Source organism: Pongo pygmaeus, chromosome 7 (assembly GCF_028885625.2).
Source record: "Pongo pygmaeus isolate AG05252 chromosome 7, NHGRI_mPonPyg2-v2.0_pri, whole genome shotgun sequence".
NCBI classification, from domain to species: Eukaryota; Metazoa; Chordata; class Mammalia; order Primates; family Hominidae; genus Pongo; species Pongo pygmaeus.
In genome coordinates, this window is record NC_072380.2 from 2031041 (window position 1) to 2319398 (window position 288358).

Genomic DNA, 288358 nt, shown 5'->3' on the forward strand with positions numbered 1-288358 from the left:
GACCCAAGAAAGCATCTGCAGCTAGTGCCGAGTATCACCGTCATTGTGCTCACGTGTTACTCACAGCGTAGGCAGTGCTTCGGGATATGTTGTCCAACTTAATCCTACAATGTAGTGTGAACTGAACAGAATAAGCATCATTATTTCCACGACATGAAAGAGCAAATAGTCAGGAGGGAACCGATGACTCTGTAGAGAAAACGCTATGTTCTATGGGCTGGTTCCACGTTTAATTTTTCCATCATCCTCTGTCTTGTTTTCTTTAAATACATCTTTTGATGGATATAAAAAATAGATAAAATTATGTATACAATGTCCGTAATAGCAGTGCCATATATCTTATTAAAGCGTTATGAGAGCCGTGTTATTCGTGACATACACATGCTCATTAACAGAAACATATGAGCATCAACACACACGTATAAACATACACGTTCACACACAATGAACACGTGCACACCCTCACATACACACATTCACACATTCACACACTCACACAGGCACACACGCATGAACACACACGTGCACACTCACATACATGCACACACACGAACACTTGTGCCCATACACACATGCACATGTTCACACATATGCAACACTTGAATGCACACAATACTAACATTCACATACACATGCACTGTCATGCATGAACACACATGCACACACGTGCGCACAGAATACATACATGAACACCTGTGCACATGCACGCATGCACATATTCACACATATGCAACACTCGCATGCACACAATACTCACATTCACATACGCACACACAGGCACATTCTCACATGTACACATATGCACTGTCAGGCAGGCACACGTGCACAAACATACATACACACATCCAGATATGCACACATGCATAAGCACACACAATCACATGCACACACATAGTCACACATACACACACATGCACAGACACACGCACGTGCACAGTCTCTCACATGAATGCACAAACACATGCTAACACATGCACACACACGCATACTTGCACACTCTCACACACGCATCAATTCTTGCTAGGAATTTTCAAAGGTTCTACATAGAAATCAGCGCAGGAAGACAAACACCATCCCAGAGCAGGGCAGCTGCAATGGGAAGCTCACCTTAGAGGAGCGGGCATTGCTGCAGGTCGCCAGGAAGCCCTCCTCGGGTGCTCGCCTCAGGGCCCGCCAGGAAGCTGTGCATCTCTAGAAGGATCCCACTCAGCTGCAGCGAAGCCCTGCACCGGGAAGGGAGCTCCATGCCTGCATGACTGTCCCTGAGAGCCTTGCTGCCCTGGCATAGGGTGGCTCAGCTGCTCCTCACTCACATTCATAATTACAGAAAACAAGATATGTTTGTTTTCAACATATTTGATAAGGTGGGAGAGTGAATTGTATTTCTTTGGGTTACATAAATATGAGTATAAGTAGTATAAGTATAAGTAGTATAAGTAGTATAAGGCAAAACAAAAAAGGAATGACCAGATATATGTCCTAACACAAAAATGTACTAAACATTAGGTTGCAATTCTTCTCCTTGACTTTAAAAATGAGGTGAGCACCTTTCTTCACATTGTCAGATGATGTATCTAAGTATGGCTGCAAGCTTTGCATTGAGACCTGTTGGCTGCAGGGTTCATGCTGTCTGTGATTTGTTGTGTGGATTCAAAAAATAATAAACATGTAATAGAAATAATTACATGAAGATACATTGATGTGGGTCATCTTTCAGCAATACCAAGCTCTTTAATAAGGTTTTCAATTTTATATGAAATGAAAACAAATTATTGCAACAGATAATTTCTTACATCTTAATATTGGGGCATTAAAAGAATGAGTTATGGTATAAGAATCAGGAACGTGATTTTACAATGGTGATGAGAAAGCACTCAAGGAGGCCGTAGCCTAAATGCCGCGTGGCTGCACCTCCTGTGTGGACTCCCCAGGGACTGTCTTGGCTCTGACTGGAGCACCACAGCCCTGCGCCCTCTCCCAGGAGAGCAAGGTGCACCTTTAAAGATTCCAGATGATTTTCTTCACATCTCTCTTTTTTTTTTTTTACACGGAGTCTCACTCTATCACCCAGGCTGGAGTGCAGCGGTGTGATCTCGGCTCACTGCAACCTCCGCCCCCCGGGTTCAAGCGATTCTCCTGCCTCAGCCTCCCGAGAAGGTGGGATTACAGGTGCCTGCCACCACACCCGGCTAATTTTTATGTTTTTAGTAGAGATGGGGTTTCGCCGCATTGGCCAGGTTGGTCTTGAACTTATGACCTCAGGTGAGCCACCTGCCTTGGCCTCCCAAAGTGCTGGGATTATAGGCTTGAGCCCCCACGCCCGACCTCTTCACATATATTTGATTTAAAAAAATCCTGGAGACAGGGAAAGAAAAGAGACGATGAACAAAAAGAGAAAGGACGCAAATCAACAACCCAAAACGCCGCAGCCGCGACAATCTCTGTGGCCACTAGGTGGCAGTCTCGTTCCGCATTTCAGGCTGTGCGGCTCCTGCCCGGTGGGCGAGGCCTGGTCTGCAGGATTTCCAGGCTTTCTGTCCACTGAGCCTCCTGCTTGAATTATGCGTATGACTTTTAACACAGGCAACTCCGTCCAGGGAGTTGAAGAGCGAAGAGTGTATTTTGCTTTGCTGAGTAGCCCGACGTACATTAGGAATGAAACCCAGATATTCGTCGTCCATTTATTTTGAAGTACTTGGGTGTTTGAGGAGGGGAAACATGTAATATTTAATATATACATATATTTTGCTTTCTGCGTAATTAGTAACGAACACTTCCCCCCACCCCCTTTATGTATTTATTTAATTGAGTTTTCAAGAAAGAACCTTTTCTGTGATGAAATTTAAACCCAATTAAGTATTTCAAAGTGTTGTGGGTAACCAGTGCTTCCAAGATATTTTTCCCACTCATCTCACAGGATGCCAGCATCGCATCGACAGTATTTTGAGTGGTCAGCCTTTAGCAGCGTGTGGGAAAGGTGTGGTGGCTTCATTCTGTTATTGTCTGTAACTCCTCAATGAAAACAGGTGACTTGTTCTTAATGAATGTTTCTTTCCCTTTTGTCAGACAATAAAAATGAAAGAAAATGTTGTTGACTTCATATTTGTGAAAGCAGAAGCTTACCAAAATCATCAGCAGGACACATGGAAGGGAAGTGTGAATTAGGATAAAATTACTATACCAAATTATAGTTCTATCATTGCTTTTATACATATGCTCTAAGCTGGTTGGCTCAGGAAAAAACCCACACAATCAGTAAGTCTTAAGAAAGTTGTACCTTTAGCCCCTTCTGCCTTAGTTCTGGAACCCTCTGGTCAGGATCTGCCCCAGGCCCCAATCTGTGGTCTGTGGTCACATCCAGGACCCCTGCCTCAGTGGCCCCTCGACATCACCATCAGCTGGCAGGAGCTGTCAGGAATGCCAATGAGTCATTGGTGCTGGAAGGCTTTTCTCTAGAGCCGACTTGCCTGACTTCTGTTTATATTTCCTTGGCCACAGGAAGTGACATGGCCAAGTCCGACCTCCAGCTGGTGGAAGGTGCAGCTCTCCCAGATTCCCAGGTCAGGAAAACGTAGAAGGCTGCTGGGTTGCACTGAAAACTCGATCTCGGGCGTTAGAAACCAGTGTCCCATTTCCTTCTGTAATACACAGCAGCAGGGACCGCCTGCCACCTTCCCCTCTCTGGGGCACAGCAGCTGTGTCTGGAAAGAGTGTGAGACTGTCCTATGCCAGCTGCCACCAACAACGGCAGTGCAGGCTGAGGCAGTTCCTCATGGCCAGCTGCTCCCCTGGATCAAGGTTGGGGGGTCCCCAAATGTCTTGCAGAGCTCTCTGACTTAAGCAGCTACCTTAAGTGTTGTTTTTCAAGCTGTAAGTAGCCAAGCACTAGTGGGTGGTGAGGTCTATTGAGTGGGTCACGACCAGCCTCAAAGACACCAGGTGGCATTCTGTGTGGGAGGAGTGAGTGCTGTTCTGCCAAGCAGTATTCTGATGTACAAGATCACCGAAGGAAATGCATTTCCTATCAGGGATTGAGGTCAACACAATTGAAAGCCGCTGGCCAGCTACAGCTCAGCTATACTCGGCGATACTCAGAGCTGTTTTTGAAATGCAACATGTAATTCCTTCTCTGCAGAGCCTGGTAAGTCTTAGGAATGTTACCTGGTTCTGCCAATAAAGAGCTTTTCGTAGGAACCTTTCAAAGTCCCCAGAATTACATTAGGAAAAGAGTATTACACGGATGACATCCCATGTGCCTCCTTGAAAGATACCAACTTAATTACGCTTTTTCCCTTGAGCTTACCACAGTAGTAACAATAATAATAAAAAACATTCACTTATTTAGTATGTACTATATATTAGGCATTTTGCTAAGTGCCAGACCCTATATTAAATGCTAATAAACACTGTTGTATTAATCTCCACAATCGTAAGAGGCAGAAATGGAGCATATTTTGGGGGTCCAGTGAAGAATGGAAATGAGGGTCCCCTTGTTCAAACATTATTAAGAATTTCTAGATGGGGAAAGCAGAACATTAAATCAAGTATGGGTCTTTCCGAGTGAGTAGGGGGCCCTATGAGATGGCACAGATTTCAGGCTCATGAAGCCAGTCAGCCCAGCCAGTAGCAATAAACTACATTTTGCAATGATGAAGTGCAGCTGATCAGGGTCAGCTGCTGGTTGGAGGTCGCACATCTAACTTTGGTGGAACCGAGACCTGAACCCTGGCCACCTCACTCATCAGCTCTGTTCCGTTGTATCCACAACAAGCATCTGGTGTCCCGGCAGGTCACTCGCTGGAGGCCCCACGTTCTGTGGGCACCTTCACACTTTTATAATCAGCTCCTGGTCTATCTGAACTCACCATCCCAGGGGTTTTGCACGTCAGATGTGGTTGGATTGCCATTATGCATAATGGTTCGTGTTATCCTTGTCTCATTGTGAAACTGTGCTGAAATGGAGTAATTATGTTGGCCTTGACTTCAACTCTTCAGTAGAGAGAACAATTTTTACTTATCTCTATCCAAGCACTTTTCTTATAGTAGGAGTTTATTAAGTGTTTGTTGAATTATTCTGTAAATGTCCACTTTGTGTTAATTCTAGGGCAAGAGTTCCTCTCAGAAGCCTGTACCTCTTTGAGCCTCACTACTTGAGTATTCGAAGCTGGAGGACAGAAATGTTGCTGTTTGATACATCTCTGCGAGCAACAACTTCTCCGCAGACTTGTGATAAGGAAGGAACAATTTAGAGCCTCCTCTGCCCACTGATCCTTGCCTGCTGAAGACATTAAGTCTCTAAGGGCTACGTTGACACTGTCTGCAAGTAGCCAGCATTTACCATGTTTCTTTAAACTGATTTTGTAGTGATGTGGCTAAATTAATATGTTCTATAAGGAGGCCGGGCACAGTGGCTTACAATTGTAATCCCAGCACTTTGGGAGGCCGAGGCGGGTGGATCATGAGGTCAAGAGATCGAGACCATGCTGGCCAACATGGTGAAACCCCGTCTCTATTAAAAATACAAAAATTAGCTGGGTATGGTGATGGGTGCCTGTAGTCCCAGCTACTCGGGAGGCTGAGGCAGAAGAACCTCTTGAATCCAGGAGGCAGAGGTTGCAGTGAGCCGAGATTGCGTCACTGCACTCCAGCCTGGCAACAGAGTGAGACTCCGTCTCAATAAATAAATAAAATAAAAACAAAACAAAACAAAAAACCTTCTATAAAGAAACAGAAAACAGAAACCAGCTACAGCAGAAACGTTCAGAGTCTCAAACAGATCTCTGGTGTTAGGATTCATCACTTGTACAATTGCCACAGAGGAACTGTCTCTCCTCTGAAACAGTGGAAATGACAATAAATGCATCATAATTCTAACAGGCTTAAATGATGATGTGCAAAGAAATACTATTAGAATACCAATGTTTCTGACATTTTAATCATCGCCATTCTGACTGGTGTGAGATGGTGTCTCATTGTGGTTTGGATTTGCACTTCTCTAATGATCATTGATCTTGAGCTTCGTTTCATATGTTTGTTGGCCGCATAAATGTCTTCTTTTGAGAAGGCTCTGTTCATGTCCTTTGCTCACTTTTTGATGGGGTTGTTTGTTTTCTTCTTGTAAATTTGTTTAAGTTCATTGTAGATTCTGGATATTAGACTTTGTCAGATGGCTAGATTGCAAGATTTTTCTCCCATTCTGTAGGTTGCCTGCTCTCTCATAAGTGGGAGTTGAACAATGAGAACACATGGACACAGGGAGGGGAACACCACACACTAGGGCCTGTTGGGGGTGGGGGACAAGGGGAGGGAGAGCATTAGGACAAATACCTAATGCATGTGGGGCTTAAAACCTAGATGACAGGTTGATAGGTGAAGCAAACCACCATGGCACATGTACACCTATGGAACAAACCTGCACGTTCTGCACACGTATCTTTGAACTTAAAGTAAAAAAAAAAATTTAAAGAATACCATTGTTCTTATCTAAATTAATTTTTATGCATCTGCCTCTGAGAGGATGCAGAAAGGCCACAAAGTATCCTTACCACTCGCCCCTCCATCCTGCAACCAAGCCCCTGAACGAGTGGACTTGTCAGATTTAGGACTAAGGAAGGCTTTGGTTGACCTGTTATTTTATAAATAGGAAACAGGTTGAGGGCTCACAGCTAGTTAATTAGCAGCAAATCAGGATGGAAACTCATGTGTCCTGCATTCTAGTTTAGTAGATGTGTTTCCTGATTGAAGTGGCTCACATTTGGTCTCTGATACAAATAAATAAATAACATTAAACGCCCAGGACAGTGGGAGAATATCATAAGCTGTTTATATGCTATTTACTAAATTATTTTGTCCAAACCATAATGAGAAGTTTACTTATTGATACAATTTGGCTCTGTGTCCCCACCCAGGTCTCATGTTGCACTGTAAACACCAACATTGATGGGGGACCTGGTGGGAGGTGATTGGGTCATGGGGTGGATTTCCCCCTTGCTGTTCTCGTGATAGTGAGTGAGTTCTCATGAGATCTGGTTGTTTAAAAGTATGTAGCTGGCCAGGCAAGGTGGCTCATGTCTGTAATCCCAGCACTTTGGGAAGCCAAGCCAGGTGGATCAGTTTAGGCTAGGAGTTCAAGACCAGCCCGGCCAACATGGCAAAACTCTGTCTCTACTAAAAATACAAAAAAAAAAAAAAAAAAAAAAAAAAAAAAATTAGCCAGGCATGGTGGCATGCACCTGTGATCCCAAGCTTCTCAGGGGGCTGAGGCACGAGAATCACTTGAACCCGGGGGGCAGAGGTTACAGTGAGCCAAGATGGCATCACTGCACTCCAGCCTGGGCAACAGAGCGAGACTCTGTCTCCAATAGTAATAATAATAATAAAAATGTCAATAAATTAATGCAAGTGTGTACCATGTCCCCCTTCGCTCTCTCTCCTGCTCCACCAAGGGAAGATGTACCTGCTTCCTCTTCACCTTCCGCCATGGCTGAACATTTCCTAAGGCCTCCCCAGCCATGCTGGTTGTGGGGAACTATGAGTCAATTAAACTTGTTTTTTTTTTCGTAAACTCCTCAGTCTCCGGTGGTTCTTTATTGCAGTGTGAGAATGGACTAATACTCTTAACAGGGACATTTGTATAAAGAGGCCATGTGAGGACACTCAGCACCCCATTCCTGGGCTGTGTCATCTTAGAGCAGGGTGGTGTCTCTGAAGGCCGGGCTGTCTGCAGAGTGCGTGACATCCATCTGCATCCATCTCCTTCCCAGGGACAGCCTTTGGTCCAGTTCTTCGTGTGGTCACCAAGGAGCAAAGCTGAGAGACAAAAACCATTCTGCCCAGACAGCCCCAGGCCTTATCATCCATCTCCTGCAGACCAGAAACCAGTGCTTGTTTGCCTGGCCACCCCAGACAGCAGACGGGGTATCCCGCAGGTGCTTCTGCACGTTGCCGGAGACTCCGCCTCCCCTGCTCACCTGTTGGTTCTGAGGAGAAGATGGGAACCGGGCTGGTTTTTCCCAGGGCAGTTTCGATGCGTGAATCCCCCACCGTGTGGTGAAAGCCACAAGCTCTCTGTCCCGTTTGCTTTCTAAACTGAAGTAAATAACTCAGGTCGTTAATTTTTCATTTTTATGGTTAATCCTGTTTTCAGACACGGATGAAAGGTCATGTTTCTCAGACATCAAGTTAAAAACCAATAGTGACCACAGTCATGAAAGAAAATTCAGCCTGAGACAAAAGGGGTTAACGCACAGGGAAGATAATGACAGTGAGACCCACCAGCTGCAGTCCAGGTAGGAGAGGGGTGGTGATGGGGTGGGAGGGGGTGGTGATGGGGTGGGAGGGGGTGGTGATGGGGTGGGAGGGGGTGGTGATGGGGGTGGGAGGGGGTGGTGATGGGGTGGGAGGGGGTGGTGATGGGGGTGGGAGGAGTGGTGATGGGGGTGGGAGGGGGTGGTGATAGGGGTGGGAGGGGTGGTGATGGGGGTGGAAGACAGGTGGTGATAGGGGTGGGAGAGGGGTGGGAGGTGGTGGTGAGAGGGGTGGGAGGGGTGGTGATGGGGGTGGAAGACAGGTGGTGATAGGGGTGGGAGAGGGGTGGGAGATGGTGGTGATAGGGGTGGGAGGGGGTGGTGATGGGGGTGGGAGACACTTGGTGATGGGTTGGCAGAGGGGTGATGATACACGCAGGCCCAGTGCTGAGCCTCGGGCAATGTCTGGGGCCTGAGGAACTCAGGGCAAAACCACTGTGCTGTCAATGAGGAGGTTTCCTGTTGGAAGCCTTGGCTTTGAACACGGACTGTTTTATCAATATTCTAGTGAACCAGGCAAGCGTATCCAATATCTGTAAAACTCAGCTTCCTCATTTGTAAAAGGAAGACAGTATTTTTGACAGAGTAGTTGAGATGATTGAGAACCACCCACACGTGGTACTGGGCAACATGCTTGCTGCTCCACCTGAGTGTAGCGGTTTGCTCTGATCTGGTCTGGGCACCCGTGTGCTTCCCGGATCAGCCAACTCTTGTCCATGTCCCTGTCTGCTCAATAGCCAAGGAGCACTGTCCTCGGATGTGGGGCAGAACCTCCCTTAGGGTGGGGTGGCGTGATTTATGGCAAACGTAAGATCCCAGGTAGAGCTGGCCCTGAGCCCCTGTTGCACAGGGAGCAGGCAGCCTGTGGGAGAGCTCACTGCTGGGGAGGGCATCTGTGCAGGATGAATGGGAGCTTCTGAGGCTGAGGCCTCCGGAGCAGAAGTCAGGACCTGAAGACATCGGTAAATACCTCTGACGCTAACCCCGGTCAGCCCCAACTTTTCGGTGGATGCTTCCATGGGGATTCCTTCTATGTTTACAGCACGTTACGCTTTCTGTTGTGGACACTAATAAGGTTCTGACAACGTACAGGCGCTGGTTGCATTATTTTCACCAAGCACGGGCAGTAGATGTTCATAGACGGCGGCTACAAGGGCTGTTTCAATGGGCATCTTGCTGCTGAGAGACTCATTTTATTTACTGTAAGGGATAAAAATTACACTTTTAATCTTGCACACTACTCAGATTTCTGTAGGCCCCAGTAGCAAGGTGATGTGGGGCCTTGGGAAAGTCTCCCAAAAAGAACAAAACATCACATTCCATGGGCGTGGTTTCTTGGGTACACAGAGCCCTGATGCCAGGACACTCCCTCTGAGTCCCAGCATGCAAAGAGAACCCTCCTCTGGGTGGGTACCAGCTCTCCCTCTCTTCCTGTTCTGTACAAAACAGCAGGTCTCAGGCATCTGCCACTGGGTTCCAGGCCATCCCAGCACAGGCCTGTGGGCCCGGACGTGCTGTCCAAATGTTGCTCAGGGCCGTCTCTACTGGTTCCGCTCCTAAGCTGAATGTTGGTTGTGGGCTACTGTGCTCTCCTGGTTACATCCTGAGCCCAGGACAACCTGCCCCCCAAATCCCCCACCACTGGGTTCTACTTCCTTGCAGGCTCGTTTGCATGTCTCGTTAGGAATAAGGCCACTCCGTGCTATTAATTTTCCTTGCTTTTCCCAGCAGAGCCTTTGACACAGGAGTTGGTCGTGAGTCAGTGAAAATTACAGAATTTGATTGACAAAGCTGAAGTCTACTCAAACTATGCTTTCCTTCCCCAAATTCCTTTGTTGTTTAATCAAGCCTCAACTCTATTTTTTAGCTGGACCACACTGAGGCTTGTCTTGTTTCCTCAAGTCTTATAAATACATCCCTGAGATCAGGAGTTCTCAAATGAGAATCCTCAGACTCTCTGCAAAATAAAAATTAACAACAAAGATTTTCTTTCAAAATTTTGTGTTTTCATTTCAGTGAGAGTCCAATAAAATTGCTTTTACCAGTCATGAAGGCTAATCACTTTGCAAGAGGTAATTTGCAATGCAAATGCACCTATTTCCCCCCTCTGCATGTATTTTTAGCTTCTTAGGTCAGTGTTCCTCAAACTGGAACCTAAAAATATATTCTCAGAATAACATATTTTCCATCAAAGTGGCCTCTGCATTGCTCAGGTTTGAAAGACTGGACTTCTGAGAGGGGCTGGCGTTGCCAGTTCACAGGTGTTGCCTGACATGGGGATTTAGAATGTGTAGGGAGCCAGGCCCTCCCTGCAGGGTGTCCCCACGTACCTCCCCTCTGCTTTAGTGGCACTGGGAGGCTCTTGAGGGGAAGGCGCCAGGGTTGCTCTGCATCTCCCTTGGAGTGTGGCCTCAGCCCTGAGAGATGGTTCTCCTGGTTCTCTGGATGCGGTCGAAGGTCTGGTTGTTTATTCTCAAAGTCTGGCGTGTTTGAATCACATCATTCTTCCCCAGTTCCACTCAGACGGTAAAGTGCTTCTTCCGGTATGTGTGGGCCAAGGTGCAAGTGCCAATTGTGTGACTGCAACACAGAGTCCTGTGGACTGGCTTGCAATAAACAGACGTGGCAACCTTAGGTAGATGAGTGTCCTTCTGGAAGCCTCTGGTGTTATAAAGTGTCATCAGGAAGGGATGGTGAGTCCTGGTGACTGTCACCTTGGGTGACTCTCCGTGTTTGCCCTTCTCCTCTGGTTCACTCCTGCTCACCTCTTGGGGAACAATAGGGTTATAATTTCCTCCAGGAAGCTAGGCTAGGAGGGATAGATGTACTAGTCAGGGTTTTCCAGAGAAATAGAGCCATTAGGACAAATAGTGAGACATAGAAAGAGGTTTATTATGGGAATTGGCTTATGCGATCACGGTGGCTGAGAAGTCCCACAGTCTGTACGGCGGGGACCCTGGAATGTCACTGGTGTAATTCCCCAAACTGCAGACCTGAGCACTGGGGGCCAGTGTCCACGGTCAGGGGAAGGTGGATGCCCCAACTCCAGGAGGAGGAGCAAGTTTACTCTTTGGGTACCTTTTTGTCCCATGTGAGTCCTCAATGAATTGGATGGAGTCTGCCCACTCTGGGTTGGGGGATCGTCCTTACTCCGTCCACTGAATCTAATGCTCACCTCTTCCAGAAACTCCTTCACAGACACTCACAGAAATTCAGGTGTGCCAGCAACCTGGGCCTCTCTTAGCCCAGTCCTGTGGACAGGTTGAAATTAACCATCTCAGCAGGTGTGGCCTCTTCTGCATCACAGGGTGCACCTCTATCACAGTGCACAAAACAGATGCTTCATGGAAAGCAGTGTCCATTCCTTTGGGTGCGGAGAAAGCTCCTGTTCATCTCCGAAACTTCATGCCAGGTCAGCGACTTCTGTAGGACTCAGTCCCGGGCCTGGCATGGTGCTGGGTGCCAGGCTGTGATGATCCATGTGCTAACAGTAAATGTAATATCAAGGAGGATAAAATTAGCCAAGTAGGTTACGGCCATAGGGAAATTACTTGTTTTTTGCTCAATTTTGAAGGAAACTGACAATTATCAATGGTCATTTTTTCTGATTTTCTATGAGTTTCTTCTACAAACTCTTATGATGCCCTGCCCACTTACACAGTATCACTGTCGTCTCCCCAGTTTGCTGCCCTGAACTCAGGTGAGAGTGCACATTTGGCTTTATACCTGCTGGAGCCATTTTTCTCTTCTTTCTGTTTGGCGCATCCTAAGTATGTTTCTGGATATGTACACACACACATGCACACATACATGGGTGCCCATGAACAGGCCTCTCGCACCCCCAAGACCCCAGCGTCAGGTGTCAGGGGGAGTGGCTGGTGCTGGGGCTCAGGGGAGGATCAATGAATGCAAATGAGGACATAGGTGCCTTGATTTGGGCTGTGACTGGAGCTATGGGGAACCGTCTGTCAAGTGTTTTCTCAACCTTGAGTGCAGTGGGGCTGCATTAACGATGGAAAGAAAGGCGCTGCCACAAGGTGAGGCGGGTCCATCCCTACCTGAGTGGCTGTGTCTGACCGCTACCTGTGGAACCTGCAGAAGGTTGGCACCCTGCTCTGGCCTCGTGAATCGGGGGCTGCCGTCGGCTGAAGCAGGTGCTTTAGGAAAAAGGCCTGGTCTGCGAGGCCTGTGAAAACCGTGATGAATTACACCCGCAGCAAGCCAGTGTTTACTTGGTAAGGCAACTCATGCTTCTGTTTCCAAGTGCAAGCATTTGTAATGGAATGTGTCGTCTTTGAGATCACAGGGCGGAGAGAGCGCTGCCCTGATTTTCTTCGCCTTTGTGATCATCAGGCTCTGAAGTTGAGGATGAGTCGGGAGAGCAGTTCTGGGGTCTCTGCAGCTTTTCCAGGAGGGCTGTCTGCCCGGGTGAAGACACTTTGTCTCAGCTGTTGTTTTAGGACCATGGGCCCTGGGGCCCAGGACAGCAGGAAGGCGGGTCCCAGTCTCCTTCTGATGGCTCCATCTGCTCTCGGTAATTATTTTTGACACAAGGACATTTATCAGTGAGGGTGAGCTGTTTGGAGTGCTTGGAGTGCTCCCAAAAAGGAGTATTAGAACAGCTCAATCCAACTGAAAAAAAAAAAAAACCCAAAAAAAACCCACCAAAACTGCTAAGTGGGCTTTAGGACTAACAGCCAGATCCCAGCTACTAGAGTGAATTTAAAGAGTAATAATTAATCCTAACAATTAAGGGAATATATTTTGCCACCTTCTCCCTGAGTGGACGCAGTGAGTGGATTTGGTTGTGAAGAAGGCAGACGTTGCCTTTCTTATTGAAAAGATGGGTTCATGCAGCAGAGAAAGTAAGCTGGCAGGGATGGGTTTTTTCTGCTCAGGTGTCAGCGAGAGCAGCAAAGCAATCTGTTTAAACACCGACCTTCTGTGTTTTCCTTGAAACAGAAACAGAATTTGAACACTGGCCTAAATGACGGTGAGAAATGAACTCCTGGTTGCCGACCAAACTTCCCCTTCTCATCCTGATGACGCGGGACGTAGGGTAGACGGTCCCAACGCTGACATAAGTTCCACAGTTCATTCCTTTCCACGAGGATGCAGTGCCAACCCAGGAAGCCTTTATGGAGTGCCTGGGAGGTGCCCGGCCCTGGGCTTGGTGCAGGGGTGGGCAGTGGTGACAGAAAGGTCACTGTAAGGGTCACACAGGGCTTTATATTATGTGGAAAGGCACACGCCCATGAGTCCCCCAGAAATAGCACATCAGGTACTGCAATGCATGACAGCTTGCCCCGCAGCGCTGCAGTGAGCCAGAGAAGCCTGGGCAGAAGTGGTGTCGGGGAGACCCTCAGGGAAATGCAGATGCAAGCCTGGCCCTCAAGTGTGGGTAGCTGTGGAGAGGCAGAGAAGGAGAGGACCCACTGTGAGCATTCCAAGGCCAGCACAGTCACGTCCAAAGCAGGAGGCAGAAGTGAAGTCACTCATGTCTCTGAGGGAGAGATACAGAATTTTCTTCACACGTCAAAGTTAGGTTCTAGTATCAGAGCCCTGCTCATCCCCCTCTTACTCTCATCCGGCCACATCTCCCGGGCTTCCGCCTCTTCTATGGTCCCCGTGTTCATCTGAGATACTGCCCTTGTGGCAGAAGATCACTTGCTGGGCGCTCCCAGCCTGGGCTCTTTAAGATTCGAGGACGCCCTTGGGACCCATGGGAGATGGGACAGAGGCACACAGGGAGGCCCCCATGTATTTTGTCTAATTATTTTAGAGGTTATCGCTAAGTCAGTAACTCTGCATGTGTTCCAGCCCCTCAGCTTGACAAACATACATGCAGGAATACAGACCACGGGCGTTGGTGGGCAGCAGCTCACATCTGGGTCCTGTTTGTGCAGAGCCCATGCTCAGCCACGTACGTGCTGGCTGCTTTCATGCCACGAGTCCAAGTTAGGAGCTGAGACAGAGGCTGTGTGGCCCACAAACTGAACCTATCTACTATCGGGTGCTTTATGCAGAGTCTGCCAACCTCTGAACTAGATTGGTCTGCATTTAGAATTCTTATTTTCTTAGAGTTCCATGCCAAGGAGTGGGGGCATGGGGAGGGCGGGCCCCCAGCAGGGACATTCCTCCTTTCCATCCTGCCCATTACCAGGTCCCCAATCAGGGGCCCCCCGTGTAGTGTATGTGTGTGGCCACCCAATCCAGGACCATGCGCCCAAGCTCCATCACACCTTTTTATAGACTGCTGAGCCCGGCCAGCTCTTAGGCCTAAGGCCTGCTGTGATGAAGCCAGGTTCATGGGAGAGGCCCAGGTGAGCCTGGATCAGACATGGGCCACCTGGGTGATAAGGGCTAGGGGCTGGTGTGTGTGTGACTAGCACACAAAATCACACAGTGTACATGGAAGGGGCTCAGCTTCCAGGTGGGGGCTTGCCTTTGCCCTGTAGGAGCAGTAGGAGGACCAGCACAGGAGCTTGCAAGCAAGAGCCCAGAGCAAGAGCCCCTCTCCCCTGATGTCCAAGGATGGTTCTGCTGACCCAAGGGAGGAACACAAAAAGGGAAACTTGAGATGCTACAAACAACAAAATGGCACCCTCTGTGCAAATCCTGGTGAGTGCACTTGTGGGTGCTGCAGCCACAGGCTCTGGAAGACACCCCTGCCTGGGCGAGCTATCCAGTCCTTCTTTTGCTGTTGGGGCCTGGATGCTCCAGCAGGGGCATTGGGCTGGGATGACTCTTCTTTGCTCTAACTTGATGTGAGCCCAGTGGCTGCTTTGGAAGTGTCACCCTCAGGGGGTTTTGGTTGGCCTAAGAATCAATATTTATAGGGTGTCCTGCATTGTGTGTTTTCTATTTGTAATTCTCAAGCATGGCTCATATTTCACTTAGTATCCAAAGGAGTAAGAAATCTTCACATTGGATTCCATGAACGTAGGAACCCCAGTGTTTTCTGAACAGCCTTTTCCTCTTTGTGTTCCCAGCACACAAACTGTTAGAAAGATTTATGTTAGAATCCACCCAGCATCTGCTACCCAGAGCCTAATTTTGCCTTCCCTCTGAACTGAATTTTTAATTTTTAAGTCAAATACTCGCTGATGTTTGTGCTTCCCCACTTTATGCTTATTCTTCACCTGAGCCCCTGCACCTGGGGAGCAAACCCCTGTCCTTGAGGAAGCCTGATTCGCCACCTCCATTGTTAGAAAGCTCTCTCAGGCTGACGTCACCCTGTCCTGGACCTGGAGGAAGCGTGATTTGCCGCCTCGATTTTTAGAAAGGTCCCTCAGGCTGACCTAACCCCATCCTGGACCTGGAGGAAGCGTGATTCGCCGCCTCGGTTGTTGGAAAGCTCTCTCAGGCTGACGTAACCCTGTCCTGGACCTGGAGGAAGCGTGATTCGCCTCCTCCATTGTTAGAAAGCTCTCTCAGGCTGAGGTAACCCTGTTCTGGACCTGGAGGAAGCGTGATTCGCCGCCTCCGTTGTTGGAAAGCTCTCTCAGGCTGAGGTAACCCTGTCCTGGACCTGGAGGAAGCGTGATTCGCCGCGTCCACTGTTGGAAAGCTCTCTCAGGCTGACGTCACCCCGTCCTGGACCTGGAGGAAGCGTGATTCGCCGCCTCCATTGTTGGAAAGCTCTCTCAGGCTGAGGTAACCCCGTCCTGGACCTGGAGGAAGCGTGATTCGCCGCCTCCATTGTTGGAAAGCTCTCTCAGGCTGAGGTAACCCTGTCCTGGACCTGGAGGAAGCCTGATTCGCCGCCTCCATTGTTAGAAAGCTCGCTCAGGCTGAGGTAACCCTGTCCTGGACCTGGAGGAAGCGTGATTCGCCGCCTCCATTGTTGGAAAGCTCTCTCAGGCTGAGGTAACCCTGTCCTGGACCTGGAGGAAGCGTGATTCGCCGCCTCCATTGTTGGAAAGCTCTCTCAGGCTGAGGTAACCCTGTCCTGGACCTGGAGGAAGCGTGGTTTGCCGCCTGGATTGTTAGAAAGCTCTCTCAGGCTGAGGTAACCCTGTCCTGGACCTGGAGGAAGCGTGATTCGCCGCCTCCATTGTTGGAAAGCTCTCTCAGGCGGACGTAACCCTGTCCTGGACCTGGAGGAAGCGTGATTCGCTGCCTCCATTGTTGGAAAGCTCTCTCAGGCTGAGGTAACCCTGTCCTGGACCTGGAGGAAGCGTGATTCGCTGCCTCCATTGTTGGAAAGCTCTCTCAGGCTGAGGTAACCCTGTTCTGGACCTGGAGGAAGCGTGATTCGCCGCCTCCATTGTTAGAAAGCTCTCTCAGGCTGAGGTAACCCCGTCCTGGACCTGGAGGAAGCCTGATTCACCGCCTGGATTGTTGGAAAGCTCTCTCAGGCTGACGTCACCCCGTCCTGGACCTGGAGGAAGCGTGATTCGCCACCTCCATTGTTGGAAAGCTTTCTCAGGCTGAGGTAACCCTGTCCTGGACCTGGAGGAAGCGTGATTCGCCGCCTCCATTGTTGGAAAGCTCTCTCAGGCTGAGGTAACCCTGTCCTGGACCTGGAGGAAGCGTGGTTTGCCGCCTGGATTGTTAGAAAGCTCTCTCAGGCTGACGTCACCCCGTCCTGGACCTGGAGGAAGCGTGATTCGCCACCTCCATTGTTGGAAAGCTTTCTCAGGCTGAGGTAACCCTGTCCTGGACCTGGAGGAAGCGTGATTCGCCGCCTCCATTGTTGGAAAGCTCTCTCAGGCGGACGTAACCCTGTCCTGGACCTGGAGGAAGCGTGATTCGCCGCCTCCATTGTTGGAAAGCTCTCTCAGGCTGAGGTAACCCTGTCCTGGACCTGGAGGAAGCGTGATTCGCTGCCTCCATTGTTGGAAAGCTCTCTCAGGCTGACGTCACCCCGTCCTGGACCTGGAGGAAGCGTGATTCGCCGCCTCCATTGTTGGAAAGCTCTCTCAGGCTGAGGTAACCCTGTCCTGGACCTGGAGGAAGCGTGATTCGCTGCCTCCATTGTTGGAAAGCTCTCTCAGGCTGACGTCACCCCGTCCTGGACCTGGAGGAAGCGTCATTCGCCGCCTCCATTGTTAGAAAGCTCTCTCAGGCGGACGTAACCCTGTCCTGGACCTGGAGGGAGCCTGATTCGCCGCCTGGATTGTTGGAAAGCTCTCTCAGGCTGGCGTCACCCTGTCTTGGAGGAAGCGTGATTCGCCGCCTCCACTGTTAGAAAGCCCTCTCAGGCTGAGGTAACCCTGTCCTGGACCTGGAGGAAGACTGATTCGCCGCCTGGATTGTTGGAAAGCTCTCTCTCAGGCTGGCGTCACCGTGTCCTGGACCTGGAGGAAGCCTGATTGGCCGCCTCGATTCTCTCTCAGGCTGAGGTAAGATTGGCTTCCCTGCCGCTTCTCCCTGGAGACCCTAGTTCTGTTCTTTGAAGCCAAGCAAGATTACTCTTTATAGGGCAGCTTTGCCTGTATTTGTAGATAGCTTTTACACATATTTGCTCCCAAATCAACAAGGTTTTCCCCAGGTACCACCTGGACTATTCTTCTGTCAGCATTTCTCACGTGATACTGAGTCAGGAGCCTTTACCGTCCTCACCCTCGTGTGGGTGGGAGCCTGGTTTCTCATCACCCTGGTTAGACTGTGCCTAATGTGGGGTGCTGCTTTTTAAGGACAATCAGCTCTAAGTTGAGGCTCTGATTCTTGCACGTGCTACCAAGCACGTCTCTTCTTCCCATCTCCATTGCCACCCCAAAGTCACTCCCCTCAGACAGGGACGGCAGCATCTCAGTCATCACTCTGCACCCCATTTGACCAGCTGGAGAGTCCTGTGTCTTCACACAACTGTGAGAATGATCACTGGAAACTATGCATTCCATAATACCTTTATGTTAAAATTCATTTCTCATCTTTCATTGGCCCTTGGGAAGATGTCCAGATCCCTTAATATAGCTTACGAAACCCTCTCAAACTCACGGCCCACCTTTCTCTCCAACTTCATTCCCCCAGCCCCGACGTCATCTGAGGTTCAAGTTCCGTAGCCCCTCTTGATAGCTGAGCACAGGAAGCTTAGGGCCCTGCGTTTCGGGCATTTGAAGGGCTCCGCTGGTCGTGGCTTTCTCCACCATCTCCTCCGTTTCCACGCGACTTGCTACTGCATACCTCAGCTTCAATGCCGCTCCGAGAGGCCTTTCCTAATCTCTGAAACAGGAGAGGCTTCCCACCACAAGCTCCTCTATGGAATTCTGGTTAATTACCAGTCAAATGTCCACCTTTCCAGCCCGCCTGTAAGCTAGGCCATAACAGGGGCCGTAGCCCTCCTTACAGCCGCGTTCTTGTCACCTGCGCGGTTTCCAGCGCACAGTCGTCTCCTACACATTTGCCTTGTGAGGGATCAGTCGGTGTCGTAGAGCCATTCTGAGCTATTCCTCTATTAAGTGATTTGGATACCATGGTGATTAAGAAGCGTGCTGTGATCCCTGGGGTTTATGTAAATATTTTGTGCTCCTGAGCGTTCAAGTAGGTATAATATAAACTTTATTAAGCCCAGGTGGTGGTGGTGTTTAAATGCGATTTCATCTTTTATTATTTTAATTTACGAATTGCTCAGTTGATCATATTTGAAAAGAGTACCCACATTGTGCCTGCTGGAGCCATATCTTTGTAAAAATTCTGAAAGCAAGGGGAAATGTTGGAGTAAAATTATCACATTTTCTAACAATGTCTGTTTTGACTGGAAGCTCTGATGCATAATTTTGTGTCAACCGGAATAAAAGTAATCTTTTTTTTTCCTGGTGGTGCTTTATAGTTAGATTGTAGGGAATCTTCATAAAATATGCCAGCCATGCACCTTTGATTCAATATTCTTGTATTCTCTCACATACGGAATTTCAAGGCCATGTTTAAGGGGAATGAAACGAGGCCTCATAAAGAATGGCAGCTTATGCAGCTTACTTTTAAAAAGAGGCTCTGAGAAACTTTTAGCTTTTTCAAACTTCCAAATTTTAACCCCAAATCCACTGGAGCCCAAATACCCACATTTGTCTCTGAATAGTCGTTTGCTTTTGGTTAAGGATGATTACACTAACACAATTTTTTTTTTTTTTGAGATGGAGTCTTGCTCTGTTGCCCAGACTGGAGTGTGGTGGCATGATCTTGGCTCACCACAACCTCCGCCTCCTGGGTTCAACAATTCTCATGCCTCAGCCTCCTGAGTAGCTGGGACTACAGGCGAGCACCATCACCCCCAGCTAATTTTTGTATTTTTGTTACAGACGAGGTTTCACCATATTGGCCAGGATGGTCTTGATCTCTTGACCTCGCGATCTGCCTGCCTTGGCCCGGTCACACATATTTCCCTACGCAAGCTCCTTATTGATTGGAATGATGAATATTTCCAATGGATCGATTTTCAGTGGTGGAAGAAATTTGTCACTTGCATAGGTTTGTCATTTGCCTAGGAGAAAGGTTGCTTGATCTTAGAAGCGTCATTGCTTCTTTTTGAGAGGAAATTAAATTTCAGAAAAGGCTGATACTAGATGAAGTGAGAACTGATTGAAATTATCAGTCACTCCTAATACATTTTGGGTGGACAGAGCCATGTGGAGGAGCTTCTAGGCTGCACATGAGATGGACATATTCCAAAGGCCCATGTGAATATACACATCTGTATTATGGGAGAAGAAACATATGCATGCCTTAGTAAAAACCAGCCAGTAGCACAGAAGAGCCAGCTTTTAATGAGCAGAGAGCAGGATGGGAAGCAGGAGACAGGCCCACTCTGGTTGGGTGGTTAGGAGTTGATAAGTCCATAGGGAGGATACATGCGGAACACCATTGAGTGGTATTAGCTTGGTGGCCTTGGGCAGCCAGAGTTGGCGTGGATGGGTAGATGATGTCAACAGAAGGAATGAATAATCCTGCTGGGAGATACTTTCTCCTCTCACGACTTTGCTTAGAGCTTGACACGAGGATTCGTGTTTGATATGAAACACGATTCAAGAGTTTTACTCACAATTTATGCCACATATGCAAAAACAAGCAGAAGAAGAAATGAAAATATGTAACATATGATCTTCAAGAATAATTCAGATATTTAAATAAATGGGAGAGATAATTTTTGCAAGCTTCTTAATTACAAATAATAAAACAGTTTTAAAAGAAGTTTGTTTCCTGTTTTCCCTAAGCATAGTATATGCAAGCATAAAATTTCCGTGTGCCTGTCTTGCTATCTGTCGGTGAGAAAGATATCAAGTTCCTCTCCTTTAACAGGTGGATATCAATATGTTTTTATTTATGAGTGGATTCATTTAATTCCTGGATATGACAGTTCTCATATATTTCTATAAGCTGATTTCTGTGTTATCATAAATTCGAAGTCAACATTTCTATACCCAAAAGAGCATTTAAAAGGTATCACAACAAATCATTCAGCTACAACCAGGGCTTTATCCGAGCTCCTGGAGACACAAACACATGGATCCTACAGAGATGCTGATTTCTCTGGTGCTTTAGGAAGCACCGATGGGAAGAAACTGACTTTAAAAGTCAGTTAAGTAAGTTTAAGAGTATTATCTGGTGTGTCTGAAGTTGGAGTTATTTAGGTTTTATTTTTTCAGACACCAAATAACTCACCTACTTAGTGTTAATTTATGTTTAAAAAAATAACAATTTTCATCTCTAATTAATGCTTCACTTAGCCCAAGCTGGACATAAAGGAAGATCATCAAATAATATGTGATTTAGCTCTTGTGACACAAACATGTGAAGGTCTGGGTCATTTTGATTCTGTTAAAATGAGCTAAGCTTTTCATTTCTTTTTCCTATCAAGAAAGGCTCTCGACCGACTGTGTGGTCAGGGTAGGAGAGGCTGAGGAAGGATGGGGGCCATAACCTGGGGTTCGGTGGGAAGTCCGGGATGGCCTGGGCCTCAGGGACAGCTGCAGCCAGGTCAGAACACATGCTGCTCTCCTGCTTGGCCATTTTGTCATTGTCGTTCTGTGTTTTTTGTTGTCTGTGTGTTTTCTTGTTTGCATTGGGCTCTATGAATATTTTTATTTTGACGAGTGAAACCTTGGATTCACCAAAATGTCTGACAAATCGTTCCCCTATCCTCCACCCCCCACTATCCTCCACCCCCCACTCCCCACCATCCCACCTGATTTGGTCAATCATCAAACATTAATTGAACATTTACTGTCTTCCTCGCCCGCTAGTATGTACAGTCATGCCTCACTTAATGACAGAGCAATGTGTTGTTAGGCATCTTAGAATCTGTGAAATTTCTTAAGTAAAATTGGAATATTGTTATGTTTGGATTAAGTATGACTGTGCTCAAGACAAACTCATCTGCTTTTCTGTCTTCATGTAGATTTTAATCTACATCTTTTGGCATGCATCGGCATATATGTACCATGCATGAGTGTGTGTGTGTATGGGTCACCGTAGTATATGGGGCTACTGTAGAATATGTGGTTTGTTGTTGACTCAAGAATTGTTATGGGGTGCATGACTGTATTTGTGGGATGTATTGTAAAGGTAGATCAAAAAAATCTACTTTGACTTTAAGACATTTAAAATATACCTTTCCTGAATTTGTCCACAATGCAAATTTAATTTCTGAAACCTAAAGATAGACAAAACTCATTTTAATTGAGATGAAAACATAATCTGAAACCTCCCTAAATTTCTTCAGGGGTAATTTAGGCTATGATTGATGAAGATTGTCATAACTGTACCACTTTCTTGATGTGAGAATGAGTCAACCCTGAAGCCATAGGTCTTAGTCCATCCAGAATTTTGTAACAAAAATTTCACCACTGGGGCCTGTGAAACAGTAGTCGTGCCTTTCCCACAATTCTGAGGCCGGAAGCTGGAGATCCGGGTGCTGTAGGCTTTGTGTCTGCTAAGGGTTGCCTGACTCATAGATGGAGCCTCTTTGCTGCATCCTCACATGGCGGAAGGGGTGAACGAGCCCCCTTAGGCCTCATTTATGGGGGCACTAAACCCATTTGAGAGGGATCCGCCCCCATGGCCTAATCACTTCCCAAAGGCGCCACCCCTTAACACCTCCTCATCACTTTTCGGGTAGGAATTTCTACATAGGAATTTTAGAAGGACACGGACATCAGACTTCACTCTATTAAATCCAATATTTTATTCCATTAAATCTAAAAGCCATTGATGGTGAGATACACCACAGCTGTACGCACGACTGAAAAAATGCTGCTAATACAGTTATGACCATGTTTAATTTGTACATTTTAAAAAACTCTTTAAGACATACACAAATGTAGATTCTAATCTAACTCTATTGGCATGTATCTGCATATATATGTTACATATGAGTGTATGTGTGTGTGTGTATATATATATTTTATAATACATTGATAAAGGAATTCCTAAAACTTCACAGAATCTGCCTTTTCTTACACATTTTTAAATCTCGGACTCACGAATATTCATAATTTTCCACCTGTCATTATTTCCTGCCATCAAGAGTACTGAAAATGCAGTGTTTGTACAAGCCTGCACTCCGGTAGTCAGTTCCAACCCCGACAGTGGCTCTGTACGCTTAGTGCTGATGTTCTCTGGAATTCTTGATTTTACCAGAAGATGTCAAGAAAAGATCCTCAGACAGCATTCCTTCTTTCTCCCAGGGCCCTTGCGTGTTGTGGGGCCTGAAGCGTCCGGGCTGTGGCTGTCCTGTTGCATCCTGGGATGACAGGAAAGTCCTGGCTTTTTCTGTCCAGCTTGCTTCCAGTCGTCCAGGTCCAAGCCGTCGGAGCATATGGGATTTTATTTCACATGACGCTTTCCCAATCTCACGTGTCTGTCCTTCTTCCCTGAGGGTGTCTCTGGGCTCCAGGGAGCTTCTTTGCCCATAGGATTCTTGGAGGGGATCTGCTCTGTTTGTGAATTCCCACTGCCTCATGGCTGAAGTCTGACAAATAGTACCACCATCTTCCTGGAGTGACTGGGAGAGACACCTGGGATCTTGCTGGGTCAACAGTGACTGTGCAAGGCCATCCATGATAAAATGCGTTTCAACCTCAGAGACATGAAAATAAAAGTGAAAAAAAAAAAGGCATCTTAGAATCTGTGAAATGTTGTAAGTAAAATTGGAACACAGTGGTTATGTTTGGATTAAGTACGGCTGTGCTCAAGACAAGCTCACCTGCCTTCTGCCTCCTGCTTCTGCCTCCTTCGTGTGGTCTCCAGCCTGGAGCTGGACGTTGGAGTGAACATGAGTGTAAACACAGAAAGTGTCGGCATGTTTTCAACAAGGAAATTCATTTCTTTGCTCTGTGTGTTTGTGTGCCTGTCTAGGACAGTGTTGTAACTTCAGGAAAGATTAGAATCAGTGAACTCCTTCAGGGCTAGGACCAGGAATTCTAACTGTACTCTTTTTACCTTCTTGCCATCTTTCCTCAGTTATTAATACATTACTCTCGCACAGGGAGGCAAAGCTCAGAGGTGTTAGTGCTCTTTTTTTTTAAAAAAAGCAACAAGTATTATAGATCTTTATTTTAGTAAAAGAAAATTGAATCTTTTGATAAGAGTTCCTATAGATTCTCATTTAGTCCAAATTGTCAGCCCAGAAGCCCCAGTGAACACAACCTGAATTTCGGGCTTTATACCACACGATACAAGAACCTGCAAATAAAAGAAAAATTCAATGATTTTAGGATTCTTCTTGCTTCTCTTTTGCACCTGAGACTTCAAGAATACAATTCAAAAATTTCTCAGCTTAAACATTACATTGGTTTAAAGTTTCAGATATTTCAAAGCCCTTTCTTTGGAATTGCCTTATTTGGTCCAAAACCCAAATCAAAACACCCTACGGGGAAGAGCAGAGAGGCTTGTTACACCCATTTTTCAGATGAGGAGACTGAGGAACAGAAGAGCTGAGAAGGCACTACTGGTGCTCTGTCCTGAGTCCTAGAACTGTCCCAAGAATACGGGCCTGATGTTAGCAAGCACTTTTCCCACGACCTGGCACTACCTACCTTTCATTGCTGTGTGGGCCAGAGTCAGAGAAGTGTGGGGCCCAGAGAGCGTGCGGGTGAGTGTGCCTGGACCCTCTGTCAGTCAAGATGTCCTTGGGTTTTCTCCTTGCTGCCCTGTTCCTTGTAGAGCCACACCTGTCTCCAAATCAGCTGCATTGACACCTTTGTTATGAGGATTTGATTCTAAGTTTTCTGTCAGGCTATGGAGAGCTTAATTTAATGCAATGGAGAAATCTCCAAAAATAAAGCCCTTGAGTTTTTTTTTTTCTTTGGCTTTGGACTTACAAAACCTCTCTCATCTTGATTGCCCTTTCTTGGCATAATAAATTAGATGTCCTCTTGTCCAAAAGTTGCAGTCATGGAATTGGCTACCCTAGATCTTAGCATGCTCTCGTGGAATCAGCTGCCATAGATCTTAGCATTCTGTCCTGAAATTGGCTACCCTAGATCTTAGCATCCTTTAAGTCTCAATTTGATTTTCTTCCTCAGCTCCTCCAGGCAGGTGTGCAGGCTCAGCCACTGCACTTTCAGTCCCCTGCATGCATTTTCAAGGTGAAGTATTTGGTGGAGTTTTAGGAATTCTACTCTGACTGCAGAGAGAAGTGTGGCCCATTTTGCTACAGGGTGCTAATAGACCTTTGTGATCTTTCTATGGTTTAGCCACCTAGAATGTGCAGCTTTTACTGTGATCAGTGGCCTCTGAGAGTATGGAGTGGAGGACAGAAGAAAATGCAAAGCAACTGGATGTTCCAGATGAGGAGCTGTTCCAGAATGAGGAGCCATTCCAGAATGAGCTGTTCCAGAATGGGGAGCCATTCTGGAATGAGGAGATGTTCCAGAGTGTGTAGCCATTTCAGAATGAGGAGCTGTTCCAGGATGAGGAGCTGTTTCAGAATGAGGAACCATTCCAGAATGGGGAGCTGTTCCAGAATGGGGAGCCCTTCCAGAATGGGAGCCATTCCAGAATGAGAAGCTGTTACAGAATCAGGAGCTGTTCCAGAATGAGGAGCTGTTCAAGAATGGGGAACTGTTCCAGAATGAGAAGCTGTTCCAGAATGAGAAGCTGTTCCAGAATGGGGAGCTGTTCCAGAGTGGGAAGCCGTTCCAGAATGGGGAATCGTTTCAGAATGAGAAGCCATTCCAGGATGAGGAGTTGTTCCAGAATGGGGAGCTGTTCCAGAGTGATGAGCTGCACCTTGTATCTGCCTCACACCTGATCACATAGCCTTGATGCCAGAAACCTAGAGTGCTGTATTTAGAAATGTTAGGCCGGCAGCAGGAACCCCTGAAGAAACTCAGGACGCTAGGTGCTTGAGCACGCAGCTAACCTGCAGGAGAAACATCTCCCTTCTGCTGACATGAGGCTTGACTCCTCTCCCACAGGAGGGGAAAAGAGGCCTCTACCCACAGTCCACTGTTATCCTAGGAGAAATCCTCCGGCCTCCTGCCCAGGAAGTGACTGAGAGAGAAGCTGAAGCTGCTTTAACCTTCAAGATGAACCTATTTCTTCCACGAAGTTTTCTCTTGCCTGTATATGTATCTTTAAGTCCACGAGACACATCCACACTCTGCTCACACAGCATTGCCAGGGCCAGTGCCTTCTCTCCCATCCTGTGTTTGCATTTGCCATTTGGTGGGCCTGTCCTGCTGACCAGCAAGTCTCTGTACTGAATTTGGTGACTTTGATCTTATGATTCATATTTCCCAGCGAGGTACTCTGTGTCTTTGCTATTAATAATGTGTTATTGAAGGGCTAGTTGGAAGATTGCATATTTAAATTGAAAACATTTTGTCTAAAAAGGGGTGGATAGAGAGAAAGAAAATTTCAGCCAGAGAGAATTCTTTTTTCTTCTTGAGACAGGGTCTTGCTCTGGAGTGCAGTGGTGCTATCATAGCTAACGCTATCATAGCTAACTGCAGCCTTGACCTCTCAGGCTCAAGCAATCCTCCCGCCTCAGCCTCCCGAGTAGCTGAGACTACAGGTGTGCACCACCATGCCCATAAACTTTTTGTAAGGACAGGGTCTTGCTTAGTTGCCCAGGCTGATCTCAAACTCCTGGGCTCAAGCAGTCCTCCCTCCTCAGCCTCTCAAAGTGCTGGAATTACAGGCGAGAGCCACTGTACCTGGCCTTCAGAAAGAAATTGTTTAAAAACCTCCTTAGGGCAAGTCCAGAACACAAAGGAATTCAAAGAGCACCAACATGGGATTAGCGAGGGCCGGGAGCTAGGCCTGTGCACTTGTATCACTGCATGTTGTGCTGTGTGAGATGAGAAATCTGTCTTCCATTACTCTGTTGAGCAGTTAACCCTGAGAAGAATTATTTCCTTTTAAATAAAAAACATACCCTATACTGGCTGCTGTATTATAGGGCATAGCTTGCCTGGAAAATGGAAGTCAGGCAACATGGCTATTCTGTGGAAATGTCTGAGCACAAAGAAGAGGCAGAAGGGTATGTGGAGTCCTGAGATGTCTTGGAAATGAGCAGGAGGATGACTGCAATGGCCCTTCAATGAGGTTCAGGCTTCTGTGGGAAGGCGGCACCCAGGAGCCCAGAGCAGGGAGACACACCTGTGTGGAAGTCCAGGTGTGCTGTGATGGAGAGGCCTCCACGTGGCCTGCCATATCCTGACAGCCCAGATGGGGCGAAGGCAGACCTCCACAGGAGTAGACGCCCAGAGGCTGCAGTGAACCCTGCAGGGGACATGGCCTCTGTCCCCGGCTACAGGGAGGAGCCCAGGCTCTGGAGCGCAAGACGGTGCCAAAGGCAGCAACCTGCAGCGCAGGGCTCCTCTCCCAGGGAGCCTCATTTGCAAGATGCACGAGTAGTTCACAGGGCTGCTCTGACTGTGCCCACAAGGCTCTGCCCAGGCTTGGGAGGTTTTCCATGAAGGCGAGGACTAGGGTTTCCTTCTGTGCTCACATAACCTTTCCAGTCCTCAGAAAACTCAGGTGGGGGAGCGTTAGCCCTGGGGTTCTCTCTGGTCCTAGAAGCTCTTCTACAGGACTTCTCAAAATGCCCAGAGACCCTATAGACCCTGCAGCCTCTGCCCGGCATATCCATTGGATTCAATTAGGCACAATTCAACTCGGCTCCAGTCAGCACCATTTCTTGGGATGTGCAGCGTATCTGCGCCTCTTGTGAAGACAAAGATAAATTAGACACAGACGGCATTCGAGATGCTTGCCATGCTGAAGAGGAGACGAGCACAGAAACAGCTAGCAATGGTGCCAGACAGAAAGTCGTGTGCCTGACAGGGATGAGAAATTGGGGGGATTTGCAGAGGAGACATGATTAATTCTGACCAGAGTAACAGAGAAGGCTGCATGGATGACACAGAACTTCAGAGGGAGGATTAAAGGACAAGTAAAGCAGAATTTTTTATTTTAGCAAAAGAAACAGACGTGAATTGAAGGCAGTGGCTGAGCCGTTCCCATTGATGTCTGGAAGTCTGAGAAGCTCCACTGGGGCTGCTAGCTGACGGCCGACCCACCTGTTATCAGGGGCATTTGGACGGCTCATGTGCCATGCCAGGGATGTAGCATGCAGCACCTGCCCCCTCTGTGTTTTCCTCTCACATGGGCCAGGGGCTCTGTCCCGTTAAATAACCAGAAGATTAAATGCAGACTTTACAAAGTTCCTCATTCAGATCACTCTATGCCCACATCCTAGAAACATCTATGGAACTTAATTTTCCCACTGAAGGAAATGGCATGATTAAAAACTTTTTAGATTATATGAATAAAATGATAGGCGAGCAATCATCTTAAAAAGAAGGAGACTTTGGGGAAACCTCCCCATTCTATTTTCCTCTGTAAAACAAACTGAACTCCTGTGGTTTTCAGCCATTATAACATTCCTGTCCCACTTGAAATCCAGGTTAAAAAAATCCTAAGCGGACCAAGCAGAACAAACACTGCAATCCCTTTCTAAAAGCAGCCTTCATTTAGACACCAAAAGATGGGAGATACTATTTCTTTATATTTATTTATTTATTTATTTATTTATTTATTTGAGATGGAGTCTTGCTCTATCACCCAGGCTGGAGAGCAGGGGCATGATCTCGGCTTACTGCAGCCTCTGCCTCCCAGGTTCCAGTGATTTTCCTGCCTCAGCCTCATGGGTAGCTGGGATTACAGGCACACTCCACCATGTCCTGCTGACTTTTATATTTTTAGTACAGACAGAGTTTCACTATGTTGGCCAGGCTGGTCTCGAACTCCTGACCTCAGGTAATCTGCCCACCTCAGCTTCCCAAAGTGCTAGGATTACAGGTGTGAGCCATGGTGCCCAGCTGGGAAATACTATTTCTAAAGCTTACACTTTTCTGATTCCTCTCTCTATGTGTAGATCTAGATGTAGAAATAGATTGGTAGAGAGACAGAGAGGTGAACATAATAGATGATAGCTGAATAAATAATAGCTATATTGATTAGATAGGAAGATAGATGGATAGAGGATAGATAAGAACAGATGATAGGCCGGGCGTGGTGGCTCATGCCTGTATTCCCAACACTCTGGGAGGCCGAGGCAGGTGGATCACAAGATCAGGAGTTTGAGACCAGCCTGACCAACATGGTGAAACCCCGTCTCTACTAAAAATACAAAAATTAGCTGGGCGTGGTGGCATGCCTGTAATCCCAGCTACTCAGGAGGCTGAGTCAGGAGAATCACTTGAACCCGGGAGGCAGAGGTTGCAGTGAGCCGAGATCGCGCCATTGCACTCCAGCCTGGGCAACAGAGTGAGACTCCAACTCAAAAAAAAAAAAAAATATATATATATATATATATATATAATCTATAGATAGATAACAGACAGAAGATAGATGATAGGTTGATGATAAATGAATGATAGGCAGATAGAGATAGATGACTGATAGATGATAGATAGGTGATATAAAGAGCCACACAGAACACTTTTGCAAATTTATGAATAAGGACTGTTTTCTTAAAAGTTCATAATGGATCTAAGTATTTTCTCTTTAATAAGTTTCGCAGCACGAAGTTAACATTAAAACTTAAAAATGAATGTCCTTGTGAGGATGCACACGGACACAGAAGTGAAACGCAGACAGCCTCCAGGCAGATGGGCTTTCGGAAAGCCCTCCCCTCCTCAGCTGCTGGCACCTCCAGCCTCAAGTACAGAGTCCCCAAGAATTTCAAACAGGAAGACCCAGTGAGCTGTCCCTCCGCAGCGCAGGGAACACACATGCGATGTGACGGTGCAGCCTGGAGGGGCACTGCTGCTCTGTGGAAGTGGTGGGGGGTGAAGCCAGCCTAGAAAGCAGGTCGTGGCTGTGGAGAACCACGGGCGGCTGGAGCAGGCAGGCTTGGGCTTTGCCTGGGGCTGAGGTGGTCACAACGGTCCGTTGATGACATTGTCCTCCATCTAGATATAGGGAACGTTTTTGGTGCTATATTCTGTGGAAATCTATAGGGAACGTTTTTGGTGCTATATTCTGTGGAAATCTACAGGCAAGAATCCTAACTTTGGGTTTAGTAAAGGATTAAACGATGTCACGTGTCCCCTCCCTTGTAATAAGTAATATGAAAAATCACGCCTGTAGCAAAGGCAGACGTTCCCACACATGTGAGATGCTTCCAAGGCCTGGCTGTTCATTTCCGGACTCACTGCTTCTTACAGTTACACTTGGCTGTGAAGCGAGGGGAGTGCGAAGGTCTCAGCGTTCCTGGGCCATAAACAGTGGAACCTCGGGGGTAGAAACCACTGGCTTCAGCTCCAGGAAGCCTCAGACATGGGGACAGCGCCCTCACCTGGCTCTCTGAGGCTCTGCACGTCCACTGCCGTCTCCCCTTTGATTTTTCAGATTGTGGGTAGCTCAGGACCTAGCCAAAGGGTGAAAAATATGTAGTCTACAACACTGCTTCTTAAATAGTAATGCCCATGAAAATCCTCTGCGGGCCTTGTCAAATGCGTGCTCGGATTCAGCAAGTTTGGGTGGGGCTTGAGAATCTGTATTTCCAACTCACCTGCTCCTAGGTGATGCTGCTGCTGCTGCATGCTCTGCCTTGGGTAGCAAGAGTCTAGGGGTGAGGTGTGGAGGGAGGGAGAGAGAGTGAGAAAGAGAGAGGGGGAGAGAGGAAGACAGAGGGATCGCCATGGAGAATTAGCATGCTGCAGTTTACCTGTATGAATTGATTAACTCTTGGGAGGCTTAAAGTTCTTTTCTCTCAGAGAGAAATATTTTTAAAAGTCTGATCATGCATTGTAAGTCAATACAATATATCCTATTTAAAAATGTTTAACATGTAATTATTATTGTCCCCAAAGAATAAAACATTCCCTGTTCTATGCCTCAACATAGAGACAAAAGATTAATTTGAACTCTACTTAATGATTCTACAGCTTAATGGGAATGACTTAATTATGGAATTTAACATCTTTCCTTAGGAAAAGAGGATTCAAAGAAGACGTGTACGTAGGGGTGGGAATAAGGAGCAAACACGGAGATTGTGATTTTCTAAGACTTTGCTATGGCCACTCTCCTGCACACTCGCCCTTGATCAGAGCCACACATAAGGTGTAATTTTACACATTCTGAATGCTGCTTATAAGTATTTTACAAATCTCATGGTGAATATAAATTTCTGAGAATTAGGCTTAATAAAAAAAAGTTCAAGTAGATTAATTCTTATCCCAATGGCTTCCTTTTTAATGTATGGTGAAGTTGTGGTATACTGCACCCTGAAGCTTCTGAAGGCATTTGTATTGATCAGCTCATTGAAGAGTTTGCAGTGGTCAGAGATAATTGAGAAAGAATAAAACTGTCTCACTTGGAGTCTTCCAGGTAAGACGACATTTGGAATCTTCTGGGTAAGAGGACATTTGGAGTCTTTCGTGTAGGAGGACATTTGAAGTCTTCTGGGTAAGAGGACATTTGGAATAGCTTCTGTCCCTTTGCCTGTCTCCTGCAGATAATCCTGATATTTAATATTGAGCCCTCAGCCAAGCTCTCTTCTTAATATTTCCATAGTGCTAACCACTTTAAGATTCAGATGCAATATAGTATTCTTAAATATAAAATACACTTAATTTTGCATATCATTACTTGCCTCAAATTGTCATCATAACCATCACAGAAACATACTTACATGCAATTTTACAAAGAAAAGTGTCTCACATTTTTCAGAAAATATAGGGTGGCCACTTCTTGAAACGTGAACTAAAATGAAGAAATTCCAGTGAAACTCACCTTTGGTTTTGCCTCACAGTGGATTCTGAGGCAGAGTGGTGGTGGCCTCTGAGCTCGTGTGCATGTGTAGCCTTCGGCATCGAGTCCACGTCAGGGTTTTGTTCTGATGGCAGTCGATGCTGATGATGTAGCTTTACCCCAGTTGGTGGTAGCCATCAGGATCAGAGTGTCTATCGGTTGTGTTTTCTTAATCAGGATAGGAGGATTCATCAATAAACTCCAGAACTATACAGGACTCCCCCAAATTAGTTCACACCACACCTTGTCCTTTATTCTTCAGCCTCAGAGCTCCTGCTTCCATGCACTGCTCCTTTATCTTGTCTAAATTAGTAAGAAAAACAACACGTTTCTGCTTCAATTTTGGGGTTGTTTGTTCCAAAACAACTTTTGAAAGAATTTTGCGGGCCAGGCGTGGTGGCTCACGCCTGTAATCCTAGCACTTTGGGAGGCCAAGACTGGTGGATCACTTGAAGTTAGGAGTTTGAGACCAGCCTGGCCAACATAGTGAAACCCCGTCTCTACTAAAAATACAAAAAATTAGCAGGGTGTGGTAGTGGGTGCCTGTAATCCCAGCTACTTGGGAGGCTGAGGCAGGAAATCGCTGGAACCTGGGAGGCGGAGGTTGCTGTGAGCTGAGCTTGCACCACTGCACTCCAGCCTGAGTGACAGAGTAAGACTCTGCCTCAAAAAAAAAAAAAAAGAATTTTGCTTTTTTATATAACACGTTTGAAGAATTCTAATTGCAGGGGAAAGATGAACTCCAACCTCAGCCACCACTTCTTCAAACGAAGAGTGATCTTGCTTGGTACAACCTTCTGCATCCATTGAGTTGCATTATATCTTGACTAAAAGAAGAGACCCTTTCTAAATAGCATTAAACTAGATGGCACCTGCAGGTGTAGACCTGAGTGAAGAATTGGCCTCAGATGTTCTCATCATGAATAGCTCCCTCTGCTCTTATTGTTCTCAGGTATCCTCGTCTTAAAAATTTTTTTTCAAGTGACTTTTTTTTTTTTAAAAAAAGATAAACTTTTCCCCCACTCTTTCTCCTCTTGGCAAAACTTCTTCAAAAGTTGATGCCTTGAGACCGTGACCTATCCCTGGCCAATCATCTCAGAGGTGTCTGGGTTTATTTCATGGTTCTTGGACCCTTCTCTGACTGCGTGATTCTTGAAGGTGTCTTCTGGGAACTTCAATTTTGATTTAAATCCTAATTTCATTGCTTGGGGGAAGAGACTTTAAGCCTCAATTTAGCCTGCTGTAGGACTAGGGGAGTCACGTGACCTCACTCACGAGCTCTTGCGAGGATTTACCAGGCAAAGAGCCTCCAAAATGCAACAGAGCACTTGCTGTAGGACTGGGGGAGAAATGTGACCCCATTCACAAGGTATGACAAGGATTTACCAGATAAAGCGCCTCCAGAAGGCAGCGGAAGGCTTGCTGTAGGTCTGGGGGAATAATGTGACCTCGTGGGGTATTGGGAGGATTTACCAGGCAAAGCGCCTCCAGAAGGCAGCGGGGGGCTTGCTGCTGTAGGTCTGGGGGAGTAATGCGATGTAACTCATGGGGTATTGGGAGGATTTACCAGCATCTCTGGAATGCAGCTAAGTGCTTCCTCTATGAGTGGAGAAGTAATGTGACCTCATTCATAAGTTATTGCAAAAATTTACCAGGCAAAGCACCTCCAGAAGGCAGCAGAGGGCTTGCTGTAGGACTGGGGGAGTAATGTGACCTCGCTCATGAGGTATGCTGAGGATTTACCAGGTAAAGCGCCTCCAGCACGCAGCAGAGAGCTTGGTGGAGGCACTCAATGCATGCTGGCTGTTTTTCATTATGAATCAACGCCGTCAGATGCAGAATACAATGATTAAAAAACCTGTGGGTCTTTATCCCTGAACAACCAACTGAACCAGACAGGGGTTAAAGCATCAGCAGCAGGTGTTCTGGGCCAGGCCTCCCCCAGCCTTTGAGTCAGGGATGCTCTCGGCAGGGTCGCTTCGCCATGTGGATGGTAACAGCCTAGCAGTTTCCACAAATGGTTAATGGGGTTGGGATGCCTCGGTGGTGTCGCTTTGCTGCCCGGAGACAGCCTGTGTTTTACTGAATTTCATGTTGATGGGGGATGTCGCAACTGCCAGTTTCTTTGTATTAAAGGACATATCCTAAATTCTAGAAGGGGTGTTGCCAATTTGCAGAGACAGGGCTTCAATTTTCTTTCTCTGTTCTAAGCTGCAAATGAGCTTGAACTTTTGCAGGGCACATGGCTTCACAATGGCATTCTGAATCTTCTGTGCCTAGTTTTGCTTATTAATTGAGCAGACAACTTTAAAGGGATCCATCAAGACCTAGATTTTGAGGTGACACAAATACAAACTTTGGTAAATTTATCACCCTTGTTAATTAAGTCATCATTCTTTTGCAGAGAAAGATCTGTGTGTCCAATGTAAAGTGCAAATACTATGTAGCTGGGACATTTCCAGTGGTAACAACTCTACTATGTACAAAGCTATAGTAAAATCTAGGAATATATATGTTTTGTTGTAATTTCTTTTTTCAGCCTTTTTTAGTGTAAGACAGTTCCTCAATGCAAATAAAGCGAATGCCCATTCCAGCAACCTATGTGAGTGTGTGTGAGTATGGTGTGTGTTTTCACATATCTGTGTGTATGAGTGTGCATATGAGCATGTGGCTGTGTGTGTCCATGGCAATCTCAGATTCCCAGACATCACACTGATAATTGCATTAAACCAATTTTCTTAAAAACCGTGTTTGGGCTGGGCATGGTGGCTCACGCCTGTAATCCCAGCACTTTGGGAGGCTGAGGTGGGCAGATCACAAGGTCAGGAGATCCAGACCGTCCTGGCTAACACTGTGAAACCCTGTCTCTACTAAAAATACAAGAAATTAGCTGGGCATGGTGGCGGGTGCCTGTAGTCCCAGCTACTTGGGAAGCTGAGGCAGGAGAATGGGGTGAACCCGGGAGGCAGAGCTTGTAGTGAGCCGAGATTGCGTCACTGCACTCCAGCCTGGGCGACAGAGCGAGACACTGTCTCAAACAAAAACAAAAACAAACATGTTTGAAGGTAAGGAAATATTTTTTGGAAACCTCAGATGCTTTTCTCCCCTTCGTATGAACCATTTGGAGTCCCATCCACACACTTCTGCAAGCTGCTGACACAAGCCGGGAATTGTATTGGGTCTGGGATGTGGCAGAGCTGCCGGCTGTCATTTGATGTGTGAGGCTCATCTTCCAGGCAGCTTTCCTAAACTTGGCGATGTTTTATATATTCTGTTATGGATGGGGGCAGCGGGCTCTCTATTTGGTCCGACCTTTCCCATACACTAGGTATCAAGGGCTGAAGCATTCAGGACACAGCAGCCCCTGGACCCATCGGAAGATCTGAGATTCTCTCCATAAGCAACCACTCAGTAAGGTGGCAGGACCTTTCCTGGCTTCAGTTTCTTCACCCCTAAAACAAACATAGCACTGCACCTATGATTCTCGGATGACAGTGGGAGGACAGGTGTCTTAGTATTTCCATGGGAAGTGGAGGAGGATCCTTTAAGGAGCCCATTGGATGATGGCATCTCCTTATTGTCTGTTGGTCTTGGTCTCCATGTTTAAATTATTTTGGAGCTTTGGCTAGCATGCGCGAGGGATGCTGCCCATGTCTGTAACGAGGGCATGGGGTTTGTCCGTTTCTCTAACGAGGGCATGGGGTTTGTCCATTTCTCTAATGAGGGCATGGGGTTTGTGGTATGGAGGGGCTTCTCTGCTTCTGAGGTCCTGCATTGCTCAGGCAGGCCCTGGCTTGAATGGGGAGGCTGGCGTGAAGTGAGAAGGCCCCAGTGAGACCCTTCTTAGAAACATCATCCATCCTGGGTCTTTCCAGTGAGGAGGCTTACCTCTCTAAAAATTCAGATTTGCCGAAAAATTCATGATTCTTCTTCCTTAATGGAAAACTTTCTCCCTGCCATCGCACTGTGCCTCATTTGCAGTTAATGCCATGGGGTGACGTAGGTTTTCTAATTCTCCTAATCTGTAAGGGTGGCTTTCGCGGAGGCTCCATCTCCATCCTTTCTCGTTAAAGGTGCTCCATAAAGCACATGTTTAAACAGTTCATTGTCAATAACTTTAACCTCCTGCAAAAGCCAAATACAATGGTAATGTGGCTGTGCCTACCTATTACAAAAGAAACCCAAGACTTAATTTCTAATCTGCAGAGGAAAATCTTTCTGGCCGTCCTCATTTGGTGTGCTTGTGGGTCTCTGTAAGTGTGAAAACAGTGAGAAAATGGCATTGGAGACATTTGTCATCTGCAGAGTAAAAATACGTTGTTTTTTGTCAGGAAAGTACTGGTGATGTCTGCGGGGGTGGAGAGAGAATACATCAGTTGTGGCAGCAGGCCTTTGGGGTGGTGCAGAGGGAGAATGCCATGACCTCAGACATCTGTTCTTCCATGCCACTGGGCAGGTGGCTGTGAAATGCGTCCTCAACTGGCCTTTTGCTGTTTTTCTCCCAAATTTCATACCATGAGTCTTCATCTCAGGCTCCTCTTTGTTGATTTGAAGCCCCTAGTCCTTCTCCAGTTTTATTTCATTACAAGACAACATCAGCCTCTGGATCTGCCGTGATGTCCTCCCTCTGCTCCCTACGTCTGTCTATCCCACTCCATGTAGGGGACGTCCCTCACGTTTCCCGAATTCTTACTCCACACCACCAGCTCAGGCTGAACTAGTTTAGAGAGTTTATTCCATTTGCCCCAAATACTGCCCTTTGGAACCTGCCAACGATCCATGTGTGCTTCAGATAGCCTCGTCCAGGCAGCAGTAGCTTTCTGAAATTTAAATTTTTATCTATTTACAAACATTTTTATGTTTAACAAAAAGTAAAAATGTGCTTAACAAGTATAATTAACCCTGAAATGGAAAAAAAAAAAAAAGAATATAAAGTATATCAAGGGTATCCACAGAGGAGGTAGTACTTTGTGTGGAAAGAGCATGGTTTTGAGGCTTGGATACATTTTGTCTGAGAATTTTGTTATATTGTTGAAATATGACATTTAACATTTGGTGTGGGTAATACTGACTTTAGAGGGTGTGTTGAAGCTTGATTAATGTAATCAGTGTCACTGGACCCTAGCATGTCCTTGTGTGTGTATCTATGTACAGGAATAAGCCATGGTTAATATAATCAGTGTAACTAGACTCTAGCATATCCTTGTGTGTGTATATATGTACAGGCATACACCATGGTTAATATAATGAGTGTAATTAGACTCTAGCATGTCCTTGTGTATGTATATATGTACACGCATACATCCATGGTCAGTGTAATCAGTGTAACTGGACTCTAGCATGTCATAGTGTGTATATATATATATATATATATATATACATGCATACACCCGTGATTAATGTAATCAGTGTAGCTGGACTCTAGCATGTCTGTGCGCATGTGTGTGTGTGTGTGTGTGTGTGTATGTACCCACATATACCCATTGATATGGTTTAGCTCTGTGTCCCACTCAAATCTCATCTTGAATTGCAATCCCCACATGCCGAGGGAGGGAGGTGATTGGATCGTGGAGGTGGTTTCCACCATGCTGTTTTTGTGATAATGAGTGAGTCTCATGAGATCTGATGATTTTATAAGCGTCTAGCATTTCCCCTGCTTGCATTTCTCTCTCCTGCCGCCCTGTGAATAAGGTGCCTTGCTTGCCTTTCACCTTCTACCATGATTGTAAGTTTCCTGAGGCCTCCCCACCCATGTGGAACTATGAGTCAAATAAACCATTTTCCTTTATAAATTACCCAGTCTCGGGTATTTTTTATAGCAGTGTGGAAACAGACTAATACACCCGTGATTAACGTAATCAGCATAAGTGGATTCTAGCATGTACTTATGTGTGCATGTATGTACATGCATATACCCATGATTAATGTAGTTCAACTAGACTTTATCATGTATACGTCCTTGTGTGTATACCTGCACAGGTGTGTTTATGTATATGTGTATATGTGCATTTGTGTATATAAATCTGTGTATAAGTGATTTGAAGATTAAATGTAAACAGACATGGAGAAGAAACACATAGCTATCCAGCAACATGCCCCTGGCGTGTGTAGTCAGGCAGTCAGTGCTATCTGCTATGAGGTACCTGTGTAGCAGGTGGGATAATATGATATAGAATATGGATGGATGCTCGGCTGTGTGTGCCCAAGCTAATCTACTCTGCCTTGACTTTTTCCTTTCCTCCTCCCTCCTTCCCCTTAGAGTCATCTTGTTGACTCTACGGACTACAGAGTTATGTGTAAGTGGCTTCAGCGGGGAGCAAACACACCAGCTCGTTTGCCTTCTCCGCCCGGGGACAACCTTTTCTGCACATCTGGTTTCCCCTTCACTATGTGAAGCAGTGAAATTCCCGAAAACGTGGATGGAGAAAGTGCGTCCACAAAGCTTCCACAGCTACTTGTATGTGTGTGCCCTACACATGTGCTTGCATTTGAACCACGGGGTCTCTCGGGCTTATGATCAACTTGCCAAAAACTTTAGATCTCATTGAAAGCGTGTGCCCTTTCACCCATGAGCTAAACCTTGGGGAATCACACAGACTTTAACTAACCTAAGTGATTGAATACCTCTCGTTCATTTGGTTAGTGGACATGCTCATAGGGTGCAGGCCACTTCCCTGGAGACATTTTCCGAATGGGAAACAGAAAACAGATGTGAGTCACACACACAAAAAAGTTACCTCTGGAAAAATAGGATGGATTCTGTTTCCTCTGCTTCTAAAAGACTGTATTTGAACTGGTTCTGGTTAGTAAAGACAACATAAATATCTTTTCCTAAAATCTGTACCGAATTACTTCACTGAGAAGTCTCTGAGGATGTGCAGCCAGGACCGCAGGTCATACATTTTAGCCGCGTTGGGTCACTCACCTGGAGAGCCTGTCCACAGCCCCGTGGCCTCGCCTCACAGAGCCTGATTCGCTGGGCGGGTGGATCCGCTCGTTCTGTTTCTGATTAACTCATGGGTCTTGAGGCTGCTGTTGCAGGGAGATACAGAGCTGGAAAACACCACTATAGACTAGCACGTACGGGTCATGAGAATGCTGTTGCAGGGAGATCCAGAGCTGGAAAACACTGCTATAGACCAGCACATCTTCACGTTTTGGTCTACATGGATCATTTTGAGAGTATGATTAAACATCTAATCTCCAATTAAAAATCATGTGTATAGCTCTTTCCAAAATGTCCCATAGATATTCAGAAATAAGGGCTTTTTAATGCAAAATAACTTAATTCTTCCAAACGTCATATCTGTGTCACCTACAGTTGCAACCATATTCAAGGTAGGGACTGACTGGTTTGACACAATGGATGTTTAGGATTATCTCTTGCAGGGAAAATGGAGAAAATAACCTTTTTTAATATTGGTCTTTAAACCTAGATATGTTGGCCATTTTAGGGTTTACTTATATGATGTAAAAAGTACCTACCAGGGCAATAGTTTTAAAACCCTTTTTTCCAAAGCTTATAAATGCTTCTGTGGGTTCTACCTTAATTGTTATGAACAGCCTTTTCTCCATCTCTCATTCACTCTGCTCCAGGCCTGCCCATGTCTCAGCTCTGTCCAGCTTGAATTAAATTGTTGTTTAGGTTGGGAAGTGTTAATGAGTCCCTAACACTTCTCAGCTGTCCAATCTCAGCTTAAAATAGCTTCCTCACCAGACATCTCTTTAGGGGCTGACGGTCTGCCGGCCTCATCTGGCCCAAATATGTATTGTCAGCCCACAGAGGCGTGTGGTTTAGGTGCTGGCTGGTTTGAGAAGAAGCCTAAACATGATGTTGGCCAGGCATACACTTCGTTTTGCCACAGTCTTCGCTATCCCCTACTGGCCACCCTGGCCGATTCATCCCTTTATGTTAGTGCTGGGCCTTTCCTGAGTAGCTCCAGTTGACTTCTAAAAGTAATGTTAATTCAATCTCCCTTTCTGTCTTTACCTACCTATCTGGTGACTATTTATACACACTACATTTAGTAAATATACTAAATAACTATGTATAGTGCACCAAATGTTTTAGATTAATATTAGCTCCTTTTCCCTTGGAACGTGATTCTTCCTTCTTAACACCTGGATTTATTTCTAGGGTGTTTAAATCATTCAAATAATTTTGTTTACATCATTTAATTTAAATAATTAATTGTAAAACATTTAAATTACATATACTGGCTAGGAGCAGTGGCTCACGCCTGTAATCCCAGGACATCGGGAGACTGAGGCTGGCAGTTTGCTCGAACCCAGGAGTTCAAGACCAGCCTGGGCAACATGGAAATGGCCTGTCTGGCCAGGCGTGTTGGCTCATGGCTGTAATCCCAGCACTGTGGGAGGCTGAGGCGGGTGGATCACCTGAGGTCAGGAGTTTTGACCAGCCTGACCAACATGGTTAAACCCCATCTCTACTAAAAGTACAAAAACCAGCTGTGTGTGGTGGCGCACACCTGTAATCCCAGCTACTCGGGAGGCTGAGGCATGATAATCGTTTGAACCCAGGAGGTGAAATTTGTGGTGAGCCAAGATTGCACCCCTGCACTCCAGCCTTGGTGACAAGCAACACTCTGTCAAAAACAAAAAAAACAAAAACAACAAAAACACGCTTCACCTTTATAAAAAATACAAAAATTAGCTGGGCGTGGTGGCACTCGCCCGTAGTCTCAGCTACTCAGAAGGCTGAGGAGGAAGGATAGCTTGAGCCCAGGAGGTTGAGGCTTCAGTGAGCTGTGATGGTGCTACTACACTCCAGCCTGGGCAACAGAGCGAGACCCTGTCTCAAAAAATAAAAATAAGAAAATAAATGATATGTACTGAATACCACTCCATCCTAACAATGAAGCACATCTTACTCACCACTGTATAACATAACGTGAGGGTGTCATCCCCACTCTAATAAATAAGGGAAAAGAGGCAGTAAACTTTTGGAGAATTATCAGGTGAAATCCCTGGTAAAATTTCATTATTGTCATTGTACTTGTAAAAAATACTTAAGGCTAGGCACGGTGGCTCACGCCTGTAATCCCAGCACTTTGGGAGGCCCAGGCAGGTGGATCACTTGAGGCCAGGAGTTCAGGATCCACCTGTGCAACATAGTAAGACCCTGTCTCTACTAAAAAAAAATACAAAAATTAACCAGTCACGGTGGCCGGTGCCTGTAGTCCCAGCTACTTGGGAGACTAAGGCAGGAGAATTGCTTGAACTCAGGAGGTGGAGGTTGCAGTGAGCCGAGATCACGCAACTGCACTCCAGCCTGGGCAACAGAGCAAGACTCCACCTCAAAAAAAGACAAAAAAAAAAAAAAAACTAAATATAACAAATCATAAGCTCTAAACAATTTTAGAGTAAGTAACATAAATCTGTATCCGTATGAAAAGCACTTGTTCAGTTTGGCCTAGGGTCTATAGTGGGGGTCTTGTCCTTGAAGAGGGCACATTCTCTGGGGACAGCTGGATGACTTGAGCAGTGAAGGAGACGAGGATAGAGGGTGCTGTGAGTGCCGGGCCCAGGGACTGACTCCCCGTTCTTGAGTCCAATGTGCTTTGGTTCTGCCCAGCTGTTGGAAGACTCATTCCCCCAGAGTCTTGGCAGTGTGGATGTGACAGGGTCCCCAGTGGGACATGGGCACAGGAAGAGTTGGGGGAGGGTTCCCAAGCATGGGCTTTCCCATCAGGGAGTCAACAGGGCAAAATGTTTGGAGCATGACAAAATGTTAACATTTAAAATACATGAATAAGATGGTGACTACTTGCTATGGTCTGAGGGTTTGTGTCACCCCTAGATTCCATGTTGAATCTTAATCACCAAAGTGATGGTATTAGGAGAGGGACTGGGGGGTGATTAGGTCGTGGGATTAGTGCCCTTATAGAAGGGACCACAGAGGGCTGCTGTGATATTGTGATACAATAAGAAATATATACTTGATCTCTGCCCCCCAGTTCCTGGCACAAAGCTCTACAACCCTTGGAATTTTCTGAGTGAGAGGAACGCCTTTCGTTCTCATGAAGGAACTCTTTTTGGCCCCTAGATGGGCCTGGTCACCAGAAAGACCAAGCCGTGATTAGAAGTTTGGAGTTTTCAAGCCTGGGCAATATAGAGAGACCCCATCTCTACAAACAAACAAACAAAAATTAGCTGGATGTGGTGGCTCATGCCTTTAATACCAGCACTTTGGGAGGTTGAGGCAAGAGGATCGCTTGAATCTAGGAGTTCAAGACCAGCCTGGGCAGCATAGTGAGACCCCAGTTCTACAAAAACTTAAAAAAAAAAAAGCCAGGTATGGCATTGCACACCTATAGTTCCAGAAGCTAAAGTGGGAGGGTCACTTGAGCCCAAGAGGTCGGAGCTGCAGTGAGTTATGATCGTGTCACTACACTACATCCTGGGTGACACAGAAAGTCCCTGTCTCAAAAAATAAACAAAGAAATAAAACCAAATAAAAACATTTAAGAAGCTGGTGAGCACACCTGCATGGCAGGAGGGTGGAGCACCCCAACTCCATGGGGCCAGATGCTCCTGTGCTTGGGATCTTCAAGACCCCGCCCTCTGCATCGCTTCATCTGCCTGTTCATCTGTGTCCTTTATTACAACCTTATTAACAAACCATCAAATGTAAGTATAGTGTTTTGCTGAGTTCTGTGAGCTGCTCTAGCAAATGAATTGACCTCAAGAAGGGGGTGCTGGGAGCCCGATTTGCGGCCATTCAGTCAGAAGCGTGGTGGCTGGTATCTGACGTGGGGACTGTCTTATGGGACTAGGCCTTTTAACCCGTGGGATCTGATCCTCTCTCTAGGTAGACAGGGTCAGAGTGAAGTTGAATTACAGGACACCCAGCTGGTATCCTCTGGAGAATTGTTTGGTGTGTGGGATTTAGTGAGACAAGATATAGGAAAGTGTTTTTTATTTTTTGGAGACAGGGTCTCATTCTGTCACTCAGGCTGGAATGTAGTGGCACAATCATTGCTCACTGCAGCCTCGAACTCCTAGGCTCAAGGAATCCTCTCACCTCAGCCTCCCGACAAACAGGGACCACAGGTGCACACCTCCAAGTCCTGCTAATTTTCATATTTTTTGTAGAGATGGGGTCTTACTATGTTGCCCAGGTGGATCCTGAACTCCTGGCCTTAAGTGATCCACCTGCCTGGGCCTCCCAAAGTGCTGAGATTACAGGTGTGAGTCACTGTGCCTGGCCCAGGAAAGTGTTTAACACAAAGTCTGATACCTACTCAATGAGCAATTGGTTCAAACATAGCTTTGACTAAAATAACTCCTGTGGAAATAAATACTGCTTTCTCAAGGGTATTCCAACTATTCTGTCTTCAATCAATTCTTCTTCCCCATTTCCCTTTCCTCCTCCACTTCCTTCTCCTCCATGTCTTTATTTAACAATGGTTCCAATTGTGAAACTTCCATTTGTGTCCCGTTGAGACATGAGGCAGAGAAAATCCCAAGGAGGTGCTCTTCTCCTACCCGGACATCCCTGATCCCGAGGAGATGCTCCACTCCCACCCAGCTTCTGGATTAAGGATTTAGGGCAACATACTTTCATCAATGACTTCTGAAGGTCACATTTGTTCAGGACGTTCTGAAGACATTTCTGATAGTGTACCATCTTTATAGACGTTGCTCCCTACTACGACAAATCTGTTGAGAAATTAAATGAAGGAGCCCCTTCTGTGCTCTTTAATTTCCAAATGAAATAGTAAATGTGAGAGTGCGTTACAACCGTGAAGCAATTCAGCCTGACTTTTGGTGATTACAATGAAAAGTTGGAAAGAGCTCTTAGTGTTTAATATTTAAAAACAAATTTGTATTGTATATTGACAAATTACAGTTGTATGTACTTATGGGTAAAAAGTGGTGTTATGAGCTTTTTAGACAATGTAGAATGTATTCAGCATGCTGTGCTATGGATCTAAAAAATATCAAACTTATCCTCTGATCTTACTGAAGCTTTGTGCCTTTGACTGTCATGTCTCCGTTTTCCCAGCCCTCAGCCTCTGCAGCCACCATTCCCCTCTCTGCTGCTCTGAGTTCAATTGTTTTAATTCCACAAGTAAGTGAGGATATGCTGTGTTTGTCTTTCTGTGTTTGGCTTATTTTACTCAGCATAATGTTCTACAATTCCATCCATGTTGTCACAAATAACAGAATTTTTTTTTCTTTTTAGGGGCTAGATAATACTCCATTGTGTGTATAAACTACAATTTCGTTATCCATTTGTCCCTTAATGGACACTTAGACTGATTTCATAACTTGGCTATTGTGAATCATGCTGCAATGAACTTAAGAGTGCAGATATCTCTTGGACCCATTGATTTCAAATCTTTAACACCCAGAAGTGGGATTGATGGATCTCTTAGTTAATGTTTTTGTTCCACTTAACATGGATGTCCCTCTAACTGTTCTAAAGAATGTCACAGATGATCTCAGTTGGGCCAGAGTTTTTCTTGACTTCATACTTTGCATTCTTCTGGCCTTAATGCATTTTGGAAAGGAGCCAGTTGTTTAGAAATGTGCTCCTGCTTTTCTAAACTATGTTCAAAAAAGAGTAAGCTTCCCCTGCACCCATGGCTGTGAATCTTGGGACTGTCCACAGTCAAGCACTGAGGATGAAGAACTGAGAAGATTCTGCACATCCCAGGCCATTCTTGATGTTAGCTTTTCCCATATGTGATGCTGTAGCATGGGAAGGAACGGGGGAAATTTCTCATACTTGCTTCCAGTTAGAGGAGAATTCCTTTTCAGCAGCTCAACAAAGACTTGCTACTGATGGCCTCTTGGATGTGACGTCACGCTCTGGGGCTACAAGTCCAGTTTATTAATTCAGCAACCTTTTCCAGCTGTATAATAGGAAATAAAACAGACATAGGAGTAACGTGGAAGAAAGAGGCACAGTCCCTGCTCTTTTGTAATTTATACCCAGTGTACCTTGCCCCAGTGTGGTCTTTGGTTGGTTATTCAACATCTCTTGTATATATTATCTTTGTATATACCTTAATATATTAATAATTTAAAGCCCCAGTATAATTCCCTGCATAAAGTAAGACTGAACTAAGTCCCCTTTTTATAATGGTGAACCTGATTATGCACTGTTAACAGACAGTGCAGTAATTTTCAGAGATCATAGCACAGCCACACTCTTCTGAGCTGGTTTCTCTGTCTACAGCAGCCATCTGTATTTAAACAAACCTCAAAGGTGGGGGGTGTGTGTAGAATTCTAGGTATTTAGAAAAGCCAGAAATTCAGTTTATAAACAACTGTTCAAAGCCAAAAGATTATGACATCAATTAGCATTTCTAAAATCGCTAGTTGAGTGGTATTTTGCTTCATCATTTCTGTGACACATTCCAAGCAAGCATCATTGTATGGTATTTATCATGATCGAAGGTTAGCATTCATTTGAAGTTCTGGTCATCTCTTTTTTATGACACCACCCAGCATATCAGTTGGTTGTGCAAATGGACCTCCAGCACTCTCCAGGTGTAGAAGACCTCTGTTGGCAAATCTCCACCTCCCCAACTCTCTTCGTATGCAAGCCCTCTTGTGACTGCTGGTGTTTTCAGATGGACAGAGTGGTAGGGGGAGGAGGGGAAGTGCATGGTAGTCAATGACCTCTAACACAATGGGGGGAGGATTTAAATGAGTAAACATGCACACATGTACATGCACCTACACATGTACACACTCCCACACACACTCACAAGCAGACCTTCATAAAAAAGTGCTTCATAATTAATAGAGTGACTTTCATTTTATATTCACTCTATTGCTACAAAAATTACAATGGCTCTAATAGTGTTTAATGCAATACTAATATCCACTCTAAAGATGAATTTGTTGCATAGAACATATTCCAAGTAAGAGGCTGTGCCTTGTGCTGGCCACTTCATTTTCAACTATGGACAAGAACTGTCTCATGAGGCCAGTTGCAGGGAATTCCATGTGGGCATGATTCTCTCCTCAGCAAGTATCTCTGGCAGAAGTGTTTTGTAGCAGAGTTCTCAGGAGTTGCATGGGATTCTAAACATGAGTTCAGTAATAAAATCCAGATTTACGATCTCCTTTTCACCATGTTCTGCAAAAATGAATGCAACACAACAGGCACAGTCTTTGTGCTCTGTTATTGTCATTTGTATCCAAAATGCCTCAGCTCAATTCTAAGTTTCTTGAAAAACAGGAAGAGAGTAGGTATCCGTCAGAAAATCTAATGATAGCAGTGGCCCAAGATTGTTTTCTTTGCCTCATGAAGTGTTACCCTTATCAGCATCAGCATGAAATAATATTTAATAAGCCCCCTCATGGGCCTGGTGCCATGCAGGGTAATATTTCTCTCTGCAGTTACCTCATTGTGCTAGTTTTTCAAAGGTACCTGACCAATTTTGTTGTAAAATCAGTTTCTTTCTTGTTAACAAAATAGGTTATTTTTGCACTAATTAAAATCACAAGATAATTGAGTTTGTTTGCAATTTCAATGAAAGTGGTTCAAAAGCTCTAAAGGGCCGGGGTGTTAAGTGTTACTGCAGCAAAGATGAATGTACCATAGGGTTCCTTAGTCATCAACCGTGGACTTGTTTGGAAAACGAGGATGAATTTGGGCATTCACAGCAGATGACACTTCCATTATCAGGACATAAATAAGCACTATGAATATGCATGGTGCTTAGAAACAGGCACTTAATTTCCACAAAGACAGTCATTCTCCTTGATATGAGTTAGCTGCCTTTTGTAATTGTTCATTTTGCATTCTTTTTCTCCTAAAGTTTCTCCAAACAGTGGGAGCAGGGGGTGGAGGAAGAAAAATAAAACTACTAAAATAGATAAAATGTTAATTGTAGATTATGGAAATAGCTGTTTAAGTTTAGGATATTAACAACTTTCTCCAATTTGCACTCCATTTGGAAAATTGTTGAATCTGGAAATGTATTAGGTATTTCAATCCAATGTGTATATCCAGATGATCTTTAAATATTAATGCAGGCCTCCAGGGCGTGTGCCATTATAGCCAGGATGTAGACATAAAGTAAAACTAAATAGGTGCAATTACTTTTTCATAGTTATGAATTGCCTGACATTCTGTGAGCACTTCATGTACATTGCCTTGTTTATTTATTACATAACCCAATATGGGAGATCATTTTAGCACCCACAGGCTCAGAAAGTGGCAAATTTATCCAAGGTCACACCACCCTTGAAACCAGATCTAGCTCATTAAAATAACTCACACATTTGGCCACTCCAGTGAGCTGTCTCCATGGTCAGGGTTCTCAACATGGATTCTAAAAAACACCAGTATTTCCCAAACCCTGCACAACAGGGCTATCAAGTTTTGTCTGTAGGCAGAGTTTATTTTTGCAAGAAGTGAGGATGCATCAGCTAAGAGTGATATGAGTCTGACTGACTGGTAAAGCTGAGCCGGTCCTACATGCCAGGGCAGAGTGGGGTAGAATTCACTTCAGTGAGATTGAAGAGGCAGAGAATGCTGTCAGGCCAGCACCCCAGAATATTGTGTATTTACAGAAACATGGAGAACAAGATCTCCAGCTTATAAGACAGCATGGTGAAGGGAATTAATAGTTTCCTTCAGGGAATGCCTTGGTTTTGCAGGGCAACTAAAGGAAAGGTATAATACTCTGTGTGCAATTTAATCCCCCCAGGAGGGCTGCCAAGGTTCAGAACTCTCAAAAGTGTGTCCAGGGCTCACACAAAAAGTTGAAAACCACCGTCCTGACTGCAATCTGTTTGAGCGTCGGAGCCAGGAGGCTTGGCCCAGTGCTGGCTCTGTCTACATCACCTTCTCCAGCTATTGCACATGACCATGATTTTACATGTGTGCAAAATCCCATCAATGTTTTTATAAAAGGAGGAAAGTGGGATCAGAAAGTGCCTGAAATACTTAGAATTCTTCTGCAAGTAACCACCCAGATATGATTTGGGGAGCTCACTCCTCTCTATCTGTGGGTTTGTAGATCCAGCCTGTGACTCAGACCCAAGACCATGAATCCAACAATGGATTCTGGGAGAGATGTACCTTTTGTCCACGCCATTGCACTATCTTAAGACTGAGCGGGAGCTCCCAGAAAGGATGTGTTGGATTTCCAGGGGCCTGGAAATTTGCCATCCTAAGGAGGAGTGCTAAAAGCTCAGGGATGGGTTGAGGGAGGTTCCAGTGGGTCTCAGAAGATTCCTGTACTTATGCTTACCATTTAGTAAGGTTTCTCTTTAATAGAATTTTCTCAGCTCCAGGCTTTCCCTTTCTTGCCTCCTCTCTGTCAGTTTCTCTCCGTGTTTCCCTCCCTTTTCTCCCTCCCATCCCCTCTCTCTGTCTCTGCTTCTGTCTCTCTCTCTGTCTCAACTGCTGGAAACACAGCCTTATACTTCAGGTGCCCCCCAAAGACTCGCTAGCATCCCAGTGTGCCAATTCTGAATTCCAGGAAAGGAGCCATGGAGGCTGGCAGCTGGTTTGGCTACACCTGTGGAACCACACTCAGGAAAGGACAGTGAGTCCAACAAACCAGTCCTCTGTTCATCTCTCACAGTATTTGAGACTCTTTCCTCATTTGTCAAATGGGGGTGATCATATCTGGCTTTGATTTGCCCAAATATCTCACAGTTGCTGAACTTATAATATGTGTTGAGTTCCAGAGAAATATCTTACTTGTGTTCTTTTATATAGTCTTTGGAAAAGCTCGATGAAATAAATATTATTATCTCCAATATATTTGTGAGTAATTTAAAGCATGATTTTTTTAAAACTCAAAGCTGGTCGAGTGCAGTGGCTCATGCCTTTAATCCCAGCACTTTTGGAGACCAAAACAGTAGGATTGCTTGAGCCCAAGAATTTGAGACCAGACTAGGTAACAAAGTGAGACCCCATCTCTACAAAAAACCAAAAAATTAGCTAGGTGCAGTTGCTTGTGCCTGTGGTTCCAACTACTTGGGAGGCTGGGGCAGGAGGGTCACTTGAGCCCTTGAGACCAGGAGTTTGTGGTTGCACTGAGCTAAGATCATGCCACTGCCCTCCAGCTTGGGCAACAGAGTGAGACTGTATGTCAAGCGAAACAAAACAAAACAAAACAACAAATAAAGCTGAAAGTCATCTATGTAATAAGTGGCAAAGCTGGGCTCAGATGCAGATGATTCTGAAGTGTAAAGCCCATGTTTTCAACCGTTATGCTATAGAATAGAACAAACCATTTAGAACTTTGCACAGCCTTGTGCAAGCAGTAGTTATTTTGTACAACTAGGAAGACTCTATGGAGTGTGGATTTAAGTTGGAGGTAAAGCCCAGAATTTGGAGGTGGTGGAGTGGCCTCCTAGCAGAAGAAAACCACATGGTTAATTGATTTTTGAAGCCCTTGGGCTCACATGCATTGAGTGCCCACCCTGGTCGTCTCCAGGCGAATGGGTGCAGGGCTGCATTTCACATTCATCTGGTGTCTCTCCTGTGTGCAGCTCTGATGTTGGTCTTCTCTTGTTGAATTTATTTTCTTTGTTATGACAGAATTAGCAATAATTAAAGGGGGGGGTGTTGAAGATCATTAGCGCCTACTTGTAACTTTCTTCCTGAGATAATTCTAAGATTGAAAAATATCAGCCAGAGCACTACGGAGAAAAAAAGTGTTATTTTCTTCAACATTGTATGTGAAGACAAATACCTCATGATTTCATCTGTTGCAGAAATCTCAAAAGTTTATCACAGCAAATGAGAAAGCCATTCTGGTCTTTATTTATAAACTCCAACGGGTTTATCTCTCCTTCCTGAACATTAAAATCTGAAAGGCAGTTTGCCTCTTAACCAAGCAGCTGTCTCTGGGCATCATCAGCAGAAATTTGCGCAGGGGAAAAGGCGGTCTCACCTTCATCAGCCCATGGGTCCCGTCCAGCCACTGTCAGTGACGGCATCCTCTGTGTCAAATAGCTATGCTCAATTGAAAACAAAACAACGGCAACAGGCTTCTGTTTTCTTCAAGTAGCTGCAAAAATCACTTAGGGAAAACAGAAAACATCTTATCCAGTTCAGCAATCAAGAGGATCAGTGTGTTGTAACCTCCGTGTTTTCAGCACCAGCCACAGTGGAGGCAGAAGTGATTTTGATTTCTCCCCGTGGTTGGGGTCTCACTTCTCATCTCCACTGGTCTATTGCTCAGCATTATGCTAATGAGAGCTCCTATAACTGCACTTACATCACAACTGAGTAGATCCCAACAGGATTTGCTTTGCTGGTTCAGCAGCTGCTCCTGTGATGCCTCCTTGTGGATTGTTTTCCAGCGTGACTGCCCCAGCCTTGTCCACCATGACGCTTTTCCAGGCCTCATGACCAGTGAGCTTCTGCCCGCTTCTCACACTGCCTTATATGTAATGATGTATTAAAAATCTTGGCATCTTTTATCAAATGCTTGATCTATGTGTCAGATTTCTCCACTTGCTTTATGCAGGTATTGGGAGCATCGCCATTCTTTGATACCTTTTTTTAGAATTTTAATGCAAAGACTTGGGATCTTTTCAAAAGTTTTACGCAAAGTTTGGGTATTTGGTATAAGCCAGAAATAAAATTCTAAAGCCCCAGTTGGCTGAATGGACCCCTGCTCTTGGCCAAGGGGATCTGAAAGAAACCTGAAAAATGAGTTCAGGCCATGCCGGGAAAGGAGGGTCAGCCACACCTCCTTATACCCTCTCCCATTGCAATTCAGGTGCAAATGACCAGCATTTACATGAAACAACAGAGAACCCAAGACTGACAAAACAGACTCTTGGTAGCAATAAGATACTCAGTTCCAACCTGACTCTGGTATAGCATCACATAATAGATAGCAAGCCCTGAAGAAATCGGAGTATTTTATCCCCAAAATATATTTATTTGGCATATTTTGAAACAGCCCCACAAAGCTATTTCTTATGGAGGAAACTTGGATTCTATAGAGAATCTCCATCCCTTTCTAGGTCATTTTCTGATCCAGGAGAGACTTAACTGAGTCTGATACCCTTTGGGGTCCTATAAGAGACATTTACCATTTATTCTCTCTGAAGCTGCTACCTGGAGGCTTCATCTACATACCAAGAACCTTGGCTTCCACAACACCCTTAATCTTAAAGCGTTTCATTCTACCCATTTCAACTTTTTAGGCAAAGCTTAACTCTTTCAGTCTTTGAATCCACCTATGACCTGTAAGCAACCCCTCCCACCCCTGTCAGCCTCAAGACGTTTTTCCTTTCTGGACCAAACCAATGTATACCTTCCATTTATTGATTTATTCGTTTGTCTGTAACTTCTGTCTCCCTCAAATGTATAAAATCAAGTGGTAACCCAGCCACCTTGGACACCAGTTCTCAGGACCTCCTGAGGCTCTGTCACAGGCTGTGGTCACTTAGATTTGGCTCAGAATAAACTTATTCAAATATTTTACATAATTTGGCTTTTTAAAAATCAAGATTGGAAGTGCGGTTTCTGGAGTTCTTTGTGTCTTTAAAGGGTTGTTTGATTTTAGGTTTGACCTGCTGTCTTATCAATGACCCGCCTCAGAGCCTGCATGCTCTTTTCGGGGTTCACAAAGAAGAAACATGTTTGTTGTTTTTGTTTCCCTTCTTATTCAAAATGACACAATCAGCAGAAGGTGTTGAGTGCTGACACTGCCTCAGAAGTGAGGTGAGGGGTGCGGCCGCCCTGAGGGGCACTCCCAGCATCAGAAAGGGCATTTGGTGTAGTAAGTTAACAGCAGGTATTCAGAACCCTGCCTCAGAAGTGAGGTGAGGGGTGCGGCCACCCTCAGGGGCACTCCCAGCGTTAGAAAGGGCGTTTGGTGTAGAACGTTAACAGCAGGCGCTCAGAGATAACCCACCGCATGTTTTCTCACAGGAGGGTGTCACTTTTCCTGGGTACATTTTGTCTGCCCATCTGCAATTCAGAGAATCAGGAAGAGTGTATTAATGAGGTAGAGAGAATCAAAAATTATTTGGGCAAACGGGCGTCGGTCGGCTTGACTGCACTTGAGGAGGGGGTTGGGGAGGAGGGGAAGCGACAGTTCGTCTCCTTGTGGCCACAGACTGCAGTCACTGGAGTAGAAGCCAAGGGGGGGTGTCAAAGGTTCTGATCAGGCTTAATTAAAAAAAAAAAAAAAAAAGGAGGCCGGGCATGGTGGCTACTTTGGGAGGCCGAGGTGGGTGGATCACCTGAGGTCAGGAGTTTGAGACCAGCTTGGCCAACATAGTGAAACCCTGTCTCTACTAAAAATACAAAAATTATTCAGGCGTGGTGGTGGGTGCCTGTAATCCCAGCTACTAGGGAGGCTGAGGCAGGAGAATTGCTTGAATCCAGAAGGTGGAGGTTGCAGTGAGCCAAAATTTCACCATTGCACTCCAGCCTGAGCAACAAGAGCATAACTCCATCTCAAAAAGAAAAAAAGAAAAAAAAAAAAAAAAGATACAATGTCCAAACAGTTTCGTGAATTTAGATAGGTGAAAAAGCATAAAGCTTTCCTATATCATTGCCATTTTAATTATTTATTCATTGGTTTTCAATTTCTCAGTAAATCATTGGCTCTGTCTTCAATTTTAATGAAAAGAAATATCACTTGCTAGAGCAATGATCCTCAACTCTCAATACAATAAGAACCCCTAGGTGGTTCAGAAACATGTGGACAGATGCTGAGACCCTCACAGAGAAATCTCAGTGCAATTGGTTTGATGGGCAGCCTCTGCATAGGTAGTTCTTTTATTTTTATTTTTATTTTCATTTTATAGAGATGAGGGTTCTCTGTGTTGCCCAGGCTGGTCTTGAACTCCCAGGCTCAAGCAATCTTCCCACCTTGGCCTCCCACAGTGCTGGGATTACGTGCATGAGCCACTGTGCCCAGCCAGACATAGGTAGTTCCTAAAAGCTTCTTGAGTTTGAGGGTGTCTGCTACAGAGGCGACCCAAATCTTATGATTGGCGTTGCCACAATTTAGTGGAAGCTTTAACTGGATCAAGGAGACATTTCAATTTTCAAGCTAAGAGAGTTAGTAAGCGCTCACCTTAATAAAACACAATTTGTTGTATAGTTTGGTTTTAAAACCGGGCAAAAATCATCCATAGGAACATGAATTGGTGTAGGTATTTACCATAAGTAATGACCATTTTTATGGTTTTTGTACCAAAAAAATGATGATTTGAAGACCGAGCTCTCAGCTATACTAGCAGAAGGGTAAGTGTAAGTATTGAGGCTGATTTTGAATTATAGCTGAGCCAAAAGCATCTGAAAGCAATGCGTTCTTTTTATTCTCTTCTCTAACTTAAAACTGGACTGAATTTTTTCATAGTTGGTAAAATGAGTGCTTGGAGTCTTCAACCCAGAGCTCCAAGCAGGAGTCCAGCCACAGTGCATTTTTAGAACTGATTTATTAGCCCCAGAAGGCCACCTGAGATCTTTGTGGTTTGCAACGTCCTATTTTTTTTTTTTTCCTGAATTACTTTGTATCTGACTTAGACAGTTACGGGTTTTAGCATGGGATTTTGCATACAGATTGGCCACTGCTTTGAAACCTCTTCCGTGATGCATATTTCATGATGAGTATCCTCAAACCTCAAACCTCTCTGGAAAAAAAAAAAAAAAGTCCTGTACCTTTTTGGTTTGATTATTAAACTGGAGATAGACAAATTACAGGAACTGTCCCTCAATTTAATGAGAAACACTTTAAAAAAAAAACTTGGAATAATTGAAAATGGCATTGAACAACAAATAACTTAATAAAGTAGAAAATGTCTGATGTTTAACTACAGCTATTTAATGAGAACATTTCAGAAAGAATGACTTTAAAAATTGAAATGAAGAGAAATCACCTCGTCGGGAGACACGATAGACGCACATTATTTTTCTTGATGTGGGAGACTGTGAGAACTCATGCAGAAGTTAAATCTGATGAGAACAATGTCTTTAGCTTAGCCCCGATCATGGAAATAAGCTCTGCCAGCAGCGAAGCACTAAGGACCAAGCCACGTGGGTCAGGAAGGGGAGAATCTGGGGTCCAGACCTGAACACATTACTCTTAAACGCTGGCCCCTGTTTTATTGGTAGACAACTAATCCGTGTCCCATAAATTTGAGGACATTTAATCCCAATAATCCCTCTCCCAGTTCTATTTTTGCCTACGATCCCCAAAGCGGATATTCCTGTGCTTTCAGGGTGCACCATGGAAAGGCTGATAGCCGCAGACTTTATCACCTTTCGATCTTGTGTTCGCCTCTGCCTGGTACTCCCTGTCTAAGAGACGACATCACCAAGGGCCTAGTTTCTCTATTCACAAGCCAAAGGGCCCCTGAAGCCCCCCTCCCCTTCATTTTCCCACATGAACTCATCAGCGAGGACTTGGATTCTCAAGAACGCTCCAAATGTGCATTTTTCTCTCTACAGCCAGCCTGGCCTCCATTATCCCTGACCTTGATTCCATCCCTGGTCTCCTAAGCTCTGCCCTCCTTACCGGCCTGCAAGCTTTTGGGATTCTCTACACTGCAGACAGAAGGACATTTTTAAATTTAAATCTCATTCAGTCCTTGCCAGTGGTCCCTCTGCCACCAGTATGGAGGCCCATCTCCTCCATATGGCTCACTACCCCTGCGGACCTCCTGTGTTTCCTGCTGTCTCCTTCAACATCATCACCGTCCACGCCTTGCTCTCTCTCCTTAGCCATATTTAACTTGCAGTTTCTCAAATCTACTTCACTCTGTTTTATGGGTAGAGCTCTGGACTTTCCATTTCCATGTGAAATATTTGCTTTACTCTTTCTCTGGGTAACTCTTTCTCATCCTTCGGAACCCAGCTCAAAAACATCACCTCCTCTAGGAAGTCCTTCTTATCTGAGTCAGATGTCCTCCCAACACTGCACATCCCACCATCATATCTGGCACCATTTACACCTCATACAGAAATATTTGCACCATTCCTGTCTCATCCAGATTGCAAACTTCTTGAGGCGAGAGATTCATGTCCTTTTTGGACCCTCGCTGTAGCAGGATTCATCTGATCAGCCTGTGAAAAATCCACCCTCCTGTCTTGGTACACAAAGTTTGGTGCTACTGCAGTCAGGTTCTGGAGGAGGGGTACCATAAGTAGTTAATTCTCCCTATAGCTTTTAATATTTTCACCCTTACCCATGAAACCGCCTTTGCAAAGATAACGGCAGAAAGAGAAGCCTAGTGTGTCTGACTCCACCTGGCTTCCACCTCACAGGCTGGCTGACCTTGCTCATTTGTGTACATGGGCTGAGCTAACTATGGGAGGAATTTAGTTTACAGTTTGACTTGGAAACAAGGATGGCCATAGTCCCTCCCTAAAACAGATCCCTCCTTGGTCAGGGACTGAAACTAATGGAAGGCCACAAGATCAGGATTATGGGAGGGGCCTGGGCTCTGCTAAATGTAGGCATAGTTTCAATAATCCCTTACTGCTCAGGAGTCATGTGGCCAGAGGTCACAAGATTTGTGACTTCTCCAATTGCTCCCATAGATAGCATCACTAATGCAGGACCTAAGATTTGTCTTTGGAGATGTTTTTCAGACTTTTTCATTCTGGCAACCAACTGACCCCATCCACATTCATGACTCATGACTCAACCAGCCCCGCGGCCCCCACCCAGAGGCCGACTCAGCACACGAGAACCTCTCTTCGCACCCTCATGACTGCATCCGTAAACAGTCAGCAACACCCAGTTCCTAGCCCCTTGCCACCAAATTATCCATAAACACCCTAGCCTCTGAGCTGTCAAGGAGGCTGATCTGAGTAATAAATCCCATCCCTTGAGCGGCTCGTGTAGCATTAATTACTCTTTCTTGATTGTAACACCAGGGTCTCAGTGAATTTGTCTGTGGTGGGCAGGAAGAACCTGTTGGACCATCACACCCAGCTTTCAATGCACATTAGATATTTTCTTCTTTTACCTGTTCCCTCTCAGAATCCCAAGGATTCAAGGGTTTGATTGGAAGCATTTCTGGGATAATTGTGTGTGTACGTGATTTCTTGCTTCCAGATTCTTACAATAATCACATGGTATACAGATGCAGACCAAGTATCAAATATCTTAAAAGCCTAGGCTTGTTCATAGTAGCATTATTCACAGTAACTGAAACATGGAAGCAACCCAGTGTCCACTGATGGGTAAATGCGTGAGTGAAATACAGTCTACACATACAATGAATTTTTTTTTAAACACAGGGTCTCACTCTGTTGCCCAGGTGCTGGAGTGAAGGGGTGTCATCATGGCTCACTGAAGCCTTGACTTCCTGGGCTCAACCAACCCTCCCAGCTCAACCTGAATATCTGGGACATGAGGTGTGTACCACCATGCCCAGCTAATTTTTTTTGCTTTTTGTAGAGTTGGGGTCTTACTATGTTGCCCAGGATGGTCTTAAACTCCTGAGTTCAAGGGATTCTCCCACTTCAGCTTCCCAAAGTACTGGAATTACAGGCATGAGTCACCACCCCTAGCATATTGCCTGAATTGAGTCAGAATTTAGATATATTGTTAGATTTCCTAAGTCTGTTGTATTTTTGCATGAAAGTCTCTCTTTTCTGACCTATCACTGGACTCTGTTTTAAAACCAAACGCTAATTCTGGGGAATCTAAAAAATTTGAACACATAAAACTAAGCAACCACTAGAATTGACTTTGAAGTATAGATGGCACTGATTTTTTTTTTAACACAATTGTTAGCAACACTTTTTAAAAACACAAGAAAATGTCTCATGAAAATGTAACCGAGTATTCAGTTGAAAGGAACACATTTTACTCAAAGAGTAATGGGATTAAACATTGGGGTTTGGGAGATTAGAAGTGGAAACGAGTCATATTTTGGGAGAAATCTGGCAGAAGAGATAAATTAGTGCTGACAAGAAAGATAAAAGTGGAAAGGAAGACATTCCCTGTGCTGTTGAACACATGGAGAAGTCAGCCTACTGTGTCCGCAAGTACAACACAAATTTCACCCCATGTGTTTCCATGTGTTTTATTTTAGAGGAAACACAGAATTGAACTGTCTGTGGTTTAAAGCAATGAATGACATGCTAAATTATAGAATTGGGGCATTTTTATTAAAACTATTTCTGAAAAACCAAAACATTTGTTTCTAGAGATTTTCCACAAGCCTGTTATCTGTGTTACCATAATATTTAGTGACAGCGGGCACCTCGATGGATGGCCAGTCTTCATGGTTGACAGCCTCTCTTCTATAGGTACTTCCTGTGGGACCACATGGCTGCCAGTTACCACCTTCTCCTCCAAGGTCTCACTTGGAAAATCAGACCTATTTTGTGAAAAAGGTCAAGTGGCTCCTTTGAACAGCTTTGTCTATGGTAGATGTTTCAGCTGAACATGAGTTGAGATATGGCCTCTCTAACTCTTTAAAAACAATTGCACCAGCCTAGCAAGGTTGAAACTGACCAATTATTCTTGGCAAGGTCTGCAGCCCAGGGTCTAAAGGAGTCGACGGGAAATGTCCTTCTCTTGCCATCCCCCAAAGTTTAACATCTCTCTTGAGACCTGATTTTGAATTTTGTGGTGTTACATTTTATTTCTCTAAAATGAACATTAGAGGCTAGGCACGGTGGCTCACACCTGTAATCCCAGCACTTTGAGAGGCCAAGGTGGGCAGATTGCTTGAGGCCAGGAGTTTGAGACCAGACTGGCCAACATGGCGAAACCCTGTCTCTACAAAAAATACAAAAATTAGCTGGGTCTGCTGGCACATACCTGTAATCCAAGCTACTTGGGAGGCTGAGGCAGGAGAATTGCTTGAGCCTAGGATGCAAAGGTTGCAGTGAGCCGAGATCGCACCACTGCACTCCAGCCTGGGTGACAGAGGGAGACTCCATCTCAAAAATAAGCAAACAAACAAACAAATAAATAAATAAACGGAATGAGCATTAGGATCTCTTTCTTATCAGTTTATTCAATATAGTGCTTCTCCTGCATTTAGATCTTGAGCTTACAGTATATTTTAAATTTTTGCTATATTAATAAAAAACATCTTAGAACTATCTTTTACATTTTTCCTAGATTTGAAACTTTTCCTATAATTAATGAGTATTTTTTATTTAACATTTCAAATTCATGGGATTCTTCAAAATTCTTATGAGGATCCCTGTTTCCTAGAAGACCATACTTTAATTCTGAGATTAAAGGCAGAATTTTCAGAACATAAACCGTGTGTTTTACAGAAACATTCTAGTATTATAGGAACTATAGGAACTTACTCCTGCTCTCATTATGCAAATTAATGGTATATATTGTCCTCATGATCTTTCTGCACATTTTATCTGCATCATGTAACAGCCACGGGATGCCATCGTTCATGAAATAGGAAGTTCTTAACATCAAAGCATCTTAATCAAAGGTTGGCAGAGGCTGCAAGGCTGCTACAACCGACCGACAATGTGCATCTCATTTTTGTGTTTTGACATTATGTGGGGAGCTTTAAGTTAACTGTGATGAGCTCCAACCTGCCTCAGAAGAAGTAACTACAAAGTAATTCAGCTCGGTACCATCTGCTTAGTTTCCGGCAGATTATCTTGGCTTAGGAAAGTTTTATGTTTGCTGTTACAGAAGTTTTTTTCATAAGGATACAATTGAAGTAATCATTCCTTTTTTCTGTTGCAATTTCAGTGTTTCTACTGTTAAATTTTTTATGGGGTCTGTCCCATCTGCACAGGGTGGCCCATGGTGATGCTATGTGGATGTGTGTTGAGTAAGTTGATAAAGAGGTTTAGATACCAAAGTAGAATTTCATGTTTTTATATTTTTTCATTAACTATAGTAATAGAAAGGCTAAATAGAAAGACACTTTAAATAGAACATTTGCCATGAATGTGCTATTTAAATAGAGCATTTAAATAGAACATTTCTTTAAATAGAATATTTAATATTCTAATTTACATATTTAATATTTAAGTAGAAAAATATTCTTTGAATAGAACATTTGTCATGAAAGGCTAAATAGAGACACTTTAGGTAGAATGTTTGTCATGAATGTGCCTTTTTTATGAAGCTGAGCTGAGAGGGGCTGTGCACTTGGCCAGAGACTCTTCTTCCAGTGATTAATAGAATCTTTCATACCTGGGAAAACCTGAGGTGTATTAAAGGAGTTCTTGTCCTTAAAGAGTGATCATGTTGTACAGAGATATTTTAACACATAATTATGTTCACACAGGTACTTAAACATCAAAAGCAATCAGGAAATATTTGCTGAAATGTAAAGGAAATGGCATAAAATTGCAAATAACACAATATGCAATAAAATGTTGTATATTTTATTCTGAGTCACCTAGAGCATGTGAAGATTTAAAATGGATTAAAGACAGACATTGTGTCAAACCTGGTAAAGATTTGGTGACAGATGACCTTGAGCTTTACAACATTCACCTAGAATCGTCATTTATATAATGTGGGCAAAGACAGATCTCCTTAAATTCATTCTAAATCTTTTGCAACATCTTTGAAAATCTACTTCTAATAACAACTCAGTTTAAAACTATGCCATTTTATGTTAAATTAATTGTGATATTTCTTTTTTTTTTTTTTTTTTGAGACAGTGTCTTGCTTTGTCACCCAAGCTGGAGTGCAGCGGCACAATCTCGGTTCACTGCAAGCTGCGCTTCCCGGGTTCACACCATTCTCCTGCCTCAGCTTCCCCAGTAGCTGGGACTGCAGGTGCCTACCACCACACCCGGTGAATTTTTTGTATTTTTAGTAGAGACGGGTTTCACTGTGTTAGCCAGGATGGTCTCTATCTCCTGACCTCGTGATCCGCCTGCCTTAGCCTCCCAAAGTGCTGGGATTACAGGCGTGAGCCACCGTGCCTGGCCTAATTGTGATATTTCTTAAAACAAAGTTTTTAAGATACTAGAGTGCCTCATTGATAGTATTTATTTTTATTTTTATTTTATTTTTTTGAGAAGCAGTTTTGGTTTGTCGCCCAGGCTGGAGTGCAGTGGCATGATCTCGGCTCACTGCAACCCCTGCCTCCTGGGTTCAAGCGATTCTCTGGCCTCAGCCTCCTGAGTAGTTGGGATTACAGGAACCCACCACGATGCCAGCCTAATTTTTGTATTTTTAGTAGAGACAGGGTTTCACCATGTTGGCCAGGCTGGTATCGAACTCCTGACCTCAGGTGATCCACCCACCCTGGCCTCTCAAAGTGCTGGGATTATAGGTGTGAGCCACCACTTCCAGCCCAGTATTTTTAAAATATGAAGAAAAATGTCAAGTTCTATCTTTATGTGTTTTACAAAAGAGCAAAACAAAAATTCTGAGTGTCTTTTCATGGTGACTTAGAAGAATTCTGTGAATCTCTGGCCTGTGTATATTTTTGTCCAACTAAAATTATAATCATTTAAAACATACAGATCATTATTTTCTTGAAAAAGAGTACACATATGGAGGAAAAGTGCCTTCTGTATAACGTGATAGGGTGTTTTGTAATTTTCTAAATTTTCAAGACTGTACATTTATTTCACGTTTCCTTTAGGTGGCACTGTGCTAATAGTGATAGAGCAAATTCTCTCAGAGCTAATATAAGCTTTTTTTTTTTTTTTTTTTCAATTCTCACTTTATTTCATTAGTTTCTAAAATGCTGTTACTTAAGATATTTGGGTTGTTTTATGGCTCGGGGTGCCAGAGAAGCAGATGCTGTTTTCGCCATTAGTTTTAGGATCTGGAATCAGCAGCCCTGGAAACCTGAGACATGGGGTGTGGTCCGTGTCCCCTCCACAGGTGGAGACAGTCAGGTTCGGCTTGAAAGAGGAATTCCCCGAGGGAGTAAGCCAAGAAGGACGATTCGCTGTCTTATCAGAGAGGCAACAGGGCTTCAGGAAGGTCCTGAGGGAGTATGAAGGGTTCTGTGGTCTCTAACACAGTCCCTGGCTGAGATACCCATCATCTGATTCCACCCTGGTCTGCTGGTTGGGACCACGGGCAGTGAGTCCACGGCAGGACTCCTGAGCAGTGGCTGTCGGCCCGTCACTCCGGACAGCTCAGAGGCCAGTCACCCTGGACAGCTCAGGGAAACACGGACCGTGGTGCCCCAGGAAAGGCGCCCACAGCCACAGCCAGCCTGGATGGGGCCCCTGGAGTGTGGGGTCTTGAACACCACCCCTCAGGGCTGAAGCCCACTTCCCTCAAAGGTGTCAAGTGTGGCCGAGAGTAACAGAACCTCAGGCCGAAGAGATGGTGCTGTCATTAGGGACACACCGTACAAACACACATGATAATCGACTGCGTTGAGCGCCTGTCTCAAAGGCATGATAGAGTTTCCGCTTCGGCCTGTGGTTCTGTGGGATTAACATGATTAATATCGTCCATTACATGTGATTTTCGATGCAGGAGAAAATGTTATTTTGCTTAAAGATGTAAATATATAAAAATAGCCAAATTAGAGACAGGGACTTGAATTCTGGATCATTTTAAATACTAGTTAAAAGCTTTAAATGGCTAAACGTATTTTTAATACTGGATCCCATTTATGTATTTATTTATTGCATATGGAATGATCTTGCTTAGATATCTGGCACTTATTTAAGTAATCTACTTGTTGGTTAAATATATGTTCCCTAACAGGAAGCTTATTAAAAGAGTTTACTATAGTAATTAGGTCTGCAAAAGACATAAAAATAATACAATTTGTCTATAGTAGATAAAATACTAAGAATAATTTCACCTTTCTTCTACAAAATAATCCATTTAAAACCCAAGTATGGGCTGGGTGCAGTGGCTGACACCTGTAATCCCAGGACTTTGGGAGGCTGAGGCAGTTGGATCACCTGAGGTCAGGAGATCGAGACCAGCCTGACCAATATGGTAAAACCCCGTCTCTACTAAAAATACAAAAATTAGCTGGGCGTGGTGGCGGGCATCTGTAGTCCCAGCTACTTGGGAGGCTGGGGCAGAAGAATCGCTTGAAGCTGGGAGGCGGAGGTTGCAGTGAGCTGAGATCACGCCACTGTACTCCAGCCTGGACAACAGTGTGAGACTCCATCTCAAAACAAAAACAAAAAACAAAAACATCAAAAAACAAAAACACAAAAAAAACAGAAAAACAAAACCCAAGAATGGTAGGTATTTCATCTGAGTGAGCATGGGGAACCCCCGACGTCTTTGGGCCATGAAACCACGAGAATGAGAGGGCTAGAAAGGCCCCCGGCAGCCCCCATGTGCATGAGTTAGGGCACCCAACTCTTCTGGAACGTAACTCAGGCTGTGAGAACCCAGCGAACAAGTCAGCATTGGGGTGAACCAGAAGCCCCCTTGGATCCAGAGTCATTTTGGAACATGAGCCCTACCCTTTGCCACGGATGTAGAAGGAGTTCTTGGGTGTTTCGCGAGCGTGGTGTCATCACACCCTGGGTGCTGGATGGGTATCCTCATTGTCAGCTCGGCAGTGACCAGGCAGATAGAGCCACATGTTCTCATCAGGAACCTCTTCATTGTCTTGGGCTGGGCTACAGGATTCTGCACAAAGAAGTAAAGTCGCCACTGGCTCTCTTTCCAATGACTACTCATTTCTCCATTCCATACATATTTTTCAGACATGGTATGTGTACGGATGGACTGGAAGCTGCAGAACTTTCAGTCTGGTTTGTGCTGTAGCTAAGAGACCACAGACATGTGGCACCTGGCCCCGTCCCCAACTTACTGCCTCAGAACCTGCATTTCTGTTGGCTCTCCTGGCCACTCACATGCACGGTGCAGCCTCAGGAGCCCTGTCTGGAGTGTGTTATTGCAATCTGCCAATCCTTAGTGCCAACGAAGGGGCAAATGTCACTTGCAAAGCTGCAATTTTCTCTGCTTATCTCTTTTTGAGGATAAAATAGGTGAAGGCCATGGCAGCAGGGAGAAGGCTTGTGGTTTATAGCTAATTCACCCAGGGAAAGTAAGTGCATTCTGTAATTAATCGCATCTCCAGTTTGCCCATTATCTTGATCCTTCTCCTCAGATTCCTTTACAGCCCCTGGCCTTTGTCCCTTTTGTGGCTCCTTAACTGCCCGGTCAGAGGCGGATGAGATGAAGAAGGGAGATGAGAGGCATTCAGATCGACCCGTTTCATTATTTCCTTGGGAGCTCTTGGAGACTGCTTGATGAGTGAATGCTGAGAATAGTGGGTGGAATGCATTAGCGGGTGGCTCGTGCCATGATTCATCTGAGTCCTGTCCCATTAATGCTACTAATTGGCTACCCCGAGAGGAAAATGTCCCGCAGCTTCAGGGTGTGGGAAAGCGACGCTACCGTGTTGTTAGTAGCCGAGATCATTAACTGTTGCCTTTTTTATTTGCCTTTTCTCGAACCAGTCAGACCAACCATATCGCTGTGAACACCTCTGTAGAATTAGCTTCGGCTTGGGCTCTCAGAATCAGCCGTTACTCCCCCAACAATAATCCTTTGGAAATCCCCGAAGCCTCTGTAATTATGGAATTTGACGAAGGTTCTGTCGTGGATTTTGTTTCTTCTCTCTTCTCTCTCCCATTCCTATCCCTGTTAGTGCCTGGAAAAGCAGAAGGGATCCACGAAAACACTGCAGGAGAACACTGGTAAAGTGGTCCTCAGTGGGGGCAGCTCAGGAGCTTGGAGTAGGAGGAAGAGCTCCCCTGAGTCACCACAGCACAGGGCACTGGACCCCCAGAAATGGTGCTCAGCTCCTTCCATGTGAGCTCATGTGGAAAATAATCTCACCATCCCAGCTGCAGTTCTCAGACCCTCTGATCCATAACCCAGCACGGCGGGGCGTGGTAGCCTCACAGTGTTTGTTTTAAATTGTGCCATCCTTGGATTCCCCATTTTGGTCTCCGTCCTCCTACTCTCTCCCTGCTTCAGACAGTGGTGTCAGACAAAAGGGCTCAACTTGGTATCACTGGAAACCCGGCCAGTAGCTCATCAGCTCATCTTCCAGGCAGGTTGCAGCGATCCTGGCAGGCCTGACAGTGAGGCCGTGAGCTGGAATGAGCTGCGCTGAGAAATTGACCTCTCCAGTGGGCAGGATGGAGCCACCCATTCAGGCTGAAGACTTGTGTATGTTCTCATGATCCGATGACCAAGGGAAAAAATAAAACCAAATCAAACCAACCAACCCTGTCTGCCAGGAGGACAGAAAGAATGCCCCAAATTTACTATTTTACTTTTATTTTTTGAGACATGGTCTCGCTCTGTCACCCAGGCTGAAGTGCAGTGGCACCATCATGGCTCACTGCAACCTCAACCTCCTGGGCTCAAGTGATCCTCTTGCCTCAGTCTCCTGAGTAGCTGGGACTACAGGTGTGTGCCACCACACCCGGCTAATTTTTTGTATCTTTTGTAGAGATGGGGTTTTGTCATGTTACCTAAGCTAGTCTTGATCTCCTGGCTTCGATCTGCCTGCCTCAGACTCCCAGAGTGCTGAGATTACAGGTATGAGCCACCACGCCTGGTCAGAATGTCCCAAATTTATTTAAGTTGCCATTTTTTAAAAAAAATGGTGCAGGAAAATACACACATTGGGTATGACACCTTTAAAGCAGGATATTTTTCTCTGTCTTGTCTCAGGTGTCTTTCAGATGTCCCTTTATTGTCTAAACTTCTGACAACTGTGCTCAGTGTCTGGCAATCTTGAGAACTCTTCTCTGCATGCAAAGTCGCATATTTTTAACACAAAGGAAATGAGCAATCTTTTGGGATGCTTTTATGGGTATCTAAAAAGTCCATTATTTTGCCTGTTTTGATGTCCTTATCAGGAACACAAAGCAGAAACAACTTTCTAAACAAATCTCAGCTACTTGAGACGCCGTATGTTCTATCTTTTCACACTTCTTTTTTGTTAGCTACATAATATAGCAAATTCATCTCTTGGCCCTTTGTTCACAGAGCAATGCAGAACATCTTAGTGCCTGTGATAATAATAGTAATTATCAGTTATGTAGAGCCTTGCCTCACCAAAGCCCTTGGCAGTCATCAATTAGCTAATTCAAACAGCATCCCTGTGAGAGGTCTGCTCTTGAGAATATTATAATGCACAACCATTATGTGCTGACCTTTGACTTTGCTGTGAGAAGGACCAGGTTGATGGCTGAATTTAAAGGCTGGTATAATTTCCATTCATCCTAGTGGATGCTTCAGTGAGTGCATCTTTTCAAGTTAAATATAATTAGTAAATACACATTTTGAAGTGGTTTATATACATTTCTGTGCCTTCATCACCAAACAGATCTTATTTCTCCTGCATCAATGCACACTTTGTCTTGCCCATTTTACACTGCAAATGTATATTCCAGGAACATTTCCTAAGTGCCTGTTTTGAGCCAGCACAATTCTGGCCTAGGACCTCTGAATACAAATATAGGAGAAACACAATTCTGTTCTCAAGAAATTCACGCTCTAATTTTGAGACATGTAGACCAATGGTTATAATACAACCTATGCATTCCACACAAAAGTTAAGTAAAAAGCTCAGGGGAACTCTGGGGTGTGATCAGTAAGACATGACATGTTCATGTCAAGAGGGTGGGTCATGTTCACTGTGCCCTCTGACGCCACCAGAAGGCAATAGAAGTAAATAGCACATCAAAACTCAGAGGCCCAATAGAGCAGGACTTATATGAGAATTTTATGCATAGAAACAAATATGAGAACAGAAAAAAGTTGAAAGTTAGTGAGTGAAGTGCACACCTTCAGATGTAAGAAAAAGAGCAAGACCCAACCTCATAAAAGTTGGAAGAAGGCAACAGTAATGACAAAGGCCTTGAAGCTTCATCAGTAGCAGAGATAAAGCAAGGCCTTAACAGAGCCAGACGTTTTTAAAACGATAGACAAAAGGAGCATGATTTTGGCAAGGTTGATTGAGATGAAAAAGAGAAAGGAAAATTGATAATATTAGAGAATAACATGTTGGCATAATCACAATTGTATGAGATATCAAAATTAGAAAATATGAAAAATTTTGTTAGTTTTTAGTAATACAAAATGGAATACTCTATAAATCGCAGATAAAATGCAAATCTTATAAAAGTGGAAAAATTATTAAATAGTATATTTTGCCAAAAGTGAATTAAGAATGTAGAGGTCTGAATAATTTTATCAAGGAAATTGAGTTAGTAGTTTAAAAGATTGCCACAGGGACTTTCCAGCCCCAGATAACTTTACAAGTGAGTGCTAGCACTGAGATAATTACATAGATGACTTCTACCAAGATTCTAAAGACAGTTTGTATGAGTCCGTTTTCACACTGCTATAAAGAAATACCCGAAACTGGGTAATTCACAAAGAAAGGAGGTTTAACTGACTCACAGTTCCACCTGCCTGAGGAAGCCTCAGGAAACTTACAATCATGGTGAAAGGCACATCTTCACAGGGTGGCAGGAGAGAGAAAGGAGTGCCAGCAGGGGAAATGCCAGATGCTTATAAAACCATCAGATCTCTTGAGAACTCACTCACTATCATGAGAACAGCATGGGGAAAATGGCCCCCAGGATTCAATTACCTCCCACCACACCCTCCTATGACACATGGGGTTTATGGGGATTACAATTCAAGATGAGATTTGGGTGGGGACACAGCCAAAGGATATCACAGTTCCAATTTACACAAGCGGAAAAACAAAACAGAATAGAAGGAAGGGGCATTTTACTCACCTAATTTAGTGAGCAGTGCAATCTCGATGCCAAAACCACAGGACAGTAGTAGAAAAGAAAATGGCAGGACAATCTCAATGATATGTGCAATTCCAAAACTGAAAGCAAAGTGTTAGCAAAGGGAAATTGTTTTACAGACATGCACATTTCCAAGTCAGTTTGGTTCTCTAACGTAAAGACGGACGAGTAGTAGAAAACATTTAAAAGTTATTCAGCTCAATAACAGATTAAAGAGAAAATTTGATTGTCTCAATTGATTCAGCAGCTTTCACTTATTAATTATATATAATTAATATAATTTCACTTATTAATTATTAATATAATTAATAAAAGAGAGCTCTTAGTACAAGAAGACATTCTTAACCTCATAAAAGATAACTACAGAAGTCCCACAACAAAAAGAGTCTCGATAGAAAATATAGATGCATTTATTTAAGTAAGGAAGACAAACAAGAACGTCTGCTTTCATGGTACCCATGTAACACTTTATTGGAGGGCCTAGCAAGTGTTTCTGCAAACAAACAGCAATCATAAGATATAATATAAAAATTATATGAGCAACAATGTTATCAAGTATCTAGGCATAAAACTAATAATGTATGTGCAAAACTGTGCACAAATGTGCCAAACATTTATTAAAAAGCATTAACGATTATCTCAAGATATTCCACGTCCATGGGTAGTACTCAATATTAAAGTGCTTTCAAGTGTACCCCCAATAATCTATAGATTAATTTTAATTCCATAATCCAAGCAGTGTTTTTCATATAGATGTTGTGCAGATTTTAGTATTTACAAGGAGTAAAAGGTTAAAAATAATCAAGATAATATTGATAAGGAGAATAAAGCAGAGAGAGTCGCAACACCCGTCATGAAGTTGAAACAGTCAAGTCAGTGAGGACTGATGCTGGGGAGAGAGAGCCCCGCAATGTATGCAGGTGTTTGCAGCCCCCATGTGGTTAAAGAAACGACTCACTCCTAGTTGTGTAGTCCAGAGACAGGAAACACAGGTCCATACAAAAACTTGTACAAACATGTTCATAAGCAGCAGTATTCATAATAGCCAAAAAGTGGAAATAACCCAAATTCTCAGCAGAAAATGAATGGATAGATAAAGGAAATGTGGTATAACCTTAGGATGGAAGATGATTTGGCAATGAAAAGAAATAAAATACTGACCTGTGCTATGTTGGATAAACCCTGAAAAAATGTTAGTGAAAAAGCCAGTGACAAAAGGCCTTGTATTGTGTGATTCCATTTGTATGAAATGTCCAGTATCAGCAAATCTATAGGGGCAGAAAGTAGATTAGTGGTTTCCTAGGACTATGGTGGGGGATCCAGAGATTGAGCGGCCGTGGTTGAGTACCATGTTTCTTTTCCAGGTAGTGAAAATGTTTTATAACTGGTAGTGGTGATGGATACATAATTCTGTGAATATACTAGAAACCATTCAATTGTACACCTTACATGGGTGAATTGTATGGAATGTAAATTTCCTTCTTAATAAGACTGTGGAAACAGAACAAAACAAACCAACTCAACAAAACCAACCAACCAACCAACCAACCAATAAACAACGAGATCACGAGGGGAAATCTAAGTAAAATAAAGGCGTTATGCACAAGATGGGTGAGGAAGAAAGAGTGCCTGTGTGAACTGTATTGTTGCAGGGGAGAAAGGGATACTGATGGCCTCAAGTTTTCAGCTAAGGCTTTGTCAAAACAGCCCCCATAGCTGATGTGAAAACAAACCCGAAAGTCATTATTTTGAGGGATTCAAATAGGAAATTTCTTCAAAGCACCTTGATAATTAAGAAACAAGCCTGATGGGATTATCTGAAATCTACAAATTCTGATGGGAATGTTGATTCCCATTGTTAGTATAATTTGTAAGAGTAGTCCAACTTTCAAGGGTTTTGTTCGTTATGGTTTTCCTCATTTCTATTTAGAATAAATTACATTGCTATATTATTCTCCTTAAATCTTGGCTTTTTAAAAGAATAGCAGCTGCAAGGAAACTTAATTTTGACTCGTTTCAAAGCTCCTAGACAGCAATCCTTCTTACTTCTTTGCCTCTTATCTGCACCAATTTCCAGGTAAAATACAGGCCAGCAAATCCTAGAATTTTCATTCATCTGAAGAAATAGAAGGGGTTTAATGTAAATTAACACATGGATAAATTTGAACATAATGCAATTTTGCACGATAAAATCTCCTCATAGTGCCATATTCTCACTGTAATGATAACAGACCATAATATGATACCACATTTTCTAGTAATATGTGTATGACAATTGTGCTTTCCAGAAATATTCTACCTTATTGGATATATTATGGCAATTTAGAAATAAGCATGCTTGATATGCCAACAAGTGATATGGATCAACATTTAAACATGAGAATTTGGAAAACAAATTTCTGTACACAAAATCCCATCTTCTCATGCTCTCACAATGTAGAAATACAGCAACAATGTAGTTGTAGTGCTATTAAAAAGAAAGTTTTGGCTTTCTGGAACAAATTTTTGTGTAACAGGTAGTTGTCTTCTGTAAGAGAGCTTTATTAGAAATTTGTGCTTGTATCTGTACATCGAATTAGAAAAATCCTTAAGCAAAATTATTATTGTTATTGTTTGTGATAGTCAAGAGAAATCAAATATCCAAGCAGGGTAATTGTCCAAAATTATTCTATGTACATGTTTTCTTAGCACTGGACTGAAAGCCTGCCCCAGTTGCAGGCCAGAATAAAAGAGCACTCCCATTGCACATCCAGGGCTGTTGATTGGTGTCTTCTCAGTGTTTGAAATCATCCATTGTGCATCCATTAATAAACTGTAAACTCTTTCAGGGCTGAAGTTTTAGATTTTTAAAATCAATGCTGTCCTCCACACTAGAATCCTTCCTGGCACAGGAGTGAGAACCCCACAGAGCTCAAGATTATGGACTCTGGAGCCCTGCTGCCTGAGATGCAGGTGTCACTGGCTGGCTTTTGCTCAAGGGGTCACTTGCAGGATTAAATGTGAAAATGTATGAAAACACTTAGAACAGCACCTGGCCCAAGGTAAGAAATATACAAGGCTTGGGTATTTACAAATGCTAGTAACTTTTTTTGTGTGTGTTGCTCCTATATCCTGCCAGCTTTATAAGCTCTCACATCAACCTCTTTTGCTTCCGTCTCACTCACTGACTCATCTGCTTAGGTCCTGCCATTCCACCATGTGGACCATCATCATGACTCTCAAAGTATCCTCATCTGCATCTCTGGAATTTCCTTTAAGCTACTTCCTGTTAAATATATATTTTTTTATTTTAAAATATTGAATTGTCAAATTAACATTGAATATTTTTAAGGTGTACAATGTGATGATTTGATATGCATATACATTGTGTAGTGATTGCCACAAACAAGTGAATTAAACACCCATCACAAATTCCATGCTATTCTTTACAAAAATAGAAAAAATATTCTAAAATTTGCACAGAACCACAGAAGACCCTAAATAGCCAAAGCAATTTTGAGAAAGAAGAATAAAGCTGGAGCCATCATATTTCCTGATTTCAAACCATATCATGAAGCTACAATATTCAAAACAGTGTGGCACTGGCATAAAAACAGATGCACAGACCAATGGAATAGAATAGAGAGTCTAGAAACAAACTCAGGTGTATGCTGTCCACTAATCTTTGACAAGGGCACCAAGAACACACAGTGTAGAAAGGAAAGTCTCTTCAACAAATAGTGTGGCGGGAACTGGATGTCCACATGCAGAAGAAGAAAACTGGACTCTTGCATCATACACAAAAATCCGCTGGAAATGAATTAAAGGCTTAAGTATGAGATCTGAGACCACAAACCTTCTTGAAGAAAACTTAAGGGAAAGCTTCTTGGCATTGGTCTTGGCAATGGTTTTTTAGAGAAGACTCCAAAAGCACAGGTAAGAAAAACAAAAACAAACAAGTGGAACTATATCAAACTAAAAAGCTTCTGCACAGCAAAACACTTTAACCTACTTGCTTTAACAGGAACCTGGCTCTCCCAGGCATGCAAGTCTTTCCCTGAAATCCTCTCAAGTCCTGGATTTTTTTTTTTTTTATTTCTTTAACCCAGCAGTCCCCAACCTTTTTGGCACTAGGGACCGGTTTAGTGGAAGACAATTTTTCCATGAACCTGGTGTGCAGGGGGACGGTTTAGGGGTGATTCACGTTACATTTGTTGTGCACATTATTTGTATTCTTATTACATTGCAATATATAACGAAATAATTACACAACTCACTATTGCATAGAATCAGTAGGAGCCCTGAGTTTGTTTTCCTGCAACTAGATGGTCTCATCTGGGGGTGATGGGAGACAGTGACAGATCATCAGGCATTAGATCCTTGTAAGGAGCACATAACCTAGATCCCTCACATGTGCAGTTTACAATAGGGTTCGCACTCCCAGGAGAATCTAAGGCTGCCGCTGATCTGACAGGAGGAGCAGCTCAGGAGGTCATGTGAGTGATGGGGAGGGGCTATAAATACAGAGGATGCCCCTACTCACCTCCTGCTCTGCAGCCCAGTTCCTCACAACAATAAAGGCTGAGGAAATGTGTCAATCAAGCAATGAAAAAAAAGTAATTCTACATCTCAAGAATAAAGACATTTTAGATAAGTAGAATGACCACAAATGCTCACCTAAAGACATAATCTTCTAAATGATGTACTTATATGGAAAAAGGGATCTACAAAAGAAGTTTTAAAGGCAATAAAAATAGAGCATTTTGGGTATACTGAACACTGCATAGAGATATTAGTGCCGACCTTGTGGGGTTAAAACTAATAAATAATCCATTTATTATATGGATGTGTGTATGCATACAGACACACACATCTGAATAACGTTTATTATATGCACACACACATCCGTATAGTAAACACTGCATAGAAATATTAGTGCCAACCTTGTGGGGTTAAAACTAATAATCCATTTATTATATGGATGTGTGTATGCCCACAGACACACACATCTGAATAATGTCTATTATATGCACACACACATCCGTATAGTAAACACTGCATAGAAATATTAGTGCCAACCTTATGGGGTTAAAAATAATTTAGAGCAACAGTTATGGACAACTGTGCCTTAGTCCAAGACTTCAGGTTTGCACAGGTCCTGGGAAGAGACAGGAGCAGGGGACTGGAAAGAGAGAGACAGGGGCCATGGAAATGCCAGTCAACAAGCACGCAAACATCAGTGTCTTTCATCAACTCTTGGACATCCTGAGCTCTTTCTAATTTGAATATCACCTTTCTCTTACTTCCTCCATTCTCTCTCTTGAGGCAGCTGGAGATAAAGGCAGCTTCCCTGCAGGGAGTGGCACCCATGGCGGGTCTTGCCCTGGTTGCTGTGATGATGTGATGATTGGTTGTGGCCAGTTCATTCTTTCCTCCTTCCTCTACACCTGCTACTTGGCATTGTTTTATAAGGAAGTGTTACCCCTTCTACTCAATTATGGACATTTATTCCATTAACTATTTTAGGTATGGACTTGTGGGTATTCATCTTATTCTGCGGGTTATGATGCAATACTATCATTATTGATTTCCAGTTGACCCAGCTTTGGTGACCAGGGGCCTCTCTGGCTTTGGAGTGCCTCCAGTGTTCCTTCTAACATTCTCCCAGCCTTTCTTTTTTTCCCCCTTTTTTAGGGGGGTGGATATATCCTTACTTTGCAACACCACATGTTATTTCCAGACTCAGGTCGTGGAGTCAGCCACTTCTCCAAGCAGACCTGATCCCTTTTATTAGAGAGTGGCTTTTATAAATCATGAATTTTACATAGGTGTGCTCATTGCTACTGAGCCATCATCATTTCTAGGCTGCTCAGTGGACAGTTGTGGAAATAAATGCATGTATGTTATTAACCTGTACGCATACACACACTTCCGTATTTATTTCTATGTGTATCTACGTCTGTATCTATATCCATGTGTTAGAGAGTGAGTCAATACTGACACTTCCAATTTTAATCCGACACTAGAGGAATCATTCCAGCAAGCCTCCTTCCTTATTTGTGACTTCCTTCTCTGACAGTGAGAACCGGACTCTCATTATTCACAATATATTTACTTATTTGTTCTATTCCTGGCATAGACACCAAGCGGGTTCAGAATTGCTGATGTATCCTTCTCGGAGAAGCAAATCCACTGAGCAGAGCTCAGCCTTTGTGCAGAGTCCTCTCTTCATCAGCCTCTTCTTAGTCTGTTCAGGCTGCTCTGACAAAGTATTACACATGGGGTGACTTGTCAACAGCAGACATTTATTTTGTGGAGGTTGAGGTCGGAGCTCAGGGTGCCAGCATGGTTGGCTTTGGGTTGGTTCAGGCTCAGGGCTTAAAGACTCTTGTGCTTTTTGGGATTGTTGTAAGTTTTTCTGCTATCAGTTTACGTGTTTTTGGTGAAGTTTATTTCTTTGTATTTGATCTTTGTGCTATTTTTTTCTAACTTTGTGTTCTCTGGCTCATTATAGTTTGGTATATAAAGGCTTTTGACTTTTATATGTTAATTTTATGTGTATTCTCATGATTTGTGGGAAATATATTCTACAGACTCACTACAAACACTGGATTAGCAAACACCAAACCATTGCTCCTGAGGGAAATACTAGGTTAGATTCCTCTGAGCTTTTATCACAACGTTTTCTTCCACTGATCAATACACAAGCTTGCTTAATGTGTTTCTGTTTTACTTCCTGTTTATTGGCAACCAGCACTCTATTTATTATAATTATTATTTTGTTATTATTATTTTTATTGTAGTCAGAACAGGTAACAGAAGATATATCCTTTTAACAAATTTTTAAGTGTGCAGTACGGTATCATTAAGTAAAAGCCAAATATTGTGCAGAAGATGTCTAGAACTTTTTCATCCTGCATAAGTGAGACTTTGAAGAGAACCTGAAGGACATGATGCTAAGTGAAACGGCCAGTCATAGAAGAAAAATACTGTGTGAGTTTTCCTAATTGAGATATCTGAAATACTCAGATTTGTGGATGCAGAGAATAGAATGGTGGCTTCCAAGGGCTGGAGGAGGAAATGGACGTTGCTGTTGAGTGCGTGTTTCTGTTTAAAGACAGCTGATTTAGTATCTATTGTTGACTCATTCTCTTTGAACTCATGGCCATCATCACTATAACTCCTGCCTGCTCTAGCATATGTGTTTTCCATAAAGCACATAACAGCCTTCATGCACTTAGAAGCAGCCGTCAGCACTTCAGTATTGATTGGGGGCCATTTAAACAGTGAAATCACCAACATACACACTCACACATGCAAAAGCAGGGCACTAAATCCACTGTGAAAAGGACACGTGTTTCACCGTGTGGAGCCTTGTTCAACCTCAAATGGGCGGCTTGAGGCTTTCTGCCGTGTGCACCTGTGTGAGTGACCACCAGAGCACCGTGGTGTACAATGTTATTATTTTATATGTATATAGATTGTATAGTGATTACCACAAACAAGTTAAGGGGGCAGCGGTTGCAGAAAACAGTCTGGTGGTTCCTCAAAAAAACTGAAGATAGAACTATCATATAACCTGCCAATCTCACTTCTGGGTATGTACCTAAAAGAATTCAATCAGTGTCTTAAAGAGATATTTTATATCCACGTTCATAGCAACACCATTCATAACAGCCAGAGGGTGGAGGCAACCCAGGTGTCCATCAATGGATGAATAGATCCACATACTGTGGCATCTATGCGCAACAGAACAGGATTCAGACTTAAAAACGCATCTATGTGGCTGGGCGGGGTGGCTCATGCCTGTAATCCCAGGACTTTGGGAGGCTGAGGCGGATGGATCACCTGAGGTCAGGAGCTTGAGACAAGCCTGGCCAACATGGTGAAACCCTGTCTCTACTAAAAATACAAAAATTAGCTGGACATGGTGGTAGGTGTCTGTAATCCCAGCTACTTGGGAGGCTGAGGCGGGAGAATTGCTTGAACCTGGGAGGTGGACGTTGCAGTGAGCCGAGGTAGCGCCACTGCACTCCAGCCTGGGCTACAGAGTGAGACTACGTCTCAAAATAAATAAATAAAATAAATAAACAAATAAATGCAAGTTGCAATGGGAAGACCACCTACAGAGAAAAGAAGACATCACTATTTATTAAAGAAGACTTATAAAAATTATTAAAATTATATTTAGACTTTAGTTCAGAAAACTATAGATATTAATAAGCTATTTTGGCAGGGTTTCTATTAAAATCACTTTATATTAAAGTGATACTGCTCGGTTATGAAACTATAAATGATTATTGTAAATAACATTTTGTTTATGTTTATATATTTCTTAAGGTATTTTTGAAATATTATTAAAATGACTTAAGGCAGATCTCCTAAAACAGTTACTTGGTGGAGGGATCTCAACCGATTTGAACAAAATGACTTTAAGCAGTTCCTGTTGCAATATTTTATTTGATAATATTACTTAAATAATAATGATACAATACTTATACAAAAACATCCAGTGCTTTTTTTTACAAAAGTAATAAAATTGTTATAGTTATATCCTTTTACATCTAAATAATCTTCTACTATGTTTTTCTAGATGTATTCTGCTACACCAAAGTACAGAAGTTTTGAAAGACAAAAATTGCCATATGTAGTATGGAAGAATAGCAATACCGTTTTTATAAAACGAGGTGCATTAAAATAAATGTCATATTTGAATGCATTGATCCATAAATGTGGATAATTGAACAACACACACATTTACTAACTGTGCCGTGTGCTGATGCTAATCTTCTAGTGGCTCCTAGAGAATAAGTTTGGAGTGTGGGGGACTGGGGAGGTGTGGAAGGCCTTCACTTTCTTGGTGTTTGCTTGGAGTGGTAGCAAAATGCTTGTCCTTTATTTTATTAAAACATGGATAAAATCTCAAGAAAAAGAAAAGAGCTCTTTTGCTTGGTAGCATAATCTTCTAATTTTTTTCTTAATTTCTTCAATGCAAAAATTTGGAATATTTGGGGCAAAATTTTCTCTCTCCTAAGAATACACTTGTTTCTGCAAAACTGCTTCTTCTGTGTCCCAAACTCTTGCAGACACCTGGGAACCCGGGGGATACCTTTCCTTAGGGGATAACTCTTCCTTAGGAGAGGAACCCAAGAGGACTGTGCCCGTTGCCTTTTAACATCTTATATTTGATGCTGAACCCAAAATTAAACTTAGACTGAGCTCTTTACCATAAAGTGATGGAGGAAGCTCTAAATGAGGTATGTGCTTTTCTATTTATTGTGCTTAAAGTAAATATGGTCTTGGTAGGGCACAGCTGGGTCTTTGCTGGACTCACATCACAGTATTGGCCAGTGATTACTGGCCCACGTACTGTTTCAGTGCTTAACATCTGTTAACTCAGTTCTTAGCAGAATCCCAGAGATAGATATTTTTCTATACTTAGCTTTACAGGCAAGGACTGTGAGGTCTGGAGCGCTTCAACAACTTGCCCCGGTATTATAGGGAAGTAACTGAAGGCATCCACCTTCCAACCCTCACCATCTGCCTGCAGAGTGCGTGCTGTTCACCACTGCGCTGCTCTGCTCTGCCCTGCTATGAGGTTGGGCTGGGGTCGGCGAGACTGAGATTCACAACACCCAGTTCTCCTCTGTCTTCATAGACCATCATCATTCCTACTTCCTTGACTTTAGGTGTGGCCTTGTGACTCGTTATAACCAGCGAACTGTGAGTGGAAACCATGGAGAGCGTGATGGGGCTGAGGTATCTGATTGGCTCTCCCGGTCCTGCGCTTGCCCTGGAACCCGGAGGAACAGGGCATGAGGCTGCTGTCATGAGGGGGCGGAGCCTTTGTGAGCCTCTGACGCTGGTGTGGTGGAGGATTCTCAGCTGATTTTAACAAAATGACTTTAAGCAGTCCCTGTTGCAATATTTAACACTACAACCTCAAGGAACTTTGATTTTAAATAATAATAGATCCTATCACATAGTAATAAACATTTTTTCTTCTTTCACATGCGAGAAAAACATGAAGATGCTTGGTATTAAAAAATCACATGTTCAAAATGACTCACGTTTTTCATATTTAAATGTTCAATGATGTTAAACGTTCATGAAGTTTAAACTGGCCAAGTATCCTAGTGTAGTATTCAAGGACAGCATAAATAGAATCAGAATAACGACATGAATGAGGACCCATTAGCTCCATGTGAACTTACTCAAAAAACTGTATCCCAGAACTTCCCCCAAATTTTACGATAAGATTAGATAAATATTAAACAGACATTAAAAAATTGTAATACTATCTTTGAGGTATTTTCAATGCCTTTAATACGATGGCATTAATCTTTTCAGAGGAGACCATTGGTGAGAAATTTTAGGCAAAAATGTTTACTACTAAATCTCTCGTGCTGTTTTTTAAATTTCCTTTTTGTCTTTACACATTTTCTAAATTGAAAATTAAACATTAATTTTTTAAACATATGTTTTTGAGGAAGAAGGAGTTACCAGTTCATTAGCAAGAGGCATGCCTTTGTAGGGCAGTGAATTATACTGCAAACAGATTTCCTAAATTATAAATAATATGATCTGAAAGTGTGAATTTGAAATCTCAGATGGTAAACAGCGATTTATTTTAATAACATAAACTGGAAATATCAACTCCATCCCATTCCCTTCACATATAGTGTAAAATGGATACTTTTTTTAGGGAAGACAACTATAATCCCCTCCTTACCACGAAATAGCAAACCTATAAAAATATAACTGTGAAAGCAATCTATTCAAATGTGCAAATGAAGATACATAAATTTTTAAAAATCAAATATATAATTTCAAAGGAACTAAATCCTATTCCTTCCTAAACATGATTAAGTGGAGGTTGTTTTATGTATTTTACTGATAGGCAATATGAAACCAGGTCAGAATATAATTTCTTTATGCCAGACGAGAATGTATAAAATAAGCCGCTTCATAGTCAGAGCCTAATTTGTTTCTCTCTGAGTTTGATGTCAATCAACAGTTTGGATTTGAATTTCCAAAAGGGCTTAAAATTTCATTGTTTATCCCTTTCCATCTTGTTCAAGAATCTTTGAAGTTGTTAGAGGATTTTTCTGTGTATTCTTGGGAGTTTGGCAAGAAAAGAAAGCAAGCTATTTTCTGTGCTCGGGGATTCTGAGATATGAGTAAATTATGTGATTTAACCATGCAGAAAGTGAGTTTCAGAACCTCTGCTGGAAGCTGGCTTGTCTGCAGAGATTTAAAGTCCAAAATGCTCCCCTAAAACCAAGTCACCTCCCATTCTTTTATCTAAGCATGTGATTTATCCTTTTATTTTCCTTCCCTCATATCTCCTGGAAAAACGATACTCTAATGATATTCTAGCAGACACACATCTAGTAGATACACAGAAAGAGAGAGTCATGCTCCCGGTGTGGTGTCCCCCTGAAAATCTGTCTAATGTAGACACGTGAATCAAATTTAAATAAGGACCCTACCTTGCTTCAAAATGAGTTGGAGCATGTTTCATTTAACAAGTGCCAACTTTGAAGACACGGGAGACCTCACTGGGGTTAGGGACCATATGGCCGTGACAAATACAATCCTGCACCTTCTAAGGGGAGAGCTCAGGAAGAATCACCTCCTGTGGGAGCGGACTCGGCTCCTTTCAGAAGCATAATGGCTGATTCTACATCAGCCTGGCGAGGCGGTGGCGCCTGTGGTTCCGTCACACAGTCGTCTGGATGTGCTGTGAAGTTACCATGTGAAAGGGACTTGGCTTCAAGTCAGGAGAATTTGGGTAAAGCAGATTGTCCCCCATAACATGGGTAGGTTTCCTCCAATTAATTGAAAACCAAAGACTGGGGTTTCCCAAAGAACACAATCTGCCTAAAAGATTGCATGATCAATTTTTTGCCTATATTTCTAGCCTGCCAATCTGCCCTATAGATTTCAGACTTGCTCTCCATGCTGGGGGCTGTCCATGTCCAGGGTCTGTCCATGCTGGGGTCTGTCCATGATAGGGTCTGTTTATGCTGGGGGTTGTCCACGGTGGAGTCTCTCCATGGTGGGGGCTGTCCATGTCCAGGGTCTGTCCATGCTGGGAGCTGCCTATGCCGCTGTCTGTCCATGATGGGGTTTGTTTATGCTGGCGGCTGTCTATGCTGGGGGCTGCCTATGCTGGGATCTGCCTATGATGGGGTCTGTTTATGCTGGGGGCTGTCCATGCTGGGTGCTGCCTATGCCCCTGTCTGTCCATGATGGGGTTTGTTTATGCTGGCGGCTGTCCATGCTGGGGGCTGTCCGTGCTGGGATCTGTCCATGCCTGGGCTCTCTGTGCTGGGCACAGTGTGGGGAGGCTGAGTCATGAAGCTCGTAGCAGGAGGATTGGATGAATATCTCTGAACACACTTGGGGATCAGTGAGGGCTGTTATTTGAAGCTGGGGAAGAGTGAGCTGTTTGTGGGCTAGGTGGGACAGTTTAATGGATGAGACACCAGGGAAGGAGAGAGGGAAAACAGGAAGAGAAGTCACTGGGCAGGGAGAGGCGGTGGGGTGGGGTGACAGGAAGGGAGCTTCATCCTACTGCAGAATAGAAAGACGCTGTGCTTGTCTGTCAGCAATGGGAAGATGGAGCATTTCTGTGGGAACAGCCGTGTCCCATCATCAGCTGCAATGAGGAAAGGAGGGCTGGGCAGTTTGCAGACACGGGGAGTGTGAGATGCACATTGCAAAGTTAGAAGCAAAACTTATAAGAGAAATGAAGCAAGACCGCAAGATAATGCAGAATTATGGGAATACAGGGAGTCAAGGGGCATCTAAGGCATAAGGACCTTGGTGTCAGAAAGGCGGAAGTTTCAGAGAATTTATTCGGTGTCAGAAGACAGGCTGTTCTGCCTTGACTTTCTTCTGGAAGAAAACACAGGCCAAGTATCCTAGTATAGTATTCAAGGACAGCATAAATAGAATCAGAATAACGACATGAATGAGGACCCATTAGCTCCATGTGAACTCACTCAAAAAACTCTCTATCCCAGAACTTCCCCCAAATCATCACTAAGAACGTATTTGTTGGTTCACAATATATTAATTAAATACAGCAGATAAATGCAAAACTGTGTGTCTTCCTCTAGAGAAATGATAAAGGGTATACTAAGGCACTGATACTGCGCAGAAACAGGAGGAATGCTTTCTTTCCATTTTTGGTGCTTATTTTAGATTACAGTTTTGCATAGACAAGTAAGTTTTGTGTAATAAAGAAAAGTATCATTTTATATGAAAGGTATATTTTTTCACTGGAGAGTATAGGAGTAATCGTTCAGAGCTTAGAGGGTTCAGACATTTGCAGGGTCCACAAAATAGGAAATATATATATGTATTATTTATACATATTATATATTATATAATAAATATTTATGTATACATTTTTATATTTTATATATATATATTTATTATTATTATTATTTTTTAGGTCCCGACCCGCAAAACAGAGGTCTTCTCTAGCTTGCTGGTGGCAGACCAGGAAAGGTAACTAAAACATTCAGTATACTCATGTGCAAAGGCAAATATGAATTTAACTTGAATTTAATTTCAAAGATTAGCTTATAAATGAAAAGACTTTTCCCAGAGTTTTAACCTGCAATCTGAAAACTCAAGCTGTGTTCTTCTCTCAGATTTCAAAACTAATGATAGTGATTCTACAGTCTAAATTTAGTTGACAGTTCTGAGGATGATTGATAAGGGACATTCCGAGCATCTTAGCTCTGCAGCCTTAAGCAACACGGTCATTTGGTTGAAATATGCAGTTATGAGGTCAAATGAGTAAGAATACTTTTTATTAATGATGAAAGTTTAAGAGATGATTTTCTTAGCTACTTTCTTTAAGATAAGATTTTAAGGGGTTAAAAATTCTCAAAAATATTCTTTCCATTGTATTTGTCATTTCTTAGATATATCTGCAATGCCCTCTTAATGCTCTTTCAAAATAGAGTACAATAATATAATGCTTTAAAGCAACTATTTCTCCAGGCTTTTTACATGAGCTAGCCAAATAGGAACCATGGATCCAGGAATTTCTAACATTCCTATTTAAAAAGGTTACCCCACTCTCATTCAAGGTTAATGAAGAGGCGTTGGGTTATTTAATAAATGCTAAATTGGCCAGTAATATTTTAAATTGTCTATAAATGATGGGTAGACAAAAGGAGTATAAGTTGGAAATCATTTATGAGCTTCCCCAGTGATCAATCTTACAAATGTTTCTATAAATGACTCACCATATTTTTCAAAGTGAAAAAAGATTTAATCACCTAATTTACAGCATAATATGACAAAACAAGTTGGAAATAAGTGTGAGTGAGAGAGAAATTGGATAAAGTTTGAAAAGGAGCTTCATTTACCAATAAATATAGTTCCAGTAGTATCATGTGACATCAATATAATAATTGGTAAAAAAATCCACGTGTATCATCTTTAAAATGTTTTCATAATATTATAAGATAGGCATTGAGTATTGGGCCCATGTTTTTCAGGTGGTAAATCATGCTCAGGAAGGTTCTATCAATAGTAAATAATGGAAATGGGGTTCAACTCCAGATCTCATGCCCTCAAAACTAGTTTGTGCACCATTAGATTCTGTGGTCCCTGCCTTCCTATGTAAGCCTGTAATATGCACGTATGGTCATATACACAATGATGGCATCGATATTTACATACATTCCTTAGAAATGTTTTATGGCTCTGTGTGTGTATGTAGGAGATATGTGATATTTTCTTTGTGGGAATTATATTATTAATACAATTCAATGTGCTTATGTTTCGATTTAAAATTTAAATTTAAATTTAAATATTTAAACATTAATCTGACAAGAAAATGAAGGTTGAAGGTAATTGTGTATGAAAAAATCCACTTATGATTGTGAAGAAACGTTGGCAAAACTATAATTTTGTGTTCATATGTGCTCCTCCTTATTGTCATTGTATCAGTTTGCATGACTGCAAAGTGTATCTTTAATGCAATTATTTCAATAATAATTTATTAAGTGTATCTAATGCATCTGGAAGCTTTTGCTCAGAAGCACTTATCACACCCTAATGTATTTATATGCTTCGATATTTATCTTTTGTTTAATAAATTTGACGGTAATATCTGTTCTCAGATGGCTTTGAGTCAAAGAGGAAGAAAAAGGTAAGAAATCAGTTACTCTGCAGTGTGCTGTAGCCTGTGATAAAGAGCACTTCTGAGGGCTCTGAAATCTTGCAGGTTGATGAATAATTAACCAGGTAGACAATGGTGGGTGTGCATTCTAAGCTGAGGAAGAGGCACACTCATGGGCTCACTGGTATATGAAAGCATGACATATTTGGGTTCTGTGGAGTTGGGATGGGCAACATACAGGTGAATTAGATGGAGTTGCACCGGTCGAGCTTTGGCTGAGGCGTGGGGGTGTTATTATCTTTGTTATTTACTTCCTTTTAATTGTTTTGGCTTTATTTGCTCATTTCTTCCCTAAGTTCTTGAGGTAGAAGCTGATATTATTGATATGAGGCTTTTTCTGTGTTTGAATGTATCCATTTCATGCTTTAAGTGTCCCTGTCAGCACTGCTTTAGCTCTACCCTACACGTTTTGATATATTTCTTTTTAATTTTCATTCTGTCTTTTAAAAATGTATTTGAAGCTTCCATTTTTATTCTGAATGTTTTAAATGTATCATGTTTAGTTCTCAAGTGTGTGGAGACTTCTCTGTAATCTTTCTGTTGTAATTTCTAGTTTGATTTCCTTTTGGGTAGAGAACACACTGTATAATTTCTGTTTTTAAAATTTGTTTCATACATGGTCTATCTTGGTTAATATCCCATTCAACACATTAAAAGAATGTGTATTCTTTTGTTTTTGGGTGGAGTGTTCTATAAATATTGGTTAGATCCTGTTGGTTGATGATGTTGTTGATTTCTTCTATATCATTGCTATTTTTAAATTGGTTTATTGAGTGAAGGATGTTGAACTCTCACTTTAATTTGGATTTGTCTGTTTCTTCTTTCAGTTAGATTAGGATTGGCTTAATATATTTTTCAGCTTTGATATTTGGGGCATACACACTTAAGATTGCTATGTCCTTTTGGTGGATTGACCCTTTTATCAATCTTTAGTATCCCTGTCTGATTAATGTAGCCACTCCTGTTTTCCTTTGATTAATGCTTGCATGATATATCATTTTTCTATTCTTTTACTTTGAACCTTCATAAACTATTTGAAGTGTGTTTCTTGTAGGAAGTGTACAGTTTGGTCATGTGTTGTAGCACTGTCTTTTAATCTGTGTATTTGGACCATTTGTATTAAGTGTAATTATTGCTATATTAGGACTTAATTTTGCCATTTTATTTTTGTTTTCTATTTGGTCTCTATATTTTTTGTTTCTCTGTTTTTTTTTTCTTGTCTTCTTTTGAGTTACTTAAATTTTGTTCCCAAATTTCATTTTGATATATTGGTAGTGTTTTCAAATGTATCTCTTTGTATAGTGTTTTTAGTGGTTTCTCTAGGTCTTTATACATACACAACTTAACATTATGTACTGCTGTTATATCACCAGTTTGACTGATTTATATGAACCTTACCCTCATTTAAATTTCTTTACCTTTCTCCATTTATTATATAATTCTCTTAAGTATTTTATCTATACTATATACATATATATATATATATATATATATATATGGTTGGAATGACATCAAACTATGCCATAATTTTTGCTTCAACTATAAAGAGAAGAAAAAAAGTCTATTATATTTACCTATATTTTTTCTTACCATCTTTTTCCTTATTTTCCAGTGACTTAGGTTTCCTTTTTTAGTCATTTTGTTTCTTTTCAGATGATTTCCTTTAGCTATCCTTTAAAATAGTCCTTCTAGAGACATATTCTCTTGATATACTTTTGTCTCACAATATTTTGATTTTTTTCTTTAATTCGGAATGATATTATTACAGGACACAGAATTCTGGTTTGACATTTTTTAGCACTTGAGAAATGTAATACTTCCTTCTGGTCTTTACAATTTCCAGGGACAAATCCACTGTAATTCAAATTACTTTTTATCTATAGGTAAGGTGTTACTACTCTCTCACCACTTTCAGGTATTTTTCTTTCTTTATATTTTTCACTCTATGACTATAATGAGTGAATTTCTTTGGGGTTCATTCAGTTTTTTGAATCTGTAGGTTTTGTGTCTCTTGCCAATTTGGGAAAAATTTTAATCATTATTTGAGTGCTTTTTTAGACCAACATTTTTCTTCTCATTCTGGACCTCTAATAATATAAATGTTATTTTTTTCTTATATTTTTACTAGTTCCTAAGGTTATATTCAGTCTGCTTTTTCCCTCTGTTTTACAGAATGGGCATATTAGTCAGGGTTCTCTAGAGGGACAGGACTAATAGGATAGGCGTCTATATGAAAGGGACTTTATTAAAGAGAATTGACTGACACGATCACAAGATGAAGTCCCACAATAGGCTGTCTGCAAGCTGAGGAAACTGGAAGCCAGTCCGAGTCCCAAACCTCAAAAATGAGGAACTGACAGTGCAGCCTTCAGTCTGTGGCTGAAGGCCCAAGAGCCCCTGGCAAATCACCAGTGTGAGTCCAAAAGACCAAAAGCTGAAGAACTTGGAGTCTGATGTTCAAGGGCAGGAAGCATCCAGCAAAGGAGAAAGATGAAAGATGAAGACTCAGCAAGTCTGCTCTTCCAACTTCTGCCTGCTTTATTCTAGCTGTGCTGCCAGCTGACTAGATGGTGCCCACCCAGATTGAGGGTGGGCCTGCTGCTTCCACTCCATTGAGTCAAATGTTAATCTCCTTTGAACACATCCCCACAGACACACCCAGGAACAGTACTTTGCATCCTTCAATCCAATCAGGTTGACACTCAATATTACACAATGACACAATGGGTAATTTCTATTGTTCTATACTTAGAACAATATTATTTCTATTGTTCTATATTTGTTCTGATTTTTTTCCTGTCTCCTCCATTTTGCTGTTAAGCTCATCTATTTTGTGTATGTTCATGTGTGTGTTTTATTGTGGTTATACTTTTCAGTTCTAAAATTTCCATTTGGTTCCTTTTATATCTTCTAACTTTTTGCTCAGACTTTCTATTTGATGAGGCTTCTTTATTTTGTTTCAATTGTGTTCACAATTTTTCATTTTTTAGAATGGCTATTTAAAATCTTTATAATGTAATTCCAATTATCTGTCATCTCGGTGTTGGTATCTATTTATTTTTAAACATTCTATTGAGAACTCCCTGGTTCTTGGTATGATGAATGATTTTTTTCATTGAAATTTCTACACTTTGGAAGTTATGTTATGTACTGTTGTCTTACTCATTTCCTTATTTTGAGCTATTTGTCTTGACACTGTTTAATATGTGAAGGACAGGTGCTACTCACTACCAGCAGGGGAGGGTAGAAGTCCAGGTTCCTCTATTGATACCCAGTGAGGGCTACTGCTTGTAACTTCTGGCCAGGGTAGCATTTCTCTCTCCTCACTAGTTCCTATTGCTACCTTTCTTGCTGGGAAAGGTGAAAATGTCTCATTAGTTGTAACTCACATGGCCTTCACTGGCTTCCTGTGTGTTTGTGAGTGTTGACCACTTTACTGCTGGGCAGGGTGAAGTCCCAGCTCTTGTTTGATTCTATCTCAGTGGGGTGGGGTGGAAAACCTGTTACTCCAGGACTGTTGTCAAGTCCTGTCCTTCAAATGGTTTCCACTGAAACCTGGGAGGGGAGGAAGTAGTCGTTAACTGCGGGACATCAAAACAGAAATTCTTAAATGCAAGCAGAGAATGAAAACAAACTATGTGTTACTCAGAAAAGCCTGAAAATTAACATACAGAGGACTCTCAAGAGGAACAATAAGTGGCAGAGGCAATGGAATAGTGTGGAGATAAATAGCTCTAAGTAGTTACTTTTTCAGCAATTATGATGAATAAGGCATTGTAATATAACCACAACAGATTTTAATGTGAAAAGTTATAAGGAACACACTTCAAGAAGAAGGAAAATGATCCCAGGAGGAATATCTGAGATAAAGGAGGAAATGGCAAGCAAACAAACTTATAAACTTGCTTATAAATAAAAACAAATATCGTTGAAGACAAGAAAAGTAATGATGTCTAAAATTGTATGTTCTTGGAAACACGAAATTAAAATATTGGACAGAAAAAAACTCAACAAGTCATAACTCAAGAGAAAGAAATAAGAATTAAAATGCCTAAGATTTTATATTTTGTGAAAGTGAGTATAATTTTAGTTTATACTTGGATAATTTAAGTGTGCAATATAAAATATCAAGTGTAACCAAAATAAGAATAGTAACATCTAAGTTATTGAATTTCGGAAACAAAAAGTAACAAAGTAACAACAAACAAAAACCCTAATTATACTAGAAAGAGAAAAGGAAAGACAGAAATAGAAAGAAACCTACTTTTATTTTTTTTTTTTTTTAATTTTTTGAGACAGAGTCTCCTACGGTGGCCCAGGCTGGAGTGCAATGGCATGATTTCAGCTCACTGCAAGCTCCGCCTCCTGGGTTCACACCATTCTCCTGCCTCAGCCTCCTGAGTAGCTGGGACTACAGGCACCCACCACCATGCCTGGCTAATGTTTTGTATTTTTAGTAGACAGGTTTCACCATGTTAGCCAGGATGGTCTCGATCTTCTGACCTCATGATCTGCCCCCCTCGGCCTCCCAAAGTACTGGGATTACAGGCATGAGCCACCGCACCTGGCCCAGAACCTAGATTTTAAAATTATAGTAAAAACAAGTCTCACTCTGTCAGTTATTACTGATTATAATAAATGTAAATGAAAAAATTTATTAGTTAAAAGGCAGGATTATCAGATTATACTTGAGAACTAAGTTCTAGTGTGTGCCATTTACAAAAACACACGTCAAAACAACAGAGAAAAGTGGTTTAAAAATATGTAACACAAATGATAACAACATAAACTGGATAACTTTATAATATTAGAAAAATTGACTTTAGGAGAAAATCATTAAGAGGGATAAAAAAAGCTATTATGAGGCTGGGTGTGGTGGCTCACACCTGTAATCCCAGCACTTTGAGAGGCCAAGGAGGGTGGATCACAAGGTCAGGAGATCAAGACCATCCTGGCTAACACAGTGAAACCCCGTCTCTACTAAAAATATAAAAAAAAACAAAATTAGCCAGGCATGGTGGCAGGCGACTGTGGTCCCAGCTACTCGGGAGGCTGAGGGAGGAGAATGGCATGAACCCAGGAGGTGGAGCTTGCAATGAGCCGAGATTGCGCCACTGCATGCCAGCCTGGGTGACAGAGCGAGACTCTATCTCAAAAAAAAAAAAGAAGAAAAAAAATAGCTATTACAAAATGGTATAGTAATCATTTTTCTTGAAGGATATACTAATCTAAATTTGTAGCCACATATAAACTAATGTGAGGATATTGAAAACCTAGAAATTTAAAAATATTTTTTTGGGGAAGAGGGTCTTGCTTTGTTACCCAGGCTGAGTGCAGTGGTGTGATCAGGGCTCACTGCAGCTGAGACTTCCCTGGCTGAAGCAATTTTTCCACTTCAGCCTCCCAACTAGCTGGGTCTACAGGTGCCCCCACACCTGGCTAATTTTTTAATTTTAATTTTTTTTAGAGATGGGATCTTGCTATGTTGGCTAGGCTGGTCTCAAATTCCTAGGATCAAATAGTCCTCCTACTTTGGCCTTCTACAGTGCTGGGATTATAGGTGTGATTCATGGTTCCTGACCAAAATAAAATTGTGTGTGTGTGTGTGTGCGCACGTGCATTTGTGTATTCTGACAGCAGAATAATTCCCTGTCCCCATTATTGATTAGGGAGGCAAGAACATAAAAATGGTAAAATAGAAATTTAAACATGATTAACAAACTTGACTTATTTCATATAAATATAATTGTAATTTTTTGTTTTTTAATAATTGTAGTCTTAATTTAGGAATTATACATATTTTAGAGTTATATGAAATATTATAAAAATCTGTCTTATATTAGTTCATAAGACTAGTTGCTACACAATACATAGAATCAGCAAAATACTAGCTATGTTGTCTGACCATAAAATAAATAATTAATATTTAGCAACAAAGAGGAAAATACCAACAACATATTAGAAATTAAAGCTACATGTACACTAAACAATTTATGGTTTAAGAATAACTAATGTTATAGATTTATCGGGTATTTTAAACTAAATGATACCGTGGATACTATATTTTAAAATATTCAACAGAGTAATTTAGAAAAAGTAAAACACAATTATCCAAATTAATAAAGGAGATCATAAAGATAATAAAATAAGTATATGAAAAATAAAAATATTAATGTGAAAATTTTGTTCTTTGAAAAGCTAAAACAAAGAAACAAAACAAACAAAATTGTGATAGGCCTATCTTGAGATAGATCTAGGAGAAAAAAGGAAGAGAAATTCCAGAATAAATAATTGTAAAAATGAAAAAGTGACATACCATCTATTCAACAGAGATTGACAAGGTAATAAAAGGCTATTTTGCCATAAAATTAGAAAATTGAGATAAAATGGCCAAATAGCTAAGAATATTTTACCAAAATTGAATAAAAAAGACATAGAAAACCATAATATTACTGGAATCAGTTTAAAAATTCTTTATTAAGTAAACAATTGGCTGAAATTGTTTTACAGAGTTGTTCTTCCAAGTTGTCAGAGAGCAGAGCAATAGACTATCTATAAATAATTCTAAGGTACAAAAAGAGGGGGCAAACTCTCAATTTTATTCTTTAACACTAGGAAAATCCAGATGCCAAAACCATACAAGACAGAATAGGGAATAAATATTACGAGGGAATAAAAAAATTAAAAAAAAAATTCCTGTGTAGTCCACCAACCTTACAAAACTCAAGAAGGTTGAAGTTGGAGGAGCCATGTTTTGCTGTTCACAAAATTCCCTTTTTCCACTTTCCTAATGTAAGATAATGCTGGAAAATGAACACTCAGCCAGAAGCCACATTTCTCAATCCCTTTTAAGTGGGTGATACGTTAAGATGGAATTGACCAATGGGATGTGAGTATAAAAGATTTATACCTCTTTCAAACTTGACTCATGAAAAATTGCATGTTTGATCATCTGCGCTCTTTTCGTCTTCTGATTGGCTGGACTGAAGACAGCCCTTGCCAGACACTAAATCTGCCAGCACCTTGACGTTGAGCTTCCCAGCCTCCAGAACTATGAAAAATCAATTTCAGGACTTTATAAATTATTCAGTCTAAGAAATTTTGTTATAGCAGCAGGAAAAGCTTAGGACAGTATTCAATAACTGTTTGCTGAATGAGTGAACAGTAGTATTTTCATAGCATATTTAGCTATATTCTAATATTGTTGTTATTCAAATATTCTGTATTCCTATTTGTGTGTTCATTAAAGTAATATTTTCATAATCTACAAACAAGTAGGCTGCTTCTAAAATTCATCTATAAAACATATATGAAGAGTGAAATCTCTCACAGTGAGTTTGTTTATACATAAGTAATACAGTTTATTATTGATTTTGAATCATGAAGTGGAGAGTTTATTCAATGTAACAAAGAAATATTGGACAAATCTAATCCCTGAGTCTGTAAGTTTTTAGAGAGCTTTTATTGATTTTCTTTACAGTGCATCTGGTTTTCTGGATTAATTAGTACTTCTCCTAGAAGACAGATCTTATGTCCAAAATAATCTATTTTCTTTTCCTTCAAGAAATTAATATCTAACAAAAAAATGACTGAAGCCTGCTAAGATTACTACACCAATGTGCATTCATCACTTTAATATACCACAGATGTATTTTCCATGTCTAGTGAAGCAAAATGTTGCCTAGATTAAAAAATATGGAAACTGGGGATTCCCAGGCAAGATGGCCAAATAGGACAGCTCCAGTCTGCAGCTCCCAGTGAGACCAACGCAGAAGGTGGGTGATTTCTGCATTTCCAACTGAGGTACTTGGTTCATCTCACTGGGACTGGTTAAACAGTGGGTGCAGCCCATGGAGGGTGAGCAGAAGCAGGGTGGGGCATTGCCTTACCCAGGAAGCAAAAGGGGCTGGGTAACTCCCTCCCTTAGCCAAGGGAAGTCATGAGGGACCGTGCTGTGAGAGATGGTGCTGTCTGGCCAAGATATTATGCTTTTCCCACAGTCTTCACAGCCCACACACCAGGAGATTCCCTTGGGTACCTACACCACAAAGGACCTGAGTTTCAAGCACAAAACTGGGCCGCCATTTGGGCAGACACCGAGCTAGCTGCAGGAGTCTTTTTTCATATCCCAGTGGCGCCTGGAACACCAGCGAGACAGAACTGTTCACTCCCCTGGAAAGGGGGCTGAATCCAGGGAGCCAAGTGGTCTTGCTCCAGTGGATCCCACCCCCACAGAACCCAGCAAGCTAAGATCCACTGGCTGGAAATTCTAGCTGCCAGCACAGCAGTCTGGTCAACCTGGGATGCTTGAGCTTGGTGGGGGGAAGAGTGTCCGCCATTACTGAGGCTTGAGTAGGCGGTTTTCTACTCGCAGTGTAAACAAAGACACCAGAAGTTCAGACTGGGCAGAGAACATCGCCAAGCTGCAAAGTCACTGTAGCCAGACTGCCTCTTTAGATTCCTCCTCTCTGGGCAGGGCATTTCTGAAAGAAAGGCAGCAGCCCCAGTCAGGGGCTTATAGATAAAACTCCCACCCACCTGGGACAGAGCACCTGGGGGAAGAGGCAGTTGTGGGTGCGGCTTCAGCAGACTTAAACATTCCTGCCTCCCGGCTCTGAAGAGAGCAGCAGCTCTCCCAGCACAGCACTCAAACTCTGCTAAGGGTCAGACTGCCTCCTCAAGTGGGTCCCTGACCCTCATGCCTCCTGACTGGGATATACCTCCCAGCAGGGGTTGACAGACACCTCATACAGGAGAGCTCCAACTGCCATCTGGCAGGTGCCCCTCTGGATGAAGTTTCCAGAGGAAGGAGCAGGCAGCAATTTCTGCTGTTCTGCAGCCTCCGCTTGTGATACCCAGGCAAACAAGGTCTGGAGTGGACCCCCATCAAACTCCAGCAGACCTGCAGAAGAGAGTCCTGACTGTTAGAAGGAAAACTAACAAACAGAAAGCAATAACATCAACAAAAAGGATTCGAAGGTCACCAACAGCAAAGACCAAAGGTAGATAAATCCACAAAGATGAGGAAAAACCAGCACAGAGTGGCTGAAAATTCCAAAAACTAGAACACTGCTTCTCCTCCAAAGGATCACAACTCCTCACCAGCAAGGAAACAAAACTGGACAGAGAATGAGTTTGACAAATTGATGGAAGTAGGCTTCAGAAGGTGGGTAATAAACTCCTCTGAGCTAAGGAGCATGTTCTAACCCAATGCAAGGAAGCTAAGAACCTTAATAAAAGGTTAGAGGAATTGCTAACTAGAATATCCAGTTTAGAGAAGAACATAAATGAATTGATGGAGCTGAAGACATAGCACAAAAACTTCGTGAAGCATATACAAGTATCAATAGTTGAATTGATCAAGCGGGAGAAATAATATCAGAGATTGAAGATCAACTTAATGAAATAAAGCATGAAGACAAGATTAGAGAAAAAAGAATGAAAAGGAATGAACAAAGCCTCCAAGAACTATGGGACTATGTGAAAAGACCAAACCTACGTTTGATTGGTGTACCTGAAAGTGACAGGGAGAATGGAGCCAAGTTGGAAAACACACTTCAGGATATTATCCAGGAGAACCTCCCCAATCTAGCAAGACAGGCCAACATTCAAATTCAGGAAATACAGAGAACACCACAAAGATACTACTGGAGAAGAACAACCCCAAGACACATAATCATCAGATTCACCAAGTTTGAAATGAAGGAAAAAATGTTAAGGGCAGCCAGAAAGAGAGGTTGGGTTACCCACAAAAGGAAGCCCATCAGATTAACAGTGGATCTCTCTGCAGAAACCCTACAAGCCAGAAGAGAGTGGGGGCCAATATTCAACATTATTAAATAAAAGAATTTTTAACCCAGAATTTCATATCTAGCCAAACTAAACTTCATAAGTGAAGGAGAAATAAAATCTCTTACAGACCAGAAAATACTGAGGGGTTTTGTCACCAGCAGGCCTGTCTTACAAGAGCTCCTCAAGGAAGCACTAAATATGGAAAGGAAAAACAAGTACCAGCCACTGCAAAAACAAACCAAAATGTAAAGACCATCAACACTATGAAAAAACTGCATCAACTAATGGGGAAAATAACCAGCTAGCATCATAATGACAGGATCAAATTCACACATAACAACATTAACCTTAAATGTAAATGGGCTAAATGCCCCAATTAAAAGGTACAGAATGGCAAATTGGATAAAGAGTCAAGAGCCGTCGGTGTGCTGTATTCAGGAGACCCATCTCACATGCAAAGACACACATAGGCTCAAAATAAAAAGATGAAGGAATTTACCAAGTAAATGGAAAGAAAAAAAAAAAGCAGGGGTTGCAATCTTAGTCTCTGATAAAACAGACTTTAAACCAACAAAGATAAAAAAAGACAAAGAAGGGCATTATATAATGGTAAAGGGATCAATGCAACAAGAGGAGCTAACTATCCTAAATTTATATGCACCCAGTACAGGAGCACCCAGATTCATAAAGCAAATTCTTAGAGACCTACAAAGAGACTTTGAGTCTCACACGATAATAGTGGGATACTTTAACACTTCACTGTCAATATTAGACAGATCAATGAGACAGAAAATTAACAAGGATATTCAGGACTTGAACTCAGCTCTGGACCAAGTGAACCTAATAGACAGGTACAGAACTCTCCACCCCAAATCAAAAGAATATATATTCTTCTCAGCACCACATAGTACTTATTCTAAAATTGACCGCATAATTAGAAGTAAAACACTCCTCAGCAAATCATAACAAACAGTCTCTCAGACCACAGTGCGATCAAATTAGAACTCAGGATTAAGATACTCACTCAAAACTGCACAACTAAATGGAAAGTGAACAACCTGCTCCTGAAAGACTACTGGGTAGATAACAAATTGAAGGCAGGAACAAATGAGTTATTTGAAACCAATGAGAACAAAGACAAAACATACCAGAATCTCTGGGACACAGCTAAAGCAGTGGGAAATTTATAGCACTAAATGCCCACAGGAGAAAGCAGGAAACATCTAAAATAGACACCCTAACATCACAATTAAAAGAACTAGAAAAGTAAGAGCAAATAAATTCAAAAGCTAGCAGAAGACAAGGAATAACTAAGATCAGAGAAGAACTGAATGAGATAGAGACACAAAAAACCCTTCAAAAAAATCAATGAATCCAGCAGCTGGTTGTTTGAAAAGATTAACAAAATAGATAGACGGCTAGCCAGACTAATAAAGAAGAAAAGAGAAAAGAATCAAACAGACACAATAAAAAATGATAAAGGGAATATCACCACCAATCCCACAGAAATACAAACTACCATCAGAGAATACTATAAACACCTCTATGCAAATAAACTAGAAAACCTAGAAGAAATGGATAAATTCCTGGACACATACACCCTCCCAAGACTAAACCAGGAAGAAGTCAAATCCCTGAAAAGACCAATAACAAGTTTTGAAATTGAGGCAGTAATTAATAGTCTACCACCCAAAAAAAGCCCAGGACCAGATGGATTCACAGCCGAATTTTACCAGAGGTACAAAAAGGAGCTGGTACCATTCCTTCTGAAACTATTCCAAACAATAGAAAAAGAGGGACTCCTCCCTAACTCATTTTATGAGGCCAGCATCATCCTGATACCAAAACCTGGCAGAGACACAACAAAAAAAGAAAATTTCAGGCCTATAACCCCGATAAACATCAATGTAAAAATACTCAATCAAATACGGGCAAACCGAATCCAGCAGCACATCAAAAAGCTTATCCACCACAATCAAGCTGGCTTCATCCCTGGGATGCAAGGCTGGTTAAACATATGCAAATCAATAAACGTAATCCATCACATAAACAGAACCAATGACAAAAACCACATGATTATCTCAATAGAGGCAGAAAAGGCCTTTGATAACATTTAACACCCCTTCATGCTAAAAACACTCAATAAACTAGGTATTGATGGAACGTATCTCAAAATAATAAGAGCTATTTATGACAAACCCACAGCCAATATCATACTGAATGGGCAAAAGCTGGAAGCATTCCCTTTGAAAACCGGCACAAGACAAGGATGTCCTCTCTCACCACTCCTATTCAACATAGTATTGGAAGTTCTGGCCAGGGCAATCAGGCAAGAGAAAGAAATAAAGGGTATTCAAATAGGAAGTGAGGAAGTTGAATTATGTCTGTTTGCAGATGACATGAGTGTATATTTAGAAAACCCCATCATCTCAGCCCAAAAACTCCTTAAGCTGATAAACCACTTCAGCAAAGTCTCAGGATACAAAATAAATGTTCAAAAATCACAAGCATTCCTATACACTAATAACAGTCAAACAGAGATCCAAATCATGAGCAAATTCCCATTCACAATTGCTACAAAGAGAATAAACTACCTAGGAATACAACTTACAAGGGATACGAAGGACCTCTTCAAGGAGAACTACACACCACTGCTCAAGGAAATAAGAGAGGACACAAACAAATGGGAAAACATTCTATGCTCATGGATAGGAAGAATCAATATCATGAAAGTGGCCATACTACCCAAAGTAATTTATAGATTCAATGCTATTCCCATCAAGCTACCATGGATTTTCTTCACAGAATTAGAAAAAACTACTTTAAATTTCATACGGAACAAAAAAAGAGCCTGTATGGCCAAGATAATCCTAAGCAAAAATAAGAAAGCTGGAGGCATCATGCTACCTGACTTCAAACTATACTACAAGGCTACAGTAACCAAAACAGCATGGTACTGGTACCAAAACAGATATATAGACCAATGGAACAGAACAGAGGCCTCAGAAACAACACCACAAATCTACAACCATCTGATCTTTGACAAACCTGACACAAACAAGCAATGGGGAAAGGATTCCCTATTTAACAAATGGTGTAGGGAAAACTGGCTGGCCATATGCAGAAAACCAAAACTGGACCACTTCCTTACACCTTATACAAAAATTAACTCAAGATGGATTAAAGATTTAAACTTAGGACCTAAAACCATAAAATCCCTAGAAGAAAACCTAGGCAATACCATTCAGGACATAGGCATGGGCAAAGACTTCATGACTAGAACTCCAAAAGCAATGGCAACAAAAGCCAAAATTGACAAATTGGATCTAATTAAACTAAAAAGCCTCTGCACAGCAAAGAAACTATCATCAGAGTGAATGGACAGCCTACAGAATGGGAGAAAATTTTTGCAATCTATCCATCTGACAAAGGGCTAATATCAAGAATCTACAAGGAACTTACACAAATTTACAAGAATAAAAAAAAAATCAAAAAGTGGGCAAAGGGTATGAACAGACACTTCTCAAAAGAAGACATTTATGTGGCCGAAACGTGAAAAAAAGCTCATCATCACTGGTCGTTAGAGAAATGCAAATCAAAACCCCAATGAGATACCATCTCATGCCAGTTAGAATGGCGATCATTAAAAAATCAGGAAACAACAGATGCTGGAGAGGATGTGGAGAAATAGGAACGCTTTTACACTGTTGGTGGCAGTGTAAATTAGTTCAACCATTGTGGAAGACAGTGTGGCGATTCCTCAAAGATAGAGAACTAGAAATACCATTTAACCCAGTAATCCCATTACTGAGCATATACCCAAAAAATTATAAATCATTCTACTGTAAAAACATATGCACACATATGTTTATTGCAGCACTATTTACAATAGCAAAGACTTGGAACCAACCCAAATGCCCATCAGTGTTAGGCTGGATAAAGAAAATGTGGCCCATATACACCATGGAATACTATGCAGCCATAAAAAAGAATGAGTTCGGCTAGATGCTGTGGCTCACTCCTATAATCCCAGCACTATGGGATGCCAAGGTGGGCAGATCATGAGGTCAAGAGATTGACACCAACCTGGCCAGCCTGGTAAAACCCCGTCTCTACTAAAAAATTCAAAAATTAGCTTGGTGTTGTGGCGCATTCCTGTAGTCCTAGCTAATCTGGAGGCTGCGGGAACAGAATCGCTTGGATCCGGGAGGTGGAGGTTGCAGTGTGCCAAGATTGTGACAATGCATACCAGCCTGGTGACAGAGCGAGGCACCATCTCAAAAACACAAAAACAAAAACAAAAAAGAATGAGTTCATGTCCTTTGCAGGGACATGGATGAAGTTGGAAACCATCATTCTCAGCAAACTAACACAGGAACAGAAAACCAAACACTGCATGTTCTCACTCATAAGTAAACATTGAACAATGATAACATATGAGCATGGGGGGAACATCATACATGGGGGCCTGTCGGGGAGTGGGGGACAAGGGGAGGAATAGCATTAGGAGAAATGCCTAACGTAGATGACTGGTTGAAGGGTGCAGCAAACCACTATGGCACATGTATACCTATGTAACAAACCTGCATGTTGTGCACATGTATCCTAGAACTTAAAGTATAATTTAAAAAACTAAAAATATATGGAAACTGTCATTTGTTTGTCTACAATCTTGGCAGTATTGGTGCTTTGGGACTTTAAATGTAGAAATTTTTAGGGTCAAAAATTGATTAGTTTGAGAAAAAAATTATGCCTTGACAATACACTTTGTTTTGGAGAGAAAAAAATTAATCCTATATACTGTGCTCCAAATAAGTTATTAGTTTAGCATTTTTACAGCCCATTAGACAAGCTATGAAGAGTGAGATATAATATTTCCATCTCGAGTATGATAAAGTTATTCATCAAAAACATAGAAACTTACCCTGAGAAGCATTTTTTTCTCTTTTGAAAGTAATGAAAAAACCCTCTTCAGACAATTATATACTAGATAGAAACTAGTGAAAGTAAGCCAGTAATTGTATCTATCTTAGTAGAAATGTTAAGTTCATTAGGCCACCAACCTCACCGAAACACTTCACACTGCATGCTTTCTTATAAATTCTAGTCACTTTCGTAGCCATTGACCTTTATTTGAAAAGTTGCTTTCAACTGTGATGACAAAAATATGAAGTATTACAAGAATAATTTAGAGACCATGATATAATTAGGTTATATTCAATCTAGAGTCATTTAAACTCAGATTTTTAAGCAGCTGTGAAGCTCATATTAAAAAATCACCTATACCATTGATGTAACAGCCAGCTACTGCCATCCTTGCTAAGTGAAAGAAAACATTAAAATAAAAATTCAAGCTCTCTTTCTCTGCTTATTGGAGCAGAGGGATGTACTGGCTGCATCAGTAGCTCTGTGATATATATCACATGAAGATGCACTGATTTGCTTTAGTATAGAGGAAAATATCTGGAAATACAGAAGCAACTGAAGTCAATAATTGTATAATCCACTGAATTCCACAAAGATACTTCTGTCTTTTTTACCAGCCAATCAAAAGGGTTAAATGAGCGTGTAATAGGATTGCCAGTCTCTGCATACAGGGTGCCTTTGATGGTGGCAGTAATCTCTGCAGTCCCCTTGGCCATGTCATGTTGGTTTTAGTTTACAATTTTGATTGGGAGAGGGAGCTTCGGGGGTTTCCACTTGGATCTCTTAAGTCAATAGCCATTTTTTTTTTTTTTAACTTTAAGTTCTGGGATAAATGTGCAGGCTTGTTACATAGGTATACATGTGCCATGATGGTTTGCTGCACCTACCAACCCATCATCTAGGTTTTAAGTCCCACATGCATTAGGTATTTGTCCTAATACTTTCCTTCCCCTTGACCACACCCCCCGAAAGGCCCCAGTGTGTGATGTTCCCCAACCTGTGTCCAGGTGATCTCATTGTTCAACTCTCACATGTTCTTCTGTATGTGAGAACATGAGGTGTTTGGTTTTCTGTTCCTGTGTTAGTTTGCTGAGAATGATGGTTTCTAGCTTCATCCATGTCCCTGCAAAGGGCATGAGCTCATTCTTTTTTATGGCTGCATAGAATTCCATGGTGTATATGTGCCACATTTTCTGTATCCAGTCTATCATTGATGGGCATTTGGATTGGTTCCAAGTCTTTGCTTCAATAGCCAAATTTTAAGAGGCCAGCATGGCATCTGCCAACTGCTGGTTGTGTTTGCTCCATGGATGCACGCTGAACTTGAAAGACACTGCAAGATGTGTCCATGGTTTGCTGAGCTCCTAGGGCGAGGGCTTAGGCCCCAAACTCTCTGACTCCTGAACAGACGCTTGACCACTCCTGCCAGTGACCCCTGCATATTCTGGAGGCTATGCATTCCCATTAAGTCAGTGTCAGCGCCAACAGATCTGGAATGTCTGGGTATTTTCCATTCCCCAGGGCAGGTTCACCCTAAGAAAGGACTGTGGTGACCTTTCAGAGGAGGGTTTACAGGATGGACTTGCATGATGACCTCAGCACTCCTCTCAGACCTGCCAGCTTCCCCTTCATCAGGGAACTGTGGATTGACTCAGGACTGCGAATTCCTGGAGGTCATCACATCTTGACCGGGATGACGCAGGGAAAGCTGCCTCCAGACCTAGAGTTCCCCTAGGAATGTTTCCCTGGCTGGTGATCTCAGCAAGATGGCAGAGTCAGTGCCACAGAAGCACCAATGTGGCAGCTGCCCACATCAGAGAATACTTTTGTGGTAGCGCTGAGTCCCCTGAGATGCCAGGACGCTGTTGGAGTGGGAAACCCTGTGGCCACAGTGAAGAGGGTAAGCCACCTCGAAAAATCAGACCCTACTGCATCCACTCCCCTGACACGTCCCTGGGCCAAGCCACCACCGTCTTTTGTCTGGATGGCCAGAGCAGCCTCCCAGCGGGTCTTCCTGAATGTGTGCTTCCTTTCCCATTAATCTACTCTCAAGTTTGCAATGAGTATTGTCCTATCATGATCACGGTTAAAACCTCAGTGTAAAAGCCCATGTCCTCACCGTGGTCTACATGGCTCTGTGTATTAGATGTCTATCCCCCTCTGACCTCTCTAACCTGTTCTGTACACCCTCTACTTTCCAGGCCTGAATGTCCAGTCCATGCCTGCTCCTCCTTGAGCAGCTCATGTCCCCGTCCCCTCCTGCTCAAGGGCTTTTCGCTGTGGATGCCTCTGTACCTTCATATCACCACATAGATTCCTTCATGCATCTAGCGAAACTCTACGTTACCAGAGAGCCTTCCAATGACCTCTCTATAGGAGTGGAAGCTGCTCTACTCAACGGCCACAAGTGCCCCCAACATAATTACCCTTATTCCACCCAGGTTTAATTATCTTCCATTGTACAAACCACCACCTGGCATATCGTGTATTTTACTTACTTATTGTACTCATTTTGATCTTCCAAACCATGGTAAGAATTCCATGAGGAAACTATTTATCCCCACTGCCTTGAATCGAACACCACCCAACACATAAAGAGGCATTTAATAAATATTTGTTGAAAATAAATGGGTAAATGAATGAATCTGTGAAAATAATTGTGGTTCTATTTAAGGTATCTGAGACAACAATGTAAGAGAGGCAATAGATGAAGCTTGGATAGCTCTCATTTAAGATGTCCCTTCTTAGTGGACCCAACTAGGTTCTCAAACGAGAAAAACAAATAGGTTCTCAAACGAGAAAAACAAATAGTTTTGTCTTGCAGAGTAAAGAATTATTACAGAAATGGAACCCATCTCCATTCAGTCCCTAAAGTCAAAGTCCTGGCCATCACCACACTTTCTTCTTCATTTCTAGTGTATAATCAGTTTTCAAGAATTTTTGGGTGTCTGTGCTGCTGCTGTCTGCCTTCAGACATGCAAAATTTCCTGCTTGGATTAATGCAAAGCCTCCTAATTTTGCCTCTTTCCCCTAATTTACTCTTGCAGGGATATTTCTAAATGATTTAAATTCCAGAAGAATTTATGGAGAACCTCCCATCTTGCTAACAAGGTTTACCATGTTACTCCTTAATTTAAAATCCTCAGTGGACTTAGATGTGTCTCAAGTTAATTCAGTTTCCTTAGTTTGACTTGCTCTGTCTTTCCTTAGGTAACCTCATTCTCTTATTAATTCAGCAACAGTTGTATCTCAAGCCATTTGGCAGGGAAATAAAGGTGAATAAGGCTGTATGCTGTCCTCAAGAAGCTTCAAGCCCAGGCTAGTCACTGATACTTGAAATTATATTGTAATGTGACATGGAGGGTATTCAATTCCAGGCAGTGGGGATAGAGATTTGCACGTGGGAGAAGGTGGGTTATGAAAGCTTCTTGAGGAGGTAATGTCTGAGCAGAATCTTAGATGACAAGGAATACATGGTGAGCTAAAAAATGGGATAAAGATAGAATATCGTGAGCAGAAAAAAGTAACATGAGCCAGAGGCCAAACATGGAAAAAAACATGTTGGCTTCAGGGACTGAATGGAGATAGATTGCATTTCTGTAATAATTCTTTACTCTTCAAGATGAAATTGTATGTTCAATTTAGCAGATAATTACCTATGGGTGAGGAGTGGTGGTAGATGAGGGGGGAAAGCCACGTGCCTGCGTGTGGGTCAACATAGCTGATGGTCACCTATGAGTGACGAGTGGTGATGGATGAATGAGGAAAGCCAGGCAAAGGTGATTCTTGTATGATCAGGAGTTCCAGCTGACTCCAGGAAGGAAGGCCATCTGGGAAACTGATGTCCTAACCCAGATAATAAATTATTAAGTCTTGAACAAAGAAACAGGAGTGTGCTTGGAAATGCAACAACCTCCTGTGACTGATTGGGTTTTGGGACGGAAGCAAGGAATGAATTCTACATGCATCCTAGTTTTTCCTGTTGTAAATGAGGAGTATGGTGGGGTCATTCTTTGGCTTCTCTGTTAAAATGGTGAAATGTTATAGTCTTTTATTACTACAGACAAGTGGATGGCTTCATTAACCCTCCACCACCACCAGTACAAGACAATGCAAATTGTTGGGAGTTTATCTGAGATTTTGTTCTTAATAAAGTCTCCACACTTTCTGTTTGGTCAAGAAAATAATTTCATCTGTCAGGTTTTCACTTGAGCAAGTTTTCCAAATGTCCTTCTCTCTTGTTGTGGGAAATTTACAGCTGTCCAGATGACGGATTGAGAGGGATTCTGTACTTAACGACAGGTTAACCTCCAAGTCCTTTCTGCATTGTTCCTTAAGTCTCTGCCAGTTAAGAGCCCCCTTATAACGTTCACTTTCCTCTTTCTTGATAGTGAACCACTTTATCTCCTTCCTGCCTCTAGCCTTCCCACTCAATCTCTTTGGGTCAGCTTTAAAGACACATCTTTAAGGAGAGAATCTCACGTTGGCACTCACTTGGGTGAACCATTTATGTGCTTCTTTTAAAATTTTAAACAAACAACATTCAATAAATATCAAATGGAAAACATAATTAAGCATGGCTTTCCGTTCTGGTTTTCCAGTGGAAGAAACCTAAAATGATCCTTAGTAAACTTTGTATACACAAGTTGTAACCTATTTTCCAAAACTGGGTAACTGCATCTAGAACTTTAAGAAGTCTTTTCTAGCGCTTCATAGAGCACATCGGTTCCTTTTCAACCTCTATCTTAAAAGCTTTGGTGAATTTTCCTCAGTTAGGTATCTCGGGGGAAAATTTACATCATTTAACCTTAAGTAAAATGAATAAATCAGTGAAGAATTAGTTGGTGAGTTGCCTAGCAATTTCTTAAAAAATGGAATAAATGTATATCTTAAAAGGAAAAGGACATCCAACTTATGAATATTTTTTCTGTCCAAGACCCAAAGACTCATCTAGCTGCTGCCACCCCTCCCGCAATGGGCTGGATCTCTCCTCCTGTTCCATCAGGTGTTGGTTTTCAGCTTACTGGGGACAAGATTCACTGGGGCTTCTCACAGCTGCTCCTTACCCTTACCTGTTAGATGGGGACACTGCCTATCTCCCCAGTTTGTTACTGTTCTCACCATCTCTAAGCTGAATGTGGTCCTTAAGCTTTGTGCCTTAGATGGTGTGGAACAATATTTCTGCAAAAGCTTTAAAGCAACTTTCTTCTCTCTAATCAAGATGAAAAAATGCTAATGTCTTAATCAGTACATGTGGTAGAGAAGTTCCTTGCTAGTGGACTTGCCCAGTGTAAGGCAAATACAAGAAGAATATTTTTCAGCTCCTTTATTGGCCCTTCCACAGGAGACAATAAATTACAGAAGTAATTTCAGTGTGAAATATTCAGTGGGCCAAGGTTTATAATTGGGATGGATGATGAAGTATAAGACGACATCAATATACAATACTTCTGCTGTCATAATTCCCCTGGTTAAGGTGGTTATTCATTTTGGGGACTGCTCTATGAAACTGAGCTTCTTTGACTGTCCAGTGGTGGAGGTGGGAACAAGATGAGGTGCTACCTCTTTATTTTTTGCAAAAGCACATCATTTTCCATTGTGCTACTGTTCCATGTTTGTGTGCAGTGGGTGGATCTCATTTGACAAGTTCAGTTACACAGGGAACACCACATGCAACTTAACGTATACTTAGAGCTCCTGGGTTTAAACCTTGTACAAACTTTCCATGAGTCCATTAAGATCAAATACAATGTCAAAGCCAAAAATGAATGACTGAAATATTTGGTTTTCTATTAAAATGTAAGCAAGTTTCATCCATTTTCTAGGATCTTAAGTTTAAATTCCCAATTATCTTGGTAATCTCAATTAAATTTTAGATTAAATGTAATAAAATAAAAAATGTATCCTTAAGAACTCCACATCCAATCCTTACCTATCAGCATCTGTTGGAATTAACTGACCTACAGGGATAAAGAGAAAAGTCACGAAGTTCTGAACTTTATTAAGAACATGCCCCAGAGTTCTCAGATGGTTTTATAAATGAACGCATCAGACATGGTGACGTAGGGTCTTTCACGTCATCCGTGCTGCCAAGAGCTATCATGGTTTCTAATCCAGCTGTAGGCCCATGGCCACGATGGAGGGTGGATGCAATGTTATACTTAAGGCTGAAACAGTCCTTTAAATTAGTTTTGTACCCAGTCTTTCAGCCCTTGTTTAGACTCTTTCTGCCCTCTCTGTTGGGAGCTGTTCCCTGAGTTATAGCCCTTAGCTTTTTAATTTTTTCTCAAATATACAATCCATTCTCACACTGACAAATACCTCTTTGGTGGAAATATGTTTGTGTGTGTGTGTGAGTGTGTGTGTGTGTGTGTGTGTGTGAGAGCATGTGAGTGTGTGTGAGTGTGTGAATGAGTGTTGAGAGAGCGTGTGTGTGTGAGAGAGAGCATATGAGTGTGTGTGTGAGAACATGTGAGTGTGTATGAGTGTGTGAGAGCATGTGAGTGTGTGTGTGAGTGTATGAGAGAGCATGTGAGTGTGTGTGAGAGAGCATGTGAGTGTGAGTGTGTGAGAGCATGGGAGAGTATGTGTGTGTGAGTGAGAGCATGTGAGTGTGTGTGAGAGTGCAAATGTGTGAGAGCATGTGTGTGAGTGTGTGAGAGCATGTGAGTGTGTGAGAGCATGTGTGTGTGAGTGTGTGTGAGAGTGTGTGAGTGTGTGAGAGCATGTGAGTGTGTGTGAGAGCATGTGTGTGTGTGTGAGAGTGTGAGAGTGTGAGAGCATGTGAGTGTGTGTGAGAGCATGTGTGTGTGTGAGAGTGTGTGAGAGTGTGTGAGTGTGAGTGAAAGAGCATGTGTGTGAGAGAGTGTGAGTGTGTGTGCATGCACATGTGTTTTTCTTCCTTGCTCCCATTCCTCCTACTGCTCTGACACCCTCTGGCTCCATGTGTTTGGATGGGTTGACAGGTTACTTGCACTTAAAGACAAGACTCAGGTTTCATTCTCACACTTCATTCAGTGCTGACTGATTCAGGGATGGGTATATGGCCTGGACCACTCAGTAAGGCCTGAGATCAGGGTTTGAAGAGAGAATTTATATCCTATTGCCGAACTTGGTGATGTTGGTGAAAGCCTAGAGTTGTTAGTGAGCAACTGGCTACTGTGATGGAGAAGCTGTGTGAGCAGGAACGAGAGACTGGGGAGATTCTCTCAGCGGCCATGATATCGTACAAGTCCTGGGATCACCCATGACTTGAGTTAGGACTGCCCCTGGAACTTTCATTAATGTGTCATAAAGGATGTTGATGAAAGATGAAGTATGACCAACGCCGCATATAGTTGAGAAGACCACGGATGGAGAAGGGCTCAGTCACTCAACGAGCTGTGTATCCTTGAAAGATGGTGGCTCAGCACTGGCTGAATGAATGAAGCCCATCGTTTCTACCTTTATAGGCTCAGCCATTTGTATTCTGCTCCGAAGTCCTCCCGGCTTCATTCCCCATGTCTCCCAGTGAGATCCCTGGTCGGCCGTTCATTTTCCATTCCGCTTTCCCCCCAGATAGTCATTTTCACAATTATGGATCTTTGCTTATGCCAAAACCTTTAACTGAAATAGCCTCTCTAGCGACCTACTTTCCTATCTCAAACTTGGCAATCATTTCTAACGATGCAAATGAAATTTCACCTCCTGTGGGTTCCTTTTTCCTTTGAGAATCCAGCATATTTTGAACAATGTCTATATGAGCATCCGTGATAGTTTTTCAATCTGATGAAATAGGTATGAGTTTGTTTCAAGCCATTGAGGTGCAAGGCTCGTGAAATGTATTCCTTTAATTTTCTAAGGCAAATTATCTAAACCAAGTGAAGAGTCCATCCATGCATGTGGATGGATATTCAGTATTTCAAGCATTCCCTCCTTTCTCTGGGTTCTAAGGGTTTCTAAAAGAAAGCCACCCATGTCATTAGGTGATCATTAGTAACAGAGCCCCTGGGACATCCCCACATCTCCAAGCAACCGCACAGGCCCCCGGATATCCCTTGCTGCCTCCTCAGAGCCACAGAAGAGCTGGACCAGGTGCAAGTCCAGCCACCAGGCACCCTTCCCTCCAGCTCCCACCCTATGACCGTCTTAGCAAGTATGTTTGTCTCTGCATTTGAGCCCCCGCCCCCTCACCCTCATTAATGCCTTGATCCCTCTTTCCTATAGAGTGGCTGAGAGCTTTGCCTTTTGAGGTTAGGTTTTCGTAAACAAAGGCACATTAATTCCTTCAGGGGACAAGGGAAACATTTTACTCAGCATCTCTAGGGAGGGCTATGCACAATAACTCATTCTTTACTAATGAACCATGAAAAGAAAGAACTTATCACTCAGGTTAGGCTCTGGCTCGTGTACTTGGTGATGTGCTGGTCTCTTCATTTGTAAGGTAGCCTTCTAAAAAGGAAGACCTGTATCTTATTTTGCTCATAGAGCCAATGTTTATATACAGAAGAATATTGTACACAATATTCTGTATATAACTTTTTATATCGAAAGGTCATGGACTAATAATAGATACAACAACAACAACAAAAAAAATAGAGTGCTAAATATACACAAATTTAGACAAAGGACCTTAAGTCACATTGCCTGCAGGGGCCAGCTTGGTGCAGTAAATAAGTGACCCAGGTCGAGGGGATGGGCAACTGCAAACACCACCCCAGGGACACTGAGCATCCAGGGGATGGGTAACTGCAAACACCACCCCAGGGACACTGAGCATCCAGGGGACAGGCAACTGCAAACACCATTCCAGGGACACTAAGCCTCCAGTTGTTGACGATCTGGACAGTAGGTCCAGTTTTGCCAGATTTCTAACTTTTCAAGACAAGTTATAATAGCACATTTTCAGGGATATCATCTAACTTTTAAATATTATCTGTGAACTGATATTGTTTTATAAACATCTGTAAATAAAATGAAATATTCACACAAACCAGATGTGGCCTGAAGGCAGCTAGTTTGAAACTTCTGGAGTAAAATAATGTATGAAAAGTATGAAAAACAGGAATCAAATAGCAAGAAAGATGAAGTAGACAGAGAGTTACATCAGACAACAAAAGCAATAATGCAGTGAGGACAACATGGAAAATGATGCAAAAACAAGGGAAAGGGTGAAGAAAAGGGAAGATGGAGAGAATTTTGTAAAATTATTTCAAAAGGCCATGTGAATAGTAGAATATAAATTTAAATTGTCTTTTTCATCTTCTAACAAATGCAAAACTATCAGATGTGATGCTATGTGACCCATAGTAACTGCAAAGTGAGAAGCATTTATGAATAGAAATATACCACATATAACAGGACGCCAGAGCTATTTTCCCTCTTTCCCTCTGTTTCTTTACCCTGTAGCTTAGCAGAGTCAGTCTTAACAAAACACCTTCCTCTTCCTTCTTACTTATTTTTCTGGCCCACAGTAAGCACCAAACAGGTTTCTTCAGGGAATGATGTGGCTGTGTCTCCACTGGGATTCTGCTTTCTGTTTCAAACAAATCCATCTGCAATCTATAAAATAGCATGATTATCATCGTGTTGGTAGGCTTTGTCTTTTGCATTTTACTTAACATGTGTGCCAGGAGATTTGGTAATGGATGTATTTTCATAAATTTAATATAAACATAATATCTGCTACAGAAATCTCTACTGTGATCTTAATTGATAATGCCAGGAGAGAAAGTACTGATGGATATTCTGTTTACACCCTGTTCCTTAATCACCAAAAAAAAATCATTCTGAAAGAGGGGGGCAAATGAGAACTGGAGACCATTGCTTTTGTGTTTAGGCAAGTTTCAAACAAAACATCAAAAACAGACTTTGCTTACATGTGTCAATGCATGAAGAAGTAGACTCTAAAATGGCCGGCAATGGTCTCCTTCAAGAAATGCAGATGCAAGGATTTAAAATAAAAAGTTGTTCTTCTACTGCCAAGATTTTTTTTAATTGGAGTTATTTTTAGTTATTATTTGTATGTGCGGGCATAATAATTTCTTTCTTTCTTATGGTTTGTATTAGTCCTTTCTCATGCTGCTAATAAAGACGTACCCAGGACTGGGTAATTTATAAAGGAAAGAAGTTTAATTGACTCACAGTTCCACATGACCGGGGAGGCCTCAGCAAACTTAGAATCATGGTGGAAGGGGAAGCAAACATGTTCTTCTTCACATGGCAGCAGGAAGGAGAAGCGCCCAGCTAAAAGGGGGAAAAGCCCCTTATAATGCCATCACATCTTGTGAGAACTCACTCACGAGAACTGCATGAGGGTAACCGCCCCCATGATTAAATTACCTTCCACCAGGCCCCTCCAATGACGCATGGGGATTATGGGAACTCCATTTAAGATGAGATTTGGGTGAGAACACAGACAAAGCATATCACAGTTTTCTGGGGTCCCATCCAGGGCCAGGATCTCTGTCCGAGAGCAACACTTTGCATCTCTACGTTTCTGTCTTCATTATCCTCATCAGCACCTACTCAGTCACTAACCCACTGAATGTGACATCCTTTCATTTTTATGTTTGCCTTCATTCTTATCTTTGCTTTTCAAAATATTTACCTTTGCTGATGAGCTTTTTAGTACTTTGCCTTGCTTCCTTTGCTTTGCTAACAATAAACTAAAATAAGAGGAGTTTAAGAAAACCTTGGGTATGTGTTAGAAATTTATAAGCAATAACAGGAACAAAACATGTCATTTATCGATAGCATATGTGATTGAATTCCTTTCATCTGTTATACGTCACCTTAATTTCAAACAAGCAAATGAGGTCCACTGTTCTACCTTATTAGAAGAATTAGTGTCCTGAGGTTCAAAGAGGTTTACTTACTTGTCCAAGGCTGTATGGTTAGTGACGCTTCAAACCAGAACCCAATCCCAAATGACTGAAGCTAAAAATCAAGCATTTTCCACTCTGAGCCTGCATCTCGTGTTTAAAGCTGATTCACGTATAACAGGTTGTGTCATTAAGGGCTCATCCATCCACAGATGTGTGCTTTCACTCAATAAACCTGGCTTTCCTGCTGGCGAGAGGCCAGGCACCTACTCCAACACATCCCAAGGAGCTTCACTAAGAGTGAGGAGATTCCAGAAACGTACACACATGCACACGTGCACTCCCAATATCATTCCTGATGTTTTGAAACGCACATAGAAATGCTCTAAAATCAATTTTTAAAAGCTTGTGAAATTTGTACAGATGTTGGGGCTCAGATCATAAGCATTAAAATGTACATTTATATTTTGGACAGGTAATCATTGAGTGATTTCCTTCAAGAACTTGCCAAGCTAAAAATGATATTAACATTACTATAGCATAATGCCACTTTAAACACATGTGGCAAACACTGATGGAACAAATATTGTACGTTAAAGAGATCGGTAGATAAAATTTTGGCTGAAGACTTGGAGTTTTGAATTCCAGTCACACATCTGTTCTCCCATCCTCAAAAAGCTGAATCACCTGGGGCCTTGTTTTCTCATATATCAACTTAATGATCCCTATAATTCTGCCTAACTCCACAGTTCTGTTATTCTAAAACGAAAAACAGCAAACACACCATTGTAGGACTACAGAATCTTTATTTATCATTCACTCTTTCAACTACAAATAATAAGAGCCTACATTTGATCAGTTATAGCAATGGGAAAAACACACAAAAACCCAAACAGTAATGCTCTGCTCTCCTGAAAGTTCCATTCTCATTAACAGAGATTAGCAATAAGCAAATACATGAACAACTGTATAGCCTGTCAGAAGGCAGTAATTACTATGTAAAAAAAAAGAAATAGAAGAAAAGGGAAAGGGGATGTCAGAAAGAGCCTGATGGAGTGGGGAGCCAGCCTTGCCATCATTTGAGGACCAAGGTTGGGAGGTAGAGGTAGAGACGGCTGTGACACCCAGAGGCAGGAGTTCTGTGCATGGACCTGACAGAGGGAGGAGTGGGGTGCTCATAATGGCAAGTGAGTGGTAGTGGGTATAGTCACAGCAGGGGATGCAGAGTGATGGAGCATGCAACCCGTGTAGACAGACCATTCTAGGGTCTTTATTTAGATGCATGGAAGCCATTGGAAGCTTTGAGCAGAGGGGGCCATGACTTAGTACAGGTCAAAGAGTCACTCTGGCTGCTGCACTGAGGACAGACAGTGGGAGGAGGGGCCCCCGGGGAGCTGCTTGTGGGGAATTGCAGTAAACCAACAGGAGGTTCACAGTGAAAACAGTGTGGGGTGAAGAATGGTCAGATTCTGGATTCACTTTCAAGATGGAGCCAAAGGGACTTGCTCGTTAAACTGAAAGTAGAATGTGAGAGAAAGATAAGCGTCAGGAACGTCTTCCATGCTTTTTGCCTGAGCTACACAAAGGGGGTCTGAAGGGCTGTTGTTGTGGGAAGGTCGAGGGCAAAGCTAGTGGGAGGAAAACCAGGAGAGGACGAGGCAACAGAAGTCCGATGAAGGTGGGGCTTCAAGAGAGAGTTGTGAACTCATCCCAGTGCAGCTGATGGGGCAAGTGGCATAAGAACTGACATTTTTATTTGATGTAGCCATGTGGGGGCCATCTTGGCATTCCAAAGGGATGTTTCAGGAAGAAAGACTGATGAGAGATTATTCCAACAGCAAAGGGAAAGAGAGAAGTTGGAGCCACAGACATGTCCCCTTTTGAAGAGCTTTTCTTAAGAAGGGATCAGGGAAACCAAACTGTGGCTGAAGTCATGGCATCAAGTTTCTTCATTTTACAAAAAAATATTGGCAGTGTCTTTCTATGCACATGGAAATGATGTAGTTATGAAAAATGATGCAGGAGAAATGTGGAGAAATGTGGAAGAAATGATGGTGATTTAGGGAGGGCACGAGGGGGGAGCTTGCCTTTGCCTGGGATGTGGGCAGGTCTCGTACGGCAATGAGAGAAGCAGAGGACAGGACGGAGTCTCATCAGAGTTGGAAGATGCTGTATTTAAAGTGTATTATGGACATGAGCAGACACTTCCCAAAAGAAGATTTTGAAGCATCTTTCTGCCACCATGCAGGCACTTACAAAATGGAAAGAGAGGTGTATTTTATTCGATGTTTTATTTATTTGTCCCTACAGGGAAGAACAAACAAGTTTTTTCTACTGAGACAAGGAATGCCAAAGGCGAATCTGAGAGTTTGAGAAGAGAAAATAAGATGATGAATAAAGCTGCTATAAGCATCTATGCGCAGCAGGCTTTCGTGTGGACATAAGTTTTCAACTCCTTTGGGCAAATACCAACAGGCATGTTCTGAGGCTTTGGCCATTTTAATAGGTTGGTGAAGGTATCTGGTTTTTTTTTTTTTTTTTTTTTGAGACGGAGTCTTGCCCTGTCACCCAGGCTGGAGTGCAGTGGTGCGATCTCAGCTCACTGCAACCTCCACCTCCCCGGTTCAAACAATTCTCTTGCCTCAGCCTTTCAAGTAGCTAGGATTACAGGTGTGCGCCACTACTCCTGGCTAGTTTTTTGTATTTTTAGTAGAGATGGGGTTTCACTATGTTGGTCAGGCTGGTCTCAAACTCCTGACCTCATTATCCACCCACCTTGGCCTCCCAAAGTGCTGGGATTACAGGCATGAGTCACTGTGCCCTGCCTCATTTTTGTTTTAATTATTTGCCATATTTTTACTTCCCTAAAGTGTCAGACTACATAGCTTATATGTACTGATGATTTCCAAACATCTTTTTTTTTCTAGTTCACTAATCCTCTCGTTATTAACTCAGATTTAATATGTATTTATTTAACTTTTAGTTTCAGGGTTACATGAGCAGGCTGGTTCTATAGATAAATTGTGCATCATGGGGGTTTGGAGTACAGATTATTTTGTCACTCAGGTAATGAGCATAGTACCTGATCAGTGGTTTTTTCATCCTCCCCTCCTCCCCACATCCTCAGGTGGCCTCTAGTGTTTCCTGTTTCCCTCTTTGTGTACTCGCATACTCAATGTTTAGCACCCATTTTCAAGTAAATGGGACTTAATTAAACTAAAGAGCTTCTGTGCAGCAAAATAAACTGTCAACAGAGTAAACAGACAACCCACAGTAAAGGAGAAAATCTTGGCAAACTATTCATCTGACAAAGGTCTAATATCCAGAATCTCCAAGGAACTTAAACAAATTAACAAGCAAAAACAAACAACCCTGTTAAAAAGTGGGCAAAGAACATGAACAGACACTTCCCAGAAAAAGACATTCAAACATCTTTCTGTCACCATGCAGGTCTTTCTAACCACAACTGGCATTTCTGTTCTCTTAAAGATCTGAAGTTTAGGCTGGGTGCGGTGGCTCACGCCTGTAATCCCAGCATTTTGGGATGCTGAGGTGGGCGGATCACCCGAGGTCAGGAGTTTGAGACCAGCCTGGCCAACATGGTGAAACCCCCAGATCTACTAAAAACACAAAAATTAGCTAGGTGTGGTGACAGGCGCCTGTAATTTCAGCTACTCGGGAGGGAGGCTGAAGCAGGAGAATCTCTTGAACCCAGGAGGCGGAGGTTGCAGTGAGCCGAGATTGTGCCACTGTACTCCAGCCTGGGCAACAGAGCAAGAGTCCGTCTCAAAAAAAAAAAGAAAAAGAAAAAAAAAGATCTGAAGCTCAGAATTTCTTCAAATTACTTATTTACCTGCATAACCAATTTCATCTTCATAAGTCTTTGTCTTGTTGGAACACAGTTATTTCAAAGGTACTCCTAATGCCACACTATCCCTCCCATCACCCCCTCTTCCTGCTGCCAACATTTTTTTGACCACAAGCAAATTGTGCACATGAAAGCAACATAGCACAATGTTTATGAGTCGTGGCTTCACAGTCAAACACAGCAGAGTCTCCCGTGGGCACAGCCGTTTTCTACAGCTGTATGGCCTTGGTCAAGACACTTTGGTCCTCAGTTTCCTCAGGTGTAAAATAAGCCCTGTAATTAAAAGTTGCTCAGTAGGAGAAAGTCAGGCAATACATACACAGCAGTAAGCACAAAAATCATCTCCCAGCAAACAAATACTAGCAGTCGTTAGTATTGAAAGCATGACCATCTCTTCTAAGCTGAGCTCATCGCAAATTTTCCCTGCCTTTCCTCCCCTCCTTGATTTCTCTGGCTACGGCTGCATCATCTTCCACTGGACTGTCCTGCTGGGTGCTTATCTTGTTGAGTCCCTCAAGTTCTCCCTCCTGTTAGCTCAGACCTTTTACAGAAATGTCCTTCCCTAACACAAGGCTAATGACATCATTTTATGCCTATCTTCTTTAGAAACCAAAATGAAAATCAAGTCCACGCTTCTTTAAGAAACTCTCAATGATTTTTGTACTTAATTTGGGTCCCAGTGACTTTGTGACTTCTCTACGCTTGCAGAGCCAGCAAAGCATGTTTGTTCAGCAATCCCAGCTCAACATCGGGCAGCCCCTGCTGCGCAGCTCCATCTGCTGGTGACACCTGCACGCATCCCTGGAGCACCTGCTCAGATCCCAGCTGTTCTCACAGGCCCCAATTCTCCATTTACGCCCATGCACCTGCTCCCTCCGGGCGCTTCTGCACACCGCACTGTAGGGAGCATTCACCTGCTTTTCTCCTTTATGCTCCTCAAAACAGGAAGGCTCCAGTAGCCATTAAAGTGGATGGAACATAGCTAATTTTCCAAATCGTATTGATGATGTCATCCACATTGCAAATAACTATATGGAATGTGAACAACATTAAACACTTCACCTTTCAGTACAGAGCGAATTCTAAGTATGACATAAGATCATTAGAAGACTGTACATTTTGACGAGATTCAAGTTGCTATGATTATTAAAAGTAAAAGGGACCTAGGAAATAACGGTGAACCTAAGAGTGCATTGATAACAATGAAATGCATATCTTTTGTCTATTTAAATCTTAAATCGGCAATTTCAGCATATTCTCTTTAGTAATCTCAGTGGGTTTGTAGTTACTCTGACAAATCTAATATCTTTACAATGTAGATATTCAACCAGCTTATCTATTTGACTGGATGGTACTGTGTTATCTGAATCTATTTTCCTTCTGTTTCCTGAAGTGTACTAGATGTCACAAGCCATAATTTAAAACTTTGCCATTTGCTAATTCCTGCTTCCATCTGGCTGGATAATCTGAGCTTTTCCTTGTGTCTCCTTTATGTGTCTACTGCCCCAGGTCACAGGTTGAGAGTGTTTCCCTAAACTTGCCCTTCATGTCTTCCTCCTTTGACACCTGCTCAAAGATGCTAAGATGCTTTCCCCATCAGTCACCACTGACCCCAAACCCTGACCATCTAGGATAAAAGTAGGTCTTAATGATATTTTAGTAGCTGGCTGATCCAGTTTTGTTACAGGTTGATCAGAATGAATTTGATTTTTTTTTTTCTAAAAAGAATGTTTTATGTTTCTAAACTCGAGTAGAGGACTAGGCTAAATGACACTGTGGTTCCTTTCTATTTCTTCTTCTTTTATGTAGTAGAATTTAAGATTTTAAGAAAGCTGCACTGAAATATTCATATAAAAAGAAAATTTCCATATGAAGCAGGAAAATCTAATCCAATCCAAGTCTTTTTATTATAATACTGCATTTTTAAAGTCAATATTTGCCAAGAATCCTATTCATTTTTTTTCTGTTTCTTTTATGAAAGCTCATTTATTTCAAGGGAAGATTCTATTTGAATCAGCCATCACTCTTCTTTTACAATAAACATTGAATTTCATTAGATGTTAGGGCAATGACCTGGTTATGTATACTTCATTTATTGTCAAGTTTATCTCTGGCTCTGACACAATAAATAACAATAAAATGTTATGAAAAAGGCCTATGATAGAGGCACTACTTGTGGACTATTTAAATCAAAGTACAGTATTACTTTCCTGTTTTTTTATTTTTTTATTTTTATGTATTTATTTTTGAGACGAAGTCTTGCTCTGTCACCCAGGCTGGAGTGCAGTGGCACGATCTTGGCTCACTGCAGCCTCCTTCTCCCGGGTTCAAGTGATTCACTTGCCTCAGCCTCCCGAGTAGCTGGGATTATAGGCACCCACCACCATGCCCAGCTAATTTTTGTATTTTTACTAGAGACACTGTTTCACCCTGTTGGCCAGGCTGGCCTTGACCTCCTGACCTCAAGTGATCCACCCAGCTCGACCTCCCAAGTGCTGGGGTTACCGGTGTGAGCCACTGCACCTGGCCAGTATTAATTTCCTATTTGCAGCTGGGTGATCATCCAGTGCATGGTTTCCCAGGTGGGATGGAAATATCAGTGATACTGGCCTGGCAAATCAAGAAAGCCATCATCAATCTCACTTCCTAGGTAAGCAGTGATATTTCTTGCTCTTCTGTGTGATCTTGGAATGTCCATGATGCTGAGTGCCAATGTCACACAGATGTATGCCAATTCCCACCAATGTCACACAGATGTATGCCAATTCCCACCAATGTCACACAGATGTATGCCAGTTCCCACCAATGTCACACAGATGTATGCCAGTTCCCACCAATGTCACACAGATGCATGCCAATTCCCACCAAACCAACGAAACAAACAATTTTGCGGGAAGATGTGACAATCATTCACGACTACTAACTTAGCAGAAAACATTGAAATGTCATCTCACTGAATGAATTTGATTAAATGTGTCTTTAGGAATCTACCTTCAAAAATGGTTTTAAAAAATTCTAGTGAAAATGAGCTACAAAGTGAGGTCTTTGAAGGGATGTGATTTGGATTGGGGCCTTAAAGAGCACTCAAAATTCCCTTTTGGTTCTGAAACACAAGGCTTCACATCTCTGAGACACAGCTGCTGGGGCTCGTGGTTCTGTCTGCACAGCATTTTGCATTTTGCTAACCCAGATGGGGTTTCATATTTGTTTAATGGACTTTATGTTCAGCACGTGTGTTAAATAATTGGTTTCTCAAAAGCGAAAAAAAATGGGTCTGTCTTTGTCCCCTTCAGTCAGTAATTTTTTTTCTTCCTCCTTTATAATAAGTCCCAGGTTTATTTTTAGCTCTTTTGTGACACTCCGTGGCCTCTATCCTGCAATAAATCACTTGAGCATGCAGTTGCTGCCAGGCCTCTGGCCACACGGTAATAGCCCATCACTTTTGTCATCATCTGGTGTTTAATTTTGATGGCAACAGGACACATCCTGCGAAATAAATCAGTCCATCCTCTGGTCTCATTTCAAAAGATTTTCAGGTTGGAGCAACAAAAGCTGTACTTTTGGCATAAAACTAGTTTAAACTTAAACCAATCCCTCAGTGTATTGGTTACCAGTCACCAATATCAGGAACTTAACCTAAAGAGTGGCCATATTAGGACAGTGCAATTCGATTTTCTTAAAAGTAATTCAATTTATCATAGATAATGATAGATATGCTTCAAAAATACTTACACTCAATGCCATTTTTTAAAAAGTAATTTTTCTAAAATTCTGTCATACGGTGAGTGGTTTTTCCCAAGCTACAGATATTTAAAAGGCCTTGTTTAACATGGAATGATTATGGTTTTCTCACATGACAGAAAATATTTTCATGGCGAGCAACTTTCATCGAGAGATAAACAGAACAAAAATAGATGATACCACCAGAGCGACTGCAGAATTAGTTCAGGCCATCTGGTTTGGGAAAGCCCGTCTACCTGTGATGTAAAGAGCTCAAGCGGTGTGACGGAAATATTGGAAACCCCATAACGTTCCAATGCCATCCCGGAGCATGCCGGAGGTACGAAGGCGGGATGCAAATTCTCTGTATTCACAGGAAGCCTTCCAATTGAGATCTAGAATTGTTTTTTTTTTTTTTTTTCCGTGAACTTTTGTTTTAAGTTCTCGGGTACATGTGCAGGATGTGCAGGTTTGTTACATATATAAATGTGTGCATAGTCACACGCACATCACCCTCTGTGCACACCCCATTCCCAGGTCCCACACAGTGTCCCCCTCTGTGCACCTCACTCCTAGGTCCCACACAGTGTCCCCCGCTGTGCACCTCACTCCCAGGTCCCACACAATGTCACCCTCTGTGCACCTCGTTCCCAGGTCCCACACAGTGTCACCCTCTGTGCACATCCCATTCCTAGGTCCCACACAGTGTCCCCCTCTGTGCACCTCACTCCTAGGTCCCACACAGTGTCCTCCTCTGTGTACACCCCATTCCCAGGTCCCACACAGTGTCCCCCTCTGTGCACCTCACTCCCAGGTCCCACACAATGTCACCCTCTGTGCACCTCGTTCCCAGGTCCCACACAATGTCACCCTCTGTGCACATCCCATTCCTAGGTCCCACACAGTGTCCCCCTCTGTGCACCTCGTTCCCAGGTCCCACACAGTGTCCCCCTCTGTGCACATCCCATTCCTAAGTCCCACACAGTGTCCCCCTCTGTGTACCTCACTCCCAGGTCCCACACAGTGTCCCCCTCTGTGCATCTCACTCCCAGGTCCCACACAGTGTCCCTCTCTGTGCACATCCCATTCCAAGGTCCTACACAGTGTCCCCCTCTGTGCACACCCCATTCCCAAGTCCCACACAGCGTTACCCTCCATGCGCACCCTGTTCCCAGTTCCCACAGACTGTCACCCTGTGTGCACATCCCATTCCCAGTTCCCACAGACTGTCACCCTGTGTGCACACCCCATTCCCAGGTCCCACAAACTGTCACCCTATGTGCACACCCTATTGCCAGGTCCCACACAGTGTCACCCTGTGTGAACACCCCATTCCCAGGTCCCACACAGTGTCACCTTCTGCACACCCTGTTGTCAGGTCCTTGTCTGTCTTCCCTGGCAGCACAGCTTCCAATTCATGGCTCGTTCCCCACACACTGCAGCCATAGCTTCTGGTTCTTGCCCTTGCTGTATTGGTACAGTGCTTCAATAGAGCATATGTATTTCTTAAATGTAAAATAAGCATTATTTTTGCTAAAGAAATATTAACTCATCCCTGAGTTAAAAGTAATTTGGATAGTCCCATCGAATATATTTTCAAGCATTATATTCTCAGCTATGATTTTCCTCAGTAGCTTGACTCTCTAAGGATAGCTCTCAATATTCCTTTCCATCATTGAGGTTCCTGTCCAAATTTGAATTCAGAGGAATGTCTGTGATCCAGAAAGTTAAGAAAATTATTTCCCAAGCTGATTATGATTTGGAATTTAATATCGTTTGGTTTATCCTAGCAGAAGTTATTGTTTCTTTTTGTTGTGGTTAACCATAGAAATAATAACACTATTCATAATCATGTCTCATAATTTCTTTGTACATAACTTTTAAGAGCAGTTTATAGTCTATTTTCTAAACATACTAATTATTTCTATATGTGTGGTCTTGGGTGTCCTCTGTGGCATTCGGCACTTACTCTTGAGGTGGAAGAACTAGAAAGGGCCATATGAAGACGTATCCTTCATGACAGGTGCTGTCCTGAAGGTTGCTGCAGAAGAAGCAGCTCAGAGCAAAGGCAGAAACGCCAGCCAGGGGGAGCCTGCAGGTCAGGGAGGCCCATGAAGTGGGGAGCTGGTAGCCGAGGCAAGGAAAGAGTGGCAGAACTGGCTGCCTGCAAGATTCACAGCAAATGCAGACAGGCACCATGTAAGACACAGAAACACTGTGCTCAGAAAGCCAAGTCCTAAAGCAGGCACATATGGGCTGGGTTTTTTAATTTTTTAAATATTTTTTAATTTTAATTTTTATTTATTATTTATTTTGAGATGGATTCTTGCTCTGTTGTCCAGGCTGAAGTGCAGTGGTGTGATCTTGGCTCATTGCAACCTCTGCCTCCTAGGTTCAAGTGATTCTCCTGCCTCAGCCTCCCGATTAGCTGGGATTACAGGCATTTGCCACCAAGCCCAGCTAATTTTTGTATTTTTGGTGGAGATGGGGTTTCGCCATGTTGCCCAGGCTGGTCTCGAACTCCTGACCTCAGGTGATCCTCCCATCTCAGTCTCCCAAACTGCTCGGATTACAGGAGTGAGCCTCTGCACCTGGCAGGCGTTTTTTAGATGTAGAGTCCAGAAGCAGGTGTCAAGAAGTGGGTAGACAACTGCAAGACACATGTAATCTCGTATACTTCTAATTCACAGCAGGAGGAGCCCATCCTGCCTCTCCTGTCCCAGGTGGGCCTTAAGAGGAAACTGGCCGGCAAAGCTGGCAGAGGTTTTTGTTACTTGACAACTCACGGCTCACTGTTCAGAAGCGAGTCCAGAACCTGCCAGAATAACATCTGGAGGCTTTTTCCTGTGTCTCCATTTAGAAGAAGTCAAGGCCACGAAGGCCCCCTGAACCCTGGAACGCACCTGACAAGTCATGTGGCCTCCTTGCAGCCCTGCGGTAGATCTTGGCAAGGAAAACCTTAAACCTGGTGGCAGGGGTGTATAGTCCTCTTCTTTAGCACTGCAGCCGTGGCTGGCAGCTGCATGAATGTGCTACATAAAGGCTCCACTGTGGTTTGAGCACTGGAGTAGCAGGTTAAGATGGTTTTTCCAACAGTAATTTTGACATCACAAAATAACTAAATAACTATTGTCCTTAGTACAAGCTTCCCTATCAAAGAACCCTTCGCCATTGTGGAGATTATAAATGATAGTGGCCCTTAGAGTGACAAAATGCATATAGTCACAGTTTTATACAAAAATTCTTTTAAGTTCTATACAGAGTATAATCGTAATTTTGAATATTATGCAATTTGTGTAATGACATAATAGATCCAGTTAAATATACTGTAGTATGTGATTTAATTAGGGGGTTATGTTCAGCAATTGAATTATTCAAGGATTTTAAGGATTTTACTGTGTAAAATATGTCAGTACATCTATGAAGATTCTAGTTTGCTGGACTTACCCATTGGTGGTGATCATCTTCAACTTCTCCAGATGGTTTTGTACATTTCTCAAATTTTCTGATGCCTCAGGAGCCCCCCTGCAAGAATCTGGTCTGCAGCAGAGTGTGTTTTCCAGCCCATTGACACATGTCAGTCATAGGTTCAGGATAACTAGACTAACATGAGACATTACATGGGAGGATCAAAAGAGGACACCCTGATACAGATATTAATAGAACATCATGAACTTCTCATTGGCATCAGCAGGAGCACAAGGTGGACTGCTGATTTGCCCATGCAGTTGGGCTGTAACAGAGAGAGATATTCGTCCAATGACAGATTGAGATATATGCCTCCAAGATTCCAGATGAAGCACCTCATTGGTGAATTGGAAAGAGGGATCCTGGTTACTTCACATATCTGTGTCAGCAAAGCTATAGGCACGCCCTTCCCTGGGGCAGGTGCACCTCATAGCAGTCCTGTGAGAGGAGACACAATTTGCCTAGAAAATAAGCAATGCAGTGCCGTGCACTCAAGCATGTAATGGAATTCATTCATGACTGCTGCCTCCTTATGGTAACTCATTCTTCTAGGTAAGTGTTTTCCTGAATCAGGAACTGCAGAGTAAGAACCATGGTTAGTTACCAATCCATTTCATTATCGTTTTTGTCTTTATTTCATTTAATTTCAGTTTGTCAATTATGTACTCTTAAATTTTCAAATCTTAAATCTTCTTGAGATGAGAATCCTTTTCTCTGCCCACATGAATCTACAGTGCTCACTGAATGGAGAAACATAAGTCAACACATAAAAGTACGAGTAGACAACTTCCTTGGAATTTTGTTGAGAAAGGGGTGGAAATAAGCACATGGTGTGATGGTGAAGTGAAGGAGGCCCGGATGGTGCTTGGAATAGAGGTGCCCGGTGACACAGGCATTCAATAAATATCCAGTGAGGTGATAAGTGAATCGGTAGATCTATAAATAAGTGAAAAGAGGAGCTCAGAGAAGACTCAATCCGTGCGAATGGGAGGGATGCCTGAAGGCTTTATGAAGAAAGTGTGCTGGGAAAATGCATTCCAGGTCATTGACAGACATTTTGCAAAGGCATGATCAGCCTAAACTCACCTCTCAGATTTTTCAGTGATTCTGGAACTCCTGAATAAAATGATTTAACTATTTCAATCCTATTAGTTTTCCTCCTTTTACCATTATTTCAACAGTATTTGACTAAGAATTGCTCAGTACCTTGGAACCTTGTTTGTGGGAATTGATTCAGGCCTCTGAAGAAGCTGAGGGCTTCAGGCATGTTTGCAGGGGTAAGGGTTTGCTTCTCTCAGGTGCCTGGAGCTTGACTGTAAGTTTTCGACTTGAAGTCAGGTTCCAAACTGGCTTCGGACTTTCCCGTGCTTCATATTCTCCTGACCATGCCCCCTCAACACTGGAGTTGGAGATGCTGCATTTCCTGGTGACACTGCTACTAACGGCGAATGGATTCATTTCTGATTTACCCCAGACTGGGGGTGCAGCTTTTTGAGGCTCAACTTTGCAGCCAGGGAGAAAATCTCCAGTTGGATTTCCCTTACTGAGTGGGTTCTGGTTTCAGACCCAGGAGACTGTGAGAACCAACACTCACATTTTCCCTTGGGGGGAAAGACAACTTCAGTGGTCTACTTGCGGCTTTCTCTTACCCTAAGGGTAAGAATTCCTTACTAATTGCCAGCTCACGGTTGCGTTTAAGAAATTATTGAATTTTGTCTGGATTTGAGGTTGATTCCATGAGGAGGTATGGCCCAGGGATCCAGCTTGCTGTGGTATCAAAAATGCATGTCATGATCATTTTTAAAGCAAAAGGAGACTTTTTATCCCCAGTTTGTGCATAATATATTTCTAAGGAGTTAGTAAGAAAATGCAAAGTCTGATTCCCAAACCAAGAATTTCTTCATAAGCAGAATTTAAACCTGACTTCCACCTTGAATTTACATTTTTGGAATCCTGTAAGACTTAGATATGAATGGAAACACACACACACACACACACACACACACACGGAAGCTTCAATATTCCCCTCCAAGGTCCAGAGTCTCAACCACCCTCCCACACATGTGGACATTAGCATAATGAGCAATGAAATAAAGAGAGACAATGAGATATTTTGTGTGAAATTGCCTTCCATTGTAGATTTAATATCAATGCAGATTTCTCTCATTTAATATTTGATTTATTAGTCTGATGATAACACCATGTTTTTCAAATTCTCAATCATAAATCAATCTTCTGTAACATATTTAAAATGTCTACAATCATATAGGAGAATGGGTCTTTTTCACCTGTTTTATTATAGATGTGTGTGTTACATGATGTGTCATTAACCCTTCAACTCCACTCATTCTTCCTAAGGGTCATTTCCTACGCAGTTCATAAATGTAGACTTGTAGATGAGTTAAAGTTTATGTGTTTAAGATTTTAAACCATAGTGGTTTCACAAAGAAGGAATAAGTGTGCCTCAAAGAAAGTAGATCTTTGTATCTACTTGAAAAGAAATTTGGTCACAGAAGTTTAAAATATTTATGTAATGGTTTTAAGTTTATAACATATACCAAGAGTATCTTATTTTAGAAAAAAAATCTTTTGAAGAGATAAAAGAGTTTCATATCTTTTTAAAAATTAATAGACTTTCTTTTTTGAGCAGTTTTAGGTTTACAGAAAAATTAAACAGAAAGTACAGAGTCCCTTGTATCCTCTGACACCACCCCTAGGTCTCCCCTGTGTCAAAATCCTGCACTAGTGAGGTGCATTTGTTACAACTGATGAACTAGCATGATACATTTTAGTAATTAAAGTCCTCGGTTTGCTTTAGGGTTCACTTTTGGTGTTGTAGGACTCTAGGAGTTTTAACAAATGTATAATGACATGTACCCACCACTATGGTATCATACACGGTAGTTTCACGGCCTGAAAAATCCTCTGTGCTCTGCCTGTTCATCCCTCTCTTCCTGCAAACTCCAGTAACCCCCAATCTTTTCACTGTATTCATGGTTTTCCTTTCCAAGAAATGTTGTAGAGTTGGACTCACACAGTATGTAGCCTTTTCAGATGGGCTTCTTTCACTTAGTAGTGTGCATTTGTATTAGTTCATTCTCATGCTGCTAATAAAGACATACATGAGACTGGGTAATTTACAAAGGAAAGCAGTTTAATGGACTCACAGTTCTGTGGGCTGGGGAGGCCTCAGGAAACTTACAATCATGGTGAAAGCGGAAGTAAACATGTCCTCTTCACATGGTGACAGAAAGGAGAAGTTCTGAGCAATGGGGAAAAGTCCCTTATAAAACCATCAGATCGCGTGAGAACTCACTCACTATCACAAGAACAGCAGCATGGGGGTAACTGCCCCCATGATTAAATTACCTCCCACCGGGCCCCTCACATGACATGTGGGGATTATGAGAACTACAATTCAAGATGAGATTTGGGTGAGGCCACAGCCAAACCATATCAACATTCAAGGTTCCTACTTGCCTTTTTGTGGCCATGATAGCTCATTTGTTTGCCTTTCTTTCTCTTTTTTCCTGTTTTAGAGACAAAGTCTTGCTCTGGCACCCAGGCTGAGATGCAGTGGCATGGTCATAGCTCACTGTAACCTTGAACTCTGCTCCAACAATCCTCCTGCCTCAGCCTCCTGAGTAGCTAGTACTACAGGTGTGCATTACCATGCCTGGCTCACTTTTTTGGTTTTGAAACAGGATCTCACTATGTTGCCCAGGCTGGTCTTGAACTCCTGGCCTCAAACAGTCCTCCAGCCTTGGTTTTCTAAAGTGTTAAGATTACAAATGTGAGCCACGGCCCCTCGCCTCCCTTCTTTATATCACTGAATAACATTCCATTGCACGAGTGTACCACAGCTTGTTTATTCATTCACCTATTAAAGAAATCTTCGTTGCTTCCAACTCTTGCCAATTATGAAGAAAGCTACTATAAACATCCATGTGAAGGTTTTTGTGTGGACATAAGTTTTTAGCTTATTTAAGTAGATATCTAGGACTATGACTGCTGGATCATATAATATGTTTAGTTTTGTAAGAAATTGTCAAACTGTGTTCCAAAGCCACTGTGCTATTTTGCCTTCCCACCAGCCATGAATGAGAGTTCCTGTTGCTCCACATCCTCACCAGCATTTGGTATTGTCAGTGCTTTGGATTTTAGCCATTCTAGTAGGTGTGTTCAGTATCTCATTATTTTAACTTGAGCTTTTCTAAAGTCTCTTTCATTTACTTAGTTCCCATCAGCATATTTTTTTTTGGTGATATGTACAGATTGTTTGTCTATTTTTTAATTGGGTTATTTTCTTATTGCTGAGTTTTGAGGATTCTTTGTATATTTTGGGTATCAGTCTTTTATCAGACATGCCTTTTAAAAACACTTGCTCCTAGCCTCTGGCTTGTCTTCTTATTGTATCAACAGTGTCTTTTGCAGAGCAGAGGTCTCTAATTTTAATGAAGTCCATTTTTTTTTTCTGGTAAATTACACTCCAGGCAAGCTGAGCTTAAATCATTGACCAGAAGCATTTTAAATAGAATTTTCCCCTATGTATATGAAGCCAATACTAAGGCAGCGTGCAGAAAACTCTCTTCCTGCAGGGACACGTGACGATATTCATGTCTGTGCAAAGGACAGCCTCACTCTCTGATGGTCTGATAGTGTGACTATCCACTATGCCTGGCCCACACAGCAAGCCAGACACCTTCAGCACCTCCGTGTGCCTGACTGCAGGCTCTGCATCCCTCCAGCAAGGTGGATGTGTGCTGTTCCAGGCCAAGTCCTACAGACGGGCTGGGGGTGGTAAGTCAGAGCTGGCTGAGTGATTCGGTCACCTGGGTGAGCAAGCTGCGGCAAGAACCATAGCATCCTCCCGTGGGCCCTGAGCCTGGGGCAGGATCTTAGAGCAGTGGTTCTCTGATTCTGGGATTTCAGGGCACATGAGAATCACCTGCAGGGCTCCTGATAACCCAAATGCAGGACCCCCCATCCCCCAGTGGCTGATCCTGGAGACCTTGAATGGGGCTACCTCTGAGTTTCTAAAGAACCATCAACTCTCACCAATGCCAATACCTCTTTCTGGAAACAGCATCAGAGGCATGGCTGGCTTTCTATTTCTTTCTTTCCCGTATGACAGCCTGGCTCACCCAGGCTCTATTTTGGGTATGAATGCACCGTCGTAAGATTATCTTTCTTTTTAAAATGAAACCAGTATCTGATGAGTGAGCCAGGCCATGGAATAGTCTAGAAAAATTCAAATATGGCTTAATATGGTGGGACAAACTCTTCACTGATTTCACACGATAAACACAGAGGTTCAAGTGCTTTTAGGAACCCTTTTGGTTTATCATCCTCACACGTCTATGCACCCTAGGAATTATATGTAAGATCTAGGGAAATAAAGGGGAGATTGATGTTATTAACCTAAGCCTGACTTTACCGTAAAGCTTGAATAATGCAATTATGTCAGTGACAAGAAATCTTTCATCCGGATTTCCAATGCCAGAGTCATGCCAGAAGCGCTGAGCGAGTTGTCTGTCTTCTTTGTGCTGGTGTGGTCTGGCTTTTGAAAGGAAGACTAAACTCTACCCCTTAATTTATAGAAACTAGGCTGAATTCTAATTTTCTTGCTGAATTATGCAATGTTTCACATTTTATTTTACAGTAGATATTAGAATTAAATGAAAATGTATCCCTGTTTTTCTAATAAGAGGCTATAACTATAACATGGCTTTTGTGGTCTTGTGTATGTGCACAAGTGCGCACACAGATAAGCATATGCACAGCTATTTATTCTCTTTTTGATTCCTTTTTTCTCCTCATCTGCATTACCTTTCCCCTTTCATTTTTGCCTTTTTCAAAACCTGCTCCTCCGCTCTTGTCTTTGCTTCAGATTAGCATTAATGTCTTTAGTCACTAGGTCTTTGCATCTGAGGCTGGTACACTTGACTGCATTAAATCAAAATGCATTCAGATAGGAAGTTTAGAATTACAGAATATTCTGTGTAGCCCAAGACTTTCAAAATCTATTTATGCAAAACCCTAGAGTGAAAGTTATCACAGCTATATTTACTGCTTGTTTCAGGACTTTTGTGCTGAGTTCAATGTGGCACGGGGGAATTTTTAATACCTGCAAGGGTTGAGCTTGTGTTGAGGTGATGTCCCACTAACAAAGGACATTAACTGGTTTATGGAGAAAAAGTAAATGCAAGAAATATAATAAATAGCAAGGATATTATAGGAAAGCACTTTCTACACATTGACAAGTTCTCCATGCACTTATGGGTCTGCCGGGGGGACGCAGACTCACAAGCAGCAAAGGGTGTGGACATACAGTGGGGGAACATCGCAGGTGGTATTTAGATTGCTGCACTTATTTGTGTTAATTTCAAAATGCAGGAGTGCTGCAACTGTGGGTTTCCTTTGTTAAGCGAAAGAGGGTGAGTTTTCTGAGGCTGTCAAGAGCCTTTTGTCTCAATAAGTGACAGATATGACTAATCTTTTCACTCCAATGTCCAATTTATTATTTCAGAAAATGCTGTGATAGTTGACCACCTTTAGTGAGTAGCAAGGACTTCATCCTTCAAGAGTCAAACTATGATATCATAATAAATTTTTAATAAAAATGTAATGCATAAATGAAAAAGAAATGATCAATTTTCCATGTTAACTTAGAAAAAAAAGAGGACCTTTATATCAGCAGGCATCTAACCACTTATTTTGATTACATTTAGAAAATGTGATGGAAAGCCTTTATTTTCTTCCATAAGTATGTGTGTGTACGTGTAAGAAAGAAGCCCAGATGTAAAGAATAAAGGCAATTTATGTAACTTCTTAATGAATTCTTATAGACCTTTAATGATGCACATAAATCATACTGAAGCAGTTGAATCTAATTGCTTCTTGAATCTGTTGCACCGCTGAGCTACATTGTTATTGATCTGAAAAAATAAAAAGGTATCCATGACTTTCATACTTTTTAATCAGTGCTATTTATTTCCTCTTTTCAAATCTGCTGGCTTTGAAAATGGACAATGCACACATCCCGTGAGATAATATTCAACATAAAGCCAAATCTGAGATGAGCTGCATGTGCGAGGAAAGCACTCAATGATGACAAACAGGAAGCCTCCACCTCCACCTGCCATTACAGGTGACAGCCTGGGGGATGACAGAAATAGTCAGCCCTTGCCCTCAGAAAGCCAACAATCTACTTGGAAAAAGAAGACATATGTTGATGGCTAAACAGTAGATGTAAAGTCTAAGTTTCCAGAGAATGAAGAGAAGAAATAAATGTTCTGATCAGAAGAATCAGGACTGACTTTCCGGAATGCATGAGAATTGAAAAGCATCACAAGACAGACGGAAGTTTAATAGAATTAAGGAAGGCAATGGGCTTTCCACAAGGATTTCCAGGTTGGGCAAAGAACATGAGCAGGAGTAATCTTGGTCCCCTCAACATTGATGAAACTAGTGAAGTGTCTTACCAATGGAAGCATGCATACTCCCCACATATAAACACACACACCTCTCACAGACACAAAGAGACCCTACATATACACACATGCACACCCTACACACATGTACACACTATATACACACACACCCCTCTCACAGACATACACACACACCTCTACATATACACACATGCACACCCTACACACATGCTCACACTACACACATACACACCTCCCACATATACACAACCCTTTCACAGACACACACACATCTACATATATACACATGTATGCCCTACACACACACACTACACATACAGACACACATAAATATACACAGATGACACACCCAAGCCCCATACCTACACACTCACACACACCACACACACAGACACGTTCGCACAGAGACACATAATTCAAAAGAATACATTATTTTTACCTAAATTGGTGGTTTTTAATGATGACTCACCTGCCCTGTAAGCTTGGGAAATTCATGGGCAGTTTTGTTCTTTACAGTGTCAGGAACAGCGATGCTGGGATGCTCCACACCCCTGGATGAGTGGGTTTTCGGTGCAGGACCACATCCCGTGACTACAAAACTTCCGAATCCTTCTGCAGATGAGAAAACCTTCTTGTAACTACCTGAGTCCAGAATATGACTCCACTTCTTTTTTATATGAGATAAATAATTTTTACATGGTTTTTGCACAAAAATAAGTTGAGAAAACGCTGCACAATCTTTGATTGTGAACTTTAGCACAAGTTCCTTTTTCTTGAAAAAAATACCTCCAGTTTCAATGACATGATGGCATTTTATTTGTTATCGAAGCAATTCCCATTTGTGTTTCTATAGGCAGCGTTCATAACAGTTCCTCACAAAGCTGCAAGCACCCAACAATTTCATTGTTTTCAGTGTAGAACACAGTGGTCAATTAGAGGGCAATGCATGCCCATTCTGCTGTAAACTGTCCTATTTTAAAAAATTTTTATGTATATTATATTTATAAATTTTATTGATTTTACTTTTTTATGATATGCCTAGGTCACCTATATTGTCTGTGAATTTCAACAGAGGACAAAGAGGAGGGCTGATAAAACATTTCATATAAAAAGGATGAATTAGGTAGGATAAATTTGAAAATCACTGATATGAATTTCAATATTTGTGTATATATTAGAATTCATGTATCCAAAATTAAAATCATATATGTATATATAAAATACAACACAAAAACCCACATATGTGCATATGGCATAATGAAGTCACCTGTCTCTCATAATGTTCTAAAAACAGAGAAAAATAAAACCAAAATCACATCTTATCATAATCCATCCAGGCTGCTAACAGAATACTATAGGCTGGTGGCTCATAAACAGCTGAGATTTACTCCTTACAGTTCCAGAGGGCGAAGTCTTAGATCGAAGCGTGGCAGACATGGTGTCTGCTGAAGACAGTGTCCTGGTTCATGGCCAGCGCCTTCTGGCTGTGTGGGAAGGGGTGATAGCTCTCTCTGGGGCCTCTTTTAAAAGGGCACAAACCCCATCCTGAGGGCTCCACGCCCATGACCTGATAACCTCCTTCTTCCCATCTCTCCAACCACCAGAACACCTGCGACACCCCATCCTTTACTTCTTTCAGGTTTCCAACCTCTATTTAAAATGCTCCTGTAACCCTCATCAGTCTGTATCTACTTACCCTGTTTGGTTTGATTTTGTTTATAATCATGTTTCATCCGACAGTACAGTTTATATTGTGCCCGTGTGTGGCATATCAGAGACACACAATACATTCTTGGTGGATGAAATAAATGGGTAGAAACCCAAACATACACATCTGGGCCAAAAATTGGGTACCAATTGGTTTACTGCCTGAATATTACCAAAATTTTAACATATCTGTATGTCATTAACATCTCAATGCAAAGGCTGAGTAATATGGCATTATTAATATATTCATGGTATTTTGAGCTAAGAGTCCTAAACAAATTTATCTCAAGTAAATTATAAAAATTTGAGCAAAATCTTAGTGAAAATAGTAAGTCATTATACACATATTAAGTTATTTTAAGAAAGCACAAAATTGAGCCAAATATGAAATAATAACTTTTTCATCCTAAAATGTACCTTTCCAAAGCCTGATGTTGCACTTTTCTATTGAGAAATAATTTGGAAACTGTTTACTTCATCTATTTTTTTCTGATTTATTGGACTTTTGATTACATATTATTTCTTGTCTGTTTTCCTAGCTGCTGTACTTTGTACTATTTTGTTCAGCAATTTCTACTCATAAACATTAGCAAATCAACCAACTCGTACTCTTCATCTTTTATTAATAAAGGTGCTTTGCTTTGTCTTTGGTTCTTTTGTGCTTTTTGTATTTTCTTCAAGTTTCTTAATGTAACATTTTTGGTATGTCTGCAAGATAAATTTATTAAATAATATTCTCTTCCACTTCTAATATTTATGTTGATAGGCTTTTTTTTTTGGTTTCAGAAAAAAATGGCAACAAAATGGATCAGTATATTTTAAAAATAGTCTAACAATTATCAAGCCTTTTTTGCTGAGTTATACTTATAGCTTGGATAACTTAATTTTATATAAGTATTTATTATACTTTAAGTTCTAGGGTACATGTGCACAACATGCAGGTTTGTTACATATGTATACATGTGCCATGTTGGTGTGCTGCACCCATTAACTCATCATTTACATTAGGTATATCTCCTAAAGCTATCCCTCCCCGCTTCCCCCACCCCACAACAGGCCCTGGTGTGTAATGTTCCCCTTCCTGTGTCCAAGTGTTCTCATTGTTCGGTTCCCACCTATGAGTGAGAACATGCAATGTTTGGTTTTTTGTCCTTGTGATAGTTTGGTGAGAATGATGGTTTCCAGTTTCATCCATGTCCCTACAAAGGACATGAACTCATCATTTTTTATGGCTGCATAGTATTCCATGGTGTATATGTGCCACATTTTCTTAATCCAGTCTATCATTGTTGGACATTTGGGTTGGTTCCAAGTCTTTGCTATTGTAAGTAGTGCCGCAGTAAACATACATCTGCATGTGTCTTTATAGCAGCGTGATTTATATTCCTTTGGGTATATACTCAGTAATGGGATGGCTGGGTCAAATGGTATTTCTAGTTCTAGATCCCTGAGGAATCGCCACACTGACTTCCACAATGGTTGAACTAGTTTACAGTCCCACCAACAGTGTAAAAGTGTTCCTATTTCTCCACATCCTCTCCAGCACCTGTTGTTTCCTGACTTTTTAATGATTGCCATTCTGACTGGTGTGAGATGATATTTCATTATGGTTTTGATTTGGATTTCTCTGATGGCCAGTGATGATGAGCATTTTTTCATGTGTCTGTTGGCTGCATAAATGTCTTCTTTTGAGAAGTGTCTGTTCATATTCTTTGCCCAGTTTTTGATGGGGTTGTTTGTTTTTTTCTTGTAAATTTGTTTGAGTTCTGTGTAGATTCTGGATATTAGCCCTTTGTCAGATGGGTAGATTGCAAAAATTTTCTCCCATTCTGTGGGTTGCCTGTTCACTCTGATGGTGGTTTCTTTTGCTGTGCAGAAGCTCTTTAGTTTAATTAGATCCCATTTGTCAATTTTGGCTTTTGTTGCCGTTGCTTTTGGTGTTTTAGACATGAAGTCCTTGCCCGTGCCTATGTCCTGAATGGTAATGCCTAGGTTTTCTTCTAGGGTTTTTATAGTTTTAGGTCTAACGTTTAAGTCTTTAATCCATCTTGAATTAATTTTTGTATAAGATATAAGGAAGGGATCCAGTTTCAGCTTTCTACATATGGCTAGCCAGTTTTCCCAGCACCATTGATTAAATAGGGAATCCTTTCCCCATTTCTTGTTTTTCTCAGGTTTGTCAAAGATCAGATAGTTGTAGATATGTGGCATTATTTCTGAGGGCTCTGTTCTGTTTTGGTACCAGTACCATGATGTTTTGGTTACTGTAGCCTTGTAGTATAGTTTGAAGTCAGGTAGCGTGATGCCTCCAGCTTTGTTCTTTTGGCTTAGGATTGACTTGGTAATGTGGGCTTTTTTTTGGTGCCATATGAACTTTAAAGTAGTTTTTTCCAATTCTGTGAAGAAAGTCATTGGTAGCTTGATGGGGATGGCATTGAATCTATAAATTATCTTGGGCAGTATGGCCATTTTCACGATATGGATTCTTCCTATCCATGAGCATGGAATGTTCTTCCATTTGTTTGTATCCTCTTGTATTTCATTGAGCAGTGGTTTGTAGTTCTCCTTGAAGAGGTCCTTCATGTCCCTTGTAAATTGGATTCCTAGGTATTTTATTCTCTTTGAAGCAATTGTGAATGGGAGTTCACTCATAATTTGGCTCTCTGTTTGTTTGTTATTGGTGTATAAGAATGCTTGTGATTTTTGTACATTGATTTTGTATCCTGAGACTTTGCTGAATTGGGTGGGGATTGTATCTTACTCAGGACTGGGAAAGGCTTGTATGCAGTTGGGTGATAAGAAGTAGCTGTGGGCTCTGCGTGGAGGAGTCAAGTTGACTAGGCAGAGGAGGGCGTATAAATGTTTCCTCTGAAATGCAGGAAAAAAAATTGTTTTAGAAAAAGGGTGGTCCCTCCAGAATATTTGGGTTTCCTTTCTGGTTCTATGCCAAACTTCAGAGCACGTGAATATGCTGCTCTCAAATGTAGCACTGTATGAAAAAATGATGGAGATGATCTGATGGTCCCACTCCTTTAACCCCATAGGAAGGAAAAGATTCTCTCAGTCAATGGGGGAGGGCAGGGATCGGAACAGATTTTTTAGTATTACTGGGAAATGTACATTCTTCGTTCTTACAAAATCACTATTTGCAAAAGACGTTGCACTAACCTTTACATCTTTGTTGCTTTCAAATATGAAAATTTAATGGCTATGATGTTGGTTATGATACATTTCATTTGTTAAAATTAAGCAATTTTACTTGCATCTTAAACCTTGATGGAATGGTAATTTTCCTGGCTTTTAGTAGCTCTAAATCAAAATTGGTCAAGTCAATTTAACCATAATTTAGTAAAATAAAACATTTCCCTGTGGTCTGACAACTTCCATGAATAATGCATCTTTAATAGCTGTCAATTAAGATAGTTTTTAGAGATTTACGATGGAGGCATAAATATCTCTAAAGGTGATTTATGGCACGGACTCAGACAATGCTTTGGATAAAGGTACTCTGATGGCATATAAATTGCTATATGGTGTAAAAACGATAGAAAACACATTGTACGTCTGTATTTGCTGTTTCCTGCTTGTTTTTCTTCCATTCTTTCACTTGTCATTCCAATATACAAATCACAAAATTTTAGAGTTAAAAGGAATCTGAGACATTATTCAGACTAACCTCCTTATTATACAGATTACACACTATAATAGGTATTCTGTATATATTATATGATATGTGATGTAATTAGAGAGTGTTGTGACTCCTTCGAATGAATTCAGAAGCCTATAAATATATGCACCTGAATCCCATAAAGACTCACTATAGATTATGACCAGTTTGCACTCTGGGAGGCTGAGGTGGGAGGATCATTTGAGTTCAGGAGTTTGAGACCCCATCTCTCTCTCTCTCTCTCTCTCCCTCTCTCTATCTATATGTGTGTGTGTGTGTATATATATATATATATATATATATATATATATATATATATATATATATCTCTTTTCAATTACTATCCCCTTCGCCACTTGATCTTCCATCCACAGAAATCCACTCAACCTGCCTAGACCTTCAAACCAATGCTCTTGTGTTTGACTTGCTAAGGTAACTTTGACTCGTACCATATTTCTAGTATATGACTTCCTGCTCCATTAACCTCCTCACAGCAAAACCCTACGTGAAGAGTACTTTTCTGTAACACTGGCGTGACCCACCAAAACATAGAACAGAAGACATAGATTGCCCATTAGTAGTATATTAAATACATCCATAAGCCAAACTGCAAGGGTTTGGAGTTGAATATGCGACTGGAAGTAATGTACTTTCCCCAGAGCATCCTCAGCTGCCTCTTAGGTGGCTTCTTTTTCATTTGCTATGTACCATCTACTGACACCATAGTGGTATGATTCCACCAGTCCCAGTAGAGTTTAGAGCTGCCATACATTCTATACCTGATCTATTCATCTACAACTTCTCAAATGAGAAATCAATGATCAATTCAGAAACGGATTACAATGATATAAAACCCACTTTACATCTTAGGAAACAAATGCATGATTCATATGTTCTGCAAAACTACTACTTTTATGTTAAAAAACATTAAACTGGCCAGGTGCGGTGGTTCACGCCTGTAATCCCAGCACTTTGGGAGGCCAAGGCGGGTGGATCACAAGGTCAGGAGATCGAGACCATCCTGGCTAACACGGTGAAACCCCGTCTCTACTAAAAATACAAAAAATTAGCTGGGCGTGGTGGAGGGCGCCTGTAGTCCCAGCTACTCGGGAGGCTGAGGCAGGAGAATGGTATGAACCTGGGAGGTGGAGCTTTCAGTGAGCCGAGATCATGCCACTGCACTCCAGCCTGGGTGACAGAGCAAGACTCTGTCTCAAAAAAAAAAAAAAAAGAAAAAAAAGAGAAAAATTTAAACCAAGAAGGACTAAGTAGTTTAGGAGATAAAATGTTAAAAACCAGTTCTAGGAGAGATAAATGTGGTTGTTTCACAGTGGTGATGCAAGACCCCCCTCAGGAGACCCTTCCTCTTTTACCCCCTCAGACACATGAGGACTTTACCTGTGCTTGCACGCTGGTCCCTCAGCTGAGGTATGTTGGCTGTGGGGGGAATCTTCTCCATCACTGAAGGCTGGGTTGCAAGTTGTTATCATTTGGATTTCTGAGAAGTCTAAACATGGCCTCTCAAATGGCTGATTTTTGGAAAGCTGAATAGGGGTTGGAGAAGCAAGTAGCTATTAAAATTCTGAGCAGTGCTAAAGATCAGGGGAGAACTAAGTAAAAACTTGATTGGGGACAGGCAAAGAACTGGAACAAGCTTGGGAGAGAAAAAGAAAGGATGGCCCTAGAGGCATCATTGAGCACAAATCAAGGTTGTCAACAGGGTTATGTCTGTAGGAACAGTGCGTCAGTTAGCTCTTGCTGCATAACAAACCGACCCAAAATGTAGTGGCTTAAAGCCACCACCATTTCTTGAGTTCACACTATTGTGGGTTAACAAATTGGATGCGACTCAGCTGGGGAGATTTTCAGGGTCAGCAGGGTTTATGCAGGCATCTGTGGTCAGATTCCAAGTTGGCCGTGGCTGAGTTGTCTAGCATGGCCCTGTGTGGGAAGGTTCCTGTCTTCTCCACTAGGTCTCTCTTCCTTTAGCTGACTAGCTCTGGCTTGTTCATAACCCACTGGGCAGGACTCTGAGAGACAGCAGATACACACAAGGTTTCTTGAGGACAAAGGTCAAAGTAGCTCGCTTGAGCCTCGTTATATCAGCCAGAATAAGTCACAAGACCAGCCGTAATTTAAGAGATGAGGAAGTAGACACTCCCTCTTGATGGGAGAGTTGCAAAGTCATATTGCAAAAAGCATGAATTTAGGGAGGCAAAAATGATTGCAGACATTTTTATAATCAATATATCCCAACGAGTGACAAATAGATGAGCAGTTAGGGGCAGCCTGGATCCAGAACACATCTTTAGATCATACACTTTGCAGATGGAGCTCTCGCCCTGAGGTTCTTCTTCAAACCAATTTTTGAGTGAGATTGGTTTGGATCCCTGCTATAGAATTAAATGTAAATGAATAGTGGGGGTAAGAGGCCAAGCAGGTATCAGATACCTCCCACATAAGAGTAAGATGCCTTTGGGGGTGCTGTGGTTAAGTCCAGCTCATGTCTGCATCACCCACACTGTGTGCCTGTGAGACCCGGGAACCTGCAGAGCATCCTCTTCTTGGAACTAGGAGTAGGTGCTGTTTTATAGCTCTTCTCCGAGTCTAAAACTCTTCAACAGTCACAAGTGCCACACAACTGGAAGATATATCATGTGCAAGGAGAGATGAGATGTGTCTGCAGCTTCCTCCCATTCTCTCCACACCCTTTCATCCACGTTGCTGCCTTGACAGGGTTAAGCAGGTGTCACTTCTGGAAGCGCCTTAATGCACCTTGTCCTGAGGGCCTGCAATGCTGGACCTTAACTGGCCCAGTGCCGTAACTACGGCACTTCACCCCTCTGAAGACCCTTTCTACGCCATTATCCTTGCTTTTCGTCTCTCCTGTGAACACCCCTGGTAGAGGCTGCCCACATCACCAGGCACATGTGTTTTGATGGGCAGTACCAGAGTGGGAGCTCCTCAGGGTTGGCTCTAGCTGTGTGTTTACCATGTGGGACGTCTGGTACTCCACGTAATTCTGAGCTTCGCTTTCCTAATTCAAAAATGAAATGCAACCAGGCGCGGTGGCTCACACCTGTAATCTCAGCACTTTGGGAGGCCAAGGTAGGAGAATCACTTGAGGTCAGGAGTTCGAGACCAGGCTGGCCAACATGGTGAAACCCCGTCTCCACTAAAAATACAAAAATTAGCCAGGCGTGGTGGCACATGCCTGTAGTCCCAGCTAATCAGGAGGCTGAGGCAGGAGAATCGCTTGAAATCAGGAGGCAGAAGAATCGCTTGAAATCAGGAGGCAGAGGTTGCAGGGAGCCGAGATTGTACCATTCATACTCCAGCCTGGGCAACAGAGGGAGACTCCGTCTCAAAAAAAAAAAAAAAAAAAAGAAATGCTTACTTGACTAGTAGTTTAAGTTCTTCTCAATATAAAATGATTTGCTTCAGTTTGATAATATTATCAAAGTTTTTTAGTCATTCAAAAAGAAGGTAAAGAGTTCTTTGTTCTACTTGTTACCTCTGGTTTTTGACCCCCTCATTCAAGTGTACAGTCAATTCATCCATTGACTTTGAACAATAATAAAATAGAAGTCAGCAGGAAATTGGCACTCTAGAACCTGAGCTATCTGAGAAGGCATAAACTCCCTAAAATGTAGTTTAACCGTGCAGTCCAGTGCCAGGTAAATAAAAAAGGCTTTGAAGATCTTTTTTCTAAAAGCATTTTGAATGGTAAGAAACAAAATGCTACTTTAAAAATAATATTTTATTGTGGTAAGAACATTTAACATGATGTGTTATCACAACAAATTTTTAAATATGCAATATAGTAGTCTTTTTTATTAAAAAACAATAGAGATGGGGTATCACTGTGTTGCCTAGACTGATCTTGAATTCCTAAATTCCTGGCCTCAAATGACCCTCCCACCTCAGCCTCCCAGAGTGTTTGGATTATAAGTGTGAGCCACCATGCCTAGCCAGCATTCTTAACTACAGGTAAAATGTTGTATAGCAGACCTCTAGAAACTGAATCATCTTATATTACTGAAACTTTACACCCCTTGATTAGTCATTTGAACATGAAGAAGATATTTAAATTTCCTACTGGCTTCCAGACTTTCCATCTTGTCTGAACAAACATGTTTTGAGACCATGTTTTAAATGGATAAAATGTTACCACTTCAAGTGATGTCTTCAAAAATAAACTGTAAAATCTACTTTTTAATCTTTTGGATGTTCCTTTTTAAGGTGTTAATGTTATTGGTAAATAACTGTATCCAACAATTGAATTATGATTTATTAATATATTCAAAATAAATTAGACACATCCCTAAGCATACTATTTCTGTTTTTAAACAAAAGTCCTTGAAAGCTCATGCAATTGCTTCACCTCCACTGTAGAAGAAGATTAGGAAAGTGAGTGCAGCATTACATGGAGGTTGGATCTCATCCCAAATCAACAGGAATTCATAGCACTTCATAGCAGTAACGAGATAGATGGCATTTTACCAGAAGCATTATTTTTTCTTGAAAGAACATTTCCAGGAATAAAATCTTAGCATCAAAATATGTATTTTCTGGTGACTATCAATTTCACTGAGAAATGCAGTGTTTTCAAAAGTGCTATCAACTGTCTAATACGAAGTCTACAGCAATTAAGTACAAATGTGCTGGCCTCCCCTGCTTCCTCCAGTGCCATGCCCACTCTGGACTGGCTCCGACCAATGGGGAAGACAGAAAGTTCCTCCAGGCTGGATGAGGGAGGTAACTACACACTCTGTGGCAGGGCAATCACCCTCTGGATGACACAGTTTTCCACCAGTCCGGCCACAGGGCTGGATAACTCTCCATTCTGCACTTCTTGGGGTTAAGAGCACAAACACCTCCATTAAAGCACACCTATTCTGTGTGCACTGAAACAATTGGATGGTTTTTACCTTTCTTTTTGTTAATATGAAGTAGCACATTGATTGATTTGTGTATGTTCAACCTTCCTTGCATCTCAGGGATGAATCCCCTTGATCATTGTGAATACATATTTTTGAAATGCTGTTGAATTTGTTGAGAATTTTTGCATTTATATTCAGCAGGGATATTGGCCTGTGTTTTCCTTTGTGCGTGTGTGTATGCACATGCATGTGTGCGTGTGTGTGCATGTGTGTGTGTCTGTCTGTCTCTCTATCTGGTTGGTTTTGGAATCAAGGTGAGACCAATGGAACAGAATAGAGAGCTCAGAAATAAATTCACACAACTCCAGATAACTGACTTTTTCAAAGCTGCCAAGAACACACATTGGGAAAAGGATAGTCTCTTCAATGAATGGTGCTGGGAAAGTTGGATATCCACATGCAGAATAATGAGATTGGATCTCTACCTCTCATCATCATGAATATCAACTCAAAGTGGACTAGAGACCTCAATGTAAGACCTGAACCTATGAAGCTACTGGAAGAAAATATAAGGGCAAAACTTTACGATATGAGGCAGAGCAACAATTTTAAAAATAAGACCTCGAAAGCAAAAACAACAAAAACAAAAATAGACAAATGGAAGTATGCCAAACTTAAAAACTTTCACACAGGAAATAAAACAACAGAGTGAAGGGAAAACTTACAGAATGGGAGAAAAATTTGCAAATTATATACCTAATAAGGAGTTAATATCCAGGATACATGGGGAAGTTAAACAACAGCAAAAAAAAAAAAAAAAAAAAAAAAAAAAACTAGAAAAGGAAAAAAGAAGACAAGACAAGAAAAAAAAACAACACCTAATTTTAAAATGGGCAAAGGACCTTGATGAACATTTCTCAAAAGAAGAAATTCAAACAGCCAACAAGTATATGAAAAAATGCCCAACATCCCTAATTATTAGGGAAATGCAAATCAAAACCTCAATTCAACACCACCTCACTCCGGTTAGAATGGCTTTAGTAAAAATGACAAAACAAAAGAAGAGTTGGCAAGGATATGAAGCAGAAGGGACTCTTAGACACTATGGTGGGATTATAAATTAATAAAGCTACTATGGAAAACTGTATGGAAGTTCCTCAAAAATTAGAAGTAGAGCTACCATGTGATCCAGCGATTCCACTACTGGGTATAGATCCAAAGGAAATAAAATCAGTGTGTGGAAGGATATTGACACTCTCAGGTTTATTAAAGCACTATCACAATAACCTAGAGTTGGATTCAACCGGTGTCCAACAAGGGATGAATGGATAAGGAAAATGTGGTATATATGCACAATGAAATACTATTCAGCTACAACAAAGAATAAAATTCTGTCATTTGCAACAAGATGGATGAACCTGGAGGGCATTAAATGCAATAAACAAGCACAGAAAGATGAGTACAGCATCGTCTCACTCACATGTAGAATCTGAAAAAGCTGATCTAGAAATACAGAGTGAGCAGTGGTTACCAGAGCAGGGGAAGGGGAGAGGAGGATGGAGAGAGGACGGCTGATGGGCACACAGCGACAATTAAGGAGGAGGAGGAAGTCTTAGCCTTGTATTGCACCATGGGGTGACAGTGGCTAGCAGTAGGATATATAACAAAATAGCCAGAAGAGAGGCCTTTTTTTTTTTTTTTTTTGAGACAGGGTCTCGCTCTGTCCCCCAGCTGGATTGCAGCAGTGTGATCATAGCTCACTGCTACCTTGAATTTCTGGGCTCAAGTGATCCTCCTACCTCAGCCTCCTCAGTAACTGGGACTACAGGAGTGCACCCCTGCACCTATTTAATTTTTTTATGTTTGGTAGAGACAGAGTCTCACTATGCTGCCAGGCTGGTCTGGAACACCTGGCCTCCATTGATCTGTCGCCTTGACCTCCCAAAGTGCTGGGATTACAGGCGTGAGCCAGTGCACCCTGCCAGAGAGGCTTTTGAAGCTTCTCACTACAAAGAAATGATAAATGCATGAAGTGATGGGCAAACCAAATGTTCAGATTCATTAACTATATAACCTGTATCTGTATGGAAACATCAAATTGTACCCCATAAATATGTACCATCACAATGTGTCAATTAAATAAATAACTAAATAACAATTTGTGAAAAATGCAATATCTGCGAAGCACAATAAAGCAAAGCATCATAAAAAAGTAAAGGGATGTGCTGCAGAGATGCATCCATAACATTCTGGAGATTAAGAAAAAGCTGTCCAAACTAAAAGAATAAAACACGATCATGTCTGTTCTCTAGCAGGAAGAAAAGGAAGCTGATATCCCCCCTATTGATGCAGATGTTAGCGAGCTGCTGAGTTTGTGCATGTAGTAGCATTAGATGGACTACAAGTATATAATTTGTTTTGTGCTGGAAGTAAGTACAATGACGGGTCAGTCAGCCCTCTGACCTTTAAAATAAAAGATGTAGTTTAGAAGCACAGTTCCAAAACACAAAATAAAGAGTGGTTTCCTCTCTGCCTGAAATGGAGAACACAAATTCCATTCCCGTGTTATAGATTTTTAAAAAATTGTGCTTTTTCTACTATATTATTTTAAATATTTAAATGTAACTTTGATAACCTGGTGATAGAATTAAGAGACCTACTAATTTAGAAAGAGAAAGAAAAGTATTGGCTCAGGTAGCAAGACGGACTAGATCTCTGATTGAACGGGTATCCGGGGATCAGACTAGATCTCTGATTGAACGTGTATCCGGATTGGGATCGGACTAGATCTCTGATTGAACGAGTATCCTTGGATAGTGCTGGGAGAGTGTGATCATGAAGCCCTCCCGGGATTAACCAGACTATGTGGCTGTGACCTGACAGCCGCCCTTGCCATGCCCAGAATCCCACATCAGACTAAAGCCAAGGTCCAAAAGCACCACCTCCCTTCATTATCTGCCCAGATGCCGGAGTGAAAGTTCACAGTCTGAGGGCGTTCTCGTTTCTTTTCCTGAGTACGAGCTAGTTCTGATGTTAGAATTGTTTATTTACTTTCGTAATTCATACTTTACATTTTATATAATTATATACTTAATACTTGGTATGTAATGCGATTTAATATTTAATACTCAAATCCAACTGTTAGTTTATCTGTCTGTTATCTTATTTGCATGTTGGTTAGGTTGATTTTTGGTAGAAGTGTGATATGCAACATGGCATAAAATAGAATTCTCTTCTTTCCTTTGGAGGATGTTACAGATGAGCACAGGAATACGGGGAATACACTCACGCAAAGACAGGAACCGAGCGACCTCCTCCGGGCTGCTGGGTTGAGCTCTGGACACAGCTGGAGGCAGCAGCGGGGATGCGGCGGTCCTGGGAGGGGGGCTCCGTTTCAGTGGGTGGCAGGCACCTGCGCGGCTCAGATGGAAACCATCTGCAGTGCGTGTCGGCTTCCTGCCTCCTCGGTGGTTTCCAGCTGACGGAGCAGGTGTGACTTCACTCCAGAGATCTACGGGCTGCGCTCTGACAAGCTGACAGGCGCGGAGGGGTCTTAGATCCAGAATTAGAACCCAAACCCGAGGAAGCTCCGTCGTGGTGGTGACCAACGCTGTTTTGTGGATGCTCAAGGGAGCGGGTCCTCTTCTCTACCAGCTTTAGCTCACCTGGATGCCTGCCATGAGGGCTTGCCTGGCCAGCAGGTGCGACCCCTGTGCCTTCATGAGAAGAGCGAGCAGACACTGCCCTGTGCCTGGAGGCTGGTGTCCCTCTCCCAGGCTCCACAGAGTGAGGAAGCCATTGTTTACTGGGAAGCGCCTACAAACTATGCTTTGTTTTGTTCTTTTTTTTTTTCTTTCTAAAAAGTGTTAGAATTGAGTGAGGGAAAACTCATTGGTCTATCATTACGCAATGAGCAGAGCAAAATGGCATAGAAAAACGGGAAAATTTGGCTGGGCGTGGTGGCTCATGACTGTAACCCCAGCACTTTGGGAGGCCAAGGTGGGAGGATCATGAGGTCAGGAGTTCGAGACCAGCCTGGCCAACATGGTGAAACGCGTCTGTACTAAGAATAAAAAAAAATTAGCCAGGCGTGGTGGTGCACACCTGTAATCCCAGCTACTTGGGAGGCTGAGGCAGGAGAATTGCTTGAACCTGGAGGCAGATGTTGCAGTGAGCCAAGATCAGAGATTGTGCCACTGCACTCCAGCCTGGGCCACAGAGCAAGACTCAGTCTAAAAAACCAAACCAAAAAAAAAAAAAAGGTAAAAATGCAGATTCTGTAACTTGAATTGATGACAGTATCACAGAGCTCAGGAGTGGAGACATGTAACTAGTGGGGTCTCCCTGGTTACAGAGCATCAGCGGAAACACCAGAAAACACAAAGCTCGTTTGCTTTCTTTCTTTCCTTCCTTCCTTCCTTCCTTCCTTTCTTTCTTCCTTCCTTCCTTTCTTTCTTTCTTTCTCTCTCTTCCTTTCTTTCTCTTTCTTTCTTTCTTTCTCTCTCTCTTCCTTTCTTTCTCTTTCTTTCTTTCTTTCTCTCTTTCTCTCTCTCTCTCTCTCCCTCTCCTCTCTCTCTCTCTCTCTCTCTTTCTCTCTTTCTCTTCTTTCACATAATAAACATCTCCTGAGTGATGACACTAAGCCAGGCAGTGCCCTAGGGCTGCAAATGCAGTCATAAACTCAATACAATTCTTTCCATCGTTACATTTATACTCAAGTAGGGGAGACAAACAGAAAACATCAAGGAAAAAATTATATTTTAATAAAAACTGTAAACCCTTGGAATGTTTGCAGGAGGGTGTGCTATAAAGATAAGTTAGGCTTTCTAAAAAGATTTAGCTGCCTTCTCCAAAATATGCTATTGGGGAGCAAGGAAGGAAGAAGAGGCCAGGTAGTGAGGAGGTGGATTCAGGGTCCAAGTGAATATTTGATGGTTTGTTCAGGGTTAAAGGTGAAGGAGCACCTTCTTATACTTTGGAGGTCATGCCTCCAGGGCTTATGGAGTTTGTGGGAAGGAGGGAAAACAAAGATGACTTCTTGGATTTTTTATCTGAGCTACTTGGTAGACAGTGTGCCATTGACTTAAAGAAGAGCTTTTTCTTCATCATCTAAGGGCTTTTTCCTTCCTTCTCTCCCTCCTTTTCTTCCCTCCTTCTTTCTTTCCCTTCTTCCTTCTTTTCTTTTTTCTCCTTCTTTTCTGTCTTTCAAACAGGAGGAACTCTAGATGCATTGATTACAAGGAACCAGTTAGACCCATGTACAATGCCTGATCACAGGTTATGGTGTTTCTTATCCACAGGATTTACTTTCAAGTGGGGAGGACAAATAGGAAACAGCTATACACAGGTATAATATAAATCCAGAGTTATTTGTGCAGTGAAAAATGCATTGTAAGTGCAATGGTAGATGGATTTATTGCTGAAAGAAAAAACAACTAAATCTGGCTTGATTCTATCACTCACCTGGCCATTGGATTAGTGTTCAGGGGAGAGAATACCACAGGCAATTGGGTTTACCTTGGGTTTACCCCCACCTTTAATTATTTAATAGAAAAGGGTGATTACCTCGCCAATGCCTCCTCAAGAGGTGTCTTTTCATTTGCATTTTCAGTTTGGTAATAGTTCTGCACAAGGTTATAATTTCTATCTTTATTTTTCCTGAATGAAGAAAACCAATGCATCTCTAATTGGCTGACTTTAGGAGATAATACATAAAACTCACCAGGCATCAAACCTACTTATGTCTCAGAAGTACAACAAAAGCCATGAGAATGGATATTTTTCATATTTAAAGATGTAAACTTGTATGATGACAACATACAGGACTCTGCTAGCTATTGTCCATGTGAAGAATATATTTAAAAAATGATCCAATATAAAGTAAAAAAAATATGGAATAAAGAATAAAGCCATAATGAAACCTTTGTGCTGGCCTTGGTGGATCTGGCATTGATGTGGAGGTATCCTAAACACATCTGCTTTCAGACCTCAATGGAATCTGATTTGACTAACAAACACCTGAGCTATTTGTTTAATTCCTTTTGCAAAAGTTGAAAGCAAATACCTTGAAGATGTTGGTAACAAGAATCAATCCAACAAAAATTTGCTAAACGTTATACAACACAAAGAAAGGTCTATCTGTATGTTAACCTGCCTCAGGAAAAAACTGAGACTTAGAGTGAAGATTGCTAAGTTTTCATCCATTCAGAAAGCAGTCCTCTAAAAAGAATAATACATTAAGTAGTAAAAAATCAGTCATTTTTTAAACGGAAAAGATGTAAAGATGTGTTTAAACCTCAGGGAAAGATCTTTCTTTCCTATTGTAAGACATGGTAATTTCATTTGGAGTCATTTCTTATCTTTCTTTTTCTTTATTACTCCTTTATTTTCTTCTCTTCTTTATAAAGCCGGAGGATATAGCTTTTAAAGAGGCAAGAAATAAATTCAAAAGACTACAAAAGCTCGGCTGTGCAAAGTCATTTAGCAGAGCACAGAGGTATGAATTAAGAAAATAAAGGTGTTATTTAAAGAGATTTCAGTTGAGGAAGTGGCCCCAGATAGCTATAGGTAATGAAGGGAAAATTGCTGTCTTGCACAGGGCCTTGAAGATGAAGATGTGAAAATGTGAATGTCAGGTGGAATCCTGCAGGGTATTAATGAAAGGATTAAAAGGTCAGAAGGACAGAAAGAAAGGTTAATTTTGTGGCAACATTTTGAGCAGGATTAGGGGAGGAGAAATTGAAAAGAAGGCCAAATAGAGAAGAATGAGGTCAGATACAATCCTAATATGGAAGGAGGGAAAAACAGAAAAATTATACCTGCACAAATTAAGATTATATTGGGCATTAAACATTGTGAAATGCGCATTTCTGTTGATACTTTATCTAGGATTTTATAATCCTTACTGTACAGAGCCAAGATGTGAATCTACCTCTGTGTGGTTTCAAATCTTGAATATTTTCCAGCTTTAGTGTCTTATCAGTACACACCACATCCAACATTATTATACATGACATTTCCCAAATCCAGTGCTTCCAGAAACTTTAAAATTTAAAAAGAAGCGTTTATTCTTTGTGAGTCTCAAGGGACTGGCTATATGTAAGATCAACTAAGAAAATTAAGGTCATGATTGTCTAATTCAGTGATGACTTTATCAGGGGCATTGTGAGGTTAAATCCCCTTCAATTCTCAGGTGAGCTATGAGTAATCTAATAAAGAAGGCTAGAGAAAGTCATTGTCAACAAGGCCGTTGGGTAGGAAAAAAAAGACTGTTACTAGTATCCTGACCTTATAATTTGGCCTGTTTTTATAACATTTTGTTTTTGTATGAATTGTCTTTACCTCAATCTATTTGTCAATAATATCAAAGAATTACACCTATTCTTCTAATGATATGTTTTGTCTTGTTGTAAAAATTCATTGTCTTTGCAAATTATCCAAAGTCTGCAATTCTAGGGACTTCACATTTCAGTTTCTCCAAACCAGGACCCAGGGCTGAGGTTAGACTAGCATCTGCTCCAACCATGCAGGCGACTCCTGGCCTTGCCAGATCACATGATGTCCTCCCTTTTAGGCATAGAGCATGGTGGCTTTGGAACTTCCGCATTGAGAAGTGATCCAGCTGTCTCTCTTCAGTGACCAAAGGAGTTTTCAAGCAACTTTTGTCTGCTATTTCTTTTATAAAAGGGCATTTACTTGTAGCAATGATTTTTTGGTCTTACCTAAATTCTTATTTTGTCTTGAAGATATTTTTTCACATTTAGTTTGTTCCAACTATTTGTTGCATATGGAGCTCTTCATATTTGAGAAGCTACATCTCAAGGCCTGGAGAATACGTGCATTCATGGATATCTGTGTCTGCAGCTCCTCAGCATAGCTTTGCACATGTTGTAGAGAAGAGTAAAGTCTCCTCAAATGCAGACTGCGAAATCCTTAGGACTTGATTGGCAAATGAACGCTTGTGTCCTCGGCTACAGTGTGGTCCAGCCACATTCTTTATCCAGTTCAAAATGACTGCAGGTCTTGAAGAATCAGAGTGTTAGAAATCACAGAAAATATACATAGATAGAGGCATGAATTTTACTCCAGAGACTCTGGTGTACAGTAAATGACACATTACTTTATGATCTTCATCAATTCTTCTAGGATTCTGACCTGGGGTGGAAAAACTGATGGGGAATTCAGTCTTACCCATTTGGGGTGGAGGGTGCTTTACATGTGTCAGGGAGGTCTATCAGAAAAAGGGATTTCTTGTGTTTTGGCCATTGTTTATACCCCGGATGGCTTTGCTTGGGCCACTGGCCTCTTCCAGCCTCACTTGGTCCTGGATGCAGCTCCCCTGAGGCCTGCAGCTGGGAGGCCACGTGACTTGAGATTCTGCAGGGCTGATGAATATTCAGGGGGCTCATTAGGCAGAGCAGGAGATCCCCAGCAGGGTGGTAAGGGGACTCCCCTGACAGCAGCCCAGGCTAGCTGCAGAAATGCAGCAATGCCGTTTATAGCTAGAAAAAAAGAGAGAGAAAAACTCTGAGAAAGAAAAAACCAATCTTCTGGAATTTTCAGTGGGTCAATCAACCCTGACAAACAAATAATCTCTGTGTCCCTGAAATAAACAGGGAAGAGACTGAACAGAGAAAGGAAGGAGGTGGCAAAGGCAACACAAACACACCTTCCGCCAGTGAGAAAATATCTAAGGACTCCCCCGCAGGAACGCTGGGCGGTCAGATGGCAGCTCATGTGTTCATGTGCGTAATTAAATATTAACCCCAAGTATTTAGTTCATTCAATCGGTGTGTCATTTATATTGGTGACAATTTAATATAACCATTGTTTAAGGATTATGAAGATCTCAACTGTATGATAGTTAAATTTTCTGTCTTAATTACCTCATCAGTAAAATGAAGATAATATTAGGAACTACCGCACAGGGCTGTTTTGAGGATTAAACAAAGTAGCATACACAGAATAGTGCCAGGGACACAGAATGCTGTGAGATTTGTAAAGATTATGTTTAACTTACACAGTTAACCTGGTGGTCCACAGGACACCTGTCTAGAGCTAAATGTTAGGAAGGTTGGCAGAACTTACTGACCTTGGGAGATGGCTGCTGAGCCGGGATCAAAGCAGCCTCACAAGAACTCATGGTCCCTTCTGATGCAAGTGGAGAGAGAAGGAGAGGACTGAGCTCTGTGATGGCACAGCTGGACACAGGGCCCGCAGATTTCCCTTGCCTGCAGCTGAACACAGGGCCTGCGGACTTCCACACCTGCAGCTGGACACAGAGCCTGAAGACTCCCATCCCTGAAGCTGCACACAGGTCCCTCGGACTCCCATGCGTTCAGCTGGACACACGGCCCACAGATTTCCATGCCTGCAGGTAGACACAGGGCCCGTGGAATCTCACGCCTGCAGCTGGACACACGGCCCATGGACTCCCATGCCTGCAGCTGGACGCAGGGCCTGCAAACTCCCAGGAACACAGCTGGACACAAGGCCCGAGGACTCCTGTGCCTGCAGCTGGACACAGGGCCCGTGGATCCCCACGCCTGCAGCTGGGCACAGAACCTGAGGATTCCCGTGCCTGCAGCTGGACACAGGACCTGAGGATTCCCATGCCTGCAGCTGGACACAGGGCCCACGGACTCCCAGGTGCACAGCTGGACACAGGGCGCACGGACTCCCAGGTGCACAGCTGGGCATGGGGCCTGGGTCGGGATTTCAGATGCTAATGAGACATGCGCTGTATGAACAAACATGAGCAGTGACGGCACCTGTGCACCCAGAGACCACCCAGAACATGCTTTCAGCAACACCTCTTCCCACCCCCTTATGAGTAACCATGTAAGACTCCCATAACGGGAGTTTCTCCAGCAGTCATCACCACAGTCTCATCCTTACGAGCAGCATTCCCTGAATTCTCTCTCACTCTCAGGGTGTCCTCTCTATTCTGCACCTAACTTTCAAATTATTCTTTTTTCTTTGCAATAAATTCCTCTATACTGCATCTCCTTTGCTGTATGTCTCTTGTTTAAATTATTTTAAGCCAAGAAGACAAGAACTGAGGTATCACAACAGCTGTCAACACATTTGCTGAATGTATTTGTGGCATGTTGGATTGGGGTCCCACATCTTTGCCGTTTCCTGCATCCACCGCATCCAGGTATTTTCCCACTGACCCCACAGTTCCTCCCATTAGAAGATGTTACTTCCCTTTTCCCTCTCCCCACCCACACTTTTTGACTAGGGCTCTGGCCATGTAACTGATTGTAGTCAATACATAAGGAACACAGGTACTGGGTGCCGGCCGACCCTGGGCTTTTAAAGTGCACGTCTGTGTCTGCTTGTTTTCATGCCCTTGTGGTTTCCATGAGAAGAACAAAACCTTCACCCACTGCACCAGCTTGCAGGTGTAGGGGAGAGGAAAGGCATGCAGCACCATCCTCAGCCACCCTGGAGCTGAGAGCCAGCCCCTTAGCCCGGCTCACTCAGACAAACCCCAGAAACGTGCAAAATAAATGCTTACTGAGGTGCGTGGTTGTTACCTGGCCACCGCTGATGGATAGACCTCTAAGGCCCTTCTCCATAAGTTCCACCCAACCAGTTTTCCTCCTTCTGCTGACGTGCTTTTGATGTGGTTGAGGAGCTGAAGAGGTAGCAACCTTGCATTTGACTCTCCTTATTGTAACTTTAGACCTGGTGACTCTCAGCCTGTGTGATGCTGACACAAAGGGGACTCCAGGAGGAAGGAAACGGAGACCCTGCTAATGGAACAGAAAACCCAATCCTGCACAAGGCTAAATTCGAAAAAGTAAATGTGCTTCTGATGTTGTGACATTATATTCACTTTTTTAAGATTTATAGAAGCTTAAAAATCTAAGTCGCAAAGCAGAAGTAGCAAATTAAGAAGTAGTTTCTAGAGACAGAAATGCTGAAATATCTGTTGAGGAAAAAGATAAATGGGAAAATACGTTAAAATGGATATAAGAACGTATAAAATGGCACAACTGTTTGGAGCCATGGTCTTTCAAGGCCTCTCCATTCTAACTATGGATAGCAGCAAGTTTTAATGTATATTCTAAATCTTTATATGATTATTGATGGCCCTCAGTCATCCTGAAAAACTGAAATTATGTTTATTATTATTGATTAGAATGACAAAGCATGAAGGCATGTAAAAATGTCAGGAAGCAAATTCAAATGAGTAAAATAATAAAGATTTTGCTGTTGAAGAGCATGCACTTTGGTTATATAGAGATTTCACTTGTGTGGAACTCTCCCCGTCACCAAGATCAGCTAAGCAAAGCACTGAGTGTGTGGATTTACTCTATTTATTTTTATTAACAAGGATCCACGACCATGAGTTATGTCTAATTTAAGCCCTTGTGGATCATCCTCATGAACCTAGGATCCAACTGGACTCACACTCTTCTTAGAGATAAGGACAATAACTTTCCATTTTTTACTTATAAGTCAATCCAACACACAGAATTGTTTTCTTCCTCTTCATTTTGGTACAAAGCTAGTGGTCCTCCACATTCTTAGTCTTGTGCTGATGTAGATATTGACTTAGCACCACTGAGAGACACACGTGGCTTCACATCTCCTACAGTAGCCCAACCTTTCATGTATGTACTCTAGTTCTTCTTTCACTGGTTACCATTGTTACTTGAAAACTCAGTTAACGCTGTGAGTATCAAGGCAAATAGATAAGAACAGTTTAAAAAAATAATTACATACAGTTACATTGTTTTATTGTAGAACATTTAGGACACAAAGATTAGCAACAAGAATAAAAAGAATCATTTATCTTTCAACATCCAGAAATGACCAGGCTCACATTTTGTTAAAAATCCCTCTAGATCAGGCTTGCCCAACCCATGGCCTGCCGGCTGCACACAGCTCAGGATGGCTTTGAATGTGGCCCAGCAGAAACGTGTAAACTTTCTTAAGATATTATGAGTTTTTGGGTTTTTTTTTACAATTTCTTTTTCCTTTCTTTCTTTTTCTTTCTTTCTTTTTCTTTCTCCTTCTTTCCTTTCTTTATTTCTCCTTCTTTCCTTTCTTTCTCCTTCTTTCCTTTCATTTCTTTCTTTCTCCTTTTTCTTTCTTTCTTTCTTTCTTTTTCTTCCTTTCCTTTCCTTTCCTTTCCTTTTTCCTTTCCTTTCCTTTTTCCTTTCCTTTCCTTTCCTTTTTCCTTTCCTTGCCCTGCCCTGCCCTGCCCTGCCCTGCCCTGCCCTGCCCTGCCCTGCCCTCCCCTTCCCTTCCCTTCCCTTCCCTTCCCATTAGTGTTACTATATTTTACATATGGCCCAAGACAATTCTTTTTTCAGTGTGGCCCAGGGAAGTGGAAAGATTGGACACCCCTGCTCTATAGTCTCACCTCATGCCCACAAATATAACTTCTGAAAAGTTATAGGCATGCCGTAGATTCCTCCTCTTTCTCCTCTTTTTGCTCCTTCTTTTTTCTTCTAACATTTTTTCTTATAAAGGGAAAAGTTTTACTTTAAAATTTAGAAACTTTCAAGCAGCAAACTCTATCCTAAACAAAATAACAAAGGTTAAAATTACAAAACAGAAAACCAAATGTTTTCAAAATGTAACACCACTAAATTAATGAATGGTATGAATTTAGTGCAAAACTACTAATGTACCATTAAATGTAGCTGGGGTGCTGTTGTTTAATTTTTTTATCAGTCACTATTTAGTAAGGTAATGTTAAATTACAGACTTCTAGTAACAACTCATAGCATATAGAAATGGTCTTCGCTGTTTCAAATGTCTCCACCGGGTCAGGTCAGCCTTTGATTACAGTTTAAGTCATAGTATACCTTTTATTTTAATCAACATATGATATACAGTCTAACCCTAGAAGGCCTGAAAAAGTGGAAATAATGTATTCATTAGAATTATATAAACATCATCTATATTCCAAAAACAATATCTTAGGAATTCTAACTCTATCAAACAAAATTTAATGAAAGCAAATGTAGCATTGGTTAAATACTAGCAGTTAAATAAAAAGAGACAAATCAAAATTACTTTTAAAGACAGGTCGCACAGATGGACGTCTGGCTGTAGTTGTGGATGTGCAGGGGTTAACCTGCCCTTCTCCTCTTCCCCTGCGGACCTGGTGGTCCAGCAGACCCCCGCCCTCCCCGGCCTCTGCCCCAGGCTGGCTGCTTGTTGAATAGCCAAGGAAAAGATGACACTTAGAAAAATCTGAAATTTCAACTCTGGTTGAGCCAAGTCTTGCTGTTGTGCGACTATTTTGTTTTTGTAGCCGGTTATGATTCTTCCTCATTGACAGGGCTCCACACATCCTGCTGGAGCTTTCCTCTGACACAAAGTGATCGACTTGGACAGATGGAAGTGGCTCCTCCAGCTCCTCTCCGGGTCTCTGTCTGTCTTCCTGCATGAGTGGTGCTTCCGATGAGTGTGGCAGAGGTTTCCACATGCTTTGGAAGTTTCTTTTCTATTTTGAAGTGGAGCATTCTCTCCTCAATGGATTTTCTGCAGGGTTGCATTACATGTTCCTCATGGGGTTCAGGTGGCATTTGAAGTTTCAGCTGAACCTTTGGACTCTCACTTTCAAGCTGTGAATTTTCAGACTGCAAAGATGCTCACTGGGTTTGCAGACTTTTCATTTGACCTGCAGGCTCTTGGATCATTTGATTTTCTTCACACCTATGCACAATATTTTTTAAATATGCCTTATATATTTCCTTAATATTTTCTTTTAAAAAAATGAATACACTTTATTCCTAAGAGCAATTTTAGGTTTACAGAAAAGCTGAGCAAAAAGTAGAATTCCCATATACTCCCTCACCCTAGGCCCCTGTTATTACCGCCCTGCATTGATGCAGCCAGTATCGATACAGCATTGCTACACACATTGTTAAAATGGAGTCAGGAACGAGGTTTTCAGTGTGTTGGTGCTGAGTCTCAGAGGGTCTCCCCACATGCACAAAGCTGCCAGTAAGTAATGGCCAAAACTATCCTGCAAATCCAGGCCTGTCTGACTCCACAGCCTCTCTGCAGCATTTCACACCAATCATCAGGAACCCCAGATGTGGGGACGAGGAGCCGACTCATACCAGCTTCTCCAGAGCCTACTTATTGCTAGTGTTTCGTTGCAGCTCCGTGTTCAGTAGTCCCATCTTGGTGGCTTGAATTTGGCCATAGCGTGGATACGGTTGACCCTTCATGTCCCTGGCTTTCACATCCCTGGATTCAACCAACCTGGGATTGAAAAACATTCCCTAAAATAGTTACATCTGCTCTGAACATGCACAGTTTTTTTCCATTGTTATTATTCCCTAAACAACACAGTATGTCAACTCTTTACATATCATTTGCATAATGTATTCAAAGTAATTCAGAGATGATTTACAGTACACAGGAGGGTGTGTGTAGGTTCCATTCAAATATGGTGCCATTTTATATCAGGGACCTGAGGATTTTGGATTTTGGTATTTGAGGGAGGTCCTGGAATCCCTCTCTCATGGATATCGAGGGACACCTCTGTTTGTACCATGAAAACCTACACACACCTCAGAGCAGGGCCTCCCTCTCATTCAGGGCCTGTTACCTACACACCTCTGAGATGAAGACTCAAGGAAAATGTCTTATTTCCCATGAGGACCAAGAAAGAGGGGAAAATCTCCACGTGCATAAATTAGGATGGCTGGAAACAACAAAAAGCACATACTTCTGGAAGGAATATAGATTAGTGGAGTTTTTCCAAAGGCCAACAGCATTTGTATCCATCAGTTTCAGAATCTAGGAGGGGCCAGAATATTCACATCTGCATGAGGTCTGGCCATCCATCTTCTGTAGTAGAGGTTAGTGGGCTCCCACCCCGACCATTCCCAGAAAGAAACAGCAAGTGGGATGGGAAGGAATTTCCTCTGTGGATACTCAGTGAGTTCTCATCATTTATTCAAGAACTGTGTGCTGTGTGGCACAGGCTGAACTGGGCACAGAGGACAGAAGAGAGAAAGGCTTATGTGCTGTCTTCGAGAATCTAGGGTCTAAGAAAAGTGGGAAAGTCTGTGTTAGGATTTAAGTCAAGGTCTGATCAAACCAGGCCCAAATTAGTTAGAAGTTTTTGTATGATATTTAAAAAATAATCTGAATGAATTCCTGCCCTCCAAATCTCTTTCTCTTTCCATGGTCTTTCCAAATGTTATATTCTCCCGTCTTTACACAGTTCCCCTTTTTAAATGTTGCTTTGATCTGTGTTACTACTCTCATCAATATTTTATTCTTCTCTCTATCATTAGTATATTTCCTTTCTGAAATACTTCCCCTTATCCCCCTCACAGAAGAGGTGAGGCATGAAACTCTCACGCACTGTTGGTGGGAATGCAAAATGGGGCAGCGGTTGTGGAAAACAGTCTCGTGGTTCCTCAAAAAACCTGAAGATCGAACTATCATATAACCTGCCAGTCTCACTTCTGAGTATGTACCTAAAAGAACTCAATCCGTGTCTTAAACAGATATTTTATATCCACGTCCATAGCTACACCATTCATAACAGCCAGAGGGTGGAAGCAACCCAGGTGTCCATCAATGGATGAATGGATCCACACAACATGGCATCTATGTGCAATAGAAGAGGACTCAGCCTTTAAAAAATCATCTACTTGGACAGGCATGGTGGCTTGTGCCTGTAATCATAGCACTTTGGGAGGCTGAGGCGGGTGGATCACTTAAGGTCAGGAATTTGAAACCATCCTGGCCAACATGGTGAAACCTCGTCTCTACTAAAAATACAAAAATTAGCTGGGTGTGGTGGCTCATGCCTGTAATCCCAGCTACTTGGGAGACTGAGGCAGGAGAATCACTTGAACCCAGGAGGTGGAGGTTTCAGTGAGCCGCCGAGATTGTGCTATTGCTCTGCAGCCTGGGCAACAGAGCGGGACTCTGTCTCAAAAAATAAAAAATAAAAATAAAAATAAAAGCATCTACGTGCCACAGAACAGTATTCAGCCTTAAAAAGGAAAGAAATCCTACGTATGCTACAGCTTGGAGGAACCTTAAGGATGTTACACTAGATGAAATAAGCCACTTGCAAAAAGATGAATGTGTGATTCCATTTACATGAGGTTCCTAAGGCATCAGATTCACAGAAACAGAAAGCAGAGCGTGGGCTGCTAGAGGCTGGGGAGGGCAGGGGAAGGATCGTTATTGTTTAATAGATACATTGAGACTTTCACTTTTGCAGGATGAAAAATGGAGATTCATCGTACAGCAACGTAAACACACTTAACCCTACTGAATTGTACACTCAAGATGGTAAATTTATGTTATATGTTTTTTTCCAAAATTTTAAGAAATGTCAAATTTTTGAAAAGGATATGAAGCAGTTATAGTGAAATCCTCCTAGAACTCCAATGGCACCTGCATAACGGGTCTCCTCTGTGGTCGTGGGAGGAGCCCTGGACTTCAGACAGAACACCTGGGCTGCGTAGCACTTCCTCTCTCTAACCTTGGTTGCTTCACCTATCAAATTAGGCACTAATTCTGCCTGCCAGTCCCATAATGCTGTGTGAAGATCTAGTAGGATTGTAAATGCATAGATAGAAGTATTTAGTTCTTCACACATATAGGCTGTGTTCATGATAATTCCTTTTGAAAATCATATTTCTCTTCTTTGGAAATAGCTTCTATCCAGAGCTAGAGATTTTGTAAGTGCCTGAATTTAATAATGTTTGTTTTGATATAACTATCTCAGAGCATTGGTTGTAATCTCAGAATTTCTTTTTGCCATTGAAATAATGAACCAGTGACTTCTTTTATTTCCTGTTTTCCCAATGCAGTGCTTTCCACGGAAGCCATAGCTCTATGCCCGTTCATGATTTTAGTTCCTGATGCCCCAGCTACCTCGCTTGGGCTTTTTGAAGATTAATGTCTATTTGGTAATTTAAGTTTGTAATATTATTTGAGTTCCTTCGAGGAAAAGTTTTACGTAAATGTCTTATATCAGTTGTAACAATAAGAAAGAAACCAAGCAGTAATAAAACAATTAAAGTGAGACAAGGAAAGTCATTTTCTTTGTGAAACCTAAGTACACCAAACAACAAACAGGAATCCCTGAGTCAAAACCATCTACTATACCTGAATCTAAAATGCCGCGAGTATCCCAATTCTCTTTCTAGCACAAGGGAAACTATATGTTTGATTTTATTTTAGGATTAAAAGAACAACAGATAAAGAATATCCATCATATCTACTTTCTTTGGAATACGGCTTGTGGGAGAAATACGTATTGTAAAATAATTGACGACTATGGGGAAATTAGAAAGACTTAATTCTAAGTACCACGTTCAGAGTATATCATGAAAAGTAGGAATTTGTGTGAGTAAAATGAACGTGTTCTTGTGGTCCTTTAGTGTCCTCAACCTTGTCCAGAATCATTTCCTTTGACCTCTCTTTGCCTGCGTGCTGAAGGAAGACGTCGTGCTGACATCCCTCTGCCTGAGCCAGTAACTCCACACTCAGGGGCTCTCTGTGTGCACCATATTACTAATTCTTTCCTGGTTGATTTCCATAAAGGTTTGGCTTACTCTGCTATCATCAACAAAGAATGAACAGTGAAGAGATTCAGGGAGAGGCTTGACCCCCTGAAACAATGCAAACTGGTGAAAAATGAAGAGGAAAAAAAAATAACACAAACCCTTGATGGTAAAGATAATAGATACAGAGGACAAAAGATATAAAAAGATCCATTTTATCACCACTTTATTTGAATTCCTTATTTAACTTTTTATCCACTTAGGCCTCACTGTTTTTATTCTTTGTACATTTTACTTTGGTGCCTGTCATTGTGTTTGAGGGAGGTATGGGCAGTTTTACTGTAAAAGTCCACTCTTTAGAGTTCTCAGACACACACTCTGCTTCAACATTGCCCCCCAAACACCTCAGGCAAGGAAATGAAAAGTAAAACAAGCTTAATATGAAAGTGTTCCTGAGACTTACGCATCATGGTTGGAAACTCCGCATCCACAGCGGACACAGCTCCCGTGGGATGTGGCTCTTCTGTGCTGCACAGCTTCTCCCATCCTGCAGGTCTCCATCTGGATGTGCCCTCTTCAGAGAGGTCCCCCTGCCCATCTTCAGCAAGGGGTCCTCCTGCCGACCTTCCTTCCTGTCCCTCACCCATCACCCTGTTTGTCCTTCACAGCCACGTCTCCATCCGGGATTCTTCCTGTTGTCTGTCTTTCCTGCTTGAATAGATACTCTATGGTGTAGGGTCATGTTTTCCTTCTGTATCTGGGTGCTTGGTGCATAGTAAGTGTTCAGTAAATATTTAGCTAGTGAATAAAAATCAAGCTTGAGGATCCCAGATGTGATGGTTAATGTAACCAAATTGGTTAGTCTGTGATACCCAGTTTTTGGTCTAATGCCGATCTAGATGTTGCTGTGGAGGCATTTTGTAAAAGGGATTAACATGGAAATTAATAGACTTTGAGTAAAGCAGACTTTGTGAGTGACTCTCCGTGATGTGAGTGGCCCTTATCCAATCAGTTGAGGCTTTTAGGAGAAAAAGACTGAGGTCTCTGAAGAGGAAGTTCTGCTTCTAGCCTGTCTTCAGATGTGAGCAGCAACACCATCTCTGTCCTGGATCTGCCAGCTAGCTGTGCAGATTTTGGACTTGCTAGCCTTCACAATTGCATGAATCAGTTTCTTAAAATCACTGTCGATCTATCTATCTATCTATCTATCTATCTATCTATCTATCTATCTATCATCTACCTATCTGCTTATTTATCTATCTGCCTGTCCATCTATCTGTCTACCATCTATCTACCTATCTGCCTACTTATCTATCTTCTACCTATCTGCCTATCAATCTGTTATCTATCTTATCTATCTATCTATCTATCTGTCTATCATCTATCTGCCTATCAATCATCTATCTACCTATCTGCCTATCTGTCTGTCTAACTATCTATCTTCTACCTATTTGCCTATCTATCCATCTATCTATATCTATCTACTTTTCTATCTATCTGTCTATCTGTGTATCTATCTATCTATCTATCTATCTATCTATCTATCTATCTATCTACCTACCCACCTACCCACCTACCTACCTATATCTATATCTATCTACCCATCCAACCCTCCGTCTGGTTCTGTTTCTCTGGAGAGCCCTGCCTAATACAGAAATTGCAATGATCTAATCTTCTACTGCTTTTACTTGTTCGCTCATTTTCCACTTATTCCACTACTGAGTCATTATCACTAAATATATGACCCACTTTTTCAACTAATCTTTAAGCTCCTAGGGGAAGGGTGTATCTTGGTTTCCTTTTCTATCCCCTGCTGCCGTCTGCCTGCCTGGCTCTGGCATTTACTGTCAGATGTCGACTCTGGGGTAGCATCCGACTGCAGGGGTCTTGGAGCCAGCGGGGAGGCAAATCCGTGAATGCAGGAATGACTTTTGGAAAAGTAGCTGAAAAAAGGTTTCTCCAGGATTTTTCCTCATGTTTTAACACTGGATTTCAGATTCAAAAACAATTTATATTCAAATTGATTAGACATTTTTACTTTAGAAGCAAACATTTTGTGAGGAATCTAAAAAATAAACTTGGGATATACTTTCAAATAATCAAGTTTTTTTCTCAGTCACAAGCTCTAATGTTAGTTTATGATTTGATGAAGATTTTGCCATCTGAACTTGACCAATGATAAGTGAAATTTTTGAAATACATCCCCATTAATTAATTATTTTGGAGGTAGTTAAAAGTTATATTAAAGTAAATATCCAAATACATTCCCTTCTAAACCTCAAACAGCAGGCAAAGAAAATGACCCAGAGAAAAAGAAATAAAAACTTGACAGAAAATTGTTAAATTTGCTAACCAAGTGCCAATTTTGATCTATGTGGACACATACCAGTAAAATATATGCAGAAGTTTCCTTAATTAAACACTTCAATAAAATTAAAAACTCTGTGTAATTTCTTATTCTTCACACTCAACTCTCAGAGTTGGCTCGGAAAGTTCTGGAATACTCTAGTGTTGGAAAATTGGTTAAGAAAAAAATAGATTCCAAAATTAGCTCCATCAGTTTCTCTTTCCAGAGGTGTCACTTAACTCTTCTTAAACCTCAGTTCCATCTTTTAAAGTGGGATACACAGAACTCCTCACAAAGGTAACGTTCCTAGTGGCATATGCAGATTTGGTGATGATACCCCAGAGTTGGTGATTATTCACTGATCAAAACAGATCCGTGATGTGGCTGACGATGAATGCAGGCTGCAAACAGCCCTGCTATCCTCTCAACTAGATCTGCGCAAGACACTAATTAAATTTCACAATGTGAGGTCTTAAAAACATTGTTCTGGGGGAATCAATCTGAAATATTGTCCTCAATCCTCCATAAAGAAAATAAGTTATCTTCAAAGGGCATCTCAGGTGAGGTCTCAGTAAGACACTGGTACGTGGTCATCATATCTGTTTCCTCCTTTTCCTGGGCACAAAGTAAGGGTAAGTTTCCAGCTTATTTAGCAGCCGGACGTGGCCCTCGGGCTGTGGTCAGAGCCCTGCAGCAGGGCTCCTGTGAGAGGCGTCTGCAGCTTGGTCCATATGCATTCCTGTGTGAGACTTGCATCCTTTCCCACCAGCTGTCTCATTATTGATGCACAAGCCACCTTGGAAACATGGGGTAAAGACAGCAAAACCATCAGCCAGGGTCCCCCCACAACCACGGAGAGAGGCACCGCCACCCACACATACCAGCACATGCATGACTCCAAGTGAGAAATTTCTATTAAGAAGGAAGCATTTTTTTTGTTTTTTTTGTACTACGAATCTTAGCATTACCTTAACCAGTACAAGTTTTTGGGTCAGGATCTATCCAGCACAGTGTAGTGAGAGAAACAGAACCACAAAAAGATGGATGTGTGTGTGCAGTTACGAGGGCTGATTAACTAGGATACAAGACCTTTAGCCTCCTATTTTTGCATCTGTACTGAAGCTTAAAGTCTGCAGAGCTCCCCGTCAGGGAGAAGACATGGATCTGCAGTGAGAGAGAATGAGTGCAGACAGGACAGGGCCTTCCATGCGTCCCACTTGTAGGATGTGGATATCTGGAAAGAGAAGGGGGTGTCTTTATCCTAGAAGTGAGTACGGGCATCTGGCCTCAGCACTGAGGAAGCAGAGGCAGCGTCAGGCAGCGTCTGAGAGCTCAGGGTGCAGTGGAAGCCTCCCGCGCTGGATTCAAGGGTGAGACAAAAGACAACCAGCACTAAGCAGCACAGAGCAGCCATGCCCAGTGCCTGTGCCTCTGCTCCGGCCTCTGAACTTGAAGGCCTGGATTGTACTTCATGTCCACCTTCCAAACACCATGCATTAAGCCTCTATCACCTCCTACTAACTCAGAAAGTATGGTGTCATGTTGGATTTCACACGTCAGCTTGGTCGGGCCCTGTTTCCCAACTCTGACTAATCCATAAATCCTCCTCTTAGCTCAGTTGGCACAGCATAAAGCCCCCACACAGGGCTGCCCCGTCACGACTAGACTTAATACCTGCTAATAGGAACAAATCTCAGGTACTGGAAAAATGAAAGTGGGTCTAATACACATTCATTTTTAATCTCTTCAAATCCTTCTATTTAGCCTCTGGCAGGAATCACACAGGAAACCATACCTTTTAGGATTTGTCAGAATAAGCCTGCTCTGTGTCTACTTAAAAACCAAGTGGATTTGATTCTAATCAGGAATGTGGTCTTTTTTTCTCTTTCCTCCTATAGACTCCAGAAAACATGTCAATACTTGCATAGGTTGAGGAATTGCATTAACTATTCTTAACAGCTGTGTTTTAAAAAGGAGGGCTCTGAAACACAATTGGTTGATATTTTGAATTAGGGAATAATTAAAAACAATAATAATTCATTTCTTATGCTTTTATAGATAACTTACACATACATAGCACAAGGTAGCATATATTAAAAGAGGAGTTAGAACAGAGTTAAAAGGCAGGAGTTTAATGGCCCTTGGAATACATCTAAAATGCAGGCCACTATGATGTACAAAGTGTTTGAGTTGGCTGCACATTTGGCTTCCAGGAAGGGTCAGTCAACATTTCCATGAAGACCCTCCATCCCCACATGAATGCTCATGGTAGGTATCTGACTCAGCACAGCCTTCCTTCCACTGCAGTATGGACTTAGAATCCCTCATATCAAAGTAGCATAGGCTGGCTCCCAACTGATAGAAGTTCACTTGAGGTAACAGCTCCCCTTTCAAATTCTGTTGTTTCAAGCGCTGTATTCAACTCAAAAGAGATAAATTTAATTAGTTGCATGATTCAAGTTATCCATGAGATAGAGCAGACCCATAGCTCAGGTGGAGTACACCACGCAATAGGAACGCCCTCGCATTGCCTCGGTGACGGCTCTCCCAGGACCCCTGCTCATCACGTGCTCTGCCCTGAAGCACCCCATGAACCACAGGCAGTTCTGTAGGAGACGAGTTCAGTGTGGCCCAAGCATCGGAGTTTCTGTTGGTGTAGCTTGATTTGGTGATTGCTTTTGAAATATCTACGAGTCTGGAGGAATATGTTCTCCTTTCAGCAACACTCTCAATGTATTTTCCTTTAGAGATTAAGATGTATTAATTTATTAATTAGTAGATTAATTAAGGGCTCAAGGTTTTCTCCTTTATGAGTGTCTATATTCTTTAGTGGTACAGAGCTTTACGCTTAACAGAAAATCCAGTCAAGTTGCTGGTGGGGCCGACATTCTTTCCTTGAACATGGGAGCCGAAAAAATCAACCACTTGAATGGAGCGTAAGTAGAAGAAGCACCTTTGATGAGTCAGGAAGCCCTGCAGGAGTGCATTCTACAGGAAGCACCTTTGACGGGCCAAGAAGCCCTGCAGGAGTGCATTCTACAGGAAGCGCCTTTGACGGGTCAGGAAGCCCTGCAGGAGTGCATTTTACACCCACACTAGCATGAGGAAAATGGGCCGTCTTTCTTTTAGGACATTTTAAATGTTAAAATATTTTAAGGTTTAATTTCCAGTTGTTACTACTAGAAATTTAATTCTCTTCATTGATTTTGTATCCTGCAGCCAGATTGAGCTCACTCACTAATTTTAGTAGCTTCTTTTTCTGTTGTAGATCCTGCTGAGCATCCACACAGACAATCATGTCTTCTGTGGATGAAGAACACCTTCTTTCTCCCTTTGCAATCTGGGTGCCTTTATTACCCTTCCTTGCATCATTATACTGGCTACTATCTCCAGACAAATCTTGAATGAAGCATCCATCCATCCATCCTTTTTCCTGACCATATAGAAAAAGCATCCAATCTTTCACATGGAGTTCACGTTAACTTTTTTTTTTTTTTTTTAAGATGGAGTCTCGCTCTGTCACCCAAGCTGGAGTGCAGTGACATGATCTCAGCTCACCGCAAGCTCCGCCTCCCGGGTTCATGCCATTCTCCTGCCTCAGCCTCCCGAGTAGCTGGGATTACAGGCACCCGCCACCATGCCCAGCTAATTTTTGTATTTTTAGTAGACACGGGGTTTCACCATGTTGGCCAGGATGGTCTCAAACTCCTGACCTTGTGATCTACCCACCTCTGCCTCCCAAAGTGGTGGGATTACAGGCGTGAGCCACTGCGCCTGGCCATCAATTTTCGTAGTTGCCATTTCTCAGGTTCATGGAGTTCCTTTGTCTTCCTAGTTTGCTGAAAATTTTCATAAGGAAAGAATGCAACATTTTATCAAATGTTTTTTCAGCAGCCTCAGATTGTCAAAGTATGACCTTCTTCAGTTTTAATATGGTCACTTCCATTTTGACCTTTCCAATGTTAAACCACTTTATTGGAATTTTGTTTTTCTGGCTTTGGTTTCGCAGTGATTCTGCTCTCATAGAAAGTTGAGATGAATTCCATTCTTTTTCATTTCCATTTTCTGGCATATTTTGTGTAGAATCATATCCATGCTTCCATAAATATTTGGAAGAATTTACTTGTGAATTCATCTGGGCCTGAAAATATGTGTGTGTGTGTATGTGTGTGTGTATGTGTGTGTGTATGTGTGTGTGCGTATGTGTGTGTGTGTATGTGTGTATGTGTGTGTATGTGTGTGTGTATGTGTGTGTGTATGTGCCTATGCACGTAATTTTTCAATCCGTTGTCTTCAGTAGATATCAGGATATTTGGGTTGTATATTTTCCTAAGTGTCCTTTGGTAGTTTGTGTCTTCCAAAGCATTTTTCCATTTTGTCTAAATTCTCAAATAGATTGTTATAAAGCTGTTCACAATATTCTCTTACTTTTATTTCGATATCCTTAGAATCTGTGTTGCTGTAACTTCTCCCATTTTTCAAGTTGGAAATGAACATGTTCTCTCTCTCCCTTTTTTTTTTTTTTGAGCAGTATCTCTAAACAGGAATCAATTTTAGGAGTCTCAAAGATCTAACTCTTCAGTTTTCCATTTCATGCATTTCCACTGTGATTGCTGTTACTTCTTTTCTTCTACATACATTGTGTTTTGTATGCTAATCTTTATCTAATTTCTTAGGCCAGAAAATAGATGATGGCATTGAGTCCTTTCTTCTTTTTTCACATAGACATTTGGTGCTATAAATACACAGCCATGTGTCACTTGAAGGTGGAGATTCCTTCTGAGAGATGCAACCTTAGGTGATTTTGTTGGGTGAACATCACAGACTGTGCTTCCCACACTCAGATGATAGTCTACTGCACACCTAGGCTATATGAGACAGCCTATTGCTACCAGGCAATGTGTACTCAGTACACTGTGTCACTGAGCTGAATACTGTGGACAACTTTAACACAATGGTATTTGTGTATCTAAACATGTCTAAACATAGAAAAGCTATACTACAAGTATGGGATAAAAATAAAACATGGTGCACTTGTCTAAGGCACTTACACGCATGAAGCCTGCCGCACTGGGGGCTGCTCTGGGTGAGTCAGCACGTGAGGAGTGGGTGAACATGAAGGCCTAGGGCATCCCGGTGCACTCCTGTAGACTTTATAAACACTGCACACTTAGGCTACACTACATTTATAAAAAACGATTTTTCTTTCTTCAATAATAAAGTCACCTTAACTTAGTGTATCTTTTTTACCTTCTAAGCCTTTAAATATTTTAAAACTTTTTGACTCTTTCGTGATAACAATTAAACACAAGAGAAAATGGTGCAACCAAGAGATGCGTGCGGTAAACACGAGAGGCATGAGGCTGTCACCAGCACAACACAGCGTACGGTTTTACAGTCAACTTCTTATTTTATAAGTAGAAGGAGAACACTCTAAAATAATGGCACAAAGCATCATATAGTAAATATATGAACCACTAAGATAGTCGCTTATTATCATTATCAAGTACGATGTCCTGAACATAATTGTATGTGCTGCACTTTCACCTACCTGGCAGCACAGTGGATTTGTTGACACAAGAGACACCACGTACACGCATGGATAGCACGTAGGATGCCGGCACCGCAGTGTGGTGATGGCTACGATGTCACCAGTGATAGGGATTTTTCAGCTTCATTATGGTCTTATGGAGCTGCTGCCATCTCTGCAGTCCTTTGTCACCCTCACGATTGTTATGCAGTGTGTGATTTCATTTGGAAACTCTGTTAGGCATATGGACATTTAGGACTTTAAATTAGGATCTTATTCAGCTAAACTTAGGACTCCTAAGCATTTATCAAGAAAAATGAAGGCCAAAGTCCACACAAGGATTTTACATGAATGCTCATCCCATAGCAGCTTTGGGAAAACTATGAAATGTTTCATACAACACAGTACTACTCAGGAATAGAAATGCATGGGTGGCTAATACTCATGAGATTGATGCCTCTCATTTGAATGATGAAAGAGCACATGAGGATGCTTACGCTCTGCTTCCCTTTCTGTGACGTTCAAGGTCGGCACAACTGACTAAGCAGTGATGGAAATCCATGCAGAGGTTGCCTCCAGGAGGTGAACTGGGACTGGGAAGGCCTTGAGGGAATTTGTGGTGAGATGGAAATGTTTTATGACTTGATTTGGATGATGTTGACCCATGGGGGCACATTTGTTTGAACTTGTTGAATTGTACAGTTAAGGTCAGTACTTTACACTGTATGTAAATTTTGCCTTGATTGAGTAGGATATTCTTAATATCCACTCCTGCATTCATTCCAAAATGCCTGTTTGAGGAAGGGATTCAACAGCATTGCCTGTTGATGCTATTGCCATTGTTGAGTTTCTCTCTGCAGGACACTCTGTTGAAATCTGCTTCTTGTGTATCTTCTCTGAGCAGCTCTCAAGAACAGTTATTCTTTCGCAAATGAAATTTATCCACTAAGCCAGCATTTACTAAATGTGCTTAATGTGTGTAATGCTTGAGTCATATATTGCATTGCAACGCTCACAAATCCACATACATTTTCAATGTTCGAATTCTTTAGTATTGTAGAAAGGGTTTTTTTCTAACAAAGTCTTACTCATACCCTTTAATGTGAATGTTAATCAATGAACAGGGAGTAAATTTCTGACATAGCAACTACACATTTGTTGGAAAAATCCTGAATCAACCACTTTAACTGATCTCAGTGAAGTGTAAGTTAGTTAAAGCTGGCGTTAAAGTTACAAGGGTCAAGATAGCATGGTGGCTACAACGTCACCTGAGGAGTGTTCTGCCTTTGAATCTGAGATTTACCACTTCCTAAACATCCAATCTCCAACAAATTACTTGACATTTTTGTGGCTTATCTGAAAAATGAGGATAATAATAGTAAGCGTGTTGTAACATTGTGAGAACTGAGTAAACGCATGTAAACACTTAGTACCATGCCTGGGGTATAGAAGGCTCTCAGTTGATATCAGCTCTTTTATTCTAATCATTATACTTATTTGATAATCAAAGAAAAGGATACTATATACGTAATGGACGGGCTATCCTTAACCTTACAAAAATTAATCTATTTTACCTCAAAAGTTAACATCATGTAAAGAAAGACAACAGGCACTAATGATTCAAATCTGGATTAAAACAAGATATACATTATTTTTATTAATATTTATATTATTTATCTTTATCCTGAGGAAATGAGCCTCAGCAAATGTATAAGAGAGGAAGGTGTACAATTTGGACAAAGAGGGTTAAGTATTCATGTTTTGCTGATAATATGATTGTGTGCCTGGAAGATATTTAAGAGTCAACCAAAATTTAAAAAAAAAGCATTTAATAAGCTAGGAGGATACACATTAATATATAGAAGCCAATATCTTTAATATATAAAAATCACAACAGTGCGGATGTAATGAGAGAACACTCTCATTTGCCTGAGCATAAACACTTGAATATGAAGGTCATAGGAATGAATTAATTATGTTAATAGCAATATTGACAACAAACACTTCACAAAGTGTTTAATGCCTACCAGGAACTACTCTGGCACTTAAATCACTGAATACACACAATCAGCCTGTGAGAAAGGCCCTGTTATTTTCTCCATTTTCCATGTGAGCAATTGAGACATACAGAGTTTCATTAATTTGCTCAAGTTCCCATATCTATAAGCTGTTTGCAGTGGAATTGGAATCCAAGGGTTGGGTTTGAGTCTAGTTCTTATTCATTAAAGTAAACTGCCTTTATAAATCTATTCTTAATATGTGCATGATCAATATAAAGGAAATTCTTAGGAAATTCTGTTTGTGCCCCACATATATCATCAGTGTACAATTTCTTGACAGTAGTAGCAACCAGATGGATTTATAGGTGCTCATGGGTCCAAGTGATGTCTCCTTAGCTCCATAGACTATCAGCCCTCTGCATCCCAAACTAGGTGCCTCTTCTAGAGTGGAAACCAGGACAGAAAAACAGCGGCTCTGCCACCCTCTTAATTTTATTATCTTCAGAATCTTGGATGGGTATTTCTTGAATATTGTATTATTTCTCAGATTCCTTGATATAGTCTTATAATTTATTTTGTTCAGATTTTCTTGTTTGTTTCAGTGTGAAATTTGTCCTAATTTCTTAATTTCTTTGTCCTCCATTACAAAACCTGAAAGTCCTAGGTTATACTTCTGAGTACTAGAATTAGTGCACTATTAAAAGTCAAACATTTATTCCACAGTAATGCTTCTAGTGGCTTTACTACTCTTTTGCAACATGTTTCTGTTTAGATAGGTGCATTTACTGCCCTGTGACTATTTTACACACCCAATTGGAAAAGCTGTTGCAGGTCCCAACGCGCATGCAACGTTTTTGGTTGACATCTCATACTCATACCACATGGCACGCAACACTCCATCTGGTGGAACTGATATCAACAATATGTGTTCTTACTTTGTACATAATTCGATCTTTAATCCACAATTGTAAAAGACCACAAGATTTTGTTCATGTAGTTGCTTCTCCCTGGAATGTTATTTTCCTCTGTATGGAAGGAATCAAAACCAGCTTAAGCTTTTGTTTGTTTCTCAGCTGGGCTCATGGTTTTTTCCTGGATGCTGCACCTTGCACACGTCTGCAGTATCCTCGTAATTTTGTTCTCTCCTCTTAGGGTGATGCTTTTAGAGTGTGGCTTGCTTTGGTAAATTGTTAGCTATTTGAAAGCTGTATTCTGTTGACCACAGAATAAAGTGCTTTGTAGATACCTGGCAATCAGGAATGTTTGTCAGATAGAACTACATTAAATTAATTATGCATTTAACCTGACAACAAAACTCTGTCCTCAAGTCACAAGCCTCGATTATACTAATCTCTTCATTTGAAAAACTGAAGGAAAGATGCCAAACATTTACAGAGGATCTCAGGATCTACAGGGAATGAAGATTTTCAAGTAATTAAAGCCTGCGGATTATTATTACTAACCTTAGAAAATTAATAAACAACAGCAGCTGTGAAAATGATCAATTTTTTTTATGTTAAAATGTAAATATATATTCTCAGATTCTTATTTGGGTAATATGTAAAAGAAAATAACACATGTAATGCAAATTATTGTATTCTATTTGGTAGCTTTTATTCCCATGGGCAAAACTGTGCAAAGGAAGTGAATGATTGTAACTGGTTAAAGAGCTCAGTTTAGCACATTCAGATTCAAAAAGCGTCAAGTGATAAATGCACTGAACGGCGTGCACTCATCTGTCCATCCAAGGACTTCATTTATTCATATAAGTTAGAGACTCGTGGATGACATGAATCACACTTAAAATTTAAATTAAAATATAGCTTAGAATATGGCTTAGAATTACCCCAAGCAAACATTTTCTTAGTTGTACAGATAAATAACATAACCTGTGTGACCTCCATTCCCGATTTTAATTACAAAACTTAAAAAACCACGTGACTTGGTGATGATGCTCAGTGAAAAGCATCCTGGGCTCTTTGGTGGTGAATGAACCTATTTCACAGACGGAGAAACTGGGCCCATGTGGGGACCAATGGACTTCCTCGGTACAAATATGTAACTTTGAAAAACCATATCTCAGTGTATTTAACTAAGAAAGCACAATAAAGGTAACATCAACAGTTTTAATGGAAATAGCAACGTGATTTGACCACATGTCTAATTTTTTCAGTCCTTATATTTACCAGAATATGGGTGTATTCGTTTCTTACGGCTGTTGTTATAAATTACCATAAACTCGATGACATCAAACGAAACAACAGAATGGATCCCCTCACAGCACTGGGGACCGGAAGTCTGGACTCTGGGTGTCAGCTGGGCCAAGCCCGTCTGAAGGCCCCAAGGGAGAATTCATTCCTGCCACTCTTCCAGCTTCTGGTGGGTTTGGCATTCCCTGGCTTCTCAGCTCATTGCTCCTTCTTTTGCCTGGGTCAGCTCATGGCACGTCATCTTCTGTGTGTCTGAGCATCACAAATCTCCTCATCCTTTCTCTTGTAAGGAGACCTGTCATTAGATATAGGGCCTGCCCCAAATCCAGGATAAGTTCATTTTAAGACACTTGATTGTATCTGCAGAGAACCTACTTCCAAATAAAGTCATGTTCACAGGTATTGGGGGCTAGGACACTGTCATGACTTTCTGGGGCCGTTGTTCAACCCAAGAGAATAGGTTATTTATGTTTTTACAGTTAATTTGTTACACATTCATTACAGGTATTATGAAATTGTATATGAATCACGTTTTAGGTCAAATGCCATATTTTAAAAAATGTATTTGTTATTTGCTTTCCAATTAACTTAAAATGACTTAAAGAGATTTACTTTTTATAAAACACAATATGTTTGAGAGTTAAGTAGAAAGTATGAGGAATCACATAGAAACAGGGATGGAAAGACATCAAAGTTCACATTTGAGAACATTCTGTATAACTGCACTTTGAACTGCTTTGTATCCAAGGTAAAAATGAGACTCTCAAAAAAAAAAAAAAAAAAACAGAAAAACGCGTGCTTTTTCTCTAAGAACTATAGCATGGTTAATGGTACTAAAACCCAGGATATAATTGCCATAGGAGTACATATATTCATGTGATATAAAGGGAAAGGCATAAAGAATTCTGTGTCCAAGAGCATTTCATCAGAACTTACAAAAAAACAAAGAGAAACCACATTTGCACATGTTTTATCAAATCCCCTAGGAGCTCAGGGCACAGTGTTGATGATGCTGGTGAATGGCATCTCCAGGGACCAAAGACCTATACTGGACTGTGCTGTAGATGTCCGAGTTTGTCCACCTCTGACAGCTCTCCTTCCTCTGAGATTCGCTCTAACTCCTAAGACTGGTGAACACCAGGGCAGAGTTTGTTTTGAAAAAATGAACAAATAATAAATCAAAGCAAAGAAAGAAACCTTTCTACATACCTTTTGATGGGCTGTGCGTTGACTTAGCACAGAAATTCAACACAGTATCGATCAGCCAACATGAAGTCATGCAATGAGTGGGAAAGTCTGCCAGTCTGAGATCCCACCTTGATTCAGTTGGATATTAACTGCATGCACAGAAGAACAGATCTGTGGCTCACGTAGGGGATGTAACAGCCCCTCCCTCCCAGAAGGCTGTTTCCTGTGCTTAGACTATTATCTGTCTTTTACCTAGCTTCCAAGCTGTTATGCTTGCTTTAAGATATTCCCCCTTACTTCCGCTTTTTAGCTTTTCAGGGTTTCTTCTGAAGAACAGTTAACTTCAGCAATAGTAATTCTCTCCACTGGTTCCCTTAGCATTGGTGCATTTTCCACGACATTCACCGGAATGGGTTGTCCTCATTAGTTTACCTAGTTCTCTTTCCCCATAGACCATGTAATAGGTAAGGACATGTCCATGGATTATTTACATTTTATACTCCTAGAGACAAGCACATTGATTGGAACAACGTGCCTGGCATACATTTTTAATGAATGTATGACTGATGTCTATGACTATCCATCAGCTGTGTTTTAGATTTATGGCTTGACCAGCACAGTATAAACAGTTCTTAAAGATTTTATCAATTTGATGTCACTTTTCAAGTGAAAGTGTTCTTTGTTTTGTCCTGGTTTTGCTGGGAGAGTTCTTGAGGCAGCTGATGTTCCTGAGGTAATAGCACGACCCTCTGAGAGTCAAATGCCCTGGTGCGTGACAGATTATATAGTTACTCAGGTAACACGTAGCGTTCTCTCTTGTACTTATTAACTTATTGTGCACTAACCCTATATTTTATACTTTAGACGTTATTTTTCTGTGACCAATTAGCATTTTATCTTGACAATGATATTTTTCATTTAATGTGAATTAAAGGACAGGTAAATTATAAAAGTTGGGTTATAATTTGATTTTTAGTTGTATTCTGGTAAAGTATGGCATACATGTGGAAAATGGCTTTATCCAACACATTTCAGTGATTTATCAAAATTAATACACATGTGCCCACAGCCCAGATCAAAAGATCCTCACTTTATTTCCTCAAGATTTTCTCTCTGGTGGGCTTAGGCTAAGAAAATGGCACCAAAAGTGGCTCTGGGAGGCAGATTTCAGGAATCCTGTGAAGCTGGATTGCTCACCTGTACAGAAGTGACAAGATTCAGATTGCAGATGCCCTGTGAAGCCAGAGTACTCACCTGTACAGAAGTGTCATGAGTTGGATTTTGGATGTCCTGTGAATCTGGATTGCTCAGCTGTACAGAAGTGACATGAGTCAATCCCTGGCACTGAATGATGTGTGCACTGTTCTCTACATGCTGCAGATCAGGCTCTAACCTGTGTTAAATTGGAATGAAATGCACATAATGAAAAACCACTGGGAGGAAAATAATGGTGGAGACATTAAGGCAGTGTGAAACACTGGAATATCACAAAAGGACAGTAACAGGCATACTCTGAAAGCTGGAAATCCCCTTAGAACACTTTAAAGGAGAAACTTGCCTTCTTCTGCAGAGCAGGCTTTGAAATTTAGGCCCAGGGTCTGATGTTAAGAGTCACAGAGCTGCAGAGAAGGCTAATTGCAGAATCTCAGTAGAACTCCTATGTCCAAGCGGAACCAGAAAAAGAGACACTATTCCCCTGCGACTTTGGATGGGGACATTTGGGGTAGAAAATTCAAGAATCTTGACGTTCTAATGTTTTTGAGTTTCTCCTTGATGGCTACGGAAGCCTCTTCCATTCTGCGAAATGAGACGAGCTTCTCCCTGTCTGATATCCGCGTGATGATTCTGTGAGATATAAGTGCCTCCCAGGATGATATGTGAACCCTTTGAGACCATCTGCATCACTCCTCCTCATCTGCAGTTGGATAATCAGAGGTGAGTCTGAGATGACCTGATTGAAGAGTTTCAAACCCTGCTCTGGGTAGAAATAGCTTCCCACTGGAGGAAACGTGGGACCTGACTAAGATGGATTAGCAAGAACATACAGGAAAACATGAGGGAGTGGAAGGCTCCAGAACAGAGATGGAGTATATGGCTGGACAGAAAAAAGCATCTTTGATGGGCAGCACTCACCTACTTGCTCATGTTGCAGGACTTAGTGTCTTACCAAGAATCACTGGAGCCAGCCCTTGCAGTTTGGTGAAATGGCTTCCTGAATCTTAGACTCAAAGAAGTGGAGACGCTCGTTTTCAAAGGATCAGCTTTTGCCTTTTGTTTTGTCTCCTTGGTGTACATTTACCTGATCATGCTTAAATACATATATTTTGGGAGGCTCAATTTCCACTCCCTTTTTCCCATTTTTAGTAAATATTTAGCACATTAATTTTTTGCCTTTTAAATTTTTCGCCTTTTAAATTTTTCTGACATATGCATTTCAAGCTCTAAATTTCATTCTAATTGTCGATATAAATATATTCTACAAGTTTTCATATCTGTTATTTTTTATTTTCATTCAGTCCAAGATATTTTCTCATCTTTACTACAATTTCTTTTTTGACCCATGAGTTATTTGGAAGTGTATCGCTTTTTCCTAAATATTTCTGGGTTTCTTAGTTTTCTTTCTCTTCAGTTCTCTTTGTATCTGACACCTTTTATGAGTTTCTTCGGATTTTCCTTCCACTGCGTCTGATGCATCTTTGGCCTCATCTGCCTTCAAAGCTAACTCTTTCTGGACTCCCACAATTTCTTTGCCAGAGCTGGCAGGTAACATGGTGTGTGCAGTCCTGAGTCTCCTCTGTTTGTGGCTGCTGTGTAGCTGGGTCACCCAGTTTTTGGATCCTCTCACCATCTGTAGACTTGCATCGAATGTCACAGCGTGTATGGGACACGGAATCTGGCAACCTATGTGGAGAATGAGGGTGAACGATGTAACTCTAAGTGTGGGGAGTTAAGTCTCCAGGATGAAAAATGTTACCAATGTGAAATGGCAAATTCATGGGGCCAGGCAGATGAAAGCTTCTCTTCCTTCCCGAGGGGTCTCTTCTGATGGAGCAGATGCGCTTGTTGAGCGACACAGGGCATCTCTTTGTAGGTTTTCATGAAGTGGTGCCCGGCATGGTCACAGCATCGTGTCTTCCTTCAAGGTGTTCCATTCACGTTTGCTTCTCCAGCTACCAGGAATTCCTGCCTCCCTTATCAAGAGTCAGCACCTGATCATTGCCTCTGGCTCTGCTTTTGAAGGCAAACAAGTCCAAGAGATGCTAGGTCTGTTGCACTGTGGTCAGAGAACATTTACTCTGTATGGTTTCAATTCATTAAACTTTACAATATAGAACGTGGCCATTTGTTTACATGTTTTATGTACACTTGAAAATAACGTGTATCCAGCATTTGTTAGACTAGACATTCTATAAATCTCCATTAGACTGGCTGTTGGGATTGGTCAAACCTTCCCTATCATGCTTTCTTTCTTTGCCTGCTTGTTCTATCACTTACTTAGAAAATTGGGTTAACTCTACTCTCCACTGGGATAGTGGATACAACTATTGAATCTTAAAGTTTAGTCAATTCTCATAACTGTGTTATTTGGTGCATGCAAACTTAAAAGTTTTTCTTGTTTTTGTGAATAGAATCCTTTGTCATAAACTGCCCATGTTTATTCAAAATAGCGTCCTGTCCCCTAAAGAGCACTTTATACATCCCTACATGATTTCTTATGTGTGATATTTGCAAATTACATATTTTTACATTAATTTGCTGCTGGCCTTTCTGTATTATTATATTTAATGTGTATCTCTGAGGAGCAACATGCAGATTCTTTGAGTCCACCTAAGTAATCTTTTTTTTAGACTGGAGAATTTTGTATATTTATATATCCATGATGATAAAATTGAATAGAACTGATGTACATGGGAATAACACTATCATCTTGCAAGGTGATTTTTTAAAAGTCTTGCTCATTTATGTTCATTATGTATCTTTTTCTCTTCTTTTTTATTTTGGAGGGTGTGGTGTGAATTTTCTATCTACATAGCTATAATCACCTATGTAAATTTTATACATGTACACACTTTCCATTTTACTAGTTTGTTCTGGGATTTTGTATTTTTTTAAAAATGCATAAGTACTATCTCTCTAAAAATTACTTCTGCTCTGATCTTTTGTCTCCACTGCTTCTAAGCAATCATCTAACCATAGGTAAGAATTCTGACCCTACTATCTGTCTTATTCTTTTTCTCTATCTTTTTATCTTTCTGTCTTTTTATGTTTCCTTGCTTATTCATGGATATTTTTATGAACTATAAGTTCACAGATGGTTTCTTCAGCTCTCTGTAATCTGCTGTTCAACTTATCCATCAGGTGGTGAATTTTATTTATTTATTTATATATTTATTTTTGAGACAGAGTCTCACTCTGTCACCAAGGCTAGAGTGCAGTGGGGTGATCATGGGTCACTGCAGTCTAGACTTCCTGGGCTCAGGTGATCTTCCCATCTCAGCCTCCTGAGTAGCTGGGACTATAGTTGTGCACCTAGCATGCCTTCCTAATTTTAGTGATTTTTTTAGAGACAAGGTTTCATCATGTTTTCCAGAGTGGTCTTGAACTCCTGGGCTCAAGTGATCCACCCACCTCGGCCTCCCAAAGTGCTGGGATTAAAGGTGTGAGCCACTGCACCTGGCTAGGTTATGGACTTTAGTTAGTATATTTTGTAGTTGTATGCTGTCATTAGTTTTTTTTTGTTGTTGTTTTTAATAGTGTCTACATCTTTGTCAAATTTGTTTTCTCCATAAACTTAGTAAATACAATGACCTCATAATATTTTATTAGTTATTGTTCCTGCCAGTATTATGAACTCATACAGGCCTGCTCCTATTAGCTGTTTTTCTAATCATTCATTCATTTATTGCATCATTTTTTAAATCTGTATGTGTCTCATTATCTTATTCTGCCCTAAATTAATTGAAGGCTAGGGTGCTCTCTTCCGTCAAAGAAGCTTTACATTTACTTCTGCCAAGCTCTTTTGCAGTAGTTATCTGGAATCTAATCAATCAATTTCTCAATTGTTGATATTTTTATGCCGGACTTTAATACCTGCAAATGCATGTCTTTTTTTACTTTTATCTCTAGAGTGCAGTGCTTTGTACTGAACTGAGAAGAATTCACCTTCTTCCCTGAGATCCGATCCCTGTACCCTCTCCCTTTGCTGTTTTTAGAAGGGGAGCTCAGCCCTGGAGTTTTCCCTCTGGAGCTGGCTTGTGACTTGGAGCACAAGTGGCCACAGATGCTCTGGGCTTCTGCGTCTTGGCCTCCAGCCTCCTCAGGAGTCTGAACTTATAAGTCTTCCCTATGTTGTCAGCTCTAATGCCTTCAGGAGGATTTCTAAAATTATTTTTTTCAGTGATTCTAGCTTTCTTCATGAGGGGGAATGGGTTACAGTAAGTAGCTTCCAATGATGAGAACTGGAAATCCTGAGCCACACTGATGGTCTCCCAGAGCCAATAACATGTCTTACCCATCACTGTGTCCACACCGCACACTGGGCCCACAGGAAGGCTTTGTTCCATAGTGAACTGAAGGAAACCTTGCAAAGTTTAAAAGAATCGAAGAGAAATGTGTAAGCCAATGAGTTGTGGCTTTCACCTTAGTTTTACTTCATGGTTTTAATATTATTCCATATTAATTTCAGATAGTTATAAAATAGACAAAAAACAAAAGAACTGATTCTGAAAAATGATCATGAAATATTCTCTGGTGAACTGTACATCAATGACAAGATAAAACTAGAACTAAAAAAATGTTGTGATCTGGTTCAAGTGACTTGTTTAATGATACTATGGATACGTATTTGGGAATTAGGAACTGGTTCCGTAGTCAGATAAGAATGACTTTCAGTTTATTACTATATGGTAGGTGTTTGCCAGCAACCTCAGTGAGGGTGCGAGGAGATACTTTCACATGACAAGCACAGTTTAACAGAATGCAATTTCTGAAAGCCAAATTTGAACTGTAGATGTGAGTATTAGCATATGTGTAACTTGGGCATCAAGTATCAGTCAAGCACTTATGGATCAAACGTTTGTTGTTGACAAGGAGCACACGGCCACATTTCACAGGTGCCAGCTCCATTTGGCACCGGAACTATCACCAGGGCCCTCCTGCTTCCCGGCAGCCTCTCCAGCCCCAGAGACTCAAAGGGCATGAATGCACCATTGGACCCAGAAACCGTGCCATGACCCTGAAATTAGCCTCTGAGCACACTCTGTGCTCTGGTCATTTGAAAGTAAGATGCTCAAAGATGATCCAAGCACAGATTGGCAGAGGGTGATTCTCAAAGGATCATCCGCTGAATGAAAAGGACATTAGAAAACACATGCCAAATTGCCTTTCCATTTTCCATAACTCCTTTGTTCTCCTTCATGTTCCAAGGTTGACAGGATCTTGGCAAGACGTTTCTGTCCTATCTGTTTATGTGACAAAATGGACTCATGATATGTCCCTGTGAAGCAGGTGGGCAAATGAAAAGCTGTGAAGATGAGGGTTTTCGATCACTTCCCAGTGGGCGCTATTGACCTGTAACACAAATGTAAATAATGTGTTTTTTTGTTTTTGTTTGCTTGTTTTATTTTTTGTTTTTGTTTGTTTGTTTGTTTGTTTTTGAGACAGGGTCTCACTCAATCACCCAGACTAGAGTGCAGTGGTGAGATCTCGGCTCACTGCAACCTCCACCTCCCAGGCTCAAGCAATTCTGCCTCAGCCTCCCAAATAGCTGGGATTACAGGTGCCCACCACAACCCCTGGCCAATGTTTGTATTTTCAGTAGAGACGGGCTTTCACTATGTTGGCTAGGCTAGTCTCGAACCACTGACCTCAAATGATCCACCCACCTCAGCCTCCCAAAGTGCTGGAATTACAGGCGTGAGCCACCGCACCTGGCCGTAAATAATGTTTTCTAACTGTTGTAGTTTCAAAGAATTCCTGGCCAATGAATGGAATGATGATCCCAGGTAAAAGGTTTAAAGAGTGACTGTGACTGAGATTCCAGGGGACTGAAATGGGTGATGAGAAACATGGTGGAATTATTACCTAGGGATAAACATAAACTCCCACACTCATGTGAAAGCAAAGCAAGACGCATTTCTAAGTGAAGGAGAAGCATGGAAATGTGAAAAATCACGTGGGAGTTTTGTGTATCTCCAAGATCAAAATGAGCCAAATCTGTTACCTGGCTCCAGGAGAGGCTGAGGCACAACCAAATTCACTGTCAGGTGGCACCTATGTTTAGCCTCTACAGGTCACAAGGCAAGCTGGCACCACAATGTGTATGATAGCACAGTTTTGACGTAGGGGCGTAGAGGAGTTGCATTCTTAATGGCAGTGGGTTTTTATGAGTCAATCATGACTGTGAAATTTAGGTCAGTCATGGCTGAAGGACGTCGTTGTGAACTCTGCATCCAAAGCAATCCTACCACACACAGCTGAAGAAACGTCTCCATGCGTAGATGTTAGACAGGTGGCCCAGCCACACAGCATAAGCATCTAGGCCATCTGGAAACTGTTGATGGAACTTAGGAAGACAGATCTTTGATGGCAATGGATGGCATGGTAAAAAATTGCTCAATTAAAATTTCACAAGCTCATTTTTGTTATGGATTAGAGAGTACTCATATTGCAGGAAAAAATGTTATCTACTAAATTTATGAGGAATTGTGGGGGCAATGGCCCCTTGAGTGGGTTAAGAAAACTTACTTTGGAGCTCATGGGGGTGACAGGAGTCTGGGCTGGACAAAGCAGTGTAGAATTCCAAGATGGGAGTGGTAGAAGTGAGTGCCACTGAAGCAGGTGGAGAAATCCCACTGTGGAAGGAAGGGCTCATTCGGCCTCTTTGGGAAGGGATTAAAAAGCTACATGCTTCTCTGCTGTGCTCCGTTTTGTTGCCTTTAAGGGAGAACTAAAACAGTTTGAAATACAAGTCATAAGATCCAAAAAGCTAACCTAAAACTTTCAATGCATGAATCATTCAGGTCATGGGTGAAGATCATATTTAAAATCATCTGTTGATTTTATGTATTGCAATAAATATAATCTACATGTAGACTGGATATCTTACACCTAGATTTATCTCTTTTTTTTTATTCCCAAATAAGCCTATGGATGATGCCTATGTTATCATTGACCTGGTGGCAGGTGTTATGATTATTGAAATTCTGCCTAGGGATTACTGAGATTGTGCCTAACTCAATTTTGTGCTGTCATGTAAAAACCTTCATTAACTGAATTCAGAAGCAGAAAAGGCACAACCATGGTGAAATTCAACGAGTAAGGGTGTAAAATTTGACATATCCCTTACAGTTGATATTTGGCAAAATCATGGTATACACTATCTTGAGGATCTGGTTAAAAGCCATGCTAACTGAAATCTCTCCCCACCACCCTGTTATTCAGTGATGGGTATAATTAATAAAGTCAATCATAAATAGTTATATAGATATTATATAGACATCTTAAATGCAGGTGAGTTTTCCTTTCTGTTGGATTGCCGCATACTGACCATTGTTAATAAACTAGACTTGAAGATCACTTTTAACCAATATAACATTGCTAATGACTATTCAAACACAGTCATAAACCAACAAGAAAATTAAAGTTAAAAAAAGAAAAAGCTATTACTAAAATATCAATATTTTGTTTTGGAATTCAAAATAAATGCCAGCGTTTTGTGATGGGCCAATTTGGGTCCAAAAATTAAAGAAGGGTTTTTTATTCTCACTCATAGGTGGGAATTGAACAATGAGAACACATGGACACAGGAAGGGGAACATCACACTCTGGGGACTGTTGTGGGGTTGGGGGGAGGGGGAGGGATAGCATTGGGAGATATACCTAATGCTAGATGACGAGTTAGTGTGTGCAGCGCACCAGCATGGCACATGTATACATATGTAACTAACCTGCACATTGTGCACATGTACCCTAAAACTTAAAGTATAATAATAATAAATAAATAAAAAAAATTAAAAAATTAAAAAAAATTAAAAAAGGGACACGTATTGGTTCACTCAATGTGGACATATGTTTACTTTTCAGTTAGTACACAGCATCTCTTAATAAGAGCATAAAACAATAAAGGATAAATATTGAAGATGGATTCAAATTCCAAAAGACTTTTTAGGCAATTTGAGTATTTTGCAGTAAATTATGGTAATAACTCGAAAGATCTATTTGCATTAAGAAAGCGCTTCCATAACACCCATACTCCTTACAATAAAATTGGCTGTGATGTTTTAAGAGCATATTTTAGACTCTCCGAAGTTTGATCCTCAGATTCCTGGTTCTAGCCAACACCCATTCATGGTGAGAACTACTTTTATAGTGAAACTAGAAGGCTGTTAGTCTTTTTCTTGTGTTGACAATTGTTTCAACGCTGTAAAAGTGAAGCTGGTGCCTTAGGAGAAATCAAGGCAGTGGGACCAGACTGCACCAGGAGTCACCAGTGCTCCTCACCACCGTACGTTTGCACTGAAAACTAAATAAAATAAATAATCGGTTTCACCCTAAAATATCTTTGCCAAATGCACACCTTTTTAACATTCTATGTAACGAAATGTGAAGTACTCAAAAGGGTAAAAAAATATAAATCATAACAAAACCCTGACTCACAACAAAATACAACACTTGTCTTGAAGAAAAGCATTTGTGTGATTGGTGGATTAGCAAGCTAAACTGGTTACTTTTTTTTTTTTTTTCTTGAGATGGAGTTTTGCTCTTGTTGCCCAGGTTGGAGTACAGTGGCACGGTCTCAGCTCACTGCAACCTCCGCCTCCCTGGTTCAAGTGATTCTCCTGCCTCAACCTCCTGAGTAGCTGGGATTACAGGTGTGTGCCACCATGCCTGGCTAATTTTTTGTATTTTTATGATGGGATTTTATAGATTTTATAGAATTACTACCACCAAAGAAAACATTTTTTTATTGCAGAAATCCTAATATTTAAGATTCTAAATTTAGAAATGATTATTTGGAATAATACTATTGTATCACATTTCAGAAATAAATTCATTTTCCTGCTTCACAAAATTGTTACTCAGTGTTTTCCATAAATTTGGGTAAGTATGAAATTCACATAACATGACATAGAAAAATACGTATACAATCTTTTGAGCTCCTACTAAGTGTCAGAACCTATTCTAAATGTTTCATTGATATTATCTGATTTAATCAAATAGCCATGAAACCAATTCATAGCAAAATTAGATTTAAGGTAATGTGATAAAATACAGAGGCATGCTGGTTTCCCATTACACACTTTTATCATTTAAGTCATCATTTATGTATCTTTGTTATTTCAAAAGGGGTCTTGATTTTCATATTCAAGATCAAGCTATGAGACTGAACTTTGAAAGAGAAATGCCGCCCCCAGCAAGAGCATTTCTGTTTTCCACGCACCCATCTGATCTGTGCATCAACCCTGGGAAAAAGCTCTGTACCGTGAATAGGAAGACAAATTCATCGATTCTCGCTGTCAAGTAATAAACAGCACGGGGTTTCATGGTGCCATCTGAAGCAATTTTTAAAATGTCACTTGGTGTAAGTTTGAAAATAAAGCTATAATTACTGTGGCAATGTCAAGGAAAGGGGCTTAGAGCTGTCAAGATAAGGCAGTGGGCTCTGGGCTGCGGGGGATTGAAGCAGCATCCTGTACGGCTCCCAGACTGCTCACCCACCCTGGCCTAAGCCATATCCTGGGCTTGGGGCCAGCGGTGGAGAGATGGCGCTGGCACAAGCAGGGCCTAGGAATCCTCTTAGTAGAACTCCACTGTCTTCAGACTTTGGACAATCTCTTATATTCATATGGATGGCATTTTCTATTGACTGTGTTCAGTGCCACTGAGAGGTAATTTCCATACTAAGACACCACTGTATCAGAAGAGAAACCGTGCTGGAGTCCCCAAGAGTGCTAAAATGAACCCAGTTAAGGTGAAATACAAGCAGGAGTGTTCCTGATACATATTTTTGGGGCAAGCTTTCCTCCTCAAAACACAATAAGGAATTGTGTTTTATAATTTTGCACTTAAAACTGTTGTTTCATACTGATCTGCTACTAAGTATATTTACATTAATATCAGCATCTGCAGGGTAATTGCAATATCATAAACATGAAAAATTCATGACTCATGTCATTGCTAATAAAGACCCTATAACTAGAATGCTGAAAATATTCACAATCGAGAAAATAAATTAATATTTTAATGAAACCGGAGGATGGGGGTACATGTTATAATCAGTTGTCATGTTTTATGTTTAGGTCGCAAAGTTTACAGTTGTCAAAACTTGCTCAAATAGTAAAGAAATGGCTCTAATAATTGAATTTGACAATTTAAACTCAATTGTAGTATATTAAAATATTATTTCCAGGGAGGTCTTGAAAGATAGTTTGTGCCTAATGGGAAGGGTAGCATAATTTTAAATGATGGGCAGAATACTTCAAAAATTATTATGCATAGGAAAATATTTAAATTATTAGGATTAAGAAACAGGCAGTCTAAATAGAATTTGGTTTAAATTATGGGCACATGAAATTTGAAATGCAAGGAGAGAAAAAGCTCATTTTTTTATAGCCTGGTTTCTTAGGAATGGTTTTAAATAAGATTTATAGTCAACGTTTTCATTGTGAAATGTTAATAAAGCATCAAATATTTGAAAGATTTAATAGAAGACAAAGGACATGCCTTGTTTGTTGAGCCCACCAGTTAAAACTTTATGTTATTTCTGTTTGGTAAACCTTTATGGAGTTTCTACTCTGTATTCAGCTTATGTCACTGTGAGAATTCAAAGACAAGTGATCAGTTGTTCTTGGCCTCAAATCCCTCATAAGGCAGTGCAGGAGAGGACCCAGAATGGGGGCTGCAGAGGGCAGATGGGCAGACGGGGGCCATGGGCACTGGGAGGGGCCCCTGGGGCTGTTATCCACCGTGGTGGAGAAGGGAAGGTGGGTCTCTGGGCACAGGTGGTGTGGAAAACCAACCCAATCATTCCATCTAGATACTTCCTTCAGTCCCTTATGGGGCGTCACTGATATTTATTCAAACATTCTGTGTGCCTCCTTCACATGCCTGCTGTGAACACTGCAAGTCTGCACACGGCTTGCTAAGAATGCATGTTGTGCCTCAGAGAGGAGACTTCTTGGCATTGTGAATTGATGTGCACGTGACTTCTCCACGCCGGCCTCACTCCTCAGCATGAGGCAGCAGGACCCGGCGTCCAATCCAATCATGATGTTGGCCTTTTGGGGAGATTTAGGACGGAGATTATGGTGTCAGCTTCATAGACAAAAAGCTGGGATTCTAGGAGACTATAGTGACAGAATCAGCATTTCAGCAACAGTCTTCTGACCACCTTTCCACCTATTTGTCCATTTGAGCTATGGAAGTCTGTTGAGGAAAGCATAAATAAGGAATCGGAATAAAGTTGTCTATTGGAGTCCTGCACCCTTGCTGGTGGATAAACAAGCTTTATACTTTGAAGTGGCTGAAAAGGTAAACTCTCACTTTTGTAAACATTCAGTGTTGTTTTGTTTTGTCTTTTTCTCTCTCCCTCCTGTTACTGCTGTTCCAATCATTAGAATGGTATAAGTGTTGCTTATGATAATTTCCTATCAGGAGAAATTTAGTGATGTCTGAACCTGGAAACTTGAGAACAAACCCCCAACAGCATGAAGTTTCCGGAAGACAGGCTGCTCTCTGCAAGGATGGAGAGAAGTCCCCCAGGGCTGCCTCTGGACTATGTGTGTTTCCATTCATGAAAACCAGAATGATTTAGAACCAGAATGTGGGACACCCTGATGTGGTCCTCCCCTTTTGGCCCCGGCACAGCCCACAGCCCCCTTGCTGGTTCCCACTCCACTCCTGTGGAAGGTTCCAGAACCCACAGAGCCTTGCCAGCAGTCCCGCCAGTGCCCACTGGGCTTCCTCATTGCTGTTCCAGGGCCTCCCTGGCACTGGCATCTTAACTCCCCTGCCCTGCTTCTTCCTGGAAGCACGCCCCAAATAGAAGCCAGAGGAAGCAGCCTTCCCCTCCACACTCTTGCCCCAGCTCAGACCACAAGGGGTTTTGTCATTTACCAAACACACCAGGATACTTTCTGCCTCTAGACCCCATTTTATCTTCTCTGCCTGTGGGATTCGTTTTCGAAACAGGCCTTTCACATCTGGGCAACACAGCTGTCCGCCTGACTCTGTCCCACCAGGGTGCTTGTCCAGGGAGGGAGCTTGTTCCAGGAGGGAGCTTGTCCCAGGAGGGAGTGCTTTACTGGTTTGGTGCGGCCTGATGTCTCTCCTTCCTCCCAGCTGGGAAGCCACTTGAGGGCAGCCTCTGACTGAACAGGGTGCATTCCTAGCACCCACAACAGCACTGTCCTATGTGCTGGGCTCTGTAATTATTTGTTGAAGAGATGCATATTTAAGTTAGATTTTTTAAAATGAAAGCTTAACAGATCATCACGGAATACACTGTTAAAATCCTTTAAGTCACCTGTTTAGAAATATGAGAGCCTTACATTGTTGGATGCCAATCCATAAAGACACATCGCGCAGAAGTCAACACAGGACTTTTCTGAGAGCCGCTGGCCTGGCCTCTGTCCTCCGTCCTTCCTCCTCGCCAGCCCAGCTTCTTTAAAGCAGAATGCACGAAGTTTCCAGAGCAAGTGGAGCCCGGCTTCCCTGAAGGAGACTGCACTGAAGTCACAGACCGAGTGATGTCTGGCTTCCACGAAGGTGATTTCACATGGAGTTCACAGACTGAGTGGCGCTGGCTTCCCTGAGGAGAATGGAAAGAGGTCACAGACTGAATGGAGCCTGGCTTCTCTGACGGAGATTGCACCAAGTTCACACACCACGTGGTGCCTGGGTTCTCTGAGGAACTGACCCAGGTAACAGACTGAGTGGTGTCCAGCATTTCTGAGGGGAATGCACCAAGGTCACAGACCAAGTGGAGCCCGGCTTCCCTGAAGGAGATTACATGGAGTTCACAGAGCGAGTGGTACCCGGCTTCTCTGAGGAGAATGCACCGAATTCACACACCAAGTGGAGCCCGGCTTCCCTGAAGGAGATTACATGGAGTTCACAGAGCGAGTGGTACCTGGCTTCTCTGAGGAGAATGCACCAAATTCACACACCAAGTGGTGACCGGCTTCACTGAGGAGATTGCACTGAGGTCACAGACCAAGCAGTGTCCGGCTTCCCTGAAGGAGATTACATGGAGTTCACAGAGCGAGTGGTACCTGGCTTCTCTGAGGAGAATGCACCGAATTCACACACCAAGTGGTGACCGGCTTCACTGAGGAGATTGCACTGAGGTCACAGACTGAGTGGTGCCTGGCTTCCATAAAGGAAAATGCACTGAGATCATAGACCAAGTGGTATCTGACTTTCCTGAAGGAGTTGGCTCTGAGGTCACAGAGCGAGTGGTGCTGGCTTCTCTGAGGAGAATGCACCGAATTCACACACGGAGTGGTGCCTGGCTTTACTGAGGAGAATACACTGAAGTCACAGACTGAGTGGTGCCAGGTTCTCTGAGGAGATTGCACCGAGGTCATAGACCAAGTGGTGTCTGGCTTTCCTGAAGGAGATTGCATGGAGTCCACAGACCAAGTGGTGCTCGGCTTCTCTGAGGAGAATGCACCAAGTGATGCCTGGCTTCCCTGAAGGAGATTGCATGGAGTCCACAGACCAAGTGGTGACGGCTTCCCTGAGGAGAATGCACGGAGTTCACAGACGGAATGGTGCTGGCTTCCCTGAGGAGATGGTACCGAGGTCACAGACCGAGTGGTGCCCGGCTTCCGTGAAGGTGATTGCATGGAGTTCACAGAGCGAATGGTGCTGGCTTCTCTGAGGACAATGCACCAAAATCACAGACCCAGTGTTGGCTGACTTCCCTGAAGGAGACTGCACGGAAGTCACAGGCTGAGTGTCGGCTGGCTTCCCTGAGGAGAAGGCAACCAGGTCACAGACCAAGTGGAGCCCAGCTTCTCTGAGGAGAATGCACCGAATTTACCCCAAGTGGTGCCCGGCTTCTCTAAGGAGATTGCACTGAGGTCACAGACTGAGTGGTAGCCAGCATTTCTGAGGGGAATGTACCTAGATCATAGACTGAGTGGAGCCCAGCTTTCCTGAAGGAGATTGCGTGGAGTTCACAGAGCTAGTGGTGCCCCACTTCTCTGAGGAGATTGCACTGAATTCACACACTGAATGGTGCCAGGCTTCACTGAGGAGACTGCACTGAGGTCACAGACCAGGTGTAGCCCCGCTTCCCTGAGGAGACTGCACTGAGGTCACAGAGTGAGTGGAGCCGGCTTCCCTGAAGGAGATTGCACCGAAATCACAGACCGAGTAGTGCCGGCTTCTCTGAGGAGAATGCACTGAGTTCACAGACCGAGTGATGTCTACCTTCCCTGAAGGAGATTGCTTGGAGTTCACAGACCGAGTGGTGCCGCCTTCTCTGAGGAGAATGCACTGAGGTCACAGACCGAGTGGCACCAGCTTTTCTGAAGGAGATTGCAGGGAAGTCACAGGCTGAGTGTTGGCTGGTTTCCCTGAGGAAATTGTAACCAGGTCACAGACGGAGTGGTGTCCAGCTTTCCTGAAGGAGATTGCACCGAGTTCACAGACCGAGTGGTGTCGGCTTCTCTGAGGAGATTCCACCAAAGTCACCGACCAAGTGGTGCACAGCTTGACTGAGGAGACTGTACCCAGGTCACAGACGGAGTGGTGTCCGGCTTCCCTGAAGGAGATTGCACCGAAGTCACAGAGCAAGTGGTGTCGGTTTTCCTAAAGGAGATTGTGCTGAGGTCACAGGGTGAGTGGTGTCCAGATTTTCTGAGGAGAATGCACCAAGGTCATGGACTGAGTGGTGTCCGACTTCCCTGGGGGAGAACGCGCTGAGTTCACACACTGAGTAGTGTCTGGCTTCTCTGAAGGAGAATGCACTGACGTCACAGACCTAGCAGCGCTTTTTGTATCACTCTCTGCTGGTGATTCTTTGCCTGTCTGCAGCGTTCTCACTGCCGTTTCTGCCTGGCAAACTCCTACTTATTCAGTACCTCCCAGCTCACACTCAACTTCTCTGCAGAAGCTTCCAATTCCTTATCCCTCTGCCAAAGTTACTTGTTCTCTTCTCTGAGCTGTTTTGCACTTTGTTGATGCTCTGGATGGTAGTTTAGAAGTCGGTCCTCCCATGGTGACTTCTTCAGGGCAGCCTGTGCACCATGTGTTTTTAATTCCACAGTAGCCCGGGTCCCCCTAGGGCAGGGGGTCCCCAACTCCCCCAGGCCATGGACCAGTATCTGTCCCTGGCCTATTAGGAGCTGAGCTGCACAGCAGGAGGTGAGTGGCAGAGCGCAAGCAAGTGACGCTTCCCCTGTATCTGCGACTGCACCCCATCACTCGCATTACCACCTGAGCTCTGCCTCCTGTCAGATCAGCAGTGACACTAGATTCTCATAGGAGCTCAAACCCTGCTGTGAACTGCATATGTGCAAGATCTAGGTTGTGCGCTCCTGCTGAGAATCTAATGCCTGATGATCTGCCACTGTCCCCCCATCATCCCCAGATGATACTGTCTAGTTGCAGGAAAACAAGCTCAGAACTCCCACTGATTCTGCATGACAGTGAGTTGCATAATTATTTTATTATATCTTACAATGCAATAATAATAGACATAAAGTGCAGAATAAATGTAATATGCTTGAATCATCCTGAAACCATCTCCCATGCCCTATCCATGGAAAAATTGTCTTCCTCAAAACTGGTCCCTGGTGCCAAAAGGTTGGGGGCTGCTGCCCTAGGGGGTTGTTTGTGACCTTGTCAATGGCTCGATGGTGCCAACAAAGGTGACAGCTCCTCACAAACAATCTATGCACGCTGATTACTCTGTAGAGCCCTGGAGGGTCTTTGAGTGGTTTCACATGTGCCGAATAATAATAATAGCAATGAAAACTTCGGATTGATATCGTAATATTATGTTGTACAATATTGTATGATGTACCAGCTGAATCAATGAATTCAGTGCATGCCCAACTTAAAATGCTTTCATTTCTCTTTCATACTCAGGGAAAGGTAATGGACATTACATTCTTTAGAAAAACGATTAAACATCTAATATAAATCTAACACATTAAAATAGTTTTTAAAATGTGTTCTAATGATATTTCTCATCATAATCTAATTGAATGCCTACTCTGCAACAAAGCAAAATGAAACAACAAAAACAAAAATGGCAAAGAAGAGGAAAAAAGAGACAAAGACAAAAAGAAAAAGAAGGGGAGGAAAGAAAGAAAGAAGTGAGGAAGGGAAAGGGGAAGGAAGGAAAGAAAGAATAAAAGAAGAAAAGAAAATTGAATATTTTGGCCTATGCACAACTCAAAGTTTCATAGATCATTCTGGTTACAAACCACTTATAGAGAGACTTAAGCACTTCTGAATATTATGACTAGTCTTTAAAAACTAAAATTTGACAGAAGCATTATCGTTTTTGCTATGCCAGAACTGTGTGCAATGATAATGAAAACATTAAAAAGTAAAATTAAATGTTATATTTTGTATAATGTGTGTGTGTGTGTGTGTGTGTGTGTGTGTGTAAATCAGCCATTGGCTTTAGGAACTTAAAATATTTAATAGAAGCAAACAATGTTGTGTTTCATCATACTGAGTAAATCTGTTCTTAAGATGAGCAATTGTGATTGTGATTTGGTGTCATATGAAAATAGATAATTTTTACAAATGCCTAAATTGATTTGTTAATTCTTGATTTTGTTTCTTAGGCAATTGAAGCTTAAGTGACTTGGTTTGTGTTGAAGTACACTTTGAAGGATTCTTTCAGACAGCACAAAATTCACTATTTTTTTTTGTTTTTTTGGTCCTTGGGTAGGCTTGTGGGTCTATAGATAGGGCTTTGCTCTTTATATAAAATGAAATCAGCTCAGACACTCTTAAATACCGCTAATAAGTTACATATTCCACTGTGTTTAATGCTTTACATTAGTATAATCTGGAAGTGACAACAAGTGACTTTTGAAAATAATTAACTAATAAACTCTTTTTTTTATCTTAGAATGAGATTGTGAATTGTAGCATTTAACTTGGAACTGAATGTTACTGTTTAATTTCTTTAGCAGGCAGATGCTGAACTTTTCTTATTCCAGTCTTCAAATATCTGACCTCTAAAACTCACCAGCTCAGAAAAGATTATCTTGGTATTAAAAGATTTGTTAGCTCTGTTTAAAAGGTCTATTTGCCGTGCTCACTGCATCTGTAAGCCTCCTGGGTAGGGGATTGTCGCTTCAGCGACTCTCTGACCTGTGCCTCTCTCTTCCGCCCTGTGGCCGTGGTGCCACTTTGACTTCATCACTTAGAAAAATTACCACACGACCTGGACCCAGAGGGTCATAGAAGTGTCCTGTGTTCAACTTATTTTTCTACATCAGTTCTGGCTAAATTCCTTTGCAGTAAATCTTTGAATGACTACTCTGAGAATTAATAGGTGGCATGTTATATTAAGAGATAGAGTTCTTTCATTTCGGTCTGGTATATTTGTGTACAACTGCTGTTCAGAAGCTTTTGCAAAATGAGGACTGATGAAGCTTCTGTTAGAATGATGTTTTTTCCTTGGGAATCATTAGAATTTAGTATAATTACTATTAATTTTTATCATGTGCTTTGTTAAAAGTAAATTTTAGACCATGACCACTTATTTTTTTCTTTAGAAAATATGGGCCGGGCACTGTGGCTCACGCCTGTAATCCCAGCACTTTGGGAGCCTGAGGTGGGCGGATCACGAGGTCAGGAGTTAGAGACCAGCCTGGCCAATATGGTGAAACCCCATCTCTCCTAAAAATACACAAATTAGCTGGGCATGGTGGCACACACCTGTAATCCCAGTTACTAGGGAGGCTGAGGCAGAAGAATCGCTTGAACCTGGGAGGCGGAGGTTGAAGTGAGCCGAGATCACGCCACTGCACTCCAGCCTGGGCGACAGAGCGAGACTCTGTCTCAAAAAAAAAAATAAAGAAAAAGAAAAGAAAATATGTTAACCATATTCTTAAATTTAATTAAAATGAAAGAGTTGAATTAACACTCCTTTTTCTCAATCAAAAAACAAACCAATCTGATTAAATATAGGTAGATAAATGGAGACAGAGAGATAGACACAGGTATAGATATGGACACCTTAGCTACATAATCCAGAAACTAGAGAGATTTGGCCAACTCTATTCCCACAGTGTCTTCAGTATGTTTACAATTAACTAGTATACTAGGAAGTATTACAGTAATCACTGATACAAAGCTATACTTTCCAATCCAATAGATTAGATTAGATTTGCAATAGAGTGACCATAAGGCATATTGAAGAATATCGATAACTGAATGGAAAACTCAGAAAATGCAGATATGAATTCTATGCTTTAAATAAGGTCAATTGACTGAACTCTATTCATTTGTTTCTTCTAAAGGCTTTTCTGGGCTCCTCTGTTTCTGATGCTGTCTTAGGCAGTGCGTAGAGTAATGAGTAGGCTCCACATCATCTACCTACACTGCACAGAGGAAGATGATTAAACCTAAGAGGACAAGGAAATGTCTGTATGGATGGCTTTCCCCAGGATGAAACATTAGTGATCAATCCAGGAACACTTTGTGGATCCAGACCCCACTTGTTCTCATGAGAGGTCATTTGATGGAGAGAATATTTCTCTACCATGTGGGGCACTGAGTACTGACACTGTCAGAGCAAACAGCACAGGCCACAAACCCAGGAGAATCAATGGGAAAGAAGACAGAGATCCCAGCACCCAGAAGGGCCTAAGGTAGATTCATGTTCTACCTCTGGTTACTCTTCTCAAGTCTCATTTTCTCAGCCATTCTGTTGTTGTTTCTGTTCCTTACAAACATCAAGCTTATGTTAGTCTACAAGTCTTTGCACCCACTGTTCCCTATGTCTGGAGTCCATTCTCCAAATATCTATAAATTTAGGCCATTTTCATAATTTAGGTCTTAGCTCAAAGGTTATGTCTTCAGAAAGCTCATCACTGACCTGGAGGAAGTTCTTCCTAGTCTGTCGTCATTGCTTCTGCCACAAGTTAAAGACAATCTTAGACCATGTGTGATTCAGCACTTTTACATCATAAGCAAACAAACACACATGTGTAAATGCCAGAGTGGTGTGGTTGAAATATGTATACGATTGCATATACTTGGAGGAAAAGTATTTTGCAAAAATACCTACTACACATATACTTTGATATTTTATGTTCACAAAATGTTTTATCCTATCTCCTTCTAATCTCTTCTACCATTTCTTTATAACAACAACAGCTGGTTGTGACCCAATAAGTTGATTCCACAAAACAAAAAATGGGTCATTCTTAATAATCTGAAAACACTACTCTCTCCTGCAGGTATATATTACTTTGTAATAGTTTTCAATGTCTTAAGTTGTATTTCCACAGGTGGGTATAAATTCATGAAGGCATTAACTTTATCTTTTCCTCCTTTATATTCCCAGCATATAAAAAGGCCTGTGACACAGAGTAGATGATCAATAAGGTTGGACAAGTAAAAGAATTAATAAATCAATAAAGGAAATATTAGGTGGAAGTGCATATATAATCTATATAATACTTACTATGCTATGAATGACAATAAGTGTTACAAAAGGGCTAATAGAAAATGAGTCCTAATTGTAGATAATCTTTTTATCCATACTAGCTTCCTTCATAGTCATAAAGAAATGTTGCATAAGAAAGGGCATTTCAATAAAAGGCTTCCCATATTCTCAGGTTTCTCATTGACCTTCAGTCAACCGGAACCACTCATGGAACTGGAAACATGCATCTCCAGGTCTCATAGCTCCCAGTGGGGACTCTGTATGGAGGCTTCAACCCAACACTTCCCCTTGGCATTGCCCTAGCAGAGGATGTCTGTGAGGGTTCTGCATCTGCAGCAGGCTTTTGCTTGGGCACCCAGGCTTTCTCATACCTCCCCTGAAATCTGGGTGGAGGCTGCCAAGCATTCTTCATTTTTGCATTCTGCATACCTACAGGCTTAACACCACATGGAAGTGACCAAGACTTATGGCTTGCATTCTACAATGTGGCAGCCTGAGCTGCACCTGAGCCCCTTTGAACCCCAGCTAAAGCTGGAGCAGTCAGAATGTGAGAAGCAATGTGTCCCCAGGCTGCACCGGGCAGCAGGGTCCTGGGCCCGGCGCAGGAAACCATTCTCTCCTCTTAGGCCTCTGGAACCATGATGGGAGGGGCTGCCAGGAAGGTCTTTGAAAAGCCTTCAAGGACTTTTCCCTGTTGTCTTGGATATTAGCACTTGGCTCCCTTTTAGTTATGCAAATTTCTAATGCAAGCGGTTGCTCCACAGCTGGCTTGAATTCCTCTCCCAAAAAAGCTTTTTCTTTCTCTGCCACATGGCCAGACTGCAAATTTTCCAAACCTTTATACTCTGCTTCCCTTTTAAATATAGGTTCCAACTTTGTCATTTATTTGCTCTTGCATCTGAGTGTAAGTTGTACGAAGAAGCCAGATCATGTTTTGAATGCTTTGCTTCTTAGAAATTTATTCCACTAGATACCCTAAGTCATCACTATCAAGTTCAAAGTTCCACAGATCCTTAGGGCACAGACACAATACAGCCGAGTTTTTTGGTAAAGCGTAACATGCATGACCTTTGCTCTAGTTTCCAATAAGTTCCTCATTTCCACCTGAGACCTTATTAGCCTGGACTGCACTGTCCATATCACTATCAGCATTTTGATCATAAATATGTAATCAGTCTCTAGGAAGTGGCAAACTTTCCTTCATCTTCTTCTCTTCTTAACCTTTCAAACTCTTCCACCCTCTGCCTGTTACCCAGTTCCAAAGCAGCTTCCACATTTTCAGGTATCTTTATAGCAACGCCCCACTCCTTGGTACCAATTTGCTGTATTAGGTTGTTCTTGCATTGCTATAAGAAATACCTGAGGCTGGGCTCGGTGGCTCACGCCTCTAATCCTAGGGCTCTGGGAGGCCCAGGGAGGTGGATCACCTGAGGTCAGGAGTTGGAGATCAGCCTGGCCAACATGGCAAAACCCCATCTCTATTAAAAAGTACAAAAATTAGCCAGGCATGATGCTGTGTGCTTGTAATCCCAGCTACTTGGGAAGCTGGGGCAGGTGAATCTTTTGAATCCAGGAAGTGGTGATTGCAGTGAGCCAAAGATCGTGCCACTGCACACCAGCCTGTGTGACAGAGTAAGACTCCGTCTCAAAAAAAAAAAGAAAGAAAGAAATGCCTAAGACTAGATAATATATAAAGAAAAGAGGAGGTTTAATTGCCTCATAAGTCTGCAGGCTTTACAGGAAGCATGGTCCTAACCTCTGCTCAGCTTATAGGGAGGCCTCAGGAAGCTTGCAATCATGGCAGAAGGTGAAGGGAGAGCAGGCACAACACCTGGCAAAAGCAGGAGCAAGAGAGAGAGAGAAAGGAGGAGAGAGTGTGTTAGCTGGGGGAGAGGTGCCATGCACTTTTATATGACTAAATCTCACCATAACTCACGATTGCAAAAAGCAACCATAAGGAATCCACCCTCAAGACCCAACCACCTCCCACCAGGACCCACCTACAGCATTGGGGATTACAATTCAACATGAGATTCGGGTGGAGACAAAATGTCTGAACTATATCACCATACCTCTCCTCCGCTACACCTTATAGTAAAGTAAAACATGCGCATCATTGATTCTTCCCAGATGGCATCGTATCTAGTCTGTCAATTCTAAAATCTAGGAGTTTTCTAAGATACATCTTTGCTTTTTGGCCTCAGCATCTATCAGTTAACAAGTAGTATATGGCTCCATTTTTTCCAGTCCCAATACTAGAATCCTGATTCAAGCCATCAGCTTGTCTTAACCAGAATAATGTAAGAATCTCTAATTGGTTAACTTTGTTAAACTTTTGTGCATCCTACAATCCTTTCTCTGCATTAAATCCTGAGTGGTCCTTGAGAAATGAAATTAGACCAAAGCATAGCCCTATTTAAAACCTTACAACAACTCCCCACTGGCTTCCGTTGTATTTCTGTTTGTTTGTCTGTGTGTGTATGCGACATTCTCTCTCCTTTTCATTGCTTAGTTGTCCCAATGTATTGCCTCCCTCTCAATTTTAAAAACATGTTCATGTTTCTCCCAAATAGAGTCACCCCAGTGTCATGCTATGCTCTAACTTCTATGGTTATTTTTCAGAACTTACCTTACTCCACCTCTTTTCTGCAAATGAAACGTACAGAGACCCCATTATTTTTGAATATTGCTACTGCTTTTCTTTATTGGTGAGCTTTCTAGTTATCTTCATTCTCCGAATGCTCCTTCTGTCTCTTCTGATTCTTCTCTCCGTCATTCATAAAATGTTTTCAGTGACATTATCCCCTCTAATCATTTCAACAATGGCATATCCACTCTTGCCTCCATCAGAGGTACCCATTTGAAAGGTTACACATCCTACATCTATACACATGGTCCTCTATGTTAGATCAGCCCCATACCAGTCTAATTCAGTCATTGATATGAAAAGAAGTAGGGTGCTACCTACCATATCAAAAACATAATCAGTGCCTCACTAGGAGTGAGAAAACAGATACTACTCTCTGCAAATCAGAGACCTGCATTACACAAGGGTAAAAAATTTGGAAAAAGTTTTATCTCTAGTCAGACGCAAGAAAGACCCCATATTTATTGAACTCGTAACTAGTGAAAATGATGCGAAAGAGGCTCAGTGTTGTCTTCTATTAATTTCTCTTGGCGAGTTATTAACATAAAGAGATGCACTCAGGAGCAAACTGATAGAGGGTGGCTACTTTCCTTGTGCTTGTGCGAACGAATTAACATGTTTAAAAATGTAGAAATGTAACAAGAACGGTAAGGGTTGAAATACAGCAGGGGAAGTAAGCAGAGGGAAGGAAGGGAAGATTGGGTATGAATCACACATTTTCTTTTCTGATATAGTGAAGAGACTACAGATGAAACAAGAAATGGAGGTTAAGACGGGCCTGTCAAGCTATCAGTAAAATATCTAAGAATGCAATTATTTATACATCTATCAGGAGAAAAATGGGTGGATTAAGTTGGGTAAATTATTTGTCTTTTATGGAGACAATTAATAGATATTTTACAATCAATAAATCATACATTAGAGGTGAAGCACATTATTTATACTTAAAAGCATGCATCTGCATAAAAGTAAACTGAAAATAGAGACCGAAAACAGTTACTTCAGGAAGAAGGAGGCATACAATTTTCATTTTATTTCATTCTAAAAGTTTTTCTCTAAACACGTTACAGTTTCTTCATAACTAATTTTGCTCAGATAAAATGAGATGATCTTTCATTTTTATAAATGCTGTCTAAGATAGCATTAGCATATCATTAATGCATTTTTGATTCACTTTATTCATATTTGAAAACAAGGTATTTTGATGTTCTCCATCTAATTTGGTCTCCCAGATCTTGGGCTCTTCTTATGGGCCTTTTAAAAACATATTTAAACTTACTAAATAATATCTCATTAAATAAAAACCCCCATATTCTAGCCCAAGAGATCATTAATTAGATGGTAAAGGTGCTCACTCCCCACACCTTCTTGCTTTCTGTGATATTTATAAATTCTCTTGTATGTGTGTTTCAGTGACTGAAACACATACATAATAAAATGCATAATAAACTATCTTTAAAATGCTGGTGAATGCAAACAGTACTGATACTTAACTTCTGACCGTTATTTTTCCTGGCTTAATTTTTATATTGCACAAGAAGGATAGAAGGATGGGGTGTGGGATGTGGAAAGACAGTGGGGCTATAATTATACCTCTGTTGCTTACTCACATCGAAAGCATAGCCATGCCAGATGCCAGCTCTGAACCTGTCTCTTCATTTGCAAAGTGAGGTTAATGGTTCTTAAGGGACTGGGAGAACTTGGTGGAAGGATTATGTGAGACCACACATGGATTTAGAAGCAATCAATACATATTAGCTTTTCTTCTTTCTATCTTGACCTAAATTATTTCCAAGTCATGTAATAAGATGCTTTGTTGATAAGATTATTCATAATTCAATGGAAAACACCAATGTGGATTTCAAATCACAAAACTTTGCTTGTTAATATGGACAAGATCTATCGACTATCTTATTCTAATATCATATTCTAATATGGGAATATTTCAAAATGTCTTTGGAGACCCATGACCGTAATGCATCTTTTAAGTGAAAAGGAATTAAGTTTGCTGTGAGAATAAAAATGTGAAGAATTAATTGGAACAAAAAAAGGACAGTAGGAAATTTTTAAAAAATGAATTATAGAAATAAAATGAGCATGTAGTGATTTTTGTTTCAGAAGGAAGACTATATTTCAGTGAAATTAGAAGAAAATGAAGATAATTATATACTCACCAGCAAAGGAATGCTTCCCCAAAGAATTACAAAGTGAATAACACCAGCCACATGTCACAGAACGGGATTTTATATCACCATAAAGCCAGTCCAGAGGTAACAGGTGCTGCACACATCCCTGAGGTGACACCCAGCAGCAGGTACATCCCTAGAGGAATTATCAGATGGAGAGAAAAGTGAGCCCCAGAGCTGTCAGGATAGCTGCAGCCAGTTGAGGCGCATGAAACAGTCCCTGCTTTGTGCTCATGTTGCAGGGCAGGCAAGCCCAAAATCGGGGCTCGGCCTGGGACGGTTCTTGGCTTCATCCAGGAAACAATTCAAGGGTGAGCTAGTGGTGTTGATAACAAGTTTTATTGAAGTGACAATGCACGACAGCAGCAGAGGTCCTGCTCCTTGCAGAGCAGGGCGACCCCATAGGCTGTGTGCTGACTGGCAGCTCAGAGGTAGTGCTGCGCTCAGAGCTATGTGCACTCATATTTGTGTTTTTGCTCATATTTTATGTGACATCATTGAAGAGGGCAATATTTGAAAGTATGGTCCCAGGGTGGCATTAGGATTTCTGACACTTTACATTAAAAGTTTTATTTGCTCTTGATTCATATTTTCAAAACAATTGATATACTCTGAGACTATTTATTTTGAGCAGAGAATGGACCCAGAAATACTTTTCCCAATGTTCAAACTGTTAATTACATGCTAATTAAGGGGTGGGTTATGCATAAAATTCTAGACAAAGGGTGGTAACTTTCAGGTGTTGCCACGGAAAGGGACAGCAATTTGTAGGTGTTGCCATGGCAACAGCAAACTGAGATGGCACTGGTGGGGTGTCTTGTGGAGAGGTGCCTTTGCCTCTTCTCTGTTTCTGGCAGCTTTCAATGTGGTCCAGAGTCCAAGCCCTACTTTCAGATTCAAGTTCTGCTTCCTACCTCACTAGGAGTTTGATAAATACTAGTTGAATCTTTGAATCAGTGGATAGGTGAATTACTACGTCCAAGGCCAAACTTAAGCATTGGGTTAAGGCTTTATATGAGAATATCAGAGGAAAGATTTGTACTGAATTTAATTAGAAAAACAGAAAACAACAGCCCCATAAATATGTGAGCATTCCCCCAGGGCACAGACAATCTGCAAAAACTAATAATGAAAGCTCTGCCCAGGAAAATTTGCCATAATTCCTATAAGTATTTGCCTCAGGTAAGGCAAGGTCTAATGAATCTGAAGAACTCAAATGGGACACTGACATGAGGCAGTGCAGGGTGACTCACAGAGCCTGGTGTGCAGCCAGGTTTCTCTTGGGAAGATCAGGCAGATAGATTTGGATATGTAGATATATAGTTATAGATATAGACAGAGCTATGCAGGTAGCTGTAGATACAGTGATAGAATAGAGTCAGATGTGCAGATAGGGACAGAGATAGAGACACAGATATTTAATAGACACAGATACAGAGACAGAAATAAAATAGAGATGAAGGTACAGACAGATAGAGATACAGATGAAATATACATACAGCTATTTATTTTCAAATTCTCTCTCACCAGCTTCCCCTGCTTATACCATTTTTCGAAGCACAGAAGACAATCTCGGCGTCTTTTCTTCAGGTCCTTTCTTGAACCACATTACAACATCTGAGATAGGCAACTGGAATTCACTCTAACAATGCCCTGTTGTCTGTTTGTCTCTCTTGTATAAGCAAAAGCCTGCTGCGTGCTGTTCCAGGCTGGGGCACCTGTCAGCTGGACTGGTCTAGCATGTGAAGGACTCATTGTGCTGGAACAATTTCAAAATCCACTTTCTAGGGTACCAGAAGGCCACAGCCTCAGGTCATTAATGTGTAACCAGAGCACAGCAGGCATTAGGAGTCCACAGTGAAGGGTGTACACCTGTGTGATGGGGATGTGGCTGCAAGGCACAGAGGCCTGGGAGAGACCCTGGGGACCCTCGAATTGTGTAACGTAAGGGTCAGAGCTGCGGATTCCTTAGCTGTATAATAGAGACCAGCATTATTATCTCTTGGAATTGTTGTAAGCTGAAACAGCATAATTGCTTAGACAAATTGGAGTGCCAACTCTTGACTTCTTATCTTACTCCCTGTTCCCACATGGGCATGAGAGCCTTTGTTATAAAAGAAAATACTGGAGGGGCTGGGCAGGGTGGCTCACATCTGTAATCCCAGCACTTTGAGAGGCAGAGGCGGGCAGATCACTTGAGGTCAGGAGTTCGAAACCCACCTGGCCAACATGGTGAAACCTCGTCTCTACTAAAAATACAAAAACTAGCCGGGCATGGTGGTGGGCACCTTTAATCCCAGCTACTCCTACTCGGGAGGCTGAGGCAGGATAATCGCTTGAGCCTCGGAGGCAGAGGTTGCAGTGAGCTGAGATTGTGCCATTACACTCTAACCTGGACGACAAAGCAAGACTTTGGAAATTGAAACACGACTTGTAGGAATGATGTTAATGGAGCTTGGAGGCAGGAGAAGAAATGAACAGCACAAAGGAGAGGAGGAAGAGCACATTCTTGCCAGAGGAACCCATGTCCTAAAGGGCCCCTCAGGGGAAGGGGCACAACGTGTTCAGGAAGCACCTAGTGTGCGTGACAGGCCGCCCGCCAGGGGGTTGGCGAGTACACAGGCCCCACCACGGACAAGCTGGGCAGGGCCTGGCACCATGATGTATTGTGCCCTGCTTAGCAGAGTGACAGAAACTTTAAACCACTTCATAAGATTTAGGAAGCTTTCTGAAATGAGGATGGTTGAGAGGAAAGGCATGGGGGGAAAAAAGGCATATTTCTTGTCATATCATTAAATCTTTCCAAGAGTCTCCAAAATATCAAATTATTTGAATTGTTTACTGAGGGCCATGGCTCACGCTTGTAATCCCAGTTTTGGGAGGCTGAGGCAGGAGGATGTCTTGAGCCCAGGAGTTCGAGACCAGCCTGGGGAACATGGTGAGATCCCATCTCTATAAAAAGTACAAAAATTAGCCGAGTTGTAGTGGTATGCACCTGTAGTCCCAGCTACTGGGGAAGCAGAGGTGGCAGGATCGCTTGAGCCCACAAAGTCGAGGCTGCAGTGAGCCAGGATGGCACCACCACACTCCGGCTTGCATGACAGAGAGAGGCCCTATCTTTAAAAAACAAAAAAACAAAACAAAACCAGCAAAACCCCCATATTCTCTGCGTTGTTTCTTTTGCCATTTAAAAAATATGATACAACAGAATTTTATAGCTGGAATACATTTTTAGTTCCTTATAAAGTATTTGAGTATTTCTGCATTTGATGAATGCCTGGATATTTTGAGTTTGCAACATTGTTTAACAAATTCAGCTTCAGCGTTTTATTTTCCAAATTACTTGTGTTTTTGCTCATATTTTCTAGTTGAAGAGGGTGACATTTCTATGCATAGTCTCAGGATGGCATTAGGATTTCTGGTGCTTAGGTTTTTTTTTGTTTTTTGTTTTTTTGCCCTTTATTCACATTTTCACAACAATTCATGTGCTCTGAGATTATTTATTTTGAGCAGAGAATGGACCCAGAAAGACTTTTTTCCAACATTTTAACTTGGAATGTCTTTGGAATCACCTAAGATCTACCTATTAGTTAGCAATTACTTCCCAAAAGATTAAAGAAAATCCTGGAAAGCGTATATTTTCCCAAAACCTTATTGAGGAACTTGCATGTCTTTAGTTTTTTAAAAATAGTTCATGAAATCATTTTTTCTGTGATTCTATCCATTTTTACCTTGACCACACATTTATGTGAAATAAACTGGCATTTTTACATAGCCTGCAATCTTAAAAGTATAATGGCAATACAAATTAATCAATATTTAAGAAATGTATAGCCATATGTATACATGTAACATTTTTCAAATTTAATAGGAACAGCAGTGATGTTATAAAACATTAGTTAACATTAAAGCATGTCTTGTCTTCTGTTGCTAAATCCTATTACAGGTATTAAAATATTCATCTGACTTACTTAAGAAGGACTATTGATATATGTGTTTTCTAAAAGAAATCTTTTTGTCTTGACAAAATGTCCATGTGGCCTGGCCCAGTCAGCTTGTCATTGTTGAGTGTGATTAGCTGTGTGTGGATGGACGGTGGGGTGTAATTTCATGTCAGGTGCAATGCGATCTGGGAGATCTGCCTCCCCATTGCAAACCTGTCCTCACGGGTGTGACCAAACAGACGCTCATCTGTGTGTCTCATCTCCCTCAGCAGTACCAGGATACTCTGCCCTGGGATGGAGGTGGGGGCCCTGTGGTTCAAGGAGAGTCTGCAGCAGGTACAAGCTCCTCTGGCTTCTTCCTGCAGTGGGGGCTTCCCCAGGGGCAGGTCAGTGACTAACCCCTGGTGAAAATTCCTAGGCCATCAGGAAGGGCCTGTCTATAACCACATTTTGAAGGTCTCTTGTGGGGAATGAGTGGGGTGCAACTTGTCCCTAGGCTTACAAAGAGGCCCGCTTGAAATTACAGACATGTTTTCAACCTCTTAGAACATCATCACTATTATTTGTTTTATTTTTGCTTCATCGAGTATAAGTTTTCTTTTTGTTTTATAAATTAATACTGCTCTCCAATTTTGTTAATATTCAGACGTCCAGATTTTTGTGGATAAAATAAAAATTTTGTGCACTGCTTACTGTATTTTAGAAAAACTGATTTTGTTCTTAATGGGAAATTTTGCTTTCCAAGATAAAAATAATTTTTTATGGAAAACAAACAAAATGAAGAATTCCCCCAGACATTGTGATGGGAAGTTAAGTTTTACAGAATGAGGACCCTTGGAGCTGATTTCAAGCCACAGAAGCCTGTCTCTTATGGGCATAGGTGACAGCCAGGGATCTGCTGTTATCGTAAAAGTAGAAAAGATTTTTTGGTCATGAGCTACTTCTCAGGTCTAGCTGTTTAAGGAAAATAACATTGCATCTCTTGTAATAAATACATGAGTTACGACAGAATAATGACTTTTATTCACAGCTGTGATGTTCCCGCTAATATAGATAAGCAACAGCATGGCACTGTGGTTTACTTTTTGTAACATGTATCAATAATGCATCTTCGAACAATCAGTTGGATCAAATCTTAACATATATCAGTCTGATCTAATTGCTATATTAAATGTGGCTTATACATTTTTGTAAAATAATTCCTTTTGATTATATTTTAGAAATGTGTTCCAATCAATCACAGGATTTTAGAAAAAGCTCAGTAAATTCTTAAGTCCAACATTCTCATGTTAGAGAGTATGAAATTGAGACTAGGGTCACATAACTATTCATAGAAAATTTCAGATTTAGTAGTTATGTCAAAATTACTTGCCTCCTAATTATGTCGTCTCTTTCCATCAATAATTATGATGTTCTTGAAACACGTAAATGTCAACAATGAACTCATATGATTGAGTCATATTGACTGAGAACATGTAAAGATCTATTTAACTATGAATTATTGATATGAATGAAAAGTTGTACTAACAAGAAAATCTGTGTCTTTAAAACCTAAGTGGTTTTGTTTGCCCAGGTATTTTTCAGGCCTGGTCTCCATTTCCATTTTGTTTTAACACACATAATTTCTGTACTTTAATCATTACAATATAATTTAATCATTAAAACCATTTTGGTGAAATAAAATTCTTGAATGTTTTCTCATTTAGTCTTGGATAATTACAGGATATGTATAAATTCACATATATTTATAGAATATCCATGTATTTAATGTTAGAATATATATCATTTTATCAATATTTTATAAGCTTCCGTTTGAAAGATTAAAATCATTTCTTCCAAATGAGTAATTTTTTTAAAAAAACACCTTATAATTCCTCTCACAAAATTACTTGCTATTTATATTTAAAATTAACCCTTTAATAATACATAAAACATTAGTAACAATATTTGACTTTGAGGCGGTAAACTGGGTGCCCAAATGTCGAGGATAATCGTACATCTTTTGATACTTTTAAATTTTTAATGTGCATTGATTACCTTTTTGAATGAAATCAATTTTTGTATTAAAGTGAAATGCTTTTTAAAGTAATTCTGTTAATAGCCGGTTCTTTAATTCCACTCCCTCTAGGTCCTCATTTCACAGTTTCACGTGGAAAGAATAATGGCCGTGAGTGGCTGACTCGGGACCCTGGAGGGGAGCGTGGGTGACAGGTTGTGTTAGGCACTTCTCAGTGACACAGCCAAGGGGCCGGGGCCAGGCTCCCAGAGGAAGAGAGGCCTCTGCCCGGTGCAGGGGACCAGGCACCAGGGTGATGAACAGCGGCCTTCTCCTTCCCTCTCTCCACCCTGCACTGTGGAAAACTGACCCGGGGCCCTGGGTGTTTGATGATGGGGAAAAGAGGAGCCCTCACCTCAACACACCTATGGGCAGGAACAGGAACTCTGCATAGGACCAGCCCATCTGTGCTCCTTACCACTGGGAGCACAAAGTCCACGGGAAGTATTTTCTGTTACAGAACAGTGTGTACTGGGATTGGATGTGCTTTTCCCAGCTAGGAAAGCTGGCTTTGGCCCCCAGCGGAGGCTGTTAGAGTTTTGCCTTCTTCCTGCTGGATGCTTCTTGCCCCACAGGAGCCACTCCAGGCCTCTGACTGTCAGCTTTATGATTTTCTGAGGGAGGAACAGCAGGACATATTTATTTTCACAAAGGTCACAACTCATTTTTGAGTGCACGTTGACATGAAAAGGAAAGTCCTACTTTCTCATTATCCCGAATTCTGAATATTTTTCTTAATTATCACTATTCCCTTTTGAGAATTTTCCGTGTTGATGGTTCTGTTTAGAAATACCAACACGACTCCTCTTCCTGTGTACCTACTTCTGGATTTTATGATTCCTATGTATTTCTATTTTGTGTGAATTAATTTTCCTCCTTAAAATGCATCCATCTCAGCCTGCAGAGGAAACGTGATTTTTACGTAACCTTCATTGCCTATGTATCCCTTACCCCAATCAGAGTTCAGCTGTTGACATGGAGTTACCTCGTAACAGTTCACCTGAATTGTATCTTTAATCTCCTGGACTGCAAAAATAAATACATAAATAAATAAATATTTCCATGTAATCTTTTGTTGTTAATACAGCTTCCGGCTACTTAAAGTTATATTGGTGACTTAAAAGAAGTACCAGATGATGAGAAATCACTACACAATATTGTGATTGAAACTTGTTGCCTGTCAACAACTACAAGGCACAAAGAAACGTAACTGAGGAATTCTGAACTGCTGGAGGGTGTTGAGAGCAAGGCAACACTATTAATCATTGCATGATTCTGAAGTTATTTGAGGTTGGGATGGAAGTGTTCATGTTTTTGGAGTGACTTTTGAAATTAAAAAAAAATCTTTATTATCCAGTACTTTAACTCTCCTTTAAGGCATCAAAAATGTGTTAATAGAGATAATTTATATTTCAAACACCAAGATCCTTTACAATATTTATAACTTTCAAATACCTTGCAAAAATATAAAATAAGACTGGGATCAGGAAAAGAGTTAAAGCATTTCTAACTTTGAATCATTTTAAAATATATTTACTTGGAGATCAATGAGCTCCACAGAAATTCTCTCTCAAGATATTCAAAGCTTTGAAGATATTATTGGCTATGAGGCATGGTGAAAGTATGCAGTACCTGTTCAATTACAAACCTGGCTCCCTAACAGGTCCTTATTGAAGAATGTTGATTTCATTTTCCATCCCTCACATTCATCTCATACCATCAAAAGGTACACCTTCTGCAGCTGCTTTCAGAAAAAATGCCAACAAATGCAAAGCAAATCACTGTTTTGATGAGATTTTATGCAGAAATTCTTAGGGCCTCAAGAAGACCTAGAGTAATTGTGGGTGGCATTTAGCTTTCAAAGTATTTCTTAAAGTGTATGATAATTTTTGCAAAGTAAGTGAAACATTTAGTCTTCAGTCATTATGATAAAATATAAAATAGGGGCATAAAATGGGACACATTTAATCTCACAAACATGCAATGATATTGAAAATTGAAATAGAGCTATTAACATTTAGGATTAGTGATTGTAAACAGTGGTGTGTTTTGTCAGTAGTTTTGTTTACCTTTCTTTTTTTAAAAATGTTGCTTGTGTTTGTTCTTTTTTTCTTTTGGATCTTCAGAATATTTATTCATTTTTCACATAGCATATGAAAGGGAAAGTGACTATTGAATTTACAAATGAAATTTTTTTAGGAATGCTGAAGTCTTTCAAAAGTTACTGAACATCTATTATATGCTAACTTCTGAAAAACTGAAGTTAGATCAGGTATGATCTCTACCACTATATTTCTGTTTCTAGCACACAGACATATATACATATGTATATGTCTCTCTGTGTGTATGTATATAATCACTTATTTCTTTGAACACTTATGTTCGTATATATGCAATGTGCTGAGCTGGACATTTAAGCAGCTTTACAAATAATGATATATTCAATAGTTCTATACACAAAGAGGTATAAATTATATGAACAGACAAAAAGGTTAACTGGCAACCCCTAGAGTAAGCATTCCAACCAAAGATTTATTATGTTAATATAGAAAACTTCTCAAAACAGTGCTACACCTTATTATGTATTATATAGCAACTATTTTTTCCCCAAAAGCTATTTAGGTGCCAGTAACAGTATCTTTCTTCTCTTCCTCTCTTTTACTGTCTTTCTCTCCTCTATCTCTCCCCCAGAGCCGCTTCACTGTAGTGTCTCCTGAGATCCAGGGCAAATGAAGGACAGGAAAGCCCCCAAGCCTTCTGGTCTGTGTCGGGGCTGCCTCAGGTGTGCAGAAGATACAAGCAAATGCTGTGGCAGGTGCAAGCTCCCCACCAGGTCTGCTCTGGCATAAACAGCAGCAAGGTTCTCAAGAAAGGAATTCTACAAGGATTGAGAAAAATACTGTCTAACACACTTAAAACTTTAGTTCAAAAAGCTCTCACGTATTAGAGTTCCTGTTGGAGATCTCTAGTCTTCTTGGCTGAGAATAGTTTGGTGGTGGGATTGATGCCAGGCCAGTCACTGAGCTGGGTTGTGGAGGGAGCTTTGTTCCTGTGGGATCGGCCCCCATGTGAATCTCTTCAGTGCTGGAGGCCCCTGCTTGGTTGGATCACTAGATTCCATTTTTCTCTTTCAAGCTACCCTTAGCTTTTAAGCGACTGCCTTTCCCCATCAACATCTTGGGCTAAAATGGAATTTATTATTGAAATGTTGGTAGGTAAACACGCGTATGTTGTTCTTAAAACAGTGACTTTCTTCATAATGGTTTCCATGTACACAATAATCTTTTCCTATAAACTACATTTATCCAAAAGGCACACACAGGTTTTTCTGTAAACAGAAACTGGGGCTGATGTTTTGGAAAAAAAAAAAAAAAAAAAAAATAGATGGCCCTTCATCTTTCTTTCATTTCATGCTTCCAAAAAGACAATCATATCTCTTTATGTCTGCCTCATAGCATCCTGTATTATTAATATCTGTCAGAAGTCACTGCTGTCTGTGTTCCATGCCTTGTCCTTTCATCTCTTCCGCATCTGCTGGATTCAGCCCACCATTTATAGGTGCGTTCAGGTGCCCCACTCTAACAGTACAGAAACAACAAAATCACCTTCATCTTTCTTAGTCATGCAACATTCTTTCTAGTTAGCATTTTATTCCTCACTTTTAAAATCCAGATTTCTTTCAATAATAGCCAGTTGCCATTGTCTCTATTTCCTCATCGTCCCCTAATGTATCAACACACTGAAATCAAGTTTGTTCACTTTAACACACCGATCAGATTTCCTAATGAATACCCCCAAGACTTCTTAATACAAAATCCAGTGGAATGCATTCAATGTTCTTTGCATACAATCTTGTTGGAGCATACAACTTTGTAAAGCATCTTTTCTTGAACATTTCTTCTTCCTTGCTTTCAAAGATACAATTCTACTACTTTTGCTACAATTTCTCTGGGTATTATTTTCCTGCCTTTTTAAGTTTCATTGATTTGTAGCAATGGCACAAACATAAAGTATATACCTTTATGTGTTTCTACCTACGTATTCACCATAAATCCAGAAAATTAACATATTCATTACCCCAAAATCATTTTCTCATACCCGTCTTCCTTCCTCTTCAACCACAATCTTATTTTCATCAGTAAAGATGTATTTGCGTTTTCTAAATCTGATATAAATGCAATTATACCGTAAGGCACTCTTTTGTTTCTAGCTTCTACAATGACTCTATTTACTTTGGGATTTATTTATGTTGTTGCAGATATCAGTAATTTGCTCCTTTTATTGTTGAATAGTATTCTATTGTGTGGATACGTTATGAAATTTTAATCCACTTATTTGTTGATAGATCTTTGGGTCGTTTCCTGGACAATAACTTTTAAGGCTGTCCTTAATCATTGATCTCATCTTTGACAATTTCCCTTATTATTCCTCCTCGTTGACATGGCTCTGCTTGGTTAAGTGATCCTACACTGTAACCCACACTTTTTAATTTGCACAACTGCAGCTTTTCTAGACTGGAAATTTCTTTGGTTTAGAAACAAATTGTGTAGTACCAGGCTAAGCTGACATTGTCTGCTCCAAAAAGTGGATGTCCAGTAAACGTTTTCTGAATGAATGGATTCCCAGATTGTTGGGCTGCCAGACAAATTACTATACTCACATGTAAACTACAAAATGAGTGATGGGCTGGCCAGTGACTGGAGCCATATAGGGTTTCCCTGATGTATTTTTGTACCATGTAATTTAATGTTTCTGGATCTGAAAAAGGATCCCTAGAAGAGAAAAGTAAATAATTCTTTGATGTTTTTGAAATTTTAGAAGCCTCAAGCGCATGTCTCTTTTTTAAAATAGTTTGGAGTGCCTTGTCCTCAACAGACAAGGATCTTGCTGGATCTAGCAGAGCTGCCGCTCCCCCAGGCTATAGCTGAGGTACCCCTGCCAACCCTGCATAAGCATCTCATCCTCTATGGATGCTGTGGAACCTCTTACACTATTCCTGAGTCGCTAACCTGTACAGGTTTACTATTTTTCAGTCACATTGTTGGTGGACATCCATGGAAATCCTGCGCTCCAATTCAGAGGGAAAGAAAAAAACTAAATCTTTCAAAGTTCTTCTCTTCTTAGTCACTATCTCAAGCCTCCTCCTCCTTCAAGATTTTATGTTTTCTTCAAAATCTCTACAGTGAGATTTCCCAGTCTCCACCATCCTTCCCTACTGGAATTTTTCCCACCCTAGTGTTTGTCTCTTTTCCCCCTTCTAGTGCTGCTGGAGCATAGCAATGCCCAGATTTGTGTTTACACGTGCACGTGAATTCATCCAGATCAGTGCCATGGGAGTCTGAAGTGGGGGTTTCATCAGAACCATCCAAGGAAATCCTCTGTGAACCAATGGTGCATTAAATTTATTTATTTTTCAGCTCTGAGAATGAATACAATGTCTAAAATTAATCAAGTCTTCTTCATAATATTGAAATATTTCTTAATGTCTGTTAGGAATAAACACTCAAAAACGTATAACATTGCCTGGAAAACGGTAGTGTTAAGCCATATGTGTGACTAAATTTAACAACGCAAAATGCAGGGGAAGGTTTGTGACCCTCTGAAGGTCTCACTCCTTCCTCATCTTACTCCAACAGTCTCAAGAACTGCAGAGAAAGAGCCCACACCAGTTTCTTTGCTCATGGCAAGGAAAGAAACAATTCTGTTCGTGATTGCAGAAAAATCCAGGAAACTCTGGGAGCTTTGCACGAGTGAAGAACAGAAATACTATGCAAGAAACTTAAGGGATGACATTATCTGTGAAACTGAATCAAATTTGTCAATTTGTTCTAAGATTTTCTTCCTTCAATTCACTGGGTGTGGGCAAGAAATGGGCCATCATATCCAAAGCTGCGGACCTCTGAATCCGACCTCTAAATCCTGATTTAGGATACCAGTTCAACTTCATTGTTGATTCAGTAAATGTGTATTGGGTTCCAGTATTTACAGGGCATGTCCTAGATGTTGGGGCCACAATGTGGATGAGACGAGGTCCCTGTCATGGCACCTACTTGAGAGGCAGAATAAATAAACATCACACACCGTTATAGACATGGAACATGCTTTCAGCTTGGCGGAAAATTCCATAAAGTAAAATAAAGCTGGGTAAGGAACTAGAGAGTGGGAAGCTTTGGGGTGTGTTGTACACAATCTGGTGGCTTCCTCTATCTCTATGCCTGTTAAGGTTCTTGCTGGCGGGCTGTTGGCCCCGACATTTCAGAGGTCATCTAGTCTCACAATAAAGGTACTTTGTTAGATTGGGGCTGGAGACTCGGAAAATATTTAACTGGTTTGTGTTTCTTTCACCTAGAAGAATTCCCAAATCAAGATTGGCCAAGAGCAATTGAATCAGTGGTTTCATATCAGCATCTCTTCAAAAAGATGTTAGGATTATTTCATGTTTGTAGGTAAATTACACAATGTCTCAATTATAAATTCAGTTGCTTACGTTATGAAGCAGTCATTGAAAGTCATGCTACTTAAGGAATGTTAATGGAGTCTAATCCAAACACGATGCCACTAGGAGCTGACTTTCATTATGTTCAGGACCATGGTGTGTGAAGCAGAAACCAGATCAGGCATGTTCGGTAGCCAAGGGCACTAGGGACATAGACCACCTTGAGAATATTTCTTTGACCTTGTTTTGTTTTATTTTCTTGCAGTGGTGAATAAAGTACGTTTCTTTCATGTTTAGATACAGATCATCTAGTTGCCAGAAAAATGATGAAAATATTCCCTTTGCTTCATGAATTAGCAATGTTAAAAACATAAGTCAAGTACTTTCTTGTTTTCTGTGGGCTTTCCCTTACAGTCCTCACACAGCACAGTAGGAAACAGTATCATGGGTTCCGTATCTGTGAGAGAGTGATACTTACAGAAATGGAGCCCTTGTCCAGTTTATTTAGCTAGGAAGAGGTAGAGACGACTTTTCCCCAGAAGTAAAAGTAATACATGCTTGGCAAATATTAATAAATTGATGCTAATAACAACAAAACTGTATTTTCCAAGGATCACAACCCTTATCACTTATGCATGTGTATATTGTTACATTCACTACATTCTATCATAGTCATATATTTCATTCCTGAATTCTTTTATAATTCTGTGCATCCTTAGTGTCTGGTCTAATGTTTGGCACAGATAAATGTTTGCTGAGTGATTGTGTGAATGACAGAGACTAAAGACCTTACAGTAAAGTGAACCAGACATAAAAATAAATAGGTGCAATGCAAAGTGATTTGTGATGTTACAGTGGAATCCTCAGAGTGTGTTTGAGCACTGCTGAATTATCTATTCTATGGACGAGAGCCACAGTGCTTCCTGTAAAACAGAATATTGAGGGACTTTAATTCCAATGTGTCCAACCCAGTTCCTCTGCTCCCCTGTCCCGGGTGGAGCTAGGCTACTTGATCATTCCATTCCCCTCCAAGTCAGAAGTGCAATGTGGTTTTGCAAAAGTTGTTTAGGTTAGAAGAGAAACAAGAACATACTTGAGTTGAGATGACCTCGCTTCCATTTTTTTTGTAGTTATTATCTCAGGCAGATTGCTTAACATTTCCAACCACTGACCACATCTACCGAATAAGCTTGAGTCGTGATTGTCTGGTTAAGTTCATCTTGGGTGTCTTCTATGTATAATTGATATAGCATCAATTTGTCAGAGCGTTGTATGAGATAAAGCCTGTGAATGCATTTTGTAAACCATGAAGTGATATGTACATACGTTAATATTGTTAGAAAGTTGTAGGGAAGAACATGAAGAGAGACCTTCAGCTTAGAGTTAAATTATGAAATTCTAAGATGTAGTCTGTTCATTACATGATTCCAAACTTCTGGAGAGGTGGGGCCAGGCGCTGTCTTATTCTGGGAAAGTAGTCTTAACCCAGGCTGCACCTTAGAATGCTGTAGAAAGCCTGCAAAAGTCCTGATACCTGGGGCCCAACAGAGACCATTTAATTGAGAATCTTAGGACACAGGGGCACGTGTCCACAGGATGATTCTGCCTGGCCAATGTTGCACCCAGCAGGGCTCAAACTATGACTTACCCTGTTCCTATTTCTCTTTGTTATCCTTGGCCTATTTAACAGATTGGATTTAAGTAGCAAACTTGTAAAATACAACAGCATGCACTCACTAAATATCAAGTATTCTTCAAAGATGGACTCACCCAAACTTTTCCCAGCCAGATTTATAACCAACCACACTTGACCGCAGACAGGCCTTACACATTCTTCATATGATCTGAAGCAGAGAGTGAGTCTCTTGGGGACAGGTGGAAATGCATTTTGTTTTTTTTTAAAGTTTAATACGTTTTGGCTGAGGTTAAGTTTGTTAAGACCGTTAAATATTTAAACCAGTTTTCTCAGAAGGACTTTTGAATTAAAAGGAAAATTTGAAAGGTATTTTAATAATTCCAATGTTAGCCTCTGGGTAGAATTTTCTTACATTTAATTATGAATTCCCAGGCTACCTTTTCTACTGATATATTCATAACCACATATTCATATCCATAAAAATAAGCAATTATACTTTCTGCCAATGGCTTCTTGTGTGACTACATGTGGCCTTCCTACTTGATTAAGGATTTCAGCAAATTTAATATAAATATCTCCTTTAAGAACATCTGAGAAATGAATGTATTAAAGTATGTTAAATTTGCCATGCAACTGAAACTTAGTAGAAATCTTTGTAGTCAACTAAATTCTACTTTCAGCTAGAAAACTTTAGCAAATCATTTAATCCAGAGATTAACACTACATCCTGAGAAAATATATAAAATAACATCTCCTTACCTACTTTTCTGTAAAGTTACACCAAAGCATCATTTAGGAGATCTACACTACAAACATTCTGTGAAATCCTGTGCATATTTTCATTTTCCTGATTAACAGAAATAGTTATAAAAGTTATTTTTTTGTCATATTGCCTACATTACTTTAAATGCCTTTACCTGTCTCCCTTTAAACATATCCACCCTTTAAATATGACTCAAAATTCACTTACAAAATGCCTTTCCCAATGCCTGACCATTTCATGTTCCCAAGCCTCTCTCTATAGGCATATTTATGTAACAGGACTTACCATATTATGTTATAATTGGTTCTCTATCTGCTCACACTCTTGTTCTTTCTATTTTGTGGCATGTTGACAATCTCTGTATTTTCGTCATTTTTATAGCCCCAGTGTTCAAATCAGCACAAAATAGATGCTCAAAACCTTCTTAACCTACTTAGAGAAATAACGGTATTTCGACGTTTTTCCCTGTTTATTAAGGGGTCTCAGCATTAATTTTCCATGGTCTTGCTGGGTTTCTACTCAGCTTAGATCTTCTTTTGTATTTTAAATTAGCCAGTCACTTGGCTGAAAAAGCAACCCTGCTGCCCTGAAGGAAACAGCTGTGTCAGGCCACCCACAGGGATCTCAGAAGGATGAAGGGAACGATTGTGTTATTGTATCACAGTCAGCGCTGACGGGACTCCTAATGCCCATTGAGACGTTTTACCATGAGGATTCTGAAAACATAAATTGCATCTCATATAAACCATCTCCTTTGTGGTACGTGCTTCCCAGAGATGTACAGGTCATGTAATAAAGAATTACCTGCTGGCACTTACATTATGTTGTTGGCAGAAAAGTGCCTTATAAAGAGGGGCCGCTTTTACAGTGTGATATCCACGGGGTCCCTCGGGAGGCCGTCTGAAAATGAGGCTATTTCACTACTGGGCATGCTGGCTTCTTGGCAGGCCAGCTGAGTCCGCGATGTGAAGTGCTAATTGCTGATTTCCAAGACTTGGACAGTCTTTCTGTTATGCAATGGGCTGAGAACGCCACCTTCCTTCCCACAGGCTGTGTATGACTAATCCACCGTTCCTTATTAGAAAGACGGAGCTTGTTCCTAAGGATGACCTAGATGTGAAAAACTCACATTCTTCTGCTAATTCTCTAAGTTAGCAAGTTCTCCAAGAGCAAGCTCCGGCTACGTCCGCTTAAGCTGGTCTTCCTCTTCCTCAGCTTATTACAGTATTAGAACTTTTGCCTGCGGCACAGACTGGGGGTAGCATGAAAAGCAATGAAAACATCTAAATTTATAGCTGTCAGGATAAATATCAAAATAAGATATTAAATGTAAAAATATGAATAATAGGCTAAATAGTTCCTCCCTGAATATAGTGGGAATTTTAGCATTTTTATCACATGACCTCGGGGATGCATGCTAGGGTCACCCAGGGAGCTGTGTCTTCGTATTTCACCTCGAGGGTGTCTCCCGCCTTGGGTGCATAGTCTGTTCTTAAGGGTCTGTCTCACTCTTCAGGCCCAGAATTCACTGCTAATTCACACTCTCTCTGTCTTCCTTGAAGGGTCACCTTTGCAGAAGAGCTCCACTGTAGGGCAGGGGAAGGAAATCCTTCGTCTTTCTTTTCTCCGACAGCCCTATCCTAGCTGTCATTCTCCAGGGATCTCTGCTGGGGACTAAATTCCTTAAGGCCATGCCTGCACTTGCAAATACTTCTTAAGCATCGTCGAATGTGTTAGAAACAAAATCCTCACCTGCTGTTCATAGAAGAAACCCCTGCTAAGTTATAAATGAGTTTCTGCAGCCCAGGAGTGCCTGTCTACTTGGGGAGCTTAACCAGAGGTGTGTGCAGCCTGGGCAATTGTTCAATGTGTAGCGCAGATGGATGGTTCTTTTGTTATGAAAACCAAAGAACTGCCTCCAGCAACCCTTCTGGCCCCAGGTGCACAAGTCCTACTCAGAAGGGTATCGTGACACGTGAGCGGGAAAGAGAGGCAGTTCAGGGAATGTGTGTGTGGACAGGGAGTTAAGGGGCCTGTCATTACAAGAATCTTATTTGCTTCCACACTGCCCCATATCTTTGAGGACCGTATCCTCCCCAATCCTTGGTATCCACGATTTTCAGGTGGGTGACAGGGCCACACCACCTGCAGTAACAGCAGGCATCCTAATGTCTAACGTGAATGAGCTGACGTTTCTCAGATATTTTGCAAGCTCTGAATCCTTGAGCCCCCCAGCCTGTGGGGCTGCAATGTAACTGTGCCTGTTTCACATAGGAAACTGGGGCACAGGAGCCTAAATGACCTGCCTAATATTACTTGTAGCAGGAAGATGATTCTTATGATGGGAGATTCTAACATGCGGGTTCTACGGCACAGAATAAACCGGAAACCCCTGCCTAGCAGGTGCTCTGTGTTCTTGTTCCTGTTCATGCTTGTACAATTGAACGGGAGGAATGCTTAACTGTACTTTCAAATGTTGTGAACGATCAGCTTCTGTGCTGTGACAGATTGTGCTAACTCTAGAGATTTCACTCCTGAGTGTCTCCAACACGCTTGTCATGGTCAGACCCACCCCAAGCGTGCAATTGCACACATACTCATGAGCACTCTTCAGGGTTGACCAGGTGCCAGCCGTGTGACAGGCACGATGTAACCATCATATCCACCAGCCCAGGAGTTATTTACTTGGAATCTCCTACGCCCAAACACTGACAGGGAAGCGCAGGTTTGAAGCACAGAGGTAATTATCCAATTATTCCAGTGATGTGTGGAGGCAGGATTTGAACCCGGATCTGTCTTCATCTCAGCACAGCTCTTTATTATGGTGTCCCTGGGTTACTGCATCCCCCAACCAGGGCTCTCCATGGCCTTTCAAAGAAGACAAACCCATACTGTGTACCTGTCAAGGTCCCTCTCAGGGTGCGGCTGTCTGCAGGGCACCCTCCGCACAGCCCAGGCAGGGGCATGGGTGGCGAACACACGCCTTTCAAATCAGGCATCCTGCCTGCTGCCAGTGCTACCACCACAAACCACCAAACTCTATTTTTACCACTTAAATAGTTAAGCACAGGCATCTATAGTTTCTTTGCCAAAAACAAAACAAAACAAAAAACAACAACAATGTGTTTTGAAAGGGATACAAATTTTAAAATATGACTAACCTTTTCTTTTTCTTTGTCGAACGGCTCTGTCCTTATGTTAATTTCATTCACTGGAACTTTATGTTCTTGGTCCCAAGTAACTAAAATACTTGGTGCTGAGTTTTGAAATGCTAGCTTTGGTTTCAATGTATTATAACACAAATAGAAGCAAGGAATTACAAAATCAATGTATCCCAGGAGGCTTGCTCTGAAACGCTGAAGTTCTTCTGCTCCACTTCACGGATGGTTGTGGAGGGCGCTGTGTTTAACAGTAAATCTGGATTGGAGCCAGTGCCGTCTGAGTCCCTCTGCTCACACCTGAGAAACAGGCAAAACGGTGCTCCCTCTTCAAATCCTTATAATCCAGAGGTTATATACATACAATTACTATAAAATATTTCATTATATAAATTAATATTTCATATAAATGTATAACATATAGTAGACTATGTAACAAATGAAAATAAATATATACAGTCTCCTGGTTATTGAAGGCCTGCTGTACATACAATTTAATATGTATAATAAAACATGTTTTAATGTTTATGCATTTAATGTATATATATCTCACATTGTCTTATGCATCATGGGTGCCCAGGAGATGTAATTGTTTGTATTAAACCAATGTGTTAAGAAAGACATTTAGAAAAAAAGACAACAGAAATGTTCAGACAGGCAAACTGAGAGGCGGAAATAGGCAGGTCTGATTTAAAATATGACGGTGATGTGATCACATGGCTTCAAAGTGTTAGGGTCCCGCAAACTCGCCTATGACCATAAGGGATGACGTTTCCATCTCCCGCTTACCCAGGGTCCTGCTGTGCCCTGGAAGCCCTGTGTGGGCCCTGAAAACACCTCTTTTCCATTTAGACAAAGGCCAGGAGAAGCGTTGGATAGGAAGCCTTGGATAATGGTCAAGAAAAGTACCCAGCTTATCTTAGAGGACCTGGAATGACCCGTTTCTTAGAATTTACCAAATTGTTCTTTGCCAAATCGACATGCTCCACTGGGGCATTGAGTCTCAGTGACCTCTGGGTGGGGCTCACATCAACAGGGGCTGCTCGGAGACACAGTGCATGGCTACAGCTCTGCTCAGTGGCCCTGAAGGTCCCTGTTCATTCGGGGAACCTTCCTGCCAGCCACACATGGCTAAGCTGGCAGGAACATGGTGTCAAGGCTACTGGGTTGATTTCATCTTGGTTAATACTTGGGGAATTCTGTAATTGCTAGTCTTATTATAAAGAAGTTTAAAATTCACAAATACATCATGTTACTGCTCTAATGTTTTTATTTTAGAAGACATATTATGAATATGCACATATATAACACAAACACACACAGTAGTCCTGTTTTAATTTTATTCCAACAGTGTGCATTCTGTGTCTGCATTTACTAAAGGGCCATTTTGACTGTTTAATATTTTAGTGTTCTCTAATTTACATGCTACTCCTTAGGTTTGAATAACAGCCATTATTTATTTTTAGGTATTTAAAAACTCAAAAAAATTAATCGATTGACTTTACTTACCATTATTTTTTTCCATGGTAATATTTTGCTAAGAGCCAATTTAGCTATGCAAATATATGCACACTTTATGTCTAGAAATCCCATTTAATTTTAATAAGTTAGTAGACAAAAATCATATATTGTTGAATTAAAAGGATTATGAATAAAGAATAAAACTGACTATCTCACTGGAGGAATTTTTATTATTCAATAACTTAGTTATGAATTAAAATGAGACCTGTAATGAAAAATTGAGTGTGTCCAGTCAAATCACGTACTTTAGGAGCAAAACCCTTACAATTAGTTTGCTAAGACAAAAGGAAACAACATGGAAACCACATTCTCCAGAACTTAGAAAATGACCCCCATGAAGGCTCATTACGTGATTGTTGAATCCAGTTACAGTAACTGTTAATTCTAATCCTGTGACATAACCATAAAGTAGTTTTGGAAATTCAAGCTACCTAAAAAGGTTCTTAATTATTGTTTTTTTTTAATGAGTATTAAAAACTCATAAAGCATTTAATTTAAAGCTTATGTATTTTTCCCCACATTTGCCAAGTTTTAAGTGAAAAACATTGAAAAAAACATTCCAGACTGTGAAATGCATAATTCAATTAAATGTAAGTTTTCAAAGCAAAAACGTGCTGGAGCAGAAGCGACCCTCAGGCCGGGGTGCAGGGCTGTGGGTGCCCAGCCTTTGCCGAGAATTGCAGGTGCATCTACTGCTCCAAGGCCTGCCCTTGGAAGGCGTCTCTTTTGTAGTTTCTCAACGAACGTTCATTTCATGTCAGTGCCAGTGATGGCTAATGGCCAACACAGCTCATTCTCATCTTCCTTCGTGCTGATAATTGTCTTGTGAAAGAGAAGCTTGAAGATGCCAATGTGTACTAGCGTTCCGTCAGCTTTAAGAATCGAACTAGAATCTGGTCTACATTCGGTTCAATACATGTAAATGTGGGTGTTCCCTTTTCTTTTTTTATGGAAGCAGTATTTATTTCACTTACATTTTTCTGGGATGAGCGTTATTGTCTGGTTCATTTTGCTTTGTAGTTGAAAACAGTTGATATGTCAAAGTATGGAGATGCTGTTTATTTACTTATACTGTTTTGACAAGATTCTCCACAGTCAACATTAAGGTACAAAATTAGCATAATTCTAAGATATAATCTATCATAAGGAATATAATTAGTCTTATATTGAGAGGTGAAACTGGCTGGGCTTCTGGGACGGGTGGGGACTTGCAGAATTTTGTGTCTAGCTAAAGGTTTGTAAATGCACCAATCAGCATTCTGTAAAAACACACCAATCAGCACTCTGTGTCTAGCTAAAGGGTTGTAAATGCACCAATCAGCACTCTGTAAAAGTGCACCAATCAGCGCTCTGTGTCTAGCTAAAGGTTTGTAAACACACCAATCATCACTATTTAAAAACAGACCAACCAGCACTCTGTAAAATGGATCAGTCAGCAGGATGTGGGTGGGGCCAAATCAGGGAATAAAAGTTGGCTATGGGAGCCAGCAGCAGCAACCTGCTTGGGTCTCCTTCCACACTGTGGAAACTTTGTTGTTTGGCTCTTCACAATAACTTGCTGCTGCTCACTCTTTGGGTCTGCACTGCCTTTGTGAGCTGTAACACTCACTGCGAGGGTCTGCAGCCTCATTCCTGAAGTCTGCGAGACCAGGAACCCAATGGGAGGAACAAACAATTCTGGATGTGCCGCCTTTAAGAGCTGTAACACTCACTGCGTAGGTCTGTGCTTCACTACTGAAGTCAGCAAGACCACGAACCCACCAGAAGGAAGAAACTCTGTACACAGCTGAACATCTGAAGGAACAAACTCCAGACACACCATCTTTAAGAAATGTAACACTCATCGTGAGGGTCCACAGCTTCATTCTTGAAGTTAGCGAGACCAAGAACCCACAGGAAGGAACAAATTCTGGACACAATATCAGCTTATATCAGCTTTTATGACAGGTAAACAAGAGACACTAGTTAAATATACGCACTTCTAAGAAGCATTGCAAATTCATGTTAAATATTCTAACATGGGAAGGAAAGCCTCTCACTGTTTCTGATTCTCATAAGCCACTCTACCTAAAGCTTAAGCTCAACTCATTTCCAAAACTACCCTCATCTCCTAGCATGCAGTTCTACTGAAATTGCTTTTCCTGAATTTCTTTCACTATTTAAGTCTTGCATGTTTTCCTAAGGAGAAAATTTAATCCCCTCTCCTATATGTGCCTTCTGTAATTATACTTCCTGAGAGTAAACCAATCCATTCTTAATCCCCAAGGCCTTTATAGCAGGGAATTCACATGCCTATGACTGTGGCTAGTGATTTATCTTATTTATCACATAATATGTTCACGTTGCATCCTAATGTCACCTCTTATTACAGTACTTAAATAACTTCCCCTAAAATGCTAAGCTGAACCATATTAAATAATTTTACTGGTGAAAACAGTCAAATATTTATAATTAAATAGATCTAAACTATTGTCAATAACTATTCATTATAAATAAAATAAGTATACAATGATATATAAATACAATATAATAAATATAAATTAACTATATATTATGTGTGTTTTACATTATTTATGATATGACAGTGTATACATATTGGGTGTTATATAAATTAACTTATATAACATACATATTACACAGCTTATTTAACATATATAGGTTAAATGTTTTACATGAAAATACACGTTGAGTGTCCCTTAGGCAAAATGCTTGAGACCAGAACTGTTTCAGATTTTGGATGTTTTTGGATTTTAGAATACTTGCGTGTGTATACATAATGAGATAACTTGGGGATGGCACCCAGGTCTAAACATGAAATTCATTTATGTTTCATATTCACTGTATACATATAGCCTAAAGGTAATTTTATAAAGTATTTAAACAACTTTGTGCATGAAGCAAAGTTTGTATCCATTGAACCATCTGAAAGCGAAGATGTCAGGTGTGGAATTTTTCACTTGTGACCTCATGTTGGCACTCAAGAAGTTTCGGATTTTGGAACATTTTTGATTTTTGATTTTTGAATTACAGATACTCAACCCATATATAGGACAGGTTATCAAATAGTGTAAATGATGGAATATATACATATATACTGTTTCTTTTGTAAAATATGTTCATAATTGTGAAAAATAATGAAACACAATAAATTTCTCTAATTTATTGATAGCTTAAACAACTGGCAGCTCAATTACTTCAGAAATCATTTGAATATCAGCTTAGACCTAGAGGTTTTTTTTTAAGTTTTAAAATAAATGATCATTGCACATGGTAAGTAAAAGCTAAATGTGAGTTAAATTAATATACACAATAATATATATATTTGTTGAGTACGAAGTTATATCATTTTCCCAGTTATTTAATTATTGAATTAATTACATACAGTTTTTTTCCAACAATTATTCAAGATGGGTTGCAAAATACACATAGCACAAACAAATAAAAATAACAGAGGTTGTATGAGTAAAGTGAGAATAAAGGAAAACATTAGCAAAGCCAAAGCAAGTTGTCACACAATCAATTCTGTGGATTTCATTCAAGCTTCCTAAGCGACAGGGAAAAGGGAAAGCATGAGACCTAAATGATTCACAGTCTCTCCAGGACAAAATTACATTTATGACTATCTAAGAGTCAATTTATTTCCTTAACTGAAGCTAAAAATGAACAAACTGATCACTTCTACTTTGGTGCCTCATTAAAATATAGCTCCAAAAATATCTCTATAGGCTCTCTTCAAATAGCATCCACATACCAGGTGCAATAAATTTTTTCATTGTGTGTGTGTGTGTGTGTGTGTGTGTGTGTGTGTGTGTGTGTTTTAGACAAGAGTCTCCCTCTGTCGCCCAGGCTGGAGTGCAGTGGAGCAATGTTGGCTCACTGCAACATCAGCCAAAAGGGCTGGAGCGATTCCTGGCCTCACGTAGCTGGGATTACAGAAGTGCACCACCATGCCTGGCTAATTTCTGTAGTTTTTGTAGAGATAAGGGTTTCACTATGATGGCCAGGCTGATCTTGAGCTTCTGGGCTCAAGTGAGTCACTCGCCTCGGCCTCCCAAAGTGCTGAGATTACAGGCATGAGCCACCACACTTGGCCCTAATTGTGTGTTATTTTAAATGCCCATCACTATAGATTGTTGACATGTCAAAGCACACTGAATTTTAAATAAAATGCAAGTGTTATGGTCCAAATATGTAGTTGTAAGTTACCTTGCTTAATTAAAGATAAATTATGGAAGATACAGAGGAATCAATGGTGGTCTACATCAGTTAAGGTTTTCAATAAAAAAATCCATGTTCAGTACTAGTTCTGGGCAAAGTTTATTTATCTAACAATCTATTTAGCCATTTGTAAAACAAATATAAAAACACTTTTCTCATGGGACTTGCTGTGAGTTTTAAATCAGATTATGGATACAAAGAACTTTAGTTCAGCAAACTTCAAAAATGTTCACCTTCCCTATTTCGTAGCAGGTCGCAAGGACTCACTGAATGGAAGCCACATTTTTATATGTTCTGCTTCCCAAAGGCTATTTTAAATGTATTCATGAGCAGAGGCAAATGATTTTCTAGGCAAATAGAGTTTAGGATTTTTACAACTGATAGGATAAAATGGACATATGGTATTTTATTTATCTATAAAAGATTTGCATAAGCAAATAATATTAATTTGTAAAATATACACTTAAAATTTTCATTAAAGCAGATACAAATAGTTTAGGTTTAAGCTTAGATTGAAGAGTTCTAATTGAGCAAACGAGCTTTGAAAGTGGACACAGTGATAGCAAGTTTCACTTGGTTATTGCTCAATCAAAACCAAATATGTTTGATCGTTTGAGCAATGTCTAGAGGAAGATATCACTTATTCTGGCCACATCTGGGATTCACATAGAAATAACAAAGACTTGAAAAATATGAATTCTAAGCACTCATTGGAGGTAGTAACATCTATGACCTGATTTTCAGGTAAGATACCAGAGCGAAGTGTGAAAAGAACAGGGAGAGGTGGTATCACAATCTGGAATGCTTTCTAATTTGCAGTGAGCTTTTTCAGCTCATGAACACAACACAACTATACTGGAAATGCATGGGAGGTACTTCCAAAGGGAATGGTTATAAGGGAGAAGCAACATGATGACCGGGCTCCAGGCTGGGAATAAATCCCATGCAGGGACACGCCCGGGGAAGGCTGTCAGTTTCTCCACTACCATCTGCTCCTGTCTTCCCTTTCCTGCTGATTCGCTCATTGCTCCTTTACTTCTTTGCCTTCTGTAGTCGGGTGAGCCTTGGATTCTTTCCATCTGGATAAGCCATGGCCACATTTTGGTAGGGACAGGGAGGACCCTAATCTTCAGTATGTCCAAAGCCTCCAAATGAAGGCTTCTGTTTTCCCTGCAGCCCCCAATAAATAACACTCCATTCTCTCTGTCCTCAGCTGACGGTCAGCCGCCATCATCCTTCACTACATTCGCTATTATTGCCACAAATGGGAGCTGAGGCCAGCTTCTCCAATTCCAGCTGAGTGGGAGTTCTCAACTCTAGGAAGAGTTGTCTTCCTAGAACAACAGGCTTACCCTGTCTCTTCCACAGTCACAGGAAAAAGTGCCAACTACTCAAACCAACACAAGAACCCTCGGATTTCTGGCCCCAACAAATTCACATCTTCAAAGTCAATATGTAATATTCACACTTTATCCAATGTATTGCCATTCATCAAACACAATATGCTTTTTACAACTCCACAATTCTTCCAGACATGCTTACCTTTCTCTTTGAAGTAGCCCTGTTTCTTTAGATGATTGAGTGAAGTCAGCTTCATTCATTAGGCCCAGTTTGAGGATCACAGTGTCCTGGTCAAGGCAGCACTAGTGTCTTTCTTTATCTTCCTTCCAGGCTATCTTATGGCAACTCTCTCAACTTGATTATTTGTGTACAATAAATATTTTAAACGATTTAGTGAAAAAATAAATGGGTTAAACATTTGATCTTGAAAACAAAGTTTGAGTTCCTTAATTAAGAAAGCAAAATAGTTGGCCCAGCACAGTGGCTCACGCCTGTAATCCCAGCACTTTGAGAGGCCAAGGCGGGCGGATCATGAGGTCAGGATATCGAGGCCATCCTGGCTAACGTGGTGAAACCCCGTATCTACTAAAAACACAAAAAAATTAGCCGGGCATGGTGGCGGGCGCCTGTAGTCCCAGCTACTCGGGAGGCTGAGGCAGGAGAATGGTGTGAACCCGGGAAGCGGAGCTTGCAGTGAGCTGAGATCGCACCACTGCACTCCAGCCTGGGTGACAGAGCAAGACTCCATCTCAAAAAAAAAAAAAAAAAAGCAAAATAGTTGAGGAAAATAATAGCAATACATTTTCCTATCTATAATCTTGTGACAAACACTAGTCTTGATCTATTTTAGAATTTCACATCTATGAACTTTTTTTTCTGTGTTGTTCAGGTTCAGGATCACTATAGAAACTGTTAGATTTTTCTCCCAACAACTCAGAAAGTTATTAAAGTGAAAAAAGTTATTGAAAACTGAAAGTTATTCTGTAAGTACTGTGCATACTGATTGTAACATCACTGAAAGAAAAACGGAAAAAAACATGTTTGTATTTTGAGCTTGATTTAAAAAAAAAAATGAACAGAATACCAGGCTATGTGTGACAAGGTTAAGTAACTATTTCACAAATCATTTTTCTCACCTATACTGAAGTAAACACCACTGAAAAGAAAAGGAGATTGATTACAACTTCAGATACCGCAAAGCATCTTGTGACTTTTCCTTGACATTTAAGTTCTCATAGAGGAGACTTTATCGTTCTGTTTTATGTGCAAACCACAGCCCATCCACCAACTTCACAAAGTAAAAATAGAGGAAATGTTTTTTTCTATTGGGTGTTCTCTGTTTTTTCAGTATATGTTTCTTTTCATCATCTAGGCTTAACTACAGAGCCTGGGTTAGGGCTGTCTGTCTAGATGTGTGCCAGGCATGGCCCTAGCAAATTCATGGCATCTCCCAGGGGCTCAGCTTCATGATCTGAAAAGGGGAGAAAAGAGAGAGAGAGAGAGACAGAGACAGCAGAGTGTCTGATAGCATGTTCTCTTACTTCTGATATCCTTTTAATCCCTAAAATTTGGATAACCTAGGAATGAAAGCAACTATTTAAATTAAACAAAAATAAGTTTTAAAGTCAGTTTCAAAACACAGCATCACTCAGAAGAATAGAGCATTAGATTCTTCTAGTAAATTGATAAACTCATGGAAGGTATGATAAAGGGTAAAATTAAATATTTTGAATTTTCCTTAAATAATAATTACGGCATACACAGGAAATGGTTGTCTCTCTTGAAAAATATGAAATTTATGGAAACTATGCATTTAGTAAGATAATTGTATGATTTTCATTTTACGGATAATGGAAATAAAGACAGAGAAATGTGTGTTCTAGGATGAAGTCACTTTCTTGATTTAGACTCAGATGGTAAGAAGGATATTTCTGGTTATGTGGTTCTGACTGGATTCATGTGTTTGAAATGTCTTTATTGGTTCAGGATTTATTGCCCACAGTACACGTGGTGTTTAAAATACATAGGTCCCTGGGGATGTTGGCATTGAGTGTACGTCAGTCTGCAAATCGATGATGTTAAATAAGTTGAAGGATTCCCATCTAGAGTGCCTCAGAATCATCTATGAGACTTTAAAACCATGGGTTTTAGTCCATTTTGTGCTGCTGTACCAGAATGCCCGAGACTGGGAAATTTATAAAGAACTGAAGTTTACTTGGCTTATGATTCTCGTGGCTGAAAAGTCCAAGACTGGTCACACGCTGCTTCAACTCATGGCAGAAAAGAGGACTGAAAGTGAGCGTGTGCGAAAGAAACAAAATGAGAAGGAGCAACCTGCTCTGTCAATAACTAGTCTGGTCCCATGAGAGCTGTTCGTGAGGGATCTGTCCCCACAGCCCAAACACTGCCCACTTGGCCCTACTCTCCACTCTGTCACATGGGAAACAAATTTCAGTGCTAGTTTTGGTGGGAACAAGCCGCATCTGACCTCGCACACACCTTGCTCCTCAGTGGAAATTCTGACGTGTCCCACTCCCTTCCTATACAAGTGGACTCAGCATCCCATGGGGTAAACCATAAATGAACTGATGTAAATTACAGAAGTGTCACATTCTCTTGTATTATCAAAGAAATCAAAGCTGAAAATTACAAGTAACTTACGTGTTACAAATCTTTTCTCACTGTTACATCAAATGCAGAAAAGACTTATTTTTTCTACCCAAAGTGCTATAATAGCATCCTTCCATAGCCTAATTTCTAGAAATTAGACTGACACAAAGAATCTCTTAGCTTTTCTTCAAAAGTTTGCTTCACCTTAACTCACAAAACAGCACGTCAAGACATCAGACCACCGTGGAAGCTGACACCAGGACTCCAGTGACAAGGCAGACTTCTGCTGCCCAGGTCCTTCCCTTCTTGGCAGGCTGGAGAAGGAAGGGTGGGAGAACAGCTTTTCCCTTATCGTGTGATCCATTGGGCCACAGAGACCCTTTGTTTATGGTGAGACTTGTAACAAATCTCTCAAGATCAACAACAAAGATCCCACAACCACAAACCAAAACAGAATTTTCAATGATGTCTCCTCATTTCTATCTAGATCTCCTCTGACCATAGGAACCAAACCCCACACAGATGTGTCCTCACAGACACCAACTCTCCTCTCACCGGGCCTTTTATCCTCAACCTGAACCTCTCTCTCTCATAACTATGAAACAAAAGCTACTACAAATACCAACAAAAGTAAATATTCTTCAGGGAGGAGAATGGGAGTAATTGTGAGTATGCAAGAACGTTGAGTCACTGCCCAAGCTAAGCACTTTCTGAGTTCCATCTCAGCCAACCAGATCTATTCTCATCAGAGATCAAGATCTTGTCTGTTAAATTGCTTTTCAGCCACAGTTGGCAAACGTGTTCTCATTGTTGATCCTGGATGTCTCATTAGATTTGTCAAAAAGCATAGATTTATGAGGCAAGCATTGAAATCTATACCGTCTCTGATATAAACTTCAAGAAATGTGACTTCATTAATATACATGGGCTTTTCATTAATTATTTATTTTCCTAAGTAATTTCTGGAGAAATATTCAAAATTCAGAGTTTCACAGAGGAATGTTGAAAGAAGCAGAGGACGTATTAGAAAACAATTTTCTAAAATCTCTATTCTTCAGTGGAAGAAGGAACACTATTGATGATAAAGAAAATAATGGGATTAATCAAATCCAAATGATTTACATCCCTCAGACATCAATCATTGTTCGTTTATAATGAGAATACTGAAAGAGTATCTCTTTACATCAGATTTCTGTTGAAAGATCAATTTCATAAGCATGCCATGAATTATTTGATGGCATAACATTCTCATAGCTCTGACTAGTTTTAGTATTGTTTTCTTTCATTGCGATATGTGCGGATACGATTTGCACTTTCAAACTTAAAGGAGCTTCACCTTGTAAAAGGAAAATAAAAGCACCTCTTCAACTCTACACATTCTAAGTCTGCAATCAAAGCAGACTCTCAATCGTCTACAAAATTTTCAGTAATATATGAAGTTTTTGTTTATGCCTTAGCTCAGTCTGCCTGATAGAAAAATAATACCCTTACCTGTTTATGTAGTGGTCTAAGTAAAGCCACATTTCAAAAAATAATATTAATGAAGCATTTGCCAAATAGATCAAGATACTATTCCATGTCTTTGACCAATGTCTTTAATTTTATGTTATCCTCATATCTCATCTTATTAGTAGATATTGATCTTTCTGGCTTTTTAAATATAAAAATTCCCTGCAAATGAATTTTTTCAGGTGCTTGATTTAGACTTCATTTGTTGAATGTACACTTTGTTGATTATAACTAGATAAAATTTAAAAAACTGATTTTTCTTGTTACATTTCTAAATTTCCATTCTAATTTCCAGGATGGCTAAAATTGATATCTCACTTTCAGATATGGATCTACATAAATCATAATATGAGTCCACATGTCAAATAGTCCCTAATTCTCTCACACTGCCCCTTTTCTATTAACCATTTTTGCTTCCTTCAATCTGACTAGTGTTTTAAAGATACAGTTTAAGGAAGAGAATGGTATGATGGATATCCAATTATCTGTTACTCAATTTGAAAAATTATCAGTCTTATTTCATTTACACCCCTCTATCTCCACCCATACCCTGACCCACACTGAATTATGATTTTTTAGTTGAGGTACAAATGGAAGAATTTTAGGTGCTGACATTGAGAGATTTCTGACAGTCGGATTACCTCGAACACCACAACCCACAATACTGATACAGGAGTTACGAAGAAATTACTTAGGCAGATAGTAAGGGTATGGGAGACCTTGGTAAGGCTTTTCTTTTTAATGAAAAGCAGCCCCAAATCGTTTTCTAAAAAAGAACAGCCTGCAAAGTTGAGCTGCAGACACAGACAAGCAAGCTGGGAGCTTGCACGACTGAATTCCGTCAGGAACTGGGGGACTAGGCATGTTCAAGATGGCGGCTCCATCTTCCCTTCTCTGCCAGGCACCTTACAGTAAGAAGCAGACAAGATGGCACCAATTAATTAGCCTATTTGCATAATAAAATTAGGGTGGGGCAACCAGCTTTTCCAACCATCAGGTATGACAGACACTCCAGAAAGTTTCCTCAGGCCCCTTCAGTGTCAGTGCTCCAGGGATTCTCTAATGCCTATCACCACAGATAAGTTTGTTTTTTTTTTTTTTTTTTTTTTTTTGAGAGGGAGTCTCCCTCTGTCACCCAGGCTGGAGTGCAGTGGCGTGATCTTGGCTCACTGCAACCTCCGCCTCCTGGGTTCAAGCATTTCTCCTGTCTCAGCCTCCCAAGTAGCTGGGAGTACAGGCACCCACGACCATGCCCGGCTAAATTTTTTTGTATTTTTAGTAGAGACGGGGTTTCACCATATTGGCCAGGCTGGTCTCTAACTTCTAACCTTGTGATCCACTCTCCTCGGCCTCCCAAAGTGCTGGGATTACAGGCGTGAGCCACCACGCCTGGCCCACAGATAAGTTTTGCTGGTTTGGGGACTTCTATCAGTGGGATTCCACAGTATTCTTTTGTAAATCATGAAATTGCTTTGTCGTTAGTTTATTCCTTTCTATTGCAGGGTTACTTCCATCCAATGACTGTATCAGAATGTGCTTATCAATCTTCGGTGAATGGAATTTGGGTTGCATCTAGTTTGGGGCTTCAACAGTAAGTCTGCTCCAAAATTCTTGTGCAAATATTTTGTGGACTTTTTTTTTTTCATTTCTCTTGGTTAAATATGTAGGAGCAATATTGGTGGGTTCAAAGGCATATGTGTATTTAAATTGATAAGAAACTGCCAGCGAGTTCTGCACAGCTGTTTTGCACACTGTGCTGCCTCAACAGCACTGCCTAACAGGCCCAGCTCTTCCACATCTTTGTCACATAGGTATTGTGTTTATTCACCTCAAACGATTATTTTATTTTTTGAAGGAAGTAAAACAGGATTCAGAATTGTTAAATATAAATATCTAATTTTTATTGAACCATTTGTTTAACAAAATATTTTATTTCACCATTTAATTGATTGAGCATCTTGGTCAAAAATTAACCATATAAATATGTGAATCTATTTTTATCTTATTTTATTTCTCTTTTTGTTCTTCCTTTCCCTCTTTTTTCTTACCTTCTTTCTTTTTCATCTTTCTTTCCCCTCCCTCCCTCCCTGCATCCCCCCTCCCTCCCTCACTGTGTCCCCCACTCCCTCCCTCACCTCTCCCTTCCCCCTTCCCTCCCTCCTCTCCTCTCCTCTCCCCTTCCCTTCTCATCTTCCCTTCGCTTCCTTTTTTCCTTCCTTCCTTTTATTTTTTTCTCTCTCTCCTCCCTTTTTTGGTATTGTCTTTTTCTGATCTTGGTATCTATTTTCTGAAGACATTGTGTAGAATTTTCGTTAATTCTTGTTCAGTTTTCTTGCTAATCTTATGTCAAGTTTTACATCTTTTTTGAGAAGGGCGTTGAAGTCTCCCGTTACAATTATACACTTGTATATTTTATCCTTTCAATACTATTATGTTTTGCTTCAAATATTTTGCAGCTTGTTGTTTGTCGCATATGTATTTAAGATAGCTACGCCTTCTTGGTGAATTTTCATTTTTATTATAAAGGATTTCTCTTTATCTCTGGTAAATATAGATAGACTTACTCTGAAGTCTATTTGATATTAATACAGCCACTACTGTATATTTTTTATTAATGTTTGCATTATATATTATCCATCCTTTTAATTTCAAAAAAACCATATCATTATATTTAAAGTTTGTTTTATAGAAAACATATAGTTGGATTATATTTTGTAAGCCACTATACCAATCTGTCTTTTAATTGGTGAATTAGATCTTTCACTTTTAAAGTGATTTTTGATATTTTAGAGCTTAAGTATGCCATTTCATTTTGTTTGTTTATTTTTATGTTTTTTGCTTCTTTATTTTTCTACCTTCCTGTAGGTTACATGAATGTATTGTAGAATTTCATTTTTATTTATCTATGGAGTTTGAGTATATCTCTATAGCATTTTTAGTGGTTTCCTTAGATATTACATTATATATACATAATCTTAGACTATTAGGATTATAACTTTCTTTACTTCATTCCAGTGAAGTATAGAAACTCTTAAGCTTCCCTTTAAGTCTCTTTACCATCCTTCATTAGTAATGTAATTATCATAAATACTTTTTCTATATCTATTTAGGACTACATCAGACAGGGCTATAATTTGTGCTTCAAGAGTCAGACATAATTTACAAAACTCAAGGAGAAGAAAAATCTATTGTTTTGTCTTCTTTTTGCTTACTCTGTTCTTCCTGCTTTCAAACATTCCTTCTTTTACCATTTACTTCATTTACTTCCTGTTTAGAGAATGTTCTTTTAGCTATTTCTTTTTTAGAGTAGATCTACTGGCTTGATTCAACTGCATTTTCAAGAGGATAGTTTTGCTGGATATAGAATTTTGGGTTGATATTTTCTTGTTGTTTTTTTTTTTTCTTTATTTCAATATGTATAAAATGCTGTGCCATTTCCTTCTGTACTTTGTGTGTTTTGATGAAAAATTTGTTCTCATTCAAACAGCTTTTCCCCTATTGGTCATTTCACTCTCATTACTTTCAATATTTTTTTCATTACATTTAATTTTCAGAAGATTGATAATGATGTGTATTAGTGAGATTTCTTTTGAGTTACCCTGTTTAGTGTTCATTTAATTTATTGAATATATAGGTTTGTATCTTTTCACCCAATATGAGAAGGTTTTAGTTATTTTTAGTACATTTTTAGCCCTACCCTGTTTCTTTTCTTTTAGAACTCTATTAACACAACTGTTGGATTTTTGTGTCACCTCAGAACTCCCTGAGTGTTCATTTTTTTCTCCAGTCTGTTTCTTCTGCTATTCACATTCCAAAATTTATATTGCTCTGACTCTATGTTCACTGATTCTTTTATGTACCCTGCATTCTGCTGCTGTACTCAACCACTGAGTTTTTAGAAAAAAACATAGTAGTGTAATTTATATAAAAAACTACACTTGTTTAATGTATACACTTTGATGAGTTTGGACACATGCATACAACCATGATACCATTACCAGAATCAAGGTAATAAACATATTCATTACCTCCAAAAGCTTTGTTTTCCTACCTTCTTGGGTGTTTTGATTTTTTTTTTTTTTGGTAGTAAAAATACTTAACATGAGATCTACCCTCTTAACAGACTTTTAAGTAAATGATATAATACAGTTAGCTATAAGGCACTATGTTGTGCAAAAGATCACTATAACTTATTCATCTTGCATAATTGAACCTTTATACCCATTAAGCAACAACTCTCTACTTTTATTTCTCCATAGACCCTGGAAACCACCATTCTATTCTCATTTTCTGTGACCTTGACTACTTTAGATACTTCATATAAGTGCAGTCATGAAGCATTTGTTCTGAAGCTGGGTTGGTTCTGTTTGCAAAACATCCTCCAGGTTTATTCATCTTGTCACAGATGACAGGGCTTCTCTCTTATAAGGCTGAATAATACTCCATTGTATGTATATACAACATTTCCTTTATCCATTCACCTATAGATGAGTACTTGGTTTGTTTCCACCTTTGGCATTGTGAATAATGCTGCAATCAGCACGGATGTGCAAATATCTCTGGGATCCTCATTTCAATGCCTTTGCCTATGTACCCAGAAGTGAGATTGTTGGATCGCCTGGTAGTTCTATTTCTAATTGTTTGAGGAAACTCCATAGTGTTTTCCATAGTGGTTGCACCATTTCATATTTCCACTAACAATATACAAGGATTCAATTTTCTCCACATCTTTACCAGCGTGTGTAGTTTTTAATTATTTTATGATAATCTTCATAAAAGGTGTGAAGTGATATAATTCATTGTGATTTTAATTGTCATTTCCCTGAGGATTAGTGATATTGAGCATGTTTTCATATACCTGTTGCCATTTGTATGTCTTCTTTTGCAAAATGTCTATTCAGGTCCTTTGCTCATTTTTTATGTGGATTATGTGTTTTCCTGTTATTGAGTTGAGCCCTTGTATATTTTGGATAATAACCCCTTATCAGATATTTGTTTTATAAATAGTTTATCCAATTCTATAAGTTATCTCATTGCTCACCTGATTGCTTCCCTTGCTGTACCAAAGCTTTTCAGACTGATGTAGTCCCATTTATGTATTTTTGCTTTTGTTGCTTGTTCTTTTGGTGTCATATCCAAGAAATTATTATCACAACCTATGTCAAGCAGCTTTTTCTCTAGAAATTTCACAGTTTCACACCTTACATTTAAGTCTTTAATCCATTTTGAGTAGACTTTTGTTTATGGTGTAAGACAGGGGGCCAATTTTCTTCTTTTGCATGTTGATATCATTTCCCAATACCAAAAAATGTTGTATTTTTATACAAAAACAATAAACTAGCCAAAAGGGAAATTAAAAAATAATCCCATTTAAAATAGCATCAAAATGAATAAAATACTCAGGAATAAACTCAACTAAGGAGATGAAATATTTGTAAACGAAAAACATCAATGAAAGAAATTAAAGAAGACACAACTAGAAGGACATCCCATGTTCATAGATTGAAAGACTTAATATTGCTTGGGGTGAAGTAGCATTATATCCTTTAACAGGAGCGTGACAAGTAAGTGATGTCCACAGAAAGCCCTAAGCTTGTCACTAAGGTGAAACAACAAGGGATAACAGTAATAAGCCAACAAAGCAGATGAAATGAAATTATAAAAATAATAACCCCAAAGAAAGAAGACAGAGAAAAACAGGGAACAAAGACTAGATGAGACTCAGAGAAAATAAAAAATCAAACAAATACCTTTTGGGGATGATGGATATTTATATCATGTTGTACATGCAAACCTTATGTCAAAGCACCTCAATGAAGCTCTTTTAAAAATTAACTAGCCCCAGTTATTTGTGAGTACTGTACCATGCAGCCACAGCCTCACGTCAGCTCCCTGTGGTCAGACTAGGCTCTGGAAGCCAACACCTGCCCCCACACCTCTTTTCTCCTTCCTGTGCAGCATGACGCCAGGTGGTTTTCTTTGTCCAAGCACTGAGGCATCTGTGCCATGGAGTTAACCTCCTCTGCGATGCTATCAATTCTTGGTGCAATGTGTAATTTGTTCTGTTATCTTACCTTCTTCTTTCCAAGATCCCCCATCTCCTCCCCACAATGATTTTATGAAGTCAGAGATCAGAACAGAAAGGCACAGAGGCCGGGTGGAGGTTTTGGAAGGCAAGGGGAGAAAGCAGCTTGGGTGGGGTGATGACATGCTGGGAAATTCGCCTTTGACAAAGGCCACACTCCTTGGTATTTACAGGCATGTGGGGAAAGCACGAAGTCCAGTCCAAGGAGGCAAGTCCTGAGACCATCACAGATGAGCGGGAGGAGAGAGCAGGTGCACTTCTTCTGCTCCCTGCTCTGCCATGGCATTCACAGAGCCTGGTGTCCTGGACAGACAGCCACCAGGTGATGGCCACTGCAGACACACAGGCAGCTGGGCCCATGAGACTCTGAGGCGAATTCCTGGCTGCAGTGTAGCCACACCCATCCGGGGAGTATAATAACCCTGACCTGAACACTGAGCCTAAATGAGCTTGCAGGAAACTATGATAATAAGAGTGTTTGTGAATAGAAGATGAATGTGTTGTAGCCGTACATATTACATTCATATGCAAAAAATGTAACTAATCTTGATGGTAAACACTATTATATATGAAACATTTTAGGAAGTTTGGGTAACATAAAAAAAAAAAAAGTACATTTATGTAACTTTTAGTCCCACTTTCCAGCATATTCAACTCTCAATATTTCTGTACTTTTTATTTTTAAAAAACATGCACATATAGATGTAGATATGCTTCCTGAAAACCACTTCAGTTAAATAGCATTCTGTGTATATTATGTACTACAACTTAGATCAGTTTAGAAATCATTGTTGTTAAACAGTATATGATACAATTGATTATTGAAAATATGAAATAAAAGGGACAGAAGAATACAAACAATAATCTTAAAATAAAACATGCAAATCAATAAAAATAGGAAAACAGCTTCTCAGTTACGTTTATATTGAGGGAGATGTTAATATTTGTTCTAAATGAAATCACATGGCCTATAACTTCTAAATAAGTAGGGCATGTGAAATAAACTTCAGTCAGTAAGATTCAAATGCATAAATGCTCAAACAAAAAGTTCTTATTACTGGATCAGAATTTTATACTACAAACATGCGCACTGAAAGAGCAATCCCAGGGTGAATAAATGAAGATATAAAGGGAAAGGAAAAGTAAAGGACTTTAAGACCTTTCTTGCCTTCCACAGCTTATACACCTATGCATGAAACCTACATTTTCACCACTAGCCAAAGGTCTCTCCTAGTTTTTTCATACTTAACTTGAGGGGCGTTTTGTGTTGTTTTTGATGTGTACAAACAGTTGAGAGCAAAGATTTTCCAACTCGGAATAAAAAAAGAAGAATCTGATTTATTTCTAGCATGCTTAAGAAATCCTTCAGAAAAATATTTCTTTCCCATATGAGTTAGAACATTATTTTGTATTTTAAGATTTTTATCTGTAAAACACACTTCACATACTGGTAAAGTTTTCCTTTTGTTTATTTTCAGCTGACATTCAGTAGCAAAACGTATATGCATTCCTATAAACTGCATTTTAAATTATCCAGAACAGCCATGAAACGTGGACGCCAAAGAGATGTTCAACTCCATGATAAAGAGCTATTTGGTATTCATAAACCTTCAAGGCTGTCAGGGGATTCTGCTGACATTTCTCAAAAGCCCCAAGTATGAAACCATTGTCTTGTTTGCCTCTTTAATTCAGTGGTCAAATAGGTATAAAGGCATTGCTCCTGCATCGTTTGCAAATAGAAACTTGAGTTTCAAATACCCTACAGTTAGCTTTCTCTTCATTGTATTTCACATTCAATTTGCAGTTGTTGATTTTCACTCTTTCAGATCAGATGATTGAATATAAGGTGAAAGAGAAGGTCGTAGGTGTTTTATAAAATGTATACTAATTTGGAAAGCAGTACACAGAACTAAAGAAAAAATAAACTTCTCTAAGAGAGTGAGGATTTGGTGGAAATCCCTGTGCAATATAGCACAGCTCTGTATGTGGAGTGCACATCACTGGCCCAGTCCAGATATTTCTACCAAGGTGTTGGGAATTCAGAGAGAGAACACACTTGATTGGCCTCTGCAGGAATAGAGTAGGAGACAGCCATGGATAAGAGTGGACCAGTGAGGGCAGGCCAGGGTAGCCCGTAGGAGAAATCGTTCCAAGAGTCTCAGGGAGGCCGTACACAAAGGTTTGCTTCTCACACCCCAGAAGTTCAATCTGGTACTAGTTGGCTTCTCAGGAAAATGCACTCTCACAAGGTGGGCCAGGAGCCCTGTCTGATCTCGGCTCTGACAGGTTTTTCAACTCTGCCATCTGGTACTCATTGCCTTTTTGGTCCTCTGCACAGGAAGAAAGGGCTGGAAAGTCTAGCAGCAGCAATTCAGCTTTGTAATAACTTCTCTACACAGAGCTTTGGCCGGAACATGTCAAATAGTCATGTCCAAGCTTAAGGTCCTGGAGAGGAGAACAGTCCTCCATGGACTCAGAAATGGAGAAGAACCATCAGCAATGTCTACCCCGGTGTGCAGGCGGGGACTTCCCTTTGTCTTGCCTGCTATGTTTGTTTCCTTCCCTTCTGTTGGTCTTACCACTTACATCTGCACTTCACCAGTTGCCCTGCTTGCCCCAGCGCTAAAGTTTGCTTTAAATGATTTCGGAAAGGGAGTAGTCGGTACATTTGTCATGAAGCTATGACTCGGAGACTTCAAAAGGAGCCTGTTCACTCATCACTCACAGAGGCATCTTTCCACACATACTCGTAAACAAGGATACAAAACATTTACTGACTCTACACCACCTGCAGTAGGGTTCTCTAAGTGTGGCCCTGGCACCATCAGCCTCTCCATCACTTCAGATTGCTTGTGAAAAATGGAAAGTATTGGGCATGAAAACACACATGATTAAGATCTCTGTCATTTGGGTCCAGGAAGGTGTGTCATAGTTTCAAAATAGTCCAAGTAATTATTCATTTATATTTGTGCCTTAGCTTTGTGTCCCCTGGGCTCAGGGAGAACAACGACCTTTGTATTGGTTCTGTCTCCCCAGAGTGAGGTAGAGACTTCGGAAGTTTCGTTAAGTGCTCATTGATCTGAATTATAAGAGCTGCCTGGGGAGGAACTTCCTGCCACAAATGTACAAATCACTTAGTTGTAATTGCCAACGTCTGGGAGGAAGGCATTTAGAGGACAGGACATCTTTGCAGCTCCCTTAAATGCTACCATTCAGGCAACGATAGCCGTTGTCTATGGAGGTGAACACCCCCAAGGGCCAGACCCAGTCTGAGTGTTGGCAAACTTTACTCCATGCTCCAGAGCCACATGGCCTGCCTTCCTACCCAAGCCAGGGGCTGCTCAGCTGAGGGGTCTCACAGCTGAGACACAGAATGTGTTCTCCAAATCAGGGTCTTTTTGGAGTTGCTAAAATGATACATTAGATTTCTGAGACAACATCCATACCCTGAAATGATCTGAGACAAAGGATGAACAGTCACCCTGTCATTCGAAATAAATGCCACCTCTCCTTACAAACCTGGTGAGTGAGAGGAAGGAGGAGTGGGTAGACAGAAATGTACTTCCCAAAAACTCATCATCCCATACAGTGTCATCTGTTTCAAAATTAGTTTTATGAATTGTATGTTTACAGGTTTTATTTCTTTTAAACTAAATGCAACTCTACTGCATAAACTTTTTACCTTTTTTTTTTAATTGTAGAGACAAAAATAGACAAAGCAGTTGGAAGAATGAGTCACACGCTGCATCACATAGGGTGGTCTGTCTGTAGAGAACAACGCACTCTACCTCCCAGGTCCAAGCACTCTGGAGGGCAGAGCTCTGTTGCTCAGGACTGCTGGGAGATTTGGAAGAAATTGCATAATATTTGCTATCAGTTTTATATTTTCTTTAAAAATTTAGTCGAATAAGTGTTCTTACTTAAAATTTCTAATGCAATTACAATATTACGTTGATGCATTCTAAGGATTTGTTAAAAACATGTATTTTATAAGCCACTTCTAAATAAAAATGATCAACATTAAGCTGCCTAGAGAAATAGACATTTGGCTTGAAAGTAATTGTATACATCAGCTCAGAGGCAGGTGACAGTAGTATCCTTCACTAGCAGAAGGAGACGCATTCTTCTTTGAAGAATTCCTTATTAACAGCTAGCACAAAGGCAATCTGTAGCTCTTAATCAGATAATATCGAAGGTAATAAGCACAACATCATTAGGTTTGCATAAAGCTAGCTCGAGCACATTGCCCTGAGTGGGGATAATTTCCCATCTGCAGGATATAATGAGTACAGAGAGGCTTAATCAGAACCAAGGCGCTTAATAAAATCCTAGAAGTTCAGTAATAAAATTGACTTGCATGTTATAGAATGTAACTTACAGAATACCAGTAGTACAACCTGTTGACATTGGAGTTTGTCAATATTGAGACAAAAATTGCTTTCAATGTTGTTATCGAGCAATTATATAGAACAGTAAATTGTGGTAGGATTCCACAGACATTTGGTTTTCTCAGGTTACTGTGTTTAGTTGTGTCTTAACAAATGAGATAAGCAAGACAGAAATTGTACTTAATGTCACAGAGCAAGAAACTGAGACAGAAGACCTGTGTAATGTGAGCCAATGTTAGACTGCTGAATCTCCATTCTGTCATCCATTCAAGAGACACTCTTAAAATGAACAGGTAACATCTTTGAGAGCCCAATGGAAAGAAATACAAGTATCTACTGTGTCCAAGGATTTTAGATGAACCTCTAGAGGGCATTTCTCCACCCAAATAATTTCAGTTTTAAAGCTGACATTCCCTTTGTGAATAGTTACTTGATAGGTAATTGAATGAGCACCTCTGGGTGGCATCTCTAATTTAAAATATTGACTTTTCCGGATGAATTAAAGAAATAATGTCTTTTGTATGCATGTGTGTGTCTTAAACTAGCATGATTAGTCGTTTAACACTGCAGATTGCAAAAAAGGCAACAAATTGGCACTTCTGTATCAAAGATGCAATGATAATATTTATAGATTTTAAAAATTTGTAAGTGCCTTGTATATCAAAGAAAGAAACATTTAACTGCATTCAATTGTACTCAAATGTGTTATAATTTATCAAATATAAAACATTGGGTAGTATTTATAGAAGCAAAATTAAACAGACTCTTTATTAAACCAAGAGAATTCAAACTCCAAATACTCAAGGAAACTTCTACTTCATTTCACTTATTGAGTTGAACACTGGATTACATTTTCTTTAAGAAGGGTATGGCTTCTCCAATTATAGCTTTGGTCCATTTGCCACAAAACATGGTATTAAGTTATTTAAAAGAGTAGCTAAGTCTGACTGCTCTTTAGTGTTTTATTTACCCACTTAATAATTTTGAAATGACCTAAGAAAGAGGAACCCCAGTTATTGAAAACATTCTGAATTACTTACAGGTCCCAGGAATCATTGACAAAAACAATGATTTGGATAATTTTTGGCCGATCAAGGAAATGGGAATTCATTTTCTTTCAAGAATTTTTCAAGTAATCAAACAATGAAGAAACTTTTCTTCATGCTATTAAAAAAATATATCTCAATAGTCATCCAGTCTCCCATAAACCAATGAATTATGTGATGCCCTTATGATATAGATTTATATACATTTCTTAGTTTAAGTCAGTGCCTTTCAGTCTGTTTCTTCCAAAAGCTTGAGTAGAATATGGTGCCATGTTTTAATATCACATAAAATCTTTCTGAAGGTGAAGTGATTCCTATCTTTTCAATTTCGATTTCCAGGGGGAATAAAAAGTTTTGAGGTTGGTAAGCTTATACAACAGGCAAAATGTCCTGAAGGCTAAAGCACCTCCAGGAATAACACAGGTGCAGAAAGATTCTGATGGGTGCTGGCCATCAGAGGACAGCCATCCTAACAAAGGTGGAAGACAAACGATACAACTTCAAAATAGTTTATCTTACATGAAACCTTCTGATAACAACAAGTTCTGCGGTATTGGAATGACCATATACAGTTGTGAACAGTTTATCATATTTAATTTTATCCACCTAGTTGCTTCAAATTGGGTTCAAATTTGACATTTATCATTTTTAAAAAAGTAAATATAACTGATAATTTGTTATGACTAAGTCAATGAAATCTATACAAAGACAGCTTAACACGATATTTATTTTCTTAAAATGGTACAATGCTATTGTAATGGTACGATTCCCTAAAATAAGAGAAATTTACATCTTCATTTTATCTAAGGAAATAAAATAACTTCTTGAGAACCCTGAAAAATAAAACTGCCTACCAAACTTTGTTTGCTACTATTACTTCCCGATTTCCACTATCTAAAAGAGGAAGGATTACTATAAACATATTTTTATTGGTTGCCTACTATAGACGTTGAAATTCATGCAGGTTTGGTTATTACAATAATTTACTGTATCAACCCCAAAGATTTCATAATGTAACACATGTAACACAAATGGGGACCAAAAGTGCTTAATGCATATGCCAGGAGTAAAATGGGCTTTTTAGGTATCTGTATTAGTAAGGGTCTGATAGATAGATAGATAGATAGATAGATAGATAGATAGATAGATAGATAGATCGATAGATAGATAGATATAGACAGATGGCTGGCTGGCTGGATAGAGAGAGAGAGAGAGAGATAGACAGATGGGTGAATAGATAATACATAAATACATGAATGGATGAATGAATAGATGGATAGTCAGATACATGGATAGATGGATGGATAGATGGATGGATAGGTAGATAGGCAAATAGATGGATAGATGGATACATGGATAGAGGGATGGATAGATGAATGGATGGATGGATGGATGGGTACATAGATGAAAGTATAGTTAGATACATAGATACATGGATGGATGGATAGACAAATAGATACATACATGGATAGATGGATAGATAGATGGAGGGATGGATGTATGGATGTATGGATGATACATAGATTGGTGGATAGTTAGATATATAGATACATGGATGGATGATGGATAGATAGATGGATAGATACAGAGATGGATAGATGGACAGATACATGGATAGATGGATAGAGATAGAGAGATAATACATAGATGGGTAAATAGTTAGATACATAGATACATGGATGGATGGATAGACAAATAGATACGTCTATGGATGGATGGATAGATAGATACAGAGATGGATAGATGAATAGATTCATGGATAGATGGAGAGACAGAGAATACATAGATGGGTAGATAGATACATAGATACATGGATGGTTGGATAGATAAATAGATACACACATGGATGCATAGATAGATACATACATGCATATATACATACATACATAGATACATAGATGGATGAAAGGACAGATAGATGGATAGATAGATGGATAGATAGATATGTGAGAAAGAGAAAGAGAGAGATTTTAAGAAATTGGCTTCTGAGATTATTAGATTAAGTGCGAAATTTGCAGGGCAGGCCAGCAGGCTGAAAGGCCAGGGAAGAGTTTAAGTTGCAGTCTTGAATCTGAAAGCAAAGCTCCCTCTTCCTTGGGGCACCTCAGTCTTTTTTTCCTAAGGTCTTCAACTGACTGGATGAAGCCCACTCACATTATGAGTAGTCACCTGCTTTACTCAAAGTCTACCAACTTAAGTGTTAATCACTCCTAAGAAAGACCTTCGCATCAACATCCAGGCTGGGATTTGACCAAACAACTGGGTGCCAAGGCCCAGCCTAGTCAATACATGAAATGGACCATTTCAATGTCTGAGTTCGAGGGCTGAGTTATTAAAGACAGTGCAACAGAAATACAAGAAGGTAAGGTCAGTGTGTGGTTCACTACTGTGTCCCCCACACACAGAAGAAAGGGAACTTCTGAGAATAACGGGCTTTAGTGATGTTTGCACAACTCTGTACATTTACTAAAAGCATATTGAGTTGTATCCTTACAATGGGCAAATTTTATGGTATATAAGTTATAACTTAATAAAAGTAGCTATATATATGTATACGTAATATAAGCATAGAGTTATGTTACAACACTAGATTTAAGGTGGTATTACATTGTTTATATAATTAACAAGGGCAATTCAAGCCTTAGATAAAATGAGAAATGGACAGATATGGTGTAGGGGAAATAATGTGAGCATTGGTTAGAGTTCTGTGTAGCATTAGTCAACCTTCCTCACTGAAAGCCAGTTAATGTTAAACGTCTGACCCCTTAAATGGGAGTCAGACAAGCAATTAGATGTGCTTGGATGAGAGCTTGAACGTTCGCATGGGTTGTTGTAAATCAGTTTTAGTGTAACCTGAGACTAGAAAATCAATACTTAAAGAGAAAGAGACATCAAGATGGCCCAATCTGCAGAAACAAAGCAGCATTTCACCTTGATGTCCTGGCATCCAGAAACAGAACTCAGCCGCCAGCTCTCAAGTATCCTGTTTGGTTTTCTACAACCTGAACACAATCTACTGTCTCGGTCTTTCTAGGATGCAAAGCCCCCATCGCCCCTTTCACCATCTGCAGGAAGGGCTGGTTAAACGGCTGCCTTGGCCTTTCTAGGATGCAGAGCCCCCATCGCCCCTTTTACCATCTGCCGGAAGGGCTGGTTAAATGGCTGCTTTGGCCTTCCTGGGTTGCAAAGCCCTCATTGCCCTTTTACTGTCTGCAGGGAGGGCTGCCGAAACGCCCTCTTGGGTAGCAAGTGATCGGACCCCCATGGACCAGCTCAGCAGGTTGGGCCCCCATGGAGAGCGCCAAGCCCACTACCAAGGAGGTATCCTCTCCTCTAAGCCTTGGGGGACTAAGAAATAGCAGGCACAACCAAAATCAGAAAATTGCAGCCAGACTCTCTGGATCCCTTCTGTAACACCTGTTTCTCTGCAGTCACCAGCTTACCATTCCCTTCATGGCCATCAGAAAGGCGAGGCAGTGCCCAGGGAGCTTCCTAGATCACACTGGCCATCTGCTTACTACACAACATTTAGATTTTTAAGAGAAGCCGCTTACAGCTCCATCTTCTCTTCTGAGTACAGCAACGAAAGGCACACTGTTTACTTGTGAAATCCAATAGATCAAACACTTGGTAGAAATGGTACCTAAAACCCGGTTGGTCTTTCCAAATCCCACCTTGCATAGATTGGTTCCTGTACTGAATGGATATTATGGAGCTAAAGGCAGTTATCAATTAATTGCCTCAAGCTCTTCTAATTGCTTATAACTTTGATGATATTGCATTAATGCATTAAATATTTGTTCTGTTTTAAATACATCCTCTTTAAAGTATACGGGGAGATACAGACATCAATTTTTATAGCAAGTGTTCAACTTGGAATCTTTAAATTGTGTGTGTGTTTCTGGGTATGTGCGTGCCTGAGAGAGAAACAGAGAGAGAGAAAGAGATATGTATGTAAATACATGTCAGGCTTGTCTCCCTAATATTTTTTAGGGAACGTTTGTCTTTGCTTACTCATTCCCTAAATCTGCTCCCTTCATGCTGGTTATGAATAAGGAAAAAGTAAGTAAAATAAAATACTGCAATCATTTGAATCATGTATGTCTGGATGTTACGGAAGCATTGAAGAGTTATTCATGAGGAGAGAAAGGTGGCGAAGAAGAAAGAATACCCCTAGCATGGTTATCTTGTCTTAGAGTTTGACAGAGTTTTCAGGGAAGAGAAGTGCTCTTAGGGCAGCTGCAGAGGTGTGTTATTTACTAAAAGACTGAGATAGCAAAAGAGCATTGTGAAAAGTATACCTTCAGTTATAAATGGAATTCCCCTTTGGTAACCTTCAAGAGCCTGCAGGGAGGCTATGAAAGGTGAGGCTGATGTCTCCTCTGAACACAAAACTGAGCAGAGACAGCCCATGAGGTGAGCACTCTGCTCCACCTCTTCATCGATCCCCACAACTGAAATATGCCACAGCCCTGTGTGTGAAGGATGCTGGGGAGTCACGAGGGGAGGGGAACATGCCTGGAACTTTATTAACTTAATGAGTTAATTTGCTTCGCAAGTGTGTATTGAGTATCTTTATAGATCAGGCGCCCTTCTGGAATGTGGGGATTTTTTTTAAGGAGATGAGCCAGACTAAGATGCTGTCATTATGGACCACATATGTTGGTGGAGAGGAATACAGACAATAAACACTCTTCAAAGTAAAGATACAAGTCCCACGGCATGTTGCTAGAACAAAGTAAAGATGCATGTCCCACGGCATGTTGGAAGAAAGTAAAGATGCATCTCCCGTAGCACATTAGAAGCTGGGAGGTGCTATGAAAATAAGAGGAGACACTAAAGGCAGGTCAGCGGGATCAGGACACTGGGAGGGAAGGGCAAGGTGAGGAAGTGGAAAGCAGGGTCAGTGCAATGAGTGCCCTTAGGCAAAGCCCTGAAGACCATCAGTCGTTCGTCCAGAGGACACAGGCAGGGAGTGGAGAAGCCGTAAGACCAGAAGCAAGACTTGAAGGAACTGTGTGTACACTGTCTCCCTGGAGTGTAGTTGTGTAGTCACACCCAATTAAATGAGAGTTGAGAGACCAGAAGGAGGAAAAGAAAAGCGCTCCAGGCACCAGGGCCTGCCCAGCTGCTGGAATGACCTGCTGGAAGCTGGATACTGGCTCTCTCTACTGGTTGCTGGAAAGACCCTAAGTCTGCTTTTAGCCACCGCTGTCACTCACCAGTCAGAGCCTGCCAGCTCCTGAAAACCTTGCTAGTGCCAATGGGTTTTATTTCAATGTAATACATTACATTTCTCTTTCAATAACACCCTCAGCCTTTTCTTTGTGCTTTGGACATACAAAGACCACCCTGGTCTGTGTGTGTGTCCCAAATTGCAACTGTTTTCCTAAATAAACGTTTCGTTGAGAGCCCCCTGTAAAATCTGTTTGACTTTGATAACTTCGAATCTTTCAGTGTGGAGGGTGGCGTGTGGAGACGAGGGTGGAGGAGGGGCCCCTGTGGAACCTGGGTGGGGCCAAGCCAAGGGGAGCAGCAGTGGGGCTGGAGGTGACCTTATTCTAGATGGGACTTGAAAAGACCCCAAATTCACAGGTACAAGACTACTAACATGGTCCACACACAGCACCCCAAAAAACATACAAAGGGGCTCTGGAAAGGGCACTCCACAGGTCGGTACTGGTATTCAGCGGGCTGGTGGCCAACAGACCTCTGGTCATGGTCAGTGAGGTCCATCCAGGTGGAAATTAGCCCTCAGTAAGTCAGCAGCAGCGGCGTGCAGAGCTGTTCAGAGCAGATCCATCAGTGGTGACAAGTGTGTGAACAGCAGTACTAGTAGCGGTAATAGGAATAGTGATACAGGAGATAGAAATATCTAGGCAGATAGTGAGGCCAAAGAGTCCTCAGCAGAACTTCCCTTCTAACAAAAAGCAGTCCAAGAAATCATTTCTTTTCTAACAAACAGCAGCCTGGAAGTTCAAGCTGCAAACATAGATAAGGAAGCTGGAAGCTTGCATGCAGGGATGCTAGCAGCTGCAAAGATAGAAAGGGCTACATGGGGGCCAGGCATGCCCACCATGGGGCTCCACCTTCTCTTTTTTGTTAGGACGTGTACAGTAAGAAAGAAGTGGGCAACATGGAGAAGCTCAGACAGAGAGCCCACCTGCATAATAAAAGATTGGTGGGGTGGGGGGCTGCCAGAGATTCATGCCCTATGCAGATGGCACAGGTGGTCCTAACCGGTTTTTCATGCCCTATCTAGATCAGACACTGCCCCCCCACGAGCTCATCTATAAAAACCCCTGCATGTCACCATGGACAGGCAACCCATGTTTCCGGAACATCTCTCTGTATCAGAGAGCTATTCTCTTTCACCTATTATATTTCCATTCTTACCCTCACTCTTCTTGTGTCCTTCATCTCCATGGCCTGGAGACAACAAACCTCAGGTGTCACTCCACACAATGAGGCCACTTCAACAGTAGTGTTTTCTAATTTTCACTATTCTCATGGAACACACGTGAATGTGTAATACTTATGTCGGAAGCTGTGTTAAGCGTTTTTCACAAATTATACAATTTAGGTTTTGTTATTTTTGTGATTTTGCAGATGAGCAGATGAAATGAGGATCATGGAGAGATATTTGCACATCCATGTTCATTCAGTATTATTCACAATAACCAAGAGATGGGAACAACTCAAGCGTCTCTCGTTGGATGAAGAAAGAAAATGTTGTATATACACACAATGGAAAATTATGCAACCTTAAAAAGGAGGGGAACCTGCCACCTGCTACAACACGGATGGACTTTGAAGACAGTATGCCGAGTGAAATAAGCCAGTCACAAACAGACAAATACTGTGTGATTCCACTTACAGGAGGTCCCTAGAGCAGTCAAACCCACAGAAACGGAATGTAGAATAGAGGTTGCCGGGGCAGGAGGGATGGGGTGGCAGGTATTGTTTAAATATTACATAGTTTCATTTTTGCAAGATGAAAAAGTCTGGGAGATGGAGGGTAGTCATGGTTCCAGAACAATGTGAATGCACGAATGCTGCTGACTACGTACTTACAATGGTTAAGATGGTTAAGAATTTTGTGTTCTCCCACACTGGAATTTGATTAGACAGAAAGATGATTCATTTAGGTTATGACTCACGTTGTGAATACAGGGCAGATCAAAGTACTTGAAGGAACTCAGTATTTAGATGCTTGAGTAACTTATACTTGAAGATAAAATTAGGGCACGAAGTTACTTGGAAAGGCAACAAAGAACAATGCAAATTATTTATAAGACTTGGAAGATTTCCCTTGAGGCAAATGTGCTTTAAATATCTTCTCTACTTCAAAAGACAAAATTCTGTCAGTATTATTAGAGCCACTGATCACCTATAGTATAAATCCAAAAATACAGTATTTCACTAGCTTGGGACTTCATCCTGCATTTGTAGCTCTTGTAACTCTTATGAGAAAATATCTTCTGAGTTCTAAACCAATATACAAACATTCCACGGAAACCCATGGATACCTTGCAATTAGCTGAATGTGTCATCACCTAAAGTTTTTTTCGAACTGATTACCTAGTTGTGTAAAACAAAATCCAATGCTTTTCAAGTTAGCCTATTGCAATGTGGCCCTCCACCTGTGACTCAGTCATGCACCACACGAATAATTAATAGGAGCTTAAAATATTTTATACTGAAGTCAGCCTATAGTTTATTTCTATTGCTGTACATTGAAATAATAAAATAATTAAAACATTTTTAGATTCCATAGGGTAAAAAGTTAAAGATAATTAGGTAAAAGGTTAAAGATATTTTCATGCCAAATCTACCAAGTTACTTCAATTTTCTCTGAATGAAACACAACTTTAATTTACATTTAGAAATGTAATGGAAGACATTCCAGTTCTAAAGAATTATGCTCAGAGGCGAATGCTGTGATTTGGTTTTGATGGTGTAGACTTATTGCACCATATCCTTTTTGAAGGTAATTTAACTTTATTAATGCAAACTGAATTATAGGCACTCCGCCCTGGTTAAAGGACAGACACTCTTCCACTTTTCTTTGTGTGTGAATGTCCTAGCCCATGTGGAAATTCCGCCCTTTTGAAAGTGCAGAGATGAGGCTCATATCTCATTCTCTAAGTCTACCTTATTTTCTGTTATTGAAAACGAGCGACCTGCCTTGTGTCGTGTGCTGGGAAAGACTCTGATGAGGTGAGTGTGAAGCCCACCTCCTTCTCATGGCGACTCTCGTTCTCCCTTTTCGAAGCTGAAAAGTCCAAATATGGAACGTCTACTCATCTCTGTGCCAACTGTGATTGGGAGTTGAAATTCATTCTCATGAGGAGAGGAAGGCGATCTCACTTTTGTGTTAGGTCCAAATACAATTCTCCATTTCAAAGCAGAGACACAGCAGAATCTTAAGGGGGCATATGTAATTGCCCACCTCAAAATCCACTATGAGGGAAATCAAGGATAATGATGCAGTGCAAAATCAAAGGCATTTGTGTAACTTCTTGTGTGAATTTTTTTACTGGCTCTGCTATATTTGGTGTTTGTTCAACTCTAATTATATCGACCATATAAGTCAGGAAAAACCTGTTATTATTGAAAATTTCTGTCTAATGATATTTAGTTCTCTGAATAAATACCTCATCTGTATTTCCCTTTATGCACATAAGCTATGACTGTATATCATCAGCCATACACCAGCCGGGAGTGAGATAAATGAGTTTCAGGGAACAATGATTAATGATGAACTAATTCTATAAATTAAATATCACCATTGTTACTAAAATTCTACAGGATCTGGAGCCTTTTTGAATTTTTATAATGGAATTTATATTTACGTAATCAAAATAAATTATAAATCTTGTTTATCCTTTCTCCTCTCTTTCTAGAACAATATGCCTGCCCCTGTGCCCTCAAAGAAAAACATTGTCTTTTGAAACCTGGATGAATTTAGATGATGATCTTCATTTAAAATGATAGCAATTATCTCTGTAAGTGGTATTACTCCCATTCAAGACAGAAAACCTTTGACCAGACTACAGGCCCAACTTTCCCATTATTTCATTGCACCAGTAAATGGAATGCTATTTAATAAAAATGTATGCTGATAGAAAAAGAAATACACAAATCAAACATATTTCAGTGTTGTAACCACATCATAGGCCTTTCATTTAAAATAATGAGTCAGTTACTCCAGTGCTTGGAATATATGCAGACATTGTCTAACTTCAGGCACACTGATGATATATAAAGTTTAAATTGTGGCCAACTCAAAGAGTTGTATAACCAAATACCAGTATAAACAGATCATATGTATATTTATATACACATATATACATACAAATGCACACACATATATGTATGTATGTATACCCAGAATATATTTAAAATGCCTATAAAATATATTTAATACTTTAAATATAGTACTGCTTTTTCAATTACCGTAGTATAAAATACATATTATGTTTTATATATTACATAATATTATATATGTTATAGATATATAGCCATAGACAAATATAGTCACTATTGGTGGCCAACTGTTGGCTTATCTAAAGTAGAATTCATCAAGATTTAGGAAAAATTAGCAATTTGTTTTACCAAATATAGGGATTTATTGCTATTACAGAATGTTACTACACAGTTTTGAAAGTTTTCCTTTACATGCTATTTTGTTTTTTTCTGTAAGAAGAGGCTTTTTGAAAACAGGGCGTGTGGGTGTATTTTTAATCTCTATCTCTGGTAACAGGCATGTCACATAAGTGCTCTTTAAATGACTGTTGACTAATTAAATATAATCAAATTAACTCACTCATAAAAGTAGAGACTAGCAATATACGGTGAATCGTGTGCTGAAAACATGGCCCATGAATCACTGATGAAACCTCTCCAGAGTAGAGTGACCTTTGTTTTCATAGAGACTCTAAAAGGCACAGGAAGCTTGCGTCATGGGTGGATGTGAATTCTGCAGGGGAAATGAAGGTAGCACTGAGCAAACTGGAATCTTAGGAAAATACATCCCGAGACTTCACCTGATGTGACATAATCCTAACACCACATTATTTTTACATCCAAGGAAGAGAGCAGCCCACTAGCATCCAACTTTTATTATTAACAGAAACAAAAGTGTGAAAATAAGCAACTGTATCTGACTCCTAGCCTAGCACCATGTTACATCCTGGCCATCCTGAGCATTTGTTACTTATTTTTCAAGGCTGGGTGGTCCACAGCTAACAGCTTAGTATGATGGAGAAAACCACACAGAACATTCTTAATGGGCCAGGGTTATTTACTACAGTGGCTATACTCCAGAGTTCAACAGGTGTTTCAGCTTTTCAACGTTGCTTGTAAAATATTATCCCTGCAGTGAAGGGCACTTGGAATGCAAAGTGAGATTAAAAACTTTCTGTACTTAACATAATTATAGGCAACAGTCTTCTAAGTTCCCAAATATGAGAATAGTCAGTAGGGAAACATATACCAACAAAGTTGTCTTCTTTAGGTCTTTTTAGCACTAGGATACACTTCATTCAGAAAACGCCAACAGTTATATTAAACAGACAAGCCTGGGCATTCAGAATATGTAAGGATTTATTTATTTGCATTTAAATATTTAGTGTAAGCATCACAATATTTGAGGGTAGAATTGTTTATGAAGTTATAAGAATTCCTCCTTGGAGGGACAGTAGTGGTGATATCATCCATTTCTCTCTTGGAACAGAAAGAATGTGAGGCTTAGAATCACCTTGTGGCTGGACTGGGGCTACAGAGCTAGGTGGTAAGAAGGGCAGATTTGGAATCTAGGACCCCCTTGGTAGCTGGCAGGGAAGGAATTATGTGGTAAGAAGGGCAGATTTGGAATCTAGGACCCCCTTGGTAGCTGGCAGGGAAGGAGTTATGTGGTAAGAAGGGCAGATTTGGAATCTAGGACCCCCTTGGTAGCTGGCAGGGAAGGGGCTAGTGGAGGTCTGGCTATCCCTGCATCTGGGTCACATGTCACAGGCATGGGACTCAGGCTTTCGATGGCAATTTGGCTTCATCCACCTGTGTCCAACCAAGGGAAAGTTCTTCAGCTTTGCCCTCAGACTTTAACCTCTTTACCACAGCAGATTTGAGCACATTTATTTCATTCCTTTCTAGTTATAGAATTCAATGATTCTAATACTTGCTGCACACTGCTTCACAGAGGCAAGGAATACTGATGATCTTGCATTAAAAGGGGATGCAAGCTTTGGGGGCGGCTTCTGGTCACGCATGGACAGTTTTGAAGTGACCCCTATTTGCCAGGTATAGTTCATTGGCAATACACGAATGAGTCAAAAGATTTTACCAAATGCCTTCTGTGGCATCTATCAAAATAACATCTCATTAATCTTCCATTGATTCCATTGAAGACTCCAAGAATCTTCAAAATTCTTGGCAAATTTTGAAAGATAAGCTCTTATTTGAAAAGTTAATTTAAGGTTAATGTACTTACAGCAGCGAGGAATCTGAGCCCAGTGTCTGAGTTGAATAAGTGAAGGCAAAGGAGAACAGCAGTGATGGAGGGAAAGTAACAAGGAAGGACTGTGAACAGACGTGGAGTTGAAACACAGACACATCTGACTCAACACAGGTGAGGATTCACCATCAGGACCAGTGCCACTGCCATGCCATAGCAGCCTGGAGCAGTGTGCTGGGAAAAACATGCTTTTAGGTGCTCAGAGAAGGCACATCCTTTGATTGATAACAATGTCAGCAATGAGCAGGGAAGGGAAGTGATGTGGTGTGTTCTGTACCTGCACTTCCTAAAGTAGTTGAGGTTAGTTAACAACAGGTCAGCTTAACACTAGGAAGTGCAAGAGGAAGGTGAACCATTTCAAGTAGAAGGAAATATTCAAGAACAAAATCGGACACGTGTTAAACATATACTCAAAATTAGTTTAAGGAATAGACAAGATTATATATTATATATATAATATATAAGATTACATACCATACATAATTTATAAAATTCAAATATATGTAAAAACAATTCAAATAAATTATTATGCATATCTTCAAAATCAGTTTAAGGAATAGGCAAAATTATATGTTATATAAGTATATAGTAATATATAAATATACAATAAATAATTATATATTATATGTTATATATAATTTATATGTAATATATTGTATATATTATATATATCAAATATGTAAGATTACATACCATATATAATTTATAAAATTATATATACCATATAAAATTTAAAAATGCAAATATATGTAGAAACAATTCAGATAAATTCTTATTCATATATTCAAAGTTAAAGGAATAGACAAGATTATATATTATATATATAATATATAAGATTACATACCATATATAATTTATAAAATTCAAATATATGTAAAAAACAATTCAAATAAATTATTATTCATATCTTCAAAATCAGTTTAAGGAATAGGCAAAATTATGTGTTATATAAGTATATAGTAATATATAAATATACAATGAATAATTATATATTATATGTTATATATAAATTATATATTATATAATTTATATGTAATATATTGTATATATTATATACATCAAATATGTAAGATTACATACCATATATAATATATAAAATTATATATACCATATATAATATATAAAATTATATATACCATATATAATTTTAAAAATGCAAGTATATGTAGAAACAATTCAGATAAATTCTTATTCATATATTCAAAATTAGTTTAAGGAATAGGCAAGATTATATAATTTATATGTATAATATGTAAGATGACATACTATGTATAATTTATAAAAAGCAAATATATATAGACAACAATTCAGAAAAATTCTTTTCTAATTTCTGTTTCCACTTTCTGCTAATTTTCTCTAATACTTATTTTAGTTCCTTCACATATATAGGCCAAATGTTATAACAATTTTCTCATGCTGTAATAGGCTGAATATTTGTGTACCCCCCAAAATTATATGTTGAGGTGTAAAGCTTTGATGTGATGGTGTTGGGAGATGGCGCCTTTGGGGGATGGTTAGTGTTCCATGAGGTCATGAGGATGGGGCTCCAGTGATGGGATTAGTGTCCTAAGAAGAAGAAGAGACAAGAGCCCTCTCTTTCAACTCCACATGAGGACTTGGTGAGAAGGCGTCCTCTGCAAACCAAGAAGAGGGCCCTCACCAGACACCAACCTTGCTGGTACTTTGACCTTGGACATCCAACCTCCAGAACTGTGAGAAATAGACATCTATAGCCTAAGCTCGTAGACTATGCTAGAGCACAATGATATAAAACATAGTGATGAAGGGGTGTTGCTCATCAATGCCTCACTGAGTATTGTGTATCTGTTTAAAAGCCATGACTCTGGCTGGGCACAGTGGCTCACGACTGTAATCCCAGCACTTTGGGAGGCCGCGGTGGGTGGATCACCTGAGGTCAGGAGTTCAAGACCCACCTGGCCAACATGGTGAAACCCTGTCTCTACTAAAAATACAAAAAATCAGCCGGGTGTGACGGCAGGTGCCTGTAATCGCAGCAACTTGGGAGGCTAAGGCAGGGAGAATCGCTTGAACAAGGGAGGCGGAGGTCACAGTGAGCTGGAATTGCGCCACTGCACTCCACTCCAGCCTGGGAGACTCCACTGCCTGGAGGGAGACTCCATCTCAAACAAAAACAAAATCAAAATCAAAAACAAACAAATAAAAAAGTCATGACTCCAAAATAAGTTGACTACATGTATTTTGTTTTTCTTATGAAACAAATTAAAGTTTGTGTTTGGAATGAATTGATAAACCAAACATGCACTGCAAATATCATGTCCCATTAACAATAACATGGTTGATCAAATGGGAATAGTTTGAGGCCTCTGATAGATCATAAGTAGACAAAGCAGATACTGTGAGCAATCACAGCAGTGACTCTAATATGAAAGAATGTATTCACCATGCATGTACTTAGAGTACTCAAAATTAATGCCATTTTTAACCTGGTATGGATCAAATTTTAAGCATTTTCCTGTCAATACATTTGTGGCTTACTAGTTTCCTACTATATTGGATCTGACATTAAAGTGTCAGTAAAATAACACCCTTAGATAAATAATTTATAAACAGTTGACATAATATGAAGATACCCTCCTAAATTTGCAATTAAGCTTAGAAATTGTGTCTCTTCTCAAAACAAACACTCACACTTTTTTAGGAATAATGTTGATAGTTTTCATATATCATCTAAATATTGCACTGCTATTTTGGACACTTTAAATGATATTGTATAAAAACTTGCTCAGTTTTCATGGGGTGAAATTCTGTTATATAGAATTATATACTTTATTATATATTATATACAGAATTACATGCGCTTGCTTGAGATTTTATTAGCATGTTATTGTGTGTTACATAGTTCAAATCTCTTCTAGAAATCTTACTTACCCTACAGGCAGTCCATGTCCACATTTCTGTCCTTTCTGATTGGTTTTGAGAACTCTTCCTCCTCTGTTCCCCATAAATTTTAACAATTAAATCAATTACCATTATTCTGCTACAAGACTGCTAGTACTGCTAATTCTCTTTCTCCTCCTGCTCTCATTTCTCCTCCTTTCTCCTCCTCTCCACTTCCTTCTCCCTCCCCCTTCTCCTTCTGTCTTCCTCTTTCACTCCGTAATTTTTCTCCTTTTTGCAGTGGAAAAGGTTTCAGAGACCTTGTACATGGTTGCATTTAATTATGACTCATGGTTTTGAGATTGTTTTCTCACAAGGTTTATTCCATGGGAATACTTCTGCTCTGTAAGAACAATTCTACGTAGCCTTGAATTTAGCACTTTGGGATGTTAAAAAGGGATTAGACATATCTATGAATATAAGACATTGGTATCCAGTAGGGCCTTCTTAAATAAAGCAAGAGAAGAAACTGCAATTCTCATCTTTATACACGACCCCAATTTATAAGTTATTGCTTCCATAGGATTATAAGATTGGCAGGAAATGAATCCAGAGCATAATATAAAGCTGTATAAAACTTATCTCACACTAAAATTATTTTTAAATAAAGAAAATCCATAAATGTGAGCAGATTCCTTACTTTTCCCACAAAATATCGTGTGTGTTTCTATTCTCAAGCTGCCCTTGTGCTGGGATAGAAAGTAATTGGTTATATTAATATTTTGTTCCATCTCTTTCTTGCTTCCTTGGAAGACAAGGAAATTGAGGAGTAGTTTTTTCTTACTGAGCCCCAACATGTTTTCACAATATTTCTCAACACACTGTGTTGTCGGACACTGTCAATTGTCTGGAGCTGGGGGTTGGGGTGAAAGTATCGCCCCCTTGCCTGTGATGCCTCTCTCTGCCTGGGATACCTCTGCTCAGCCCACCCTCCCACCCCCATTTTACTTAGTGTTGAGCTTACTCTCTAGAGCAAATATTTGCTTTTCTGGTTTTGTTTATTTGTTTAGCAAAATTAGAACTCTTTTTAGGTTATTAGCTCTATCTTAAGTTTTCCCCTTTCTTTAACCACAACTAATACAGTAAGTTTTGAAAAAACAATAGTAATTATGAATGTGAGAGAAAACTTGCAGTTTTTTATTATTCATCTAATTCCAGAGTTGATACTCCCTACATCATTGCTGTTTGACTTTGAGATGAATTCATTGTTTTGCTGCTAAATTTGCCTTTCTAATTACCTTCGATGAAAGCTCACATTTACACTGGTTTGCATTCTCCAGGCCCACACAGATAGTTCCTGGGCTGAGCTCTGTGCATCTGATCAGCAATTTTAAATATGTCAGAAAACAGTGCAAATACCAATGCTACTTCATTAAGATGACTTTGGATGTAGGTTTTCATGCCTTTTAAATATCTCTCAAGACTCCTGCTTCGAGGAAGCTTAAGGAAAATTGCTTTTCCCTCTCCTGTGTTAGCTTGGTGCAAGAGTAATTGCGGTTTTTGCCATTGAAATTAATGACAAAAACCGCTATTACTTTTGCACCAACCTAATACAACTAAAAACTGTAGACATTCTATGTGAAGTTGTTGGGGCTCAGGAAGCAACACCCCAAAATGAAGCCACAGAAGCAAAAGTTTCTCTGGTCTCTTCCTGCCTGCCTGTCTCTCAGTCCCTTTCTCCTGAGGCGCCATAGAAACCAGAATCCCTCTTCCCCAAGACGACTCACAGAAACCAGAACCCGTTTCCCTGAAAGCCAGCCATAAAACACAAAAATATGACTCTCACTTTCCCTCCAGTCTTCTGTGTAAAAATTGGCCATGAAGAGATGGTCTGACCTACCTTGTTTGACTGTGAGTCATGAGACCCCCATTCCAGAGGGGGTCCTGCCCCATGCCCAGAAGGAAGGAACACTGCTCAGAGAGGCCAAGAGGAGTCTAGACACACAGGCAACGCTGGGTCTCCCAGTTGGTTTTTTGCCTTAGATCATACCCTTTTTTGTCCAGTCCTATTTCTTCACAGCTGTCTATACTTTTTGAACCCAGGCATAAAAAGGACAATTTCCCCTGGATCTTTGGTCTTCATTCTGAAGGCTTACATATACACCTTCATAAATTCCCATTTCTTTTCTCCAGGTAACCTGCGCCTTGGCAGTGCTTTTCAGTGAACCTTCAAAAGGCAATGGGGAGGTATTCCCTTTACTTTCTGAAACTGTCAGAAAACTCCAAAAGGTGAGGAGAAGAAAAGAAGATGCAGAATCCAAGGAACAGTGGGTACTGCATTGACTGAGATTTTTTTCTTGCCTTATTGAATCCAGAATTGGAGCAGAAGAAGCCAGCAACCTGGAAAAACCAATGGAGGCAAACAAAAGACCCTCATGCGAAGCGGCTCTCTCCAGCCCGAGAAACCGGAGAGAGGAGCTTAAGGAGAGACCAGGACCTCTGTTCTCATCAAACACCGCAGAGAAGCTGTCGCCACCCCCAGCCCTACCCCACGAAGGACAAAGCATGAGCCTAAACATCCACTCTCTCAAGGACCTAGTGAGGCACCCCTAAGCCCTGTGGGGTCACTGCTGGGTCTGCAGGAACAGGTCTGGGGCACACACACCCTGCCAGCCAGCAAGGTGCGAGTGGAGGCCAAGGAAACCTGCAGCTCCCACTGCTGCGGGCAGTAGCAAGGGGACCCCCACCACAGCCTCAGGGTCAGCGGAGGCTGAGTGGGCACCTGGACGTCCTTCCCCACCTGTGAGCACCGGGGCAGGGCCCCTTCTCCAGCTGGGTGGTGTCAGAGACAGCAGCTGAAACAGAGGCTCAGTAAGATCCACATCTCATAACATGACACAGAAATGCCCAGCTTCATTAGAAAACCATGCCGCATGCAAGGAAGAGGATCTCAAACTGAAAGATAAGGACCATTCTTGGATGCCAGCAGAGAGCGGCAGAGGCTGGAATGATCTGCAGATCTGAATGATCTTCTCAGCATGCTCTTGTAGGCAGCCACACTCCAAACATGGGAGAAACAAAGCATATATTAAAAAATGCATATGTAAAAGAAAAATGAACCAAATGGAAACTTTAGAACTAAAACATTCAACAATCAAAAAAGAAACACTCACTAGATGAACTCAGCAGAAGAACAGAGTCGGTAGAGGGCAGAGCCATTGATGAACTCAGCAGAAGAACCGAGGGTAGAGGGCAGAGCCAGCAAACTCATTTGTGCACCCAGAGAACACAGCACTCACAGCAACAGAGGGAAAAGGAGGCTGAAAAAAAAGAGAATTGAGGACCTGTTGGACTATAAGAAAGATCTAATATTTGTGGCCTCTGGTTATAAGTTAGTGAATATTTACTGTGTGCCCCAGTGCTGTGGTTTTGTGTTATGCAGGTGAAAGTTTGCAAATGCCTAATTTTTACTTGTTTTTCTGCATTTTAAGCACGGAGGAAAGGAACATTGATGTATTACTATATATTCTATATTGTGAAAAATACCATAAAATCAAAATGCTGTGACTACATACCACATTAAAAATGAATGAGAAACAGATTCTGAAAATAAAAAGCAGCATGGCAATTTCATTCAAGATTTTGAAGCCTTCAAAAAAGTACCAAGGATGAGATTAAAGAAACTGCATAAACCTAAATTTTTAAAAAGACAGGAAAAATGAAAACACCTCCTTTTCAGGAAAATAGCCCATCAGGAATGGTTCATAATCATTTGTGCCACCCATTCAGTGGTCGATTGGGCAATATTGCCCTTTTATTTTCCATTCCATGAGGAAGTGAGAAAATATATAAACAGTGGGAAGGTTTTTAGTTAAACATGGAAAATTAAACAAATATGCTCATTCTGGCTCCCTCCCTAGAACTGATTAAATTGGTCCCCAAATAATTAAAAAGTTAAAAACAAAATGGACAAGGATACAGAAGGGAGAGATTTTACAAATGCATGTGAGAAGGAGATGATCTTCAAAGCCAGATGGGTGGATGAACAGCACCGGGGGGCAGAGCTGAAACCCAGCCGCCCCCACTGGAGTTGAGAAAGAAGTCTAGAGGTTCCCTGCTTGGAAACACTGTCGAACCCCAGGTGGGGCATGTGAGAGGTGGAATTCTCACTTGCTAACCCCTCGCTGTCCCCAGACCCTCAGCTAGAATCACATTCTAACTTGCCCAGGAGGGCAATGTGAGATCTGAAAGGTGAGATTTCAGAAAGTCTCCTGATTTCCAAAACTTCTACCAGATCCCAACACCTTGATTGAAAAGGCCTCCTGCCCTACAGCAAGGGAGTCGTGACTCTGCCACAATGTGTACTCTGTCATGATGTCCCCCAACCTTTTCCAAAGGATCTTCTGCACATGTGTTAGGATGATGATGATCTGCAGGAAAGATCCATAGAGATTATTAGATACTGTTCAGATGAATGCTAAATTAGGGGAGCTGAAAATGCCACCGTCATCAGGCCATATGGAAATCAAATCAAATAGGGCATTTTTTGCCTGCCCATTGGGTTCATGATCCCTGGACCCACTCTGTGGCAATTTCACCGGTTTCTGAAACTGTACCTGGCATAAGCACGCTCAAAGCCTAAAAGATACCTCATAATGTCTCCTTAAGGGGCAGAACCTTTGATGGTAGGAAATGCCACCTAGAAACGTATGGAACTCCCCCTTTCCATCAGGATAGTAACTGAAAAGCAATGCTCTATTTCTTGTGGAATTGCAATGAATGGGACCATTATCTAAGACTTGAATAATGCAAAGTTTTGTTTCCCTGTTCAGATTGCCACTGTGGACCAAAGGGAAGAAAGCCATATCCTGGAGAATAAATAGGAACAGCCCTAAGTTTAATCACTGAGAAGTGAGAAGGCCATCATAGACATAGCCTCTTCATTGGAGGGAAGAAACGATGCTCCCTGGAAATTGTCGTTGATCTGGAAAATGCTTTCTTCTCCATAGCAATGAGGAACTCAAGAACCCACTTGCCCTCATCCAGCAGCGAGAACAGCGTACACCCTCACTGTCATATGCTAGGATGTGTGGCCTCTCCAGCTCTTCATCATGATTCACTGGGTAGGGACTCTGACTTTGCATTAAGTCTTCACAGAACAAGAACTGGTCCACTGTATTGATGACATCACTCTGATTGGATCTAAATAGCAAAACCTAGCAAGATCCCTAAGGCCTAGCAATGCCTTAATAGGATGAGCAGCGCTAAAAATCCAGGCCCACTGCTGGGGACACTTCACATGTCCTCTTTAATGGTAAGGACAGATAACCACATTTTTCATCTCCTTGTAGCCTTTAAAGCTGCTGGGTTTAAATGGTTTTGCAAAACACTGATGCAGATTCAGTCTTTAAAAAAGCCACTCTGCCACTTTCACCTTATTATCTGTAGATCCATTGGTGCTCCAAGAGTTTTGGGGAAGGGGAATGTTGTAAGCAATTTAACACATCACAATAGAAGACTCAGGGTCTAACCCCTAATGATGAAGAACACAGCCATACTTCTCTCTGTAGAAAACCACTCCTTTGTGAAAAACAGCTCATGGCTTGCTATTGATTCTTTGTACAAATGGCTAACCTTGGGCATAAAGTGACCATGAAAACTGATGCTCATTGTTGACAGGGGTTTTCTGATCCACCAAGTGGAATGTTGGGGTGTGCACATACACAAATTTATGCTTGAACAGTTCTCGAAGTCTTAAACAGTTTGAATGAACAGGTGGCTCTGAGTCTCATGGCATTTATTTCTGCGGTGTTGCTGTTTTTCTCAGCTGGCATCTATGATTTTATGAGGCATTCCCTGTGGGGAGTTGATTGGGGGTGGTACCCAGGCTTGGTGTAAAAGTGATTATTCATAATATCTTGACAGCAGCCACCAGCTGGGGATAGAACACTATAGGATTAGCATTCAACTAGTAAGTGATATGGCGAGAAGAAAGCTACCTACTGGGCATAATTTTAATATGTAATCTGGTTTCCCACTTTCCCTGGATACAGAGAGGCACAGAGGTATGCATCTACAATGACTCACAGAGAATGCTAGTGGTTTAGTCAAATAGTTAATGACTTAAGAAGAGCAAGATTGGAGACTTGGTGAAAGATAATATATATATGGTAAGGAGGCATATGGAAGGTATTAAATTGGGTAGGGCACCCCAAGTGGGTTCTTAAATAGGACACACACTTCACGGGGGATTTTATGTCATCAGCTGACTCGTCTGGCCCATTCTGAAGGTGTCTACTCTGCTTCCCCAGCCTCAGGGGAGCTTGCTCAATGTATTCGTGTACAAAGTGCACATGGCTGCAAGCATGTGGGCCATACATTGGTTCAACAGCCTTGACTTCCTTTCACTGAGACTGATCAAACTGTTGCCACTGTTAAGTGTCCGAGAGGCCAGCAGTAGAGGGGAGTGTTTAGTAACAGCAGGGCTCCGTTCCTTGGGAGGGTCACATAGCCACCTGGTGGCAGGTTATTCTCATTGGATTTTTTTCATGATAGTGGAAGATAACAATTTGCTATCACTGGAATAGACATTTATTCTGGATACAACACTTTTTCCTGTTTGCAATGCTTCTCTCTTATGGAATGCCCTTTCACCATTATCTCACACAACAGGGCTCCCTAATTTGCAACTCATTTCAGAGACAAAAAAGTTGGACAATGAGCTTGCACTCATGGAATTCATTTATCTCATTCAATATCCACAACTCAGAATGAGAGAGGCCCATTTTTTATAGAATAAGAGAGGCCTGTTGGAGATTCAGTTGAGAGACCAGCTGTCTAACCACACAAAGGAAGATTAGTATGCAGTCCTACTTTGAACCAACACTACGTAACGCCACTTTCTCCCACAGCCAAAATAGGAAGGTCCAGTGATCAGAAGGTGAAGAGTGAAGTGGCTTCTCTTACTACTAACCCAAGACTCCACTTGCATTTTTTATTTTTCTGATCCCCACAACCGTGGGCTCAGATTATTTGCAGATCTTAAGACCTTAATGTTCAAGGGAGAAAGACTTGTGCAAAGGGGCACGATGAGGGTTCCCATTGAGTTTTATGTTGAGATTCTCACCCAGACATCTTGTGACTCTTATACCTCTAAACCAACAGGCAAACAAGGCATTTGCTTTGTAGCCTGGGTGGATTGACCCAGAATACCAAGGGGAGGTATGAGAATATATACCAACTACTTATTTATTTATTTATTTATTCAGACTGAGTATCACTCTGTCGCCTGGGCTGGAGTGCAGTGGCACAATCCCCAACCTCCACCACCTGGGCTCATGTGATCCTCCCACATCTGCCTCCCGAGTAGGTGGGATTACAGGTGCACACCATCATGCCTGGCTAATTTTTGTATTTTTAGTAGAGATGTTGTTTTGCTATGTTGGCCAAGCTGGTCTCAAATGCCTGGATTCAAGCAATCTGCCTGCCTTGGCCTCTCAAAGTGCTGAAATTACAGACATGAGCCACCGTGCCCAGTCCCAACTACTATTTTTTATTCATTTCCTCCTCAATTACCCAGCTATTTTATATAAGCCATGTTATATTAGATGCCTTCAAATTTCTAAGGAAACATTCTAAAATTCTACGCTCAGTCATACTGGTGAGAGGATGAAGTAGACACTCAGATATTTTAATACTGAAAATGTGTACTTCTTCCTGCATCTTTTCTCTGTAACCTATTACAGGACATATTTTGTTGTAGTGCACAAACAAACAGAGAAAGAAGGTGACATGGTATCTAGGAAACAGTGGTCTTCATCAAACTATGCATGAGAAGACACTCCCAGACAGGTGAAAGGGAATGGCTATGATAAGAGCTTGGTAGCTGTTTGAGTCAGGGTTCTCTAGAGGCACAGAACTAATGGGATAGATATATGTATGAAGAGGGCGTTATTAAGGAGCATTGACTCACAGGATCACGACATGAAGTCCCACAATAGGCTGTCTGCAAGCTGAGAAGCAACAACGCCAGTCCGAGTCCCAAAACCTCAAAAGTAGGAAGCCAACAGTGCAGCCTTCAGTGTATGGCCAAAGGCCCGAGAGCTCCTGACAAACCACCCGTGTAAGTCCAAGGGTCCAAAACCTGAAGAACTTGGAGTCAGATGTTCGAGGGCAGGAAGCATCCAGCACTGAATAAAGATGGAGGCCGGAAGACACAGCAAGTCTGCTCTTTCCAACTTCTCCTGCCTGCTTTATCCTGGTTGCGCTGGCAGCTGATTAGATGGCACCCACCGGGATTAACGGTGGGTCTGCCTCTCTCAGTCCACTGACTCAAATGTTAATCTCCTTAGGCCACACCCTCACAGACACACCCTGGAACAGTACTTCATCCTTCAATCCAATCAAGTTGACACTCAATGTTGACCATCACAGAAGCAGAACTGATAACAGCCAGGCGGGAGTATGGCAGAAAGCCAAGAGAAATGTATCTGCAAGGGGAAAAAAAACGAAGCAGATTAATTTTCGGATGTGTGTGTACAATCAAGTCAGGAGGGGTTTATATTGTTGTTTCTTTTTTTTCTGGGATTTTTGCCAAAATGAGTGACAATCATGTAGGACACTCATTAAACGTGAACGTGAGACAATGAGATTGAGGCAAGAAAAAAAAAACAGTGTACAATGAAATCAGTGTCATTATACACACAGAGCAATTCATCTCTGTGCAGACGCCACACCGCTGTCGTGATGGTATAGACGGGCCTCTGACTCAATGAAGCTGTGGCCACTCAGGCTTCAGGTGCAGCAGCCGGTTCTTATGGATGCACGTGGAATGGAGCCAAAGGGGCAGCAGAAAACCAGTGACATGTCTGAACTTGAAAGGTAAAGATAAACCCGGGTAAACAGTCTGCTTAGAAAGGTGAAAGTAAATACAGAAAAAGCAGCTAACATTTTCAAAGCCACTTGCTGCCGTGAAATGGAAAACAGCAGTGGCAGGCAGAGGAGGTTCCTAAAAGTCCAGGATACTATTAATATTGGACTTTTAAAAATATGTACCTGCATTACCGCAATTAAAACATCTCAAGTATCTAGTCACATGCTTTTCCTTGGGAAAGATGAAGACTGTCTAAGAGTTGGTTCTTCAGGAGCAGGTGTTGCTTTTACTCCCACTCCCCGTTTGGTCTGCCAAGGAACGAAGCAAATAAGCAACACAGAGTTGCATGGCTTGAGGTGTGGTTTGGGCCTCTGACCTCTGAGGAGCCCTGAGGGTCTCACGCGGGCCCCAGGCAGCTGCCGTAGGCATTGCTCACAGGGTTTCATTTATATCATTTGCATTTACTGCTATTTGAATTGCACTGTCTCCTCCACTCAGTTCTAAGCTCCTCAGAAGCAGAGAAAAATACATCAATTTTCTGGAATTGTTCCAAGTATTAGAAAGGGTAATTTAAATATCTGGCTCTAGTTGTTTTCACCATAATCATATATAATGATGTTTTATCACCTTTAGCTGCTTTCTTCCCACTCTCTCGTCCATGCTGAAGCCAAATAAATGCACTCGTCCTATTTGCTGAAGAGTGTGATTAATGCTCTCTCCTCTGATGGAAGCATGGGACCCAAAACAATTTTTTTAAGCAAAATCACCTCAATGTCAGATTATTATTCATCAGACCATAACTGCAACATGATCGTGAAGTTTAAATCTAAAGTGCCAGAGGTGTGGGAGAGTGTCGTGTGTGTGTGGGTTGGTGTGTGCGAGTGTTGACCTGCCAACACTGACAGATGCTGCGGTTTGTCTATGACTAAAGTGAGGATGAATTCACAGGTAAGCGTCCTGGAGGCAGGTGCCTCATTACCACAGGTTACCATTATACGCTCTGTTGTATCCAACAGGGTGTATCTTCCTCATCCACTAGGCAAGCAGGTGTCTGTGAGAACCAACAATGTTAACAAAACATCCTCATTGAAAAAAATATGCATTACCTTAGGACATATGGGTGAAAATAAATGTTATAATACTACTATATATTGTGGGATATACAACCTTCTCTATTTTGAAGGTCAAAAATATTGCTTTTGAGCATTTCTCATGAAAGGTTACAAATTCTAATCCCGTCCTTACTATGTTATATCACAACCCTATCATATAAACAGGTGTGTCATCTGGCTTGATTTTAAAACATTCTTTTTAATAAATACAGGTTAACAATATAGAGGCACAAGAAGCAACACACATCTCACTTTCAGAGTGTGTGTGTGTGTGTGTGTGTGTGTGTGTGTGTGTGTTTGGCATCTGGGAAGAAAGCAACTTAATGCATTGGGGTAAGTCACGTCATTGGTTTAACCCTTTCCTACCTAGTAAGCCTGTGGATACTGGAATCTTGAGTGCATTGTTCCCTTCTAATGGATGGGAAGGAACTACCAGGAACCTTGCATGTTTATAAGAATTTCCCTGGAAATATCTTAAAAATATATATTTCTGGACCCCACTAAAGATCTTAAAAATTATGCTTACACAGTATGAGACCTGTGAACTGTGTGTATTTTTATCGCCCTCAGCTCTCCTCAGAGGAACCAGGTATAGCTGGCCTGACCTCATATTGTTTTGTAACAAGGATTTAAAAATCACTGTAAAATTAAAGATGTTTCTTAGAAAAATTGCCATTCAATCCATCATATAAAATATACATGATCTCAATTATGTATTCCAGATCATGAGATCAAAAATGATGTCAATTTATATATTCCAGAAATAGACATTGGGAAAAAATAGGCTATGTTAACCTAGAAATCATAAAGAGTTCTTAAATTTATGTATCTAGTGTGAAAAAATAGTGAAATGCTACTTAAAATGAAATTATACCTAAATCTTAATATAAAATTCAAACATCATGCAATGAGTTGAGGAATAGCAGTGCCCAGCTCTAAAGGAATGGATTTGGGGCATTTTTCTGTGCTTGTTTCCTACTCAATTGTAGGTAGAGTTAACAACAGGGAAGATGTGCTTTCATTTGAAGGTGGAAACTGAACATATTACTTCTTAACATTTTTAATTGTAACTAAATTTAAATATAGAATTTCAACTCATCTATCTGTGATGACCTGTCCTGTTTTTTGCATGAGACACTGAGAATGAGAAGCAAAAATTTATAATTTTTTTTTTTTTTTTTTTGAGACGGAGCCTCACTCTGTTGCCCAGGCTGGAGTGCAGTGGCACAATCGCGGCTCACTGCAAGCTCCACCTCCCAGGTTCACACCATTCTCCTGCCTCAGCCTCCCGAGTAGCTGGGACTACAGGCACCCGCCACCACACCTGGCTAATTTTTTTTGTATTTTTAGTAAAGACGGGATTTCACCATGTTAGCCAGGATGGTCTCGATCTCCTGACCTCGTGATCTGCCCACCTCGGCCTCCCAAAGTGCTGGGATTACAGGCGTGAGCCACCGCACCCGGCTAATTTTTAAGCCAGTTACTGAACAGAAGCAGTTATCATAGCTCAATTTTATATATATATATGTATTTAGGAGTAGTAAATGGCTAAAGTTAATCTCAAAATTTTTTTTCTTCCTTTTCAGGTGACTGCAAGCTAGTTTTCGTCTTGCGTCCCTTAGATTTAGTAGAAATTCAAAATCATTGAAGTGACTTTGAGATTATCTCTGCATTTTATTATTCAGTACAAACAATGAAAATTACAGCATAAAACATACAATTATTTGGCACTTAAAAAGTGCATTCGTGTTTTTTCTCGGAGCTTCTGTCTGCCTCCGTCAGGATTCCTGATAGCTCTGGGTTCCTGTGGGTTAGGGCACTAACATCCAGAAGAGTCCATGATGAGCTAACATCATGCAATGGTTTATAATGGAGTTCAGATTCGTGCCCAGGAGAGTCTAATGCAGGAAGTCACAGCAATTAGTGAGCACATTAAATTCACAGTGTGAGTCACAAGCTGCTCTGCGCACCATGTGTATATTGATTCATATAATCCTCATAACAAATTTAATGAGATAGACATTACTATAATTATTTTAAGATAAGCACAGGAATATGAGGTAATTTAACCAAGGCAAGTAAGATTTGTATGCCACAGACCCCTGTGGCAGTTGGTGAAGCCTGTCAATTGCTTTTCAGGGAAAAAAGTATGTTTGTGAATATTGTAAACAACATCAAATTAATAGGACTACAAAAGAATGTCTATTGAAACAGCGCTGGCTAAGAGACACTGCTCCTCTATGGCTGTTTCTTAGCATTCAACCGCTACTACCCTCAACTCACTGCTCAGAACTAGCGTGGTCATGACTGAGTGGAGCTGAAGGCCACGCACTCACATCAGGCGATTCATTGCAGAGCCATCGGTGACAATTCCCATTTTCTCATACGGTATTGAGAAGATGTAATTGTGGTATCATTTCACTTATTTTCTCTTCTCTGACTGAATTTCACCCATGTAAAAAGCCCTAGAAACTACTGGTGGCTCTATCTGCTGGCAACATTTGTAGAACTTCCCCCACACCACAAACATCAAAAATAGAATGTTTGGAAACAACATTAAGAAATATTAGATATGATTGATATTTGTTAAGCATTTAGAACAAGGGTGTCTTGTCTTTTCACTTCCCTGGGCCACAGTGGAAGAAGATGAATTGTCTTGGGCCACACAACATAAAACACACTAACACTAACAATAGCTGATGAACTAAAAAACAAACAAATAGAAATCACAAAAAATCTCATAATGTTTCAAGAAAGTTTATGAATTTGTGTTGGGCTGCATTCAAAGCTGTCCTGGGTCACATGTAGGACAAGCTTGATTTAGAATATAACTCTCAAAAGACTAGAAAGTGTGAAACAAGGCCCAGGAAATTATCTGCAATTTACAGGCCGTTTATAGACATTCTTGGGTTTTATAAAGAGATGTAGACTTGACTGACATAACAGGGTTCCTTGAGGACAGGGACTCTGTTTTCATCTCCTTCTCCTGTATCTAATACAGTTAATGGACATGTCTATGTTCAGAAGGTATTCGATGAATCAATGAATGAAATTAAAAATGGAAGGTGGGAAATACAGCTATTAAAATAGTTGACCCATTTGGGTGATTTAAGGTCCCGTCTCTCTGTCATCTCTCCCAGTGTGCCTCTCTTAAACCAATCAGTCTGACTGAAGAGAATAAAAGTATTTCCATATTGATAGAAACTCTGCATTATCTTTATGGTATGTGAGTAGCTTCACTACTCTGGTAGAGCTTCCAGATACGTCCTCATGGTTAAGGTCAGACATATCAGGTAATGCAGAGGTCCAGAAAAAAATAATGGCCTCTATCCCTAACCAGAAATACAAATCACAGGCCATTTAAAGATCGAACTCTTTAAATGAATTGTAAAACAGATTGATAAAATGCTAGAGCTGGGGGAAAAAAGTTTTGGAGATCTTGTCAACCTCCAACTGAGAATGACATTAATGGAAATCCTTGAGCAAGATTCATTCTCTCTAGTGAGCAGTAAGTGCAGGCGTCTGAGTGGACTTATTGGGAATGGAGAAGAGCAATTGCTGTGATTGGAAATCTCAACCACAGGATATATATTAGAATTGGCGCAAAAGTAATTGCTGTTTTCATCATTAAAAGCAACAGAGAAAACAGAAATCACTTTTGCACCAACCTGATATTATTCAAGCAGGACTAGAAAGGTCAGAGTGGGCTTGCTGTAGAGTATGCAGCATTATTGTCATCTAGGAGGGATGAGAAAAAAATCCCTGCTCTTGTCATGGCCAGTGATGGATGCAATGTTATGTAAATGTGACTTAATGTTGTCTGGAATTGAGTTCCTGCTGTGGAAAACTGGGAGAATATTACTTATGATGTATCTTAGTGGAAAGGGACAGGATTCAAGGCAGAGGTTACCAGAAAATTTGGAGTAAGTATGTTCTATACTGTTATTTTTTTTCATTTTTTTCTTTAATATTTTCCTGCTGTCTAATTCAGAAGAAGTATAGTTCTAAGAGTAGAAACAAGTAGAAAGTTTAATTAAGGAGAAATTTGACTTCAATGACAAGCATAGCACAATTTTAAAGAAATTTTTAAAATATCATAAAATTTTCAAAACATATAAAAATGTTTGCATAATTGACAAATATTAGCTGTGGCTTTTTGTCTTGTGTTGGAGTGTAATGTGTGTGATAGGCCTAGATATTATATTATGCACCTCTAAACACATAAAGCCAAGAATAAAAGCAGAAAAAGACAGACTACCCCTATAACTTAATTTTGTGCACCAACACCCTAGTGGTCTTCATGTAAGACCAGGGCCTCAGAATGAAGGTAAGAGTTGAGTGTCTCTGGATCCCAACACGAACGTTCTTCTCATCCTCAGGGGGGAAATAATTCTAGCTTGCTCAAGAACTGACAATTGGACATAGGTTAAACAAGCCCAAATAAGAGAGGGTTTTACTAGTGGTTTCATATTAAAGAAAATCTGATGACAAATAATGTGTTAAACCTTGGCAAAGTGTTCGGTGTAAGATGTTTATGTATAGTCACACATGTGGTCTGGACCTCACACATTCAGGGAGCTTCAGTTGTATATTTGGCTGTTTGGGGCTGAAACGAGCTATAATTTCTTGGATTTATTCAAGAGTAGGATATAAAATAAAAAACAATGACAAGTTATTACAGATTAATAGATAGATAGATAATAGATAGATGATAGCTAGATAGTTGATGGATAGATAGTTGATGGATACATAAATGTAGCAACTGTAACTAAAGCTAGGAAAATAAACATGTTAGGTTCACAATGAGGTGTGGTTCATGGTACATGTGGGGAATGTTAGAGCCTACCACAGGGACCCTTCAGATGTGTCCTGGAGAGAGAGGAGAATGTTAGGGCCTTTCTTCACTCAGAGAAACTCCAAATGTAGGTGTTATATCATTTGGACTTCCAGAGATAGGATTAAAAAAAATTTGGAACTGGTTTTATTGAATGACTTCCCCTTTCAATCTATATTTTAAGCCCCCCAAAGCTAAAGGCACTTACTTAAAAACTCTGAAGAAGAGATCAGAACCCCTGCAGGATTCTCAGAGATTGCATAGACCAGTGTACATGGGGACCTATTTCTACACTTTGATTCTCTTATCTGACAAGACTTGACTTGGGGATTCTCAGCACCCCTGGCCCTATTATAGTCTGTGGTTGTGCTCTGTTCCCAGTACTTCAAAGACAGATTGAAGAGAGTGTCCATTCCCTACAATGTCATCTTGGCATCTTTTTCTTAAATAAATTTACCATAAATGAATGAGTCCATTTCTGGGCTCTCTAGTCTGTTCCATTGGTCTGTGTGTCTGCTTTCATGCCAGTGCCATGCTGCTTTGATTACTATAGCTTTGTAGCATAGTTTGAAATCAGGAACTGTGATGTCTCCAGTTTTTTGTTTTTTTGTTTTTCTTAAGATTGCTTTGACTATTTAGTGTCTTATTTGATGCCATATATATTTTAAGATTGCTTTTTCTATTTCTGTGAAAAATGTCACTAAATTTTAATAGAGATTGTATAAAACCCATAGATGTCTATGGGTAGTATGGACATTTTAATACTATCAGTTCTTCCAATCTATGAACATGAGATATCTTTCCATTTATTTGTGTCCTCAATTTCTTTCATCAATTTTATAGTTTTCAATGTAGAGATCTTTCACCTCCTTAGTTAAATTTATCACCATGTTTTTGCAGTTATTGTAAATTAGATTATCTTCTTAATTTTGGGGAGGAGGGTAATTTTTTATTAGTGTATAAAAACACTCCTGAATTTTGTGTATAGACTTTATATCCTACAACTTTACTGAATTTGCGAATTAGTTCCAACAGTTTTTCAGTAGAGTCTTTAGGGCTGTTGAAATTTTTTATATCTATGTTCATCAGAGGTATTGATCTATACCTTTCTTTTCTTGTAGTATCCTTGTTGGGCTTTGGTCTCAAGGCAATGCTGGCTTTGTAAAATGAACCACAGTTACCAAATTTCCCCAGAAACATTTGTTGAAAAGATTGTCCTTTTCCCATCAAATGGTCTTGCTACCTTTGTCTAAAATCATTTGACCATATATGTAAGGGTCTATGTTTGGGTTCTTTATTTCATTTCATTGGTCTATATGCCTGTCTTTATGTTAGTAACACAATGTTTTGGTTACTGTGGTTTTGTAATAAGTTTTGAAATCAGAAAATGATTTTTCTTTTTGATATCTGTGGCTACTATTTGCATTTTAAATAAATCTCCTGAGTTTTATTTTTTTAAAACAGCCACCTTACCATTTGTTGATCTATTCTTACTATACATTTGTTTTCTATCTCGTTACTTCTTGTTCTTAATTTATTTCTTTCTGTATGCTAATTTTTTTCATACATTTAATAAACTATTTTCTTTACTTTTTTCTTTTTTTTAGAGGCATGGTCTCACTTTGTCATCGAGGCTGAAGTGCAGTGGCACAATTATAGCTCACTGTAGCCTCTAACTCCTTGGCTCCAGCAATCCTCTAACCTCAGCCTCCCAAGCAGCCTGTGACTACAGGCATGCAGCACCATGTCTGGCTAATTTTTATTTTTATTTTTGTAAAGACAGGGTCTTGCTATGTTGCTCAGGCTCTTCTCAAACTCCTGGGCTCAAGCAATTCTCCTCGAGCCTCATGTTCTCTGACCTGGGGTTCTTGGCCTCACAGATCCCAAGGAATGGAATCTTGGGTCAAGTGGTGAGTGTTATAGCTCTATTAGAAGCCGTGGGTCACAGAAGAGAACCGTGGAACCCAGTGACTAGTGTTCAGCTTGATCAGGATGAACCCAGGCACTTAGCAGTGCAGGAACAATGGCAAGCCTTTAGCCTGACGGGGAGTGGCAATGGGTGCCTTGCTGGATCAGGAGCACAGTGGACACCCTGCCGGCTTCAGAGGGATGGAAGTCAACAGCGGGTCTGCGATGGCGGCAAACAGCAGTGGTAGACGGTGGGCGAAAGCTCAGCTCGAGCTGTAACAAACACAGACCAGAAGAGTGCAGTTGCGAGATTTAATAGAGTGAAATAGAGTGAAAACAGAGCTCCCATACAAAGGGAGGGGACCCAAAGAGGGTAGTCATTGCCGGCTCGAATGCCTGGGTTTACATCCTGATCCTTGTCCCTTCTGCTGTGCTCTCAGGCATAGTTGATTGGCTATTTCTTTACCTCCTGTTTTTGCCTAATTAGCATTTTAGTGAGCTCTCTGATTGGTTGGGTGTGAGCTAAGTTGCAAGCCTCGTGTTTAAAGGTGGATGTTGTCACCTTCCCAGCTAGGCTTAGGGATTTTTAGTCAGCCTAGGAAATCCAGTTAGTCCTGTCTCTCAGTTGCTCTATGTGTATGTGTGAATGTGTCTGTAAAATCATAAATGTTGTATTCTTATTGATCTTAAAAATTAGTTATGTTTACAAATTACTGAGACCTATAGGTAAAACTTTTCCTGTTACAACAATATATTTATTAATTTCTCTTTGTATTTCTGTGTATTTTTGAGGTAACTGTTTTACTATCTCATTAAGCACATACCCATTAACATTTAATTTTGTAAATATCATATATCTCAATTCTATAGGTTCTATTTGACTCTTTGCCAAAACTATGCTTTTGTCCCATGTTTATATTTACAGCCTTCTACTTACTTCCTTAAAATGAGGAGTAGAATTATTTTATAATCTGCATTTTGGGTAATTGGTAAGTTAAATTGTTGTGGTCCATTCCTGAGGTCTGATCGTTCTGCCGTTTCTTACGTGCTGTGTTTTCTGTCTGTGGAATTTTTGTGGAATTTTTAATTGTGAGCTGTTTATTTTCTTTAGAACATAACCTGTGGGAATTCTTTGAAGTCTGGGTTGAAGCTGAGTGTTTCTGGGGAGGTTGTGGTTTTCATCTCCACCAGCTGAGGTCACAAGCCCTGGGGAAGCACATTATTTTTAATCCTCCCCGATAACCCCCTTTCAATTGTCATGTATATTTGTGTTTAGCCCACCTGTGAATCCATGAATTTCAGCTGAAAGTCTGCATAAGGATCAGCTTTGTAACAGAATCTCAGGCAAATCGTCCTTTGGAATCTCAAGATATTTGTCTTTAGAAATGCTGGTATTCCTGAGTGGACGTCGTAACTGTCCAGGACCTTGGTGCAGGTCCTGTCTTCTGCACACCCTGCCATCGTGTGGGCTAAATGCACAGCGCTAGATTCCAAGACGCTCCCCATGGAAGCTGACCTGGGCCCAACCTGCTTGCACGTTGAGGCCCTTTTCTGGCTCAGTAATGTGTTCTCAAGCAATCAATTAATCAATTAACATTATCCAGCCCATTCTTCATGTCAATCAGTGGTTATGCAGAACATCCGACATGTTAGGTCCCTGCCATCCTCGAGAGATATGTTTCAAGACCCCCCCGGATGCCTGAAACCACGGATAGTACCAGAACCTGTATATACCCTGTATAGGATTTTTCTTATGCATACATACTGTACCTAGAATAAAGATTAATTTATATTTCAGGCACAATAAGAGATTAATAATAACTAAAAATAACAGAATAATTATAACAATATTATGTAATAAAAGTAATGTGACTGTGTCCTCTTTCTCTCTCAAACTGTCTTATTGTACTATCTCCACCTGTTTTTGGACAGAGGTTGTCCACAGGTAACTGAAACCACAGAAAGCAAAACCACTTGTATGGGGGCCACTGAATAGCATATTGACAGAAACTGAAGTTCTTTTTATTCTATGGAGTATGTCTTTCATATATGGGCTGGACTTGACATTAGTATTTCTTTCCAAAATAGACTTCACCTATATATCATTAAAGTAAGCCTACAAACAGACTCCTTTTCTGTCTTTTCCTTCGTCTCCCTGGAATGTGTTCAGTTATTATTCTTCCTCTCTTTGGTCACTTTCCACTGGCGGTACATCCTTAATGATGTTCGTTACTCATAACCTAATCTTCTGCTTTGATTTCAATGAAACTCACCTTTTTCTTCAGTGATAGAGTCATAGGTTTTTTGAAAGTGTAAATGTACATCCATCAGACCATATTATTTTCCTTAAGCAAATTCATTCTTGTTCTTTCTTCTTGACATTTTATTAAGAGTTGAGAAATGTAATTATCATTGAGCTTTTCACAGTGTAACATCTCTCATTACAGAGGCAAAGCTGAAAGCAAATGCATCTCTTGATAAGTTTTATTATTTTAAACAAAAGGGAGTATATATGTATACACACACATACAAACACACACTGAGACACACATATATACATATATACACACAGATATATATATACTTACATATATTTTATATATATGAAAATATTTCTTCTGTCATATTCTTTTTCTCATGAACTTAATAATAGCATTATTGTAAACCTGTCAAAGACTGGGTGAAGATGAAGCTTAGAGTTGAAGATATACCGGGTTATTATCTGACAAAAAGACTTGTGTTGGTTACACTGACAAGGGAATGAATGAGAAACAATTTAATAATGATTTCTGAGTATATAAATGGATTTCTATTCAGGGGAGACTCTGTCTTCCTTATTTATTTTAAAATGTAGTTAAGGAAGTGGTTTTAAGAGGCATTTATATTAGATGGACATCTATCAGTGTAGGGTCAGAAACAGCATTACAGATACTCTTCCTTTATTGTGCATACAGAGCACTGCATGGGTTCCATGGTCTTTCTGAGATTGCATGTGCTTATAAGTTCTGAGGACAGATATTTTACAACTGCCCGTTTCCTTCCGGAGTGACACAGGCACCTGGAGAGGTGAGCGTATCAGCAGTTCTGTCCCTTGATGAAAGAAGATGTCTCTGTGCTTTTCCTTTGATTCTTGTAATAAATTGAGCCATGAGATGTAGTATGAGGCCACAGTTCAGGCTGTGAAATGGGAGCACAGTGTGGCTGTCCTTGTTTGTCACTAGCTAGTTGTGTCATTGTAGGCATCTGGGCCTTAGGCTTCTCAACTATAAAAATGATAGGTGATGAATGTATTCCCCAATCTAACATGAGACTTGTGAGCCAAATATTGCCTACAAGATTTAAGGGTCAGTCTACATGAGATTTCTTCCTACCTCAAATTGCTTTTTCCTATTTAGCTAAAGCAAATAAATTAGTTTAAGTAGGTAGGACATAACCATCTGCAAGCTAGTCTGTTGTGAAGTTACTGTCAACAGGTGTTTTGCCAGAAGGCTAGAATGAGAATTTTTAGTTGTACTTAGCATAATTAATGATATCATTCAGAACAGCTGAAGTTTAACACAATTAAACTAGAAAATTAGGAAGAATTATAGTATTTCCTGAAACTATAATATTAGAAAAGATTATAATGAAAATATCCTGAAACTAGACTATTAGAAACGATTATAAGCTAAAATAAAAATGAACCAAATAAAGTGTATACATAATTGAATCATATTTGAATCAGGTCAAATACTTGGAATGTAGATAATGTGGATATAAACACTAACAATGAGTTTATGTAGAATGAATAAATATATGGTGGAAGTTCTCCGTTACATATGCCCATAGAATTGTACTAAAGATGACATTCATTACAACAAACAACATATTCAGTAGAAACCTATCATACATGAAACTATCCTAGCAATTTCTGAAAGACTGAATGACAGAGGGGTCATTTTAATCCAGATAGATAAAAAGTTGACAATCTGATTAAACCTACAGAGATGAGGAGGAACATGTAAGATGGTCTACACAACAGGACACCAGTGTGAGAAACATTCACACCCTCCGGGGCCCTGGGGATGTCTAGTGATACATATGCCTTGAATAGAGATGGCTGGGAAAGAAACCTTGTCAGAGCCTGTGGTTTTCTATATATTTGAAAAATAAGACTTCAACACAAGTAACGAGGAAGGAAGCCCCTATTGGTGACAGGTTGCCAGTGCGTAAGGGAGCTGAGTTCTAATTAAAAAATAGAATTCCTATCTTCTTCCAAAATTTTAGATTCAATGAATTGCAGTGGAAACTCAAAATGCTGAAGACAGATACCTGCAAGTTGTGCATGATGGGTTTTTAAAATTGTTTTTGTTATAATTACTAAGACCACAGATATTCTTTCCTTATTCATTCACTCTTTAAATAAATATTTACTGAGCTCCTTCTATACACAAGCATGATCCTTCCCTGTTCTTGATGATGGGGATAAGACAACAAACAAAATAGACAAATTCAGTCCCCAATAGAGCCTATATTCTAGTAAGAAAATGGATAATAAAGCAATTTGCATGCAGAATGATATCTAATTAGAACTAGTAAGAACAATTATTAAGTGGGATAAAATACACTAAAATCATTTTTCTAGATTGGCCAGTGACTCTGTTTCTGATGATGTGATGTTTGGGCAGAGATATGAGTGAGGTGAAGAAATCACTGAGAGAAGAACCTTGTAGCAAGAAAGGAGAGAAAGCAGAAAGATTGAGGAAGGAGCATACTTGCTGTACAAAGGGTAGTGCAGGAACGTGAATGTGGTGAGATATGTGGGTGCCCCAAGAGTGGGAGGGGATGAAATGGGAAGGCATGGGGAGCTGGGTGAGTTGGAGATCTCCAATTCAAAGTGGGCTCTGCTCAGCAGCATTACGGGAGGCTGTGGCATCTAAAGCTCACGACACTCACCAATTTGCATGCCCTGGAGTGGCGTGGATGGAGAGTGCTACCCACAGGTATCAGTGGGGGATTTTATCCAGGCATGTTGGATGTTGAAGTGCTTTAAGAGGGAATGTAGTTTTCCATGTACAGTCATGTGCTGTATAAGGATATTTTGGTCAATGACAGACCACATGTACCATGGGAGTTTCATAAAATTATAATGAAGCTGAAAATTTTCTATTGCCTAGTGACATTACAACCATTGTACCATGGTAGCAAGGTGCGTTACTCACATGTTTGTGGTGATGTTGATGGAAACCAACGCACTGTGCTGCCACATAAAAGTCTAGCACATACAATTATGTACAGCACATAGTATTTGATAATGATAATAAATTACTATGTCACTGGTTTATATTTTTGCTTACTATACTATAATTTTATTTATTTTTAGTTTTAGTTTTTTAAGAAAGAGTCTCACTCTGTCTCCCAGGCTGGAGTATAGTGGTGTGATCTCAGCTCACTGCAACCTCCACCTCCTGGATTCAAGAGATTTTCATGCCTCAGCCTGCAGAGTAGCTGTGACCACAGATGCATGCCACCACACCTGGCTAATTTTTGTATTTTTAGTAGAGATGGGGTTTCACCATTTTGGCCAGGCTGGTCTTGAATTCCTGACCTCAAGCAATCTGCCCACCTCGGACTCCCAAAGTGCTGAGATGACAAGTATGAGCCACTGCCCCTGACATTTTTATTTTTATTTTAGAATGTACTCATTTTAGTTAGAAAAAAATAACTTAACTGTAAAAAGCCTCAGGCAAGTCCTTCAAGAGATGTCTAGAAGGGGGCATTGTTATCATAGGAGATGACAGCTCCATGCCCGTTATTGCCCCTGAAGACCTTCCAGTGGGACAAGATGTGGAGGTGGAAGATGGTGATAATGATGATCCTGACCCTGTGTAGGTTTAGGCTAATGTGTGTGATATTGTCTTAATTTTTATCAAAAAACGTTTAAAAAGTAAATAAATACTACACAATTTAAGCACTAGACAAAAGCTTATACAATAAGGATATAAAGAAAGAAAATATTTTTGTACAGCTATATGATATGTTTGTGTTTTAAGCAGTTATTACAAGAAAGTAAAAAAGTAAAAAGGCTTTAAAGTAAAAAATTTACAATAATTAAGTTAATATTAACTTATTATTAAAGAAAAAATACTTTATAAATTTAGCATAGCCTAAGTACACAGTATTCATAAAGTCTACTGTAGTGTACAGTGATGTCCTAGGTCTTCACACTCACTCACCACTCACTCACCACTCACTCACTCATTCACCAGAGCAACTTCCAATCCTCCAAGCTCTATTCATGATGAGTGCCCTATACATGTGTACCATTTTTAAAAACCTTCTATACCATATTTGTACCGTATGTTTTCTGTGTTTAGATATGTTTAGATATATAAATACTTACTATTGTGTTACAACTGCCTACAGTATTCAGTACAGTAACATGCTGTGCAGGTTTGTAACCTAGGAGCACTGGGCTGTACCACAGAGCCTGGGTGTGTAGCAGGCTATACAACCTAGATATGTGTAAGTGCACTCTACAATGTTCACACAACAATTACATCACCTAACAATGCATTTCATAGAATGTATCCCTGTCGTTAAGTGAAACACGACTGTTTAAGAGAATCACTTGGGGTGCACTTTGGAGAACCAACTGCAGAGGGTAATAATTTGGAGGAGTTAGACTAGGCAAAAATAATAGCTGCTCTTTAGTTTGGTGCCAAATAGCTGTTATTTAATTTGGTACTGTGTAGATAGGGATGCATTTTGAAAGATATTGTCTAACATTGTTGATGAATTGAATGACGTCTGTGCAAAAATGAATAAAGTCAAGATTAACACCAGGGTTTTTTATCTGAGTTGAATGAATTGAATGAGTGAATGGCCATGATTCAGTCCTAACCTTTGCATGCACATGTCCATTTTGATATTTTTATTAGCAGAAATGCCTTCTTGGAGTGAAGAAGCTGTCCAGCAACATCAGTCCATCATTAGCCCATTTATGTCTCTGTCTGGGTGATGACAACTAAAAAGAGGACAAAATACAAAATACAACCGCCATTAGACTCTGAAAAGTAAACAAAAGCAAGTAGATTGCACCAGAGATCCACCCACAAGTGGATGGATGTGCTGTTGGTTGGTTGTTCATCTTGTTCTTCTCTTTTCTTCCCTGGCTCTGCACTGAGTAGGTCTCTGAGACAGAACTCTCTCCAAGGCAATGCAAACTCTGATAAATCCCAGTGTTCCTGCTCAGAGGAACAAGCTTTCATGTAACCCAAAACCTGGGGTGAATGACAGAGCAGAGAACCAAAGAAGGTCATTTTCCCTAATTCTGCATGAAAATTGAAAGCTCACTGAGCTGTATTTGTGCAAAACAGACACAAACCAGCACAGCAAAGTCTGTGGGAACCGAATTGAGATTTCAACTCTAAGGTGTTTTCCTGAACAATTGAGTGGATGAGGTGTTTAAGAGTTTTCTGTTATGGGCATATTTTGAAGTTTTTTACTTAAGATTTAAAGGAGAAATGTCCAGTAGGAGCTCAGTGGAGAGATGGGACTGAAGACATAAAATTTGGAGTCATTATGGTAAAGGTATTATTTAAATGGATTTTTTCTGTCTATATATAGTCTACATAAATAATATATATCATATCTCATTATCGTTTAATGAATTTGCATTTTGCATATATATATTTAAGTAATCAAACATTTCTAACAGTGCTGAGAAATAAGAAAATGTCATTGGTACACGAAGTCTTGATACCTGGGAGAATCCAAGATCATTTGCAGGAGTGAAGGATCCTGTGACTTCCACACATGCAATGTAGTCCCTCCTCCCAACAGAGTGCTGCCATCCCTCCTGAGAAGGTTGTTCGGATCACCTTTCCTATAAAAGTTGATGGTATTGAATGTTAAAACTCTAAAATCTTGAGTCATAGCTTCTTTTGCTTCCTGTTATCTCAGACTTAGATTCTTTCGGATTCTCGGGGTGACTTCTGACAACCACAAGAGTCAAGTTATGGCTATTAAGCTTTTCGTTTTGTTAGATTCAGGGTGTGTGTGTCACAGTTACAGAAAGTGATAGGTGAGGTCCTCAAAAGAAGGACTGGGTGTAAAACTATTAGGGTACAGGCTGATACTGCTTTTAGCTAAAATCGAAAGAAATTACATGTAACACTGTAGACAACTTGTTTCATTAAAAGACTATATATAGGTTAAAGGAAAGCCTAGGTGTGTAGATTTATATAGATGTTTCAAATAATATATAATATGAAATTCCTCTGAGTTTATTCCTGTGACTTGAAAGAGATAGGAATTGATACAATATGGAAACATAAAAAATATTACCCTAGCAACAGCCCAGTAGAGTTTCTTCCAGGGCTAGCATTGCAATATTTAGTAATTTATTATGTAATTAAATAGTAGGACTGGCATTGATATTGCATTTACTGGTTAATTGCATGTGATTTTGGTTTCCCTATGTAATCAGAGTACCTTCATTGATATTTGACACTGGTTCTATATTTTATAATCTCCCAAAATGTTTCACCTTAGAAGGTCAGCATTTCCTGAAATTGTGCATGTCATGAAGATCATCATCAAAGTCCTGCATCTTTAAAGACAATAAATCTACATGATGATTAAGGGTAAACGCATGGAGGTTCTGGGTTCTCAATGTCTGTGACAGTGCCTGTGGCCGGCCATGACACCACAGTGTCCCTGTGCTAGTGATCCTCGGCCAGGCACCTGGTCAGCAGGACTAGCAAACTTAGGGTTGGTTTTGTTAAAGGTGCCCACCCTAGGGTAGCAGATTTCAGGACACACACGCAGCTGTTGGACTGCTGGGTGCCAGGAGCCAAACCTTACGACAACACCTATGTCATGAGGTGCACCCCATCTGTGCTTCTGAAGGAAAGCGTTGCCTTAACGAGTGGCTTTCCTGTTCTTCACATGGCAGATAGGCCTTCATCAGCCCCTTTTCTTTTGGAATCCATATCTTTTGTTATGTAAGAGGAATTTATATAGCAAATGCTCATCCAACAGATACAAATGACACTTACTAGGTTTGGCTGCTGACGAGGCTTCTGCTGTATTTCCCAGAGAGTAAACAATGAGGTGGCATTTCATTAGGCAAAGGTGAGAGATGATGAAATATTGCTGCACTGCTACATTTTCCTTCTGGGCAGAGCAAGGATGGACTCTATAGTTAGTGACATTAGAACAGTCTTCAAAGACACCTCATGCAGCACTGAGGTCAGCCTCATCAACCAAAATGTCAGTTTTTAGAAACTGTTTTTGGGTATCCCTTTTGACAGTGGAAAATAAATTTAATTTTTTTACAGATTGTGCTTCAATACATTTGCCAAGAATTTTAGCGATTATAATGTTATGGGAAGTGCCAAATCAAAGGGCAAGATCATAACACTTAAATAAAAATCAGAACTTGGGACAATATAGAAGAAAATAAATTTAAAATGTAGCAAATCATAGAATCCATTCTAAAATCTGTAAATAAAAGTTAATTAAACATTAGCATAATACAGAGATTTCAAAAGGGAACTGTAATTGATACTGACACTTTAAAAGGTGTTATTTGCTATATTCTTCATCCTCTGGAATTTAGAATTTATCCCTTAATCAAAATCCAGTGTTATTACATTTATTTCTGTTGGCCTTTAATTTCTTTAACCTTCACAATGTAGGCATTACATGGCCAAATCTCATGAACGTATTTCTGATCCTCCAATGCCTCTGAATAAGTTCATGGTATAGAATTTTACCACAAAGAAATACTGGAAAAATGTCATCCTGGAGTACAGATTAGATCACATAGATCCCTGCCCTGGTTAGGAACTTATTGTCCTGGAGAAAACTAAGTGAAAATAATGATAAATCATTGATTGTCTTTTTTAAATTTGTCCTTTTTGTTTCATATTCTTCTACTTAAATCCCCCCAGCCCTCTGAAAGGACAGATACAACAATACCCATACTGCACAGTGAGGCATCCCCAGTGACGCTTGTGGGCTGAATGAAGGTGGGGCTGAAGGCCTGGAGTAAAGTTGTAAGTCAGTCAATAAGAGAGAGAAGTCCCTATTTTCTTGAAAATATTGTAAATAAAAGAGGAGAAAAAATAAAACGTTGAAGCAAAAAAGACAGTAATTGTGGAATACACATAAATAGAGAACGAAGAAAAAGAATCAGATAAAGTTACCTGTATAGTTTAAGTTTTGGTAATCAGAATTTTAATTTTCCATCAACTTCTTGCAATAGTCATTGTTAATTGTAATTGAATGGGTTTAATTTTTTTAAAAATGGGTAAAATGCTCTGTATAATCCTTCTATGTATCTTGTCCAGCCCCTTCCAACAATCAATAAGAGAACATAGTATGAGAATTTCTTCTAAGAGAGTCTCGAAATTGCAGCCTTTTTTGAATCTTACCCTCACTAATATTTTCCTGTGAGTTGTCAAAAGTCAAAAATGTTCAGCTATTTCTCATCAGAAGAATTAAAGGGATGAGGGAAAGATTTAAAAGACAGTAGGTATTTGTTTTTACAATGAAAATAATATATTCAATCAGGAGAAATTTTATATATATATGTAATATCTATCACACAATTAGAATGTGTTTTTTAGACTAAATAAATTCTTTTCTTGCACTTTCAAAGTTCACAATTAAAAAAACAAGCCCTGCTACATAAAACAGAGTTATTACCTGTTCAAATATATTTTTGCTATTAAAATGAAAAACAAATTTCTATTGAAGTAAAAAAAGTAGTTTTTTAAAACAATAACCTTTTTTAATAAAACTAATCTTCTGTCATAAGTGGTACTTGACATTAGCTCAAATCTTATATTTTATCCTTCACATGATTGACAAATACACAATTCACTCTTTCAAAAATTTTAAGATTTTATGAATTTTACTTCTATTTTCCTATTTAAGAGATACCTCTAAAGCACCAACATTTGTTTGCTGATTTTAACAATCTAACAGTTTTCATTCTTTACCTAGAGAGTCATGTCTTTAGTGAGCGTTCATTACATGGATCAAATCTCAATCTATGTGTTTCTTTTTAAAAATAATTTTAAAGCTGTATTTTTGGGAAGAAATTCCAATATTTTACTGTATTTATATTCAGCACTTCACATGAATGGATCACCTTTGCCCACGCTGTAGGTTATTTTTCTTATCTCCTTTATACCTCTGGACTGGACACCAAAGGGTCCTGTAACCTAGAATCAGAATCATCGAGACCAAACAAAACAATCCAAGAAAACTTGCTCTCCCTGGCCAAAGGACAGGAAGAAGGAGGTCCCAACAGAGACCTAGAGTGGATCCCCGAATCTCACCCTGAAACTGAAGCATAGTGTTGTACAATCCAGTGGGAATACACAAAGCCCAGCGGACTCAGTCATCCCTACACTACCTAGCCTGTGGGTGGTAAGGCACAGTGTACCTTCCCTGACTCCAGCCCCACATCTCAGGGGAGAGGCAGGTGGCCTTGGCTATAATTTGCAATGGCATCAACAAAGCTCTGTTCCTCCCTCTTCTTGGCCCAATGGCATAAGAAAATCCAGGCCCAGTGGCTTCTCTTCTTTGACAGAATGTCATTCATGCATAGCAAGCATTCCAAGGAACCATCTTATTCCTAAGCAGACAGAGCCTGCAAGAGTTGAGTAGGTGCTGTAGCAGTACCAGAAGAATGAAGCACACCAGAAAAACAATGCAAGGTCTTAGAAAAGTAAAACAAAAGTGTTATTGGAACAAAAAACACAAAAGAGAGGAAGGAAGAGCTAACAAAATGGAGAGATATTCCATGTTCATGGATAGGAAGACTCAATAGCATCAAGATGTCAGTTTTTCCCAACTTGATCAATAAGCTCATCAAAATCTCAATCAAAATCCCAGCAAGTTATATTGTGCATATCAATATATTGATTCTAAAGTACATATGGGAGTCAAAAAACCCATAATAGCCAAATCAAGGTACATGAAGAAGAAGGAAGTCTGGGACCAACACTACCATACTTCAAGACTTACTACAAACCTACAGCAATTAAGACTGCGGTATTGAACAACAACAACAAAAAAATACAAGTGATATCTGACATAGAATAGAGACCCCTAAAGCAGATTGACATAAATATAGTCAATTGTATTTTGACAAAGAAGAAAAGGCAATCAATAACCAAGTGTAGCCTCTTCAACACATGGTGCTGGAAAAACTGGACATCCACATGTAAAAGTGAAAATGAATCTAGACGCCTTTTATCTTTCACAAAAATTAACTAAAAATGGATCATAGACATAAATGTAAAGTGCAAAACTATAAAATTTATAGAAAATAGCACAGGAGAAAATCTATCCTAAGTGGCAAGAGAAAAGGAAAAGACAACCAATAACAAAAAAAAAGAAAAACAAAAAAGAAATAAAAATCGTGGAAACAAGTTCTAACCTACTAATAAATACTTTAAATGTATATGATATAAGTGCACCAATCAAAAAAAGAAATTTTCAAGTGGATAGAATAGCAAAACCCAATTATACACTGTCTGTCATAAACTCACTGGAAACATAGGTAAAGATGGAAGTTACATGTCATAAAAATATTAATAAAAATGCAGATTTGACTATATTAATACCAGATAAAGTAGACTTGAGAGCAAAGCATACTATTGTAGAGGACAAAAGAGCATGACATAACAATAAAAGCATCTGCCCACCAAGAAGGTATAGCAGCCTGATACGTGCCTACACCAAACAACAGAGATGCAAAATACATGAAACAAAAATGTGTGGAATTGAAATTAAATTTTTAAAGAAATCTTTACTATAGTATGTAACTTCAGCACTCACTTTCAGCAACTGATAGAATCACTAGACATAAAATCATCAATAATACAGAACTACACAAAACTATCAATCAACCATATCTAATTAACATTGATAGAACATTTTACCAAAATAAAAGCATATACATTATTTTCAAGTACACAGAAACATTCACCAATAGAGACCATATCATGAATGATAAAGGAAACATTATCAAATGTATAAAAATTCTTTTATCAAATGTGTAAAAATGAAATCATTCAGAGTGTGTTCTCCAAACATAGTGGAATGAAACTAAACATCAGTATAGAAAGCAACAGGAATATCTTAATGCAATCAGAAATAAAAGAACACATGTCTAAATAAGTCATGGCTTAAAGAGAAAATATGTCCGTGTGTATATTATTAATCACATAAGTTGATGATAGTGGAAACAGAAAAATAGTGGACTACAGTTAAAGCAGTAGTAAGAGAGAAATTTACAGCTGAATGCTTATGTTAGAATAGAAAAACAATTTCAAATCAGCTATCTAATGTCCTTCCTCAACCCACTAGAAAAAAGAAAAAAAAAGTTAAGAGCAGAAATTAATAAAATTGAAAATGGGAATATAATTGCTAAAATTAATAAAAGAATGTTAGTGATTCAAAAAACATTGACTGCCCCCTAGAATGACTGACAAAGTAAAAATAAGAAACAAACCACCAATATCAGGATGAAAAAGAGCCATCAAAACAGACTCTGTAGCCATGAAAAGGGTCATAAGTAAATACCACCAAAAACTTCATGTTCATAAATTTGACAATTTAAAAGAAATGGATAAATGCTCAAAAACTGCAAACAAAGCTTAGCTTAGATGAAATAGATAACCTGAATAGTCTTGTAAGAATTAAAACATTCTATGTGTAAATTAAAACCTCCTGATAGAGAAATGTCAAGGCTCAGATGATTACACTGGAGAATATTACAAAACATTCAAATAAGAATTAACAGTAATTTTATGTAATTTATTCTATACATAGTACGGGGTGGATGAACTCATCTTATGTGGCCAGTATTAATGACCAAATCCAAAGACCGTTCCAAGAGCAACAACAACGACAGAAAACTACAGCCCAGTAGCTCTCATGAGGAAAGGTGGAAAATCCCTCCACACATTTTACCAAATTGAATTCAACGATGTATAAAAATAATAACCAACCACAATAATGACAGATTCATTCCAGAAATGCAAGTCCCTTCAATATTTGAAAATCTATGTAATTCACCACATCAACTGTCTACAATAAAAAGTCCTGTGATTATATCAATGGAAGCAAATTTTGTCAAAAAGTTAAAATTCAACACCCATTTGTAATGAAAACCCTCAAGACAATAGATATAGAGAGGGACCTTCTCAACTTAATAAAGAACATTTACAAAAAACCTACAACTAACATCTATTTGATGGTGAAAGCCCAAATACTTTCCCTCCATAATTAAGAATAAAACAGTGATGTCCTTTCTCACCACTTTTGCGCAGCCTAGAACTACACACACAGGCACACACACACCATGAGTGTATGTGTAACTAGTGAAATGCAAATAAACTATAAAGTGTGTTTAAATGTCAGTTTCCTGGTTTTGTTCTTGTTCTGTGAGATGTGAACATCAAAGGAGACAGAGTGAAGGGTGCACAGGACCATGCTGTGCATTTCTTTGCAATATCTTGAGAGTCTATAGTTACTTCCAAATAAAAATGTGTTTTTAAAAAGGCAAAAAATAGTAATAAAGAATGAAAAGAAAGAAGTTACATTGTTTTGAGATAATAATATATATAGAAAATAGTAGTCCATACATTGGTAAATCATCTTAATCTCTTGAATTTCTTCATTAGTGTTATGTTTTTTGGATACCACTGTGATTTTTCAAGATCAATAATGCATGACTTCACCTCGTGTTGATTATACCACTTGGTGCACAGGACAATAACAACTGTTGGGAGGAGTGATTTCTAAGACAGGATTCAGTGGTAGTCCTACTCAGGTAGCAAGTCATTTCCAACAAAATAGCTTTTGATGATGTGATACAACTCTCAGCATTGTTCTCTGCCTTTTCTTCTGCGTTTTCCCATCCCAGCCTGTTTTGCTTTTCTACGTGGGAGGAAAACTCCATCTCTCTACTGCTCAGGCCAGCCAGAGGCAGCATGCAGAACAGCCATTGTGCCTGCCTGAGAACCTTGCATCTGCAGGGTCTTGGGATGTGGTGCCACCCAGGACCCAAGGACACACTCATTATAAGAAGTGGCTTGTACGTTTGGCGAAGTTCAAAAAAACACCACAGTAAATTATATGCTGACTGGATGAAATTTATGTATTGGAGATCTGGTGAAAGCAGAAAGCAGACAGTCTGTGTCTGAAATAATTTCACACAAGAAGGCACAGTTCTTTATTTCACAACTTCTGGTAAATTACATCCAGGTATATATTTCAACAAAGAAGGCAGTACGCAGAAACTAATTATCGTTTCTGGTTTTCATTTAGCTGGAAATTGTGGGAGGTTAATAGAGTTTCCCACACCATGTGGGATATCCGATAGCTCTGGAGGCTGTATTTTGTATAACAGTGATTTCTGATTTCTTACATTCACTTGCAGGTAGCATTTGTCTGAGTAATAACATCTTTATTCACATTGATTAAAGTCACAATGTTTTCCAGAGAGATAGTGTAGAAAGAACATTTAACAGTAATTTAGGTGATGCAAAAAAGAGTTATATAGTTAATTATAAGATGCTTCCATGGCAGAAAAATGCTGACAACTTCAATTGTAGCCTACCTAATGATGTTATTTGGAAAAATTGTCCATGCCACAGAGGTTATAATTCTTACATCTTTATGAAAAAGACCAGCTTGGATTTTGCATATACAGAAAATGATTTCCTCCAGTTGCATATATTACCAAGGAATAACACGTTTTCTTGAATTGTAATTGAAATATTTTGTTGACCTCAAAATCAAAGCAAAGAAACAAGTTACAAATACAAATAAGCAGATGAAAAACAGATTGTATTTTATTTGTAATCTAAAGATGTGAACTCATTTTATTTAGAAATAAAACTATTTCAGGTACCTACGCCTTGTAGTGAGTTGACAGTGAGTTAGCCTTATCTCCGATTGTCATCAAGATATCATTCAGAAAATGCCACTTAATACTTGATTATATTTAATGAAGCACAAGCCAGCATAGGGACTAAGATTTGAGGGTCTCACGTGAAACTGATGGAATTTGGATCCTTGTATGTGATGGAGCTTGGATCCCTCATTATGTGAACTTAATCTGCCCCAGTTTCCTTGGTTCTACATCAGTGAGAAAGATTCCTACGACACACACAGGGTGCTTTAAGTATTCAATCACAGTATAGGATATATGAGCAAGTATCAGGCATACCATACTGCCATTGTAATAATTTTTCCTTAATTGTGGCTAGCAATTGATGAAACCACATCCAATAATGCTTGTGTTGCCTATAGTCTCTATTCACAAGAAGAACATCCATTTAATCTTTCCACACCCTGGCAAGAGAGTGTTTTGTAAACATCTTGAAGACCTACCTTCAGAGTCTGGGACTATCCAAGCATCCTTCCTCAGGTCTGCATTACAAACAGGTGTGTGTCCTCCCATTGTGGGGAGCCACCAGGCTTCCACCCCGGGCCTGGTGGTAGGGAATGACTGACGGTTACCTCTCTCCTCTTCCCTGTCCCAAACCTTCTGTGTTCGTTTTATCTGTTGGGATTGCTAGTCATGGGAAATTGAGCCACTTTCTTTTTTTTTTTTTTTTTTTTTGAGACGGAGTCTTGCTCTGTCGCCCAGGCTGAAGTGTAGTGGCGCGATCTTGGCTCACTGCAAGCTCCACCTCCCGGGTTCACACCATTCTCCTGCCTCAGCCTCCCGAGTAGCTGGGACTACAGGCGCCCGCCACCACGCCCGGCTAATTTTTTTGTATTTTTAGTAGAGACGGGGTTTCACAGTGTTAGCCAGGATGGTCTCTATCTCCTGACCTCATGATCCACCCGCCTCGGCCTCCCATAGTGCTGGAATTACAGGCGTGAGCCACCGCGCCCGGCCAAGTCGCTTTCAATTTAGATGACTTGAGCACAGCCGGGGCCACTAAGAGAAGCAAACAATGATTAAAAATGCCTAAAGGAAATAAAACTGCAGCCTAAAGCTGCACTTCTACCATAAGTGGCCTCTTTTCACTACTCTCGCTTTTACATTATTATTAGAATAGCAGTTTTACAAGTAACCATGAATGAACACCTATAGGTACAAAATTTCCACTCTTGATGACATCCAAAATAAAGAAACACAGAGACATAAACTATGAGAGAAACAGATGGATTCTGTTTAAATGTTATGGGTCTCATTTATCCAAAAAGTTTCAGCTTACAGAATGCTCAGTTTTCCATCCTCTATAATACTCTCACCTGCTCCTGTCAGAAAAGTCAATATTATAAATGGGATTGCATTTGAGATTTATGCAGGGAAATGTTTTGATTAAATGTAATTTTCAATAAACTCAAGTATTCTCTAAGTATATATTTAGGTGAAACTAATAAATTAATGCAAATTCTTATCTATTCATTAGAAAATCTGCCAAGTATATTCAGGAACAAAAGAGTACTGTAAGCTGACTTAGAAGATTAGCATAACTGTAGAGGAAAATAATTCTACATTTCCTAACAATATTTCCTCCATACTTCATTTGACCGATGCACCGTACGTAGAGAAACTTTTCCACAATCAGCTTAACAATGCCCTTATATGCAAACCAAAGTCAATAAAACGAACAGAGAAAAACCACCTATTATTGAGCACTTTTCCTTTGCCTCATATCTTGCTGCTTAACATATACTCTGCTTGAATTGCTAAATTATTTGTGCCTCATCTGTTGGTTATAAATTTAACAAATTGAATTTTCGTAAGTACAGTAATCCAAAAACATCAAGCCAAGTGTGTAAAAGACTTCATAAGCCATGGTATAGTCTAAAATGAAACTTTCTTTAAAACAGCCATTTGCTAAATTTACCATTTTATACCGATAGTTGTCTGAAAAGAATGACATATGAAAATGTAAACCAGGTGTCTATCTATATATAAGCTGATTTGAGCAATATCTATAGCCAGAGGAGAATTTATTTTTAATGCTTCAGCTGAAAAATTTATAAATGATCAAGTTATATAACACTCCGTGGAAGTATATATCTTTGACATTTAGGAACAATAATGTTCTCTGTTGAATCCATTTCACTAAGCAAAGGAGTTACCGCACTACAGGTTCTATACCCCTTTCGGTTGCTAAATATTCATGGACCCCTTTATTCTACTGCAGTTTTCTGAGAAAAAAATGCTAAACACAAGATATATTTTTAGAAATAGATATTTGAATCAGAAAAGAATAACTCATACTACTGTGTACATTCACTTTTGGAATACATGTTTGAAAGTTAAACCATCAAAAATAGCACTTCAAAAGGTCTTGGATTTTACCTCTATCAGTTGTGATTTAAACAATTAGAAAAACAACAAGCAAATAAAACATGTGGTTGATTTTTTTTAACTAACTCTTGTGTAATAATCAATATCTAAAGAACATCAGGAAAGAATTCTCTGTAGTTTTAATGTGCTTGAAAACTATTTAGTTGCCTGGTGCTTGCATGACTTGAAATCTTATACTTGCTGGACCATCAGGATAGGCACAGTTGATGTCTCTTTAAGGAAAGAGATGGGGTTCATGGCTCTGGATGACTGACACCTTCAGGCATGGGTGGGAGGGTCAGGCGTGTGACCAGGACACACTGGGCAGTGTCCGTGTTGCTCTCTGGCACTGCCATCTCTGGGTGTCTCCATGTCCTCATTCTCTGATCTCCCTTTGGGAAACCCCATGTCTCAAGTTGCTGCCTCAGCTTATCTCTCCCCAAGATGCTTTCTGGTCCCCACTTACTTCATCCATACACAACACCGTTGCTTGCACACTTTTGTTAGCCTTCCTTTCCAGTAGGGACTAGAACAAAACAGATTTGAATAAACAATTCAAAATATTTCAGAGAGTGTTGCTAGGAAAAAGGGGTGTTTTCTTGTGTCATTCCTTAAAATCATAAATCCTACTCCCAAGTATTGAAGTGTAAATGAGTTGAAAACTGGGGCAGATGCCTGTATTCAGAGATTTAAATATTAAACTTGGAAACAGTATATATTGCTATAAAATACGCTACTCTCTTTTAAAAACAATATGCCAGCCGGGCGCAGTGGCTCACGCCTGTCATCCCAGCACTTTGGGAGGCTGAGGCGGTGGATCACGAGGTCAGGAGCTCGAGACCATCCTGGTTAACAAGGTGAAACCCCATCTCTATTAAAAATACAAAAAATTAGCCAGGCGTGGTGGCAGGCACCTGTAGTTCCAGCTACTGGGGAGGCTGAGGAAGGAGAATGGGGTGAACCTGGGAGGCGGAGCTTGCAGTCAGCCGAGTTCGTGCCACTGCACTCCAGCCTAGGCAACAGAGTGAGACTCCATCTAAAAAAAAAAAAAAACAAACAAACAATATGCCCCACTACGTATCCTCAGAATATACAAAGGCTGCTACATGTTCATTTAGCTGTTCAATGAATGCAGATTGAGGGCCAACTATGCACACTGGAGGCAGGTCTTTAAAACAAGCTGCAACAGGGCCAGGTGGGGTAGCTCACACCTGTATTCCCAGCACTTTGGGAGGTCAGGGCAGGTGGATCACCTGAGGTCATGAGTTTGAGACCAGCCTGGCCAACACGGCAAAACCCTGTCTCTACTTAAAATACAAACAATTAGCTGGGTGTGATGGTGCACCTGTAATCCCAGCTACTCAGGAGGCTGAGGCAGGAGAATCACTTTAACCCAGGAGATGGAGGTTGCAGTGAGCTGAGATCGCCCCACTGCACTCCTGCCTGGGTGATGGAGTGAGACTCCATCTCAAAAAAAAAAAAAAAAAAAAAAAAGGGTGCAGTAGCTGCAGCTTGACTCCAGTAAGGCTGGCCTCACTGGGCCATTTTGAGGGTGTAACCAGGTTTGCATGAAGCTTTTAGGTGGACATGAAGATTGGGGCTGGATCCAAATCTGACATGCTCACAGGCTGGGACTGTAATGGCTCACTGAGTGCAAAGTGTAGACAGGTGCATTGCATACCAAGGTCTCTGCCGATCCACAGAGGAGAGAAACCCATAGTGGCACCATTTTAGATCCCACCCAAGAAGACAGCATGGAAGGGTGGCACGACCCTGTCAGGGAGCTGGGCCTCCACCCACCCCAGTCAGCAAAGGACAAATTGAAGCTGGTGGCTGTAGAAAAATGCACCCTTTGCATCTCAGGAAGGGGAATCAAATATTCCCAATGGTGGCTTTCAAGGAGTAAACAAAAGCACTCTGCAGAGACACCTTCAAATGAAAATGGCCACAGAACCCAGCACCACCTCCAGCCACCTGGGAGCTGATTATGGGGGAACTCAGTGCAGATGATGCCCGGGGATCCAGGGCACAAGTGCAGGGCAGCACATCATGCTGAGGGGGATGCTTTAATTGTAAAAATGGGCTCTTTCTTTTGAAGTTTTCTTAGGAGCATTTTTTGCTTAATAGTATGGAAGTTTCCTGTGATTTTGTCAAGAGGCAGGGAATATGCTAGCTTTAGAGTGGGTCTGAGGAGGGCATGGGGCAAGCACCGAGGGTGTTTTCAGATGTCACTCTGAGTCCTGCCTGTCTAAAGCACAAGGCACATTTGCTTTTCTAATTAAATAAATTCAACTCTGAAGCCCTATGCGGGTGGAGGCATTAAACACAGTCTCCGAGGGAGGGATCCTTCAGGTACGGGACTGCAGGGAAGGCTGGAGATGTGGCCACCCCCATCCAGAAAATGGAGAAGTGCATCCCCCCTTACCTCCATCAGGGTCGCTACTGTGAGCCACTGAGGGTGGGTGTTCCATTCCTGGCTTTTTGAGAATGTGCATGGGGAACTGTGTTGGTGGCTGCCAAGATCGAAGCTGATGGAGTTCATCAAGTAGCCTTTAATGGCATCGAATCTTGGCATCATCAGACACCCAAGTGTCAGCCTTTCCTGGTGTATGGGGTGGGGGGAGGCTATAGGCCCCACATCCCCATAAAAACATGTTCCACGAACCAGTAAAGTATTTGGTTTTGTCTTCGGGCTCTGAGGTCTTTTCCTTGCTCTCTAGAATAACTTGGTTCTAAGAATGTTTACATAAATCTAGCCTCCTTCCTGGGGACCAGTTATTACAAACTCAAACCCAACTTCCCCAAAGTGGTAAGAAAAAGAAAATACCTCTCATTCTAAAAACGTCAGTGGGAAGTAACAGAGTAAGAACAAAGAAAACAGAAGAAACTGAAAAATAAAAACAAAGCAGGAATAAATATAATAAAAAATGAAAATTAGGGTGCTTAAAACTGAAGATGGTTCTTGGAATATGCATATCATGTGTATTCTTACTGCTTGTAAATGATTAAGAGCATTTCACTTTGGGAGGCCGAGGCGGGTGGATCACGAGGTCAGGAGATCGAGAGCACGGTGAAACCCCATCTCTATTAAAAATACAAAAAATTAGCTGGGTGTGGTGGCAGGCGCCTGTAGTCCCAGCCTCTCGGGAGGCTGAGGCAGGAGAATGCCGTGAACCCAGGAGGTGGAGCTTGCAGTGAGCTGAGATCGTGCCACTGCACTCTAACCTGGGTGACAGAGCGAGACTCCTTCTCAAAAAAAAAAAAAAGAGCATTTCAGTCAAGGCTTCAGATGACTTCAGCCTTTCTGATATCTTGGATACAACCTCATGAAAATCCCTAAGACATAACTTGTCCACCCAAGTCATTCCTGAGCTGCAGAAACTGGGATAATAAATGTAAACTGCTTTATGCCACTTATTTTCAATGCCAAAAAAATAGACAACTAATATAAATGGTAAGGGAACAGTAATATAAGAAACAGATGTAAATAGAATATATACATATGGATTGAAAAAGAAATAACAAAATCATCTTTTCACAAGTGAATAATTGTGTATGTAGAATACCTTATAGAGTCAAGACGACCTCAGAAAAAATAAGTTGTTTAGCATATTTTCTTGATACATAACTTGTATAAATCTAAATGGGAATTTCTAAATATCATCAGGAGTTAGAATTTGTAACCATAAATGGTAAGAAACAGTAAAAATGATAGCATTTACAATGAAAACAAAATCTGATAACTACAAACAAATATAACAAGAGAAATGCACAAGATTTATATGATTATACAACAACATAGAAAAATGGCAGAGTTAACCCAATCAAGATGTGTGCTACATGTATGGATAAAAAGATTCCATTTCATAAAGGTGACAATAATTGTGAAATTGATTTATAGGTTAAATTCAATTAAAATAAGGAACCAAAGAGAGATTATGTAGATCTGAGTTTATTCCTAAATTTATGGGAAAAAATAAAATACCTAAGTTAATATCAACCCACTTTTGAAAATAACAGCCTAGAGAAACTTGCTGTATCTGAGAGAAGGACTTCTCCGATAGTTGTGTACTTAAGTAAATCATTTTTAAAAATTCATGAGAATAATACCTCCAGTTCAAGATAGGAAGAAAACAGAAGAGGATGTGGAAGAGAAATGCTGGCATATCTTGTACATTTGTTTTTAAATCTAATACTTTCCAGGGTATTGGGATTAGGTATGTGGGTGTTTATTATAATAGTAATTACCATCTTTGTATTCCTGAAATATTTTACAATATGACAAGTCCTGTGCAAATGTCCTTCCTATAACAGTCACCAGAACCCTACGGATTGTAACTTACAGCCCAGACCTTACAATGATCAATCTTTGTAGATTGTGGGGGTGATGGATTGAGTGCTGCTCTGTCATTTGATTAAACTGCAATCACAAGATTGGAAAAGTTGTGTCCTGATGATACCAGGGAGGGGCTTGGACTTCTTCAGGTACACGTACTTCAAAGCCCACCACCCCAGGTGCTGAAGTCCACCCTGCTGGGCAGAGCTCCCCAGAGAGTGATGAGCCCAAGGGGATTGCACCTCAGCCTCTGCAGAAGCTTCCATTTTGAAGGCTGTTCCAGGTCTTCGTGTTAGCTGTCTGGCTCTGGGTCCTTGTGTACCACATAAGAAGGGATTGGTTCATTGAGCTCATCCTGAAATTTTAAGGAAACTCAAAGGCGCCATGTAACTGTATCAATAAGAAATGCACATGTGTATTCTTATATATTCCAAGAGGTCTAATTTCGCCAGTGTTATAAATCTGATTTAATGAAGTCTGGTGTGACCAGTGTTATGTATCTCAATTGATTTGCTTAGTTGTCTCTCAGGTATTGAAAACCTGATTTCATGTTCACAATATAAAATAATGAAATGTATTTTAGTCATGTTACAGGCGTGCTGACCAAGCCTAAACTGACTTTTTTTTTTTTTTGAAAGAGAAAGAGAAGTACACCCAGGAGTCATTTAATAAAACTGCAGTAAAATGGAAAAATAAGTGTCTTATTTTCTAATTAAGTGATAATAGAATCTTTCCACTATTTTATGAGGCAGTAACCCAGTTCCTAGGTGGATAAACCATAAGGATGATGGCCAAGCTCTGTATCCTAAGAGTAAGAGTAGGTTATTTCCCAATAAAATAATTCTTGAGAAGTATCATTGCTATAAAGTTTTGTGTTGGCTAATCCTTTTACTATTTTCCAAAGGCCAGATAAGAAGGTCAATATCCAGCCTACATGGATGTACACCTTCCTCTCCCCAGGAGGTCTGTACCTGCTGAGTGAGGAAACAGGAAGTTAGTAAAGAAAGCAGTCAGTGATGGATGCAGGTGTAACTCCTTCAAGGGACGATTCTTCACATCTTATTTTATTTTTAATTAGGATATAAAAGCCACATGGACAGAGATCCAGTTGGTATTAGAAATTTTGTTTCCAGGGATTAGCAAATCATAGGTTCTGTTTTAGGCTAAACCATCTTTAGTTTCAACTGAGTTGTTGGGATTTTATACCAAACCTTTTTACTATAAAATGATGAAATTGGAAAAAAAAAGATGGTACCTTGAAGAAAATGCTGTAAAAACTTGAAAGGTTTTAACTATGAAGTTTAATTAATTTATAAACAGGAAAAATATAGATTAAATTTTTATGTATTTAGAAAAGGAACTAATACAAACAATGTAGAGATAATAAATAAAAATGTATACAATATGTTGTAATAATATCTTCTCCACTAAGAGTGATGGTGAAGAAATCTGATTATAAACACAGATGTCTAGAATTTTCATTACACACCTTACTGATTAGGGAAAAAAACACCCTATCTACACTTGAGGTAAGCACTGGAACTGATAAAGCTATTCCACCTGGAATATTTTATTTTCATCATATTTTCAATAGTAATGTGATTTAAAAATAAAATTACATTTAAATTGTTCTGTTACTGTTCATGTTTTCTTTTATTTCAGGGTGGGCTTGGAAATGATGTTGCATCTCTATTTCCTTAAGAATTTCATTGGACATTACAAGTAACTTAAGAAATTGAATTTGTGCCTGGAGTGAATAAAATTATTTTGGGATGCATTTAACATTAAAAAGGCATAATGGAATCTGATATGCAAAAGGTTATGCTAAAGTAACACTTTGTGACTCGTTGCAAATTCTGCTGACAGTAACATTCCATAAGGTGGTATTGACTGATGAGTTATTTAACTGAGGTTGTGCCAGTGGAAAAACTCATAACATGAAA

The 288358-nt window shown here is 40.8% G+C and overlaps 1 long non-coding RNA gene across 1 annotated transcript; it reads left to right on the forward strand.

Moving 5' to 3' along the window:
* Positions 1-15681: 15681 nt before the first annotated feature.
* Positions 15682-203359, forward strand: LOC129042856 (uncharacterized). The gene is made up of 3 exons (XR_008504224.2): positions 15682-17653; positions 79631-79686; positions 200629-203359. It is a non-coding gene; the product is annotated as an uncharacterized LOC129042856 (long non-coding RNA).
* The last annotated feature ends 84999 nt before the right edge of the window (positions 203360-288358 follow it).